This window comes from Podarcis filfolensis (genome assembly GCF_964270895.1).
Source record: "Podarcis filfolensis genome assembly, chromosome: 14".
Classification (NCBI taxonomy): Eukaryota; Metazoa; Chordata; class Lepidosauria; order Squamata; family Lacertidae; genus Podarcis; species Podarcis filfolensis.
Window position 1 is genome coordinate 8,276,809 of NC_139616.1, and position 288,358 is coordinate 8,565,166.

Genomic DNA, 288,358 nt, shown 5'->3' on the forward strand with positions numbered 1-288,358 from the left:
TTTAAAACATGTTTGTGCACCTAGATGCCTCTTTTGGTGCTTTATTGTATTATTACATGAAAACTCCATCTTTTCTCTGAGGAACTCAAAGTGGTGTACAAGATGCAATCCCTCTCTCCAAATTATCCTCACAATAACCCTGTGAGGTAGGCTAGGCTGAGAGCCCAAAACCTTGTCCAATGTCACCCAAGGAGCTTCCTAGCCAGGGGGGCCTTGAACCCTGGACACCTGGAGATTAGTCCGGTCTGGACACCGCAGTATATTAACAACTTGGATGGCTTTAAAGGAGGATCAGACAATGAAGGAGAAGGCAAACAATGGCTACTAGTCATGGCTGCAATACTTTGCCTTCATAATCGCAATTAGTAACACTTTGGAACATGGCCAGCCCAAGACATTTTGGCACCTGATGTGAACCGTTAATTGGCACCCTGCACCCCAATTCATGGGGGAAGAAATTTGGCTTCATCTGGAAAATGTACAAAACCAGACTTTTAAACACAACACTGTTGTCCCCACACAATGACGCCCACAAAAATCAAGTTGTAGTGTTTTGTGCCCTCTGGAACTTGAGTTTACCTGCTTTTAGCACCTCATTTGAGGTGCCCCCTCAGCTCAGCGCCCAGTTCCTGCACATCTCTTGCACAGGCCTAAATCCACCCCTGTGATGAGGAAGAACGAGTAAATAAGGTGCTGCTTTCTCTGAATTCTCAGCCTATGTATTGTGAATGCTCACACCCAGATCTGATTCTGAGCTGAAGAGAAGGGAACAGAGGAGCCGCAACCTGGTTCTGTGTTGGAAAGCAAATGGGGTTTCAAGAAATGGCAGAGTGAAGGGCCTTCTGACTTCACAATCCACTACACCAGGGATAGGGAAACTCTGGGCCTCTCCACCTGGCTCCATTCTGGGCAACCTTTTGGAGACCTCAAACCATTAGGTAGCAGTGACTGAGGCAAATGAGCAATGAATGTAAATTCCACCTTTGTACATTAAGCCAGTTTCCCCCCACACTCACAAAGCCCTGTGTATCCAGACCCTCCAAGTGTCCCTATTTTCCAGGGACAGTCCCTGATTTACAGAAGCCACCCTGGTTTCTGATTTGATCCTGAAATGTCCCATTTTTATTTTGGATGTCCCTATTTTGATTGGAGAAATGTTGGAGGGTCTGACTATGCCCTGTCCAGACAAGTGAGATGCATCCCTGGTGGACACTTTCCAACCATCAGGCAGAAACAGCTGGGGGAGAAGGAGGGCCAGTGAGTGGTGTGGCTCTGAGGAAAGGGGCTGTGGCCTGGGAAGAGTTCTGAGGGCCAGAGAGAGAGGCCTGGGGGGCTGTGTCTGGCCTGAGGTTCTCCGCTCCTGTTCTGGATGGAGGGAACTCTTTGGGAACCAAGGCTTTGCCATCCTCCCAGCAATGTGTCCAGCATGTCCTTGGCAAAAATGCAAGCAGCCTGTAGTTTGAGAGTGGTGCAGGCTGAGGATCAGAAAGCTTAGCTGGAGCTGATAAGAGTTTGGGGCTGCCTGCTGTCAGAGGCACATTTAGGGAAGCACAGCCAGTTCTGTTGCACTGGGTGCGAAGCCTTGGGGGTGCCACTGGGGGCTTTGCAACTGTGATTTAGGATGGATCACAAGAGGTGGAGTGGTACCAAAAGTATGTGTTGCAAGGGCACCACTGAAATTTGAGACTCCAATGTCTGCCACTAAAAAGGGGTTGTGGCTCAGGGGCAGGAATAAGGTTCAGTTCCAGGCATCTCCAGGCAGGATTGGGAATGTCCCCAGTCAATGTAGACAATACTGAGCTTGACGGATCAAAGAGTCAGACTCAGTTTTAGGCGGCTTTTGATGTTCCTGTGCCAGTTTGTAAATAAATATAACTTTTGTAAAATGTCAGAAGGCTCCAGTAACCTCATTCCAAAGTAAACCAAGCCAGGTGACCACTGCCCCCCTGAAATTTATGCACTTGCAGAATAAGGACTCGTGTAACAACAGCATATTTCTGTTTTAGAAATCAGACATGTGGGCAAACCTTAAATGGTAGATCTGGAGATTCCCTTGCCCCGGTTAGAAGCTCAAGCTCATTATCTCCCGTGCACACTACCCACTTGCTGGGGGTTGGACTAGATGACTCCCGTGGTCCCTTCCAACTCTGTAATTTGATGATTCTGCAGAGGCACTCATTCCTTTGCCCCGTTTGTTGATCTGCTTGCCCAGGCACATCACAAAGCCAGCCAAGGTTACCAAGCAGCAAATCAATACTTCCTGTGGAGTAGCCATAAAAATATTAGAGTGCTTAAGTGCTGAAATACCAAAGTCCTTAATAAAAATGCAACAAGACACCAACAAGAATCTTAATGAGGTATCATTCCACTGGAGAACATCTAAAACTTTAGAGCGATTATGCAGATTTTGGGGTGTGTTCCCCCCACCCTATTAGCCAGTGCACAAATGAGAGCTTCAGAAAGGATTGTGCAATAAACAAACAAATGAATAAATACTCTTTAAAATATGCTGCATATTGAATGTGGAGCTATTTATTTATATTTTATTTATTGTATTCATAGTCCACCTTTTCTTCCAAAGAGCTCAAGGGGAATGTTAGGCATCTGAAGGCAGCCACCTGTATTGGGAAGTTTTTAATGTCTGACATCCTATTATGTTTTTATATATGCTGGAAGCACACAGAGTGGCTGGGAAAACCCAGCCAGATGGGTGGGGTATAAATAATAAAAATATTATTATGAGTAGGCTGTTAGGCAGTGACTACCCAATGTCACCCAATGAGCTTCAGTAGCCAAGTGGGGATTTGAACCCTGGTCTCCCAGGTCCTAGTCCAACACTCTAACCACTACACCACACTGGCTCTCAGTGTGGCACCACCCAGAAATAGCCGTGAAGTGTTGGTAGGCTTGTGGTGAGGAGGAGCCCTGAACTTTGCAGAAGTACAAAAAATATTTAGGAGGCAGGAAATCATGCAGTACTGACTGCCTTTTTGTGTGGGGAGGGGGGGGGGCAGAAAACCAGAGAGCCGGGGAATAGAATGGAACCCTGAATAAGTTTACTTGGTACGGCAACATCATCATCATCATCATATTATTATTATTATTATTATTATTATTATTATTATTATTATTATTATTATTTCCTTTAGGAATTACTTCCCACAAGACATCCCAAAGCAGCTGACAATATAATAACTTGGGATTGTATCCAATGGTAGTCTTACTCAAAACAGACCCATTGAAGGTTCATTAATTTCAATGGGTCTACTCTTAGCAACACTAGCATTGGATACAACCGATACATAAAACAGTTCCATATACAAATACAATATAAACACCTAATTTTCAAAAATCAGTTTAAAAGAGCAACACATGCATAAAAATCCATTCAAATCCTAGGCAGATACCAAATGGGATAACATTTTTAGAAGGCTTATTTTTCAACAAGAGGATATTCTCCAGCGGACGTCAGAAAGGCAAGGGAGAAGGAGCCTGTCTGACATACAGTAAGACAGGGCTATGGCGGCTGGAAACGTTTTTTACATGGTAGGGCTGCAGTTTTTAACCTGGTGGTTTTCGTCACGATAGGGCTTGTGCAACGCTTAATTTAGGGGAAAGTGCCATGACACATGTGCTAAGGGGAGATGATCACGTAAGGAAAGATTGGGGAAATGGAACAAAGTGTTGTCTGAATGCAGCCCCAGTGCACAATGGATGTCCTGATGTGTGGGAATGTTGAGGACAATAGGAGAGGATATATTGATTAATATTATCCTTCCTCACGCTAGTGAGCTTGTAGCAGAGCACATTCCCTTGTACACAGAAGGAAGCTAGTTGACTGGATTCCTCAGAATCACTTGAGTTAAGCAACCCATTCTGGTTTGTCCAGATGGGATTTGTTCCTGGTAAATCCCCCTTTGTTCCCTTTTAAAAGAATAGTGACGCAGTAATCTTCTTTTAAAGTAATGATAAGCTTTACTCACATCCAGTCCACAGTGTGGTCCTGAAGGCAGGCTTTAGCTTGTAGTTACAGATACAGAGCAAAGTGTGGGTTCATCCTCTTGTGAGGAATGAGCCCATGTGCTGCTGGCCGAGAGCAAAAAAGCATCAAGATAGTACTAGAGGAAGAGTATCAAGAGAGAGATGGTGGTGTGACCAGGCCCAGACAGAGGGGGGGCATATGGGACACTTGGCCCAGGCCTCCGTCTCCAAAGGGGGTCTCGGTCAGCATATCCACAATCATTTTGTCTTTATATGCAGATACGGTTCAAGCCTTGGAATAAAATTATTTGTCAGCATAACTTTTGTGAAAATTATTTATATACTTATTTATAAGACTTCAGTTATCCCCAGGGTAAAAAAAAGGGGGGGGGCACATTATCTACCTGGCCCAGGCCTCTGTCTGGCTCTGCAAGGCCCTGTGTGTGACCACCCCTTTTATGGGGTCTCACAGGGTCACGCCTATCAGATTCACCAGCCCCACTGAAGAGGCTCCTCATGAGGCTGGAGGAACATCGCCCGGCTGGGGGTGTGAAGGCCGCTCCCTGCAAGGCCCTTTCCACCTGGCCTAGGGGGCTGGGCCCACACTCACCAGCCATACTGAGGAACATTGTCCGGCTGTGGGGCGTGAAGGCCGCTCCCTGCAAGGCCCTTTCCACCTGGCCTAGGGGGCTGGGCCCACACTCACCAGCCCTACTGAGGAACATTGCCCGGCTGTGGGGCATGAAGGCCGCTCCCTGCTAGGCCCTTTCCACCTGGCCTAGGGGGCTTGACCTAAACTCACCAGCCCCACTGAAGTGGCTCCTCATGAGGCCGGAGGAACATTGCCCGGCTGGGGGTGTGAAGGCCGCTCCCTGCAAGGCCCTTTCCACCTGGCCTAGGGGGCTGGGCCCACACTCACCAGCCCCACTGAGGAACATTGCCCGGCTGTGGGGTGTGAAGGCCGCTCCCTGCAAGGCCCTTTCCACCTGGTCTAGGGGGCTGGGCCCACACTCACCAGCCCCACTGAGGAACATTGCCCGGCTGTGGGGTGTGAAGGCCGCTCCCTGCAAGGCCCTTTCCACCTGGCCTAGGGGGCTGGGCCCACACTCACCAGCCCCACTGAGGAACATTGCCCGGCTGTGGGGTGTGAAGGCCGCTCCCTGCTAGGCCCTTTCCACCTGGCCTAGGGGGCTTGACCTAAACTCACCAGCCCCACTGAAGTGGCTCCTCATGAGGCCGGAGGAACATTGCCCGGCTGGGGGTGTGAAGGCCGCTCCCTGCAAGGCCCTTTCCACCTGGCCTAGGGGGCTGGGCCCACACTCACCAGCCCCACTGAGGAACATTGCCCGGCTGTGGGGTGTGAAGGCCGCTCCCTGCAAGGCCCTTTCCACCTGGCCTAGGGGGCTGGGCCCACACTCACCAGCCCCACTGAGGAACATTGCCCGGCTGTGGGGTGTGAAGGCCGCTCCCTGCAAGGCCCTTTCCACCTGGCCTAGGGGGCTGGGCCCACACTCACCAGCCCCACTGAAGAGGCTCCTCATGAAGCTGGAGGAACATCACCCAGCTATGAAGCATGAAGGCCGCTCGCTGCAAGGCCCTTTTCACCAGGCCTAGGGGGCTGGGCCCACACTCACCTGCCCTGCTACGTTAAATATGTATTCTGTAGTTGACCTTTGTAATGTTTTATTTTGAAATCTTTAAGATAATATTTTATTTTTTCTGTTGCTTTGACTGTATACTCTATATTTGACTTTCTTCAGATTGTCTTATGTTTTATTGATCTCATATGCTGTAAACCGCTTTAAGATTCTTCTTAAAACTATAAAGTGGTATAGAAATTAAATTAAATCTATCTATCTATCTGGTCACATACAGGGGGAGGATGCTCCAGAGCCAGGCATGTCTAAAGTCCATTTCGGGGGCCTAATCTGGCCCACTGGTCCGTTTAATCTGGCCCTTGTGGCAGTTTATTTCCTGGGGGGAAATCCTAAAAAAATCTCGACAACTTCAATCCTAAAAAAATCTCAACAACTTTGGGGTAAAAATCATAAAAAAGCTCAACAACTTCAATCCTAAAAATAACATTGGTTGGCCCTTTGGTCAACCCTCATGGCCCTTCACTTCCTCAAATCTGGCCCTCTTTGAAAAAAGTTTGGATACCACTGCGAGACCAGGTGTGACAAGAAGTTCTCCTGGCTGGAGCAACATTCCCTTGTGTGTCCACTCTGGGCAAACAGGAAATGTTGTATTTGACAGCTTTTGTAATGTTACATCCCACATGATGAAACAGACAGGATGGCCTTTCCTGCAGAACGCTGTGATAACAGAGATGATCTTTTACGCATTCTGGCTCCAAACTGTACTGGAACAATAACACCTTTATGCAGCACTGTAAATGTGAACTCTCTATTGTTTTCTAGTGAGAGTAGATATATCCCTTAGAACTTATATTCCAACATTTCTGCTTCGTGGCCAAGGCAGTGGGGGGTCAGAAAGGCTCCACTGTGGTCAGGTGGATGTGGCACCCCAAAGTGATTTGATTTTTAGCTCTTCAGCAATGGGACAGGAGCCTTCCCTGGACAGGACAGAGGACCCAGGCTCCCCAAGATGCTTATTTTCTTGCTGCTTCAGCTATCGGGAACACCCATCATTAAGTGACTCGTTTTTCACAAAACTGTTTAAGCCTTAACTGTTTTGAATGCAATGCATGTTAAATACAAATACATCAATCTAGTACCATTCTAGGCACAACAATTCCGTTCCAAATAGTACTGCTTGTCTCAAGGAGTCCTTCTCCCCAGATGTCATGTTGCCCTTTGCAAATTCAGCTTGAAGGGTTTTTTTTGTTTTGTTTTTTGCAAACCGAGGCGGTAAAAATTGGCTTCCGGCACATAATGAATAAATCAGTTCCATTTAACAGATAGGAAATCTTTTGTGAGTTGGATCAGCCAGAAACTCTGTCCAAGAGTCTTTATCCGGCTTAATTCCAGGAGATTTGTCTAATGAGAAAGAGGCTGTTTTTTATTCAATGTGCCACAGGTGTGCTTTCTGGGACCATATTCTACATTAGCGTATCATCCTTCAAGCGTCATTTGGGACTTTGTTTAAAGAAAGAAAGGAAAGCTGGAAAGGCCTCCTGCATCTGCAAGAAAATTTAATTGCTTAAGCATTTCTCCAAACAGTATTGATGCTGAAGATGTTCTCAGTCATGGCAAGAATTCTGGGGCTTTTAATGGTTTCTGAATCTATATCTTGTAGTCTGCTTTTGGATATGTACTTTCCCAGATCAAGCTCATCTGTTCGGAACTAGCCATACCATGAGGTGGCCTGAGGTGTCAGAGGGATGTTTTGTGCAGCAGCTCATTTTAGGATTTAGGTTTTTCCCAGAAAGTCCTAAAGTGATTTATGTCCAAAGCAAGTATTTTTACACACACACACAAAATCACCTGTGAACCAGAGCACACCTAACATTCTAAATCCATTCAAATTTATTCAACACCACCGACCTTCTGGGCCACTTTGCTGGGATGCAATTTGGAGGCCCTGTTTTACAGTGACACTTTTCCTTCCTGGAGAGGCTTCAAAATATGTGTACATTAGTCAAAACTACATATAAGAATGTGTTTATTAGGATAAATTTGCACGAAAATGCTGATGACTCTCCATGAGGATATATATATATATATCTGTCAGGATGCTGTCAGTGGCTCCTGGCTGGTTGCCCAGGAAAGTATAAAGACAAGGGAACGTTTCTTACCATCCTTTTTTATTTCAGTCTTTACAGAGAGAGGCTATAGATCCCAGCCTCTTGGATAATGGCGTTGTCCCGAGTGAATCTCCACCCCCTGTCTCTTCCACTTCCTCATTCATCACTTCTGTGGGTGTTGCTATGTGCCCTCCGTCTTTGAGCTCTTTGCTCTCCTACTTTTAAGGCTTGCCGGGTTCTGGGAGATGAAGGGTCTGAGAAGCTTTCTAATGACAACGTGTCAGCCGGGTGTTGCTCTGGCTCTCCCATGATTTCCCAGCTTTCCCCCTCATCTGCCTCTGAGCTGCTACCTCCCTCAACCCCCTGTTGTAAATCTATACTGTTTTCCTCTTCCTCCTCCCTAGAAGGGTCAGGATAGGGAGATGGTCTCCATCATTCCTTCTCTGCCCAGTCCCTGACAATATCTCTGTAATCACAAATTGCTTCAGAATGTGGAGCATTGAATTTAAGAGTAGAAAAATGACCCAGTGAGCCTCATGGCTGAGTGGGGATTTCAGTCCTGATCTCCCAGATCATGATCCAATGCTCTAACCAGTAGAGGCTGATCTGTTGGGGCAAATGGGGCACTGCCCCACCGGAACCTGCCTTCCTTCTGACTTACTATCAGTCCAGGGGGTGGTCTTGCCTGTCATTGGCACTGACAGGACTTACCCCTGGTCTCCCTGCCTTCTGCCCCACCAGTCCCACTAGGCACCAGCCACCACTGACTCTAATCACTACACCACACTGTCACTTTGAATGTTGTATTTGAATACAAGAATGGCCTGAACCCACTGGATTCGATTAGGAATGAGTATTAGTCCTTGATAGTGGTACATGTAACATTCTCGGAATTTGAAGACAGGAAGGAAGGGAAGGGAAGGGAAGGGAAGGATATATGCACTTAAAAATGGAAAGCAAGAAAGTTTGAACATTTGTAATGCAATGAACAATGTAGAAGCGAGGAGGGGATATTGCCGGCATATGCTGGAGAAGAAAACAATGTGCTAAAGCAAACACGGCCTCAAAAGACACAGTGTATTAGAGTATTTAATGATCCGGAGGAGCTGAACATCTGATTTACAAGCCAACAAGGGAGAAGGGGAGAGTCACGGTCTGGAACAAGATGGTTTATATTGGATTAGAGGAAGGGAAAAAATGTGCTTGGTGAGAGCAGCCAAAGAGATGTTCTTGAAACAAATGACAGGTGCTCCTGTGGTTAACACCTGCTTGCCAGCTAAGAGGGTGTCAAATTCACAATTGTCCTTCAGCTGCCAAAATCACCTTGTTTCGTTAGATGACACATCTGTCTTTTGAGCAAAGGAGATGTTTGTTGTTATGGCCAGGAACCTTTTATTTCAGAATCGTCCAACATACATTCAGTGAGAAGGGAGAGGGTTCATCTCAACATCCCTAAAATAAAGCAGATTCCAGCTACGTGAAAGAGAGGTTGTGATGGGGAGCTTAGGGTGTAGGCCTTGGTAAGATGGGGGTGTTATGTTCCTACTTTATCTGTGAAATGTTCTTGATGATATTCCCCTCAGCTTTCCTCCCAGGAGTTCAAGATGGTCCACTCGCATCTAGCTCTTCCCATTTTATCCTTGCAAGGTAGTTTAGGCTGGGAGACAGCGACTAGCCCAAGATCTCTCAGTGAGGTCCTCTGCAGAGTGGGGATTTGAACCCTGAGTTCCCAGGTCCTAGCCCCAAACTCTACGCCACACCACCTTTGCTGCTGGGCACTCTTGCTGGGGAAGGACAGACTGAGTCAATGGAGGTCTCATGGGAAGGTGCCAGCTTTGTTGCCTGGAAGGTCTCTTAACAGGGACACAACATCCTGATGCGGGCATTTGAATGATGCTACCAGACTAGGTTCAACGTATTGATAAGGACTGCCTGAGCCCTTACATCCCAGCTTGATCACTGAGACCATCTGAAGAAGTGCTGTCATTGGTCCCCTGTGTTACCAAGGCCCAACAGGCTTCAACCAGAAGTTGGGCATTTAGTGTTGCTGGTCCCGTGCCATGGAACACTCTTCCAGCAGAGATGCGGCAGGCAGCCTCACTTTTGACTTTCAGGCATCTTTTGAAAACTTTCTCTGCCGCTCTTTAATTTTGATTTTTCATGAGTCACTTGCCTTAATGACTATCTGTCTTTTTATTTTTAGATTTGTTTTTATTAAAGATTTTTGTGTGTTACAAAATAAACAAGGAAAAGTCCATATAGCGTCTCCAATTACAATTCATTGAGTCTTTTTCACACTTCGTTTACACTTGGCATGAGACACTATTGTCAGAGACCATTGTGCAGTTGGAGGAAAAGAGAGGGGAGAGGTTGAAGAGGAGAAGAGATGGGGTAGGGGAATAATGATCTTTTGTTCTCTTGCATAGTGTTTGGGCAAGGTTTTTGTGATAGTGTCAGGTTCTTTTTAAAAAATTGGTGTTTTATGTTTTGATGTTGGAGACTGCCCTGCAATCTTATGATACGCCAGCATAGAAATACTTTGATAAATGAATGAACGATTGAATGAACAAATGGAACAGCCACCCTCAAAACTCACATCTTTTTGCCTCTGCACCTTCCCATTTCTCCTGTCCTCTGCTTACCACGATCAGCATTTCATCATCTCTCCGTTTGCAGACCCCAACAGTCAAACAGCCACATCATTAGGCGGCAGCACAAGCTTGGCAGCAAAACATATTTGGAAGCGTTAATAATGAAGCCGGAATCTTGTGTACATTATGCTCATTCACCTGTGTCCTGGGCTTGCTGTAAGTGGCACATTACAAAGGAGCATTTGCAACGCTCATTAAGTATCCCCCAGGCTAATTAAATAATTAAAAGAAGATAATTTTCTATACAGTCCAAAGGCCATTATTAAGTTCTTTTTAATTGACTGGATCCTAGGGTGGCCTCCCCCCCTCTGCTTTTGTTAACTCACTGACTGCAAGTCATCTAAGATGCCAAATGAAATCTCCTTTATCAGCAGCGCAGGAGCAATTCAGATGCTGTTAATATATTTTCAGCACATAGGAATATAGGAAGCCATTATTCAGAGTCAGAAAATTGCTCCATCTACCTCAATATTGTCTACACTGCCTGGCAGAAGCTGTCCAAGATTTCAACCTGGGGCTTCTCCTAGCCCTGCCTGGAAATGCTGGAGACTGAAGCTAGGACCTTCTGCATTCAAAGCAGATGTTCTGCCACTCAGCCATGGCCCTTCCTCTTATGCCATTGGGCTTACGGTCATCAGGTAACAGAGCTTTGATAGGTAAACAAATGGATTCCCCCAGGATTGCATTAATAGCTCAGCCACAAATTGTGGGCCGCAGAGCACCATAATCATTCTAAGCTGGCATGTGCCCAAAGAGGCTGGGTCTCGAGGTTGGGTCGATCCAAGACCTTTTCACTCTCCACCCCACATATAGAATCCAACTATGCGAGGAATTATACTTGGGAAAGGGCCATAGCTCAGCATGCAGAAAGTCCCAGTTTCAAACGCTAACATCTTTGGGCTGGGAGGGGTCATCTGCCTGAAATCACTGCCAATCGGTGAAGACTGTAGAGAATCCTCAACTGGTTGGGCCAGTGGTGTGATACGGAATAAGGCAGCTTCCTGTGTTCCTTTTCTTATTTGTGTCTACATTGGCATATGGATCTTACTTCAACATTAGTGAGAGAACAGCAACCTCCACCACAGCTGTGGGCAGGCTGTCTTAGGGGTTTCATGGGGAATAACATCGTTGAGTCAGAAGGGACCTCAAGGATCATCTAGTCCAGCCATGGCCAAACTTGGCCCTCCAGATGTTTTTGGGACTACAACTCCCATCATCCCTAGCTAACAGGACCAGTGGTCAGGGATGATGGGAATTATAGTCCCAAAACACCTGGAGGGCTGAGTTTGGCCATGCCTGATCTAGTCCAATGCCCTGCCAACATAGGAAACCAGCTACTACCGCAAACCTGACCATGCCTCTTCCTTATCTGGATGGAGGATAGTGGTGTGTGTACGTATGCATATATATGACTACTGTACAAAGGCAAAATTTGCATTCCTTGCTCCACCCACCTCTAGCTCCGCCCATCACTGGCATGTTGCTCTCAGTAGGTTGCCCAGACAGGAATGTGGCCCCTGGACTGAATCCCCACCCCTGATCAGGTAGAGAGAAAGTGCGAGAGAAGATGGAGTTGCAGCTGCTCAAAGAAGCCAGACAATGTTATGGGCCATAATCGGAGCTGCAAAAGCACATTCGTCGGTATTTTTTCTCTTTAGTAGAGTTTCTTGGTCCCGGAAGGCCATGTTGATGGATGGAGCGTAATGGCTCTGTGTATTCTACAATGCACCACCGATCAATAAGGGATGCCCGCTAGGTGCTGGTAGCCCCTTTATTAACTTATACATTTCATTCCACAACACGGTTGGTGTTTGTTCAAGCCCTCCTGCCACACACACACACACTCACTATATTGTTTTATTCCTCCCACTGGGTTCCTTTGAAAAATGAGCTTCTTAATGATAGATTAGGAGTGGAGGGCAGCCACAGTCAGCTTGGCACTACCCTAATTAGTTTTATTGCCATCAGTCCTATTCAAACTGAGCATGTAAAGTAACTCTTCATGCTCCTCAGTGTTCTCCTCCTCTCTCTTGGAAAGGAGCAGCAATGCAATGTTTATTTATTGCATTTATATCCCACCATTTCTCCAAGGGGCACATGGTTCTCCCCCTATTCACTAATCCCCACAGGAACCCGGTGAAGTCGGTTAGGCAGTAATCAGCCCAAGGCCACCAAGTGTCAAAAGTGAGCTGGCAGTAAATCACACCGTGCAAGTTGGAGTTAACTCTTCATTAGCAAGAACATGGTCTGCCCAGCCTTGGCGAAGTGTCAGGCCTAATGAACCCAGCAGCTCATCCCTGGTAGGTCTTGACCCATGCCATAGCTGTCAACTTACAGATTTGAAAATAAGGGACCAGCAGCCTCGAAAATAAGGGACCAGCAGCCAAAATAAGGGATTTTAGTCAACCAGCTGAAATACGAAGTTAAAAGGGACCAGATAATTTGGGAGAGCAGCGCCGGTTTTTAGCCCTTCGTTTCCAGAGGTTGCTGCTCAAGACACCAGCTGATGAAATACCACAATTAAATAACTACAAGCAGCAAGCACTTTTCGTGCAAAACGAAGTCCAAGCTACGAAGATGCTGCTGCAGTTCTGTATCTTTTCTCTCATTCTCCATCTGCAGCTCTCAGTTCCATCAGGCGGGGCGGGGGGAAATAGTGCCCGAAGTAAACCCGCAGATCAGACCATCTATGCTAGTCTACCACTACAAATCTATGGGAGAAGCACTTGCGGTCCTTCCTCTGCTTTCCCCCTCTATGGTTAGCCCTTGAAACACCTGCCCGCGCCTTCGCCTCCTCTCTCTGAACTGCTTTCTCTATGGATGCCCTCGCTCTCCTCTCAAGGCTCCTCAGTCCCGGTGGGGAGGGGCTCTGGGGGGGGGGGCGAGGCTGGTTAGAGGAGGCCGGAGGGGGGCGGGCCGGGCAGCCAAGCAACACAGTTGGAGCCTCCCTCCTCCCTGGCTGGCAGGGAGGGAGGGAGAGGAGCTGCTTCCTTTGAAACCTGGGAAATTTAAGGGACATCATCAATAAGGGACAGCAGCGGGACACGGCGCTGGGATAAGAAGAAGAAGAAGAGGAAGAGTTTGGATTTGATATCCCGCCTTTCACTCCCCTTCAGGAGTCTCAAAGCGGCTAACATTCTCCTTTCCCTTCCTCCCCCACAACAAACACTCTGTGAGGTGAGTGGGGCTGAGAGACTTCAAAGAAGTGTGACTGGCCCAAGGTCACCCAGCAGCTGCATGTGGAGGAGCAGAGACTCGAACCCGGTTCCCCAGATTACAAGACTACTGCTCTTAACCACTACACCACACTGGCTCTAAGGGAGTTTACCACCAAATAAGGGGTGGTTGACAGCTATGCCCCATGCATCAGTTGCTGAGACTGAAAGTCTCTGCCTCCTCACAGCCATCTAAGTCCCCTCCCCTCCAGGGTTTCCCCCCAAGTAATCAGAGACTGTGCCTATGTGAAGCCAACCTCTCCCTTTGCCCTTTTCATGCCTCTTCTGGTTCTGGGAGACAAATGGGGAGGGGAGCTTGTTGCAGTAGTAGGAGCAGACACCCACGACTCTTCACCAGACTAACTCACCTCTTGGCCTCCCTCCTTCCCAGTGGAGGTGTGTGTGTGTGGGGGGGAGAAAATATTGAGGGGGCTGAGCCCCCAGAAGATTATTGGGGGGCCCATGGGAGTCTGGCCCCCTAGAGTTGGCACCAATGCTTATGGCCAATCAGGGGGTGCCTTTGCCTGTCATTGGCTCTGGCTATATTGACAGTTGGCCACCCTGATTTCCAGCCTACCAGTCCTAATGGACACAAGCCACTCCTGCATGTGACCACGGCCATAATTGTATGCTTACATATCTTTACCCACCTCAAATTAAAGATATACCATGCAGCACTGTGGGTTAAACCACAGAGCCTAGGGCTTGCCGATCAGAAGGTCAGCGGTTTGAATCCCCACGACGGGATGAGCTTCCATTGCTCAGTCCCTTTTTCTGCCAACCTAGCAGTTTGAAAGCACGTCAAAGTGCAAGTAGATAAATAGGTACCGTTCCGGCGGGAAGGTAAACGGCGTTTCCGTGCGCTGCTCTGGTTCGCCAGAAGCAGCTTAGTCATGCTGGCCACATGACCCGGAAGCTGTACGCCGGCTCCCTCGGTCAGTAAAGCGAGATGAGTGCCGCAACCCCAGAGTCTTCTGCGACTGGACCTAATGGTCAGGGGTCCCTTTACCCTTTACCTTTTATGCTGCAATCATGTACCTGCTTTGGCACTGGGTGCAGTTTGAAGCATCCTGAAAATTTCATGGCAGCCATGTTGCCACACAAATGATGAAGAGCTGCAGCAGACTGCTCCTGCTTTGGCCAGAGGCAGAATTAGGGCAGTGTGGCCAGTTTTCCTGCACTGGGTGCTGAGCTGAGAGGGTGCTGCTGCTGCTGCAGGGCACCACAACTATGACACAGCGTATGCGCAGAACGGAAGGCAAGAGGTGAGGTGGGATGGACTCTGCAGTTTGGCTTCACACAGGATGTCACTGAAATTGGAAAGACCCAAGTCTGCCCCTGCTTCAGCTCTGGAATTTATTTTAGGAAAGTTGCTTTAACTGGAATGCAGGAGGAGTCACAGGGAGGGCAGATCAAACCCACATATCAGAGATCTGCTCTTGCCTAGTCCTGGGTGATGGCGGACTGGCATTTTCCAAGCAACTGAAACCTGTGGTTGGAGTGGGGGGAAATGAGGTACACCCACAGCCTACGTGCTACCTTGAAGGAAGGCATCCCTGTGCTACTGATGAGTAATACCTACCCATTTATTCTGCTGGAAGCTGATCGTCTGGAAAGTTCTCCATTGCCAACTCCGTCAGGGGTGGGGTGGGTGGATTTTAATGTGCCATTAAAACTTTAGTTGACTAATTGCATCAGTTCATTAATTTAAACCTTGCAGCCCCAGTAATAATATGGTGTGGTTTTTTTAAGCAGGTGGTAAGGAAAAGTACTTTTCAAAGATAAAATTTCCCAAAATTGCATAAAGGAATGTGCTTCAGGAATGTTTTAATAAGAGATGAGAGAGCTCCCGCTGCTCTTCCCCAGCTCCTGTTGGCTTGGCTCAGAAATCAGCCGAGTTATTGCCACAAAAATCAGGAGAATACCCCAGTGTGTTTCTGAGCTATTTCAAAGCCACCTGTGAGCTGCCTAATCTCAAGCCAGCAACGCACCCCCCAATACCATAGCTCCTGTCTCATCAGTTTAAACCAGGTATGGGGGGGGGGAACCTATGCCCCTCCAGATGATGTTGGGCCCCAAACTCCATCACCTATAGCCAACCTCCAACAGAGGGGACCAAATTTGGCCAAAACACCACACCGCGATCTATGTTAAAAATTTCATTTAATGCACATTGGAAGCAATCAGCTTATACAGAATGACATGCTTCCTCTTGCTTGTAATATGGATGCTTCCGCATGCCTTGGCTGTGTCACCATCAAATGCTTCCATAAGTTTCAAGGGCTCCCTGTCTAGGATGGAGCATTTGCTAAGAAGGTGCAAGGCCTTCCATGGCAGGAGGCCATTTCAAATGGGCCAGTGAAGAGTCAGTGTCCTTCTCACAATTGGTCTTCTCACAGTTATGCAGTTAGGTTTGGAAGGGTCCCATCCACACTGCCCATAAAATAAAATAAAATAAAATAAAATTAAAAAAAAATAAAAATAATTGATTTATACCCCGCCCTTATGGCTGGGCTTCCCCAGCCACTCTGGGCAGCTTCTAACAAAATATTAAAATACAGTAATGCATCAAACATTAAAAGCTTCCCTAAACAGGGCTGCCTTCAGATGTCTTCTAAAAGTCTGGTAGTTGTTGTTCTCTTTGACATCTGGTGGGAGGGTGTTCCACAGGGCGGGTGCCACTACCGAGAAGGCCCTCTGCCTGGTTCCCTGTAACCTGGCTTCTTGCAGTGAGGGAACTGCCAGAAGGCCCTCGGCACTGACCTCAGTGTCCGAGTAGAATGATGGGGTGGAGACGCGCCTTCAGATATACTGGACCAAGGCCATTTAGGGCTTTCAAGGTCAGCATCAACACTTTGAATTGTGCTCGGAAACGTACTGGGGGCCAATATAGGTCTTTCAAGACGGGTATTATGTGGTCTCGGCGGCCACTCCCTGTCACCAGTCTAGCTGCCACATTCTGGATTAGTTGTAGTTTCTGGGTCACCTTCAAAGGTAGCCCCACATAGCGTGGATTGCAGTAGTCCAAGCGAGAGATAACCAGAGCATGCACCACTCTGGTGACACAGTCTGCGGGCAGGTAGGGTCTCAGCCTGCGCACCAGATGGAGCTGGTAAACAGCTGCCCTGGACACAGAATTGACCTGTGCCTCCATGGACAGCTGCGAGTCCAAAATGACTCCCAGGCTGCGCACCTGGTTCTTCAGGGGCACAGTTACCCCATTCAGGACCAGGGAGTCCTCCGCACCCACCTGCCTCCTGTCTCCCAAAAACATTACTTCTGTCACATGGCTTTAAACATATGGCTTCTCCAAACAATCCCGGGAACTGTAGTTTACCCTTTACACAGCTACAGTTGCCAACATGCTTCACAAGCTACAGTTCCCAGGAAGCCCTGTGCTTTACAGGTCCTTCAAATGTGAGGTGTGGATGGGACCTTAGTTTCATGGGACTCACATGCCTTGCTCCTTGCTTCCTGCCCCTTGCCTGGAGCTTGGAAGAAGAACCCTTTCATAACATGGTGCTCTCAGGATTTCTGGACTCCGTCTTCCATCAGCCCCAGCCAGCATGGTGAACGATCAGGGCTGATGGGAACTGCAGTTCAAAATACCTCAAGGGCACCAGATTGGGAAATGCTGGTGAAAGCTGTTATTATTTTAGCGCAGTCCTTCGGCATTTTCATCAAGGTGGTTAAATGGCTCCTGAATTATTTGACCCTTTGTAGGTTGGCACAAGATATGGGGGGCAGTGCCAACAAACAGCAGGGCTGGAGGGTGTTTAAAAATTGATCTCGGCATTCCCATACTAAATAGGTACAAAAGAACAATCATGCATCGGTGCTGTGAATTATTCACACTGTTGTGCATGTTCAGGCAAATTGCTACATGCCTCTCCTCTCCTCTTTCCCCTCTTTTATTACGGCACTATTTTAAACCCAGGGATTACTTCGGGTGGAATTAATACAGAGCAATATTTTAAAACTCATTTGTTCATAGTGGAGTAGCTGATGAGATGAGAAGATCAGAATGTGCTGGCTGGTAATCAGATAAATGCAAATACCAGGCTGCCAAAGATTGTGCATAGAGAATACGGAGGCAAACGGGTTTAAGGTTTTAGGAGACACTTGGGCTATTAAAGGGGAAAAGGAAAAGGAAAAGAAAGGAAAGGAAAGCAAGCAAGCATTAGTGGCCAAGTACTTGGAAGGCTGAGAGTGAAGACCTATGACACATATTCACATAACATTTGCATAGGGAGTTTAATTTAGATTGGGGGGATGGAAGGCAGAGAACGCAAATTGGGGGGGGGGGAGCCAGAGGCAAGGACAGGCAGAACCAACTAAGTCTAGTCCCCCCACCCAATTTCCTTCTCCCTGCTGAGTTCTATCAGGGGAACACTAAGGAGAAGGAACCTGATAGCCAACACTACTCATTGGCCTGATTGTAAGAAGGCAGGCAGGCGGCGGTTGGCTGAGGGATCATTGAGGTTGGGTATGGCATTTTCCCATTCACCCTAATGGACCAGCCTCCACTATATGTCTAGATCCATGGTTTCCAATGTGGGGCACACGCCCCATGGGGGGGGGCAATTTGATTTTTAAGGAGGGCAATTTGAGAATGGGTTATTAACAGTTAATGGCCTTTTAGGCTTCCTCCACGTGAATAGGAGTTCATTTTTTTAATAATAAGAATCAGGATTTTAGAGATGCTTAGGTCGGGCATGGCCAAAAAAAGGTTGGGAACCAATGGTCTAGATCAGCGTTTCTCAGCCTTGTGCCCCCAGATGTTGTTGGACTACACCTCCCATCATCCCTGACCACTGGTCCTGCTAGCTAGGGATCATGGGAGTTGTAGGCCACAAACATCTGGGGACCCAGGGTTGAGAAAGGCTGGTCTAGATGCTTCTGGAAAGTGAAGATGACAGATCGCTGGGGTCTCATCAGGAAGAATTTTGCACACAAGAATATCTTGCATCATTTAGGTTTGTGGAAGTAGACTGGATTTAATTGCAATAAATCCACTTTTTAAAATTGAAAAAAACCTGACTTTTGTGCTGGGAGAAATGCACTAAAAAGTGTGGGCTGAACAAAGGATCAATGGGAAGATAAAGCAGGAAACAGTCTAGGGCAGTTGTTTTCAACCAGTGTGTAGTGGCACCCTGGGGTGCCTTGAATGGTAGCCAGGGGTCCCGCAGGCCACGCTGGCCTCTGCCCCTCTTTCCTTCCCTCCGTCCTCTGATGCCTTCTTGCATCTCTGCCTCCCAAAGGCTTGTGCAGCTGTTTGTTGCAGTGGCCCTGGATACAATAAGGAGAGGGGAGAGGAGAGGAGGCTGAGGGAACACCTCCCAAAGGAGGGTGTTTGAAAAAGTGTGAGAGGCTGCCAGCTCTGCAGGCAGGGGGTGACATAGCTGGGCTCCTGAGCCCAACAGGGGTGCCGCAGAAAGAATGTAGTTGTTCAAGGGAGCACGGACTCAAAAAGGTTGAAAACCTCTGGTTTGGACCCTTGGATGACAAGAGAGTCAAAGGACTGCTAATGGAGGATAATGGGAATGCAGAGAAGCTGAATGAGTTCTTTGCAGCTGTCTTCACAATGGAAGATACAGGGCAGATCCCAGTGTCCAAACTAACTTTTGCAGGAGGTGAGTCTAAGGAACTGAGGCAGATAATGGTGATGAGAGATTTAAGTTCTAGGCCTGAAAGGCAAAATAAAAACTGACAAGCTGCCATGTCCAGATGGCGTCCACCTGAGAGTTCTCAAAGGACTCCGATGCGAAATTGCTGGCCTTCTAAGAAAAATATGTAGCTTGTCCCTCAGATCAGCCTCCGTACCTGTGGATTGGTAAGTAACCAATGTAACACCATTTTTTTAAATTGGGGAACCCTGGAAATTACAGACCAGTTGGCTTTATGTTGGGTCTCGGGAAAACTGGTGGAAAGTATTGTTAGATAAAATAAGCATATAGAAGAATAAGCCTTACTGAAGGGGCTTCTGCAAGGTCAAGTTCTGTCTCACAAACCTATTAGAGTTATTTGAGAGTGTCAACAAGCATATACTGTAGATAGAGATGACTGGGTTGACATAGTGAACTTGGACAAAGTACCTCACCAAAGACTTCTGAGCAGGTTTAGAGGTATGTAGAAAGTAGAGTCCACCAAGATTTGGCATTAAACTATTCAGGGTAATTAAAACAGAAATAGATCGTGAAGAGCTCCAAAAGGACCTCTCCAAACCGAGTGCATGTGCAGTGAAATGGCAAATACTATCCAATGTAAACAAGTGTAAAGTGATGCATGTTGGGGCAAAAATATCTTAATTTCACACACCTGCTCATGGGGTCTGAACTGGCCTGAGCAAGAATGGGACCTTGGGGTCATTGTAGATAGCTCAATGAAAACATCAAACCTGTGGGTGGCAACTGTGGAAAACTCAAGTAGCTCCCACTACTTTTTTTTAAGGGAGCCCCCAACATCTCTCTTAAAAATGGGACAAAACAGGGATGGTGACTTGCTAGAAGCATCGCCATCCCTCTGTTCCCCAGGCAAGGCACTTGCGCCTGAAGGATGAGCTTTTTAATTAAGCAATAATATTATTGCCCTTCTGCTTTATGAGACTGTAATACAATTGTGGAGTGGATAAACTTACGTGGCTGGAGGCAGAGCACTTCATCACGAGGGGATTTGATTATTGCCGAGCAAGAGAGTGGCAAATAATATCATCACAGCGGGGAGACAAGGTCACTTGCACACATTTCCTCACCCCTTCCTCTTTCCATCAATGGCAAAGATGCTGAAACCTCTGTCTCTCTGGATGTCACGTGACTACAACTCCCATCACCCCTGCCTACTAGCCGTGATGACTGTGGATGATGGAGCCTGGAGGACCACAGGTTCTGCACCACCGTTTTATGAAAGGGTTGTCAGGCAAGAGCCACAAAGGGCAATGCCTTATCCCTCGATGAGGAAATTGAAGTGAGCAACCAGCGATTAGTTTGAGACAAAGTTTATTTGAGGACAGACTTGAAAAGTGTTTTTGTAGACTGGAGCTGAGCCCTGGTACACATCAAATAATAAAGGGAGCATCTTATGAAGAAAGGAATTGGTGGATTGAGTAGATGAGACCAATAGTGGGTCCAAGGAGATTTTTACACATGCTGTGCAGGGAAACCTGGGAAGGGAGCCTGTCTAGGAGAAAGAAAACTCTGATCCTAAACTTCTGCTGCCTTGCAGCTCTACTGATTCTTGAGAAAAGCTGTGGGAGTAAACCTGAGGAAAAATCCTTACCCACTGCCTTCTGCTGAATCTTCTGGAGAAGAAAAGGAAGAGCAGTAAACTCCACACAAATTTGGAGTGGAGTCCTTACAGCAGTTGGAGGGATGCCTCCTTTCAGCAACTCCTGCAGCCAAGCTAGTGTAACTTAAAAAAAAATGTTTTGAGCATCAGCTTGGGAAACAGTTCACATATCACACTGTGAGCTTTGGTTGTCCTATTAAAGGTATCCTTTAACTATGTACGCGAATTTTGCTTTGAGAGAGAGCGAGAGAGAGAGAGAGAGAGAGAGAGAGAGAGAGAGAGAGAGAGAGAGAGGCGCCAATCAACAGCTTTCCTCTCCCCCAGAGGAAGCTACATTTTTGCTGATGAGATATCCGTGTTGCTAATGTAGCACCATGGGGTAGCAGAGAGAGTGAAAGTTAGAAATATTTAAAAGGACTCTAGGTGCTCTGTGCCTTGAAGAATATTCATGCCCCCAAATGATTCTGTAGCTCTGGTTATAATAGCATCCCCCCCCCCGCACCCTTAAAAATGCATCATTCTCTTTGCTCCACGTCGGCAGTTTTTGAAAACAGTTCTGGGCGAGTGGGAGGGGGGACAGTTTGGGGGAACTGTGAGGGGGGAAATGAGGAAAATGAAATAAATATTTCATCAGCAGCCAGCCTTTCAAAGGCACCGGATGAGTAGCCTAATTCAATCAAACATATGCTTTGAACAGCCGCCTTGTTATTTTATAAATATGGGTTTAAAAGGACGTGTGAAGTGAAAGAACATCTGGTTAGAAAGAAGCGACTTGGCTCTTTTTTAATGTCTCGTCCTGATCACTGTGTGTAGCTTTGCACAGCAGTCGGCATTTAGGAGGTGTTTGCCACATGCAGAGAAATGGAAAAGGTGGAATCCAGTGTGGGAAAGGAGACTCCTCATTGAGCCTGAGCCCGTTTCCCTTTCCTGCTCTCTCGTCCCTACTCAGGGCAGTCCTTACACCAAGGATACACCCTCCGGATGTTGTTGAACTTAAATTCTCATCAGCCCCAGCCAGGAGACCTCGGGCAGAATTTTCTTGTTGTTGGACTACAACTCCCATCATCCCTGACCTCTGGTCCTACTAGCTAGGGATCATGGGAGTTGTAGGCCAAAAACATCTGGGGACCCAAGGTTGAGAAAGGCTGATCTAAAGGCTCCTTCAGCTCTGTGGTGGCCAAATTACCTAGACCATAGCTTTGGGCTTCAGGACTTTAAAGCACCAGTGTGCGCATGCTACTCATGTGTGCCAGACTCCTGTCAGCTGCCGGCCAGCATTTCATTCCAGCCAGTTGGCAGCAGCTCTTTGTCAGGATCAAATGGGAAGGATCTACAGAATGAAGCGAACTGGAAGAATAATGTTAAGCCCGTCACCTGCCTGCCTCTTTCTGGGTGTGTGTACATGCTCACAACTCACTGCCAGCAAGAGCTGTCAGGAGTACACTGTAATTTACCTCCCAATTAAAGCAAGAGGAATCCAAAGAGCAGGCAGGTAATTGATGGACGTCAGGGCAATAAGGCCTCATTTCCATGCAAAGCAAGTTTTAAGGTTTGGCTGCGGCCGGGAGAGCAGCGAAGAACAGAGAGAGCTTGTCTTACATTAGAACTCTCTGATTTAATAATCTGTCTCACAGAAGATGGAGCAAGCTTGTTTTCTGCCGCTCCAGAGGGTAGGACCGGAACAGATGGATTCAAATTGCAAGACAGGAGGTTCTGGCTAAACATTAAGAAGAACTTTCAGACAGTAAGAGCTGTTTGACGGTAGAAAGGACTCCCTCGGAAGATGGTGGCCTCCACTTCATTGGAGGCTTTTAAACAGAGGTTGGATGGCTGTCTGTCTGGAATTCTTTAGCTGTGATTCCTTGGGGTCCTTTCCAACTCTACAGTTCTATGATTCTACAATTCTAATTAAACTCACGCATTCTCAAGGGAGGGAAGGTGGATGAGCCTTTTGCCTCAAAATGGGGGAGATGATGAGCAGAGATTGGCACCCCCGCCACAGACAGAGGCGCTAGCAGGCCTGAGGGGGGCCTTTGCACGCAACCCTCTGGGGGATCCCAAACTCTGGGTTGCTTGCCATTGTTTCCCCCAACTCTGGTATGCTAGCTAAGTTCAGTCGCCTTAGTCTATATCCAAGCCAACAAAAGCCCAACAATTATGAACAACACAGCTATTACACTTGCTCACCTTTGAGAGCTGGTGTGGTGCAGCCTTTAGAGCAGGGGTCAGCAAACGTTTTCAGCAGGGGGCCGGTCCACTGTCCCTCAGACCTTGTGGGGGGCCGGACTATATTTCGAAAAAAATAATGAATGAATTCCTATGCCTCACAAATAACCTAGAGATTCATTTTAAATAAAAGCACACATTCTACTCATGTAGAAACATGCAGATTCCCGGACTGTCCACCGGCCGGATTTAGAAGGCGATTGGGCCGGATCTGGCCCCCCGGGCCTTACTTTGCCTACCCATGCTTTAGAGCAAGTATGGCGAACCTCAGGTCCTGGGGCCAAATGTTTCCCTCTAATGTTTCCCTCCAGTCCTCTCTCTTTGGTTCTTGGGACTCATCCAGACCACCCCTCCTCTTCTTTCTGGCCTGCTCCGCAGCCTCTTCCAGTTCCTTTCTAGAATGTGTCCCTCCCTGACTGTTAGGCTTGGGGGACTCTTTCCTCCCCCGGTAGCATCAAGGATCAAGGAAGAAACAAGAAAGTTTGCATTTATGGTTTTATTCAGTCATCGTGGTGCAAGACAAAGAATCCAGTCCTTAACTCCATAGTGATGTTGCTCACTCTGAGCTCCTCCCCTTCTTTCCCCAGCAACAGCCCTTGGCTCTATGGGGGGCCTCAGGAGTCAAATGTTGTTGAGTCCTTTGCTCTTGAATTCTAACTGAGCAGCGAGTACGTGGGGATGGTGGCGCTTTTATGCTTTCTAAGGACGTCTCTGCTGGCAATTCTTCCCCTCTTTCTCCTAACATCTCATGACTTGGCAGCTCTGAGTTCTGCTGTAATTTAATGCTGTCTCCCTCTTCTCTTGAAACTACTGGGAGGGGGCGCGATTCCCTCACCCCTCCTCCTCTGAGGGAAGCAGAGGAGAAGGAGGGGGCAATCACCAGCCCTCCTCTTCAGTCCAGTCCCTGACACTGACCTACTTCTTAATAATGCCTCTTGCTTGCTTGACTAGAAAGATGTACATGTACAAGCCCCTGACTTTGGCATGGCTAGAGTGAGGCCTACCATATAAGGATAAGATTTGTATCTGGGACTTCCGGGTTAGCGCGATCGGCTAATGGCGGATTCCCTCCGAGCTCCGGAGGGAATCGGCTGCGCAGGAGCTGGATCTGGCCGCTGCGGCGACACGGGGACCCTCAGAAATCACAGGCACTGAAGCCTGTGAACCTGGTGACTCGGCGGGCACCATTTGCGCCCCCCCGACCTGTGAAGGAGCCTTTTTAAAGGCTTCGGAATGGGGGACAGGGTGAGCGGTGCGGTGCTGAGAGTCGACTGCTTCTCCTGCGGAGTGAAGCCGCATGCCATGGTCGGAGAGCGCTGACTTCTTCTTGTGAACAATTGGACTCTAAAAGTAACAACCCGTGAGTAGTACGGAAATTGGACTTGAAAAGGAATTTCTTTTGTTGAATTTGGCACGATCGGGGAAGGTGCAAACAGGAAGTCCGCCTCCCCGTCTTGTAAATAATTTAAAGCAAGGACTAGTTAACCAAGGTCGAGAGAATTTCTTTTTCTTCATTGGGTAAAAGATATTAATTTCACGATTTGGCAGTATAAGCATAAATAACCTTATCGGAGGATAAGAGCTAATTTTGAGAGCTGAAGTGCCACCCCCCCGGACCCGGGAGTGATCCGTGAGAGAGCCTGTTGAGGAGATATAGAAGAGTTTGACAGCTGTCAAAATTAGCTGTCAAGAAGGAAAAAGAGAACTTTGTTTCTGCTGTCTCTGCTGGAAATATTTGTTGCAATTTGGTCATATTTTGTTGAAAACAAGGAAGAACTGATACAAACTAACTTGACTTTTGGATTTGAACTGGAAAGAATACTAAGTTACCAAAATCCCTCTAGAGGGGGATTTGGGACATTACAAGAATGGCTGGAGGAGGGAAAATTCAAGCTGGGCTGGACAGAGCTTTTGTTCTCTTGGGAAAGTTACAAGGCCAAATGGATGTTTTGGCTACAAATGTTGCAACTCTGAACTTAACAGTAAATAATATCATTGAATTTGACAAAGGATTTGACTCAGGAAGCCCATGCAGCTGGACAAAAAGAGAAACTTGAGAGTTTTGAGAGTGTGGAGAAGGAGACATATGTTGTTTCTGAAGAAAAGGAAGGAGGAGTTGTAATTTTGCAGATGACAAAGGAGAGCCAGAGGCCTGACATGATGGTTACAAAGGAAAATAAGAAATCGAGCCAGAGGCCTGACATGATGGTTACAAAGGAAAATAAATACTGGATGATGAAAATCTGGTTTGAATTGGAGATTGAAGAATGGAGAGATCTCCTTATGTGGAGATCTGAAGACCTATGGATTACAAATTTGATCAAGGTGGAAGTTGGAGCTTTCGGGACAATTGGACTTAAAAGGAGTAAGAAACAAGATTTGGGCTCCATTTTTAAGTATGGAGGTCTGGCTGGAAGAAACATGGACTTTATGGGGACAGAGCTTCTCCGAGATCTGGTGTTTAATACTAAAGACTATCAAAAAAACCGGCAGAGAGGAACTGAGAGAGAATTAAGAGCCTCGGATGTGAGGTCTCCAGGCTGATAGTAGATTAAGACTGATGGACATTTGTTGGGGATCGAAACCGGGAAAGGGGGTGGTGGGGTTTGGGAATCCAAAGGGTGTATAACTATAATCTGTTTTTTTCCCCATTTTGTTTTGTTATTAGTAAGAAAATTGGGGAATTCGTGGAAGGGAATTTGGGTCGACTTTAGAAAAAGGTTTTAAGAATGAGTACTGATGTATAAATAGGGATGTTTATAAGTTAAAATTGGTTTTTTTTTCAAAATGAACTAAATATAAAAAGGTTAAAAATTGGGGATAAGAACTTGTTGAACTAACAATTTGAATTGGAATATAAGAAGGGGAGGTGTGGGGAAGTCAGGGAAATATGTCATTGAAAATACGGATTGTAAACTTTATGTGTTTTTTAATTTTTTCTTTTTTATTTTTTTCTGATTTTTTTTTTTTACTAAGATGGAAAATTTTAATAAACATTTATTAAAAAAAAGGATAAGATTTGTATCTGTTGCCCTATGCGTTATGGCCATGTGGTCCACGGAAGGTTCCCCATGTGGCCCTCAAGTTGAAAAAGGTTCCCCCTCCCTGACGTTGAGCATTGGACTTGGACCACAGGGATTTGGGATAAGTGCCCCCTCCCACTTGCCAATTGTCCCCCCAAAAGTCACCATTCCATCGTCCAAGCAAGTGCTGGTCCCATGTGTGGCGATCACACAGGGTCCCTGGACGTTTAATGGTCTATTGATCCCTGTGCCACCACTGTGCTCGCTTCCCCCTGCTGCCAACCAGTTACTCTCTGGTAAAACACTGAGTCCAGTCAGTTGTTAAAAGTGAACCAAAAAAACCCCAAGTTTATTTTGCAAACATTAACAAGTTTATGGTTTCTCAGATAATATTCCTGCCAGTATCTTAACTTTAGTTTCTTTACCAGCCTATACCTTCCTAATACCATCTGACTGATTATCTCAATTGTTTGACTGATTCCTCTTAACAAATTCTCTCACTCTCTCCCATCAGACTAGCCCAACCCACAGACTTTTCTTATCTGCCTCTTCTAACTCTAGACTGTCTTCTAAACAACTCTAACTCCTCCCAAAAAACCTCTGTGCTTCAACCTTATGCACAGTTAACTCTGCCCCCTGGGTTCCCATTGGTTAGTCATTTTACAATTAGTTAACCCTTTCCCTATGAACCCAGTATGATGTCACACACATATGAGGGCAAACGCCACACCATGTTTTGGAAGCTCCTTGGCAACACCCTCCCAATGCCTCCCTCCCTTAGGAAAACCCACTGCTCTGATCCCCAAGTACTGCTCCTCTTCCTCCTCATGGACTTGCATGCCAGACAGAGAACCAATGAGCAGGCAAACAGCGACATCTGCGGTTCCTCTTTCTCACCACCAGTGTTGCATGGGCCACAGGAGGAGGTGGGTGAACAAGCCAACAGGTTGCACTGGTGAACAGGAGGACCAATTCCACTGTAGGCTCCACTTTTGGAGTGTGGACCCTCAGCAGATGCCCACCCCTGCTGATTCTTGAGGCCGGCCCTTACCTTGGCCCTTACTCAGATTTAGGAACTCAGCCAAGAAAACACACACTTCCCTTGGGAGGGCTGTGCATTTCTGTGTGGTCAGTATATGGCTCATAATTCTTATTTTCATAGTGCACGCGCTCCACTAAAAGATTTCATTTTACAGCCTGGAGAGAATGCATCAAGCACGACTGACGGGACAGCATATAGGTAATGAGCTGAGAAGGGAGCATTTTCCAGTGCAATTAATTCTCAAGTGCTCTGCAGCAGGGCTAGGATCTAATATTTGTTTTTTTGCTCCACCGGATGAACTGAAGTTGATACAAACAATTACCTTGCAAAGATCCATACGTAGAAAGTCCTATGGATTAAGGTGTCCAGCTAATTAACGGTTTGTAGTTGCTTTATCGCCTGCCTTTACAATGATTCATTAACTTTAAATGCATTTGCATATTACTAAAATGGAAAGGCTCGTTCGAGATGTTGAAGGAAGCGTTAGATAGCATCACTTAATATACAAAAGGGATTACCATTGTAAGAAGGAAAGGTCATATTTGAAGACGCCCTGGAACCAAAAATAGACTCAGATATAAACAAGGATGTCCTTATCTCTCAGCTGTCCTGATCACTGTTTGTGCTCACAGATTAAGATTCTCTCCCTCACCCACGCTGACCACTAAAGCTCTAATGCAGAAAGATGAGGCCAACAGGAAGTTCAGGTGTACATTAGCAGCATTACCTAAGGCAACGTTTTAAGCAGGGATGCATGAGCATCCTTTTGCTCCCTCTGCCAGGAGCCTAACAGAAACGTAAGAACATAAGATGAGCCCTTCCAGATCAGACCTTGCTGGTCTAGTATCCTGTTTTCCATTGTAGCCAACCAAATAGATGCCGATGGAAAGCCTAACAGCAGGGCATGAAGGCAATAGCTCTCTGCTCCTGTTTCTCCCATGCAACTGGGATTCAGTGGTAGGGATGGGGAAGGAATTCTGTTTGCATTTTGCTGAGAAACTACCTAACCCACATTTCTTGCACCAATACCAGAACCAAAACAAAATCGTCTTTTGAAATTCACTCTTCTCTCAATTTTGCAATGCAGTTTGCCAACCCATGTCTATGAAAATTGCATTGATTAGAGGAAAGTGTGCATAAAAATGTATTAAATTAGGGGAACTCGCTTGCAAAAAACGTGTACAATGTCGAGCAAATTTACTTTCAAAAACATGTATTTTAGGAGAAATTTGCACTAAGGTGTTGATGAATTTTCTTGAGATAAGACCGATTCTTTTGACAATGATTCATTACGTTTGAGAGTTTTTAAATGTTTTTATACATTATATTTATTATTGCATTTATATCCTACCTGTTCTCCTAGGAGCTCAAGGTGGCCCGCTTCGTTCTCCCCTACCTAATCTGATCCCCACAATAACCCTGTGAGGTAGGTTAGGTTGAGAGGCAGTGACTGTGAGCTTCATGGTTGAATGGATATCTGAACCCTGGTTTCCCAGGTCCTAGTCTGACACTGTATCCACGACAACACACTGACTCTTACAGTCTTATATTTCTGGCGCTCGATGTGTGGAAGTAATGCCATCTGCCCCCATAAGTCTTTCTTTTTCACTGAAAGCTGTGCATGCTCAGTGGAAACAGAAAAACATCCTCTGTGTGCTCAGAGACGTATTTAATATTATTCCAGCAGGCTAGAAGAAATAATCTTTGGCTACCAAACAAAGCCACAAATGTTAAATTTTCTTTACCCCCCCCCCTTTCTTTTTAATGCCTTTGCTTTGGACTTGATTTTTGTCTCTTGATGGCTTTATTTTCATCTCAATCTGTTGCATTTTATATTTTATTCTTGTATTATTTTGGCAGCCGTGTATATGATGCCTCAGGTGATGGAAAAGTGGAGTGGGAATATTTTAAATAAATGAAAAGACCACAACGATTTGTTTCCTCCCAATAATTGGCATAAACACCTCCTTCTTAGCTTCAGAAGTTAAAGACATGGCAAGACTTAAAGTTGAGACAAGGGGGTGCAAGAAGGAAAGTATTTGGGATTAAAGATTGATGCCCGATACATTGGGGGAGATTCTTCACCCCATCTTGTCCTTTGGAATTTTGTGTCGCGCAGAGCATCATTAACTGTGAGAATGAACAAATGTGAAGAATGGCTGTACTTATGAGGGAGAATGTGTTTGAGTCTCCAGGGTTTAGACTTACTTCACTGCCTGCATCTAAGCTCCATTAACACTAAGGAGAGGCTAGCCGGATGAGATGTGCAGCTAGACAGGCGTGTCATCGTGGGAGGAGATGTGAAATTGGGAGTGAGCTGTAAAAAAACAAAACAAAACCCCCTGAAAGTTAAATCCCCTATCTATTGTCGCCAGCAATTATTCATAAAGTGTTTTTACTTTGCAGAATTCTTTGGCATTCTTGCCAATGTTGTCTCTACAAATACCTTGTGAGGTAGGACAACAGCAGTCTCAAGGAGGGCTGCCCCAAGACGTTGTCTTGCTGGATATAAATTTAACCCAATTTAATGCATTGATTTAAAACATTTATATTCTGCTATACTCTATAAAGGAGATGCGGGTGGTGCTGTGCTCTAAACAACAGAGCCTAGGGCTTGCCGATCAGAAGGTTGGCAGTTTGAATCCCCGCGACGGGGTGAGCTCCTGTTGCTGGATCCCAGCTCCTGCCAACCTAGCAGTTCGAAAGCACGTCCAAGTGCAAGGAGATAAATAGGTACCACTCCGGCGGGAAGGTAAACAGCGTTTCCGTGCGCTGCTCTGGTTTGCTAGAAGCGGCTTAGTTCTGCTGGCCACATGACCCGGAAGCTCTACGCCAGCTCCCTCGGCCAGTGAAGCGAGATGAACGCCGCAACCCCAAAGTCGTTCGTGACTGGACTTAATTGTCGGGGTCCCTTTACCTTTATATGCTATAAAAATCTATGCTAGTTGGAAACAATATATCGTATTTTTCTGTGTGTAAGACTATATTTTTTCCTAAATTTCTGAAGTTTAAAATAAGGGGTCTTCTTATACACAGATAGTGCACAGTGTATTTTCTTAATTTTGAGTCCCAAAAATTAGGGGTTGTCTTATACATGGGGGCGTCTTATACACAGAAAAATACGGTAGATGCAATGGATAAGATACAAGATTCAAAAATTAAAACTAATCGCAAACAGCATTTAGCCCAAGAAGGCGCGTAAAATCAAGTAAATAATCATAAAACACAGCTGACAGCCCAAGCAGTTCCTAACTCAAGAGAAGGCAATTGTGAACAAATAGTACTTTAGAGCTTGCTTGACTGGCTGCAATCATAGAATTGTAGTGTTGGAAATAATAATAATAATAATAATAATAATAATAATAATAATAATAATAATAATAATAATTTGTACCCCACCCATCAGGCTGGGCTTTCCCAGCCATTCTGGGTGGCTTCCAAAAAAATATTAAAATCCTCTAATACATCAAACATTAAAAGCTTCCCTAAATAGGGCTGCCTTCAGATGTCTTCTAAAAGTCTGATAGTTGTTGTTCTCTTTGACATCTGGTGGGAGGGCGTTCCACAGGGAGGGTGCCACTACCGAGAAGGCCCTCTGCCTGGTTCCCTGTAACTTGGCTTCTCGCAGTGAGGGAACCGCCAGAAGGCCCTTGGCGCTGGATCTCAGTGTCAGGGCAGAACGATGGGGTGGAGACGCTCCTTTAGGTATACTGGGCCAACGGTCATCTAGTCCAACCCCCTGCAGTGCAGGTGTGTACTAATGGGGTGTTATATATTTCAGCTGGAACAAACTTCCACAGGCATGGGGTTACAGCTGAAAAGGCCCTGCCCGCTCCCCCGCTCAACAGCTCAGCTGCTCTCACATGAAATGCACCGTCAGCCTAAAATGCGCTTGAGATTGTAGCATCATTCAGACCCAGAGGGGTGGGAAGTGTAGTATTGTGACAGCTGCCTCCAGCCCCAGTTTAATTAAAAAACAAAACAAAATAAAAATTACTGATGGAGAGGTGTCTGGCTGGCTATTAGTACACTGTAGTGAAAGAACAGTATTCTACAAATCCTCAGAAGTGTTTTCATTATTATTTTACAGCCTGAAGGCCTGTATCCTCTTATTGAAAAGGGAGTCTCAGGGCCAAGCTGCATTTGGCACTGATTTTCATGAATGCAATTAATATGGATTTTAAAAAAGGCCCCAAGGGCTGGATAGCTCAGCTGGTTAGAGCATGGTGCTGAGAATGCCGGGCTTGCAAGTTCGATCCCCATACAGGACAGCTCCATATTTCTGCATTGCGGGGGGTTGGACTAGATGATCCTCAGGTTACCTTCCAATTCTATGCTTCTATGACCTCAAAAGGGGTCCCAAGTACAGAATGGGTGAGTGTGCAGAGCACGAAATGCTCGCTCTAATTTGAATTATCCAGTTGTCTAGTGGTCGGTTTTTCGAAAGCAGTTGAAAGGGCCCTGTAGGGATTGCATGCATTTCACGAGATTGTTCTTTAAAGGTCAGCAGAAACGACATTGGAAGGAACCACCAGGAGTATATTTATAAAGGTTGTATCACCAGCTGCAGTGAGAGGGCCTGGCGGGGCGGGGCAGGTGTCCGTCGCACAAGCGATCTGTTCCCATGAGAAAGGGCCTTGACAATTGTGTTTCCTTGACTCATCCAAAGGCGGAGGTGTAAATATCAGGGCTGTCTCGATAGTAGGGCAAGTTCGGATGCCAATGACGGGTGCCATTTATCAGAGCCAGGAAAAGGGGAAGGCGCGTCAACCTTTGCGATGGCACAGCTTGCGGGCATTTGTCTGATTCAGGAGATGGAGCAGGGGGTGTCCTTTCTCTCCTGATCTGCTTCTCCCATGCCAATGAGACATCCAAAGGCCACCGTCATCCATGTGGTGCTCTCCAAAGATGACTGAACTCCAACTTGCATCAGCCAAGGCAGTTTTAGTTCAACAGGTCCAGTATATCTGAAGGAGCATCTCCACCCTCATCGTTCTGCCCAGACACTGAGGTCCAGCGCCGAGGGCCTTCTGGCGGTTCCCTCGCTGCGAGAAGCGAAGTTACAGGGAACCAGGCAGAGGGCCTTCTCGGTGGTGGCGCCCGCCCTGTGGAACGCCCTCCCAACAGATGTCAAAGAGAAAAACAACTACCAGACTATTAGAAGACATCTGAAGGCAGCCCTGTTTAGGGAAGCTTTTAATGTTTAATGACAATTGTGTTTTAATGTTCTGTTGGAAGCCACCCAGAGTGGCTGGGGAAACCCAGCCAGATGGGCGGGGGGGGGGTATAAATGTTGTTGTTGTTGTTGTTGTTGTTGTTGTTGTTGTTGTTGTTGTTGTTGTTGTTGTTGTTGTTATATTTGCCCATCCCTACCTGTGGCAGAAAAGCCTAAAATCCATCACTCCCAAATCCTTGTGAGTAAAAATACAAGAATAAATGAATCAAACAACTAAGAAAATTGCTGTCCTGTTCAAGGCACTGAAAATGAGCTGCCTGAGGTGGTTGCATCAATCTGCCAAATGCTAGGGCTGGTCCTGGGTCCAGATTTGCAGACAGCCATGAATGGATCTCCAGCCATCTGGATGAAAGCCTAGAATCCAAAAAGCCTACCCACAGAACATGAAGCACAATCGCTTCATTTGACACCCATATATGAGTCTATACATTCAGTAGGGGAATCATAGACTGATAGGAAGCTAGAATAGCCAAAGTCCCCTGGGAAGTGGAGGCACTTTTGAATCACTGGTAGCAAACAGCCATCCTGTGGCTATCCTGTGCATGTTGACTCATTAGGGAGTCTTACAGTGTCCAAAAGGACTTACTTCCTAGTCAGTGCCTTTAGGATTGCAGCCCCAAACTGTCAACATGGGGGAGGGGGAGATTGGTTGCAGTTCTTTGGCAGATCAATATTTACCCGGGCCTTTTAGAGGAGAAGCACAGTTATTATTCTGCTTCCATTGCTGCCTCTATTTGTCTTGTTTCTTGGTTTGTGATTTTCGGATCTCATCGTGGCTGTTTTATTTTCCCCTTCGTAAGCCTCGAGGATCATGGAGGTCAGAAGGGTTGGCTATAAAAAAGTGAAGCAAACTGATAAATAAATAAAAGATGGCGATTGTGGCTGTCCATCTAGCTTAGAGGTGGTCAACTTATATATTCTGGTTTCAGACAGCAGTATGGGGGGGTTGGTGGGCTGGGAGTGTACTTTTGCAGCACAACCTCGCTCGCCAACAAGCGGGCAGCCTCTGCAAGAAACTCAACAAGAGGCAAGCAGGAAAAGGCAGCTCAGAAGTATGTTCTCTGAGCGTTCCTTTGAAACCTGGAGGGAGGCATAGCAGGGCAGCTGCCGTGGGAAAACATTTTTCAGCCCAAGGGTCTTACGCCCTTTGGGACAACCCCATCTGAGGGCCACATGCCAGTGGGGGGGGCAGATGCAAAAGTGGCAGAGCAATGGGTGTGAATTTTACCTTTGTACAATCCCACACGGGATGCGGGTGGCGCTGTGGGTTAAACCACAGAGCCTAGGGCTTGCCGATCAGAAGGTTGGCGGTTCAAATCTCCATGACGGGGTGAACTCCCGTTGCTCAGTCCCTGCTCCTGCCAACCTAGTAGTTCTAAAACATGAAGTGCAAGTAGATAAATAGGTCCTGCTGCGGTGGGAAGGTAAACGGCGTTTCTGTGCGCTGCTCTGGTTTCACCAGAAGTGGCTCAGTCATGCTGGCCACATGACCTGGAAGTTGTATGCCGGCTCCAGTAAAGCGAGATGAGCGCTGCAACCCCAGAGTCGTCTGTGACTGGACCTAATAGTCAGGGGTCCCTTTACCTTTACAATCCCCCACACAATCCTGTACACCTTTCCATCTGCAACCCAGCAAATATGACCAGAGTTCAATGACCCATTCCAGCCAGGCAAACACATTCAGATTTGTGAAACAGGGCCAGGCATGGCCTGGGAAGATAGGAGGGTCAGCTAGTCAGGCTTGGAGGGCCAGTCATTTTCTGTGCCCAAAGTTCTTCACCATTGCAGTACTGTATAGCATTTCTCTTCCTGCTCCTTTCAAGCACACACGTTGAAGACCTATTTAGTTTCCTTCTGCATGTGGGCAGTTTGTTGCCTGCTGAGTCTTGGTTAGCAGGTTCCACACAGGTTAGTAGCTAAGGACTTTTTTAAAAGAGGGTTCTCTAATATACCATTGACCATGGTATCCTTCTAGAGTGGCTGTTTGAGTTAGGAGAGGGTGGCACCACTTTTGTGTCAGGGACTGGGCAGAGGAGGAATGGTGGAGACTGCCTCCCCAGCCTGACCCTTCCAGAGAAGAAGAAGAAGACAGTTCAGAATTACAACAGGGGTTTGAGGGAGATCACAGCTCAGAGGCAGATGAGGGGGAAAGCAGGGAGATAATGGGACAGGAGGAAGGGGAAGAGGAAGCACCAGGGGGAGAGACAGCTGAGGGACACAGTGTCTTTAGAAAGCATTCCAGACCCTCCAACTCCCAGAACCCGGTGAGCATTGAAAGTAGGAGAGCAAAGAGCTCAAAGGCTTTTCAGCACCCGTAACACTGACTCATGAGGAAGTGGGAGTGGAAACTCACTCAGGACAATGCCATTATTCCAAGAGGCTGAATTCCCAAGCCTCTCTCTGTAAATATTGAATAAAAAGCAGATGGCAAGGACTTTTCCTTGTCTTATCCGTTCCTGGTTCCTCTGCCGCCTGACACTTTGAGGTGCTTCTGGTCCTGCTTGGATGGTCGTTTCCAGAGGGTGATGCTTGGGGAGTGTTCTTTGGCCCCATGGAGTCTTCAATGTGGGGTTCCTCGGGGTTCAATTTTATCCCCTATGCCGTTTAACACCTACTTGAAATCACCAAGTGGAGTCATCTGGAGGCTTGGAGTACCTTGTCAGCAATATGCTGACGACACACAACTCTGCTTCTCCTTTACATCTGTAGCTGTGGCAGTGGATATCGCTGTCTTGACTTGGTAAACGACTGAATGACAGCCAACAAACTGAATCTCAATCCAGATGAGACTGAGACTCTGCTAGTGAGCAGTTCCCTAGACCAGTTGGCTGGGAGGTTGCCTGCTTTTGATGGGGGTAACATTCCCAGGTACACAGCTTGGGGGTAACTCCTGGATCCTTTGCTGTCGCTTGAGGCTCAGGTGGCTTCAGTAGCATGGAGCGCCTTCTATCAGCTTCGGCTGGTGACCCAGCTGCACCCCTATCTGGACAGGGAGAGCCTAACTACTATGGTCTATGCTCTGGTAACCTCTAGATTAGATTACTGCAACACATTATATGTGGGGCTGCCTCTGAAGATGGTTTGGAAACTTCAGCTGGTGCAGAATTCAGTGGCCAGGTTGCTCATCGGGGACAAGATGGTTTGAGCATATGACGCCAATCCTGGCCCAACTGCACTGGCTGCCAATTAGTTTCTGGGCTCAGTTCAAAGTGCTCAGGACCACAATGCCTCAAGGATCGCCTCTCCCTATAAGAACTAACCCAGACCCTCCACTTATCATCTGAAGCCCTTCTTTCTGTGTCTTCTCCACGAGTGGTCTGGAGGGTGGCAACATGAGAAAGGACCTTTTCTGCAGTAGCTCCTTGCTTGTGGAATACTCTCCCCAGGGAGCCTCTCCTGGCACCATCATTATATATCTTTAGGTACCAGGCAAAAATGTTTGTTTTTCACCAGGCCTTTGGCTCTTCATTACCTGTGGCCTCCTTGCCTGGGTGAGATGTTTCAAAATAGGATTGTCTTTTTTAGATTTTTATTTGTTTTTCTTTCATGCTCGTTTTAACATTTTCACTTGTTTGCTTATACAGTGGTACCTCTAGTTACGAACTTAATTCGTTCCAGAGGTCCATTCTTGACCCGAAACTGTTCTTAACTAGAGGCGTGCTTTCGCTAATGGGGCCTCTTGCTGCCTCTGCGCCGCCGGCACACGATTTCCATTCCCATCCTTGGGCAAAGTTCTCAACTTGAGGTAGCTTCCAGGTTAGCAGCATTTGTAACTTGAAGCATTTGTAACATGAGGCGTTTGTAACTCAAGGTACCACTGTATAGTGTAAGCCACTTTGAGTTACCTTGGAAAACGTGATCAGTAAAATTAATAAATAATAAACTATCACTTTAGCAATGGGCAGCCTGGTTGTTGCCCTATCTTTCTGGCAATGATGATAACCATCTCTATCAGCGGGGAAGAATAGCAGCTTAGTGGCAGAACAAATGCTTTACATGCAGAAATCCCCATGTGCATTTGTTGGTATTTCCTGATAGGGCTGGGAAAGTTTCGTGTCTGTAACCTTGAGTATTTGCTGCTAGAGGGTGTATACAGCAATAGTCTGACTTGGTATAATGGAGTTTCCTGTACTTCTACTGGACTTTTAACCCACATCCTTGGGGCTGATAGGAAGGTGTCCTTGTGAGGCACCAGGCCTACTGAGACAATAACTTTGGACGTGAGTGACTGTGTCCACACAACCTGGCCAGGCAGTACAAGGAACTGCTAAAGACCTTCACTTATGGAATGAGAGGACCATGAATGGAAGAGAGAGGTTCACTAGGCTTTGCTAAATCATCTTTGCTCCATGTCTCATTTTATCTTTCCTCTTGCAAAAAAAATAAATAAATCCTTGAGTAAGCAAGTCAAAGCCTGACACTGGAGTTAGCTAAAAATACCAGCCCACAAATCCTCTCCAAGTCTTGCACTGGAAGAGCTGCCTGGGAAAGTAGGTCAGGATGAATCACCCTCAAGTTCCCTCTGCTTCACCCTGCTTCAACCTCTTTGGGTCTACTTTAAAGCTGCTTTCAAATGAAATGCCATCCCAGTTTTCTCTTTGTCTTAGTTGGCAGTGGCAGGATGAACCCACCACAGAATGGCTCCCTCATCATCATCAGTCAATGGGCTTTGGGAGGCAAATCCATAAGGTAGTTTGATTCCTAGGGGTGACAGGTCTCAAAAAGGGTAAAAGAGAGTTCTCCTAACTCAGGGATGAGGGATCTGAGGCCCAGGGGTCAAATGCACCCTTCCATGCCTCCCTATCTGGCTCTCAGGACTCTCCCAGGGCCATGCCTCCTTCCCAGGCCACACTTCTTAATGGCTATTCTCCACACCCTCCTCAAGGTCAGTGTGGAGTAGTGGATAGAGTGCCAGACAATGACCTAGGAGACCAGAATTCAAATCCACACTTGGCCATGAAGTTCACTGGGAGATCTTGGGCCAGTCACTGTCTCTTAGCCTAACCTACCTCACAGGGCCCAATTGGAAGTGGGCCAGTGGCGTAGCTAGCTGCTTGGGTGCCTGTGGCGGTGTGCGTGGCCTGCAGCTGGGGGTGGAGCGAGCCAAGCCAGGGCGCGCTGTGTGGAGCCTCTCTGCAGCCTCAGGAGAGATGCTGCAGGCCCCACGGTGTGACGCCCAGTGCCCCCCACCTCACCTAGCTATGCCTCTGCCTTCATGCTCACCTAAGTGTGGATCTCCAAACTCTTCCCCCTCAATCCCCAAAGTCCATCCCCCATTGCTCTTGCTCCCTACCATAGGAGCCAGCGGCTGGACTGTGGCTGGACGCATGCTGGTGGTGGCGAGAGGAATGCAGCCCGCTTATGACCCTCGTATTTACGGGACCGCCTCTCCTGGTCTGCCCCGCAGAGGACCTTAAGGTCCATGAATAACCATAGTTTAGAGGTCCCGGGCCCTAAGGAAGTCAGACTATCCTCCACCAGGGCCAGGGCCCTTTCAGTGATGGCTCCAACCTGGTGGAATGCTCTGTCCCATGAGACTAGGGCCCTTCAGGATTTAACCTTCTTCCATCAGGTCTGTAAGACAGAGCTATTCCACCTGGCCTTTAATTTGAATTCAGCCTGATCTTTTATTTCCCTTCCCTCCCCCTCCCCTTTTATGAAGATTGCCTGCTCTGAGACCCCACAGCTAATTCTCCCCTGGCCTCCTTGCTGGCCCAAGTAGGACCAATTCAGTCAGCTAGCCCTGGGGATTATCTGATTGATTTTTGATTCTTGAATTTTATTGTTATTCATGTTTTTATACTGTATTTTATGCTGCTTTTATAATTAAGTCTTTAAAGTGTTTTAAATTTGTTGTTAGCCACCCTGAGACCGGTTTTTGAACTGGGAAGGGCCGGGTATAAATAAAAATTAATAATAATAATAATAATAATAATAATAATAATAATAATAGAGAGGGGAAGAAATGGGACCGGATGGTGGGTTTCTGGCTTGTTGCAGAGATTCAAAAGCCAACGAACCTCCGAAGGCGGCTTCCACCATGCAGTCATAAAACTCAGAGCAACCCAGACCCAGCAAAAAGTATTAACTCACTCCCACACTGCCCCCGACAATACCAGAAAAGCAGCCCTCATGGAAACCTGTCCCAAGCAGCCTCAGCCCATTTCAGCCCAACCAAGCCTTGGAAACCTTCCAGGCGGCTGAAACCTGGCAGGAAGATCCCCATCACCCCTCCTGGCCTCCAGGGGGCGCCTCGCTCTCTGCCCAGCTGGCTGTGCAGGGACTGTCCCGGTTCCTGCAGAGGGAAGCGGCTTTCCTCCGCGGAGACTTACTGTGCCAAAGCAGCAGGTGAGGAAGTTGGAGAGGCAGATTCCTGGAGGAGAGGGCTGTCGAAGGCTGCCAGCCATAAAGGCTGTGCTCTGCCTGCAAAACTGGAGGCATTAATGCTTCTGGTTTCTGGAAATCACTCAAGGGGAGAGTGCTCCTGCCATGGTGTAGGAAGGGGCGTGCAGTGGGTGGGGGGGGTTATTTTTTGTCACCCCCCTCAGTGATGACATCCGTGGCGCCCCACACCCCCCACACCCTCCTTCCTACGCCACTGAAGGGGGAGAACGATTTCATTATCATTACCTCTTTGGAGGAAAGGGGGATGCAAATGCAATTAGGTGGGATACAATCAATTAATTTTGCTTCGTCCATTTTTGTTCTTTGTCAGTTTAGTCTGGCAAATTTTGTGTCATTTTGCAACTGTAAGGCCCTTTCCTGCCATTTTTTTTAAAATAAAAAGTGCACCCCAAAATTTCATTTAAACAATATGAATTTTCTCCTAAAATATGCAGTTTTCCATGTTTTATTTATTTAACAAAATTTAAATGCCATTGGATCGTAAAGCGACAAAACGAAAACGCCATCATTGGTTTGCAAAAAATATGTGCATTGAGAACTGCATTGCAAAATGGGGAGAAGCGTGGAATGAAACTTGTATTCCAACCTGAGTATGCACGCAACTAGTGAGCATATTTGGCTGGTTTGCTTAAAATCAAGAAAAAGTCCCTCTTTTTGGATTGGCATATATAATTTCCAGTTCTAACTTTCTCCCTTTTTCTTCCCATTCCACAGTTGTGCTTTCTCTGCTTGCAGAAGTGATACTGGCTGCTCCGTCTCCCTCAAGACTCCTACTCCCAGGACGTTTATCCCCTTTGCCCTATGGGTGGGCCAGTACTGGAGTGACTTTACTTTCCCCTACAGCATTTGGAAGCCTCATAAGCTCTTTCTCCTTCATTTAACACTGAGAATCATAATCCCAAACCATGCAGAACAAAACAGTCTCTCCCTCCCTCCCTTCTCATAGCTGCCTCCAGAATTTCAACGTCTAACTTGCCCCGTTTTCACTTTTGCTATTGAAACAGAAAAACAACTGAACAAACCTCTCCTTCCCGCCCTCCGATTCCACTCACCACATCATGGTTTCTCCTTTCCCACCAGCAGTTCAGTAAGCCATGTTTTGTGTATCTGGCCCCCCTCTCTTTTGCTTTTGCTTTTTCTGCTATTGATCCACACAAAGCTTCGGGTTTTTAATCATCAGAAAAGCCTGAAGGGAAAATGCGAGAGGAATATGAACAGGTGCAGAAGGGAGAACTGCGTACTTGGCGAAAGGTGTGTGCATGTTTGCGCATTTCGGGGAAGGGAAAGAGGAGACAGTGGGTGGATCTGACTAACAGAAAAGGGTGCAAGAGAGAAGAAGCTGGGATGGCAGAGACAAAAAGGTGGAGAGGAATTTATTCCCTTGGCTAGTATGCAGATGGGGAAAAGAGTACTTTGTCAGCCATTAAGAGCTGCAAGGGTGTGTGCGTGTTGTGTCCTTACAAGGGTGAGCAACCTCAGTTCCATGGGCTGAATGGGACCCTCCAGACCGCTGGATCCATTTCTTGGGAGTCCTCCCCAGGCCACAACTAGTTCTGAGGACACAACCTTCACTGGCCTTCCTCTGCTGCCGCCTGAAGTGTGCACCAGTGTGCTCTTCCATGGTGACAATGCCTCTTGCTTGCCTGGATATTGGCATGTGGCCCTCAGAAGGTTCTCCAAAAGGGAATGTGGCCCTCAAACAGACAAGGTTCCCAACCTATCTATTATCATCTACAAAATACATATACAAATCTCCCTTTAGCCACAGTAGGAATTGGAATATGTACTTCCTTGGCTTATGCCCAACGCTCTACCGGCCTGCTACACTCTGAATGTTCAAACTCTTTATCAGAAGGGAACTGTTTTCATCTTACATTTATTTGTTAAGGAAGGAACCACTGGCAGAGGCAAATGAAGTTGTTTTCTACCAAGACCATTTGCTGACGGACAGCAGTTCTTTGGCGTCTCAGATACAGTAGTCTCACTTAACATGAGATCATTTAAAGAAGAAGCGCCAAGTATTGAACCAAAGGTCTTCTGCGCACAAAAAATGAATTATGTCTAGGGATGGAGGAGGAACACGATTCAGTATGCATTTAAAGTAAAATCTATCCAATTTGTACTTTCTGAAACAATATCTTTGAAATTTGCGCTGACCTGAATTTTGCAATGCAGTTCTTCAAGCAGCCAGTGTGCATACAATATGTGTGCATGAAAAAATGTGAATGGTGAAAATAAGATACAAAAATGCATTATATTGGGGGGGGGGGGTTGCTTTCAGAAATGTGTACATTAGCCAAAACTGCATATTTAAATCTGTTTCTTAGGAGAAATTTGCACTAAAATGCTGGTGGATTTTTATGAGAATATTTTAGAGAAACAAACAAAACTCAGATCACTGCAAAATGTGTAGAACTGCCTTTTAGATTGACAAAATGAGAAACTGGGAGAACTGAAATGGACAGATCCATCCCTCTCTACTTATGGTCTCTGCCCTCAACATTTGTTGGGGAGCCCAGTTTCAGACACTCCAACTAGTGATGGATGGATCACCCTCCTTTCAGATGAAAAAGAATAAAGTCAAGGGACTAAATAAACAGCATGTATTTCAATAAAATAGATATGAAAAGCTTTAAGAACTTTACAATCATTAAGTCCATTGCCTGCGGCCAACAGACTATATGGTAATAACCAAAGAAATCTTATTTGGCTTTGAGACACTGAAATGCAGACACCAGGTGGTGTTGAATGCTAGTTCAACTTAGAGAAGACCCATTGAAGTTAATGGGCATAACTAACTAAGGTTCATTTGATTTAATTGGGTCTCCTCTGAGTAGAGCAGCCCACTGTGTGTAAATATCACATTGCAATGGGCGGAAATGACCTTGATGTGTTTTAAGTTGCTAATAGACATAGCCCTAGCGTACTCTTCAGTGCCATATAATTGGAAAAGAACATCTCCTTGTGTATTGTCCGACACACACAAATTTATCTCATGCATCATTTTCTTTTAAAAACCCCAACAAACCCCAGTAATCTGAACGTCCCCTTTTAAATCATTCATATGTATTTTCTAGAACTACATGAGATTTATTTAGCACATTGACATTACTTATTCTTTTGCATCTGTTGATTGGACAGGGAATATATTCTCTATGCTTGGTTTTTGACTCAGCCCATATCAGTTTTGCAGAGGTCCCTTCATTAATCTATTCTGTCCCATTGCAGCACTAATCTGTGGATTTTGAATGCAGAGCTCATCCCAAAATACATATTTAAATACGTATGTTATCTCAAGGCATGCATTTTGAATGCACACGGTATGTTCTTCGAGCCCATAACTGTATCGCAAAATTCAGAGAAGTGTCAAATCTGGCGGATAATTACGTTCCAATCTGCACATTAGTCCAGGAAGGCTGGAGCAAGACAGCACCCACTGGAATCAGCAGAAATATAATTCCTCCAGCATCCCTTGCTCAAAATGCCCCCTATAGAACACTAGAAGGTTCACCCTACTTTCTGATTTGTGTCCATGGGAAGTACTGCCAAAAACGGGTCACTCTTATTAAAATTCTATTAGCATTGCCTTTCCTCAGGGTTCAGGTGCCTTCTCAGAATCCCTAGAAGACACATGAGCAAGTGAGCGGAGCGCATGAACACTAAGGCACCAACCGGCATATGTCTGGCTACCTCACACACTGTTATATATTTTCAACCCATTGCGTGGCGAGTTCCCGCCTCCCCCCAAGGAAATAAAGACACAGGACACCAGAATTTAAGGTTAATGGGTCAAATTAGGCCACAACTTTGTTGATTACAGGAATTGAGGGGTATTGGCTTAGGCATTGGTCCTATCAGCTAGCCGGCTTCAGTCCGCTTGGTTGAAGACCGGTAAGGGTTAACCACCAGTAGGGCGAGTCCTGCTGATGCACATCAACTAGGACCTCCCCTGGGGTCACCGATCGGGGGCATGCCGCAGGCCCACACCTCCATAGGCTTAGGACAAGGCGATGCCCCCTGGAATCCTTTACTGGACTACCCTTTGATTTTAGGGGGGAAGGTGATGGCGCTCCCCCCTTTCCATCTGCATAACAATACCCCTACCAATGCCTAACCACCACTCGAGCCAAGCTTGCCGCCAGTACCCCCAAACCTGTAACCAATCCCTAATCCCTGACGTGGTGAGGAGAATTGCGGACCTCAGCCACGCTGGCCCTAAATAGGGCAGGGCCACGCCCCCCGTACCAGCCGATTGGCTGGTCGGGGGGAATGACGTGGCCGAGGATTCCCCTACTATAGCGGGGGTGTGCGCAGCCCCCGCGAGAGTGAGGAGGGGCTTGAAGCCCGCAACCCCACCTCCTCTCTAGTTCGGAAGTGGCTTTAGCATTGCACTTTTCATCCATTAACATTCACAGACATTTTTAAAAATGGACCTCCCTAATTAAAACACACACTAGAACCATCCCAGTAAAACATTAAGATATATACATCCATAATTAAAATATGCAATAAAACAAGCCCGTTAATGCAACACAGTAATTAAAACAGGAGGCTTGGATTGAGAGATCAAGGATCTGCCAGTGTAAACAGGTATGTCTTCAATAGTTGGTAGAATACAGGAGATTCTGGGGGGCATTCTCAAGGTCCCATGCTCAGTTTATAGAGACCAATGTCCCAGACTGAGTAGGCTTAGTGCCCCACATGAACAGCACATGCTTCCTAGAGTGAGCACTAGAAATCTTAGCCCCAGCCCTGCCATTTGGCAGAAGGAGGCAGCTGCCTCAGACAGCTAATTTTGGGTGTCCAGAAAGGGATACAGATTGAGTTTCAAAATGTATTCTTATTGCATTTCCCTCCGTCAGCAGCAGGGGAAACACGAACCTTTCTGGAGGTTTGTGTGCATGTAAGGGAGTTATAAGCATGTAAGGGATGTGGGTGGCACTGTGGATTAAACCACAGAGCCTAGGACTTGCTGATCAGAAGGTCAGCGGTTCGAATCCCCACGACGGAGTGAGCTCCCGTTGCTCGGTCCCTGCTCCTGCCAACCTAGCAGTTCGAAAGCACATCAAAGTGCAAGTAGATAAATAGGTACCGCTCCGGCGGGAAGGTAAACGGCGTTTCCGTGTGCTGCTCTGGTTCGCCAGAAGCGGCTTAGTCGTGCTGGCCACATGACCCGGAAGCTGTATGCCAGCTCTCTCGGCCAATAAAGCAAGATGAGCGCCGCAACCACAGAGTCGGCCACGACTGGACCTAATGGTCAGGGGTCCCTTTACCTTTACCTTTAAGGGAGTTGTGTGCATCAGCAGCACTGACTAAACATCAGAAAAAACTTTCTGACAGTAAGAGCTGTGGAATGGTCTCCCTTGTGAGGTTTTTAAGCAGTGGCTGGATGCCCATCTGTCATGGATGCTTTAGCTGAGGTTCCTGCATTGCATGGGGATGGTCTAAATGGCCCTTGAGGTCCCTCTCAACTCTACAATTCTATGATTCTCCTCCTCCTCGTCTCCCTCCTCCTTCAATATGGTACACTCTAGAGATGTCATGCCCCAAATCTGCTCCGTAGATGGAGGCAGGTTTGGTAGAAGGCCACATGTGAGCTTTATGGTTTGCCTCCGTTTGGATAAAATGTGTTTCTCAGCTGGGTCACAGCACCAGTCTCCAGGCTCCAGTTGTAGTATGACAACCTACTGAACCATGCAGCCTCTGTCAAAGGCCACTGGTTGGTATTTTCTGTCAGCAAAAAAGAGAAATGAAGCGGAGGTGGGGTTGGGGGGAGAGGCCAAGTCACAAATCCAGCAGCCTCCAAATACACCCCCAGCGCCTTCAGAGAGCTTATCCCAAGTGCACGGGGTCATCTTAAAAGGATGGCATTCTTCATCCCATCAAACTGATGAGGCCCAGAGACAATGTTTAACTCAGCAAAGGGCAAAATAGATTCTTTTGTATTATGCTTAAAACCAGAACTTCTTATCATCCAAGAGATTTTTTAAAAAATCCCATCATTTAATTATTTTTCTTATTAATTTTTGTTAAAAAAAATAAATATAAAAAAACCTCATTCATTTCAAACCTGGTGGATTGATGCCCACAGCATAATGTCGGGTATTACTTTTCTTACTGCTGCTGGCTTCCAATTGTGAAAATTAATATTTAAATTGATTTAAGGCTCCCTCCTCCTTTAATCTATTTTCTTCTGCCTTCTAATTTCACTGCTTTCATTTCGGTTTGTGTTCTGTACATTATTTTCTCTCTTTCTCTCTCTCCCCCCCTTTTTGTATTATTGTTGTTAATAAGGACATCACATTCCTGGCAGTCATTTGCTCAGCTTGAATGGATTCACTTCAAGTTTCGCCGGGGGTGGGGGTGGGCGGGTGGCGGACTGTTCTTTTTAATAATAAATGGAATAAACAGACCAAACTGAGGGAATAACCCAAGCCCATGATGATCAGCAAATGAGGGATGAGGGGAGTTCGGAAAAGGTGGATCTCAGATGGAACTAACTGCAGTCCCCCCTCCCAGCTCAGCCAAGGGCAGAGTAAGTTCCCAAAAGGGGCATTCTGTGGCCAGGGGTGCCAACTTGAGTAAAACATTGGGGACGGGCAGGTAAGTCCTGACCCACATACCGTATTTTTCGCTCTATAAGACGCACCAGACCACAAGACGCACCTAGCTTTTGGAGGAGGAAAACAAGAAAAAGAATATTCTGAATCTCAGAAGCCAGAACAGCAAGAGGGATCACTGCGCAGTGAAAGCAGCAATCCCTCTTGCTGTTCTGGCTTCTGGGATAGCTGCACAGCCTGCATTCGCTCCATAAGACGCACACACATTTCCCCTTACTTTTTAGGAGGGAAAAAGTGAGTCTTATAGAGCAAAAAATATGGTAATTGATCGCATGACAAAGCACACACACTGTATTTCAATGGCAATTCCTATCAACTTTGGGGGCCTTTGGCCCCCTCAAATATTTCATCAGGCGCCCAAAGGAACCTTGGTCCCAGTGCCAGATTTATGTATAAGTTAAACAAGCTATAGCTTAGGGCTCCACTCCCTTGGGGGCCCCCAAAAAATCTAAAGGAAAACAACAACTGGATGTACATTTCCAAAATATAAGATAAAAAACAAATAAAATAAAACCTACATACAGCAACAGTGTTTCGTGTTGTGTAGGGTCCTATGGTGTAAGTCATGGGCCCTGCCTGCTAGCCTGATCCCTAAAATACCACTGTTTTGCTCATTTCTATATATAGGGTGCCCACATTCTGCATGGACTGGTTTGGATAGCTATTAGGTCCATAAATTACCATACAGCATATATTCAACACAAAGAACAGAGACAATTTGTTGTTGACAAAGGACAGCTGGACATATATCCGGCCTTGCTTGATCCCTAGGAGTTGTGGTGTTGCAAGAACAAAACTCAATTTTAAAGGCTAGTTTTCCCTCTGCAAGGCTTAGACCAGCCAGAAGCGACCCAGTTCCTGAAAGGAGTGAAAGGGAAGGGACTCAAAATGCAGAACATCCTTTTCTGGAAAAAGCGTGGGTAACTTGCTTGGAAAGTGAGGGTCCCTCCCGATGACCTATTTGTTTGCAGAAAAGTTTCCATGGAGGTTAGAGTATACCCTAATGTTTAATTAAACATTTGTTCTGATTTGCTTGTGGGGCAGTTATATGACAATGGCCATTCATGGTTTGCTTGCTGAGTGTTTATACACTGTGTCCTGAGTCATTTGTTCACCCCAAGCTTTTAATGCATTTCCCTATCATTTTCCAAATCTCACAAAGCCTGGCAATTATTATTTTTAAAGTGATTTTGCTGCAGAAGGGTGATGGAGCACTTTGACCCTCTTAAAACGCGCAAACCCGAATTCAGGTGCGTACCCCTTCCACAAAAGACTGATAGTCTGGTAGGGGGAAAGAAAGAGAGAGGAAATGAAACAGAAATAATTTTCCCTGGTTGATTAGGACTCAGCTTAGTAGAGCATTCCATGGCAAAATGGAAAATCTTGTACCAATACTCACATTGGTGGCAGGCTTTAACCTCTTGGTAAAATTTGGGGCTCGCTTCTTAATTGATATGATTGTAGGACCAACAGCTGTGACCCACCTTAAAATGAATGGCAACTCAGTAGGGAATCTTGACCCAACCATTGAAGAGCAATGCTACTGACATATGTTGCTCGTGTAGTCATGATGGTACTGATTGATTGCATTTATAACCTGCCTTTTTGTCTAAGGAGCTCAAGGTGGGATGCAGGGTTCCCCTCCTTGTTTAATCCACACAACAACCCTGTGAAGTAGGCAAGGCTGAGAGATTGTAACTGGCCCAAGGTCGCCCAGTGGGCTTCGTGGCCAAGTGGGAATTCTAACCCTGCTCTCCCAGGTCATAGACCAACACTCTAACCACTATACCACACTACCAGAAGACTGATAACGACCACACGATGAACACAGGGCACACTGCTGGACAATCGAAGGTAATTTATAGAAAGAGTTTGCAATGATTCCATAGTCCATGTAGCTGGTGGACATTTCAGATGTCTTCAAGGCCAGCTGAGGACCTCCTGGAGGTGTTTCTTGGATCTCCTGGTGTCAAAAAGAAGGTACAAATGGGTCTCTTATTAGCTTAGACATAATTTAGTAATTTGACTATATCCAATCTAGATCTAATGGGCTTAAGTCAAGGCAGAGGTTTTGGCTGGACAGGAACTTCTTGATGGTAACAGCAGTTGAACACCATGACCTAGAGGGGTGGTTGGTGGTTGGAGGTCTTCAAGCAGAAGCTGGACCACCATCTGTTGGGGATGCTGTACCTCTGGATTTCTTGCACTGAGGCCTCATTCAGCTCCATGAATGACTGCACCCAGCCCAAACATGCACGCAGTGCATATACTAAAAAATATTTCCATTTAAGGGAAGACCACAGAGATGATCCCCGCAGCCGATTAGATGCCATAGTGGGCATTCTTAGAGGATGACTGTGATTCCTCCTATGAAAGGGTTTTTGAAATTCACCGACATTAATTGGAGTACATGGTCCACGTTTCTCTATAGGGTCAAAGTGCCCTTTGCAGAAAGGCTCCATTGACAAATAATAGACTCAGAGAAAGAAGGCAGAAAAGAGGATTTAGCCAACTGCTGGACTCCCTCTGCCCCACCACAAACACCTAATTGAAGTCAAATGACCACCAGTGAGCCCAGGTCTGGATTGCTTAAATTGTACAAATAAAGCACCCTGTGGAATGAACAGACGCGTATGACAGAGCCAAGCAGCCAAGGCAGCCCTAATTATTCATTTCAAGCATCCAACTAATCCAGCTGGGGTATCCAGAGCTGCTCCTAAGCAAGGCAACCTTAATTACCACCACACATCTTTTGGACAAGACAGAAAGCCAAACCCGGGATCACTTGTCAGAGTTAAAGATCCTGCTTCATCTAACTTTAGCATTCTTTGCTTGCTTGTCCTCAACTCATCTTTGCCTTAATTGTATTTTTCTCTGATGCCTTATATTGGGGGTTGCCATGTGTGAAAGTGCCCACGAATGAGAAGATACAAATGATGGAAGCTATTTAGGCCTAGGATCAGGGGCAGCAAACTAGTGCCCCCACCATTATGGTTGCTGTTGTTATTATGGCTTCCACACAGGTGTCTGAATCTGACATATAAAATGCAATACCTTGGCCCTACAAGTGGCCACTCTTCTTCCTCTGTCCATCACAACACTTCTGGAAGCTATGTCTGCCGTGCTGTCAGCGGCAGAGGTCACACCAGCTGTGCCAGCTTCTCCTGCAGCATCTTCTTCCAAGGCTGTCCCAGTCAACGTGGCTTTTTCCAAGGCCAAGCCAGTTGGTGCGGCTTCCCCCACGGCTGTGCCAGCTGGCATGGCTTTGGCTGAGGTCTTCGCTCACACCCAGGTTGGGTTGGGTGGCCCAGAGTTGGGTGGCCCAGGGGGTGAGGCACCAGGCAGGAAGGAGAGTCAGCCCTCAGGTGGGAAGGCTGAGACCTACCTGACTTGCAGATCCACTCCACATCCCCATGGGGAGGAGTGGCGGTGGACCGCGTGGCCATGACACGATCCCGATGGGAACACCAGGGGGAGCTCGAGTTGGTCTGCATCGACGGGGCTCCCCCTTCCGGTGGTTTACCCTTACCAGACTCCCTGCGCAATGGGCAGGAGTCAGATATAGTCGGGTCCATTCAACGCCTAAGCCAATACCGCTCACATTCTGTAATTTCAATAAAGATGTGGCCAAAATTTGCCCAATAACATTAACCTAATGTATGTGTGTATTATTTCTCAACGAGGGGGGGGCTGCGGGGTCTTGACATGATGCCTCCATGCAACAGCTGATGAGTGGAGGTATCAGTCTATGTTCTGCTGCTTGAAAAAGAGCACTCTTCTGAATTGACCTCCTCTGTTATGGATCCGTTAGTTTCTATCTTTAGAATGCTACCAGAGGACTATGAGATTTGGCTAAATAGGGAGAGGGGAGAGTCATGGGCGAGGCTTGGGGCCCCCAGTGTTCCCCGACTTCTTTGAGCAGTGCAACCTACTTCATAGGGTAATTCTGTAGATAGGATGTTTGTGGGGGAAGATCTAAATAGGCTGCCCTGATCTTCTTGGAGGCAGAGTGGGATTGACTGAATAAACACAAAAGCCAGATAATAATAATAATAATAATAATAAATCACATGTTTTCTGAGCCTTTAAGCGGATATTGCTTTTTTAATTTTTAAGGAAGTTGTTTATATAAGAAGCTAAAAACCCTCTCTCCCCTCCAATTTTAAAGAAAAGCCGAGCGAGTCTTGGAGTTTTGCAAGATGCAACAGATTACATGATGGAAGCCAGATTCAATTATTTGCAGGGTGATCACACAGCCATGTAGATTTTGAGCCTAACTTCATAAAACCGCCTTCCTTGTGTCGCTGGGAGATCGATACGGTGATGGAGGAAGAAACACGGCACAATTGTGATGTGGCTGCGGCTGTGCTGTGCTGCTGAACAAACAGTAATTAAATGGGAAAAGGGCAGCAGAGGGAACTCAGTGAGGCTCAATTTCCCACCAGCCGGGAGAATCGGAAGGTGTCCTCAAGTCGGCGGTTGCAGCTCTCTCTCTCCAGACAGCTTCAGGGGCTCCTTTGTGCATTCTGTCCCTCAGCCCCTGAATGATTTTTGCCAATGCTGTGAGTTAATAAATAAGTGCTTTATAGTCCGTTCCAAAGGCCTCTTTAATGGATCTGTTTAAGGGCAGCCTGCGGCTCCTTCTGTAGCAGAAGCCAGGGTGCTGAGCCACAGCAGCTGATGCTGTAAGTCAGCCAGGCAGAAAAGCAGCAGGGATGGTCGGAACGGAGGACTAGGACTGGGGAAATCTGGGATCATATCCCAGCCAATCAGCTTGACCCACCTCGCAGGGTTGTTGTGAGTATAGATCACATAGGTGAGAATAGTGTAGGCCACCTTACTGGGAAAGCAGGATATCTCCCAAAGCAAGCAGTGTCTTAAGAAAAGGGGATTTCTTTAAGACTGAAGCAGGGTTGAATTTTTCACACCACGACTCCTCTGTTTCTGTTAATTATCCCTACCCAGCTCCAACACCATTTACATTTAAAAACACCAGCTCCACTCTGCAAAGATCTTGTGCAGTTAGGGTCTGTGAATGCTGGGCAGTATCAAAGGAATGGAGGGGACTGGACTCTCTCTGTTCTTACAGAAAGGCTGTTTCATATATGATGGTTTTCCTACATAGAGGTCATGTACATGCAGGGAACAGTTCCAACCCTTGTGCGCAGATGATGAGATGTTTATATACATTTCATTGTGTGGATGTATGCTAGGGAAATTCACAACTGTAGAGTTAGTGTGGTGTAGTGGTTAGAGTGCCAGACCAGGACTTGGGAGACCAGGGTTCGAATCCCCATAAAGCTCACCAGGAGACCTTGGGACAGACACCACTTCTTGGCCAAACCTACCTCACAAGATTGTTGTGGGGATTAAACAAGGAGTAAGAGAACTCTGTTGGGGTTGGGGTTAGGGTTGGGTTAGGGGTTAGTATTAGGGTTAGGGTTAGTGTTAGGATTAGGGTTGGGGTTGGGGATGGGGATGGGGATGGGAATGGGGATGGGGATGGGGATGGGGTTAGGGTTGGCGTTGGCATTGGCGTTGGGGTTAGGGTTAGGGTTAGGGTTAGGGTTAGGTTTATGGTTAGAGTTGTTTAGGGTTAGGGTTGGGGTTAGGGTGGGTACGGGTTAGGGTTATGGTTGGTTAGGGTTAGGTTTAGGGTTAGGTTTAGGGTTAGGGTTGGTTAGGTTTAAGATCAGTTAGGGTTAGGGTTAGGATTAGGGTGAGGGTTGGTTAGGGTTAGGGTTGGTTGGAGTTAGGTCTAGGGTTGGGGTTGGGGTTGGGGTTAGGGTTGGGATTGGGGTTAGGGTTAGGGTTAGGGTTGGGTTAGGGTTAGGGTTAGGGTTAGGGTTAGGGTTGAGTTCCCAGGTTGAGTCCGACATTGTAACCCCCATGCCACACATGTATTTTTCGGGACACCATTTCCCCTAGAAAAAGCATTTTTACAAGCCATTTTCTAGTAGCGAAATCCATTTTGTGCCTGTTATTTTCACAAATATGCATATTTTTGCATGGATTCTTTGGCTGGCAGAGTGCATCACACAATTTGGAGAAGTGCGAGTTTCTGTGGAGAGTTGTGTTTTGGTTTGCATGTTGGTCCAGGAAGTGAGAATTTGGGAAATTTGCATCATAGTGCCAGCAAAATGAATTTGCCTCACATCCCTGTGCGAATGACGATCTGAGCAAGGCTTTTACCTTCTTCTGTATGAAAATACCCACAGCTCAGCTTCAAGGATCAGCCTCTGCCTCTGATTCACCTTGGAACAAGGAAGGAACAGAGAACAAACAGATGTTGGAAAGGGAGTCTCTGAGCCTTGATTTATGCCTGACTTCTTCCCAGAGGGCAGGGGATGAACGAGTGTGCAAGGATAATAGTTCCTCTGGCATCCTTTCCCCACATTTCTATTAAGAACAAATTTACAGCAGCGCGAGGTTTATCCCATGCTCTGCCATAAATCCAGGAAACAGAGGCAGTACAAACAACATTAACCTGAGTGATCAAGGCACGGGAAGCTCCCACAAGGCTAGGGTACATAACCCAAGGGAGGGATGTTGGCTCCTCTCAAATGTATGGAAAACAACTTCTGTTGTCCATATATGCCTGGCTGTCTTCAGTAGCAGGAGGAGTCATGCATGTGTGAGAGTGTTGCATGTGCACACTCCTGGACATTTCACAGATGAAGGTAGACACACACTTGTGGTACCCTTCCAAGGACATGGTTGGAATATCCCTCAGACCAGGGATTGCTGCCTGAGGCTTCCATCATTACCTGCAGCAGTGGTGGTTAATCTGTGGCCCTCCAGTATTTAAAAAGCAGCAGGCTTTACCAGCTCAGTCTATATGATATATTTACAGAGCTCTCACATGCACACACAGCCAAAGAGCAGCAGCACATGCCACAACGCCAGTTTTAGGATCTGCAGACAGTAATCGAATAGGACTTCCTCTGTGCTAATCTCTCACAAACAACAGCAAGACTGAAGAAGTAGTGAAGAAGTGTATCTGAAGAAGTGTGCATGCACATAAAAGCTTATACCCAGAACAAACTTAGTTGGTCTCTAAGGCGCTACTGGACATTTCTTTTAATTTTTAAATTTCTTTCAATCGTGTCAGACCAACACAGCTATCTACCTGAATCTAACAGAAAAACTTGAAAGACCTGTCACTGCCTAATTCACTCGCCAGAGGAGCGAGAGCTTATTGGCCACCCTAGTGCTCCGGCAGATGATGTAATTGCTACTGCTCTGAAAAATAGCCTTGGAGCTGCCCTCCCTTTCCATAGCCCTGCTTGCTGCATAGCACCCAGAAGAGCCACCATCACTGCTGCAGAATAAGATCAGTGATGAGCTCTAATGTGTGCTTGGTGAGATCCTGGGGGGGGGGGGGGAGAAGGAGGGGGGAGGACACTTTGGCTATTCAACTTTCAGTGGCACCCTGTGTGAGGCCAAAAATCAGCCCCTCTCACTCTCAACTTCTGTTCTGCTCAATTCACGACATCATAGTTGCAACGTCCCCTTGGCTCAGCTCCCAGTGTGGCGCAGTCAGTTGCGTAGCCCTTAATCCACCTGTGGTTGGATTTGGTAGGAGTCTTCCTCCATTTTTAGCCAAGGCATCATCCCTCTTTGCTTCATTGCCCCGAGCTGAGATGTTTGCCAGGGAGCTGTCCAAGTTATTCTGAGAGACAGAGAGCTCTTGGGTGTGACCAGTCATACCAATCATCTAAGCCATCTGTATATTCCACAGAGTGTTTAGGACTTCAACCAGAGCGCCAGCCTGACGAGCAAGACCAGGGGTGCCAATTTGAATAAAATATGGGTAGGGAGCGTGTAAGCCCTGCCCTTCATAATAAATCACATGATGCGGTGCACAGACACCATTTGAATGGCAATGCCCATCAACTTGGAAGGTGAGGCCCCCTCAAATATTTTATTGGGGAGGGGGGCAAAGACCCCTTGGCCCCTAGGAATTGGCTCCTATGAGCAGGACAATCTTCCAGTGTCCTCCAGAATCCATTAGCTTCCAGCAGGGGTGTTTCAAGGGGGGGGCGGTCCGCCCCGGGTGCCATTCCAAAGGGGGAGGGTGACAAGATGCCGACCCCCAATTGGCGGCACCCCCCCCCCCAAGTTGAGCACCGCTCCAGGTACCGGAGCAGGTTGTTTCAGCTCTGACTTCCCGGGCTTAATAGGTTCCTTAATCTTGCAGAGAGGACAGGCAACTGCAAATTGAAACCTCAGGAGGGAAATGGTTCGACTGTAACAAAGTGATAAATGGTAAACCCTCCCACTTTTGGATCACCACACTTCTGCCTGCTTGCAGCGGTGGTTGGTTTCCATTGATATGAGAGGCCAACTGTGGGTGGAGCCAGAGCCAATGACAGGTGGAGCCAACAATTTAAAGATTTGTGCCCATTGTCCTCCCTGCTACAGGGGCAACATTGAGACTGAGGAGGATGAAGGTGGCAGGCTGGGCAACCCCCTGAACTGGATGGAAGCAAGAAGGCAGGCAGGTGAGGGTTTGGTGATGGTATCCCTAATGTGGGTGGCTCTGTGGTCTAAACCACTGAGCCTCTTGGGCTTGCTGATCAGAAGGTTGGCAGTTCACATTCCCACGACGGGGTGAGCTCCTGTTGCTCTGTCCCAGCTTCTGCCAACCTAGCAATTTGAAAGCACACCAGTGCAAGTAGATAAATAGGTACTGCTGCGGCAGGAAGGTAGATGACGTTTCCGTGTGCTCTGGCTTCCATCACAGTGTTCTGTTACTCCAGAAGCGGTTTAGTCATGCTGGCCACATGGCCTGGAAAGCTGTCTGTGGACAAACGCCAGCTCTCTTGGCCTGAAAGTGAGATGAGTGCCGCAACCCCATAGTGACCTTTGATTTGACTTAACTGTCCAGGGTCCTTTGTTTTTGTTGTTTAGTCGTTTAGTCGTGTCCGACTCTTTGTGACCCCATGGACCATAGCAAGTCAGGCACTCCTGTCTTCTACTGCCTTCCACAGTTTGGTCAAACTCATGTTAGTAGCTCATCCTCTGTCTTCCCCTTCTCTTTGTGCCCTCAAACTTTCCCAACGTCAGGGTCTTTTCCAGGGAGTCTTCTCTTCTCATGAGGTGGCCAAAGTATTGGAGCCTCAGCTTCAGGATCTGTCCTTCCAGTGAGCACTCAGGGCTGATTTCCTTCAGAATGGAGAGGTTTGATCTTCTTGCAGTCCAGGGGACTCTCAAGAGTCTCCTCCAGCACGCACTGCCTTGTCGTGGCGAAGGGGCTTGAATAACTCAGAGAAGCTATGAGCTATGCCGTGCAGGGCCACCCAAGACGGACAGGTCATAGTGGAGAGTTTTGACTAAACGTGATCCACCTGGAGCAGGAACCAGTATCCCTGTCAAGAAAACTCAAAAACAACAGGGGTCCTTTACCTTTACCTAATGGACCAGAAAAACAAATATTACAACAACTATAACAATAACAGCAGCAAATACACATACCTAGAAATAAGCACCATCATATTCTGTAGGACCTGATGGGAGTAAAGCATGCATAGGATTTGACTGTAAGGTAGTCAATGAGAATAGATTTTTGTTTTAAAAAAAGATCCCCTCAGCAGCCCTCTGAGCTTGTAAATCAATTTGGATGAGAATGAAATGGATCTATTGAGCTCCGTATTGACCTCTCCATGATGTTAATCAGATTCACTGCCTGCTCCCTGAATAGGCCACAAATAACAGCTTCTTTTCCAGAGCAAATAATAGATGGGGCAGGGGGTCTTGTTTAGAAAAAGGCACAGGAGAAAGACCTGTCTTCTTGCTTCCCCCCTCCCCATAGCTGTCAACTTTTCCCTTTTCTTGCGAGGAATCCTATTCGGAATAAGGGAATTTCCCTTTAAAAAAGGGAAACATTGACAGCTATGCCCCTCCCACACCTTTTTCATATCGGAGACCAGAACAGGGAGGGAGAACACTTCTTCAGTCTGAGGGGCACATTGTCAAGGGAAAGCTTCTGGGGGTCACATAGCAGTGGGGGATGGGACCAGTGGCAAAAGTGGGCGGAGCAACACACATGGCTCTTATCATTACACAATGAGCTACATTCCAGCCAGGCAAAAGTCAGAGGTTTTACATATGCACCTGTCCCTCTATCCTGGCATGCAAGAGACATGTTCACAGTTCAAGGATGTGTTCCCAAAAGCACTTGAGAAGTGGGGGGAGAAGTCAGGGGGGAGAAGCATCACTTGGGAGAGGCAAAGGTGGCCTCAAGAGAACCCAAAGGTTGACTAGAGGGACTTGCAGGGGCTAAATATGCCCCTCCCCCTATTTTGAATCAGAAAATATTGACCCTTGGTGAGGCAGAGAGTGGATGTAAAGAAATGTATCTTAGGCGAGATGAATCTGTCTATTTTGGTTTCTCTTGATTTCTCATTTTTCCACTCTTAATTTCAGTTTTCCACATTTCCACAGCAATATTTAAAAAAAGTATCCTCATGAAAATTCACCAGCATTTTAGTGCGAATGTCTCCTGACAAACCCTTTTTCGTTTGCAGCCCCCCTTATATAATGCCTTTGTGCATGCCATTTTCACCAATATATGCATTTTAAATGCACACCATATGTGCATTTTTTGCACATATTATTTGGTTGAAGAACTGCACCACAATATTCGGATAATATTGAAGGATAGCTGGGTTTTGATTCTTGTGTTGTTCTGAGAAGCGTGAACCAGGTAGCTTCTCATTAAATCGTGACGGGAATTGAATACCCCCCCCCCAAATTCCCAGTTCCTTGTGAAGTAGAGAGTGGAAGTAAAGAAACATAACTTAGCAAAACAGAAGATTCTTGTAGGCAGTGCACTAGGTGATTGGACTGCAAGATCCTAATTTGATAGGGTTCCTCATGGTTACTTCAGCTTCACGGTCAACTGCAGGATTCTCCCCCAACCCCATTACGTATTATCAGGTTTAACTCTTTAACTGATGCAGATAAGGAGGTTTGTGCCATTCATACTTTTCTCAGTACAAAGCAGCACTTTGCTGAAATCTGCAAATGCCTCACAGTTATAGGTTTATAGGTGTGTATCAGCCCAGCATCGGATTAAAGGCTTGATTTAATTTTGCCACCAGCCCTAACTTCCTCCAGAGCTGACCTGCACACTGTGAAAGTTTTATTTCTGCTTTCAAGATAAAATTCAGGCAGTCTCAGGGATGTAGCAGCTGCCCTAGGTTTTCATGTGGATGTTAGGAAATAAGCTTTCTTCTTTGGAACAATAAACAAAAGCATCTGCTTCCCCCTTACCTTTCTGTGTCTGGGTCTAATCAAAGGAGGGGAATCTGGGGCTGAAGTGAAGCTGCATATTCTTTTATCACTGTTTGCTAATCACTCCATAAAATGGATAAACTGGTTTTGTATTCGGAAATTCCCTTAAAATGTCCTGTTTTCCTCAAGCCCTTTTTCTTTCATGAACAGAAAGGGTCAACAGAGCCATGTCAGGCGATTACGCTATAAACAGTGGGAGCAAATTCAATCTGTTGTGAGCTTGGTATAGGCAGCGTCTATAGCTGTTGCTCAGACCTGACTGGGGAAAATGACTTGCTATCTACTTGCCTTAATACTCCATAGTGTGTCAGTCCCTCTAATAATGAACTCATGTGTTGAGTGCCAATGGCTATTTAGCATTTGCCCTTATGATTTGCAGGTGGTGAATTCGGGTTGGGTGGAAGGAGAGTAATTCAGTTTTCATTTAAAGGGAAATCTCCCTCTTCTACGCTTCTCTGAATTCTGCAATGCGGTTCTCCACCCAATTAATGTGCACAAAAATTGCTTAGGGCTGTATTCAACTAAGCTATATACATGGTAGACCCACTGAGATTAATTGATCTAAGTTGGGTCTGTTATTTTTGATGCACCAGCTCTGAGTAGGACTAACATTGGCTACCAGATATATTCTGTGGTAAAGCCTTTATTATATGCAAATGTTAACATGGCAGCTCCTACACTTTGGAACTGCCTGCCTATTGAGACCAAGCAACTGCCTTCACTGTACACTTTTGGGTGCCTGCTAAAAACATTCCTGTTTAGACAAGCCTACTCAGATTCTACCGTATAGTTAAAGCTATGGTTTTCCCAGTAGTGATGTATGGAAGTGAGAGCTGGACCATAAAGAAGGCTGATCGCCGAAGAATGGATGCTTTTGAATTCTGGCGCTGGAGGAGACTCTTGAGAGTCCCATGGACTGCAAGAAGATCCAACCTCTTCATTCTGAAGGAAATCAGCCCTGAGTGCTCACTGGAAGGACAGATCCTGAAGCTGAGGCTCCAATACTTTGGCCACCTCATGAGAAGAGAAGACTCCCTGGAAAAGACCCTAATGTTGGGAAAGATGGAGGGCAGAAGGAGAAGGGGACGACAGAGGACGAGATGGTTGGACAGTGTTCTCAAAGCTACTAACATGAGTTTGACCAAACTGCGGGAGGCAGGGGAAGACAGGAGTGCCTGGCGTGCTCTGGTCCAGGGGGTCACGAAGAGTTGGACACGACTAAACGACTAAACAACAACACCAACACTCAGATGCTTAGAAAATTGAGGCAATATTAATCTGCTTTAGTATTTTAACTTTTGTAAAAAGTATGATTGTGATTTTTTTTTTGTTTAACTGCTTTGTCTTTTGTGAACCGCTTTGAGGTATGGTTTTTTTTACACTCAAGCGGTGTATACATTTTATGAAATAAATAAACAAAATGACAAAAAAATAGAGGAAATTGCTTTGCTGAAATGCGTATATTAGGCAAACTTGCATGCTACAATTTGGAGAAATTTGCACGAAAAAGCTGATGAATTTTCATAATGACCTATTTTAAAAATCCTCATGAAAATTCATTCTCCTAATATACTCGTTTTTGCATGCAATTTTGCCTAACACACAAAGCAATTCCCCTTAGTATGATTCATTTTTTAAATGTTACTTTCACTAATGCATGCATTGTTCTACACACTTCCTCCTAACATATGCATTTTTGTACACATGACTTAGGTGGAGAGCTGCCTCTCAAAATTCAGAGAAGCGTGGATTTCAAAGGATATCTGTGTTCTGGTTTGCGTATTGTTCGAGAGAGAGAGAGAATTGGGTAGGGTCGCCTTTAAATACTGTCTGAATTGAAATCCTCTCCTTCCACCCCTATAGCTGGGAAATGTTTGTATTGAGCACATACGGCACACACACACATCCAACAACCCTATGCAATGGTCATTTGCCGTGCAATCGCTGGCAGATTTCCTTAAACCAAAATGGGTCAATTTTTGCTCAACATTTGATGTGATGGGGATGGACTGGGACATTTCCTCCTCATTAACACAACTCTCCACAAGTCCTCTTTCAGCCTGTCCCCCAGCCTGTGCCCTTCTGCTCTAGGCAGGCAGAAAGCAGCTATGAGGTCTCTCCATGTTTCCATTGACAGTTTTTGATCAGTCAGATACTGCTGTCAAAAGCTTCTTGGCTAAGTGCTGGGCAAGGAAGAATCTATCTCCACCAATTTGTTTCGTTGACAGGCCTGCCTGCCTAGAGATGGCTATTTGACATGTTGTTTGTTTGGAGTCTGGGTAAGGGGGGGAAAAACAAACAAGAAAGAACCTGCAGCCTCAACCCCTCCTCATCCAACTCTGCTTGTCAACTCAGCTTTGCTTCACTTGATTCCTTCCAGACCTCCTCAAAGTGCAGAGAATAAGAGGACTCTTTCCCTCTCCATCTCTTCTTAGGTTCGGTTGAGTTTGCTCGAAGATGCTCAGGGGCATTTCGTCATATTTATTTCTTTAGCATTTTTTTTTGGGGGGGGATATTTATATTCTACTATGCCATGAAAAACCAAAGCGGTTTATAGCGATAAAGATTTAACAACCATAAGAAGTGAAAATACGCATATGGGGGAAAAAATCTCTGGCTTGGTTTTCATATTGTAACTTGTGTAAAGGCTTCGTGCCTGCTCTTCTTCTTTCCTCAGACTTGAATGCTCCACTGACCTAGACTTCACTCTATACAAAATGAGAGTGTACCATGCGGGACGTAAAAATGTATTGCAGGCAAATGCAACATTCCTACAATGCACATGCTGGGGAATGCTTTGTATCACTCAGGAGAAAACTTGCTGGTTCCTCCCGAGCTGGGACAGACTTCCTGTGCATGTGACTTAATGTGGGTGTGGCCTGTTCTTGGACAGAGGAGCACACAGCCTCCATGTTCTGCTCATCTTGTTCTCCATTTCTGTATTCCTAAGAGTTAGGAGAGAGGGACGTGGGTGGCGCTGTGGGTTAAACCACAGAGCCTAGGACTTGCTGATCAGAAGCTTGGCGGTTCGAATCCCCGCAACGGGGTGAGCTCCCGTTGCTCGGTCCCTGCTCCTGCCAACCTAGCAGTTTGAAAGCACGACAAAGTGCAAGTAGATAAATAGGTACCACTCTGGTGGGAAGGTAAACAACGTTTCCGTGCACTGCTCTGGTTCGCCAGAAGCGGCTTAGTCATGCTGGCCACATGACCCAGAAGCTGTACGCCGGCTCCCTCGGCCAATAAAGCAAGATGAGCGCCGCAACCCCAGAGTCGGCCACGATTGGACCTAATGGTCAGGGTACCTTTACCTTTAAGAGTTAGGAGAAGTGACTGCTGAGACACAGTCATTTGAGACTATTACCCTTATGGGATAGTTCACATAGTTATATGTTGTTCTGTAAAGTCTGCCTTCAAAGATCATCCAGATTGTGAACTGGATGATTGTAAGTAAACTACTTTTATGTTAACTTTAATCAGATGGTCATGTCTATTCTTTTAGGAGGGATATAAAAAGGGGTTTTACCAGGAATCCTAAATAGTGAGGCTTAGACGAGCCTGCAACTAGCTAACTGCTGTGTAATTTAAAAAGGGGATTGTTTAACAACTCTGCTAAGTTATAGAACTTGCTGACGCATGTTAGGAAGGATATCATAAAATAATATATCCTCTCCTGCCTCCCTAAACATCCCCAAATGCTATGCCCAGAATGAGGGTGAAGAGAAATCTAGGGCACACTTGGTTTGCACACCTTGCACGCCTTCCCTTCTCTGTGCTTTGTGCAGCTTCCCAGGTGTGGCACAGGCTCACATTGGGGACTCCAGCTCCCATCGTCACTCACCATCATCCATGCTAACTGGGGCTGATGTGAGCTGGAGTCCAGCAACATCTAGAGAGTTGTAGGTCCCCACCCCTGCCATATACAGTTGCAGGCATTCCAGCTGCATCACAACACAGCTTGTCACTATTTTGTGGAAGGGATTCACTTGCATATTACATACCTTCCAAGGGTTGCGATTTTTCAGGGACAGTCCTGGAATTACAAAAGCCATCCAAGCTTCTTATTTGATCCTGGAATGTCCAGGCTTGAAGCATGGACAAGAGCAATAGTTTGACTTTCCCCCCTTACTTTCCTGTGCTCTGAACATATTCATTCTTTTTACAGTGTGGAAATGTCAGAAAAGAAAGAGATGTGTGTGTATGTTTGTGTGCATACAGTTTGATATTAAAGGCTTTGAATTCAAACCTTGATGAAGACTATCTGATTTATTCAGTTTTAAAATGTTCAAAGGGCGGCTGAGTGATTAATGTTCTAGGCTGGAAAGGAACCATAAAGGAAAAGCCCTCAGTCTTCTTTGTAAAAATACAAAAGGGAGTTTGCAGAGAGCTGCTTCCCTCTGAGACAGAAATGCCAATGAGAATATGGGAGGCAAAACATCACAAGAAAGGCAACCAGAGCTCAGCTTACTCCACAGCTGCCCTGCGTGTAGACCAGAGATTTGGAGATCCACAGAGCCTTTGTGTAGATTTCAGGCAGGGGTAGGGACTCTCATAGATATTTCAAAGAATCTAAGAGTTTGGAAGGACCCTGAGGATCATCTAATTCAATCCCCTGCAATGCAGGAATATGCAGCTGTCCCTTACGGGATCAAATATCTGACCTATGATCCAAATGTCCTCTACTGTAGTTCTCTCCGACTGTCTTGTGGGACTCTTCTGAAGCCATACCCTTTCTCCCCAGGCCATAGTCCTCACTGACCCTGCTTTGCATCTTCCTTGAGATCTTGCCTGAATGAAGGATAGGTGTGTGTGTGTATGTGTGTGTGTGTAGACCACTCTATTGTTGTTGTTGTTTAGTCGTTTAGTCGTGTCCGACTCTTCATGATCCCATGGACCAGAGCATGCCAGGCACTCCTGTCTTCCACTGCCTCCTGCAGTTTGGTCAAACTCATGTTAGTAGCTTCGAGAACACTGTTCAACCATCTCATCCTCTGTCGTCCCCTTCTCCTTGTGCCCTCAACCTTTCCCAACATCAGGGTCTTTTCCAGGGAGTCTTCTCTTCTCATGAGGTGGCCAAAGTATTGGAGCCTCAGCTTCAGGATCTATTGTACAATGGTCTAATTTACAACCATTGCTCTGGCCAATTTTGCCCCTGGCCTCACCCACTAAAATGTGGCCCATGTGGGAAGGCAAGTCTCAGGCAGGAAAAGGTTCCTCACCCCAGTCTCAGTTGAGATTGTTCCTGCTGACAGAACATGTCTGTCATTTGCAAAAGCTTCTGCACAGGAAATGCCCACAGCTGATTGATCAGTGAAAAAGCTCTTACAGGTGGTAAGCTGGTCCTTCTTTCTCATCTCCATCCTCTCATTTTCTGTCCTTAATTTCACTCCTTGGCATCTTCTCCCTGCCCAGTCTTCTGACTGTCTTTCTCATCTCTTTGTTGCTCTTCCCTTTTCTCCATCATATTCTCACACATTCCTGTTCTTGCTTTTCAAATCAGTTCCCTTCATCCTTCCAACTTTCCCCATCCACCCTCTCACTTTGGTGGTGGGTACAGAGCCCATCTTCAAAAACAGTCTTCAAGTTGATCGCTCAGGTAGGAAGACTGATCTGTTCATGATCCCCCCCCACCTCCTGATCGCCTGTTTGGTGGGGAAGAAGATGGATGTGCACACGAGAGAGAAAGGAATGTCAGAAAGAGAAAAAATGGGAGTTTTCAGACCCGCTCCTTCACTTTGTCTAATAGTAGGGCCGGCTCAGGATGAGTTAGCCATTATTAATTGTCGCCACCATCCCTCCCCCAAGTCCTCTACAAGAGAGGACATGAGAGAGGGCCTCTCTCCTTTATATGAGGAGAGGACATGAGTGGGTTCTCTCTTCTGCCTGCTCCAAAGTTTAGGATGACTCGAGGGGGCCTCAGGATGAATGGCTGCATGTCAGCTATAGGTGGGGCCAAAGTCAGCAGTGGGCAAGGCCAGAGTCCAAATTGGGTGGGTCTACCCCCATTTTGCTGTACTAAACATGATAGGGGAGAGAGGATGAAGGAGGACATGTATGGCCACTGCTCTTGGTTGTGGCTCTCTGGTCTCAAGATCTCAATACAATACAAATCTTTATTATGGTCATAAAGTAAAGGTAAAGGGACCCCTGACCATTAGGTCCAATCACAGACGACTCTGGGGTTGTGGTGCTCATCTCACTTTACTGGCTGAGGGAGCCGGCATACAGCTTCCGGGTCATGTGGCCAGCATGTCTAAGCTGCTTCTGGCAAACCAGAGCAATGCACGGAAACACTGTTTACCTATTTATCTACTTGCGCTTCATGCTTTCAAACTGCTAGGTTGGCAGGATCAGGGATTGAGCAATGGGAGCTCATCCCGTCGCGGGAATTTGAACCGCCGACCTTTTGATCAGCAAGCCCTAGGCTCTGTGGTTTAACCGACAGCACCACCTGCGTCCCATGTCATAGACCAGCATAAAAGGGTGGGTGGCTCTGTAATCCTGGCCTTGGCCATCTCATTGCTTTGAAGGCATCTCCCAAGCTTTATTTGCTCATGTGGCCCAATCTGATAGAGAGGAGATGGAAGAGAAGCTGAAACACAAATCTCCATTGCGTAAATGGCCCGATCAGAATCAGGAACCCTGTTCTGTATGTGTGTGGAAGTGCCTAAAGTCTGGGCTGCAGTTTGTTGCTGGAAGGTGCCATTATAGCCAAATGCTTGTTCTCCATCTCACTCACTAGAGCTCAAAACAGGAGTCACTATGGAAGGGCTGAAGAGAAACCCTTATGGATCAGGCTGAAGAACCAGCTCCTGCATCCTGCCTCTACTACAGAGAGGGGAAACCTGTGAACCTCCAAATGTTCCTCATCCTTGGTCTGTTATGTTCACAACAAGCAAGTGACCAAGGCAATGGGCCTTTCTTGCTGTTGCTGGATAGCAACTGGAGTTCGGCATATAGCCATCAAGGCTCATAGCCATTGATAACCTTGCCCTCAATTAATTTTTCTAATCCCTACATCTAGGAATGTATTAATATTGCTGGATCAGGCCAAAGGCCCATCTAGTCCAGTATCCTGTTGTCATCGTGGCCAACCAGATGTCAGCCTGAGCACCCACAGAATTCTGCTCACTTGTGACTCCATTGATAGCTTTGGTCATTTGTCTAATCTTTTATAGCTATCCAAGCTTGTGACCTAAGTCTTGCTGAAGTGAGTTCCACAGTTTAGTTATGTGCTGTGTGAAGAAGTAGAATAATAGGATTGCAGAGTTAGAAAATATCCTGAGGGTCATCTAGTCCAACCTCCTGCAATGCAGGAACTGCATTCTTTTGTCTGCCCTGAATTTTTCAAAATTCAGCTGCACTGGAAGGTCCTGAATTCTAGCATTAAGAGAGATGCAGCAGTCTGTGTAAGCTTCCAGTGCTTTAAAATTAGTGTAACAGCCCAGAATCACTCCCCACAGCCCCAAATCAATCCCTTCATACCAAAGCCTGCCAAGAAACATCGCTGTATTTTAATTTTATTTCATTTTTTTTTAAAGTGAAGTTGTCTCATGTGTTCCCTTACTCTCTTGTTTGTAATGGTTCTGTTTCCTCTCTCTCTCCCCTTCCTTCTCCCCAATTTGTTAGGGATAGCAAAAAAAAAATAACCCACTTAAAAAAAATAAAATCAGTTTGTGGATTAAAAATAGAAGGAAAATGCACTTTAATAAGCAAGCTGGCCCCCAACTGGATGGCTGAAGATTTTTGTGTGTTTATTTTCTTTTTGAGGCGAAACCACAAACCACTGCAAAAAATACAATGGTCCTTTCTTTCTCCTGGGACAAGGGATGGAAAGTGCTCAATGCTTATTAGTGGAACAAAGGCTTTGCTTCTTACAATAATTGGGTTTATGCCATGGGGGTGATGTGACGCTCGTCAATTCTGCACTCTATGAGGCTGATCCTTTCTTAATGCAGCATAATCACCATCAGTTGACCTTTTAGGGACCATGACTGTTCTTCTGAAAGCTCCAGCCCATGCTGAGATTATTGTTCAGTGCTGTCCAAAATATGGTCATAGTGTGCATTAAGCCATGTGATGGGGGAGAGGTCAGTCCTTCACCTTACCGATGGTCCCATAACAGGACTGGCACAAATGCATAGGAATGATCTGCATGGGGTGAGTGCCTGGGCTGGAAGAGGGACTCTGGACAGGAACACCAGCCTTCTAAGTGTGGTGCCTTAACAAGGAGGCCCTAGAGGATGGACAGATAGAATCAGCACAATGGAATCATTCGACTCAGGCTAGGATGACGGGAGGGACCCGGGTTCGACTGCATTTTGTACATTCTCCAGACATTGTGTCTTGGGGAACGTGCATCTCAGGAGAACGTACAGAAGGAAGTTGAGTTATGTGCATTCCCAAAGCCTTTTGGAGATGACGTATATTGACCAGGAAATGTGCACATTCTCAATGAAATGTGGGCAGTGTTGGCCCACCAATGAGGCAAGGTGAGGCAGTTGCCTGAGGGCAGCAGGTTCAAGACAGCTGGGATGCGGGGGGCACACCTGGCCTTCAAGAAGCATGCTGCTCACTGCCTCCTCCTTCTCCTCCTCTGCTGCATGCCCACTGCTGTGTACCCACTGCTGCCAGCTCTTGTCTGGCCTCCTACCCTGCCACCCTGGGTGGTTGGGTGGTGAGCATGTAGTGGAGGAGGAGGAGGAGGGTGGGCTGAGGACAAGGAGGCAGCAGCACGTGGGGTTGCATTTTCTGTCTCCTGACAAAACATTTTGAGCCAGCCCTGGGAATGGGCAATGTCTACAATATCAGCTTCTTATGCGCATTAACTGCTCAACTTACATTCAGCTATACCTATACCAGCATCTATCAGGTGTCAAAGGCCAGGGTAAAGATTTGCACCTTTGGCACATGGTGAAAGCTGTATGACAAAGATTGTAGGTGCGTCTCCGAGGGGAGGGATTTTCACAATTTGGGGGATGCCTCAGAAAAAGGCCTCTATTCCCTGCACTTCAGAGGGAAGTGCAATCGCCAACAGAGGTCCACCTACTGATCTTGACACATGAGAAGCTCTGCAGGGAATGAGGCAGTCTTTATTTATTACATTGATATCCCAGCTTTTTCTCCAAGGAGCTCAAGGTGATGTACGCAGGGGTTTTTTCTTTTTAAAAAATGTTTAGGGGTACTCAAGAAAACCACCATTTTATAGTTCAAATCGGGGAAAATAAATAAAGTAAATGGACAAAAGTACAAAGATTCACAAAATGTTTAGGGGTGTGCGTACTCTTGCATCCCCCCAGAAAAAAAGCACTGGGTGTACGGGGTTTTCGCCCTCCTCATTTTTTCCCCTGCGACAACCCTGTGAGGTAGGCTAGGTTGCGAGGCAAGGACTGGCCCAAGAGTCACTCAGTGAGCTTCATGGCTGACTGGGGATCCTGGGTTTTAGTCTCCTGGGTCCTGGTCCAACACTCTAACCACTGCACCACACTGACTTTAAGTTGTTTATGGCTTTAAATACTAACGCGAGCACATTGAATCGGCAAACATTTTTTAAATGGGTTATACAGTCATACCTCGGGTTGAATAGGCTTCAAGTTGAGCGCTTTCGGCTTGCGCTCCGCAGCGACCTGGAAGTAACGGAACGCTTTACTTCTACTTCTGGGTTTTGCCGCTCGCGCATGCACAGACGGTCAAAATGATGTCACGCGCATGCACGGAAGTGGCGAATCGGGTTGTGTTCGCTTCAGGATGCGAATGGGGCTCTGGAACGGATCCTGTTCGCATCCTGAGGTACCACTGTACAAACTTTAAATGAAAACTTGGTCAACAGCCAATAATCTGGTCACTGCATTTTGGACCAGCTGAAGTTTCTGAGTTGTCTTCAAGGGCAGCCCTGCCCAGAGAGCACGTTGCAGCAAAATAGTGTGAAGGTCACAGGGGCGACCTTGGGCCAGTTGCAACCCCTCAGCTTAAACTACCTCACAGGCTTGGTGTGAAGATAAAATGTGCAATGGATGTGGGGAAAGGAAAGCTATTTAAAGAGGAGTGGAAAAATTTTGTCGAATATTTTGAAAACAATCGTGTATAGTTGGAAATGTTGGCAGCATTAAAGTTAAATTCTGCAGAATGATATATATTGAAGTAACGTAAGATAGGGAAATAGAATCGGATGGATATAGCAAAATATGCAGGAATGGTGGATAAGTTAAATGAACCTTGGAAGGGGAGGGAGGGAATTTAATGAATATATGGTATAACAGAAGATGTTCAAATTGAAGCGTAAAATTCAAAAAGTTAACAAAAATTTAAAAATGCAAAGGAAAGCCAAGCCCTTTGGTGGAATGGATGGGGAGAGGAATATGAAAAAGAAGAACAAATCACATGCACCTTCTTATTAGCTTTCCAAGATGATAGTGGAGCAAGCTAGCCAAAATGTGGGCTGTGGAGTCTGAGAGGGCTTCCTTTAGCATTTATGGCGGAAGAAACTTGCAAACCTGTAAGCTGAGAGAGTCTTAGGATGTGCACATGCCATACATTAAGAGCACAGATGGTATGCAACTGCACTTTGCTCAGAGTAGACCTAATTTCAGTGGTTCTACTCTGAGTAAAACTTTGTTGAATATCTATATCAATAGCTTCCCCCAAATCATCCTGGGAATTGTAGTTTGTTGAGCTATGTGAGGGGTAAACTGCAGTTCCCAAGATCCTTAGCAGAAAGCCACGTGCCTTCAATGTACAGCTTGTATGCAGCCTTAATATCAACAGATGCTGGAGGATTCACAAGGCAGGTCAAAGCAACAGAGTCATCAGCTTGTCTTGGCATCACATTGTATAAAAACAAAGAGCCTAAATTCCTTCCATATCACTTGCCCATCACCAGCTTTCTCCAGTCTCTTGAGATCAGACTTGTTTCCCAAGATCTTTTGGGAGAGAGTGCTTGCCAATCACTCTGTTCAAAGAAACTTGGCTGATCTTCTGGGGCGTATTTTTGGAGCTCTTTCAAGAAAGCCAAAAAACACCTGCATCCTAAAAAGAGGTGTGTGTGTGTGTGTGTGTGTGTGTGTGTGTTTGATATTTGTGTATAAGCACCACACATTTACTGAGCTGCAAAAAAAGGGAAGCCATTCAATAAATAAAACAGATCTTTTTTTTCCAAAATAATCCCTGAGTCTCAACATTAATGGTTAGGTAGTTCACGATGATATCCTGCCACCATTTTTTTTTTTTGTAATCATATCATTATCATTTATTGACTTAAATATATAGAGAGATTTATATATATCTGCAGCTTTCCCCTCTCCCCAAAACCCTGCCCAGCTGGGGCTCAGTTCTTGCTTTTCGCTTTCTGTTTCCCCGAGACATAGGGCAGCACCGTTTGAGTGCTTTTGTCCGACACCGTTTGGGTGCTGCTGTTCCGCGTCAGCTTCCGCTGCTGAGCGCTACTTAGATGAGGCGACCGCCGCAGTGTTGCCTTGACGGCGGGCACCGCCTTGAGTGTCGTCTCGCTCAGCTCCTCGGGAGGGTCCTCGGGAGGTGGGACATTGTCTGCTTCCTCGTCGTCGTCGCAACACAGGGCGTGATAGAGGACTTTGTCACTGAACCGCACTCGTTCCCGTGTCCCAGGTGTCCTCTGGTGCTGGGCTTTGTGGCTCAGGGCAGAGCTGAAGGCCTCCTCGCTGGAAGAGTCTGGGGTCTCCACCCGGGGTCCATTGGGGGTCAGCACCCCGCCATTCATCAGCCGGTAGTCAGGCTGGCGCCCTGGCTGCTGCTCTGAGCCATCACCCGAATCGGACGGGGTAGAGGCTTCCAGGAAGGAGCAGAACTCCCAGCTGTCGGAGAGGATATCTGAGGTCATGAAATCGAGGTGCCCGAGGTCAAACATCCCACCTCCCTTCTCGCTGCTGGATGTGCTGCTCACGGTGGCTGTGGTCCAGTCGTCCGGCTCCAGCTCAAACTCAAAGTCCGAAGTCAGCTTGTCAATCTGGCTCACCACCTTGGGGAGAAAGAGAGGGAGAGGGGTTAGGGAGTGGCTGCTAGCAGATTGGGTCACTCCCGCCAGCTTCTTCAGCATTTCGAGGCCTTAATTCCATTGACTGATTATTATTTTTTATTTTTGTTAACATCTTTATTGAAAGTTCAAAAAGTACACAGCTATAGGGGCACTAAACAAAGGTAAAGGTAAAGGGACCCCTGACCATTAGGTCCAGTTGTGGACAACTCTGGGGTTGCGGTGCTCATCTCGCTTGATTGGCTGAGGGAGCCGCCACACAGCTTCCGGGTCATGTGGCCAGCATGACTAAGCTGCTTCTGGCGAACCAGAGCAGCGCACGGAAATGCCGTTTACCTTCCCACCGGAGCGGTACCTATTTATCTACTTGCACTTTGATGTGCTTTCAAACTGCTAGATTGGCAGGAGCAGGGACTGAGCAATGGGAGCTCACCCCGTTGCGGGGATTCGAACCGCCAACCTTCTGATCGGCAAGTCCTAGGCTCTGTGGTTTAACCCACAGCGCCACCCATGTCCCTGCACTAAACATGGTGAGACGTAAATAAAAGAGAGAAAAAGAAAAACAGAACCCGTGTAGAAGGAAAAATAAAAGGGGTAGGGGGAAAACCCAAAACTGTATACTTTACAAGGTTGTTGTTGTACTTCACCAGATCTTAACCCAGTGCTTTCTTTCTGGGGGTATGCAGGGGTACACATCCTCTAAACATTTTGTGAATCTATGTTTGGCCTCATTGAGGGGCAGTATTTCAATATGAGTAGGAAAATGAGTATACCCCTAAACACCTTTTTAGAAAAAAAGCACTCTCTTAACCTATTACAGTATTTGTAAGAATGATGTTTGGAATCCATTCTCATAATTCCATTGACTCATAATTCCATGGAAAAGTATTTACATAAAGTTGTATTTATAACCCCACCTTTTTCACTGGAACAGTTTGAGACAGAAGAGGCCATGCAAAGTGCTGATTAACTGGGAGCCCATCTGCACTATATATTTTAAGCATTTTCATACCACTTTAAACTGCCACTGCTTCCTTAAATAGCCCCATGGGAACTGCAGGTCTACAATACCCAGAGTGGTTTAACAATCAATGCCTCTTCCCAGGGAATTCTGGGAATTGTAGCTCTGGGATGGGAACGGTGTGTGTGTGTGTGTGTGTGTGTGTGTGTGTGTGTGATAACAACTCCCAGTATCCTCTTAACAGGCTATACTTCCCAAGTTGCCTTGGGGGATGGCCCAACTGTTTTAAGTGGGATGATACTTCTTTAAATGCATAGTGCAGGTGGGGCCTGGGTTTCTGTGACATTGGGAAGAGCCCTGCTCATAAGTTAGACCATTTGCCCATCTAACTCAATGTTATTCGCAAGGAGCAGAGGTAGATCTTCAGGGTTTGAGATGGCGCTGTCTCCCAGCCCCCCTTAGGGAAGCCAGGGACAGAATCTTGATGATTTCGCATGCAAAGCATGAGTTCTGCTGCTGAGTTCTGCTCCTTTCTTTTCTCTCCCTGGGGCAGACAAGAGACAAACAACTGGAGGTTTGTTTTGTTGTTGTTTTTTAAAAAGAAAAGGTGCTGTGACTTTTTAAAATAAAAAAGGTATAATAGTACAAATAGCATTTTCAATCAACCTGAAAAGACAAACAGTTCATCAGAAGCATGGGAGAGAGAGGGAGAGCTGAAAGCAGGAAGAGATAACCTTTAGCAGTGGAAGGTATGTCTGGCAACTGAAGAGGAAAGGCTGAGCTTATTATGGTTTAGTTCAGGGGTCAGCAAACTTTTTCAGCAGGGGGCCGGTCCACTGTCCCTCAGACCTTGGGGGGGGGGCGGACTATATTTTGGAGAGAGAAAAATGAACCAATTCCTATGCCCCACAAATAACCCAGAGATGCATTTTAAATAAAAGTACACATTCTACTCATGCAAAAACATGCTGATTCCTGGACTGTCCGCGGGCCGGATTGAGAAGGCGATTGGGCCGCATCTGGCCCCTGGGTCTTAGTTTGCCTACCCATGGTTTAGTTATTAAATTTCTATACTGCCCACCATCCCAGGATCACAGGATGGTTTACAATATAAAAACACAAAAAATAAAAACAAATAAAAGAACAATACCCACCACACTATAAAAGGCTGTAAATGGTTTAATTAGCCAAAGGCCTGGGAGAAGAGGATTATTATTATTTTTTGCCAGGCAGCTGAAGATCTGTAATGATGGTGCCAGGTGAGCCTCTTTGGGAAGAGCATTCCATTCTGTCACCTCCTTTGGGGCAGACTTTAAAACCCTACACTAACCAGAAGAGCGCTGCTGGACACCACAATGAGGATGCAATGGAGGTGGCAAAGTATGCCTTCTTTGCTGCCTTCACTCCTAACATGAGTTGGGCAGATGGTATGTTGGGACAGCCCCGTGGGCAGGGCAGCAAGGCAGTGGTGTAGCGTGGGTTGTCAGGCCCCGGGGCCGGGCAGAGTGGGGTAGAGAGGGAAATGGATGGAGTACACATGCGTGTTCAGCTCCTAATATCACCCAGGTGATCTCAGCCACAAAAATAAGAAAATAAGAATCGTTCCATTGTCTGGAGAGGTCACTTTCTGGTTTGTATGGATTAGCTATTTTCAATGGAGTCCAGCAATGGAAGGGTGCAGCTCTGTTGAGGCAGCACCGAGTGTTGAAATTTTGGAGCCCTGTGCCTGCCCCCCCCATGCTATGCTACTGCAGTAAGGTGGACAGTAAAGCAGCAGAATCTGTAACCTGTCTCAATTGTCCACAGACAGCTTTCCAGGCCATGTGGCCAGCATGACTAAACCACTTCTGGCACAACAGAACACCGTGATGGAAACCAGAGCACATGGAAATGCTGTTTACCTTCCCTCCTCAGCACTACCTATTTATCTACTTGCACTGGCGTGCTTTCAAACTGCTAGGTTGGCAGGACCTGGGACAGAGCAATGGGAGCTCACCCCATTGCAGGGATTCAAACTGCCAACCTTCTGATCGGCAAGCGCAAGAGGCTCAGTGGTTTAGACCACAGCGCTACCCGCATCCCTACAAGATGGATGGATCCACAGTCTGACTCTGTATAAAGGCAGCTTTCTGTATTCTTACATACAGTGAGACAACTCATGCTGGCTCTTGATTTTATGTACATCTACCCACACTCTGAGAATGATGAAATATCTTATTGCTTGTACCAACTTTCCTCAGTGTGGGTTTGTGTATTCCAATGATTTATTTTTTACATGCTTTGTCCCTGTGTGTGTTATCAGCACCACCTACTCTGGGGAATTAATATCCCACGTGCAATTCTTTGAGATGCTTCTAATTGCATAGATCTGTAGTGATACAAGCAGGCGTAACTTGGTGGGTTTTTTTTTTTTTTTTGGTATTCTATACCAGTGTGATATTATCACGCCTCCAACATGCGTGTTGTACCATTCCCGCTATTTACAATGCTCAAGCAGTGAGTGTTGTTACTTATGTAGCCAAAACAGCTCCACCCACGCACAAGAGGAAGGGATCTTCTGACTCCAGGGAATCCCTAAATATGGAGATTCCCTATGCAATTGATGTAGCTGTCTTATTAGGAGTTTTCAAAGCATAGAGAACCTCAAGATTTAGAGAGGAGGAGACAGTATTTGGAGGAGAATGCTACAAGGATGAGGCGCCGAGGTATAAACTGGCCCTCAGTGTTGTATTTCAAACTAGCATAATATTACAATGCCAGCAACATGGGTCAGTGCCCATCAATAGCCCTTTCCTCCATGAATTTGACCAATCTTCAAGCCACCTCTCTTTGAAAGCCATCAGTCCTGAGCGAGTTCCATAGTTTATCTATGCACTGAGTGACGTACTTTCATTGATCCATCCTCAATCTTCCAACATTCAGCTCCTTGGATGTCCCTGAATTCTAGTGTCATGACAACAGGAGAAAAAACTTTTCTCCATCAACTTTCTCCATGCCATGCATAATTGTATAAACGTCTATCATGTTGTCTCATACTTGCCTTTTCTCTGCACTAAAAAGTCCCAAATGCTGCAACTTTTCTTCATAGGGGAGTCCTCTATCCCCTCGAAGCAATGCAGGAATATTTTTTGGCCCAACATGTGGCCCAAACCCACGACCCTGAAAATATGAGTCTCATGCTCTACCGACTGTGCAGGATGCACCCATTGAAGAAATAGCTCCATGTGATTCAGGCATCACGTGATTCCCCTCCTTTACTCTCCCATCTGTTGCTGTTATGGGCTTAGATTGCTGACAGCGGCCCAATGGAACCTGGGTAATGTCTCAATTGCGCCATGAAGCTCTTGGGATAGTCTACAACTCTTCAGCTTAATCTACCTCACAGGGTTGGTGTGATGATGATGATGATGATTTATCAGTTGCTTGTTATCAAGTTACATGAGACGCGGGTGGCGCTGTGGTCTAAACCACTGAGCCTCTTGGGCTTGCCGATCGGAAGATCGGCAGTTCGAATCCCTGTGACGGGGTAAGCTCCCATAGCTTGGTCCCAGCTCCTGCCAGCTTAGCAGTTCGAAAGCACATCAAAGTGCAAGTAGATAAATAGGTACCGCTCCGGCGGGAAGGTAAACGGCGTTTCTGTGCACTGCTCTGGTTTAGCCAGAAACGGCTTAGTCATGCTGGCCACATGACCTGGAAAAACTGTCTGCGGACAAACGTCAGCTCCCTCGGCCAGTAAAGCGAGATGAGCGCCGCAACCCCAGAGTTGTTCGCAACTGGACTTAACTGTCAGGGGTCCTTTACCTTTTAGTTGTTGTTATCAATTTCTCCTAGAGACTTTCAGGACAGAAACTAAGCACACCACTGCGCTCCTTGTTGGAGCTCATAAAATACTGCTGTTACTGCCATTTAATTACCACAGAACAAGACATTGATAATAACCAGTTAAAAGAAAAAAGTTCCTGCCTCAAAACTCGCAACCTAACGAAGGCCATACAATTAAAATACCGCTTAGGCTGCAAAGTTCCATATACCAGCATTCCTCAGTGCTGGTCAACGTGATCGATGTTCTCCATGGTATATGGCAGCCTTCCCCAACTTGGTGCCCTCCAGATATTTTGGACTACAACTTCCGCCAGCCCTAAGGCAGTTGTAATCCAAAACATCTGGCTGATGCCCAGCTGGGAATCACAGGTGTATATCATGGAGAACATCAATTGGATTTCCAACCAAGCATGCAAGCGACTCTTGGAGCATCAGTAAAGCAACTGCCGTTTCCCTTCCCTTCCTCGCCCAACCATAAACATTACACTTATGCAAACCACCACCATGGCCACCACAAGTCAGTAGCCCTTGGGGTGGCTTCTGGTTGCATTCCTTCAAATGCCCAGTAGATGGGGATGCTTATCTGCCAAGCCAAGCAGAGCTGATCGCTTCTGGGAGAGGAATAAGGCTTTTAACAATTGCCTCAAGTAGACCCTGAGCAAATGCCATTTGTGAGTAATTCCTTTTTGAGCATCCTCATATCCCCCCAAAAGGAAGATCGTGAGCCTGCATACAGTCCGAGAGTCATGTTCAATGCTTTTCACATTGCAGCAAAGCCACAGGCTGGCAACTGCCCCAATGGGGATTGCCATGAAATAGCAGAGGGGCAAGTCTGACATGCTCTGGAAAATGCAACGGATGAATGCAATGCTTAAGCACTTGGTCAGTTTTTGTCAACCTGGTGTCTCATCTGGGTTGTAGACCCATTGAGATTAATGCACACGAGTAACTTGGGTCCAATTCAGTGGGTCTGCTCTGAGCAAAAGTTATCTGAATACAACCCCATATGGACCTGGAGGACCCAGAAAGCTGTTTGTGCCAGCTGGCAAAGGAGAAGAGGGAAGGGAGCGCCCAGCAAATCTATCTGCAGGTCTCTGCCTAACAGCCTAATGGATCTTAGGGCCCATGAGCTTCCTCAGGACTGGGAAGGGGAAAGAAACACCGGTTGCGGCTCATTGGCACTCTCTTTATCTTTCCAGTATGCTTTTTGCTCTGTTGCTGCTGTGGACCAGCGGTGAGAGATTCTTGCATTGCAGGGGGTTGGACTATGTTTGTGGGCAACGATCCTGCCACTCTACTTGGGTTGAGAGCCTGGATTGGTTGGAGAGTAAGGGGAAAGGAGTTAAGTTACCCAAAAGCCAAGGCGTGAGAATCTGCTGGCATGGAGAAAGGCCCTCTTTGGGTTAGAGACATAGAGGGAGGCAGTGGGAGGAAGGGGACAAATTGAGATTGCAGAGTTTTGAGAAATTAAAAGGGAAGGTGAGAGATTGGCTGCACTATCATCAAATAAATGAAGCGTTTAAATTGGACAGTAAAATTGGCTTCCAGGTGGAAAAATCAAAATTGGAGACAGAATTATTAGAACCCAGTACTAAGAATTTGTCAAAAATGTACAACTTGCTGCTGAAATGGAATACACAAGATGAAACGGTTAAATCAGCTATGATTAAATGGGCTCAGGACATTGGTCATAATATTTTGTTTGCGGATTGGGAAAAGTTGTGGACCACCGGGATGAAATTTACGGCATGTAATGCTCTAAGAGAAAACATTATGAAAATGATATATAGGTGGTACATAACCCCAGTCAAGCTTGCAAAGATTTACCATTTGCCTGATAATAAATGTTGGAAATGTAAAGAAAAGGAAGGTACATTCTTTCACCTTTGGTGGACGTGCCCGAAGATTAAGGCATTCTGGGAAATGATCTATAATGAACTTAAAAAGGTATTTAAATATACTTTCCCTAAGAAACCAGAGGCCTTTCTCTTGGGTATTGTCGGACGGGGGTGTTAAAGACGGATACAACTTTCTTTTTGTACGCTACAACAGCAGCTAGAATACTTATTGCGAAGTACTGGAAGACTCAAGAACTACCCACACTGGAAGAATGGCAGATGAAGGTGATAGACTATATGGGCCTGGCAGAAATGACGAGCAGAATCCGAAACCAGGGAAGAGAAGCAGCGCAAGAAGAATGGAAAAAGTTCAAGGACTATTTAAAGAAATATTACAAAATTAATGAAAGTTAGAATGATGTTGGACTGGAAAGTAAATGGTTACTATTAGCAAGGGTTAAGACAAGGAGAATAAGGAAGATTAGGTTAAATTTAAATTAAAATAAGGGAAGATTTGCTGAGTAATTGATAAGAATTTGGAATACAGAAAAGGGAGGCATGAGGAAGTCGGGGAAGAAAGGTATAAGAAATTAAGATATGAAATGGTACATGTTTTTTGTTTTGTTTTTGTTTTTGTCTGTTTATGTATTTGTTATATGTTTGTTATTGTTATAAAAACCTTTAATAAAAAATTATTTAAAAAAAAAAAATAGAGGGAGGCAGTGGGCTGCCATATGTGGGGAAAGACCTGTTTGAATGTTTCATTTGGTTCCCCCCGGGCATTCGGTTAAACTTGAAATATTAATTTTTGCTATTGTGGATTTGCTTCTTTCCCTTACAGCAGAATTGCTATTTATGTTATTTTGTAATTTTTCTCTCTTGTTTTACTCTGTTTATTTGCATTACTCTGTAACCTGCTCTGCGACTGAAAACATTCAACGAAGAACAGGCTATAAATACTGCACAGTAAATAAATCAATAACAATAATAAAAATGTGTTTTGGACAAGTGGCTATCATCTGCCCCAGCCATCACAGCCAGTGGGGGCTGATGGGAATTGTAGTCCAAACCTATGGAGGGCTTGTGAGGTTTTTTTGGGGAGGGTGTCAGTCAGTATGATGCCTGAGTCCCTTCTAATCCCTGGGATCCCGAATCCAGCAAGGGTTAAAAATCTAATGGAGGATCCCTTTGTTGAACCAGTGGGGCAAGTTTCTTTGTGAGTTAATGGCCCTAAAGACTGTAATGAAAGACAAAAGGGTAGGCCCTCTCCCTCACCTGGCTGGTAGTGGGGAGACAAGAGACATGCAGTTGTGTGTGAGAGAGGGGAGGCTGCAGGCGTAAGCTAGAGAGACAGAGTCATGCTTGATTTCTGCTCAGATCCAAGGCTGTGACTGTGGGAGAACAAAAGATCATCTGGAGTGTTAATGCTGTGAGCCCCTCCATCTTAGGCTCAGGTTGTAAAGGTAAAGGTAAAGGGACCCCTGACCATTAGGTCCAGTCATGACCGACTCTGGGGTTGCTGTGCTCATCTCTCTTTACCGGCCGAGGGAGCTGGCGTACAGCTTCCGGGTCATGTGGCCAGCATAGCGAACCAGAGCAGCGCACGGAAATGCCGTTTACCTTCCTGCCGGAGCGGTACCTATTTATCTACTTGCACTTTGACGTGTTTTCGAACTGCTAGGTTGGCAGGATCAGGGACCGAGCAACGGGAGCTCGCCCCGTCGTGGGGATTCGAACCGCCGACCTTCTGATCAGCAAGTCCTAGGCTCCGTGGTTTAACCCACAGCGCCACCCATGTCCCTAGGCTCAGGTTGTATATATGTGTAAATAAACCATATACAGTGGTACCTCGGGTTAAGAACTTAATTCGTTCTGGAGGTCTGTTCTTAGCCTGAAACTGTTCTTAACCTGAGGTACCACTTTAGCTAATGGGGCCTCCTGCTGATGCCGCACTGCTGACGCTCGATTTCTGTTCTCATCCTGAAGCAAAGTTCTTACCCCGAGGTAATATTTCTGGGTTAGCGGAGTCTGTAACCTGAAGCGTCTGTAACCCGAGGTACCACTGTATCCTAAAGACACCAAGTCTCCACTGTCCCTCATTCCAAGGAAACCAAACCCTGAAGAAGTGGCTGGAACCCCTAGAATCTTGCGGTGCTTGGAGATTGGGGTGCTTTGGTAACAGAGGGTACCAGGCTGGCAAAGACTAAACTTAGCTATTCATGAAAGCACTTGATACATTTTGAGACAACAGAGAAATGCATCAGGACATTAATAGCTTTCAACAGACAGTGCCTGGCTCCCAATAGTTCATTTCTTTGATTTTTGCTTTTAAAAAGTGTGTATTGCTTACAAGATGAAAAAGAGGAGCGCAGTAGATGAAATTTATGCAGGGTTTCCCCCTCCCCGCTTGCTCTTATGCAGAGGGTATGGTTATGCAATTAATTGAACAGGCAATCAGGGGGAATTTAAATCAAATAACGTTCCCAGTCAGAGCACATTATAGGCCTCATATGAAGAGTTAGCACGCAAAGCTCTGACAAGGTGGAGGTTGAAAGCTTCCTGGAGGAGAGGGCTGGCGTGAGAGACAAGGGAAACACCTGAGAGACTTCAGCCTATGTTCTGAGCTTGTGTTTGTTCCCTCTCAGGTATTTATGGGAACCACCACTCAGAGGTGCAAGAAGTCTTGATCACGACTCAGCTGAGCAATGCCTATTGATCCTACACTGTGATGCACTCTGGTTCCAGTTGGGTGTGGCAGTTTTAGTATACCTGATGTAATGGCATGCGAGTTGTGCATTTTAAACCATGAAGCGTTATTGTCTTGTTCACATTCATTATTGTAGATTGTGCACCCTTTGCGGAAGAATTCTTAATTTGATTATGTGTAGCACAGTGTATGCTGATATGTAAATAAATTCACTGAATGGCAGTTTTGTGTCGCTCGCCTTGAACACCAACTTTCCTGTGGCAAGTTTTGTTTGCCCTTTTCCCCTCCCTATGGGATGGCATTAACTATGCCAGCTCCAGGGCACCAGCTCTAGGGGAAGGGTCAAAGCTCAGCAGCAGACCAACTTCCTTGCATGCACAAGGTCCCAGGTCAATCCCCACCATCTTCAGGTATGCCTAGGAAATATTGGACATCTGAGAATCATCATCATTATGAAGCACAATGCAAATGAAACACAATGCAAATTGTGGATGGGCTGGGGGAGTCATCAGTTACTTAGATGACTTGAAAGAGGTTTAGAGACATTCATGGATGATGAGGCTATCAACCAGATGGACCTTTCTTCTGACCCAAAAGGACACCGGACTGCACAAGGCAGACTGTGTCACCAGTAAATGCATGGGTACCATTGGATATAGTCAGTGGGATAGCTATCTTGAAGATCCACAGCTTAGTGGTAGAGCATCTGCTTTGCATGTAGAAAGTCTCAGGTTCAAAGCCCATGTAAACATGAGAGAGACCCCATCCGAAACCCTGGAGAGCTGCTGGCTGTCATTGTAGACCAGGCATAGGCAAACTCGGCCCTCCAGATGTTTTGGGACTACAACTCCCATCATCCCTGACCACTGGTCCTGTTAGCTAGGGATGATGGGAGTTGTAGTCCCAAAACATCTGGAGGGCGAGTTTGCCTATGCCTGTTGTAGACAATACTGAACTAAATGGCCCAAGGAAATGACTCAGCCCAAGGCAACTTCCTATGTATGTCCCATGAAAGGTCACATAAGTATTCCAGCCCCGTTTATTTGCTCCCTCTTGTAATCATTATGCATTATGTTTTCATTATGCATATCCATCATTGGTCAGTGCTGACACTGCACTCAAGGAGAGTGAGTCTGAAGTTCAACCGTGTAGTTGTAGCATTGCTCTCCTGCACCGGGCAGTTCAGACGCTCAAGGAGAAAGTGACTAGGAAACTACAAGGCAATTAGCTATCCCTCAGCCATCACTTCTAGTTTGCAATCGTGGGAGATTTAGGGACTTGTTTGGCATGAGGCTGAATCTTCTGAACACCCCGGCACGCTAATAACCATCCAAGGGTGATTGCTTGTCCTCCATGGATCTGACTAATCCTCTTTGAAAAGTCAATTATCCTATTGGCCTTCATAAGATGCCGCTGAGCGTCACAGGTAGAGAGGTGTGTGTGCATGTGTGTTTCTGTGCTTACGCAATATGAAATGCAGTGACAGTTACTTAAAAGTGTCTTGTTAAATCAACTGCCTGTACATTTCACTGAGTCCCTCTTAGATCTACTTTTATGGCAGAAAGCAAATATACTAGCTCCCTGTTCCTGGTAACAGCACCATTAATTATCTTATTGTATCTTCAGTCGGTGTACTTCTTTGACTTGTAAGCTCTCTTAGCTCTTCATTTTACAAGAATACTCTCTTTTCAGGTATTACATGTCCATAATGTTCATTCTAGCCATTTATAAAGCACACGTGCTTCTCTCAATGTACATATTCTTTTGATAGCTGCCCTTTCTCCTATGTACAAGTTAAGTTTGCCCATTTCTGCCAGTTCCAGCATCTTCATTAGCTATTCCCATACAGTGAGGACTAGTGGCTTCCCGCCCCATTTATATGTCTGCCTATCAGTCTTTCTGTCATTAATACGTTTCATATTAGGGATTTTAGTCCCTTTGAAATCTCCACCCCAATCCAATTAAACAGAATTAACATGGGATTTCAGCTGTGTTCAAACTCCCATCTACTGTGCTCTCCACTGCTTTCCCAAGGCTCGACTTTTAATCTGTGTTTACATGATGTTCTCTAAAATGCATATGCACCCTACACATATCTTTGCCATAAAATACTACTGTTGGATGTGTTCTTTCTCAAGCCAGCTTCATGCCGATCAGAGTCCTTAAGGTGTTCCTAATTCATCTCCAGCCAAGGTGTGAAGACATCCCTGCCCCATCAATGCTGCTTGGTGTGTACACAGACAGCAGTGAATCTGAGACTAATAAAGCCGTGCTGATGTGAGCAGCTTGTGTATTTGTATGTTGAGCGGGAAGAGCCATGCAATGAACCAGGGAAGAACTCCACTGTGGTCTACGGTTAAAATGAGCATACCCTTAATCCCAATTTGCACCCTGTGATTTCCACCATTATATCTATGCTTTGTCCCCAGGAGTAATATTTATATATTATAATTATATTTATATGTTTTGATTTTGTTCTGTGACCTGCCCTGAGACCTCTGGGCATAGAACAATAAATAAATAAATAAATAAATAAATAAATAAATAAATAAATAAATAAGGTTTTTGGCAATCCGACCATATATGAACCAGATGCCCATTCATAGCTAGAAACGTCCAGCACCTGAACCTCATATCTGAATAGATCTTATTCAGCTGAGCAGGTGTTAATAAATATCATTGTAGTAACAATGTATACAGGTTTTATTGACAAATTTAGAGTTGACCTCTTTACTGAGTATCACATCATATTCCTTTTTTTTCCTGATCAATTAGCACCCAGGTCTCTTTTCCATTATCATTTAATTATACGCCTCTCATTTCCTAGGTTCTTTGTAACTGCTTGCTAACAAACCTTTTGCCATAATGTCATCTTTCTCAATCTTACCGTGACCTTTCAAAGGAAAAAAACCAACTCAATTTATTCTTCTATCTAATTTTCCTCCATAGACAAAGCATTCTAGTTCCCCCATTGCTTTGTGCTGCCCATCTTTTACGCCAGTTAGGCTGCTCTATAATACTGTACTATTCTAGTGGTTGTACTCAGGGCTTTTTTACAGCTGGAAACTCTGTTCCGGCACCTCTCAGGTGAGTGCCATTGCCGTTCTAAGAGAAGGAGGCAGGTGTTCATGGTGAGTTCCAGCACCTCTTTTTTTCTAGAAAAATAGCACTGGTTATAAAGGTAAAGGGACCCCTGACCATTAGGTCCAGTCGTGACCAACTCTGGGGTTGTGGTGCTCATCTTGCTTTACTGGCCAAGGGAGCTGGCGTACAGCTTCCGGGTCATGTGGCCAGCATGACTAAGCCGCTTCTGGTGAACCAGAGCAGCACATGGAAACGCTATTTACCTTCCTGCCGGAGTGGTACCTATTTATCTACTTGCACTTTGACGTGCTTTCGAACTGCTAGGTTGGCAGGAGCAGGGACTGAGCAACAGGAGCTCACCCTGTTGTGGGGATTTGAAACGCCGACCTTCTGATCGGCAAGTTCTAGGCTCTGTTGTTTAACCCACAGCACCACCCACGTCCCTTAGCACTGGTTATACTATAGGCTTTTTTGGAACTGCTTGAACTATGGATCTAAGTTCTGGATCTGTGGCTCTCTAGATGTATTTGGACTCCAACTCCCATCAGCCCCAGACACTATGACCAATGATCAGGTATTGGTATTGAACTTTATTACGGCCACTGGCCCATCACACAACAGTTTCCCATACCAACATAATGTACTTAAAACTCCAATTTTAAAACCGCCAAAACTTACAAAAAACAGACAAGAACCAAAGCAAAACAAAAACAAAAGACCAACATCATACATTACACTAAATTTGTAACATAAACATCGCCCTCTACTCATAAATTAGTAGAAGACATCAATGGTGATATCACCTAATTACATCCTAAAACATAGATCATAGTTTAGAGGGATTATCCGAGCCGCACAGGAGTCCGTTTCTCTTCTTTAGGGATAGAACGCTGATCAAGAATCTGGCAACCATGAGTGATCTTAAGGGGTCATCATCATTTAATAGATATCTCAGTTTGGCTTCATTTGTATCATCGGCAATTCCCTTTAGATATTGAGCAAGAAACTTGCTCCTGGCCGATGAATGAAATGCACAATCAAAAATTATGTGATGCAACGATTCCGGTGCCCCACAATTACAATCACATAAGAGCGATATCTGTCCATTGGAGAATCTATTTCTCAGCACGTTCGATGGGAAGGTGTTGAATCTTGCCTTTACAAAAGCATATCTATGAGCCGAAGAAGTTAAGGAATTCAAATAGTTTGGGAGCCTTAAGAGGGGTAATAAACCAAGGTTTAGAGGTGAGCAGGTACCATTGCCCTGACCAATGATCAGGCATGGTGGGAGTTGTCACCTAGCAACATCTGGATGGCCCACCCTTCCATGAAATGGGGGAACAAGCACAAGTAGTTAAGGTTGAATTCATTTCTTGAGTATTAAACCAAAGCACCTCTTTCATTTCCAGCTTGTTTGTTTTGTTCAGGGATGGGAAGCTTGTGGTCCTCCAGATATTATTGAATTCCAACCCCCATCATCCCTGACTATTGACTATGCAGGCTCGGCTAAAGGGAGTTGGAGTCCAGCAACATCTGGAGGGCCAAAGGTCCCTCATCCCTGGTTTAAAGACTGTATCATTTTGCCGAAATGGCAAAAATGGCCAGAAGAATCTGAAATCAGGAAGACCAAAATTTTAATAAAGAATGGGGGGAAATGATAATTTATCTTAAAAACCATTGTAAACAGTTAAAATTGTTGGTAGGATTGGAATAACACTTGTAGTTTAATGGTGAATTTTGGATATAATGGAGATGTAAAAGATTGGGATTATTATAAAAGATGCAGGAGGAAATGATTAATAATAAGACCCACAAAGGGGAGGAAGGAAGTCCAGAAGACTCTATGGAATCTTGTCTTTATGTTGTATGTTGGATATGTGATTGTAAAACTGTAATTTGAGAAACCAAATAAATAAATGTAAAACAAACAAATAAATACAGTATCAACGGATATTTGCGGTGTATCTCTCATTGTCAACTGCTTTGGAGAGAAGGCAAACAGAGGAGGAATGAATACAAGAAGCTGCTTTACACTGAGCCAGATCATTGACCCATCTAGATTAGCATTGTCGACACTGACTAGCAGCAGCTCTTCAGGGATTTAGGCAGGTGATGCTGGGGGTTGAAGCTGGGACCTTTTGCATGCCAAACCTGTGTTTTACACCTGAGCCCTAGCCCTTCCTCTTTATGTAGTCACTATGCCTTGCTTGGCAACTTGCTGGAGGGATATGGCTGTGCTGGGCCTGGGGGTAACCCGTGAAATGCGGTACAGGACCGGACTGGAATCTGGAGGTTCCGCTATGAGTCAGTCCAACAGGGCCAAGGCAGGACATGAGGCAGGAAACCAGGCAAGGACAGGTACAGGATCTCAGGCAGGATCTAGAATACAGCAATGTTGCTCCTGCAACCTGGGGCAGGGTCCGACAGCCTTTTATCTTTGTCGGGGTAATGGCCAGTCCTGATCCCCCAGCGACTCACCTCCCTATTTCGCCTGAAGGCGAGCACTCCACCTGCGAGTACTCAGGTCTCTCCTTCTCTCAGACCTGAGTCTCTGCAGCTCGGGAGACATCAGTGGGTTACTAGACCCAGGGGCCACCTCAGCCTCCCCTGACCAAACCGGTAGTGGAGCAGCTGTAAGTGATGGCCCAGCTGGTGTTTGTTGCAGGGGAACCTGTGCAGACTGGGACTCCTCAGGATCAGGCCCCAGACTTGGTTCAGATGATGCCTGAGGCAAAGGATCTGGTGCAGATTGAGACTCCTCTGGTTCTGAGCCCTAGTCCTAGGCCATCACAATGGCTGACTCTTGTTGGAAATAGGATGCTGGGCTAGATGGACTTTCAGATGGACCTGGTATAGTTCTGTTAGTTCTGAGTCCTGCCCTCGTATAAATCCATGTTTCCCTCCCATATTTAAGCCCTGGCTGCAACTCGACTTATACCTTAGTCAGCTTGCTTGCTTTTCTACCACGGTGTGGGCTTGGCAGGGTTAGGCACGAGCGATGAGTAATCCTGAAGGGGTGTGTGGTGGGAGGTGCAAAAGAAAAGCTCATCCAGGATGGCTTCGGATGATGAGCTCTTTCATGCAGGCCCTATTTTGTTGGCACACATCCCCCCTTTTTAGAGCACTCAGTGCCTCTTACTGATTCAGGCATCCCCTTCTCAGGCACACATGCTATAATAAGGCATGAGTGTGCTTGGCTTCTACTCAAGCGAAAAGAGGGAAGCTGGATCTTTGTTTAGATTGGGAAAAGGCTGGAGAACTGTCCATGGTGCTGGAGGCCACAACGGTGCTGCTGGATTGGATCAAAGTTCTGTATCGGGGTAGCCAACTTGTTGCCCTTTAGATATTGCTGGCATCCAACCCTCATCAGCCCCAACCAGCATGGGCAATGGACAGGAATGATGGGTCTTGTAGTCCAAAAACATTTGGAGGATGCTGGTTGGGGCTGATGGGAGATGGAGTCCAATAACATCTAGAGGACACCCCATTGGCTACTATACTATACTATACTATACTATACTATACTATACTATACTAATCTTGTTATGATGCAGCTATCTTTAACCTTGTGCCCTCCTGATGTTTTGAACTGCATGTCCCATCAGCCTCAGTCATCATGGTCCATGGTCCATAACATACCTTCTAATTCATGATAACATTTTGTGCAAGAGCACCTGTATCAGCAACTTGGTAACAACGTAGACTTGCGAACAGGCTTTTTGCTGGAAGCAAATAAAACAGAAATGAGTGCTAAACTTGTTCTAGAGTCTGCTACATTTCTGGAAGCAGCTTTAACACCATGTGAAAACTTAAATATAATAGGGGGTGGGAGAGAATTAACATTGGGAAAATGGAATGAACGGCTTTGTGAATGCAGCCTGGCTCTATGGTGTGATCTAATTACATGTGCAGGGCTGGGGAACCTGTGACCCACTAGGTATTGTTGGACTCCAGCTCCCATAGGCCCCAGCCAATGTGGCCAATGATCAAAGATGATGGCAGTTGTAGTCCAACAACATCTGGAGGGCCACAACATCTGGAGGGCCAGCCTTGCACTAGTGTGGTTTCAGATTGAGATTCCAAGTTGGAATTGGAATCCAATGACTGCTTGGCATGGAGGGTGCACAAGTTCCCCATCACTGATTTAAGGAATTAGATTCCCCCCCCCCCCTCAGAAGGCAGGTGAGTTCAATGTCATGGTAGGAATACGAGTAATCAAGTCTATTTCATCAGTTTTGCAACGGGCCGGAGCACAGATAAGTGCAAGACATATTCTCTGTTCCTCCTTTCGCCTTGCTAGATACATACTCTGCCTGTTTAGGTTGTTAAATCTCTGGAAGAGGCTGTGCTATTTCATTCCCAATTTATACTGCATTCTGCACAGGAGGACCCGGTCTGACCTGCCTGTGCTGCTGCAAGACAAATCGCTACGTGTAAAAAAGGCTGGTGAGGATTTAATTTCCTGTACTTTAATAAGCAATGTGATTAGAAGGAGTCCAGATAGTTTCCTAGAGACAGATGGGGAAGATCGGTTTTGCCCTGTTCTGGCAAATCTGGGAGAGCCCTCAAGGCTCTGAATGAAGTCTAGCAGAGACTGCATCGCCATGAGAGTCCAGCACAAGCTATGCAAGCTTCCAAGCCACAAAGGAAGGGCCACACAGGGCAGGACCTGGGTCAGGTCCCTGTGCAGACTCCCAGGAGCAACAGAAGTTGCTTGGACAAAGGCCTCAGCTCAAATGAGAATCCCAAATCAGCCACCCCCAACATGGCACCCTCCATCTATTTTGGACTGCAACTCCCATCAGCCCCAGTCACTATGGCCAGTGGTAAGGGATGATGGGAGGCTGCAGTCTAACCAGCCCAGGTTCAAGGCTCCTGGGTTGATATGCATTCCTAAACAACTACAGTAAGTAAGAATGTCACTTGCTCCTTAAGTCACCTTCCAGTTTCCTAGCTGTATGAAGGGTGCAGCCATTGGACTAACAGAACAGCGAGCATAGGCTGCTGCTTGAGATAAACCTGTCAAGAAACAGGGCATGGCTGGTCATTTATGGGATGGGGAAATCACCACATTGGCAGCTTACAAAGGTTATAAAAGCCAGTTGAGGAACAAAAGGCTAGACCACTTGGAAAACGCTATGGGTCTCAGTACTGGTGTGCAACACTCACATCTCCAGGTGGCCCTCGGGGAACTACATATTGTATCTACCCTCAATGCCATGACCAGAGATCTCCTAGCCAACCTAGTTTCTCATAATGTCATGGCTGGAACCAGGCCTGCTCAGATTTTCTCAATGACCAATTTACTGTAAATCCATAAGGGATTATATATTCCACCAGAATTAGCTGATTCTAAAGAACACCTCAAGAATCCCTGAGGATCTGTGGCCATGGCACCATCCATGGAGATTCTCTGGATGGCAGTGCAGATGCTTGCAGTGTTCCTTCTAGACCTATTGACCATTAGAAGGAGTTTGGGCACCAACATACCAAATTCTCCCAAGTCCATGGGTAGGGTGCCAGTGGGATTGGGTAGTCCATTGAGTTCTTTGTGAAACCTGATAAACCGAACTGTTTTGTAGTAAGTCCACCTGGGAGATGACCAAGAATTGGGTTGGGAGTAGTTGCAACTTCAGTGTGTAAGAATACGAAAAGAAGGGGAAATAATAACTGTTCATTATAAGATTTGCTGGGAAGGGGTACCACTATATATGGAGAAACATTACTTGTAGCAAAGATTAGTTATGCTTGGGCAAATGGAACCATTATAAGGGATATTTATATAATTGTACAGACCAGTATTCAGAACCATACTATATATTGGCCAGTTGATCAACAAAGACAGACCACATCAAAATATGTTATATTCTTCAACTGGTCGGCAATGAGATACATTTTTAGAATTAACTGCTCTGCTTCCCAAAATCACAAAATTGATGATTTTATAACAAAGACCCATGTCCTGCAATGACTATATTAAAAAATATACGGTATGCTTTTGTAGCTGCTCACTGTATTGCAGCTTAATGCACAAATTATGATCTCACCTGCCATGCAACAAAGGTAATCTCCCAGCCACAACACATGATGCGGTCTATTGGTGTGATAGGATTATTTTGCTTGCTTACATGATTATTCCGCCTTTACTGAGGTTGCTGACCAAAGCCATCTATTCATGATTATATGATTACACAGAACTGTAATTGACTACCACCAACAACCACAAAAAGGAAGGAAGAAAAAGGAGAAAGTGTGGAGGAAAGAATTTAAGACTTTCCTAAGACTTAAAAGCACAAAAGTGGGGAATGTAAGACCAAAATTGACCTGACGGCCCCCATAATGGATTTGTGTATGTACTGTTGGGGTGAAAAGTGAAAGTGATGTCGGAAAATGCCTGTGAAGCCGTAGAAACCACAAACAGCCTTTAAACTGATAAGTGTTCTTCTCTTAGTATTGTTCAGCTCCTTTTTACTAATCAGCAAGTTGCACATAGTTCTGAGCCTTGTGGTGCCTATAAATTTTTTCTGTATTAGAGGGTTTCACAGAGAACTCTTTAACTGCCAGAGGGATCTGCATCAGTCTGTTTTCTCTCTGTGCCTGTATGCTTTCATAAAGTGTTTCTGACCTATCTATAGACTAAATGCAGAGTGAAGCTTCCTTTCTTTCAAGCTAAGAAATAAAAGAAACAACAAAAATATAATTAAAAATCAATACGAATATTCCATGTAACGGATGTGCCATCTCCCATCTTCAACCACAAATCTACAGATAGGCTGTGGACCACCTGCATGAAGTTTGAGGTCTACAGTTTGAGAACCTCTGGGACCAGGATATCTGAGAGGTACCCCCTTAAATAACCAACTGATCACTTTGCTCTGCAGGTGAGGGCCTCCTGCGTATACTCTCTTATCAGGAAGCCTGTGTAGGAATCAGGCCTTTTGTGTCGTGGGACATTCCCTTTTGAATTCCTTCCCCTTGAATATTAGGCAGGCACCATCTCTGTTGTCTTTTTGGCACCTGCTGAAGACCTTCCCCAACCAAATGCCCTCCAGATATCGGTTTGACGTTGACTCCCATTTTACGACCGTTCATCAGCCTGCCTAGGGCTGATGGGAGTTGGAGTCCAACACCATCTGAATGGGGACAGTTTGAGGAAAGCTGCACTGTGCATCATTCCAGACATTCTGGGGAAATAAACATGGTAGCCACAAACTCTAGGCGGAACACTAGTGAGTTCTGCACCCCACAATCCTCGATATGCACACACTCAAAACAGCCAAAACACTTCTCTCTTTCTCTCTCTTACACACACAACTTTTGCAGCCTGCTACAAATGGATGTGCAAAACTGGGAGGGCCTTTTTCACTCAGCTCTAGTTTTCAATACAGCCCTGGCATTTGTGAAACAATAAGCAAAGCAGGTTGGCACTGCCCCACTAACCTCAGCCTGATCTCATCCAGACCCAAACTGCCTGCCTCCCTGCCTTTTTACAACTAGCCCAGGGCAGTGGCGGTGGCTGTCAGTGTCCTCCTGCTTCCTCCCTGTAGAGAAGTGAACAGGGAACAACATGGGGACAAAACTGGAATTAGTTGTCTCTGCTGTCCCTGACTCTCGCTCCATCAACAGTTTACTTCCTTCACAGTTCTAAGCGTACAGAGGCCACCACTGTAGAGAAGAGCCCCTGAGTCTGTGCAGAGTTCTAATATATGTGCCCCAGGATATAATAACGATAACTGTGTTGTTCTTACCCCTGCCTCAAGCTGCTGGATCTGGTCCCTGAAAGAGTCCCAGACACCTCCCTATTTCCATCAGTGAAATATTGGAAGCTGTTAATAAAGCAGCCAACAGCTTGGTAAAATCATAATGTACACTGCATATATATTATAGGTACATTCTCCATTAATTTTTCATTGCGGTTTCACTTTAGCAGCTACCACGGAATGTAGTGCTCTGCGACTGTATTATTACAGAAAGGGAAGACGGGGAATTCTACAGCGGCACAGAGCAGGAATGTGGCCGAGAACACTTGGTTCCCTTGCGGAACATTTTCCAGCCCGAGGGCCACATTCGCTTCTGGGCTACCTTCCAGCGGCCATATGCAAGAGGTGGGCGGGGCAAGAAGTCAAAGTGGGTGGAGCAATGATGTTAACTTCTGTACAGTAGGCCAATTTCTACATCCTCCTCTCTAGTCTCCATCCAGGCAAGCAAAAGGCATGATCAGAATTCGAGGACACATTCCAGCTGGTAAGAAACACTGAAGGAGGGTGTGGAGCAGTTTCCAATGAGCAATAATCACACCTTGCATTAACCTCATTGGCTATGATGCGGCCGCTGCTAAAATAAGGAATCAGAAAGATGAAATCTACTGAAGGAATGGGTTTCTATGCAGTCAGTTTGAAACTAATCAGTAAAGCCTAATAAGGCTACACTACGTGGAAGAATGGGGGCCCTTTTCAGTCCATATAAGAAGGCAATACAGCCTAATAAAATCTCAAGCAGGTTTTGACTTATGGGCAATGGAAAGAAAACAGGAAAGATTGTAATATAGGATTTAGGTAAACAGATAAGGTTAAGAAGTTGGAAAGGCAGCAGGAAGGAGAGAGAATTAGACCATCAAAGATGTAAGAATGGGAAATCACCAAGATACATAAATATATTTTGATGTAAAAAAAATAGGAGGGTATGGAGCAGGGCCAGATCCTGAAGCTGAGGCTCCAAGACTTTGGCCCCCTCATGAGAAGGGAAGACTCCCTGGAAAAGACCCTGATGTTGGGAAAGATGGAGGGCACAAGGAGAAGGGGACGACAGAGGACGAGATGGTTGGACAGTGTTCTCGAAGCTACCAACATGAGTTTGACCAAGCAGCGGGAGGCAGTGGAAGACAGAAGTGCCTGGCGTGCTCTGGTCCATGGGGTCACGAAGAGTTGGACACGACTAAACGACTAAATAGCAACATCATGGAGTAGGGCCAATGATGGATGTGACTTGGGGAGTGGGGTGTAGCCTGGGGGTCAGGTAGATGCCGGGTGGGCCCCCCCCAGGTATCAGGCCTCCAGGTCTAAAGTTTCCCATCCTGCTTAAGAGAATTGTTGGAAGCATCTTCCACTGTATAAGGACAGCCAAATGTCTAATATAAAGATTCATCTTATTATTTAAAAAACCCAAAAAACTTTTGCCAAGGGTGTTTTGTGTCACGCAGGGCAATGCTGAAATCTTAAAGCCCAAAGTCTGCCACTGCACCTGTCGATTCATGCACCCACACGCCCAACCAGCCATCCACTTTGGAGGATGAAGTGACCAGGATGCTTGCTGGCCCTGGAAAAGTGATCGCAGACATAGGTTTGATGTCAGAGCATTGCAGCTGGCTGGCTGGGGGGTAGATGGAACAGTGGGGAAAGCAACAAGCAGACAAAACCGACACCCCCTGTTTAGGCTAGGAAGCGCCTCCCAGCCCAGCCCATGCTCTACATTTCCAAGATCAAAAGAGCCAATACAGCAAAAAGGGACATTCATTCAGTACTCCCCCGCTGGAAATAAAAAGAAGTCCAATAATGGGGCTTTAAATCCTCCCTGAAACCCTTAGGCAGCCAATAAGACTTTTATCTCCCCCCTCTCCTGCCCTCAAGCTCTCACTGGCCAGCCAGAATGCATTAACAGCCTGTAGTATTTTACTTTCCATTTTAATAAGCTTAGCAGCCCGAACACTCCTTCCTGCTCCTCTGGCTTCATTCAGGCTGCTCAGGGTGTTATTCACACCCAAGTTCTAAAATCCAAGACTGATATATTTTTGGCTGCATTCTGCTTTTAATGAAACCAAAGGCGCAGTCCTATTTAGCAAATTGGCCATATAACTAAGCATTTGGTTTTCTGTAGAGTTGCAGCCAGTATTTAAAATTTACAGGGTTTGGGGGTTTTTTGTTTTGTTTTAAGTGAGGGGAGAGGTCTTGGGGTTTAAGATTAGGGCTGAGCCAAAGAGAGAGTTTTTGAAGGCATTTTTTCACAAGCACTGAAAGGAACCCCTCTTCTGTGGGCAACAGCAGTGCTCTTGCCTTGAATATTTCTTGAATATTGACTCTCATGATAGGTCCTGAAAGCATTGTCCTCCCTCATGGGGCCTTGACTCTCACTCATGTTCACCAAAGGCCTTGGGGATGGGGAAGGCAGTGGGATTTTGCTGCTGGCGATGTCCTCAGCGGTCCAGTGCTCGGAATGAACTAGTTCAGTTGAATGACACTCACTGAATTAATTCAAAAATCTCTGAACTGCACCTGAAAGTAGGTCTCATAACTGCCTGATAAACTGAAGATGCATTGAGTTCATTGGGGGGATTGAATGCTGAGCGATTTCTGGTTCATCCTACTATGAGGCAGCCATTTTGAATGACGCCTGGGTCCAAAGAAGATTGGTAACCACTTGCTCACTCTGAATGAAAAATACATGAAACAATTCACATTTCACTGTCTTTGCTTTGATGTTTTCTTCATCTTTTAGAGTACATTTTTCACCTCAATACAGCAGCTTGCAGCATTCTGAATGCTGATTTTAAATTTATTTATTTTTGCCATGAATCTTTTGGATGAACTTGGTCTGAACAGTAACCTGAACGTAAACCAGCTTGCTTTGTAAAGGAACACACCTGAAGGCCAGACCTAGGACTCAGCTACATTAGTAAACAAACAAACAAACAAACAAACAAACAAACAAACAAACAAAAAACCACCAGTGTTTTAAATGAGTTATAAACATGCAACACTAGATGGTGCTGGAGAGTGCAATTTTTTTCTATGTGATTTTCCCTAAAGGTTTTTTTCTTTTGTTGTAAGGATTTAATTTATGACTTATTTATAGCGTGTTTTTCCCCCTGTGTGTAGATCCACCCATAGTTCCTTTTTGGGTACGATGCACCAAAACTAGATCTAGTCTCTTTTCAAAATGGACCTTCCCTATTCTGCCTCTAACAGGGATGTGCTTACTTGTCATACCCTCAGGGTCCTCACACACTTACTAATGAACGCATGCAGGGACCTGTCACATTGACACCAATGTGCAACTACAAGGAGGTGTGGCAGGTGGGCATGTCATTCCTAGGGGCCATGCCTAGTGGTCACGATCCTGCTCCACTCCACACATTCAGTGAACACATTTGCAGACCCTCCAAGTGTCCCTATTTTCCAGGGACAGTCTTGGATTTACAGAAGCCCTCCCAGTTACTGATTTGACCCTGGAATGTCCCACTTTTCCTTAGGATGTGTCTATTTTTATAGGAGAAATCATGGAGTGGATTGAGTTCTTTGACCCCTGAGCCAAGGAGATAAGTAGTTCTGCAACCTTTAGAAGACATCTGAAGGCAGCCCGTTATAGGGAAGTTTATATTTTATTGTTAATGTTTTATGATGTTTCTGTATGTTGGAAGCCATTCGGAGTTGGAGGGTATGCATTTGGGGATGCATAAACACCCCTCAAAACAGCGCCCTTGGTCCTTAGTGATATCAGCATGAAGCCAAATCTGACTGCAGTCAACATTCCTGATGTGATCTCCCTGGGATCACCCTGTGAGGAGGGAGCAGTGCTAACCAAGGGGGCCCTGATGCCACAGAACTGTCAGGAGTTCAGCCTACGCTCGAGTAGGACAGCGGCAGAGACACATGCCCGACTGGCATGTTCTCTCTCTCCTGGTTGTTCGGGAGCTTCAGAAGCTTTATTCAGCCCGAACATCACAGCGACCGATGCCAACTGACACCGGCACACTTAGGGATCCACAGAGTTTGCGCATCATGTGCGTGACAGACCTCAGCGACCCAGCGTTTTGGCTAATCTACTTTATTTACATATAAACACACACGGAGCACTGCAACATGGCTCCCTCTCTCTCTAGCATCAGACAGCAAAGAGAAGAACAAAGGACAATAGTCCCACTTCATGGAACACAGTGACACAAACAGCCTGTCTTCGTCACTTCCCACTCTGTGGAGTCAAAACATATACAGTCATGTGAAAGACAACAATCCTATGACTGCAATCATGGAGCAGGAGTTCTAACAAGAACATGGGGAGCAATGGCAATGAACTGGTATGTGTGTGTGTGGGGGGGAGCAGCAGCGGTGTGGTCAGGAAATATTTGGGGCCTTTTCCAACCACTGCCTTCACCAGAAAAAGCCCAAAATGGCTCACCTTGACAGGTTCAACTGCTGGGCATGGCAACACTTTGGTGGCAAAAGCTATTGAGAAATCTACAAACTTCTGGGCTTGGCAGCTCACCAGTCAGGTCTCCAAGCACAAACACATTTAGCCGCCCTTGTCATATTGAATAATGGATGCCTACTTATGTCCTTACACATTTTGTTTGGTTAATAAATATTCATGGTTTCTCTGCACTGTGCAACATGCACCCAGAGATGTGGCTGTGGAAGGTGGACCGGGTTGCAGAAGGTATAGGTGCTTTCTGTTTGGCTACTTTGGAAATCAGGATTGGATCTTTTGTCTGATCCTGCAAGAATTTCATGAAACTAATAAATTAACAACAACAACAATAACAATAATAGAATTCCATGAAATAAGAGTTTAGGGCTGGGATTTTCTGCTGGTACCACATTATTATTATTCTGCGAATTTTTCTTTAGGAGCAGAGGAAGCTGCCTCACATCAAGTTAGACTATTGCTCTATCTAGTTTGGCAGACCAGGAGTCTTTGCCTACCTGAACCTGGACCCTTTTGCTAAATGCTTTGCCAGTGAGTTGCAGCTCCTTTCCCACAGCTCTGCAAAAAACTTAATATTTAAATACTGTATGTATTTTTGAATGCACTTCCCCCTACAAAACACGCATTGAAAAATGCATTTTATCTCAAAGCACACCATTCTGTTAACTTGAATACACATTTGTAAATGTATTTTGTTACATTTTTGTTCGAGCCAGGACCTGCGCCACAATATTCAGACTAGTGTGTTATCTGATGGACAACAGCATAGGTGCCCGGCTAGAAGGAGACTTGTTCGGTCTGCTGCCAGGCTCAGTGTGCTGGTCTAGGATCTCAGCCTCCTCCTGATGTCGCATGCCTTTGCACAATTGTGTTCCAATCAGCACATTCACCCAAAAGATGCAGATCAGGTCAGCCAATGTAAGGAGGTCCCTTGCTGCATTAGGCAAAAAGGTCCATCTAAGTCCAGCCACATGACAAAAGTAAAAGGTAAAGGTAAAGGTCCCCTGGATGGTTAAGTCCAGCCAAAGGTGACTATGGGGTTGTGGTGCTCATCTCGCTTTCAGGCTGAAGGAGCCAGCGTTTGTCCACAGACAGCTTTCCGGGTCATGTGGCCAGCAGGACTAAACCGCTTCTGGGACAATGGAACCCCGTGATGGAAACCAGAGCACGGAAACGCCATTTACCTTCCCACCACAGTGGTACCTATTTATCTACTTGTACTGGCATGATTTCAAATTGCTAGGTTGGCAGAAGCTGGGACAGAGCAACGGGAGCTCATCCTGTTGCAGGGATTTGAACCTCCGACCTTCTGATCGGCAAGTTCTAGGCTCAGTGGTTTAGACCACAGCGCCACCTGCTTCTGAGCCACATGACTATGGGAAGTCCACAAGCAAAACCTAAGTGCGACAGCACACTGCCCAGGATCGACAAAGATTAACTCTTTGGATTGCACCCAGGAACAGATTGGCAACCACTGTAGGCATTGCAGCACAGGTGTGCAATACTGTATGGTCCCATGAGTGAGAGCCACTAACATCCTTGCTGCCTCACTCTGGACCAAATGACATTTACTAAGGTTATCCCATACAGAGCCCATTGCAATAATTGCATCTAGATCATGGGTAGGCAAACTAAGGCCCGGGGGCTGGATGCGGCCCAATCGCCTTCTCAATCTGGCCTGAGGACGGTCTGGGAATCAGCAGGTTTTTACATGAGTAGAATGTGTCCTTAAAATGCATCTCTGGGTTATTTGTGGAGCATAGGAATTCATTCATATATTTTTCTCTCCAAAATATAGTCCGGCCCCCCACAAGGTCTGAGGGACAGTGGACCCCCTGCTGATAAAGTTTGCTGACCCCTGATCTAGATGGATCCCAGGGGCTTTCTTCATAACTCCCACTATGGTTACACGTTGCAATAGGGTCTGCTATGGGGATGGGGATGCTCTGGCCCTCCAGACGTTGCTGGACTCCAACTCCCATCAGTCCCAGCCATCATGGCCAATGATCAGGGGTGATGGGAGCTGTAGTCCAACAACAGCTGGAGCGCCACTGGATCCCCCAGTTCTGCTCTGCACCACTTTCCACATGATGAATTCATTTGCTCTGCCGTTTCTTGTCTTTCACCAATTCAGAAGCCACGAGGGTGTTTATTCCCTTGGTTAAAGATAGACTAGAAGGAGGGGGGGGGGGAGATAATTGCCTACAATAGACGATCAACAGCTCAAAATATACCTCAGCAGCTGCAGTGTGTGAAATGGCAGTCTGGGCACAGCATGCATTGACACTAGAGAAGATGCATCCACTCCCCGCTCTGCGACTGAACTTCTAGCGGCTGTGGGGAGGGAGCTGAACCCCAGGGAATGACAAGGCGAACAATCCCCTTCTTTTTTAAACAAGGTCTTCCCAAAGACAGAAATAGGGACACAATAGGGTGAGTGATTTACAAGAGAGAGGCAGAAGGAAGTAGGAACATGTACAGAAGGAACATGTACATGTACAGAGCATCAGTACAGTGGTACCTTGGGTTACAAACACCTCGGGTTACAAACACTTCGGGTTACAGACTCTGCTAACCTGTAGTACCTCGGGTTAAGAACTTTGCTTCAGGATGAGAACAGAAATTGCGCGCTGGCAGCATGGCAGCAGTGGGAGGCCCCATTAGCTAAAGTAGTACCTCAGGTTAAGAACAGTTTCAGGTTAAGAACGGACCTCCAGAACGAATTAAGTTCGTAACCAGAGGTACCACTGTATCTGGCTTTTGGGGCTTTCTCCAGACACCAGCTCCTCTCCACAGACCACACCTCTCACCAGCTCTGCTTAGCACCCTACCTGGCTGTTTTTGCCTGTCTAAAATGTGTCCTTGAACTCAGATGATGCTTCTGGCTTGCCTGCTGCATGTGCGGGCGTGCATGCGCAGAAACTAGGTCTATATAGCACAAAGGTAAAATGCACATTGATTACATGCCACACTTTTGCTTCCGGCATGTGGCCTCTGGAAGGTTGTTCAGAGAGGAATGTGGCTTCCTCACCCCTGAATTAAAACATCCTTCCTTCTAATAGGGGATAGGGTGCCATCAGAACTGGAGCAAAAAACTGGGCTACTGAGAAAATATATTTATACTTCCACCTCCAGGTATAGGTATGCTCAGATGGATCCTAAGGTACGCAGAGGTACAAAGAAGAACTCTGCTCTCCCGGCATGCCCCATGGAGGACCTTAAGGTCCATAAACAGCCTCAACCAGAGCCAGGACCTTTTCAACACTGGCTCCAGCCTGGTGGAACGCTCTGCTTCATGAGACCAGGGCCCTGCAGGATCTGATTTCTTTCCGCAGGGCCTGTAAGACAGAGTTGTTCCGCCTGGCCTTTGGCTTGGAATCAATTTGATCCCCTCTCCCTCTTTCTTTTTTACTTTCTCCTTTAGCCTTGGTGAAGACTTGACGTTCTTATCCCCCCAAAGGTTTTTGATTTGAGTTTCCACTGAAATGAGGCTGCATTTTAATGTTGTCTTTTAAACTTGTTTTTTAAGTTGTATTTCTATCAATTGTTTTATATCGGGTGTTAGCTGCCCTGAGCCCAGTCTTGGCTGAGGAGGGCAGGGCATAAATAATAATAATTATTTATTATTATTATTATTATTATTATTATTATTATTATTATTATTCCAAAGACTCACCTGGTCCAACATCCTGTTCTCCCAGGGATCACTAGATGCCTCTGGGAAGAGGCAGACCATGAGTGCAGCAGCAATTTATCCACCTGTGATTCCCAGAAGTTTGCTTTCTCCAACATTGAGGAATTTGAGGGGCTTATCCCCCCCAGGAGCTTGCTTGCTCCTCTTTTAAAACAATCCACATTGGTGGCCATCACCAGTGGCATAATGTGGGGGTGCAAAATTGTTAGTGGTGAAAAATTTCAACACCCAGTGCTGCTTCAATACAGCTGTGTGCTTCCGTCGCTGGCCTCCGTAGAAAACAGCTTCTGCATGCGAACCAGGAAGTGATATCTCCACACAACAGAATGATTTTTCTTTTCTTATCTCTGTGGCCGCAATCTCCTGGGTGATGCTGATGTCATTAGGCAGTTGAATGTGCATGCATAGTCCATCTGTTTCCCTCATGTGATGAGGTGAGCTCCTGTTACTCTGTCCCAGCTCCTGCCAACCTAGGAGTTCGAAAGCACGCCAGTGCAAGTAGATAAATAGGTACTGCTGCGGTGGGAAGGTAAACGGCGTTTCTATGTGCTCCTATCTCTTTTTTTACCCACCCATGTGGCCCCGGGCACTCACAACCCGCGCTATGCCCCTGGCCATCACTATATCTTGTGGGAGCAAATGCCATAGCTTAAGCGTGTGCTGTGTGAAGGAGTCTTCCTCTTTTGTCTTTCCCTAATCTTCCACCATTCATTGGATGTCCCCAGGTTCTAATATTATGAGAGCGACCGAGAAAAGCTTTTCTCTATCCATTTTCTACATACCATGCATAATTTTATACACTTCAGCCCACATCATAGCAGCAATGGCCAGGTTCTCCCCTCTCTCTGCCACAGCCCTGATGAAAATTGCCCCCCTCCCAAGTTCTTTTGGCATGGAAGGAAATTTCCAGTTGTTTCCAGTAAGAGTTTCTTTCCTGGAATTAATCACAATGGGGAGGGCGGGGGGCTGTTCATCAGGACTGCATCAGGAGGAACAGCCTTTTCATGTAGTTTCTAACTCTGATCCTGCGTACCCCTCCTGTGACAGGTATTTAAATCCACTTGCAAACTTATTCATTCTACACAAAGAACAACATAGGCCTTCAGGAATGTTTTGAAGCTTGAACTTCAGTCAGGATCAAGTGATGGATACCTCAGTAATAATAATAATAATTTATTATTTGTACCCCGCCCATCTGGCTGGGTCTCCCCAGCCACTCTGGGCGGCTTCCAACAAAGACCAAAAATACACTAAAATACACTAAAATGTCACACATTAAGTCAACAGAGCATGAGACTCTTGATCTCTGAGTTGTCAGTTTGAGCCCCCTGTTGGACAAAAGGTTCCTGAATTGCAGGGGGTTGGACTAGATGACCCTCAGGGTCCCTTCCAACTCTACAATTCCATGATTCTATGATTCTAAGAGGCATTACCCACTCACATACTTAAACAGTATGCTGGAGCTATGATTATTCCTAATCATAGAACAGTAACAAAGCTCTGTATAAATTGCTGAGTAGATTAGTACATTACACTGGCTCACATGCGGGGAGGTAAGTAGGGAAATTGCATTTGCCCGTAGGAAGAGGGAAGATTTGAATGGGGTGGGAAGAACTGGGAGGAAGTCCTTTTCTCAGAGCTGCCTCTTGATTCTTGCTGGGCACTTGCCGACAGAGCTATTAATGGCACTGAAAATCTCTCTGGTGCTGTAGGAAGAGTTCCAGGATCAGCATTGCAAACAGGCTGAAGGCAAGAAGCTTTCATCCGGTTGGGAGAGCTCTGAGCACACCAAGAAGAAGCGGAGGAGAACCTGCAAGCAGGCTGCATATTTATGCAGGTGCTTTCTCTATTCGGAGAGGGAATAACAGCATGGCAACCCAGCCTCTTCCATTGTTTGGTACCTGGCTTAGAATTATGCCTAGGGATGGATGGATGCATATCTCCTCCCGCGCTCCCCCACCCCAGAGGAGAAGCAATACCAAAGTAGTTCAGGTGATATTGTTAATTGGCTCAAGTTCTGGTAGTGCAGCAATGAGCAAGCTTTTGGGTTACACAGAACTCCTCACCAGGAGGCTATTCTAGGGCTGTGCACGAGCACTCCAGTCTGATTCAGGGAGCAATACAGTGCTTCAGAGGCACCTCAGTCTAACTGAGGATTATCTGGAGCCAACCCAACCCAGATTCAGGCCCCAAACTGACTCAGGGGTCCTGCACAGTCATGTAGATAGGTGCCTCTCCTTATCCCCTTTCCCAACCATATGTGTCATCTGGGTTTTAAACTCTAATTAAACATGGGACTGGGGAGGAGGAGGAGGAGGAGATGCACACAAGGCTGCCCGAAAATTCCCTCCTCCTCTCCTTGCCACCGGACCACCTGACGCCAGTGGCGTAGCGTGGGTTGTCAGCACCCGGGGCAAGGCAAGTAATTTGCGCCCCCTAACCCGTGGATTTTCGCCCCCTAACCCATGGATTTGCGCCCCCTAACCCGTGGATTTGCCCTAACCCCAGATATTGCACCTGGTGCGGCCGGCCCCCCCCCCGCACCCCCACGCTACGCCACTGCCTGACGCTCCAGGTGGGCCAGATTTGATCCATGTGATCCAGGGCTGTTGGACCCAATCTGGCCAAATCTCAGGATCAACTCAAATCATCCTGATCCAGAATGGGATCTGGAATATGACCAGATCCAGTGCACAGCTCCAGTGACATAGCGTAGGTTGCTGGTGCCCAGGGAGAGGCAAGTGTTGCTCCCCCTAGTGGACCGGGCAGCCTGGTAGTGCTGGGCCATCGTGCTAGGAAGCTGCCTCCACAGCTCCTTCATGCACCAAAGCCCAGCAAAGGAGAGGTGGGGGTGATGGTACTGCCCTCCCTCTCCCTCTCGGCCAGCCCAGCATACGGGCATTCCTTCACTGGCCATGAGAAGGAGGTGCCCCAGCCCCAGCCCCAGAGGCCTCCCTCTCCACAACTCCAGCATCGATGAAAGAGCTTGTTGTGAGGGCACCTGGTTGTGCACCTAATAATAATAATAATAATAATAATAATTTATTATTTATACCCTGCCCATCTGGCCAACAGAAAATTAAAAGCACAATAAAACGTCAAACATTAAAAACTTCCCTAAACAGGGCTGCCTTCAGATGTCTTCTAAAAGTCAGATAGTTGTCTATTTCCTTGACATCTGATGGGAGGGCATTCCACAGGGCGGGTGCCACCACCGAGAAGGCCCTCTGCCTGGTTCCCTGTAACATTACTTCTTGTAGTGAGGGAACCACCAGAAGGTGGTTGGCGCTGGACGTCAGTGTCCGGGCTGAACGAAGGGGGCCCAGTATACTCCTTCAGGTATACTGGGTCGAGGTCATTTAGGGCTTTCAAGGTCAGCACCAACACTTTGATTTGTGCTTGGAAACGTACTGGGAGCCAATGTAGGCCTTTCAGTACTGGTGTTATATGCACCTGGGGCTAAGCCAATCCAACCCCCCCCCATGCTACACCTCTGCTCAGCCCTAGTCTATGTCCCATTTGGTGAAGTGTTGGAGGAATGGAAGGGCCTTGGATCTGGTCTGCATCCCCCCCTTGACATGATCTTTGCCTGCCTCCTCTCTGATGTCAGAGGGTCACTGGTTGTAGATCTTTCTGCAGCCTGACACAGCAGACCCCTCTCTTTGCTTTTGCAGAGGGAGGCATCCCCCCAGGGCCCATTGACCCTAAAAGCAATAACTGGTCCAAACTAACTGCTTTCTATTGAAATAATAATAATCCCAAAACTGTCATGAAAATTTCAATCATTTGAGTGTCCCTTTGGAAAATTCTGCTTCCTTTCTGGCTGGTGGCACGAGATGTGGCACCAGAATTCAAGAAGTGCAGATATCATACATATTTGCAACAATTTTATGATTGCCTCCATGCCAGAACACATACGCAACTGTCTGAAAGTGGGGTTAAAATTGAAATTCTGGTCCTCTATTATCCAGCAGTGCCATGGCCAAGATCCTTCTGTAATGTCGATTCACAATGAAGTTCCATTCAGCAAAAGTTCTTTGGAATGTTAATTGAACATTTCCTGCTTGTAGGTCCAGCCCATTTTATAGTGTTGTTCATGCTGTAGCGAAATGAAAAGAAGGGGGGAAATAATGGAAAGAAACAAGCAGCACAATATATCCCGCTCCCTAAGGATTGAAACTGACCAAAGAAGGAACAATTGAGGCTGTGCTGAGAAAGAAATTGGGCTGAATCTGAAAACAGGAAACTTTCAGTTTTAAGGAACACATACCCTCAAAGAGGACGCGGGTGGCGCTGTGGGTTAAACCACAGAGCCTAGGACTTGCCGATCAGAAGGTTGGTGGTTCGAATCCCCGTGATGGGGTGAGCTCCCATTGCTCGGTCCCTGCTCCTCCCAACCTAGCAGTTCGAAAGCACGTCAAAGTGCAAGTAGATAAATAGGGACCGCTCCGGCGGGAAGGTAAACGGCGTTTCCGTGTGCTGCTCTGGTTCACCAGAAGCGGCTTAGTCCTGCTGGCCACATGACCTGGAAGCTGTACGCCAGCTCCCTCGGCCAGTAAAGTGAGATGAGCGCCACAACCCCAGAGTCGGCCAGGACTGGACCTAATGGTCAGGGGTCCCTTTACCTTTACCATTACCCTCAAAGAGCACCAACAACACTTTGCCTCTCCATACTGGATAGGATGGCATTTTTATTTTTATTTTTACAAGAGACACAAATCAGTTTTTTTTGGGGGGGGGGGGAACCAGGATGAAAGCACAGAGAGAACTGAAATGCATGAGAAATCCCCCCCTTTAAAAAAAACACAGTTCTGCTGGATCAGGCCTAAGGCCCATCTTGCCTAACATCCTGGTGGCCAACTAGATTCCTATGCAAAGTCTGCAAGAGGAACCTGACTCCAACAATGGTGTGTTTGCTTATGATTCACAGCGACTGGCGTCCAGAGGCATGCTGATTCCTGCCAGTGGAGGTGGAACATAACCATCGTGGACAGTAGCTTTTGATAGCTCTCTCTTCCATGAGCTTGTCTGATCTTCTTTCGAAGCCATCCGAGCTGGTGGCCATCACTGCCCCTTGTGGGAACAGATTCTGTAGTTTAATAAGCCACTTGTGTGAAGGAGGAGGCACTTTTATCTGTCCCGAATATTCCGACATTCAGCTTCCTTGGATGGTCCCCAGTTATGAGAGTGGGGAGAAACGATCTGACAAGGACATCACGCAGATCCTCCAGAACAGCTGAGTGAATGAGAGGGTGGCGATTCCAGAGCAAATGGCAAGCGTGGGGATGAGTTTTCCATCTATTAGCAGCCAATCCACCTGGCTGCAACAGAGGGAGAGATGAAACAGCACAGCCCACTCCATCAGCTGGGCCAATAAACTGTCATTTATTTATGTATTTAAAGGAATTACGTTCAGCCTTCAACGAGTTCCCAGGGCGGCTGACAAGGAATCAAGATGACAATAAAAGCAATTGATTATTTTTTTGGGGGGGGGAAATAAATAAAACATAACAGAAGTCAGCAGGCATAAAACTAATGTGAAGCAGCATAAAAACAATCAGGGATAAATAAACAGGTCAGATGAAAAAGGTCTTTTGGACGCAGAGGTCTTTTGTTTGTCACCGAAATGACTTCAAGGTCATTGGGGAGACACACTGGGAAGTGAATTCGTTGGGTGGCCAGCACCGAGAAAGCCCCTTTCCTGGCAAACTCTGATCTGAGATATGATTCTTTGCACATTAAAGGATGAACCAACCTAATCAGCACCTTCCAAAACAATACACTGACGGAAAATACAGCTATCCTTTGAAAGCCACAGTTCTCTAATGATGCAATGGAAGTCAGCTCCACAAAAAGGCACACTGCGGTGGTCAGGTGAGCATCAGAATGCGTTAGTGAAAATTGCATACAAGCACTCATTGTCTTTGGAGAAAATGCCTCGCAAAATTGTGCATATTGGGCAACATTGCATACCAAAATGTGTATATTAGCAGAAAATCGCCCTAAAATGCTGAAGAATTTGCAGGAGGACTTTGTAACAGCAACAATAAAAGCAACAGAAGATAAGGCATGTTCATATAAACACATGCACCCTTTTGGGAAGAGCAAGTAGGGCACCCATTGCCAAAAAGTCAAAGATGCAGTTGCCTGAGTGCCCGCTTTAAAAGGGTTCAGATAATAGGGCTAAATATATGAGTGCTTTGGTTCTTGGATCCTGACTGCAGCTTTCCCAGAGTCATCTGTTTGCCACTCTGAGACTAGATGGACCAGTAGCTTTATCCAGCAGGTTCTTCTTAGTTCCCAGGCATCTTTTCCAACTGGCCATTCCCACCATAGTGTCTGTTGCCTGTTTGAGAGGCATGGCTGGAAATGATAATTCGGAAACTTGTTGTCAAGGAAGGGCAGTGGGTTAAACAGAGATCTGTGTGTACAGGCACTGTCTGATGAGACTGGAAGCATTAACATTTGCAATGACTCATGCTCCCTTGGTATACATATTGCAATTTCAGACCTGCTTCAGCGCAGACGCTTGAGATGATTGTCTTTTGCAACCAGAGGGTGGCAAGACGAAAGTGAGACACCCAACTGAAAGCAGGCAGGAGGAAACCCATCCATTTCATTTTCAAGTCTCCATGAAAACCCAGTCTCTAAAGCTGAATTTGCTCCATGAAAACCCACTCTTTAAAGCTGAATTGGAGCAAACAGTAATCCCAAATTGCCATTTGATCTGAAGAGCAGGCTTTTGCGGCGAAAGCTCCAGTCCAGGGTAAAAAAAAAAGGGGGGGAGTAAGTATGAATAGGCCCTCAGACAGTTTCTCATTATTCCAGTCTTAAATCCAGTTCTCCACCTTTTCATGATGTCCATCACTGCAGTGGGTAAGAATTATCCTTTCTACAGATTCAGGTAGGTAGCCGTGTTGGTCTGTCATAGTCATAATGCATAACAAGGTGAAAGATTATTATTTTTTTAATTAAAAGATGATCCAAAAAGAACTCTCTTAAGGGAATTCTTTCTGGATCATCTTTTAATAATTTTTTAAAAAATCCGTCATCTTGTTATTTATTATCCTTTTTACAGTTATTGATGGCAGACCCTCCAAGTGCCCCTATTTTCCAGGGACAGCCCCAGATTTACAAAAGCCATCCAAGTTTCTGATTTAATCCTCGAATGTCCCGCTTTTCCTTAGGACATCCCTATTTTCATCAGATGAATTGGCGGTGGGGGTAGTGGAGTTATGTGACTTAGTGGAGGTAAGTACCGTATTTTTCACTCTATAAGACGCCCCAGACCACAAGACGCACCTAGTTTTTGGAGGAGGAAAACAAGAAAAAAAAATATTATGAATCTCAGAAGCCAGAACAGCAAGAGGGATCGCTGCACAGTGAAAGCAGCGATCCCTCTTGCTGTTCTGACTTCTAGGATAGCTGCGCAGCCTGCATTTGCTCCATAAGACGCACACACATTTCCCCTTACTTATTAGGAGGGGAAAAGTGAGTCTTATAGAGCAAAAAATACGGTAACTGTATAACCTCTAGAAGACATCTGAAGGCAGTCCTGTACAGGGAAGTTTTTTTAAAAAATGTTTGATGTTTTATTATGTTTTTATATATGTTGGAAGCCACCCAGAGTGCCTGGGGCAATCCAGTCAGATGAGTGGGGTATAAATGTGGTTGTTGCTGTTGTTGTTGCTGTTGTTGTTGTTGTTGAATAGGATGCCCCTATTTTCATTGGATGTCCCTATCCATTCTGAAGGAAACCAGCCCTGAGTGCTCACTGGAAGGACAGATCGTGAAGCTGAGGCTCCAATACTTTGGCCACCTCATGAGAAGAGAAGACTCCCTGGAAAAGACCCTGATGTTGGGAAAGATGGAGGGCACAAGGAGAAGGGGACGACAGAGGACGAGATGGTTGGACAGTGTTCTCGAGGCTACCAGCATGAGTTTGACCAAACTGCAGGAGGCAGTGGAAGACGGGAGTGCCTGGCGTGCTCTGGTCCAGGGGGTCACGAAGAGCCGGACACGACTAAACGACTAAACAACAACAACATTTTCATTGGAGAAATGTTGCAGGGTATGGATGGATGGATGAGAACTTTAAAGGTATTCTGCTCTATTGTTCTTCTAAATACCTGATTTTTAAAGCTTTTTAAGCTGCTTACATTTTGTGAATTTGTAAGTCACTGTGAGGCTGTTTTGTGACAAGAAGTGATTAAAAAACCCCCCAAAGCATGGATATGATAAGTGAAGACACCCAGGTTTAACTTCTGTGCCATAGAAGCCAACCCAGGGCTATCAACTGGCATAGTGGGAGAGATGGGGAAGCCCACGTGCATATTTTGCAACCAAAGTTAGACTTGGAGGTCGATGTTTGCCTGAAGCCAGCCAGAATACTTCTTGGATGATCACAGATGCTAATTTTAGTTGGCCATTCTTGAATTTGGACTTCTTACAGTGCATTGTTTGGCTTAACGATCACACACACAAGGACAGGGGACTCAGCTATACAGCTGCAAATAAAACGTTTTAAATGTGTTGTAAAGTGCAATATACAAATGTGACGCTAGATGGCGACAGTGAGCTACACCAAATTCAATATATTTTTCAAAACATTTTTTTAAAAAACCATTTCTACAGTGTTTTTTTATATGTATGTAGATTCCACCAGGGCCTTCTCCCTGTCCATCAGAGGGAGATTTGCTTCATGGAATTGCAAGAGAGGACCTTTGTGGTGGCATCTCCCAGACTCAGGAACTCCTTCCTTAAAGAAGCTAGACTGGCTGCCTTCTTGTCCATACACCAGCAACTGAAATTCTTGTTTCAAGAGGTTTTGGGAAATCTCCTTTAATGAAAGGGCTGGCGTCATGATGCCTTTATTGTAATTATTTAATCTGTTTTAAACAATTTTTGTATATGTATGTGTATATATATTTCTATTAATGTTTAATTGTTTTTAAATGACTGTTTTTTCCCTATGTTTTTAGTGAGTCTTGTTTTTATCTGTAAGTTGCTTTGAGTCCCATCAGGGAAAATGGTGGGAAATCAACAACAACAACAACAATTTGCCAAGTGCCCTTCCTTGTGATTTTTGGCATGCGCTGAAAACCTTACCTTAACATTTTTGAAGGCCTTTTAGCTGCTTTGTTTTATTGGACTCCTATTTTAGATGGCTGCTTTGTTTTTTAATTGTCTCATTTGCTATATTGATCTTTTTCATTGCTTTCAATTGTATTTGTAATAGTTTAATATTGTGAGCTGCCTCGCGGAAGCTTTTTGCTTTGAAGAATGGGGTATGAGCACTCAAAGGAAAATGGCAGAATATGATACAGAATGTGGGAGGAGAGAGAACTAAGTGTTCCGTCTTGGAAGAAATTAAAATGTAATAAAGAAATAAAATTAATATAACCATTACTGTGTCATAGTGAATTGAATATTGCCTCTTTATCCCCACCCCCACCCCTTCCAAGAGTGGAGTAACCAACTTGGGGGGGGGATGACACAAAATTCAGCATCCCTCCCCCCCATTATTGATGAAAAAGGAAACAAATCACCCCCTGGAACCATCTCATATTTCAATTAAGGTGACACTCCTTGCAAATCATCGTCATCATCGCTATTAATTACCTGGTCTTCACCAGCAGGTCCCAGGGTGGCTTACAACAATATAAAATTCAAAATTGAAAATGGACAGAACTTTTTTATGTATGCTACAACGGCAGCAAGAATACTTTTAGCAAAGCACTGGAAGACTCAAGATCTACCCACTCTGGAAGAATGGCAGATGAAGTTGATTGACTGTATGGGACTGGCAGAAATGACCGGCAGAATCCGCGACCAGGGAGGAAAGTCAGCAGAAGAAGACTGGAAGAAATTTAAGGACTATTTACAGAAATACTATAAAATTGATGAACTTTGAAAAGATGTTGGTTTGAGTTTTGGTGGTCTCTAGCTGTTATGATAAAGATAATGGGGATTAAGATTGTTTAAGTTATTATCTAAAAAAAAAAGAAAAAAAGTGAAATGAAAATGAGGTTTATTTTAAAAGGAATGTTAAGAGATTAGGATTTGCTGAACTTTTGGGATGAACTAGAAAACAAGAAGGGGAGGTATGAGGAAGTCAGAGAAATATGTTATTGAAAGACTGCTATCGAAATTGATCTGTTTTTAATATTTTTCTTTTTCTTTTTCTTTTTGTGTTTATATAAAATTGGAAAATCTAATAAATATCTATATATATATAAAAAAGAAAATGTGCAGAGTACATTCAGAGGAATAGGGTGGGCCCTGAAAACACACATCTCAGGTGCCAAGGGTTGGGGAAAAGAAGCGTGTCTTCAGCATTTTCCAAAAGCTGTCAAGGCTTCAGGGAATCCGATCCCCTCCACGGTGGCAGCCAAGAAGTAGAAAAACAAGAAGAGTTCTTATCTTATCTTTTATTCAATATTCACAGAGAGATGTAGAAATGCCAGCTCTCCTAGATAATGGCGTTGCTCCAAGTCCCACCCCCTTCTATTCTATGTCACCCCTGTGCCAGCTAATCTGTGTTTTCTGCCTCTGAGCTTTCTGTTCTACTACTCTCAATGCATACCGTGTCCTGGGGTGTGTGGTCAGCAATACTGTCTAATCCAGACTTCCTCAAACTCGGCCCTCCAGATGTTTTAAGACTACAGTTCCCACCATCCCTGACCACTGGTCCTGCTAGCTAGGGATCATGGGAGTTGTAGGCCAAAAACATCTGGAGGGCCGAGGTTGAGGAAGCCTGGTCTAAAGACACTGAGTCTGTCGGCTGCCTCTCCCCTGGTGTGTCTTCTTCCTGCTCCTGCTCACCCCCCAATATTTCCCAGCTTCTCCCCTCTGCAGCCTCTGAGCTGTGACCTTCTGCAAACCACTGTTCTAAATCAATACCATCTCCCTCTTCTCCAAAAGTGCAGGAGGAGGGGAGGGCAGACTCCACCATTCCTCCTCTTCTGACCAGTCTCTGACAAGAAGCCACACTCACCTCTGCAGGAAACAAATTCCATAACTTAGGGGCTGCCGCATGCTATAGGACATGCACAGCTTGCAAACAAAGTCACATGTCCACCCTAAAACTTTTGCAGGTGCAACAAGTATTGAAAGACGGATCATTGTGAGCACAAATTGTCATGAGTGCGGAATAGAAATGACTTTTGGGGGACCATGAAGTTGAGCCACAGAGAATTATTCATCACTATCTGTGCATTTATACCCGAATGGGGGAGTCTGTAGCCCTCCAGATGCTGCTAAATCTTAAATTGCATCAGCACCAGTCAGCATAGCAAAGATTTGTGGCAGATAAGGGTTGCAGTTCAATAACATCTGGAGGGCCACAGCTTTTACAGTCCTGATTTATGGTTTTCCAACCACCACCACCCCACATGCCTTTCAGGAAAGAGTGCTCAATTTTGGGGGGAATGTTAGAGTTTGAATTCGAACAATAACCACCACAGCTGCTCTTAATGCATTAGCTTAGCTTAGCAATCAATATTGAGTTCCTTGCCATTCACAGGTCCAATGGCAAGAGCCACAGCAACCTGAACGCTGGCATCACATCAAAGCACTTACCACAAAGCCACCCCCACACAAAGCCGCACGTGGTATTTTCCAACTCTCTTACAAAACTTTGCATTCCCGAATTCCCCGAACATGGCTTATATTTGAATTATCTCCATGCAAAAAAGCTGTGAAATTCATCCCATTTGAATGTTGCTCTGCATATTCATTTCAGCTCAAAGAAATGAGGGGAATCATTAGGGATATGAAAATGAGGAGGATGGACTTAGAACTAGCAGGATTATTTCCTATGGGAAATTGAACATGCATTCTTGCCTGGGGCTGTCAAAGTAACATTCAGGTGGTCTATTATGTAAAGCCATCAGCAGGGCAATTACACATGTTTCACTCACTTTAGTCATTGCTGAGGAACAGGCGAGATGGAATTGCATTCCGAAGGTCAATATGACCAGAGCTTTAGGATTCAGAAGAAGTCTGAGTCTTGATAATCTACCAGCTGTTTTAGACCCCTATATTTCTAGCCAGACCTACAATGGGTGTGTGGCCAGAGTTAGAGAATAGTAGAGTTGTAAGGTAAAAGGGATGCGGGTGGTGCTGTGGGTTAAACCACAGAGCCTAGGACTTGCCGATCAGAAGGTCGGAGGTTCGAATCCCCATGATGGGGTGAGCTCCCGTTGCTCGGTCCCTGCTCCTGCCAACCTAGCAGTTCGAAAGCACGTCAAAGTGCAAGTAGATAAATAGGTACCACTCTGGCGGGAAGGTAAATAGCGTTTCTGTGCACTGCTCTGGTTCACCAGAAGCGGCTTAGTCATGCTGGCTACATAACTCTGAAGCTGTACGCTGGCTCCCTCGGCCAATAAAGCAAGACAAGCGCCACAACCCCAGAGTCGGCCATGACTGGACCTAATGGTCAGGGGTCCCTTTACCTTTACTTTAAGGTACTCCAATGCTCATCTAATCCAATGCCCTGCACAGGGAAGACTCAGCCTGTTTCACCATCAGAGGCAAAATGGGAGTTGTCAGGGACTGGTCTGAGGAGGAATGCAGGAGTTTGCCCCCCTGCACTTCCCAGAGAAGAGGGAGACAGTATCGATTTAGAACAGTGGTTTGCAGAAGGTCATAGTTCAGAAGCTGCAGAGGGGAGAAGCTGGGAAATATTGGTGGGTGAGAAGGAGCAGGAAGAAGGCACACCAGTGGAGAGACAGCCAACAGACTCAGTGTCTTTAGAAAGCTTTCCTGACCCCCCCCCCAAGGACCTGGCAGGCACTGAGAGTGGAAGAACATAAAGCTCAGAGACAGAAAGCACAGGTCAGCCGATGCAGGGATGACGTAGAATAGGAGAGACGAAGGGGGTGGGACTTTACTCCGAGCAATGCCATTATCTAAGAGAGATAGCATTTCTACATCTCTCTCTGTGAATATTGAATAAAAGACTGGTAAGAACTCTTCTTGTTTATCTACTTCTTGGCTGTCACCATGGGAGGGACTGGATTACCTGAAGCCTGACAGGAGTGGAGCTGCAGCTGGCGGCGCTGTGCTGTTGTGCGAGGAAGCTGCCTCTTGCAAAAATAATGGCTGCTGCGTGTGACACATTTGTAGTGCATCCCCTAAGGTAACCTTTGTCAACTTGGTGCTCTCCAAATGCTTTGGGCTACAACTCCCAGCATTTGTTACCATCAGCAAGGCTGGCAAGGACTGATGGGAGTTATAGTCCAAACATCATCATCAACAACAACAACAACAAGGTTGGTGAAATGCTAAAAATGAAGCTCATTTCTTTCTATTCCCCCCCTCATATGCAAATTTATTCAGATTTAAAGTGCAATCCTATATATGCCTACTCAGATGTAAGCCACAATGAGTTCAGTAGCATCTGCTCCCAGCTAACTGTGCATTGCAGCCTCAATTCAATTGATTGACAAAAACTCACACAATTAATAAATTACAATTTCTTTAATCAGGTTATGAGCCTATTTCTAACCCCCTGATGTCCCTCTCCTCCTGCTGTTCCAGTCTCAGCAGTGGTGTAGCACTGGGGTGGGGACACAGGTGCCGTTGTGCCTGGTGCAAAAATTTTAGGGGTGAAAATTTTCAACAACTGGTGCTGCCTCAATACAGCTGTGCACTTCTGTGGCTAGGTTCCATTGAAAATGGCTTCTCCATGCGAACCAGGAAGTGACCTCTCCAGACAACAGAATGACTCTTCTTTTCTTATCTCTGCAGCTGCAATCTCCTGGGTGATGCAGATGCCATTAGGCAGTTGAATGCACATGCTTACTCTGTCTGTTTCCTTTCCTCCCAGCCCCGCTCCATGCGGCCCCGGGCTCTGGCAACCCACGCTACACCACGGAGCCTCAGAACTCACCTCCCTTAATCTCAGCCAAGGATCACTAGATTGAGCAGAGAGAGCTGCCCTCTTCTTTCCCAATTCGGCACAGTGCCAAGCTCTGTGTCATACAGGGCATCCAGGATTAGACCTCATGACTTTTCAGAATTGAAAGGTAGCCATGGGGCGGCTGCCAGATCGGGATCAAACCAGGCCCCCAAGCAATTCCCGCCTCCACATTTTGCCTGGTTTGTGTGAATGAAATTACAGGAGCTGCATCCCCCCCTCCCCCATTGGATCACTTGCAGCTGTTGTGGGGGGTTGATTTAGGAAAACGGCATGGAAGGGGAGCGGAACATTTCCTCCCCATGGCTGTCTTTCAGAGAAAAGGGGAAGAAAGAAAATGGGAGATCCAGTCCTTGATGTCCTATGCAATGTGAGGCAAGGCAGGATACAACTAAAAATAAACACATTTGAAGGTGACGACACTAACGGCATCGCTTGGCACCACCCCAGGTCTCCTTCTGCCCTTTCAGCTCGCCTATAATTCTTGCATGCTACATCTGTGGGCGTCTGCCAGTGATCTGTTGTTCTGATTATTATCACTCTCCAGTTGGCATCCCTGGGACCAGAGCTCTTGGCCAGTTAGCTGTCTTCTCCATCTTCCATAAAAACAGCCTTGCTCTCCGCATCTTTCCCAGCCACCCTTTGGTGAGAGCCGGTGATTTGATATCATCAAATCATTTTCTCTCTCCCTTTCATCGATTCAGCGCAGATTGTACACAGAAAATGCCCCCCAGTCTTCGCTCTGCCGAAGGTGACTGAGCAGAATCTTTTGGGACTGTCACGGTTATTAGATTGTGTTTACTGAAACAGATATTAGGATTAGTGAGGTGTGAACCCCCCCTGGCTTCCCTTGGAAACAACTTGGGCTTTTCTGAGCATTCCTGCTGAACACTAAAAAAGCAAGCATCCTCAAAGCTTGCTTGCTTTCTTTCTTTCTTTCTTTCTTTCTTTCTTTCTTTCTTTCTTTCTTTCTTTCTTTCTTTTTAGTATTCAGTGAAGTGGTATAGAGATTAGAGTGCTGGACTCAGACATGGGGAACCATGGTTCAGATCCCCCACTCAGGAACGAGTTTGCTGGGTCACCTTGGCCCAGCAACTGTCTCTCAGTCTAACCAACCTCACAGGGTTGTTGTGAAGATAAAATGGGGAAGGAGTAGATTATGTACACTGTATGTATTGCTGAGTCCAGAGTCAAGAGTGGGTAGAGCAATTTCCAATAAAGCTGAATGTTGGAAGATTCAATGACAGACAAAAGAACAACTTCACACGTTGCTGGATTAAATTATGAAACCAGCTCCCGTGGAGGCAGTGATAGGCACCAACTTGGATGGCTTTAAAAAAGGACTGGACAAATTCATGGATGAGAAGGCTGTTGTCAGGGACTGGGCAGAGGAGGAATGGTGGAGACCGCCTCCTCATCCTGACCCTTCCAGGGAGGAGGAAGAGGAAGACAGGATAGATTTACAACAGGGGGTTGAGGGAGGGTGCAGCTCAGAGGCAGATGAGGAGAAAAGCTAGGAAATCATGGGAGAGCTGGAACAAAACCCAGCTCACATGTTGTCATTAGAAAGCATCCCAGACCCTCCATCTCCCAGAACCTGGCGAGCCTTAAAAGTAGGAGAGCAAAGAGCTCAAAGACAGAGGGCACCTAGCAGCACCCATAGAGGAGATGAATGAGGAAGCGGGAGATACAGTGGTGGAAATTCACTCAGGACAATGCCATTATCCAAGAGGCTGGGTTCTATAGCCTCTCTCTGTAAAGACTGAAATAAAAAAGGATGGCAAGAAACTTTTCCTTGTCTTTATACTTTACTGGGCAACCAGCCAGGAGCTGCTCACGGCATCCAGACAGCTATCAATGGCCACTAGGCATGATGGGCATGTTTGGCCTCCATGGACAGAGGCAGCAACACTTCTGAAAACTGGTTGCTGAAAACCACAGGAGAAGAGAGAGCTCTTGTGCTCAGGTCCTGCTTGAGCACAAGGTTGGCCACTGTGAGAACACGATGTTGGACTAGATGGGCCTTTGGCCGGACGCAGAAGGCTTGTTCTTGTTTTATGTAAATCTGACCTTTGCACAGTAGGCTGATTTCTGCACACACTCACACATCTCTCTGCAGCCTTCATCCAGACAAGGAAGAGGCATTATCAGAGTACAAGGACAGATTCCAGCCAGGCAAAAATACTCAAGAAGGTGCAAAGGAAGACCTGAGAGAGGCATGGCCTCTGAAGAGTCCTGGAGGGCTGCACTCAGCCCCAGGTCATTGCCAGCCACTATGGATCCTAGTGGGCTAAATGGATAAATAGTCTGACTTGGTATAACACAGCTTCCAGCATTTCCAAAGCCCTGGACAACTCATCATGGCAGCAGCTGGCACTGTAGCCACCAATCAGCTACAGGATTTAATTTCCCCCCAGTCCTGGCAGGGCCAACATCACATCGCTCTGCTAGGCTTGTTGCCAGGACATTAAGAGCTCCCTGGGCATCGTACAAGGACATTTTATCAGTATCCCTCCCTTCTGCTGTAGCCCACAGTCCTTCTGGAAATGGCAAGGAAATGTGCAAATGGTTATTAGGTAATCTCAAAGCAATTCTTGAGCATCGGTTCTTTTTGCGGTATGCGATGCATCATCTTCTAGTGTGCGTGCCAGGATGGGGCTCTGTGGCTTCTTGGTATGGCTGGGACTCCAGGCAGTTCCTTGGAATGCCATGGGTGGGAGGTGCCTATGGACCCCCCCTATGCTATTGGACTCCAGCTCCCATCAGCCCCAGGCTGGGGTGACCAATGCACAAGGATGATGGGACTTCTAGTCCAGCAAAATCTGGAGGGTCCCAGGTTTCTCCATCCATAAAAGGTAAAGGTAAAGGGACCCCTGACCATTAGGTCCAGTCGTGACCGACTCTGGGGTTGCGGCGCTCATCTCGCTTTATTGGCCGAGGGAGCCGGCGTACAGCTTACTGGTCATGTGGCCAGCATGACTAAGCCACTTCTGGTGAACCAGAGCAGAAACGCTATTTACCTTCCCGCCAGAGTGGTACCTATTTATCTACTTGCACTTTGACGTGCTTTCGAACTGCTAGGTTGGCAGGAGCAGGGACCGAGCAACGGGAGCTCACCCCATCATGGGGATTCAAACCGCCAACCTTCTGATCAGCAAGCCCTAGGCTCTGTGGTTTAACCCACAGAGCCACCCGCGTCTCCATCCAAACCTTAGTGTTTATCTAGGGTCTGGCTACAGCATTGTATGAGAACACAAAGAGAGTCCTAGGAGAGAAGACCAATGCTCCATCTTGTCCAGGATCTTGCTTCTGGTTGTAAGCCCATCAGGTACCCCCAGCAAGCTCACAAGCAAGGCATGAAGGCAACAGCCCTCTCCCGCTCTTGCTGCTCCCCAAGGGGTATGCAGCACTTCCGAGCCTGGAGGTGCTATTTAGTTATCAACGACTAATAAACCCGTAATAGGTTAATGCATCCTGGTTAATCCAGATCTGCTCATCACTTTACAAGTTGCGCTGAGCACTCTTTACTAACTGAAGCTGGGTGTAAACACAAGGCATCATTCTGCCCTATTTACCTCTTCCACCTCCTTCACCTTCCTCTTGGCAAATGTTCTTCTTCCCCAGTTTGATCCCTGGAAGCCTGCCCTCCATGCAGAAGCACAGCCAAAACCCAGTAAATGTCACTAGCTTCTGCTCTCTCTGTGTTCTGCATCCTACATCCCCACCTGCTTGTATTATGTATGATCAGTGCATTTAACTCGTGTAAGTCCTTTTCATGCACATCATTGACATGCAGAAGGATGACAGCTTGGAACATCAGCTCCTGTGGGAGATCTGTGGGCTTTGCCCTTCCACTGGATGTCCTGTGCTTCGAACGAAGGCACTGGGACATTTATTTTAAACACATGTAAGCAGTGGGCATGTATACTGCTTACATGTATTCTGCAGGATATTAATCTGGAAGCCTAGACCCAAAGCAGAACATTAACTCATATCCCAAGCAGGGGATGTGTGGCTTCAATGTGCAGGAATGCAGGAATTCTTTTTCAGAATTTGATATCCAGAGAATCTCAGCTTGTAGTCTCTAGTTCAGTAGTGGGGAACCTATGGCTCTTCAGATGTTGCTGGACTCCAACTCCCATGAGCTCTAGTTACCTCAGCCCATTATACCTGAAGGAGCATCTCCATGCCCATCATCCAGCCCAGACTCTGAGGTCCAGCTCCAAGGGTCTTCTGGCGGTTCCCTCACTGCGAGAAGTGAGGCTACAGGGAACCAGGCAGAGGGCCTTCTCGGTGGTGGCATCCACTCTGTGGAAAGTCCTTCCATCAGATATCAAGGAGCTAAATAACTATACAACTTTTAGAAGACATCTGAAGGCAACCCTGTATAGGGAAGTTTGAAATGTTTGATGTTTTCTTATGCTTTTATATTTGTTGGAAGCTGCCCAGAGTGGCTGGGGCAACCCAGTCAGATGAGCAGGGTACAAATATAGTAATAATAATAATAATAATAATAATAATAATAATAATAATAATGGTCAGGGATGATGGGAGTTGCAATCCAGCAACATTTCAGTGGCCAACGTTTCCCCAACTCTGCTCTACTACCTGAGATCAGGACAATAAGCTCACATGGCGTGACATTTCTGAAGCATGGGATAGCAAAATAAGAAATGACCATGCTTTTTTTTTTATGTTGCAGCAAACATCATTTCAGAAGAGGCCATCCCTGTCTTGTTATATACACTTGAAGAAACGCAGCTTCTAAGTGGAGAAACAATTGTAAAGTTTTAATATTCATTTTATAAAATACTTTAGTGACAATCCTGTAGAATGGCAACTACCAAAATCACACACTGGACTTTGGCAAATTTAACTGGATTGATCTGTCCTGGATTGGGGGGGGGCAGGCGAGTTGGGATTTTGTTTTTTGTATCGTTTCCTCTCATTTTTTTCTAATTGTTATATATTGGAAATCAATGAAACTATATTAAAAAAATTAAACAAATTATAAACTTTCTTTTTTTTTGCATTTTGACTAATTTGGGTCTCCTTTTCAGTCCATTAAAAAGTGATTTGTTATCAGTAATAGCCATATCACACTGGAATATATCCTGACAAATAACTCCTATGTATTATGCATTATAAAGCCGCGGTTCTTTATAATCCAGTTCTCTTCTTACTGTTTTAGACATCCTTGTAGATAAATCCATTTTCACTTAGATTGCTCCTTATACTACTTTCAGTTCTGTTTCCCCAAAGGTTTGGCATTGAGTTTCTCCATTCCAATGTGAAATACGCTTACAGTTAATAATGACTATAACTTTTTTGTATTGTGAGACAGAATTATAATCATAATTTGTCCTTTTAACAAATAAATGTAACAAAAATGGTTTTAACTGAATCATTGACTGAACACAGCAGAGCAGATTACACTAAATGACAAGATATGTACAGATTTGCACGTTCTGCTATTACTGTAGGTAAATGCATTAATTCAAACTATTGTAATGCAAAATAATACAGGGTAGGAAGTTGTGACCTCCAAACTTGGTGCCACTTACAATACCCCGTGCTATTAATTTGCTTCTATGTTTGTGGTTCCCCAACTTTTTAAAATCCCCAACCACTTGAAAATTACTGAACCACTTAACAATTTTTCTGCCTGTTGTAGCAATTGTAATGCACTATGCTAGATGTATGGTTTTAAATACATTTTTAAAACTCTTTTTCTTTTATTTCTTTCATCCTATCTTTTATCGTATTACCATTTGAATTGCACAAATACATGTGTATTTAATGCAGCGGATGTTCCATTTCCCACATTTAACCACAAATCCACAGACCCAATGTGAATCACCTGAATGAAGCTCATGAGCCACTGTAGGGACTTTTTCAGCATTTATCCTGATTCGATTGTGCAAAGCTTCTTATGCAAAGCATAGACAATGTCCAGTCTTTATTGAGCATCTGTTCTGATTTGTTTGTGGGGAGCATTCATCTCGATTTGCTGGGTATGCATCTTCCCAAATCAGTCATTAACCCTACATTTTTTTGGTGCATTTTGCAGCCACTTTCCTATCCACAAAAAGCCTGCTTTCTAGAAAATCATGTAAACTCCTTGGATGAAGGGTAGGGTTGATACTGTTGTTGTTCACAGTTTTCCATTAGGTTATTATTATTATTATTATTATTATTATTATTATTATTATTATTTAAAAAGTATCCATGTGCTGCAAGCTATTCTAAAAAGTACATTTGGGGATGATAAATAGCAAATTGGTTTGTTTTGCTGATGATGTCCGTGGGACTTCTGTATGCGCTCGCGGAACTGCAGGTGTAAGCCTTTTGGCTTCAGTGCTCTACAATTATCCAAGCATTCTAGGTCACCATGGAACTTTCAATCCTTGTTATGTGTCACCGCTGCATTCTAAAACTTCAGTACGTTATGATCAGTGACTTGCCCGAAGTCATTGGCACCATCAAGGGTGCCGGAATGTGTTTGAAGTTGGGTGTGTTCAAACAGCTGAAGTTCACTCCTACTGCACCACTTAAGATGTTTTGCTTATGTAGTATTCACACACACACACACACACACAGAGAGAGAGAGAGAGAGAGAGAGAGAGAGGAGCAGTATTCCCTACACTGGGCTGACTATGGCCCTTCGGTTCTCTCCCACTACCACCCACTGGTGTAGCAAGGTCAGGTGATACCTGGTGCGAAAAATTTCTTGTCAACCCCCCCCCCAATGAAATCTAGTTGGACTCCCAAGAGACTGCGATCTACTCACAGTATAAGAGACTGCCTGTGATCTACCCATTGTCATTGCCAGGAGTTGTTGATCTTTCTTTAGGGGAGGGTTGGCCAAAGTTGTCGAGCTTCTTTGGGGGATTCCAGGGTTTGGGTCCACAGTTCCCTACAACCTCTGCTTGTTTGCTCGCCTGCCTCCTCCAGCAGGACTGTCAAAGCGGGGCTGTCAAAATGAAGGGGGGAACGTTGCAGCTTCCCCCTTCCCTAGACGGATCGGGGTAGGCGGGAGTCGCGGGCAGGCGGCGTGCTGAATGTCACCCCCCTCGGAGATGACACCCGGGGCAGTCCACTCCCACCGCCCCCACTTGCTCCGCCCCTGCAACCATTGCACCAAAAGCAGGGAGCATGTCCTCCCTACAGGTGTTGAGGATTAAACCTGGGACCTTTTGCACAAGAAGCAGATTGCTCTAGTGTTGAGATGTGGCCCGTCCTCGGTACACTCAGAGCACAGGGCTATATACAGGTTCTTAAGGGTCTTGCAGGGACCATCAAAAGGTTCATTTAGTCCAGCATCTATCTATCTATCTATCTATCTATCTATCTATCTATCTATCTATCATCTATCATCTGTCTATCTATCTATCTATCTATCATCTATCTATCTTTCTATCAATCATCTATCTATCTATATAATTTTTTAATTAAATTTTCTGTTTTACAATTTAGAATATTCATTTAAGCAACCTTAAAATATCAATGACTTCCCTTCTTCTCTTTCCATGGTTCATTTTGCATAACATAAACCATTCGGTATTCCATTATTACATCCATCAAAACTTGTTTACATGCTGAATTTATCTTAATGCTGCCAATGTTTTCAAGTGTACACAGTTTCCCCCTATATATCCAATAAATATTTTCCAATCTCCTTTAAACGTATGTTCTTCTTGTTCTCTTATTCTATACGTTACGTCCGCAAGCTGCGCATATTCCATCAGTTTAAGTTGCCATTCTTCTTTAGTTGGGACCACACTCATTTTCCATTTTGGGGCTAAGAAAACACGGGCTGCAGTAGTAGCATATTTTAAACAGCTGGGAATTTCCATCTCAATTCCCCCCCCCAAAAAAAAGGACTCTGGGTTGTTGTTTTTTGGAAAAGTGTTTTTAAACATTTTTTTCAATTCATTATGAATTATTTCCCAATACTCTTTTACCCTTTTACAGGTCCACCACATATGAAAGAACGTACCCTCGACCTCATTGCATCTCCAGCACTTATCTGATTCAGTCTTATTCATCTTAGTAAGCCTAGTCTGAGTTAAATACCATCTGTAAATCATTTTCAAGTAGTTCTCCTTCAAGGAATAACATGCTGTAAACTTCAGATGTAACTGAAGTCTGAAGTCCAGCATCTTCTGAATGTAAGAAGAAATAAGTGTAATAGAGAAACTTTTTTTGTAATAGATAGCTCAGTTGGCAAGAACATGATGCTGATAATGCCAAGGTTGCAGGTTTGATCCCCATACGGGACAGCTGCATATTCCAGCATTGCAGGGGGTTGGACTAGATGATCCACAGGGTCCCTTCCAACTCTAGAATTCTATTATTCTAAGAAGAGCCTGCTGGATCAGACCAATGGCCCATCTGGTCCACCATCCTACTCTCACAGCAACCTTTTCCCAGTGGTTATAGACCAGGTTGACCACCTCAATCTTGTATCTCCCCAACTCACCTTTTTTTCTAAACCAAAAAACTCACACTGGAATTCCCCATCCGCTTGATCGTTTGGTCACCTTTTTCTAAACCTTCTCCATTCCTACAGTGTCCTCTGATGTCCTTGAACAAGCTAGACCCTTGTTCAAGAGTCCCCAAATCTTTATATATATAATATAACTAAATACAAAAGCGAAATAAATTATGCAAAGGAAGTCACCATATGCCATTTTGCTTAATATGTGGAATACATTCCGCATGCAGATTTTAGCTTACCTTGGCTTTTGTATTCTTATATAAAAAAAATAAAAAAATAGAATTTAGCAAGGCACACACAGATGCTGCCCTGATTTCCAGTAACAGTCAAGTTCCCTCACTCTGTCTCTGAGCTGCTGCTTGTCCCCCGGACACAATTATGCAGGCAGCTCCTCAGCCGCTGGCCACAGACAGGGAGAAAATACATTCTGTGTTTCAGCTTTCCCTGACCTTGTTCGGCACATGTAATGAGAAGAGAAGAGAGGAGACTGAATGGTGGGAGAGCACCAGAGAATCGTTGGGCTAAAAGAGACACAGGCTGCAATCCTAAATCCTCTTCCCTGGGAGAAGAATCATAGGGTCATAGAATCATATAATTGGAAAGAGCCCAAAGCGGCATTCAGTCCAACCCCTTGGAATGCAGGAATCACAGGTAATGTCACAGATGGTGGGAGTCGGGAGTCCAACAACATCCGAACCACAGCACACAAGCTTCCCCTGAATTAAAGCAGCGGATAATGGATTGCCACCAATGCCACCTGAAATTTGGGGGTGCTGGAGGAGACTCTTGAGAGTCCCATGGACTGCAAGAAGATCCAACCTATCCATTCTGAAGGAAATCAGCCCTGAGTGCTCACTGGAAGGACAGATGGTGAAGCTGAGGCTCCAATGCTTTGGCCACCTCATGAGAAGAGAAGACTCCCTGGAAAAGACCCTGATGTTGGGAAAGATGGAGGGCACAAGGAGAAGGGGACGACAGAGGACGAGATGGTTGGACAGTGTTCTTGAAGCTACCAGCATGAATTTGACCAAACTGCGGGAGGCAGTGGAAGACAGGAATGCCTGGCGTGCTCTGGTCCACGGGGTCACGAAGAGTCGGACACGACTAAATGACTAAACAACAGTGTATGCATGATTCTTTGGGGTGATGTCCTGCACACGTTTATGTGCGCTGCTCTGGTTCACCAGAAGTGGCTTAGTCATGCTGGCCACATGACCTGGAAGCTGTCTGCAGACAAACGCCAGCTCCCTTGGCCTATAGAGCGAGATGAGTGCTGCAACCCCAGAGTCGTCTGCGACTGGACCTAACGGTCAGGGGTACCTTTACCTTTACTTGCACCCCCCCCTATAAAAATGACTAGGTAAAAAGGTAAAGGTAAAGGACCCCTGGACGGTTAAGTCCAGTCAAAGACGACTACGGGGTTGCGGCGCTCATCTCGCTTTTCAGGCCAAGACAGCCAGCATTTGTCTGCAGACAGCTTTCTGGGTCATGTGGCCATCAGGACTAAACCGCTTCTGGCACAACGGGACACCGTGACAGAAGCCAGAGCGAACGGAAATGCCATTTACCTTCCCACCACAGCAGTACCTATTTATCTACTTGCACTGGTGTGCTTTCAAACTGCTAGGTTGGCAGGAGCTGGGACAGAGCAACAGGAGCTCACTCCGTCATGCTGATTTGAACCTCCAACCTTCTGATCGGCAAGCCCAAGAGGCTCAGTGGTTTGGTTTAGGCCACAGCAGCACCTGCATCCCTACAAAAATGACAGCAAGCAGCACAAGAGCAGATTGTGCCCACATATTTTGGCAGGTAAGCCCCATTGAATTCAATAGGACAAACGTCTGACATGTTTAGGATTGTACCAAAAATGACTAGGTAAAAAGGTAAAGGTAAAGGACCCCTGGACGGTTAAGTCCAGTCAAAGGTGACTAGGGCGTGCGGAGCTCATCTCACTTCAGGCCATGGGAGCCAGCATTTTTCCACAGACAGTTACCCCACACCCATACAGAAGTGCTTCTGAATTCCCATAATGTTTCCTACTGGATTTGCTCACATAATTGGATCATAAGATACCCTCTGTTTACTACTACTACTACTACTACTACTGCTACTACTAATTTATTATTTATAGCCCGCCCATTTGGCTGGGTCTCCCCAGCCACCCTGGGCGGCTTCCAACAAAGTACAGTGGTACCTCGGATTACATACGCTTCAGGTTACATACGCTTCAGGTTACAGACTCCGCTAACCCAGAAGTAGTACCTCGGGTTAAGAACTTTGCTTCAGGATAAGAACAGAAATTGTGCTCCGGCGGCGCGGCGGCAGCAGGAGGTCCCATTGGCTAAAGTAGTGCTTCAGGTTAAGAGCAGTTTCAGGTTAAGAATGGACCTCTGGAACGAATTAAGTACTTAACACGAGGTACCACTGTATTAAAATACAGTGGTCTGTTAAACATTAAAAGCTTCCCTAAACAGGCCTGCATTCAGATGTCTTCTGAAAGTCTGGTAGTTGTTTTTCTCTTTGACATCTGCTAGGAGGGCGTTCCACAGGGCGGGTGCCACTACTGAGAAGGCCCTCTGCCTGGTTGCCTGTAACTTGGCTTCTCGCAGTGAGGGAATCACCAGTAGGCCCTCAGCGCTGGACCTCAGTGTCCGGGCAGAACGATGGGGGTGGAGACGCTCCTTCAGGTATACTGGACCGAGGCCGTTTAGGGCTTTCAAGGTCAGCACCAACACTTTGAACTGTGCTCAGAAACGTTCTAAACGTCCTAAAATTACAGCACAGCTGTGGATGAGGGAGGGCTGGGATTCATTCACAAATCGAGAGTGACAGGAGGGAGGAAACCTGTGCCTGGAATGTACCACTTCAGACTGCAGTGGGGGATGCACATGATCTAATGCAATGTTCTGTTGCAAGCTGGGGAACGACAATTACTCTGGTCTTGTTTGGAGGCTTCCCACAGGTATCTTGTCAGCCACAGTGGGAAGCTGGTCTAGACAGATTTTGGGTCTGAACCGCCATGCAGCCCTTTAGATGTTGGACTTCCACTGCCTATCAGCCCCAGCCAAAACAGCCAAAGGCCAGTAGTGATGGAAATTGTAGTCTGGACTGTCACAGGTTACACATCTCTGCTTCAAACACTTCCTGGGAGGAAGCCAGAGGCAGCATCCCAGAAAGGGAGCTGAAAGGGAAGACAATAGTGCTGATGCGTCAGCAGGGGGGAAGTTGAACGGGCTTTTGTACAGTCTATCTAAATCCGGAGTCTCAGCAGGCTACAACCATAAGAATTATGGCCCACTGAGGACCGTTGACTGTGACCAGGGTGGCCATTTCTGCATCAAAAAGAGGACGACCGAGAACACAGATTTGCATAAAAATTCCACATGCTAATTTATGTGCATTTATTTAATGAATGCATGCAAATGTAGAAATAATGACTCTGATTTAAATTTTAAAATGTACGTCTCACCACACTGGGGGAGACTGGGGCCAGGTAACCCATGAGCAGTGCTTTTCTTCTGGAAAAAGAGATGGCAGTATTCACCATGAAGTTTTTACAGTAACTGCCATACTTTTAACCAGTGCTTTTCTTCTAGGGGAAAAAACAGCTGCCAGCAGTGCGTAAACTTGAGTATCTCCAGAAAATGCACTGCCCACGAGACTGCTCTGTCTAGTGCTCACATGTGATGGTCAAATTTGAGGCCCCCCTATCCCCATCTTCATGACTCTGTTTTTAAATGGCCTCCCTCCAGACAGGCTTTCAGATAAAGGACTCTCCTCTGCATCCTTCAAATAATAATACAGTAATACCTCCGCGAACATCCGCCCCCTCGACCGTCCATTTCGGCGAATGTCCGCGGCAAACCTGCAAGTACCGGAATGGGTTACTCCAGGGTTTGCCACTCACGCGTGCGCAGAAACACTAAATCGCACTTTGTGAATGTGCAGAACCACAAACTGCTCCATGCGCATGTGCAGAGCGGCGCTTTGTCAAGCGTCCCTTTCATCAAGCGTCCGGGGCTCCGGAACGGATCCTGGACTCAATACAAGGTACCACTGTATCTCCTCTGTAGAGTAGGACACATAGTTGACCTAACTGTAACGGACACCATTTAACCCATTTTCCCTGACAAACCTTCTCCCCCCAAAAACCTTTTCTAATTGTTGAGTCTATAACAGGCATAGGCAAACTCGGCCCTCCAGATGTTTTGGGACTACAACTCCCATCATCCTTGACCACTGGTCCTGCTAGCTAAGAAACATGGGAGTTGTAGTCCCAAAATACCTGGAGGGCCGAGTTTTCCAATGCCTAGTCTATAATCAGACATGGGTGTATGGGATGTTAGGAGAAGGGTAGTACCCCTGGTGGGGGGGGGAGACATGGTGCTCCTTCTGGAATAGTTTGTCCACCTTTGGTCATCACCCTGCACTCAGCTCTCACCTGTGGCTCCAAGATGCTGTCAGCATGCAATGGTGGCCACACCCTGGGAGATGCCTTTGCCTGACCAATTAAATCAGGTGAAAGGAGTTGATGGGTCTCAAACCCTCCATGAGTTAAGGACCTCAACCAGTGTGCGGAAACACGCTCTGGTGGATTGAGCTGATTAGACCAATAGTGGGTCCAACAGCCAAGAAGGTGGTTTCTGCATGTGCTGCAGAGGGAATTAAGGGGAAGATAGCGCTCATCAGTCAGAGAAGGTAGCCCACCTGGGAGAAGGAAAACTCTGCTGCCTTGTAGGACATCTTCAGGGGAAGAAAAGGCTCAAGAGTAAACAAATGCTGAGTGGAGTCGCTAAGGCAGTTAAAAAAAGGTAAAGGGACCCCTGGCCATTAGGTCCAGTCATGGCCGACTCTGGGGTTGCAGCGCTCATCTCGCTTTATTGGCCGAGGGAGCCGGTGTACAGCTTCTGGGTTATGTGGCCAGCATGACTAAGCCGCTTCTGGCGAACCAGAGCAGCGCACAGAAATGCCGTTTACCTTCCTGCCAGAGCGGTACCTATTTATCTACTTGCACTTTGACGTGCTTTCGAACTGCTAGGTTGGCAGGAGCAGGGACCGAGCAACGGGAGCTCACCCCGTCACGGTGATTCGAACCGCCGACCTTCTGATCGGCAAGTCCTAGGCTCTGTGGTTTAACCCACAGCACCACCCGCGTCCTTAGATGGCACCTTCTACGGATCCTTCTGGCAACTCCTGTAGTTAAGCTGGTGCCAAACTCATCGCTCTGCTTACTTTTGGACCATAGCAGTGAGACTGAGAGGGGGTCTTGTTGTCTGGGCAGCGCAGAACCTTTATACACACTGCTCAGACTTGTGCCCTGGGGAGGTTACTTGGCTGCTGCTAACACAACAGTTTGACTTCACCCCTCCCCTCGCCCAAAGATGTACTCAATTGTCTCTCAACAGACAGGTGCCAATAACAACAAAATCAGACGTGGGAAGCTGCCCTATGCTAATTCAGATCATTGGCCCATTTAACCCACTACTGTCTATTCTACCAACATTAGCTCTCTAGAGAAGCCTTTCTCAAACTTGGGTTCCAAGATGTTGTTGGACTTTCACTCCCATAATCCCTGACTGCTGCCCCTGCTGGTTATGGATAATGGGAATTGTAGTCCAACAACATCTGGGGACCCAAGTTTGAGAATGGCAGCTCTCGAGTCTCAAGCAGAGTCTTTCTCCATCTTGGAACTTGAGATCCTTTTGGCCTAGGATTGATCCTGCAGCCTTCTGCACACAAAGGATGCACTCCTTTGACGAACTATGGGCCCTCTTCAAGTCTAGGTTACACATTGTTGCCTAACCAGACATGCGAAATGTTGACATGTGTTTTAATCTGCCATATAAATCAGGTCCCAATGCCTAATTTTCCAACTAGTCCCACAGTCCTATCTCCAGAAATAGCAAACCCAAAGTCTTCAGTTATGCTCATTGCTTCTCTGTTGTATCCTTCTGGGGAACTCCCGACAGATCATCCACAAGGTGACAATTCACCCGGCATTTGCCACAGTATATACAATTCACTCCGCGTGAATTTCCTGGTCTCCATCCCTATTGTTAGCAACCAATTTCATTTTGTCAGCAGATGACTTCTCTGTGTTCCTATTTGCTCGACTTAGAAGGTCAGAACACCCTGTGGAACGCCCTCCCACCAGATGTCAAGAAATTCAGTAAGTAACTATACAACCTTTAGAAGACATCTGATGGCAGCCCTACATAGGGAAGTTCCCAATGTTTAATGTTTTATTATGCTTTTGTATATGCTGGAAGCCACTCAGAGTGGCTGGGGCAATCCAGTCAGATGCACGGGGTACAAATAATAATAATAATAATAATAATAATAATAATAATAATAATAATATTTTTTTATTTATATCCCGCCCTCCCCAGCCGAAGCTGGGCTCAGAGCGGCCAACAACAGTAAAAATAACACAGTTTACATAAAATCACAATCAATTAATTGAAATACATTCTAAAATCAATTCATTCTAAAATCAACTCAGAGTCAATTAATGGCAACCATTGGGCTAGAGTTCTGTGAGGATTACGGAAGGAGGGGGTCAGACTATGCCTTGGCCAAAGGCCAGGTGAAACAGCTCTGTTTTGCAGGCCCTGAGGAAAGATGTCAAGTACCACAGGGCCCTAGTCTCTTGTGACAGAGCGTTCCACCAGATCGGGGCCACGGCTGAAAAAGCCCTGGCTCTGGTTGAGGCCAGCCTAACCACCCTGTGGCCTGGGATCTCCAAGATGTTTTTATTTGAAGACTGTAAGGTCCTCCGTGGGACATACCAGGAGAAGTGGTCCCGTAGGTACGAGGGTCCTAGGCCGTATAGGCTTTAAAGGTTAAAACCAGGACCTTGAACCTGATCCTGTACTCCACCGGGAGCCAGTGCAGCTGGTATAGCACTGGGTGAATGTGATCCCGTGGCGAGGACCCCGTAAGGAGCCTCGCCGTGGCATTCTGCACCCACTGGAGTTTCTGGGTCAGTCTCAAGGGCAGCCCTTATTATTATTATTATTATTATTATTATTATTATTATTATTATTCTTCTTCACACACATGGCACCAAATGGTAAATTGAACTATGAAGAACAGAGCTAGCAACTTCCCTTTCTTCCTCCCCTCCTATTTCTCGCCTCCCATCTCCCCTAGCATTCTAGATGGGATGCTTTTGGGACAAGGAACCTGTCTCACCATCTGGGGCATAGCTGGTGAGCTGGTTAGTGCCATCTGCTGTACTTTGCCCAAGGCACGGCAGAAGCAGAGAGAAGAGAGGTCAAAGGAGAGGAAGGAATGAAAATGCCTCTAGGTCCAGGCACTTTTTTGAACACACTCCATATGTTCCCCTCCACCCCTAGTCCCCTCCTCATTTGCAAGCAGTTGGCTTCTTGCACCATTCAGCATAGTGCCATTTGCACTAATGCAAGGACTGCTCACACCTCCGTTTTGAGACACGCTGTGATATAAATATGGATATATCTCTACCAGCTTGCTGTGCAAGATGCTTAAAACTGTAATGGAAAAAGCTGAGCTCAGGTAGTGGGGCTGGGAGAGGCAATGGCAGTATTAGGGGATCATTTGTCCCTCTTCCAAAGGTCAAAATCTAAGACAAAGGCTCTGTCAAGAGAGAGCTATCAGCTCAGCTCTAGGTTTCAGCTGCCTTCCATTTGCAGTCAATTTTAGATGATCATGGTTGAGAGCCTGAGTTATAGGGATTTGAATGCATTTTGACATGTGCCTCCCCTATTTTGCTTTCTTTTAAATGTTTAATTTTGAGTTTTTAGCAAAAACAGATTTGAGGTTATGTGTACATTTATGTGTATGGGGATGCTTGCTGGTTACTAAGGACATAAACTTTGGGGCTCCTTTTTAAAAATATATTTTTACTAAAGATTCCTTAGTTTACAAAAATATGTGCATTGTCTCTTTTTTCAAGTTGCATTTCCCACAGATCAGTTTCATTTGTTGTGAGACATTAGTGTTACATACAGTGTTAGGTTAGGAAGGAAAGAGGGGGAGGGGGGAATGATGAGTGGGGTGGGGTGGGGTGGCAATGTTTCTGTTTTTCTACTTAGGGTATGTGTGGGGTTTTGTGTTCTTTGGGGCTCTTTTTGAATGTGAAATTCTTGGATATTTTTACTTGAGCGATTGGCATGTTTCATGCTCTTGAATGCTGTTGTATTTTAAATAAACAATTAATGGATCTATTGAAAAAGTGTTATATAGAGGTGATATTATAATTTGTATTAGGCATTGCTACTGGAGTACTATATTTAGATTTTTTTAAACAACAACAACAACATGTGAATTGTTTTGAGCACAGATGTATTTGTGGAAAATGAGGCTATATATATTATTTGGCCATGGCTATGTAAATAAAAATAAACACATTGCTCCACCGCCTAGCCTTGAAGGTTGCAATGGGAGCTCCTTTGTGGTGGGGCTGGAAGAAGGGAAGAAGTAGAAGAAGAGTTTGAATTTGATACTCACTTTATGAGTATCATAAACAATCTCCTTTTCCCTTCCTTCCCCACTACAAACACTCTATGAGGTGAGTGAGGCTGAGAAACTTCAGAGAAGTGTGACTAGCCCAAGGTCACCCAGTAGCTGCATGTGGAGGAGCAGGGACGCGAACCCGGTTCACAAGATTACGAGTCCACTGCTCTTAACCACTACACCACACTGGCTCTCTGATGCAACACTACTCTGGGAGCCAGGACTGGGGAGGAGCTGGCAGGGTTCATAAGGCAGCTTGGCCCATATCATCCTCTATGCAGCTTCTGGCCAATCCTTCATCCCTATATTGTGTGTGGGTGTCATGGACTGGCTGGATGAAGAGGAGTGGTGATGGTGGGGACACACAAGGGAAGAAGGCTCAGAGCAAGGGGATTGGTGGTGGAACCATGATGGGAGGGAGAAAAGGGAGCAGACTGGGAGAAGGCGGTGTTGGGAGCTGAAGAGGTAACAGGGTTTAGTGAGTAGGAAGAGGCTATGGCAGAGAGCAGTCCAGAATCAGAGGCAGAAGCAGAGAGGAGTCAGGAGGCAGAGTGGAGGCAGGCTGGTGAAGAAGCCAGGGAGTCTCCCTCTCCTGCTGTGACCAGCTCCCCTCCCCACTTGGTCTCCCAGAATCCACAGAGGTATGAAGAGGGTGGAGCAAAGACAGACAAGGTGGAGACGCCTCAGGTTGTTTGGGAGGAGGGAGGAGGAGTCTTAGGGTGCTGTGAAAAGGTGGGGACCTTCAGTCCTTGCAACTGCCTCACTAGGACAAGATCTACTGGAGAGAATTACTGGGCTCATTAGGCCTGCGCTGTTTTGTTTCTTTGAATAAAGAATTCATTTCATTGATGCCTTGTGAGTTATTATTTACCTGACCCTGGCATACGCCTCTGACAGTGGGATTAGCTGCTCACCATGATAGAGGTAAGTAGGATCTTTTTCTTAACCCCATCTGCAATTGCCCTGTAGAGGGGATGTTTTCACCTACATGTTGTCAATCTAGGTAGAGGAGTTAGAGGTGGAATCTGAATAAATCGGTTAGCTGACTTGATTACTTGGCGGGTTTTACCAGGAAAGAGAATAGGCTGGCACAGACAGTGAAAACACCGAGGCACTTTTCAGGTGAACGGTGTCTTGGAAAAAGAAGACATATGGCAACGACAATAACGACAATGTAATTCATATAATTATTTAAATTGCATAAGTTATGTAAGTTTGCTTCAGTGGGCTGTGAGACAAATAATGTAGTTTTTGGCAGAAGACAAACTGCAGGAATAGTGTCACATGTCATGAACACGGGGGTGAACAGAAAACAATGCCTTCCTACATGCTTAATTTAAACCCAGGCCATGTGTCTTGCCTGTTTATTCTGGTCTCTTCATGCAAGATCTCTTTCTGCCTGTCTCTCAAATCCAGTTAACTCTCATGCTAGGAGGAAGTAGCTGGCTATGTAGGCAAGCACCTAAACTGAGAAGAAGCTGAAAGTCAATAATACAGCCTTAAATTGTTGGCTGGTTCAAAAGAAAGAAAGACACACCCTGCAGGGCTCAGAGCAAGTGAGGCACTAAAGACCATTAAAGACCAGCAAGTTTGGAAGTTATTAGGAAGGATTAGAAGAATCCCAGAAGCCTACAGTCAGGAGGCTTATGCGAATTAACATAAGGCAACAAATTGTCTGAGTCAGAGCGGGACAGAGCTTTAGAACAAAGCAAAGTCCATCACCTAGAGAGATCGGGTGCTGATCTCATGGAAACAAAGAGTTTGGCTCAAAAATGTTATTTTTAATGACCATTGTATCAAAGGACAGGTCTCCTGTGTTGTGTTTTGATCACAGCTAAGTGGCCTGTCCATACTGTGTCTGTAATCTAACATGGCATTATTATGGTTCGGTGCCAGTATAGGGGACTGGAGCCAAGTCAATGTTATTCACCCATGGGGCTGGGAGGGAATATAGCACAAAGGATGCCACAGCTCCAGTCCTGTGCACTTTCACCTGGAGTGCTCTGTAAAGACATCAGCGCTGAAGAGAAAACCAGAGGGAACTTTCTCATGAGATGCCAGCCGTCTGCTCTAAATCAAAATGAATAAAAGTATTCAGGAGGGCACACATGTGCATAAGTATGTACAGTGGTATCTCGGGTTAAGTACTTAATTAGTTCCGGAGGTCCGTACTTAACCTGAAACTGTTCTTAACCTGAAGAACCACTTTAGCTAATGGGGCCTCCTGCTGCGCCACTGGAGCACGATTTCTGTTCTCATCCTTAAGCAAAGTTCTTAACCTGAAGCACTATTTCTGGGTTAGCAGAGTCTGTAACATGAAGCGAATGTAACCTGAAGCATATGTAACCTGAGGTACCACTGTATTCATTTTACTTCCTCCCACTAAACAAATCAAATAAACTGTGGAACGTTGCAACAATGGCTGCAAGCTGAGATGGCTTTTAAGGGGGATCAGATAAATTCATAGAGGGTAAGTCCATTAGTGATGGTGATGTTGCAGTATACCCTAGGGAGGTTAGGGAGAATCAGGCACTGCCCTACCAACCTCAGTTTGGCCTCAACCAGCTCATACCTGCCTCCTTTTTACTGACAACCAGTCCAAGGGGTGACAGGACTGCCTGACAGCTTCCTCATCTGCCTTCATGCTTCCCTTGCAGAACTCAGCAGGGAGGAGGATAGGGACAAAGGAAGAATTAGTTGGTTCTGCCTATCATTGGCTCTGGCTCCAACTATTTTTCATTTCCCCATCTTCCACCCTACCAGCACCAATGGGCACCAGCCTTCAAGGAGTAAACCTCTGAATCCAAAGAACTGCCTTCATGCACTGCCGATGGGCTTTCCAAAAGTGGCTAACTGGCTACTGTAGGAAACAGGGTGGACCTTTGGGTTGATTCAACAGTACTCTCCTTATGCTCCATCATCTGTTTCTGCTGGTTTTCCATCTGGAATATTATGAACTGCAGCTCAGTGGTGCAGCTCAGAACATTGGCTATGCATGCATAAGTCCCCTGGTTCAGACCCAGGCATCTTCATGCAGAACCTGAAATCCTGGGGTACCACTACCAGTCAGGGTAGACAACACTGAGTTAGATGGAGCATTGGCCTGATTTGGTACAAGGCAGCTCCCTGTGTTCTTATATCACCCTATGAGGAAATGTTACAGCATTTGGAGGCTTTTTTAGTTGAGAGTACAGATAAGCAATGGGACAGGGGTGGCGCTGTGGTCTAAACCACTGAGCCTCTTTTTTTAAAAAAATGATATTTATTCAAAGTTTCATGAATACATAAGTATGAAAAAAGAAAAAAACAGAAAAATACAGCAAAAAAAGTAGGATAAAAAGAAAAACCAAAAAAGAAGAAAAATACAAATCTCAAATTACATCTTTTCATTTGCTTATTTCTTGAACCTCCTCACACCTCCCTTTTCGTATTCTAATTTAATTCATTATTCCAGCAAATTCTTCCCATATTTCTCAATTTTAATTTAAATAATTTATCTTAACAATCTATCTTATTTATTAATTCAACATATCTTTTCCATCTTTTAATATATTCTGTTATTCAATTTACCTTAATTTCTTTAACCTTATCTTGTCTTAAAAACCTTAAAATTTCAAAATTTAAACCATATTCATACATAACTCCTTAAATCTTTTTTACTAAAGCCAGTTTAGTTCCTTTCCAGCATATTCCCTGATATTTCATTAATGTTGCACTAATTCCAAAAATAAAAAGAAATTTTTCTTGATATCTCTAATTTTTATCCAACGTCCCTTCTTCCTGGTCTCGGGTTATGTCAGTCCTTTCTGACCATTACATCCAGTCCATCAATCTGGTGATCTTATGTCCGAGGCCCTTAAGTCTCTTCTAGGCCCCTTCTGCAGATTTTCTTGTTCTTGTTTGTGCTTGCGCACTTCTTTGTCTTTTGTTGGTTTCTTTCGTAATTTCTCCCCTTTCTCCTTGGGGAGTGGGTCTCCGGAGGATTCCATCCGGTAATAATTTCCATTTTCCTTCATCAGACTAGCCCATTCCCCACAGTCCCACTCTCCGTCATCATCTTTGTAATCCAAAAAATAGTTATCCAGAAAAATAGTTGTCCACCTGTTTCATAGTCCCACTAGAGTTAAGAGCTTCCTTGACTCCAAGAACTTCCAGACACTCTCCAAGTTCAATCTTCCAGTGCAGTGGCTTTTGCTCCTGCAGGACTTTGGATCTCTCCATTTGTGTTGTTTGAGGTGTAATCGCAGCCTCTTCCTTCCTCATCTGCCCTTGGATTTGCCCTGTCAAACCAGATTCCTGAATTGATCGCTGTATAGCTTCTTTATCCTTATTTCCTGTTAAATCATATTCACTGGCTACAGCATTCATCAGGTCCAACTTTTCATTCATCAAGTTCATTTTCTCATGCAGCTGCTCCAGCAAAGCATTTGTCATGCCAAGGGCAGATACCAAACCTTCCTTCCAACACATTTCTGTTCAAGGTCAAACGGCTGGTCCCACGATCCCAATCTCGCAGCTGTAAGGTCTCCAAGTAAGCTGCAACAACAAACTGACAGGCTCCCTCTAGGGGACACAATTTCTATTTGTATCCATTTTTAAGATGTATCCAACAAAGGAAATTACTTTCAGTTTTCAAATACTTTGTTTCTTTAAAATGCAGAAATGCAGAAAGTAGCGTTGAAGTTAATTTGTTTCTCTCTCTCTTTTTTTAAACTATCTGTCAAAATGCTCCACTTTCAATCAATAGACGTCTCAAACAATTTCTGTCCAGACACCCCGTCCCCAGGTTTGGGACGATGGAAACTTAAATTCCTTTACTCTCCTCCTGCAGGATTAAACAGTCAAATCCCCCCCCCCTTTTCTCCTGCTTCCAAGGGGGTTTTATTGGTTGTGGATGCAGGGGATTTCCAACTTTAAAACAGTTTTCCAGGCTATTAGATTGCAAGGTCTTTGCTTCAGTCTATATACAAAAAGCGGAAGGCGGACTTCCTGTTTAAACCTTCCCGCTTCGTTGCCTAATTCACAAATTTTACAGATTTCTTAATCCAATTTTCCGTTTTTACTCACGGGTACTTGATTTAGAGTCCAATTGTCATCAGGAAAAAGTCAGCGCTCTCTGGCGATGGCTGTGCGGCTTCCCTCCGTGGAAATAGCAATCGGTTCGCAGCACCACGCTGCTCACCCCACTTCACTCCGGAGCCCCGAAAAGGGGTTTCCTCGCGAGTAGGGGAGGCTCTCTTGGTGCTCCGTCGAACCCCACATTCCCAGGCTTCTCCGCCTGGGATTTCTAAACCACTGAGCCTCTTGGGCTTGCCGATCAGAAGGTCGGCGCTTCGAATCCCCGCGACGGGGTGAGCTCCCGTTCCTCGGTCCCTGCTCCTGCAAACCCAGCAGTTCGAAAGCACGTCAAAGCGCAAGTAGATAAATAGGTACCACTCTGGCGGGAAGGTAAACGGCATTTCCGTGCACTGCTCTAGTTTGCCAGAAGCGGCTTAGTCATGCTGGCCACATGATCCAGAAAAACTGTCTGTGGACAAATGTCAGCTCCCTCGGCCTTTAAAGCGAGATGAGCACCACAACCCCAGAGTCGTCTGCACTTAACTGTCAGGAGTCCCTTTACCTTTACCATTTTACAGATAAGCAAGAGGTGACAATGATAAGAGGTGTAAAAAACAACAACTATGCATGTAACAGAGAAAGTGAACAAGGAATTTTTTTTCTCCCTCTCTTATATCACTCAAATGTGTGGACAGATCATAGAGCTGGAAGGGACCCAAGGGTCATCTAGTCCAACCCCCTGCAATGCAGGGATCTCAGCTAAAGATAAAAGAAAGCACTTCTTCATGTAGCATATCATTTAACTATGGGATTTACAAGAGGCAAATGATGGTCACCAGGTGGATGGCTTTAAAAGAGAATTAGACAAATCCATGGAGGTTAAGGCTAGAAATGGTTACTAAGCATGATGGCTATATTCTTCCTCCATTGTTGCATACCCATCAACTGTCCTAATGTGAGTGGGACATCCCAAAATTCTCATGTGAATCAGATGGCTCATGCCACAGGACCAGACCAAAAGATGTTTTTGGTGGTATTTTTCTCTCTCTCACGCAAATCAGCTGGTTCCCATGAGAGCTTGGGGCCAAAAAACCAAGCATCCTTCTTTTGATCAGTGGGATGTTGGAGGGTATGTTGGAATAAGAGTTGCTGGTGTCCCACTTTAGATTATCCCTCTGGGTCAGAGGCTGGGAACCTTTGGCCCTCCATATGTTATTAGCCTCTCATTAGTCCCAGTCAGCATGGCCAAGAGACTCAGGAATTATGGAAGATGTAGTCTAGCAACATTGAGGGAGCCACGGGCTAGAAATCTCTACTCTGCAGTGCTCAATCCCATAAAGGGCAACAATTCAGAAATGAGAATATTACTGGGGTGGGGGGTGGGATATCAGAAGGGTTGTGAGCAAAATAAAAATGCTAAAACTGTTTTTTAAAAGCCGCATCAGGAGCTCTGCATAACTATAAATCTCAATTAAAACTCAAGAGAATTTGGGGTGGGGGAAGATGGAATCTCAGCATTTGCTGAAGCAATGTTAAAGAAGATATTAAAGGCAAAAAGGGGCTTATTTTATAAAGAAAGAATTGTAATCCCAATGAGCAGAACCAAAAGAAACTGTGGATTCCGGCATGTTAATTATAAGAACCTAATAAGGCAGGGAAAAGGAAGATTTTGTAGAGCAGCTCAAAAGCGGCATAAAACACAACAATGGGAATTTCAGTGTATTAGGAACAGGAAGCCTGCCAGAAAATTTTCAGAGCACTAATGGCGTCAAGGTGCATGAAGAGTAATTGAGCATGATGGAAGTATTGCAGCAAATGAAGGTGACTTCTAAATGACATCTACCCAAGGCAGCAAGCACACGAACCATAGTTTGTATGCCGAGAGTCCCAGGTTCATTTTTCTGCATACCAGGGGATTGCTGGGGGGAAACCCTGTCTAAAAGCACCAAAGAACCCGTGAGTGTTGGTGCAGACCAGGTTTGGGGAACCTTTGCCCATCCAGGTGTTGTTCAACTACAACACCATAGTCATCCAAGCAAACTGCTAATGCACACAAGAGAACTGGTAGACTCACAGGTTATAGCAGGAGATAGTGATGGAAAAAAACAATTCACATATTTTCAGCTATACAGCAATTGGGTGGTATCACTGATCTTAAGCATCAGGAATCAGGCCCCCTGGCCCATAAATACCAGAAACCCAAACTCATTCTAAAATCACTGGGATTTGTTCTCCAGTCATGAGATTCCCAACTAGAGACAGATTTGGCCAAAGGTGCAAGAGTCACCAGCTTCTCTTCAAACAGGAGCACTAGCAAGAGAAGACCAGCCTGGCCCCAACTGGATATAAACGCTTATAGCACACAGTTTCATTCTGGCCTTGAAGAACTGATCACCCTCCTCTTTCTTTTCCCTTCACTCAAGCTTCATACTACTGCCCTTGTGAACATCTTGCCACGGCCCCATCCATGGTAAAGCAGCATCACGCCACTTTGAACAGTCGTGGCTCCTGGGGACTGTAGTGTGTTAAGAGTTGTCCGGAAGGAGCCTGTTCCTCTCACAGAACTACATTTCCCAGAGTTCACTGGGAAGAGGGAATGACTGTTAAACCACTCTGGGAATTGCAGGGGCAAACTGAGAGGGGAATAGGGGTCTCCTAACAACTCTTGACACCCTTGACATACTACAGTTCCCAGGATCCTTTGAGAGGGTTAGTCACAACTGTGTAAAGTTGTATGACCCTCGTCAATTTTGGTGGAGGGAAACTAAATGTCTCCAAGGATAGAAGTTGAAAACAGAGATCAGAGGGCGGATGTTCTCAAGAAATAAGGAACTGGGCCATTGGAATGAAAAGCTCATCTTACACATCCTCCTTAAGAAGGAAGGAAAGAAAGAAAGAAAGAAAGAAAGAAAGAAAGAAAGAAAGAAAGAGGCCGTATGGTGTATGATACTGGCCACACGACCCGGAAAAACTGTCTGCAGACAAACGCCAGCTCCCTCGGCCAGTAAAGCGAGATGAGGACTGCAACTCCAGAGTCGTTCGCGACTGGACTTAACTGTCAGGGGTCCTTTACCTATAATTTACTCTACTGCTGAGATACAGTCCGTTTCCTCAATTTCCTTCTTTTGAAAAGGGATGCTCTTATGAACTTGACTAAGTAGAATCAGTTGGCTTGGCTCTGTACACCCAGATGGGCCACTGACTGTTGGCTACCAGGTTCCTGACAGAGTGCTGCTACAAGCCCAGTTTATTACATAGGCTGGAAATGCCTCCCAAAGCCTGCTAACCCAACAGGAACAGCATCCTTCCTAAGTATTTGGCAGATATGCTGCAGCAAGAAGGGGCCCAGTTGCCGCAGGATTGATATCCTTAGGTAGTCAGGCTTGTGTATGCCAAGCTGGCATTCAACAGTAGTCCAGGTGCAAATACAAATCAAACAGTGATTGGGTTTCTCCATCCTTACTGAAATCAGCTCCCTGCTCTCATTGCAATCCAGACCTCATCATGTTCCTGCTTTGGGAACATTTGTTCTGAAGCAAGTATTAAACTTCTGGCTTTCAGTGACCTTCCTTATCAAAAGACTTCCATCCTTGTGTTTTGGAGAACAAAGCTGAGTGCAAAGGAACTCAGGCATTATTGGATCTTGATAGAAAACCAAACAACAGGGGGAGGGGGAGGAGAATTGCTAAACAAGACTTTATCTTAGGGTAATATTCCATCGCACAATATGCATAAGCTCTGATGTCACTGGAGAAAGCTGTGATGCAACTCAATCAAATAGGATGAAGCTGGCCAAAGTCGTGTGTGTGTGTGTGTGTGTGTGTGTGTGTTTGTGTTTGTGTGTGTCTATGTGTAATCAGCATCAGTTGAACTGCCAAAGCACCAAGTCTACCCTAACCCAGTTTCTCTCAGTTTCCCATTCCCCCTCCCCCAATCATAAGTACAGCTCTCCACTTTTCCACACCAGTTTGCAAGTTTGTTTTTTTAAGTCCTCCTGAAATTTCATCAGCATTTTAATGCGGATTCCTCCTAATATCCACATTTTTAACAAAACAGCTTTCCCTAATTCAATGCACTTTCTTACATTATTTTCACTACCATATGCATACACCTGCACACTTTTCACTGGTATATGCACTTACATAACACATTACCTGGCTGGAGAAAGGCAGTGCAGAATTTGGAGTTGTGCAAATTTCGAAGGATGACTATGCATCTTGTTTCGGAAAATGTGAATTAAGTGAGCTCACCTTTAAATTTGAACAGAGTTGAATTTCTCCCCATCTTTAGCAGTCACGGAGGCAGATACAGTATACAGTACAGAAAGGGAGTGTGTGTGTGTGTTACATGCTGTCAAAGGTCACCTCCAGACTGTCAGTATTTTGCTGGAGGGACTCAATTGCATTCTAGTGTAGGTTTGTGCAATTAGTGGATTAAAATAGTCTTTCACTGCAGCAATAAATTGAGTGGCATAAAAAAAACACTTTACTTTTTGCTGGTAGGAACATGATGGGGAAATATACTTAGAAGTGTGGGATAAAACACTGATGATTGGGGAGATATATAACCTTTGTGCAAGCAAATCAGGATGCAACCAGGAGGAAAGCTCATTGTCGTATAACCTCTCTACAAGTAAAGCAGAACAAATGCTCAGTAAAGACTGGGCATTGCATAACCTCTGCATAAGCGCTGTGCAAGCAAATATGGATGGATTATGAATATTAGGGATGGAGGAGAAATTTGGTTTCACTTGGGAACAATATGCAAAGTGAAACACAGTCATCCTCTGAAATTCACACTTCTCTGAATTTTGTAATGTAGTCCCCAGTCAAGGTATGTGTATAGAAAGGGATATACCAGGGTACAGCATGCATAAAGATGCATAAATTACCAAAATGTGTAATATTACAAGAAATTGTTTTGCAAAAAATATGTATATTAGGCAAAACTGCATGCAGAAAGGCATATATATTTGGAGAATTTGTATTTTAAAAGCAGACGAATTTTCACGACGACTTTAAAAAGAAAAACTGAAATTGGCAGATTTGCCTGTTGATTTGCCCATTTGATCAATGAGTTGTCATCAACCATGTTAATATCAAGACTACACTCTAATCTAGCTGCAAGTCAGTATGGGGCAGCAACTGGAATGGGCAAAGGGGGCGTCGTCTCCTGCCCTAACTGAAGAGGCATGCAGAGGCTATAATTGTGGGGCGATGTGCATTAATTGAAATGGGAGAAGTCTCCCAAGTGATCAATAACACATTAGAGAGCACATGTGTGATTTTGGCAACAGAGTGTTCTAGTCCTTGTTAATCTTTTAAAACAATGTCATTTACTGGTCTCCTCATTAAGGCAGCTTTTTATGTTCCTATAATGACTGCTTAAAAATAATTAGATCAGCAACTGGTGTTTGGGGATGTATCTTAGCCGCATTAGTTAATAGCCACTGATATTTCCTCCTTTTATGAAATTTGCTAGTCTCTTTCTTCATTTCTTTTTCCTTTTAAAAACTGTGGTCTGATGGCTATTGGCTACTATCTCATTCTGCAGCATGCGGTCATGGAGATAAATGATGCCTAGGGCAAGAGAGAGAGAAAGAAGTGTTCAACAAGGGAAAGGAGGATTTAGAAGTTGGGATGCAACAAAACTGGGGGAAACAACAACACATTTTGTTAACCAGGAAGAATCAGTGTTCCAAAATACGAGTAGCATAGATAGAACTGAATCTGGCTTTTCTATCATTTCCATTAGGATAAATCTCAGGGAATCTCTTAGGAAACTCCTAAGATGAATAAACTGAAATTCTGAAGGAAGCGCAATCCAAACTGATGGGATGACAAGCTCCTTCAAACAGTCCCTCTGGCATGGAGGCATCTTTTCAGACTGAGGGCCGAATTCTTTTCTGGGTAACCTTCCAGGGTCCACATGCCAGTGGTGTATAAGGTCAGAGGCAAAAGGAGGCAGAGGAATGAATGAAAATTGCACCTTTGTACAGTAGGCTATAGGGATGCGGGTGGCGCTGTGGTCTAAACCACTGAGCCTAGAGCTTGCCGATCAGAAGGTCAGCGGTTCGAATCCCGGTGACGGGGTGAGTTCCTGTTGTTCGGTCCCTGCTCCTGCCAACCTAGTAGGTTGAAAGCATGTCAAAGTGCAAGTAGATAAATAGGTACCACTCTGACGGGAAGGTAAACAGCGCTTCCATGCGCTGCTCTGGTTTGCCAGAAGCGGCTTAGTCATGCTGGCCACATGACCCGGAAGCTGTATGCTGGCTCCCTCGGCCAGTAAAGCGAGATGAACGCCGCAACCCCAGAGTTGGCCACGACTGGACCTAATGGTCAGGGGTCCCTTTACCTTTACTTTTACAGTAGGCTAGTACATGCACATACTCATGCACCCCTCTCTATCCAGGCAAGTGAATGGCATGATCAGTGCTGGATTTACGTATAAGCTAAACAAGCTATAGCTTAGGGCTCTACTCTCTTGGGGGCCCCAAAAAAATTCAAAGGGGAAAAAACCTGGATGTACATTTGCAAAATATAAGATAAAAAACAAATAAAATAAAAACTACATACAGCAACAGTGCGCAAATGGCTTTAGATACCTATTAGGTCCATAAATTACCATATAGCATATATTCAACACAAAAAACAGCAACAATTTGTTGTTGACAAAAGGACCGCTGGACATATAAAGGGCCCCATTACCTTCAGTAGCTTAGGGCCTCATCAAACCTAAATCCGGTCCTGGGCATGATCAGAGTGAACACTCAAGTGAGGGGTGTGGCCTGGAGAAATGGGGTGTGGCTGAAGGGGGGAAGCCTGTTGTCAGGGGTGCTTCACAGTCAAAGGAATGAACAAGGCGGTTAGTGAACTCTTTATTGTCAAAGATAGCACTTGCAGTCACTTCTACAGCGCTCTGTAGCTGCATCTAGGCAGCTATTAGGGGACAACTCCCTGCACCAGGTTATGTCCCCCAACAATCTGCATGCATGCAGCTGTGGGATGTGATACATAAGTAGCAGTCAAGTACAACATTCCTTGTTTGCCTAGAGTGGACATGCAAAGGGGATGTTTGTTCCAGCCAGTCGAAAACTTCCTGTTTCCTCCTGGGCTGGAGCATTCTTCCTTTTGCATGTGACTAGAGGTGGGTGTGACCTTACCTTTGCAGGTAACAAAAGCACAAGGCACGCAGCACCCTCCCTCTTTTTGACTTCCTCTCGTCGCTGGAGCAGCTTTTTAGCTAGAGATGCTTTCAGTCAACAGAGGACAAAGAGACTATCTCCATATGGGATATCTGTGTGTGTGTGTGTGTGTGTGTGTGTGTGTGTATATATATATATATATATATATATATATATATATGTAACTAAGTCTGCCTTCAGGGATCCAACTGTGAATTGATTATGCTGTGAGTAAACGTCTTTTATATATCTTAAATAAGATTGTGGCATGTTTATTCTTTTAAGAGGGAAATAAGGGATCTTACCAGGAATCTATATTGAGAAGCTTAAACAAGCTTGCAACCAGCTACCTGCTGTGTGTTTAAAAGGGGGATGTTAAAACTCTGCTAAGTTATAGAACTTGCTAGCACAAGTTAGGGAGGATATTAATAAACAATATATCTTCTCCTGCCTCCCTGAACATTCCCACAGCAGCCAGAGACTGCGCCTGCATGACAACTTCCTCTGCTCATCCCTTGTCAATCCCCTCCTGGTTCTGAGAGAGAGGGTGGGGAAGCACCTGACCCTTCACTTGCCTGACCTGCCTCTTCTTCCAGCCCAATCCTGTGCTCCGCCCTCCAGCTCTGAAACTTCCCCAGCCCCTGACTCTTGTCTCCTAGCCGGTACAGTTCCCCACAAATCACTGCCCCTCTTCCCTCAGTGTACACTCACCAGCCTCCTGCCAGTCCCTGACACCAGTGGAGAATCCTGAGGACCAGAATGAGAGGCTTGGAGGACCACATTTGTCCCCTGGGCCTGAGTTTCCCCACATGCTCTATTCTTTTTTTTTTTTTAAGAAATATTTATTAAGATTTTACAAAGACAAATATACAAAAACACATAATAATAAAAAAATAAAAAATAAAAATAAAAAGATAAATAGAACATACAGAAAAAACAAGAAAAATTAAAAACAATTATTTTTCATAACATAAAACTCATTTGCTTGTTTCTTTGACTTCCTCACACCTCCCCTTCTTGTATTCCCATTTAAATAATCAAATCAGCAAATCCTTACCCTCTTTCATTTATCTTATCTCTATAACTTAACGTTTTATAACTCAGTATTTTCATCCATTATCAATTCATTTTTGCATATTCTTATTAACTTTGTTACCAATACCACTTATTTCCAATCCAACACCATTTTAGTTAATTTTTTTACCTAATTATACCCTTCTTCCATATTCTTAAAGCATTACAGCTGGAAACCATTTAATTTCTATCCAACATCATTCTAACATTCATTAATTTTGCAATATTTCTGTAAATAGTCTTTAAATTTCTTCCAATCTTCTTCCACCGCCTCTTCTCCCTGGTCCCGGATTCTGCCCATGCTCTATTCTCTACATGCAGTGTCACAGAAGTTAGCATTAGTCCCACGAGTGCACCCAGAATATAACACTGCCCCCCGGTTGGAAGCCGCCCAGAGTGGCTGGGGAAACCCAGCCAGATGGGCAGGGAAATAATAATAATAATAATAATAATAATAATAATAATAATAATAATTTCTGATTGACTATATGCATCTGCATGGATGTATATTCCTCATTAACATAATCTACACATGCTTTTCGGGATGGTGGCATGATTTTTCTTTCTTCAATCCCTGTTTTTCAATCCCAACACTGAATCGCTCAGAGGTTGACATTTGCAGCTCAGGTAAATGAAATATATGATTACACAAGAACAAACAAGAGCATATGTTGCCTGACAAATACTATATGGATATGAAAAGAGCCAAAGTAGCCTCAATATAATATTATATCCATGTATGTATGTATGTATGTATGTATGTATGTATGTATGTGTTTGTCTATCTGTCTATCTATATTACACACACAAAGCGCACTTTAAAATGATAACTTTTAAGTGTGTACAAAAATGCATATACCACAATAAAGCATGCATATAAATGCAAATGGCACTGAAAATAACACACAAAAAAGCACTATATTAGGGATAATGTAGATGAGGCAAAATTGCATACAAAAGTGTGCAGATTATGAGATGTTTGCATAGAATGCTGATGAATTTTCATGAGGGCTTCTTCCTTTTGTTAATTTCAAACTGATATGGAAATCTTGGAGAACTGAACTCAGGACTGAAAGAATGAGAGAGGGGAGCGCAGATCTACAGGTTCACCTATCCCTATCCTTGATTGCTCCCCCCCCCAAAGTAGCTTACAGTTAAAATCCACCAGGAGATACAATGTGGTGGAGCATTTTGGTTGATTTTGTTAGTGTCCCTGGGAATAGAAATGCAATTTCTTTTGGAAGTGTTGAGAAGACGAGGCACAGCACAGCTGAAGCTACATAGAATCATTTGGAAGGAGAAAATACAGAGAAATCTTGTTTTCCCTCTAGATATCTGATGTCTGCCAATTTGGCTCAGGTGCAGTAGAGGTTAAGCACTTTTCAGTTTTATTGAGAGAAATTTAAGCATGCCTGGATCATGCCCCATCTTTCCATCCTTTCTAAGATGCTGGCATTTGAATACTGTCCCCATCTTGGCGACATCCTGTTCTCAAGAGTCCTTTGGATGAAGATGAAACAGAGTGTCCTTTTTTCCCTCTGGATAGGCAGTTGGCAAGCCTCATTTCCTAATGCACTAACATTTGACCATTGCCTCCAGATCCCTCCATCTTCTCCCAGAGAGGGTTTCTACAGAATAAGATATTCACCAGGTTTCCTATTTCCAAGCAGTGGGTCACTGCAATATAAGGTAACTTTGCATAATCAACACTTTTAAAGCTGCCTGCAAAAATGAATGAGACACCTGCAGAATTTTGCAAAACGAAAGGAAGAAATTGTACTCCTCTCTCTCTCTCTCTCTCTCTCTCTCTCTCTCTCTCTCTCTCTCTCTGTGTGTGTGTGTGTGTGTGTGTGTGTGTTGAGAGAAAGAGAAGGAGAGCAATTCACATACTAAGGCTTGACAATCATCATATTGCAGGTTGGTGCATACATTCATACACACATAATTTTATTTGTATACCGCCTTTCTACAGTTCAAACCATGTTCAAGGTGGCTTTCAGCAGGCTTCCTCAACCTCAGCCCTCCAGATGTTCTCCAGACTACAATCCCCATCATCCCTGACCACTGGTCCTGCTAGCTAGGGATCATGGGAGTTGTAGGACAAAAACATCTGGAGGGCCGAGGTTGAGGAAGCCTGGCTTACAGCATGAAACAAATGCATAACTACATCGTAACAAAAGTAGTCGTAAATAATAAATAAAACATTAAAAATGCACAACCAGATGGAACTATTTCCACATTTATCACGAGATCTAAAATAAAGATAACAAAAAACAAAAATCCAGCAACAATCCCCCCCCCAAAAAAAACCACACCCCAGCCCAAGACTGTTCAGCAGCCTCAGCCATTGTAGCTGGAGTCAGTCAGGGCCATTGTAGCTGGAGTCAGTCAGGGCCACTCCCAGGCTTGGCACAAATAGGCCTGCAAGGCAAGGAACAGGTCTTCCAGGACTCAACAGCCAAGGTGACTGAATTCTTCTTTCCTTTGCAGTTTCTATCACCTACTTGTGTGCAATTAAGAGTGACAAACACAGACTATGCAGCAATCAGCCAAGGGGTTTCAGTCCTTCAATTAAATGCGTAGGTGGAGAGTCTGGTTTGCAAAGGAACCTTTTACTAAACTATAACTGCACTCTAGATAGTGCATAATTTCAGCTCAAAGGCCCGGTCAAACTAAGCGTGGGATGGCCAAGATTCAAGCCCCACATGCAGCCGTGAAACTCACAGGGTGACCTGGGACCTGTCCCTCTCTCTTAAACTAGTCAATGGTGTGGCATTGTTTAGCAACAGAGGAAGGTGCATTGGAGCAAGTCAGACCATTGGGCCATTGGTCTCCTCTGACGGGCAATGGTACTCCAGGATTTCAGACAAGACCCTTTCCCAGCTCTGTATGGAAATACCAGGATTTGAACCTGGTATTGCAAAGTGGGTTCTCTACCAGTGATGCTGCTTTACCATGGATGGGGCCATGACAAGATGTTCACAAGGCCAATAGTATGAAGCTTGAGTGAAGGGAAAAGGAAGAGGAGGGTGATCAGTTATTCAAGGCCAGAATGAAATTGTGTTCTATAAGCGTTTATATCCAGTGGGTGCCAGGCTGGTCTTCTCTTGCTAGTGCTCCTGTTTGAACAGGAGGCAAGGGCAATAGTGGAACATCCTGTCCTCCCACATCCATGTAAAAGGTAAAGGTACCCCTGCCCGTACGGGCCAGTCGTGTCCGACTCTAGGGTTGCGTGCTTATCTCGCTCTATAGGCCGTGAGCCGGCGCCGTCCGAAGACACTTCCAGGTCACGTGGCCAGCGTGACGAAGCTGTAGCTGGCGAGCCAGCATCAGCGCAGCACACAGAAACGCCGTTACCTTAGAATCATAGAATCATAGAATCATAGAGTTGGAAGAGACCACAAGGGCCATTGAGTCCAACCCCCTGCCAAGCAGGAAACACCATCAGAGCACTCCTGACATATGGTTGTCAAGCCTCTGCTTAAAGACCTCAAAAGAAGGAGACTCCACCACACTCCTTGGCAGCAAATTCCACTGTCGAACAGCTCTTACTGTCAGGAAGTTCTTCCTAATGTTTAGGTGGAATCTTCTTTCTTGTAGTTTGGATCCATTGCTCCGTGTCTGCTTCTCTGGAGCAGCAGAAAACAACCTTTCTCCCTCCTCTATGTGACATCCTTTTATATATTTGAACATGGCTATCATATCACCCCTTAACCTCCTCTTCTCCAGGCTAAACATGCCCAGCTCCCTTAGCCATTCCTCATAAGGGATCGTTTCCAGGCCTTTGACCATTTTGGTTGCCCTCCTCTGGACACCTTCCCGCTATAAAGCGGTACCTATTTATCTACTTGCACTTAAGAGTGCTTTCGAACTGCTAGGTGGGCAGGAGCTGGGACCGAACGACGGGAGCTCACCCCGCCGCGGGGATTCGAACCGCCGGCTTTACGATCAGCAAGTCCTAGGCACTGAGGTTTTACCCACAGCGCCACCCGCGTCCATGTAGGGTTCTGCTATTCGGTTTAAGTACTTAATTCGTTCCGGAGGTCCGTTCTTAACCTGAAACTGTTCTTTGAAGCACCACTTTAGCTAATGGGGCCTCCCACTGTCGCTGCGCCACCAGAGCACGATTTCTGTTCTCATCCTGAAGCAAAGTTCTTAACCCGAGGTAATATTTCTGGGTTAGCGAAGTCTGTAACCTGAAGCGTATGTAACCTGAAGTGTATGTAACCCGAGGTACCACTGTATTTTCCTGGCTCCTTCCTGCAACTGCTCCCCTCTGGCAGCAACAGTAAGCCAGAAACCATGGCAGTTTGCTTGCAGCCTCCCCCCCAAGAATGGAGCCCCGCCAAGAGCAACTCCTGAGAACAGAGGCTGCTGGCTTTTGTGCCAGAAGCCTTATCAATTCTCCTCCTGTTAATCTCCCCAAATTAAGCCCCATTATAGTGATCCCATGAACAAGGCGTTGAAATGCCAGGGAACAATTAGGAGACAAGAGGCAAGACTGGGCTCTCCAAAGGCAGGCTGGAGTTCTTCAGGTGTAGCATAGCTACCCTGCAGGCAAGTAGTCGACCAGCTGGCTGCTCTGCCCAATGTGTACTTCTGTCTTTTAACCCTTAACAGTGGGAGACACAGCACTCATTCTCCGTGCAAGGGGCTGCTGTATAAGATGTCCACATTTTGGGGGCATTTTCGGAGGGAGGGGGAAGGCCTGCTCTTTTGTTCCAGCTTTCAGGTTGTGGGCTCAGAGGAATAATCTTTCTTTAGGAATCCCTCAGTTCTGGAACCACACCCTTGATTAAGGGATTTGAAATGAGTCACCTGCACATATCTGAGCCATAGTGGAAGAACCATAGCTCAGGGTTCATTTGCAGCAGCGATGGGGATTGTGTTGCTTCCAGATGTTGTTGCATCTGCACAACAACACTCTCTATGGCAATTGCCACACCAACAGAGGTCTTATCTGTGAGCAGCATCACATTTCCCCAGCTTTAAGTATGGGTATTTTCCAGGAAACGTTGGGAAATGTGGAATCCCGCTAACGAGAAGTGCTAATAAGAAAAGCTGTAAAAAAGAAAAAGACGTCTGGAAGGTAGGCAATAACAGAGAAGTCAGCGTGCGTGCAGTATTTGATAAATTGATGATGCAAAAAGGGTCTGATCTCGGCGGTGAAGCATCTGCTTTGAATGCAGAAGGTCGCCCGACATCTCCAGGGGGCTGCAAAATATTCCCGTCCGCAGTCCTGGAGAGCAACTGCCAGCTTTCAGAAATATCAAGTCAGATGGACAAATAGTCTGACTCACAACTTCCGAGTTAGTTACTGAAATGAAAGCTAAGGCAGCTTCCTATGTTACTCAAACAAAACAAAACAAAATCAAAGGGAAAGAAAAAACGAGGGCCACACTATCAGTCCTCACTAATTAGTGCCTCGTATTCATTATGTTTCAATTACTGCCAAGACCAAAGGAAGGGAGTTATCTCTCCTGGTGGGGGAAGCTGGTCCATTATCTGCTCATTCCCAGCCCCCAGAAACACACGGAAGTCCCGGAGACTTGCTTTCCAGCCAACCTCACGGTATTAGCAGCAAAACAAATCAAGCCCAATGGAAGGTGTTTGAGTGATTGAAGGGCCAGCAGCCTTGGAAGGTGCTCAGAAGGCCGCCAGATTGCCAATCAGCTCCCATTGACCCCTGTTAGTTTCAAGGTCCCCTGACAAAGGGAGAAACCACCAGTGTCCAACATTGCTCTGTGGCAAGCGCTGCTCTGCATTGTATGTGCTGCTGCAGTGCGGAAGGAAAAGGGAAGCAAAGTCAGAGCTGAACAGCAGAATACATGCAAACCACTGGCGGAACAAAAAAACAGCGGCCACCCTCTATCCCCCCTCCACCCCACTGCAGGACTGTGTTGTGGATCGAGGGCCCGACCCCCGCTAAGTGAAATAAATACACAAGGACACGTGATATAAGGTTAATGGGCAAGGAAAGGCCACAACTTTATTGATTACAGCAGTGAAAAGGTATTGGCTTAGGCATTGGATGACTATAGGAGGTGGGTTTATTCAACAGTAGGTGGAGCCTGTTGATGCTAATCCAACTATAGGCTCACCCCCTGATGTCACCGAGGGTCGTGCCATGGCCTCCCGCCAAGCAGGCATCGGACGGAATACACGACCGCCAGATTCCTTTAACGGAATAACCCACGGTAGATAGCATAGGCGATGGCCACACCTAGCCCTTGACACAGCACAACACATGAATCCAATGCCTAACCTACCCACCAATACCACAAAAGTTGTGACGATTGCTACGAGGTAGGCGAAAAAACCAAAAAGCCTAATGCCAAATGGAAAAATTCCTACCAGGCCCCCCAGACAACCGGGGCGACCAACCTAAGGTCCATAGCAAGGCCAAAAACCTAGACCCTGAGCTAAATGGGAGTGGAGGGTGGGTGACTCGCTGAGGAATGACGACGAATGAGGAGGAGGCGGAGCTGGTGCCACAGCATTAAGCTGCTACACACGCCCCCCGGAGGCACCTGGTTGGCTGCCTCCGGTGGGCATGGGCACCAGCCAGGTAAAGAGGGGAGGGGGCTAAGGCCCCCTACCAGGGGCGGAGCTCGGTCTCCCGCCCACAACCACTCCCCTCTCTTCCAGGGAGGAGAGTCTTTGCCAGAAAAACAAGGAAGAAAACTTCTTTAAAAATGCACATTAGGGATAGGGAACCTGTGGCCCTTCAAAGGTTGATGGACCATCACTCCCCTCACTCCTGACCAATGGGCATGCTGGCTGGGACTGAGATGAGTTGCAGTCCAACAATATTATATATAAGGGTCTAATGACTTCTGTTTCAGTGTATCTGAAGAAGTGTGCATGCACACAAAAGCTTATACTTAAAACTACTCAGCTGGTCTCTAAGGTGCTACACATTATAATTTTTAAATAGTTTTGTAAGGATTTTTAAAAATACTTTCTTAGATCATATAACTTTTTTGAAGACTTGATTCTTTTAAGGGAGTTTTTAGGTTTTTAAGAAGAGCCTTTTTAACTCTCTTCTTAAAGAATTGTTTTAATTTATTTAGTACAACAACTCACAGTGATTTCTGATTAGATGCAGATTTGCTGCTTTTTGGCCAGTAAAGGTAAAGGGATCCCTGTCGGTTAAGTCCAGTCGCGGACAACTCTGGGGTTGCAGCGCTCATCTTGCTTTACTGGCCGAGGGAGCCGGTGTTTGTTCGCAGACAGCTTCCAGGTCATGTGGCCTGCATGACTAAGCCACTTCTGGAGAAACCAGAGCAGCGCACGGAAACGTTGTTTACTTTCCCGCCGGAGCAGTACCTATTTATCTACTTGCACTTGATGTGCTTTCGAACTGCTAGGAGCAGGGACCGAGCAACGGGAGCTCACCCCATCATGGGGATTCGAACTGCTGACCTTCTGATTGGCAAGCCCTAGGCTCAGTGGTTTGAACCACAGAGGAGACTGAAAACAGTCTGTATTAAGTGATCTCATTGATGCTTATATTTGGGAGGAGGAGAGAGAAGGGGCCCTTGTGTGCCCAGGTACCATGAGCCCATTGCCCTGCAGGGGACCGCTCCAAAAGACCACTCCTGACATAGTTTCTGCCTGGGCATCCGGACAGAAGCACCTCCTCCAGGATCCCTTTCAAAGGATATTCCATTCCCCTGGAGGGTCAGGCAGAGGCTTACAACCTTCCCTTCTAACCATGACTAAATTTTACCCAATGCCTTTTCCACCAAAGTTGCGATGATTGCTACAAGGTAAGCGAAACCCCCCCAGGGTGGTCAATAGCCCTGGTGGGAGAATTCCTCCCTGGCTGCCAATAAGGAGACCGACTTTGTCCATAGCAAGGTCAGATACCAACCCACCCGCGAAAGCCCGACAAAAGGGACGGAGCCGGAGAACAATTCCTGAGTACAGGGTTGCTTGGCTTGCTTCTCTAGCTGGTACTTTGCACTGCAATGCCTTTAAACTGCCATTTACCCTTCAGTAACATGCAGCCCACGGTTTGGAAGTTTTGTACAAAGTGCATTAGAGTTTGTTGAACGAAAATGGAGTTTGTCCAAGTGCACTGCATGATTATTCGCACCCCCGCTGTTCAGAGGTGAATTTATTCACCTCTGCTGCTATAATTGCAGCTATTTAACACCAGCCCTGAGCTGAGTGAAGGCTGTTTTTGCTTAAAGGAATAGCAAGGCCAGCGATGAATATGCCCAACAAGGTTTCACAAGGCAGAACCACACAATAAATTCAAAGCACACCCAACACACACTTATAGCGCATAACTCCTCTCCTCAAATCATGGGAGCTGTAGTTTCCTCTGGAAGAGCTACAATTCCCAGTATTCTTGGCGAACCACATTTCCCAGGATTCTTTGGGGCAAGTGATGTGCGTTAAATGTGCACTGAATGAGCTTTAAATGTATGGTGTGGATGTGCCCACGGATGATCAAATGGGCTTCTCACGCCCTTTCTTATTCTCACACCAAGGCCTGCTGCCATAGAATCACAGAATTTTAAGGATGCAAGTGACCTTGGAGATCAACTAGCCCAGGTCTCTTTTCAGACCTAGGACCCACTTTTAACCCACATGTGAATTTGGGGACCAATTTCTTTCTTTTCTTTTTGTATATAATTTTTATTAAGTTTTCTATTTTACAATTTAAAATAGTCATTAAACAACCTTAAAATATCATTGACTTCCCTTCTTCTCTTTCCATGGTTCAGATTGCATATCATAAATCCCTGCATATTTTACATAAACTAAACCATACAGTATTCCATCAATACATCCATCAAAACTTGTTTACACTGTTGAATTTATCTTAATGCTGACAATGTTTTCAAGTGTACACAGTTGCCCCCCCCCATATATTCAATAAACATTTCCCAATCGTCTTTAAACGTATGTTCTTCTTCTTGTCTTATTCTATATGTTAGGTCCGCAAACTGCACATATTCCATCAGTTTAAGTTGCCATTCTTCTTTAGTTGGGACCTCGCTCGTTTTTCCATTTTGGGGCTAACAAAACACGGGCTGCAGTAGTGGCATACATAAATAACCTTTTTTGACACCTAGAAATTTCCATCTGAGTTATCCCCAATGAAAAGGACTCTGGTTTCTTTTTTGGAAAAGTACTTTTAAACATTTTTTTCAATTCATTATAAATTATTTCCCAATGCTTTTTTACCCTTTTACGGGTCTACCGCATATGAAAGAACGTACCCTCGACCTCATTGCATCTCCAACACTGATCTGATTCAGTTTTAGGCATCTTAGCATGTCTGCTCGGAGTTAAATACCATCTGTAAATCATTTTCAGATAATTCCCCTTCAAAGGATTTCTTAACGCTTTATCATTTTTAGCAAGGCTGTAGTTCTCCTGCTGCAACCTCCATTAGATCAGGCCAGCGGTTTGCAACCTGTGGGTCCCCAGATGTTGTTGGACTACAACTCCCATTATCTCTGAGCTCCGGCCTTGCTAGCTGTGGTGATGGGAGTTGTAGTTCAACAACATCTGGGGACCCACAGGTTGAGAAAGGCTGGATCAGGCTTACAATTTGGGCAAGAAAATTGACTTCCAGGTGGAAAAATCAAAATTGGAAACAGAACTGTTAGACCCCAAAACTAAGATATTATCAAGGATGTATAACTTGCTGTTGAAATGGAATACTCAGGATGAAACGGTGAAATCTGCTATGATAAAGTGGGCACAAGATGTCGGACATAACATTATGTTGGCTGACTGGGAACAGTCATGGACCACAGGTATGAAATTTACGGCATGTAATGCCTTAAGAGAGAATATTATGAAAATGATATACAGGTGGTACATGACACCAGTCAAGCTTGCAAAAATCTATCATTTGCCCGATAATAAATGTTGGAAATGTAAAGAAAATGAAGGTAAATTCTTTCACCTTTGGTGGACGTGCCCAAAGATTAAGGCTTTCTGGGAGATGATCTATAATGAAATGAAAAAGGTATTTAAATATACCTTCCTGAAGAAACCAGAGGCCTTTCTCCTGGGCATGGTCGGCCAATTGGTGCCAAAGAAGGATAGAACTTTCTTTATGTATGCAAGCAAGAATACTCATCGCAAAGTATTGGAAGACACAAGATTTACCCACCCGGGAAGAATGGCAGATGAAGCTGATGGACTATATGGAACTGGCGGAAATGACTGGCAGAATCCGAGACCAGGGAGAAGAGTCGGTAGAAGAAGATTGGAAGAAATTTAAAGATTATCTACAGAAATACTGTAAAATTAAGGAATGTTAGAAGGATGTTGGAATGAAGTTATGTGGTTTTAGCAGTAATGTTACAAAGGGGTATGTAAAAATGGATTGTTAACAGGTGAGAATGTAAAGTTACAACATATTAAGATAAACTATTAAGATAAAGGAAAAAATGGTAAGGATTTGCTGAAACAACTATTGAACTAGAATACAAAAAAGGGAGGTGTGAGGAGGTCAGGGAAACAAGCAAATGAAAGATAAGATATGGAAGGATTGATTTGTTTTTAATTGGTTTTACTTCTTTTTATTTTGTATTTTGTATTTTTTATTCTTTTTTGTCTTGTTATTTTTTTTTCATTTTTGTAATTTGTTTGAAACTCTAATAAATATTATTATTTTAAAAAAAGAGAGAAAGGCTGGATCAGACCATGACCCACTAGTGAGTCCCAACCCCACCAGTGATCTAGTCCACCCTATACTGTAATTGCAGGATTCCAGCAGCTGCAGCTGGGATGAGGAATCTGCTACCCTCCAGGTGTTGCTGGACTACAATGCCCATCATGCCTCACCACTGGGCATGTAGCTAGGGGTGATGGGAGTCCAGCAACATCGGAAGGGGCAAGGGTCCTCTGTCTCTGTACTACAATATCCCTGACAGATGAATGTCCAGTCTCTGTTTAATATCTGGAGGCCACATGATGTGCCTGGTGCAAAGTTGACACAGACACGGACCTACAGTCTAATTTTGCAGTCACCATGCAAAGTGGAAAATAACACCCCCACATTTCAGGCAAAAGCCATTTTCTTTTTTCTTGCTGTAATCAATAAGTGTCTAGCACAAACCCAAGTAAGCCAACTGAGTTCTACATGTGAAGGCGCTTTTTTCCCTTCCAACCAATGTGATGTGCTTGGCTAAACATTTTCCGACAAAAAGTGATCCATTGATACAGGTTTAAGGACTCAGCTATCCAGCTGCAAAGGAAACATTATGTTTGTTTTAAGTGCAATACACAATGTGACACTAGATGGCGATCGTGAGCCTTATGGAAAATTCAATGTATTTCCAAAAACTCTTTTTAAAAAGGCATTTTCAGAATGTTTTTTTAATTGCATTCAGATTCCCCCTAAGTGGCCAAGCAGAGTTTTCTTTCTTAAAAGAAAAAAGATCCTGGGGCAAAATAATATCACAAGAAATCTATTGATAATTGCCTCTGGGGCGCTTTTTTGCTGCTGCTTCTTTGTATCAGTCAGGGTTATCCTATTAGTACTACAAAAAGAAAGATGTCCGATAGTTATTTCCCTTGACACTGATTCAAGGAAGCAGAGTTAAGCGCGCCCCTCACTGAACACATGCAGGCTTGTTTTGAGAAATTTTAATAATCCGAGATGCACTGGAATCTAGCTTGGCAGTAGAAAAATGCTTTCCTAAACCTCGTAAGAACAGAAAGTCAGGTCCCCTGGCCTCCAATTGTGAAGTCAAGTGACTGGAGGGGGGAACACACTTCCAAATATGGTTGAACTGCAGCTGTCAATCAGCCCCAGCCAGCATGGGATGATGGGAGTTGTAGTTCAGCGGCATCTAGCGAGCTAAAGGCTGCCACACCTACACAAAGTGGCAAAGCTCCAGATCGCTATCTAGAATTGGACGCAGAAGCAGAGTGTTGGTGAAGAACCAGCGAAATATGATTGCAGCACCTGGTCTCAGCTAGCAGTGTGCATTCTGAATTAACGGCAGTTTCAGAGCCATGCTCAAGAACAACTACCCAGCCAATGTTCCCTTGTACATTGCGCATGGAATACTTCAGCTGATGCAGCCTAATTGACAGAAGCCTGACAGAACGAGCCGATCTCAACTCTCCCTCCACCACACACATATTCAACCCCCCCCCCTTTGGAAAGAAGCTTCGCTCACCCCTTCCTCAAAAACCTTTCTGGCAGAAAGCAACGTGTGGAAATAATTGAACAGGCACAGCCTGATAAACTGGATATGTGTTTGTGAGGCTGGATGATGGCCTTAGCTGCCTTGCATGGGAGGCAGGTATAAAAAAACGACGACCCTCCATTGTCTATGCTGGCGCATGCTTTAGATCATTTGCAGCATAATCATCTGTTAAACCGTTTCAAATCATTTACACAGATCTCAATAAACTGCCATTAGAATAATAACCCTTCGCTCTAACTGTTCGCCTTCCAAAGCAATTTCTATTCATCATCTATTGATTACAAGAATATTAAGTGATTTCTTTGTCACATTCCCTGATGTTGTGCAACCCTCGGAACCAAGGCAGGAATGGGAAAGTGAAGAGCCATTTTGGCAGATAAGTTTGGATGACTGGAGATCAACAGCTCACTCTCCGCACTGTACTCCCCATGGAGTCTTTGGCGAAACATTTCAGCCTGGATCTCAGGCATTAGTTAACCCAGCCTTCCCCAAACTGGTGACCTTCAGATGTTTTGGAGTACAGCTCTTACCATCCCTCGCCCAGCTGGAATGTTGGGGTTTGGAGTACAAAACACCTGGATGGCATCAGTTTGGGAAAGGCTGATATAGTCAATCTGTTGTTGTTGTTTAGTCGTGTCCGACTCTTCGTGACCCCATGGACCAGACCACGCCAGGCACTTCTGTCTTCCACTGCCTCCCGCAGTTTGGTCAAACTCATGCTGGTAGCTTCGAGAACACTGTCTAACCATCTCGTCCTCTGTCATCCCCTTCTCCTTGTGCCCTCCATCTTTCCCAACATCAGGGTCTTTTCCAGGGAGTCTTCTCTTCTCATGAGGTGGCCAAAATATTGGAGTCTCAGCTTCAGGATCTTCCAGTGAGCACTCAGGGCTGATATCCTTCAGAATGGAGAGGTTTGATCTTCTTGCAGTCCATGGGACTCTCAAGAGTCTCTCTTGCAGTCCATGGGACTCTCAAGACTCTCTCCAGCACCATAATTCAAAAGCATCAATTCTTCGGCGATTGGCCTTCTTTATGGTCCAGCTCTCACTTCCATACATCACTACTAGGAAACCCATAGCTTTTACTACACGGACCTTTGTTGGCAAAGTGATGTCTCTGCTTTAGGGGGAGTAAATTCAACTGTTTTCATTTGGGGCCTTGCTTCCTAGTAAGGGTGCCCAGTATTTCAACTGTTTAAATTTACTTACTTAATTAAAGCAGCAACAGACCCTGTGATGCTTTCCACAGGCTGCCCATGCTGCTATAGTCCACAGGGTACCACGACTCCCATCATCTCTTACCACTAGGAATGCTGGCTGGTGCTGATGGGAGATGGAACCTAGAACCATCAGAAGAGCACCACATTGGCAGATTTAAATAAAGTATTTAATTAATTGAAGACTTTTTTATTATCTCTCATTAAGTGTAGTTCAGCGGGACATTAAACCATGATAAGCATTGTCTAATTGCATGGCATATTATTTTACATTTATTCACTTTTTAATTGTGAATTATTGTTTACACCTTGGTTCTTAACCAATGGGACTGTTTTCTTGCTTTCTCACTCTCCTTTTCTCTTTATGGGCTATCCTTATTATTATCACTGTTATTGATATAATGTACTGTACAGTCATACATCGGGTTGTGAATGTGATCCATGCGGGAGGTACGTTCGCAACCTGCAGCATTCGCAGCCTGAAGCGCCATGTCTGCGCATGCGCACGACATGATTCGGCACTTCTGTGCATGCGTGTGATGTCATTTTGTGTTTCTGCGCATGCCCGAGTGCCGAAACCCAGAAGTAACCCGTTCTGGTACTTCCAACTGCAACCCGAAAACGCGCAACCTGCAGCGTTCATAACCCGAGGTATGACTGTATATTGATAATATTTATTTGTTTATTTTAAAAACACACTTCACAATATGCCCTGGTCTTCACTGCTGCATGAAGAGCTGGAACTGCGGACTTGGTTTCTGCTGAAGGTTTTAATACATAAATAAAAAAATGTTGCATAGGGAAGGCTTAGTTTACACGGAGCAATGGGTACATAAGAGGCACAGATTCATGGTTAAGTGATCCAACAAAATGTGGTGGTCTGTAAAATTAGCAAAGATTTATCATAATAGTGATAATCTCTGTTGGAAATGTAAAGAAAAAGAAGGTACCTTTTTCCATATGTGGTGGACCTGTCCCAAGGTGAAAGACTTCTGGGAGAAGATTTATAATGAATTGAAAAAAATGTTGAGATATACATTTATTAAGAAACCAGAGGCCTTTCTTCTTGGAATAACAGGTTTGGAATTGCCCAAGAAAGATGTTAAATTATTTTTGTATGCCACTATGGCGGCTCGAATCTTACTAGCTAAGAATTGGAAAACACAAGAAGTACCAACAGTGGAAGATTGGCAGATGAAGATGATGGACTTTTCGGAGCTAGCTGACCTGAATGGAAGAATCCATGACCAGAAAGAAGAGGAATATCAAGAAGATTGGAAGAATTTTAAGGACTATTTGAATAAATATTGTAATATAAAAAATTAGAAACCACTTGAAAGTACCAAATAGGCCTTGGATTAAATTAGGATTAAATTAAATAAATGGGATTCAGAACAGTAAGAAAAATTAATAAATTAGATTATAATTGGAAATATTTTTGTTTAATAATGATATTGGAAAGCTGTTACATCCAGATACAAGGAAACTCAGTAGGGAGGAACTAGAGGAAGTCAATTAATATGTATATAAGGTTGGATTTTTAAAGAATTAAGTTTGTTTTTATTGTTTATTCGTTATGGTGGTGGGTAGGATGGTTTTCGTATTGTTTTCTTCTTTGATGTACCTTTTTGTCTTTTGTTTGTTTGTTGTTTTGTTATGTGATATTTGTTATAATTGTGGAAAACCTAATATAATTTTTTTTTAAAGAAAAACAACAACAATATGTGGTGGTCTTGTAGTAAGGTTAAAGCTTACTGGGAAATGATATATAATGAAATGAAAAGGATGTTTAAAATAACCTTTGTTAAAACAAAACAAAACGCAGAAGCTTTTCTTTTGGGAATTGTAGGCACAGAGCTTACTCATGTATGCTACTACAGCGGCAAGAATGTTATTCATCCCCAAATGGAAAGAAGCAGAAGTCCCAGCAAAGGAAGAATAGATACAAAAACTTATGGAATATGCAGAAATGGCGAAATTTACCAGAAGAAGAAGAAATCAATATTAAAAAAAATTAATAAAAGAATGGAAATGACTTATTGAATATTTACAGATACATTGTAAACAGATAAGATCATTGACATGATTATTGTAATAACCTGCTGTTTTATAAGAGTATATATTTAAAGTAGATGAATAAATGAGCAAATTAAGTTATTTGGATATGCAGATGATATTAAAAATGAATTTAAGGAACTGCAGAAAGAGGGGGAAGGAAGTCAAATTTTGAAATGTTAAAATGACTGTAAAATTAGTGAAATGTATAAAACTAGTGAAATGTAGAAACAAGTATAAATAAAATTTGAACAACTGAAAATAATAATAATAATAATAAGAAGAAGAAGAAGTGATCCAACAAGTGACACCGCCCCCACCCCTTCTTTTTGAAGGATAGGGTGGGCACAGAAGTCAGCACAGCAAATTGCGAGAGTGCCCAGGCCAAGCAAGTGAATGGGCACTCCTTTGAGTGGTTGGGCTTTCAAGGTTTGTTCATGCTGGTGTTGATACCTCCATGTCTTTGCAGACGGAGACAGAACCAGCTCAGCATCAGATTTACTCTCGGTTGCCTCTTTCAATGGAGGAGGCTTCTCAAGAGGTGCCAAGGGTGACTTAACAGAGGTTTCTGTCTAGGGGTGTCTAGGGTCACAGGAGAAGGACACTTCTCTGACAACCTGCTTGGTTCCTCCTCTGGAGCCAACTCTCTGCTCTCTTAACCACCGACCTCCTATCTGGGCTCAGACACTTCTTGGGGTCTCACTCTCTCTTCCCCAGAACCATTCAGCTCCAACTCTCTGAATTCCTCTTGCTCCTTCTCTGGATCTGACTGTCCCTCCCTCCATGCATTGAATTGGGTCAAAGCACGTAATCTAAAATATCAGGAGTATCTAAAAAAAGAAGAAGTCTAAAATAATACATATAACACGATGCCTTAAAATATGGAAGTTAAGAGTGAGCAGAAAATACATATAAATAACAAAATCAGAATAAAAATGGCAATGCATGAGAATAGCAACTGGACAAGCATATTTTTAAATGGGGAGAGGGGTCCTTTCTTGTTAATCCAGCAAAAGAGAGGCCAGATACCATTCAGAAGTCCTGCCTGGAAATTCTGAGAGAATGAGAGTTACCAATCTTTTTCAGTCATCTTTATAGAAATTACAGGCAAGCCAAAGATTCTCCACAGGATAAAACTTGTGCTCCTTTTCATAATAATAATAATAATAATTTATTATTTATACCCCGCCCATCTGGCTGGGCCTCCCCAGCCACTCTGGGCGGCTTCCATAAAAACCAAAAATACAGTAAAATATCACACGTTAAAAACTTCCCTGAACAGGGCTGCCTTAAGATGTCTTCTGAATGTCAGGTAGTTGTTTATCGCTTTGACATCTGCTGGAAGGGCGTTCCACAGGGCGGGCGCCACTACCGAGAAGGCCCTCTGCCTGGTTCCCTGTAGCTTTGCTTCTCGCAATGAGGGAACCTCCAGAAGGCCCTCGGCGCTGGACCTCAGCGTCCGGGCAGAATGATGGGGGTGGAGACGCTCCTTCAGGTATACTGGACCGAGTATGTTTAGGGCTTTAAAGGTCAGCACCAACACTTTGAATTGTGCTCGGAAACGTACTGGGAGCCAATGTAGGTCTTTCAAGACTGGTGTTATATGGTCTCGGCGGCCGCCCCCAGTCACCAGTCTAGCTGCCGCATTCTGGATTAATTGTAGTTTCCGAGTCACCTTCAAAGGTAGCCCCACGTAGAGTGCATTGCAGTAGTCCAAGCGGGAGATAACCAGAGCATGCACCACTCTGGCGAGACAGTCCGCAGGCAGATAGGGTCTCAGCCTAAGTACCAGATGGAGCTGGTAAACAGCTGCCCTGGACACAGATTTGACCTGTGCCTCCATGGACAGCTGTGTGTCCAAAATGACTCCCAGGCTGCGCACCTGGCCTTTCAGGGGCACAGTTACCCCATTCAGGACCAGGGAATCCTCCACACCTGCCCGCCTCCTGTCCCCCCAAAACAGTACTTCTGTCTTGTCAGGATTCAACCTCAATTTGTTAGCCGCCATCCATCCTCCAACCGCTTCCAGACACTCACACAGGACCTTCACCGCCCTCACTGGTTCTGATTTAAAAGAGAGGTAGAGCTGGGTATCATCCGCATACTGATTTCAGGGGTTGAGTTGTGGAGTTTATTGCTGGGTTGATAATTTAACACTGCTGCTTATAATATATTGCTTTTATGTTTTATCTGCTATTGCGTACTATTATGTATTGCTTATTACTATGAACTGTATTTATATAGCTGCACATTTTCTTTTTTGCATTTTATGGATATTAAGTTATATATTTACATTGCGTTGTTGGTAGTTACTGTGATGCAAAATACCCTCTGGCCTTTTGATGGAGGCCACTGTGCCATTTATTGCATTAATGTCTCACCCAGGCAGAATGCATGGCACTGAGCCTATATTTATATAGACCTGGGGTAGGGGGCAGAAACCTGAAGAACAGGCAAATGTAGCAGCATGCTAAAATAATTGTCACACGGTATTTCCAAGAAGCAAAAAATAGGGGACAGAATAAGGACAGCAATTTATCAGGGGCAGGAAATAGAACACAGGGACTTTCCCTCGTAAAAAGATTCAGCCCTTCAACATTTTCACATGTGGAAATAGGGAAATTCTGGTTGACAGCCCTTACAGCAAGAAGCCTCCATCCCATTACATTTGGGGCAAATCTTTTCTCAACCTGCTGCTCCCTAAGAGTTACTATTTTTTTTATATAAAAAAACTGACGTCTATGGCTGCATGCACACCATACATTTGAATGGCAAGGCTCCCCTACCCCAAAGAATTATGGCAACTGTATTTTACCACTTGCAGAGATACAATTCCTAGCACCCTTAACAAACAGCAGTTCCCAAAATTCTTTGGGAGGAAGCAAAGCTATGGTTTTCCCAGTAGTGATGTATGGAAGTGAGAGCTGGACCATAAAGAAGGCTGATCGCCGAAGAATGGATGCTTTTGAATTATGGTGCTGGAGGAGACTCTTGAGAGTCCCATGGACTGCAAGAAGATCAAACCTACCCATTCTGAAGGAAATCAGCCCTGAGTGCTCACTGGAAGGACAGATCCTGGAGCTGAGGCTCCAATACTTTGGCCACCTCATGAGAAGAGAAGACTCCCTGGAAAAGACCCTGATGTTGGGAAAGATTGAGGGCATAAGGAGAAGGGGACGACAGAGGACGAGATGGTTGGACAGTGTTCAGAGGACGAGATGGTTGGACAGTGTTGTCGAAGCTACCAGCATGAGTTTGAGCAAACTGCGGGAGGCAGTGGAAGACAGGAGTGCCTGGTGTGCTCTGGTCCATGGGGTCACGAAAAGTTGGACACGACTAAACGTCTAAACAGCAACAACAATGTGCTTTCAATTGCATGGTGTATATACAGCCAGTGGCAGAGCAAGGTCAGGTGGTACCCGGTGCAGAAAATTTCTTGTCATCCCCCCACTGAATTTTTTTAAAATATTTTTTTTTTGCCTGCAACAGTGGTTTGACTTTATTTCATTTTTTTGGGGGGGGGAGCCAAAGTTGTTGAACTTTTTTGGGGGAGATTGCGTGCCTCGTGAAGAAGAACCTGCTGGCTGGCGTACAACTCAGGGAGAGCCAGCAGACGGACCACTTTGACAGCGGGAAGCCTGCGTGTGCCAAGCAACAGCGTCTCTCACAGCTGTTGACTGCCACACAGCATTTTGTCACCCCCCTCAGAGCACCAGGGGCGCACAGCACCCACATTGCGACGCCTCTGTATACAGCCTATGCTAACAGCAGAATGTGCAATTCCACAAGGTTATAGAGTAGCTGCCATCAAGTCCCCTTGCCTGTGACATTCTTGGGCATCTGGACCCCCAGTGCCTGACCACAAAGCCCTCCATTAATGTCTGCTGAGTGGGGGGTTCTTGCGCTTCTGTAAGGGCTGGGTTTTGCCTCTATTAGCTGCCATATAAACTTCCCACAATGCATCATTTCAGGATACTGTGGGGAATTTAAATGGCAGCCGCCAGAAGGAAAGCTCCATTTCATTTCCCCACTAAAGTCAACAAATGGAACCAGGTTAGTTTCGCCATGGATGCATGATTATCGATTTGTGATAACCCAGAGGTGGGCTTTTTCACTTGTGGCACAAGTCTGGTGGAATACTTTCCCTACTGAAATATGAGAAGGCCTACCAGTACAGTGGTACCTTGGGTTACATATGCTTCAGGTTACATACGCTTCAAGTTACAGACTCCGCTAAGCCAGAAATAGTGCTTCAGGTTAAGAACTTTGCTTCAGGATGAGAGCAGAGATTGTGCTCTGGTGGCGTGGCAGCAGCAAGAGGCCCCATTAGCTAAAGTGGTGCTTCAGGTTAAGAACAGTTTCAGGTTAAGTACGGACCTCCGGAACGAATTAGGTACTTAACCCAAGGTACCACTGTATTGGTATTCCATCCACTATTGAAGCATAGTGGGGAGTGATGGACCCTGAGCAGGATTAGTGCTGCTGAGTGAAACTGTTTAAGCAAGAAGCAAAGGGGGTGGAGTTTTAAAAGAAGCAATCTCTGCCTGGTACTTTAATGCTCCCCTGATGCCTGGGGAGAGATCTGTGGGTCGGAAAGGGAGGCCTAGAGGTCCCTGCACCTGGAGTTCCCTCTCACTGGCCTACAGGAACAATAACTGGTGAAAACAAGGACATCCGCAGATTAGGACACAAGACATTTAAACAGGTTGGGAAATGGGTTAATTCTCTAGTCTCTGTCCCCCCCCCCCACTCCCCAGGCTCCGAGGATAGTAATTTAGAGAGGGTGGTGGGATTTCATTGTTCGAGATTACTAAGCCCTATATACAGATCCACAGTTCTTGTAATAAAGCCTGCTCCAGGAGTTCTCTGGAGCATAATTATATACACAGACGCAAAGGCAGGAGAGGAGAGAGATGGTTACAGTCGAGTCAGGAATAACAAGCAAAAGCTCTGCGGAGAGGAAAAAGACAAGCTGACAAAGGAGCTGTGACCAAAAAAGGGGAGGCATTTTCAAGGTGAATAAGCAAAATCCTGCATTCAGTTCTAATCAACCAAACATTTCTAATCAAGGAGGAAATGCAAATCCTTCAAGGTCAGCGAATCCAAAATAAAAGGTGGCGATGGCTTAAGTAACATTATGGCAATTTAGGGGCGCAGAGTTACCTAAGCTTTAGGCCAGGCACCCCCAAACTTGGCCCTCCAGATGTTTTGGGACTATAACTCCCATCATCCCTAGCTAACAGGACCAGTGGTCAGGGATGATGGGTATTGTAGTCCCAAAACATCTGGAGGGCCGAGGTTGGGGATGCCTGCCTTAGGCAGTGAGATTGAGGAGGCGGAGCTGGGGAGGTCAAAGGTGGTGACTGGGGTGGAGCCTGCTGGAATCAGGGTGGAACCATTGGGAATCAATCATGGTACCTGGCCTATCAGGAGAAAGCCAGAGGTGAAGCCTGATTGGGGGAGCAAAGAGCAAAAGGCTTTCATCAAGCTATGCAGACAATAATCCCCTGGTTCCTTCCAGCTGCTCCTCTTTATGTTTAGAGTTCTTCCACCAGAGACTTTAAGGAGGAGGCTAAAGTCCACTATATATTTGCAGCGGCGTAGCATGGGGGGTGCAGGGGGGGCCGGGCGCACCGGGCGCAACATCTGAGGGGGGGGCGCTAATCTAGTGGAAGAGACTCGAGTGCTAAAATCCACGGGTTAGGGGGCGCAAATTACTTGCCTTGCCCCGGATGCTGACAACCCATGCTATGCCACTGTATATTTGGTACACTATATATTTAAAGCACACACACCTAGAATCCAAAGCTCTGTAGTTTACCCCTCACAGTTCCAAACACGCTTAATAAACTAGAGTGCCCGGGATTCTTTGTAGGAGTGCTTTAAATGTATGGTGTCTACACAGCCTCTGTGACATTCCCCCAAAGCTGGCTACCCACTTTATCAAGAACTTGTTAAAGGCAAGGACTTGTTCCCTGCTGTTGCCTGAGAGGGCAGGACAAAATCTAATAAAGGGCTTGCTTAATAGGAAGATATATTTTGGCTGAACGTTATAAGAAGTGGCTTTGATAAAAGGGGGCAATGGGCTCTTTCTGGCTGGAGGTCTTCAAGCCAAGGCTGCAGAAATGCCTTTGGGGATATATATTTTTTTATTCTTTATATTTCACTTGATTAGTATATTACAAAGCAACAGAAATACAGAAAATGAAAATGAAAAATTTGCACCCGCTCACCTGCACCCTCCCCCAGAAATGAAGTCTGCATCAAAATCGAAAGTCCATCCAAGTTCACATGATATATGCAGATTCCACAGGCCAAAAAAGGATATCACAAAAAATAATCAAACCAGCCTAAAATGCTTATATGAAGTATGAAGTCCTTTACAGTCATTTTTCACTGTATGCATAATGAGGGTGTGCCACTCTGCCACAAAAGAAACCTTTTGTTTTATACCACAGAGCCTAGGACTTGCCGATCAGAAGGTCAGCGATTCTAATCCCTGCGATGGGGTGAGCTCCCGTTGCTCGGTCCCTGCTCCTGCCCACCTAGCAGTTTGAAAGCACGTCAAAAGTGCAATGGGTGAGCAAGTAAAATCTCCTTCTTCCCACCTGCCTGTGTGTTGGTGGCGTCTCCTGCTTTGCCAAGAAGGGGAAGAGGAAGGGGGAAAAATACATGGGGTGATGATGTCTCTCCTTGCTTTATTGTACCTACAGGACTGCCTCTCCTGGTATGCCCCGTGGAAGACCTTAAGGTCTGCAAATAATAACACCCTGAAGATCCCAGGCACCAGGGAGATTAGACTGGCCACGACCAGAGCCAGGGCCTTTTCGGACGTGGCCCCGGCCTGGTGGAACCCTCTCTTACAAGAGACCAGGGCCCTGTGGGATTTGACATCTTTCTGCAGGGCCTGCAAGATGGAGCTGTTCCGCCTGGCCTTTGGTCGGGGTTCAGTCTGATTCTTTTCTTTCTATATAAGAACAAGCATTAAAGAGGCCTCCTAGCCCAGTCACAGGTCCTTTATAAGACCAGTGGTAACAGTTGGCCCTGGAGAATATTAACCACTCTCAATTTTACCCGTGGACTGCCATCTGTCCAGATTTTAATTTGCTCTAACAAATTTCAAGATGTATTTTAATTAATTGATTGCCTGTTTTTATGCTCTTATGTTTTTTGTATACTGTGTTAGTTTTATGATGTTAGCTGCCCTGAGCCCGGCTCTGGCCGGAGAGGGTGGGGTACAAATAAATTATTATTATTATTATTATTATTATTATTATTATTATTATCTGTTGCTTTGCTCCTGTTCCACCTGTGTGGGCTAGTTTCCCCGAATATTGATCATTGGCCATAATAAAGAGATTGATTTTTCTATGTAATCAGATTCTGATAGTTCCATCTCTCCATGTGTTTGAAGAGCTGTCACTATGGTTAACGCACACACAAAAAGCCTCTTCCTCATCAATCCCCCCACCATATTTATAAAAATGCCATTTTCACAGCAATTTGCAGGGCAATCTGACTCCGTTAGATTGGTAAAGGAAAAAGTGTTTTATATGCGTTGTATATGCGATATAACACCGTGACACCAGATGGCGCTGTGGAGTCCCGTCTTTCCCTACCGGATTTCCCTATATGAGTTTGCGATGCTTTAACTGAATCGCTTCTTTGACATGTCTGGATCCAGCCCATGTCTGCTCAGAAGGAAGTCCCGTTGACCGGGAAGGTTACCTCAGTTAGGAGGGCAGCCTAAATATTTAAGAATCTGAGTAGTTTGCACTGTACAAATTCCCCCCCGCCTCCTCTGTGTTTAGCTCTCAGACTTGCTCTCGTGGGTTGTTTTTATTTTGTGTTTGGAGTCTGAAGCTAGCAAGTCTGCAGCTTTGAGTTGCTGAAGGTGGAGCTGCTGGAGCAATGAAGAATAAAACATGTGCTACTTGCCCACATGCCCTGTCTCTTGCTGTTGCATAGCTGTCAACTTATAGATTTGAAAATAAGGGACCAGCAGCCTTGAAAATAAGGGACCAGCAGCCAAAATAAGGGACCTGCAGCCTCACCTGTTCCAGGCACTCCAGTCTTCCTGTCCTCCTGCAGTCTGGTCAAACTCATGCTGGTAGCTTCGAGAACACTGTCCAAACAACTTTGTAAGCAGAGGTTCAACTGAATAGAATCTGAATCACATGCACCACAAGGCCTATGCAGCCTCAGCTTAAGATGGCTCCCCGACCTGGCTTTGCACTGCAAAGTTTGCAGCAGCATGTGCAACAAAATGGCGTTCAGCATTCAAAAACCCCCTCAGCTTGCATTAACTAGCCACACACAAGGCATGCAAGCTCCACCCCCCAGTCGTTCTTAGACTTCTTATTGGGTGAGCAACACAGCCAAGCAACACAGTTGGAGCCTCCCTCCTCCCTGGCTGGCAGGGAGGGAGGGAGAGGAGCTGCTTCCTTTGAAATTTAAGGGACATCATTTAAGGGACATTTAAGGGACATCTATCAATAAGGGACAGCAGCGGGACATGGTGCTGGAATAAGGGACTGTCCCTTCAAATAAGGGACACTTGACAGCTATGTGCTGTTGTGCAATGCACTGGACACATTTTCTTATTTGCTGTGGAAAGCGGGGGGTGGGAATCTGCTATATTTGTCAATAACATTTCTGTGCGTGCATGTCTGAGAGAATTACTGTGCCAGAATGCCCAAGCAAACTCATTGCTAAATGTGAGTTTTATATTTTCTTTGACTGGCATGTTTAGGCATATTTATTTGACTAGGCGTGTTTATTTCCAGAGCAGAACATTGGAAAGTGGGAGCAGATTTTATTTTTATTTTTACTGGAATTCAGAGATCTAACACATGCGATCATCGGGCCAGATTAAGAGTGGCTGAAACCGTGGGACTGTACTAATTTGCTGGCACAGGGGTTGCTGGTTTGCAGAGAAACGCAACCCTTTAGAGAACGAAGTTGCTTCATTCTAGTTAAAGGATGCAAACACCAAGTTACAAAGATACAAGAATTATGATGCAAGCAGCATAGTGGGGATAAAGTCCCTTCAGCAGCCATTTTATATCTCCTCCTGTATCTTCACAACAGCCATGTGAGGTAGGTTAGGCTGAGAGTTGGTGAATGACCCAAGGCCAAATTTCTCCTTCAAAATGGACTCGGCCTGGACAGCCCTTCAGTGCAGGTAACTCCTTCAATAGAGATCTGTCCATTGCAAATTAGGACACCCAGCAAACAAAAACAAGATATCTGGCTGAGGCACTCCTCAAAATAGGCCTGTGTGCTGAGGAATGGGGAAGATTTAAGCAAGAAGTACAATTATTTATGATAGTCGGACATCTAAAGATAAACTGAGTTATTTTCTTTTCTTTTCTTTTCTTATTTCTTTTCATTTCTTTCCTTTCCTTTTCTCTTCTTAAAAAACAACCCAAAGAAACATTGCCGGATCGGGAAACTTTGCGTCTTTTTAATTAATTTGACTTGACTTCTGAGGAGAGAGTCAATTAAGACGCTGTATTTAACACATTTGAGGAATCCAGGGAATATAAATCATACAGTTCAAAAGATTTGATATTTGCTTTAGGCTGCATGCCATGGTCACTCTGATCACCATGGCAACAGCTGGAAGAGGCGACCAGGACCTCCTCTTTTTAAAGAGATAGGCATCCTCAGTGTGTGTCACAGAAGGAAGGAAGAAGGTGAAGAAGACAGAGGAGAAGAGGGAGATGAATTGAATGTATGCCTGTACTGTGAGGGGTTTGCGAACACAGCTGAGTAGTTCTGATGGCCATCAGCAGAGGGCAGCAAGCCAGACGGCTCCAGTTTCTCATCAGAGGACCAAAACCATGCTGATGGAGAAACGGGGCAAATGCTGGACAAAATAATAATAATTGCTAAGCTCTAGCATGCATTTTAGTCAATTTGCTCAGCTTCCCAAGCTCTTTTTTTATGTCACTGCCATTTGCTGGAAACCTCCAGGCCTTCAGTTTCAGTGTGTGTGTGTGTGTACACACACACACACAATTCCATTTCAATGAAGATTTCCTTTTAATCTAAGCAAGCCCCCAGGATCGCATGAGCAGCTTGGCCAGAGTTTCCAGAGAGCAGCCTCTATGGATTTGGCGAGGGATATGTGCCATTTGGAACAGAGCCCGGCTTGCTGTGTCAGTAGACAATCCCCAAGTCCCTAGGGCAACGGGACTCGGGGGGGGGGAATGCATCAGCGGGAAACAGTCCTTGGATCAAGAGAATGAAAGCATCAAATCGAGGGAAAGGAAGGATGCAGACAGAAATCCCCATTCCTGGCTTACGAGGAATTCATGGCTTAGGGGGAGACAGCGGGGGTGGAGGGCAGGGTCGAGCACCCAGCATCACGGCCTAGGACCCTCGTACCTATGGGACCGCCTCTCCCAGTATGCCCCACGGAGGACCTTAAGGTCCATATATAGCAACACCCTAGAGGTCCCGGGCCTAAGGAAGTCAGATTAGCCTCAACCAGAGCCAGGGCCTTTTCAGCACTGGCTCTGGGCTGGTGGAACGCTCTGTCTCATGAGACCAGGGCCCTGCAGGATCTGATTTCTTTCCGCAGGGCCTCTAAGACAGAGTTGTTCCGCCTGGCCTTTGGCTTAGAATCAATTTGATTCCCTCCCCCTCTTTCGTTTTCCTTTCTCCTCCTGTGAAGAGGCTGCATCCTAATGTTTTAATGTTGTATTTTAATATTGTTTTTTAAATTGTATTTTAATCAACTTATTATTATTATTGGTTGTTAGCCACCCTGAGCCTGGGCTGGGCTGGGGAGGGCGGGGTATAAATAAATTTATTTTTTTATTATTATTGTTAGTGTTAAGTTGTGGGTGAACATATCAGACGACACAGCGATTCTTCAAAGAGCTCTTGTTTATTCACAGGCCAGAACAGAACTGAACTGAAGGGTTCAGCCAGACTGCTTATATAGAGTTCCAGAACAACGTAATTGTAACAACTTTCTGTAACTATCCAATCACTGAACGTCACTTTCGATCCCTTATTTGCATATGTGGACCTGAACTATCTACAGTATCCCCCTGCTGGCCCAGGGTGAGAACTTCAGTACATAACAATTATTATTATTTGGTGTCTCCTGCTTCAGTTTGCTGCTTTCTCTTCACCCCTGTCTACCTCGACAGATAGGTTTGCTGCTGTGGAAGCCAGTGTGGAACAGACTACTCAAGGGTGGATCGACAGAAGTCAGAGCATATTGGACTCTGATCAGGCCAGGAGCTCTCTCTCCAGCCCACACCTCTCACTAGACCTGCTCCACACCCTCCTTAAGTGCTTTGCCTGACTGGAATATGTTCTTCAGTGGTCACAACACCTCTTGCTTGCCTAGATGGCAGATGCAGAAGTGTGTGCGTTTGTTCAGAGCAGGTGTGGGAAAACCTTTGGCCTTCCAGATGTTGCCAAACAACGCCGCCCATCCCTTGCCATTGGCTGTCTATGCTGGGGCTGATGGGAGAGGTGGTTCAGCAACATCTGGAGTTTCCCCACACCTAGCTTACGGTTCAAAGGTAAAAATCAACATTTGGTAGGAGGCAAAGGCTGTGAAAAAACTTAATATGGAGTCTAAATGGCCGAAATATTGGGAAATTTTGGAACAAGAAGGGGATATACTGAAATTGCAGAGTTATGAGAAATTGAAAGATAAAGTGCGAGACTGGCTCCATTATTATCAAATAATGGAGGTTTTTAAGTTAGACAGGAAAATTGGTTTCCAGGTGGAAAAATCAAAATTGGAGACAGAATTGTTAGAATCCAAGAACTTGTCAAAAATGTATAACTTGCTGTTGGAATGGAATACACAGGATGAAACAGTTAAATCAGCTATGATCAAGTGGGCACAAGATATTGGTCATAACATTATGTTTGAGGACTGGGAACGGTTGTGGACCACCGGTATAAAATTTACGGCATGTAATGCCTTAAAAGAAAATATTATGAAAATGATTTATAGGTGGTACATGACTCCAGTCAAGCTCGCAAAAAATTACCACTTGCCTGATAATAAGTGTTGGAAATGTAAAGAGACTGAAGGTACATTCTTTCACCTTTGGTGGACATGCCCAAGGATTAAGACTTTCTGGGAAGTGATTTATAATGAAATGAAAAAGGTATTTAAATATACCTTCCTGAAGAAACTAGAGGCCTTTCTCCTGGGCATGGTCGGCCAATTTTGTGTCAAAGAAGGACAGAACATTTTTTATGTATGCTACAACAGCAGCAAGAATACTCATCGCAAAGTATTGGAAGACAGAAGATCTACCCACCGTGGAAGAATGGCAGATGAAGGTTATAGATTATATGGGACTGTCAGAAATGACCGGCAGAATGCGAGACCAGGGAAAAGAGACGGCGGAAGAAGATTGGAAGAAATTTAAGGACTATCTTAAGAAACATTGTAAAATTATTGAATGTTAGAACGATGTTGATTCAGAAATTAAGTGGTTATAAGCTGTAATGATTATGTAATCAAGAAAAGAAAGGTCAAAAATTATATAGAAATTAGGGGAAGGATTTGCTGAATTGAATTAATTAGAGATTGGAATACAGAAAGGGGAGGTATGAGGAGGTCGGGAAAGTAAGTTTTATGAATATAAGGGATTGAAATTATACTTGTTGTATGTGTTTTGTATGTATTTTTGCTGTTTCTGTTTTTTGTTTTTTCTATTTTATATAAACTTTTAAAACTTTAATAAATATCTTATTAAAAAAAATTCAACATTTGGTGCTGGGTCCCCTGTTGCTTCTGAACACACCTGTTTGCCAAGAAGGTCACCTAAGAAAGAATGTGGCCCATGGCTGAAAAGGTTTCTCTATTCCTGTTCTAGAGGTGACAGGGATTGAACATGGAACCTTGCACAGACAAAACAGCTGTTTTACCACTGAGCTGTAGGTGCTCCTAATGAGATGATGATGATGATGATGATGATGATGATGATAATAATAATAATAATAATAATAATAATTTATTTATACCTCGCCCAACTGGCTGGGTTTCCCCAGCCACTCTGGGCGGTTCCCAATAGAATATTAAAAACATGATAAATACCTCAAACGTTACAAACTGCCCTAAACAGGGCTGCCTTCAAATGTTTTCTAAAAGTCAGGTACAGTGGTACCTCAGGTTACAGATGATTCAGGTTACAGACTCCGCTAACCCAGAAATAGTACCTCAGGTTAAGAACTTTCAGGATGAGAAAAGAAATTGCGCGACGGCGGCAGCGCGGTGGCAGTGGGAGGCCCCATTAGCTAAAGTGGTACCTCAGGTTAAGAACAGTTTCAGGTTAAGAACGGACCTCCAGAACAAATTAAGTTCTTAACCCGATGTACCACTGTAGTTGTTTATTTCCTTGACATCTGATGGGGGGGGGGCGTTCCACAAGGTGGGTGCCACTACCGAGAAGACCCTCTGCCTGGTTCCCTGTAACCTCACTTCTCGCAATAAGGGAACTGCCAGAAGGTCCTGGAGGTGGACCACATGGAATTGCCTTATTCTGGTCTATCTATCTCAGTATTGTCTCTACGGCCATCACTTTCTAGAATTTCAGACAGCAGTTTCCCCCAGCCCTACATGGAAATGTTAGGGACTGAACCTTTGTACGCTGAGCATGTGACCAACCACCATGTGACCATCCCAAGAAAGTGCTTGTGTTCTTCCTTGACATGCTTGGAGACCCTGGATATGAAATTCCCTTTGTGCCCTGGGAAGTGCTCGGTTTTTCATCTCGGTATTCATCGAAAATGCTTTTGAGGCAGCAGTTTCAAGAAGTGAAACACAAGAGGATTACAGCAGCAGAGAAGGTTAAACGGAATCAGGAGAGATTGCTTTCCCGTGACCTTTTCCACATGACCTCTCATTTGATTTAATCTCTTACCGGTTCTGCTCCATTCCTCCCCCTCTGTTCTTCCCCATGCCCTGGCTATTTTCTGTGCCTCATTGCTTCCCTTCATATTCTCAACATAATGTGAGAATCTCAAAACCACGGCTGGAGAACCTGAACCCTTCCAGATGTGAAGAACGTCAACATAAAAAGAGCCCTGCTGGATCAGACCAAAGTCTCATTTAATCCAGCATTCTGCCCTCACAGTGGCCAACTTGGTACCTTCAGAAAGCCTGCAAGGAGGACATGAGAGTAACTGCACTCTCTGGTACTCTGAGCCATACTTCCATAGCCACAGATAGCCTTATACCCCACAAAGCATCTCATTCTCTGTGGTCCATTGATCAGTAGTAGAACATGCAGAACATCCCAGGTTCATTCCCTGGCATCTCAAGGTAGGGCTTGGAGGGAACCATGTCTGAAAGCCTGATATGCCCCTGCCAGTCAGTGTAGATGGATCAGTGAGCCTGACTCAGTTTAAGGCAGCTTCCTGGGTTCTAAAGTCATTTAAGTTCACAGACAACACTGCAATTTGTAGGTGTGCAGCCTGGGAGTCATTTTGGACTCACAGCTGTCCATGGAGGCGCAGGTCAGTTCTGTGTCCAGGGCAGCTGTCTACCAGCTCCATCTGGTTTGCAGGCTGAGACCCTACCTGTCCACAGACTGTCTTGCCAGAGTGGTGCATGCTCTAGTTATCTCCTGCTTGGACTACTGCAATGCACTCTACGTGGGGCTACCTTTGAAAGTGATCTGGAAACTGCAATTAATCCAGAATGCGGCAACTAGACTGGGAACTGGGAACGGCCGCCGAGACCATATAACACCAGTCCTGAAAGACCTACATTGGCTCCCAGTACATTTCTGAGCACAATTCAAAGTGTTTGTGCTGACTTTTAAAGCCCTAAACAGCCTCAGCCCAGTATACCTGAAGGAGCGTCTCCACCCCCATCATCCAGCCCGGACACTGAGGTCCAGCTCCGAGGGCCTTTTGGTGGTTCCCTTACTGCGAGAAGTGAAGCTACAGGGAACCAGGCAGAGGGCCTTCTTGCTAGAGGTGCCTGCCCTGTGGAATGCTCTTCCATCAGATGTCAAGGAAAGAAACAACTATCTGACTTTTAGAAGACATCTGAAGGCAGCCCTGTTTAGGGAAGTTTTTAATGTTTAATGTTTTATTGTGTTTTTGACCCAGCCAGATGGATGGGGTATAAGTAATATATTATTATTATTATTATTATTATTATTATTATTATTATTATTATTGCAAATCCTGTAGTTTATATATGCACGGTGTTATTGCACAGTAACTGTTCCCATCTCTGACGACTGGTCAAGCTGACTGGCCAAACAACATCTGGGAGAGCCTTAAGTTTCTCATCCCTGCTTGAAACACACCTGCACATCCTGCGGTTATACAGGCGATAATGCAATCCTTCTTTAAAAAGTCAAATATCTTTGATGGGTGACTGTGAGAGAAAAATGATGATGACAACGATGACAAATAGCTGCTGAATAATATTGGGAAGTGGGGGGAAAATTGCTCCTCATTTTCAGTGAATTCTGTTGTGATCCACTCATCACAAACTGTTATCAGTGACTGCCTTAAGTGTTTGAATACCATGGAGGAATATGTTTGTCAAAAGAGAAAGACATTCCTTAGTTGCAGCAAATCAAATTATACGCCACATATATTAAACTGTGTGCCGGGAATACGGATGGTTGAGGAATTGCAAATTCCAACATGAAGCTGACACAATTTGTACCTCGCTAGATAAATGTGCAGATTTATCCAGATGTGCAAAAGCGATTGTGCTTCAGCGCGTGCATTTCTCTAAAATTTGCAACTCAGTTTCACAGCTCAAAATGAATGAATAAGATCAAAAGTAATTTTAAAGTGTGCATTATTTAGATAAAGCACTTCAAAAAATTTTTTAGTACATGTAGAAAACAGACCAGCCCGTCCACCCCTAGCTGGGATGTCATTGTATGTATGATGTACTTTTTTGAGGGGTAATAAACTATTAGAGTGAGGTTGTATTAATAAAGATGTCCTCAAAATATAAGAAGAGCCCGTCTGCATCAGACCAAAGCCCTTGAGGTGGGTACAGAGCAGGCATCCCTAACCTGCAGCCCTCCAGATGTTTTGGCCTACAACTCCCATGATTCCTAGCTAACAGGACCAGTGGTCAGGGATGATGGGAACTGTAGTCTAAAACATCTGGAGGGCCAAAGGTTGGGGGTGCCTGGTACAGAGCAAGACCAGTGAAGGACGTGGCCTGAGGATTTTTCTGAGGGCCAGATACAGAGGCCCAGAGGGCCACATTTGATCCCCAGGCCTGAGGCTCCCCACCCCGATGAAATTCCACCCTTACGAGCAGAGCAGTACATCAGACCAGTGCGATGTGATATTTAGGCCTGCCTCGGTGCCAATATGTTGCACCCACCAGCTGTGTTGTTGTGCAGGGTTTTATGCAACACAATATACATGATCTAAATTGCCATAAAGTTATATGAGCATGTTATAAAAGTTGTTTGGAAGCTGTTACGCTTTAGAGACAGACCTCTATCCTAGTAACAAAAGCCCTTGTAAAAAAAATAAATCTCATAGAAAGGTTATGTCCAGGTATATGGGATGGCACGGAACTGGTACAAGTGGCAAGCAAGATGAGCAATTAATCAATCGTAGTAAAATACTAATAATATTAATGAGGAGTCCTGGAGTTTCAGCCTGAAGCAGAATGGCATAGTTCAAAGTGAACCACAAACTGGAGGGGATTTGAAGGAGAGGAACAGAGATAAGAGACCAATGAAGTCCCAGCATGCATGAGAAAAGACTGAACTAACCATGTGAGTTTGGGAGGGTGTGATAGTCCCTCTATCCCAAAGGCCTCCTTGAGAGGCCTTTGACTGCAGAGCGTCTGTCTCCAGACTATTGGAAAGAGAGGCTTCCATGGCAGAGTCAACACCTTTTGGTGGGTGCAGAGTTGAGTATACCTTGCAAGATGGCAAAATGATGGTGTCCCACCCAAATCCATTAATTATTTCGCTAGCACTCTGCGGTTTCCCTGACTGCCTACACTTCCTGATCTGAGAGATCCCCATGGCAGAAGTTAGCCTCATGACTTCTTTTCCTGGGGTTCAGTTGAAGCAAGGGAAGCTGGGGGAACTGGTTACCAAATGTCTGAGATCGGTGCACTCATTTGGGGTGGGTGTGTCATTGTTGTTGTTTTTTAAAAAAGAAGCCTGTCCTTTTTATCTTTCAAACCAAAACACTGCACCGTGAACAATGAACAGCTGCCAGGAGCATGGCAGACAGCCTCCGTGGCTTCCTGCACCACTAATAATAATAATAATAATAATAATAATAATAATAATAATAATTTATTTATACCCCGCCCATCTGGCTGGGCTTTCCCAGCCACTCAGGGCAGCTTCCAACAAAATATTAAAATATAGTAATGCATCAAACATTAAAAGCTTCCCTAAACAGGGCTGCCTTCAGATGTCTTCTAAAAGTCTGGTAGTTGTTTATCTCTTTGACATCTGATGGTAGGGCGTTCCACGGGGCGGGTGCCACTACTGAGAAGGCCCTCTGCCTGGTTCCCTGTAACTTGGCTTCTTGCAGTGAGGAAACCGCCAGAAGGCTCTCGGCGCTGGCCCTCAAGAAAGCCCAGTGGAGGGCAGCATGGGGTTGCCAAGAAGTGGAGGCACCCAGAAAGCCTGCAGAGCACAGGCCACTGAAGAGAGGGGTTGCAGAATGAAAGAAAGGACACCCACAAGATCTCTCTGTTGGAGGTGGACCCAGGGTTGGTGCTATGTCACTCCCCTTCAGGGATGACGCCCGGGGCGGACCGCACCCACCGCACCCCCTTCCTCCGCCAGTGCTCTCTGGTGCACTTGGGATGAAACAAAGGACATTCACAAGCCCTCCGCCATCTTGAAAGTAAAGTAATCACACAAAACAAAACCCTGCACCCTACCCACGCTCCCATTTTTTCTCTTCCCAAATGCCATTTCTCTCACCACTAATTGGTAATCAGTACCAACACCACAGAAAGAATAATGTTTTTGGCAGAGCACTGCTTTTTTTGCTCTCCGACATCAGACTCCCCAGCAAGGCCTCAGGTAAGTCTTGATTTATCCTCTCTGTCCTCATTTTGTGAGGCCGCTGGCACTTCTGCAGCCTGCCTGAAGGCTCTGGAAAGACAGTGGCCAGAGTTGAAGCTGACATGCTGCTGTTGACTTTGCCCTGCCCCTGCACCTCCAGTGCCATTATCCAGCTCCTCCATCCAAGAAGTTCATCTATCTCATTGATCTGTATGCTGCCTGTAGACTGAAGTCTCTGATACTCTCGATATTATCAAATATCTTAAAAACCATAATAATAATAATAATTTATTTTTTATACCCCACCCATCTGGCTGGGTTTCCCCAGCCACTCTGGACGGCTTCCAACACAACATTAAAATACAATAGTCTATTAAACATTAAAAGCTTCCCTAAACAAGGCTGCCTTCAGATGTCTTTTAAAAGTCTGGTAGTTGTTTTTCTCTTTGACATCTGGTGGGAGGGTGTTCCACAGGGTGGGTGCCACTACTGAGAAGGCCCTCTGCCTGGTTCCCAGTAACATGGCTTCTCGTAGCGAGGGAACCACAAGAAGGCCCTCAAAGCTGGACCTCAGTGTCTGGGCTGAATGATGGGTGTGGAGATGCTCTTCCATGTATACAGGGCCGAGGCCATTTAGGGCTTTAAAGGTCAGCACAAACACTTTGAATTGTGCTCGGAAATGTACTGGGAGCCAGTGTAGGTCTTACAAGACCAGTGTTATGGGCTACTGGACCCGACCATTTGGGCTAGTTGTGGACTAGGACTTGAGAGACCAGGATTCAAATCCCCACTCAGCCATGAAGCTCACTTGAGCAAGTCACTGCCTCTCATCCTAACCTACCTTTCAGGGTTTTTGTGGGAATTAAATGAGTAGCGAGAGAACCACGTACACAACCTTGAGCTTGCAATAAACAAACATACAAAGAAACACCAGAAAAATAGGTTGCTGTGAGGATTAAATGAGTTGGGGAGAACCATGTACACCACCTTGAGCTTGGAATAAATAAATCAATACTGGAAAAATAGGTTTGCACAATTAAAGTACTGTATATTCACTTGACTGATTCCTGACCACAGATGAACAGACAAGCTTCGGCAATCTCTGCTTCCTTTTCTGTTTTCATATGAATTCTCCAACATCCCTAATATTGAGTCTACCACCTGCTTTAGCCAGAAAGAAATCTATCTCCCAGGCTTTGATTTGCACTTGGGAAGCCAACCACTAACCTATCAGCAGGCCCCAGAGGTAATTGATGGACATTGGTCAAGTCTCACAGGAACAACGAGCAGAGAGCAGCTTCTCAGGTCATAAATATCACTGCTGATTTCCAGGTCTCTGACTACACGTTTCACTCACAGACTTCAGCCTTTCTCCCAAGGAGATTTGTAGGCAGCACAGAGACCACAATAATTTCTCCGTCACTGACACGCACCTTCCACTCCCTTGTGAACCAGTACCCTGAGAACTGTTTAACAAAGTAAAGGCAGCAACAAGGAAAAGAGACAACAAGAAGTGCAGAAGAAGAAAAGGGGCGGAATGTCTCCCATTTGTATCCAAGGGGGGAAATCCTCAGGGTTGCATCTAAAGTAGTGCTATGTGTCATGGACTGGTTGGACACAGTGGAATGGTGGAAGGAACCAGCTGGGGAACCCCCAAGGGAAGAAGGCTCAGAGCCCGGGGTGTGGTGGTGGGACACCAATGAGTGGTCAAAAGAAGAAGTCTGCGAAGAGGTAACAGGACTTTCCCAGAACCAGAAGAGAGCTGAAAATGGTGGAGCAGTAGCAGGCTGCATGCAGGCACAGTCTCTGATTGCTGGGGGGAGGGGGGCTTGGAGAGGAGGGGACTTAGACAGCTGTGGGGAGACAGGGGCTTCCAGATTCAGCAACTGATTCATGGGGCCAGACCTACTGGATATGAGTTGCTGTGCTCATCAGGCCTGACACTCTGCCAAGTCTGTGAAGCGTTAACTCGGCCAATGACAGGTGGCCTTGGCTGTAGGCACTCCTCAAGGGGCGGAGCCAACTGGGCCTGCAGGCTCTTCAGCTGAGTCCTAGTGTTGTACCAAGAAGGACTTGGGTGACTTTGATTCAGATGAGAGTCACCCTGCTCAATGGGAGCTCCTGACATCCCTTTCTACACAATAATGGCCCAATGATGTGACTGTCCCATCATCCTCAGATGATGGGACCGCCATGCAGACTCTCCAGCTCCATAGCCATGCAGAATTGGCTACTTTAAGGATCACATATGACTCTTTGGGGTGAGTGTGAGGACTGCCACTGTGCGTAAGGGTGAGGACTTGAGATAATTCTGGACCTCAGCTGAGACATCATCTCGCATTGCTTACCTAACAGGACCCACTGGGAGTTGTCCAGGTTTCTTGACCTGTTTTGACCTGACTGAAGAGGCTCTGATTTTTTATCCCAATGCCCCAGTTAACCTCGAGCCTCAGCAGAATGGGATAATTAGTAATTCTGGAACGTGGCCAGTCATTCCACAAGGAGTTTTAAGGAATTGCTCTTCCCAGGCTGGGGAATCTCTGAAACTTTTCACAGGGATGCTAAGTGGTCCACCTGCCCTTCACTCTGAGACACATGACCTAGGAGTATTGTGAAAGCTGGGCAGTCAAATATTTTCAATCCTAGACAAGGACTGTCTTTTCATCTTTTCATTCCATGTACATTGCAAAGGCTGATTTAAATATCAGCTCTGAAAAAGGCCTCAAGCCTTGGTCCCATCCAATAAATGCTAACTAGATCAACAGATCAGGCACTGCAGAAATCCTTGTGTGATAAGATACGTAAACATACACAGCATAGGTTCTATTATCTTTGCTCCCATGTGAATTTTCATTCTGCCCAGTCCATCAGATGCAAAGTTCATTGAATATAATTAGTCATCCTGATATAATAACAAGCTTTCAAGGGCTTCAGTCTCTGATATATAGCCAAGAAGCTAATCAAATGCTAAAGTAAAGAATGTTCACAATAGATACTTGACTCCCTCTTTGAAAGGGAAAGCCTAACTGGCCAGTTTCTCATATTGTGATCCTATACTGACTCACCTGGAAGTCAGGCTGGGCAAAGTGTGGTAACAGGCTCAGGGGGCAAGTGCTGGGGGACTCTGTCTGGGGCTGATCAGAATTGAAGTTCAGCAATATCTCAAAGGCCGCAGGCTAGCTGTACACCTAACTTTTTGTTTGTTTCTGAGCTCTCTGACCCTTCATTTCACTACTTCCTTTATCCTCTTTCCTCTTCTCAAGTTGGCACACACAGTTACTCCCATCCTTAAGAACTTTGTGTGGTTTTAATCTCACCCAAACTGACAACTTTCCCTTCCTTTGCAAAAGCTGGTATGCAGACATTCTGTCTAAATTTGTTCCCTTGCTGATTGGAATGCTCTGGAGCAACATTCCATGATATCACATTAGCTAAGCCAATCAGTGTTCACCATCACAACACAATTCAGTATAGTTGGGGTGCTCCAACTGCTAAGCAATCAAGGACTATGCAAAAATATACATACACAACCACGAGACTTATTGCTCTGGTACACAAATGTGACTAGTTCAGTATAGCAACCAGAGATCAAATACAGATGTACCTTGTTTGAGCCTCTGAGGCTCACTCATATTAAGTGGTGAGTCCTAATAAACACAGTGCAACTCACAGTCCCATGTGATTGTCCTTTGAACCACTTTAGACCTGCACTCACTATGTTGTATACAGTTATGCAATTCCCCGTATGTGATCAAGCGCAAGGGAAACTGGTTTGCTACTTCTCAGCAGAATATAAGTTGATTATGCACCAGTGCACCATTTCCCCTCCATCCTGAAAATGGTTTTGTAGCTTTTAAAAACGAGTGTTCCTTTTAATAATAAAATAAAATGGCAACAGTAAAAATAATGTGACAGATACAGTTTAAATGAATAGGCATTCATATTGCGCTTTCAAAAATAAAAAAGTCAGACAACATGAAGGCTAGTAAAAGTAAAGGTACCCCTGACCGTTAGGTCTAGTTGCAGACAACTCTGGGGTTGCGGCGCTCATCTCGCTTTACTGGCTGAGGGAGCAGGCGTTTGTCCACAGACAGCTTCTGGGTCATGTGGCCAGCATGACTAAGCCGCTTTCTGGCGAACCAGAGCAGCGTATGGAAACACTGTTTACCTTCCCACTGGAGCAGTACCTATTTATCTACTTGCACTTTGACGTGCTTTCAAACTGCTAGGCTGGCAGGAGCTGGGACCGAACAACGGGAGCTCACCCGGTCGCGGGAATTCAAACCGCTGACATTCTGATCGGCAAGCCCAAGAGGCTCAAGGCAAATGAATGAAACTGGCACTTAAATTTCTGCTACCATCCACAGAACGAATTGTGAAGGCAGAGGAGAAGTTGGATTTGCTCTGCTGGAAGAAAGAGTGTGGCAAGTCCTGTTTTAAAGGCACATCTGTTTACACCCAGAATTAGCAACTTCTGAAACAACTTTGGATGTCTCTGATCTTGCCAAGAAGCAGGCCTTAAGAGACGAAGCCTTAAATGGCCTCTGGTTGATCCCATCAGCCTTTAGGGATAATCCAGCTAAGTGCCTGTGAGACAAATGGCAATAAAGGACAAATCCCAACTCTTTAAGTGTATTTTCAGTCCTAACTAGAAAAAGCTACATGTAGAACTGTCAGCAGAGAATATCCTTGATTCATTTGAGGGTTGTCAGCTATTAAACAGTTAATCATAAGAATTTTAACTAATTCATAAAATTTACACTACTCATGGGATAAAATGATTGTGTGTGTCTGTGTGTGCTTTAACATACTTTGTTTTTAGAAGATTTGTGCCTAAATAATAGTAGACACCGCAAGAGGCATTCTCTTCCCTCCTCCTGTTGGAGAAAGGAGGAGAGATGCCTCTTTTAGAAAATGCACACCTGGATCTCTGAAAGCACCATCAGGCACCATAAAAGACATTCTCTTTCCTCCTGCAGGAAAGAGGAGGTGCTATTGCTCTTCTTAGAAGATGCATGCCAGGCTCCGAAAGGTAACATTGCTTGATATACAGTCATACCTTGGAAGTCGAACAGAATCCAAAACATCTGCAACTAATCCAGAATGCACTGCCAGAGTGGTGACTGGGAGTGGCCGCTGAGACCATATTACACCGGTCCCAAAAGACCTACATTGGCTACCAATACATTTCTGAGCACAATTCAAAGTGTTGGTGCTGACCTTTAAAGCCCTAAACAGCCTTGGCCCAGTATAGCTGAAGGAGCATCCTCGCCCATATCGTTCAGCCCGGACACAGGTCCAGCGCCGAGGGCCTTCTGGCAGTTCCCTCACTTTGAGAAGTGAAGCTACAGGGAACCAGGCAGAGGGCCTTCTCGGTAGTGGCGCCCGCCCTGTGGAATGCCCTCCCATCAGATGTCAAGGAAATAAACAACTATCTGACTTTTAGAAGACATCTGAAGGCAGCCCTGTTTAGGGAAGTTTTTAATGTTTGAAGTTTTATTCTGTTTTTAATGTTCTGTTGAAAGCTGCCCAGAGTAGCTGGGGAAAACCAGCCAGATGGGTAGGGTAGAAAGAATTAATAATGATAATATTAATGATAACAACAACAACATTCAGAAACCAAAGTGCCGCTTTTGATTGGCTGCAGGAAGCCGCGAAAGCCCCATCAGATGTTCAGCTTCCAAAAATAGTTTGCAAACCGGAACAGTCAGGGTTTGCAGTGTTCAGAAGCCAAAACATTTGAGAACCAAGGTATGACTGTACTTGGACTCTCAGCCACTCTACAACCGGATGCATCATTGTGATCAAAATCTCAGTTAAAATGTTTATTCCCCCCCCCCACAACAACCCTAAACCTTAAATATCACTTTAACATACAGCTGGCAGAGAAAGGATTTCAGTAACACATGCCCCCCAACATTTCTCAGACTAACATAGTGACATTTCTCATAGTGACATAGTGACTCATACTAACATAGTGACATTTCTCCCCACTCCTTGCACCTCCATTTTTGGTTGTGCCTCCCATAGAGCATTTTCTATCACAAGAAGGACGAGTGTCACCAACAGGACACAGCGCACAAACATGCTCTGCCGTCCTGAGAAAAGCCCTTAATCCTGATTTTATTGTATGTCATTCTTTGGTAGATTTACAAAAAGAAAAGAAAACACACAACTTTTTTTTTTTTGAAATGGGCAATATTAGATGCAGACACACAAAGCATTTTTTCAAATAAAAACAAAAACAAAATCAAGACTCCTTGTGCTCCGCTCCACTCCCCCTTTCTTCCTGCCCAGGGTGGCCCTGCCCTCTGCCTGCCCCTCAGAGTCAGTGCACCGCATGGAGCGGGGCCTCAGTGGCAGCAGCATGTGTCCTCCTCTTCCTTGCCTCCTCTCCAGCAGCTGCTACAAGCTGCCCAAGAGAGGAGGCCGGCAGCGGTGGCCGTGAGAGGCAATGGGATGCTTCCTCGCATCCCCAACTGCCGCCATCATCGTCGCTCGGGACAAACACTAGCTCCTCTCCTCCCTGAGTTTGGCAGGGGAAATAGAAAGAAGACGAAGATGAAGATGATGAAGAAGAAGAGGAATAAGAGGAGGAGTTTGGATTTGATATCCCACTTTATCACTACCCGAAGGAGTCTCAAAGCGGCTAACAATCTCCTTTCCCTTCCTCCCCCACAACAAACACTCTGTGAGGTGAGTGAGGCTGAGAGACTTCAGAGAAGTGTGACTAGCTCAAGGTCACCCAGCAGCTGCATGTGGAGGAGTGGGGAAGTTCACCAGATTACGAGTCCACCGCTCTTAACCACTACACCACACTGGCTAGTAATAGTCGTTGTCTTCGTAACAACATCAACAATTTATTATTTATACCCCGCCCATCTGGCCAGGTTTCTCCAGCCACTCTGGGCGGCTCCCAACAGAATATTAAAACAACGATAAAACATCAAACATTAAAAACTTCCCTAAACAGGGCTGCCTTCAGATGTCTTCTAAAAGTCAGATAGTTGCTTATTTCCTTGACATTGGGGACATTCTGGTATCAAATCAGAAGCTGGGGTGGCTTTTGTAAGTCCAGGACTGTCCCTGGAAAATCAGGACATTTGGAGGGTATGGCAACATGCAATGGGGTGGAGGTGATATTTTGAGATTTTGCTGCCTGAAATGAACAGCAAGACAGCCCCTCCCTCTCCTCCCTGCTTGGACAGGCGTCTGGATCCACCTTCTACAATGGTAATGTGTCCTCTACTGAACTTGAGGGCATCAGGCTAGCTTAGGAGGCCCAGAGGAGGCCATGTGACCCACAGAGCTCTGTCTGTTCCCTGCCTTCCAGCATCTGACGCTGAAGGCCTGGCAGCTGCCTCACTGAGTCTAATGGTAGGGCCGACCTGGAAAGTGTGTTGGGGAAAGAGATTTCTTCCCAAGAGTGCCCTTATCTTCATCTGTGTAGCACTGCCATTTCTATTTTGGACATTAAGATTCACCACAAGAAATGCAGCAGAGGAGCCCATCACATGTGAATTATCCCTAGCCTGGAAATGAATCGTAGAACCGTAGAATTATAGAGATGGAAGGGACCCTGACGATCATCTAGTCCAGAGGTAAGCAACCTTATCGAAGGACGGGCCAAACAACGCTCCACCTGTCAGAGGATGGGCCTGAGTGTGAGCGCATGCGCGCACTTCTGGGTCAGAGGAGTGCGCATGAGCACACTCTATTTCTGCTGCTCTAACCTTCTGAGCTATCCAGGCTGACCAAGCACTTATTTGACTGTGTGTGCTTGTGACAATGCACTTGGATGCATGGTACCAGCGCTGTACAGTGGTACTTCGGGTTACAGACGCTTCAGGTTACAGACGCTTCAGGTTACAGACTCCACTAACCCAGAAATATTACCTCGGGTTAAGAACTTTGCTTCAGGATGAGAACAGAAATCGTGCAGCGGTGACGCAGTAGCAGCAGGAGGCCCCATTAGCTAAAGTGGTGCTTCAGGTTAAGAACAGACCTCCGGAACGAATTAAGTTCTTAACCCGAGTTACCACTGTATTTGGGTTTTGCTTCGTTTTTGTTTTCAAAAGCCCGATATGCAATGTGAAAGGCCCCTTGACTTTGTCTCCAGTGCCCGCCTTGGGCCTGCCATCGCTTAGCTGCCTGCTTGCCTCATCAGTGGTCAGCAGTCCGTCCCCCCCCCCCCGATCCTTCCCAGGCCCAGGCCCTCCCGGTCTCAGAGCTGAAGGGTTTGTCGGCAGCCAGCTAATCCCTTAGGACAGACAGCTCCTTCCCTTGCTCTTACCTATTGCTGCAGAAAGTCCATCTGGAGTTTATTACACTTCAAACAACCTGGCAATTCAGGCACCATCGCCTGGGATAAATCCAGGCTGCTGAACTGAGCTTATTTCACATCAGGCAAACCTGCCACAAATCTGGCTTCTGGGAGCAACGAGGGAAGTAGGCACACTTCATTTTGCTGACAGAGATATGAGTGGTAAATATAGAGGGCTGCATCTCTTCTCTTGAGTTTTGACACACACATGGACAGTGTCTTTCCCGAAGCGACAAGCAAAGCTTCCTTCAGTTCGATTGGGAAATGGCATGCCAATTATGAGTATTTTTAGAGTTTTTCTCGGAGTTATTGGACTCCAAATGTTGGTTGCACTGCATCAAATCACTTTCAGACCTTACCTTTTGCTTCGTCCAAGACCTGGATGCTAATCACATCACAAAGGAAACACCTGCAATAGGGTTTTAATTTTTTTTTTATTTTAAGGCTTCTGTGATTAGTGAGCAAGCCCTGTGAGGCTCTGAGCCTTGGTGAAAAATAGGGGTTTGTGGGGAGCTTGATAGCTCGATGGCATAAACTTTGCATGCAGAAAGTCCCACGCCAACCCCCTGTATCTCCAAGATACAGCTGGAAAGCACTTATCTTTGAAACCCTGGAGAGTCCTTGCCAATCAACATAGTTAGCCTTACTCACAAAGTGTCTCTGAAAAATAGGACATCACATTGTTTTCACAAAAGAACACAGTGGCCATTTTGGATGCTACAATCTCGCAAGCTCTTGCCCCCCCCCAAAGTGCTTTGGGGTGCTGTGTGAGATCACACCCCAGAAAAGTGCTTTTTCAGGGTGAGATCCTGGCACGGGTCATGTGACTTGCCCAGGAGTGCATCCCAGAAAACATGAGTCCCAGTTTTTGAAATGAAAAAGTTGGATGGTATGAGTTATCTAGGTAAAGGTAAAGGGTAAAGGGACCCCTGACCGTTAGGTCCAGTCGTGGCCGACTCTGGGGTTGCGGCGCTCATCTCGCTTTATTGGCCAAGGGAGCCAGCGCACAGCTTCCAGGTCATGTGGTCAGCATGACTAAGCCGCTTCTGGCGGACCAGAGCAGCGCACGGAAATGCCATTTACCTTCCCGCTGGAGCAGTACCTATTTATCTACTTGCACTTTGATGTGATTTCAAACTGCTAGGTTGGCAGGAACTGGGACCGAGAAACGGGAGCTCACCCCGTTGTGGGGATTCGAACCACCGACCTTCTGATCGGCAAGTCCTAGGCTCTGTGGTTTAACCCACAGCGTCACCCGCGTCCGTACGAGTTATCTAGATGGGCCAATAATCTGACTTGGTACTGTATGAAGTAGCTTCCTATTTTCCCAATCTGTGGAGGTCATGAGCATGTCTAATCAAATGCTTGAAAGCTTCCTCACTCAAGCATCCAACAACAGATGCAAAGGCTTTTATGATAAGTTCTGCTTGCTACCCCCAGCCTAGCCTAATTTTTCTCAAACTGTGTATATTAGAAGGAGACAAAACAGACACCCCCAAACCCCACTCCCAGATGTCTTGGTGTTCATTACAACTGCTGGAAGAGTTTTAATGACAGCACTAGTATCCTGCCCCTTAAACCCCATGCTGTTTTGAACTGTTGGGATGGTGTGTATTAGAACCGGATTATGAATTGGTAATCTGAATTGCATTTATCCACCTTCATTCATCCCTATCATCAGAGACCTGGTTCTCACGGTGACTTTAAACATGTGTCTGGACTGTTCCACTTCAAACTGCAGGGGAGCTGGCTTGTCCACCCTTCCACTCATCCTTTGCTTTTTAGAGTCTGGGAAGCTTTTCTTTTGCCCTGACACTTTCCCCAGGAAAACCCACTGTTTAGCACTGAATTGTAACAAACATCACTTGGGTTTTCTATGGGTTGACATTTGTTCTGATTCAGAGGGAAATGGTGGGTTTTCCGGGGGAAAGTGAGGTTTCCTGGGGAAAGTGGAGCGGTAAATGAAAAACCTCTTAGACCTGTGCTTAGAAGGCACGGTATAAGTGGAAGTCTGGGCAAGCCCTTTGTGAGTGTGCGAAAGGAGGAAGGTTCACACAATTAAATATACTTCCAGACATAACTCCCTGCACCCAGAAAACGAGGGAGAAGACTGGATTAGAACCCCTTTCTATGCATGCTAGCTTTCTGTGTGCAGGGACCAGCTATTTTCTTTCTTTTCTTTTTATGAAGGAGCCCTCCAGCATGTGAGCTTCCACTTGCTGCCTGAATTGATATAACTCAGAAATAAAGTGACTACCTCAGTTAGAACTCTGCCCAAATCCCATCCTTCCCTGTCTTACAAAAATCAGTAGGAATTTACCTAATGCCTTCACATCAAGATAGGCATTAGACAACCTGCAACTTGGACCAGAAGGAGCAGAGGATTGGTGCCCCGCTCACAACCTGGTGCCTGTTGCCCATCCATGTCTCCCTCCCATCTTCTGCGCACGGGGCTGTTTCAGCTTTAGACATTATATGCCCCTGCTGCAGCCATGCGGTTGGTGGTGCTCTTATGGGGTTCTCAGAGGCTATTTCTCCCCAGTTGCCACGGCGTCTCAGGCTGAGAAAGGACCTTATGGATATAGAGCCCTTCTTCAAAGTGAGGTGCTGTAGGCTAAGAGCCTATAGAGCCATCACTGTAAATTCTCAAGGACAAAGGAGGCGCTGAGTGGCAATTCTTGGGCTGTCTCAAGTGGTTGCAAGTCTTTTGCCAGACCAAATTCAACTTTTGAGCACCAGAAGAGATGACAAGTTGATTTCATTAAGGTATTTTCTGACCGGCACCATTGCCATGCCCACCAACATTTCACAACTGAAAATAGAGAGGTGCTCATATAGAACCTGCCCTCTTCTTCCAGATTTCATTTTGTGAGCTCCATGCCCTCAGCATTGGGGTCAACATTAGGTATTGTTGGGTACCTAAAGGTAAAGGAAAAGGAACCCCTGACCGTTTGGTCCAGTCGCGGACGACTTTGGGGTTGCGGTGCTCATCTCCACCCCCCTTGTCTCAGCGTCTCCACCCCCATCGTTCAGCCCGGACATGGAGATCCAGTGCTGAGGGCCTTCTGGCGGTTCCATTATTGCAAGAAGTGAGGCTACAGGGAACCAGACAGAGGGCCTTCTTGGTAATGGTGCCTGCCCTGTGGAACGCCCTCCCTTCAGATGTGAAGGAAATAAGCAGCTATCTTCTCTTTAAAAGACATCTGGAGGCAGCCCTGTTTAGGGAAGTTTTTAATATTTAATGCTGTATTGTTTTTAACACTTGATTGGAAGCCGCCCAGAGTGGCTGGGGAAACTCAGCCAGATGGGCGGGGTATAAATAAATAAATAAATAAATAAATAAATAAATAAATAATAATAATAATAATAATCTCGCTTTATTGGCCGAGGGAGCCGGCGTACAGCTTCTGGGTTATGTGGCCGCTTCTGGCGAACCAGAGCAGCACATGGAAACGCCGTTTACCTTCCTGCTGGAGCGGTACCTATTTATCTACTTGCACTTTGACTTGCTTTTGAACTGCTAGGTTGGCAGGAGCTGGGACGGAGCAACGGGAGCTCACCCCGTCGCGGGGATTCGAACCTCCAACCTTCCGATCGGCAACCTCTAGGCTCAGTGCTTTAGACCACAGCACCTACGAAGGCCCTAACCCTTGCAGGGGGCACCCCGGCCACTCCCTGGAGCTTCCTGCTCCTCCTTGCTGTCGCTGCCTGTTCACCTGCCCTCTCTAAACACTCAGGCAATATAACAATAAGGGCAAGGAGATAAGGCAGCAGCCGGGTGGCTGTGCACACCAGACACAGAGGAAGAGGAAGGTGCCTTCACAAAAGACCTCTCTTCCCCTGGTTCAAAGTGCAATCCTAATCATGGCAACTCAGAGGCTATACTGAAATCAGGGTGGCTTACTTCCAGGCAGGTGGGGTCAGCCTTGCAGCCTTAAAGGCCAAGAGGGCAAGGATTCTTTTAGCTGAAGGTATACTAGGACTATAAGGGATGCGGGTGGAACTGTGGGTTAAACCACAGAGCCTAGGGCTTGCTGATCAGAAGGTCGGCGGTTCGAATCCATGCTGGCGGTGGGGGAAAGCAGCACCTCCTGAATCGCCAGCCCCAGAGGATGGGGGGCAGCGGGAAGGCGAGCGACGCCTTCCTGCTACTCTCCAACCCGGCTTTGAGGCTGGCGGTGGGGAAAGCAGCGCTTCCCCCATCGCCAGACCCAGAGATTGGGGGGCAGCGGGAAGGCAAGCGACGCCTTCCCGCTACTCTCCAACCCTCCTGTGGGCTTTTGCGGGAGATGGGGGAATTCCCCCACCTCCCGCAAAAGCCGCGTGCTCTTTAAAGGGGCTCCGCGGCTTCTGCTGGCTTTTCTAGGAGGTGGGGGAATTCCCCCACCTCGTAGAAAAGCCCGCAGGAGCCGCGCACCCTTTGAAGAGCGCGCCGCTCTTGGGGGCTTTTCCCCGAGGAGGGAGAAGGGACTGACTGGCCGTTTCAGTCCCTTCTCCCTCCTGGTCGAAAAGCCCGTAGGAGTCGCGCACGGCTCCTGTGGGCTTTTGCGGGAGGTGGGGGAATTCCGACACCTCCCGCAAAAGCAGGGAGAAGGTCTTGGAGTAGCGCACAGGCTGCGTGCAGCCTGTCCGCTGCTCCCAGAGCTGCGGGGAGGGATATCATATTTTCCCCCTTGATTTCCCCCCCTGAAAACTAGGTGCGTCCTATGGGCCGGTGCGTCCAATAGGGCGAAAAATACGGTAACTTGGCGGAGTAGTTCTGGAAGACATAGTAGGGCAGAGGCTAATTTGTCTAATATTATGTCACCATGCTGAGTAATTACTTTGTTTTGGAAGGAAGTAATCCAAAATCGGATTGATATGACGCTACACAGAGATTTACAAGAATGAACTTGAAGGTCTCAACTTTATGTTTTGGGGGTGGGGAAGGTTGGTGGTGAAGTATTACTCAACACCTTTAGGGGGTGTTATTGGGTTGTTGTTTTTATTTTTATTATATATATTGTGGTGTTTTTATGTTGATCTTGTTCTGAGAACCACCCTAAGACCTCTGTGTATAGGGCGGTATATAAATTTAATGAATGAATGAATGAATGAATGAATGAATGGATCCAGATTCCAGTGACTGGACATTGTATGTATAGATCATGTTTCCAAGGAAGAAATGCATCACACAGTATAGCCAGATCTGGAGGCAGATGCTAGGACTGGATGTTGTTGAACTGGGTCACAATTCAGTAAAGGAGAGCTATGCAGTGAAACAATGGGGAAAGGAAGGAGTTGGGAGCAGAGAGGGAATACAAAAGACCATAATGTGCTTCGAATTATACCACTTGATGCAATCGTTGCAAAGTGTTTGATTCAATACATTTTTCAAAGCCAGCCTCTCCAAACTGTGTGTCCTTTTCCTTTCAACATCTCCCCTGCAGAGGAAGCACGTGAGTGCAGAGACTGTAGTTCACCAGGGAAGCACATGTTTTCCATGCACCAAGTCCCAGATCAGCTGGTTAAAACAGGAAGCCTGTGGGTCCCTCTAGATGTTGCTGTTTCTGAACCCTCACCTGCCCCAGCCAGCATGACCCATCATCAGGCATGATGGAAGTTGCAATCCTACAACACCTGGAGGTCCACAGGCTCTCCATCTTGGGTTAAAAGGGTCAGGTAGCAGGCAATGAGGGGAATTTCTGACTGAGATCTCAGAAAACTGGAGAAGATAATACTAGGCTGAATGGACTAATAATCTGATCTAGTAGAAGGCAGTTTCCATGCAGGAAGAAGGGGGGAAAGCTTTAAGAAGTTTATCATGCATGGAAATCACATATGTATGTATTGGACTCGTCTGTGATTACAACATTTTTATGGCTTCTCCTACAAGGGAGAAAGTGATTTTTAGATAACAAAATGCAAAGGATGAATGATGGATCTAACCTTTAGATACCTATAGAGGAGATAATATTCTCAAGTAGGGATGGAGGAGAAATTTGATTCACTGTGCATGTAGATTTGAATCTATCAAATTTGCAGTTCCCAAAGCAATCTGTGAACTGAAACACAGCTCTCATTTGAATTTTGCACTTATCAGAATTTTGCAATGCGTTCCTCCAACCAAATAATGCTTACAAAGATGCATGTTTTGGGGAAAAGTGTGTGTGAAAATGAATAGATCATACAAAAATGCTGGCAATGAGGGGAAATTGATGCCAAATTATTTTAGTCAAAACTGCATATTAAAATGCGTTGATTAGCAGAAATTCACACTAAAATGCTGATGAAGTTTCACAAGGATTAAAACCGAAAGGTAAACTGCTGCAAATCTAGAAAACTGAAGTTTGGAAAAATTGAGAAACCAAGAGAACCAAAAGATCTGGCACAATTGGCAAAATACAGTCCCAAAGGCCACCAAGCGGCCAGCTCTTCGGCTATGAACACCTTGCAAAACTCCATCTCAAGTTACGTTCTCAAACAAAATGATCAGAACTGACTGCGAACCATACTTTTTTCTCTCATTCTTGCTGTGTGGATATTGGATGTGGTTACAAAAGTGATGAAGGAGAAAGGCACTCCGTACAACCTCAGAGACACCCTCTACAATGTGACTTCCAAGCTTGTGCCCTGGTTCTGTAAATGGGTCTGAGTTCTACAAACCTGACCTGTGCTCAGCCCAAATTGAAGCCCAAATTAAACTCTAAGCCCTTCCTGTTGCAATGGACAGTCGGCAAGCAAACCATTTGTGGGAGCAAACACTATTTCTTATTCAGCTGAATGATTTCCATGGGGCAGGCATTAGGGGTCAGCATGTATGGGAACCTTCTAAGGCCCACATCTTGATAGGAGCCCCATTGCCCATTCGTAGAGCCTTCTGGCTCCTATTCCCCTTTGCTGTCACCATCCTCTCACCTGCCCCATTGGAGAGATGCAAGAAGAATGAATAGTAACATCCTAGTCCAGTCCCCAGTGGAGGCTGATCTGTTAGGGCGAAGGGAGTGCGGCCCCATCAGTGGCAGTCTGTGTCTAGACAGCCCTCCTTGCCTGATTTCTTACATCCAGTCCAGGGGGTGCTGCTTCTTCCTCCGTAGTCTCAGTGCTGCTCTTATGGAACTCAGTAGGAAGGAACCGGGGTGGGGGCAAAAACGAGAACGAGTCTTTTCTGCCCGTCATTGGCTCTCTGGCTCCACCTACTGTTGGGCTCCCTGCCTCCTGCCTTATCAGTTCCAATGGGCACCAGCCACCACTGGCACTGACGTGAATTGGGCCCAGAGGGAGAGGAAAGAACGTAATGGTGACAAGGTTGGCCCACATTAAAAACATTTCCATTGTACCTTTTATCAATGATCTAAAAGCACTTTATTTTATTTATTATTTTTTTTAAAAAACCAAACAAACAAGCAAGTATTGATTGAGAGTTCCCCCAAACCTGAAACTGGCCCTGCTGGCAATTTTTATTTATCCACTAAATTTGTGGGAGGGATTCCACAGCATACCAGAAATGTACAATTAAAGTACTTTCTTACCCTACGGCAGCAAAGCGTCTTCTTTTCCCTTTTAAGTAGGCATGCTGCAGTTTGGGAAAGTGTGGGGTGGGATTAATGGGAAGATGTATAACCCTCCCTCCGAATAAAACCCTAAAATCCATCCAAAATCAGGATGAATGCTCGTTGTGCTATAACTTCCCCGCAAACAAATTAGAACAAATGTTCCATCAAGACCAGGCGTAGTCTAACCTCCATGTAAGCTTTGTGCAAGCGAAGCAGAATGAATGCCCCATAAACAGGTCGTAAGGAGGAGCCCTTTGTATCCCACCTTTCCGCCAAATCAGGGGCAGGGAACTAGGGCCCTCCAGATGTTTCTGAGCTATATAGCATCATCCCTGGAGGGATCTAGCATCGTCCCCATTGTTTGGCCATGCTGGCTGAGGCGGAGAGAAGCAAGAGTCCAGTCACATCTGGAGGGCTGCGGGTACCCTACCCTGCATTAAATGCCACTTTTGTCTGGGTCACTACGCTGCCCCATCACCTGTCTGAAGTGGGTCTCCAGAAGGTGCTTTTTTCAGACATAACCGCAGCTGTTCCTTACAATTTGGGCTCAAGCTGTTAACTATAACAAAGGCCCAGTGAGATACCGTTATGTTACACAACAGGGTACATAATGCCCGAGGGTGCATTGGGCAGCGCAGAAAACAATTTCTAAGAATGTGCCATGACCTTATTACTCTGTTTCATTCCATAAGAGGATCATCACCAAAGGCACATACACGTCATAAATTGCAGCTGTTACGGCAATTTTGCCCTAACTCTGAAAATTCCACTCTGAAAATTATTATGGCCCAACTTGTCCTACTTCCAAAGGCTCTACTAGGTATTGTTTACTCACTTAATCAATTAGTATTATGCATTCTTACAATGCCTGCCTGCTGACAAAGCAGTTGCATTCTTGCGATTACTTTAGCACTTTTGAGCTCCAGCATCTCCCGTAAGCTCACAATGTCCCATGGCATCAAATTCAACCCAGAGAGAAATGCACCAGCCTCAGCTTGTTGGGGGGGGGGGCAAACACACAGCAGCAGCCTACCTTTTTGCAACCATTTAAAGACTACATAACCCATGCTGCAGCACGACTGAGAGCAAAATAGGCACCCGCAGAATCTTTACACAACCTTGAAATTGCCACCACCATCTATGGTGCATTGTGTTCACTAGCATAAAGACATGCACAGAAACAACTGGGACCTTTAAAGTGAGACACACCAATATAATGTCGGAGAATTTGAGCTGGGCTTGGAAAACAGGGATGAAAAACAGAGCTAGGCATGGAATTCTCCTGCAGGCTCATCTATACACTAACTCTCTGCTCCTTCTGAAAATTCACGTACGTTTTCTCTCTCTAGCTCTGCACCTAGTCTGTGTTCAACTAGTTTACAGCAGCCTGACCAGGCCCTTGCAGTTCATTTCCTTCCTCTCCTCCCCATGACTCCAGATTACTCCACACACTCCCTTTTGCATTTGCCAACCACACTTACTTCACGGAGCTCCTTGGCCACCTCCTTGAGTTCTTGCAGGATGCCTTCAAGCTGCCCGATCACCATTTTCATGCGCCCCCTGATGCGCTCCCTCTCGCTGGTGTTACTGCTGTCGGTAGCGTTGTCAGTGGGCTGCCTATCCTGCAAGCCCCGGGAGTTCATCCTTCACAGGGTGCCGGGAAGCTGGGGCAGAGCTGCGTGGTGCATCCTGCTTTTGCCCAGCCAGACTGTGCCTCCACGGAGCCCCTCTTGGCTGGGGAGATCTCCACATCTTAACGCCCACCCACCCTACCCCAGAAAGCCCCAGCCACACGCTCACCTCCTGCCACCTTTGCGATCTCCCCACCCTAGCAGGATCGGGGCAATAAAGCTAGGGCAGTTGCGGGGTGATCAAACAAAGAATGAGTCGGACAAGCCCCCATCTGTCCCAGTTGAGTATAGAAGATCTGGTATGACCATCTGACTGCAAGGCTGGTCGTATGGGATTGCCATGAACAGCCAACCCAAGGGGTTAAGGCTTTATTATTTGCACTCCACTCTGCAAGCTCTGAAGTGCCTGGGTCTAGATAAAGTGCAGAAAGAAGCCAATATACCACGCCAGTCTGTGCCACGTTTGCTGTCCCAACAAGGAAAGCATCACTTCCAGTTAGTTCACCACTGTCCCTTTGGAGAATCCTCTGGAGATCCTGGAGGCAGGACCTTACTGCTTGGCCTCAGCAGTTTCCCCACACTTCTTCTGCAGAGGGGTCCCCCATGGGACAGGAGATCTTTGGCACCGCTGCCATCTCTATTGCTGGTGGGCTTAGAGGGGCTATGCAGGACTTCCAGCCTCAGCCAAGCTTGGGAGGTCTCTTTGCTACGAATCTCAGGAAGCTCCTTAAAATGACAAACGTGGTTTTAAGCATAGAAAGTGGGCACCCATGAGACGCTGGAAGCACAAAGAATTCCACACCACTTCCTGCATGGAGGGATAAAAGAGAGAGACAGAGAGAGGGGAAAAAAATCAGCGTAGTCAGGATGCTTATCTGGAAAATGCCAGGAATCTTCTAAATCACTTAATAACCAGCTTGGACCAGGTCTTTCCTGTGCTAACTTCCAGAATCCCTGGGAGCCCCGAAGACCATCACCCTCTCTTCATCATGGAGAAGCACCAGGTAGCGATCTAATTAGCAGAGATCCCTTGAGACGGATCACCCATGCTCTGGGACCACTCCTTTGTCTTGCCCCACAAACTCCACCACCTTCCAAGCAGGTCAAGCTTTGTCCTGACAGATCAGTCATTTGGGCAAGGAGCCCCCCAAGACCACAAAATATTGGTATCACATTCCTCCCCCCACACACATCAAGAGAAGACTTCAAACATAAATAGTTTGTGTATGTGTGTGCGCATGCACACTGATTTTCACACATTCCTTGCACATCTCTTTCTGCTGGCCATCAGATATAAACTTTAGCATTCCTCCCACCCCCCAAAAATATTTCCTCCCCTAAAGGCTATCTCCTTCTAGGCCCTCAGACAGCAGTGCCTGCATGGGCTTGACTGGGTCGAAAAATAATATTTTCAAAAATCCTCTGCGAAAGGAAAAGGACAGCTGCTTTTTAACCCACTATGATGACTTAAAAAGCCAACTTACTAGCAAGGCGGCTGCTTCTGAAGCCTGTCAAACCCTCTTGCTCCAAGCGGACCCCTCCTCTCTCTTCCTTCCATGGCTTTGGATGTCACAAGCAGATTCTTGGGTCCTCTTCCCTTTCCCCAAAGCTGGCTGAGCCTGGACATGAGTGGTGAGGTATATCCAGTTTTTTGAAAAAAGAAAATCAAATCCAGGATATTGACACACATGCACACACACTTCCACGTCTCTCAGATTAACCCTTCAGTTGCACATGGATGCATTGTGATTATTGCCCTTCTGGTTTCCTTCAAGTATGGAGGAGAGAGAGAGAAGGAGGGGGGAGGAAGAATAGGAAACTGTACCCACTCCCCGCATGAATAGAGAGAAAAAGCCCCCGCTCCCTCCCCGTGGCCAGCTAGCCAACCAGCTGGGGAGATTAATCAGTTCAGTTCAGAAGCTCTGTCTGTGCAGGCTTTCCATCTGCATAGCAGAAGGGAATGTCTCCACCGGTCCAAGGGCCCTGGTCTCCAGTCCACAGGTGACATGGCTCCTCCAGTTGAAGATGTCTTGGGGAAGAGGTGGAGGAGGAGGAAGAAGAAGAAGAGGAAGTCAGTGTCCTTTCCCCCACCTCATCCCCTGTTTTTAGGGCATAGGATGTTGCTAGGTCAGCTTCTTGCCAGCAGCCGGCCGGCCGGCCACCCTTGGAGCTATTCAGCAGGGCAGTACAATCCAGGAGACCACTTCTGTGCTGCCTTTGGACCCATAAGTAGCTGAGCTCAGATGCTGCTCACATCTTGGCGAAGGAGTCCTTTCCTGAAGCTAGGAAGACGGTAGCAGAAAGGGATGGGGGGAGGAGAAGAGAAGCACACTCTTCTTCCTTAAAGCTTCAGAGCTCTCCAGTTCTGCCTTGACTGACAGCAGTGGGATGCTAGTGTCCGACTTATGATGCCCAGTGCTTCATCTGAAGGGAGAGCCATGCAAGTGGAGAGAGAGAGAGAGAGAGAGAGAGAGAGAGAGAGAGAGAGAGAGAGAGAGGTTGGCTTCTTCTTTCCTCTTGCAAGTCAGATCTCCCGGAGAGTACTTGAGCGTCTTGTGCTGGCTGCTCGGCAAGGATGTGCGTGCGTAGCTGCCTGGTCCATGTCCCCTCTCACTAGTAATCTGTGGAGAACTGTCCTGGTCTCCCCAGCATCCTCACAGCCTGCCAGCTTGACGGCTATTGCTCAGCTTAAAGATGCTTGGCTTGTGCTGTGTCAGAAAACGGGGTGGAGCCTTGGCAGAACAGGGGGATTTAAAGGGCCAGAGTACTGGAAAAATCCAGGCTGCAAGCAGAACGTTTCCGTCTGTTTGGCTTTTAACTATTTCTACGGCCATCTTCAAAAGTGATCAACTGGGGAGGGGTGAGTGGGGGGGGGGTTGCAGGTGTCTCCAGACTTCCAGGAGGGACAGAAACACACGTCAAAAGAGCAGACTTGCACAATTAAAGTGGATTAAAATGCTCTCTTTCCCCAGTGAAAGAAATCCACTTTAAAAAATATATATCCTTTTTTGTAGCTTGGGGAGTGATGGGGAACTTCACTGAAAAGCGTGAGATGGGTTGGGTTGTTTTTGTTTTGATTATGTGTTTTGTTATTTTATATTCTGATTTTATTCTGTGAACCGACCTGGGGACCTGCAGGTATAGGGAGGTATATAAATTCAATAAATAAAGAAAAAATAAAAATGAACAATCAGAAGATATCAAAACACCCCATATGAAAATCAGAACAAATTCAGATTGAATTCTCAATTGTCATATAAATGTCCTCCAAACAGATCAAAACAAGTGCTCAGTAATGAATGGACATAGTCTAACCACCATGCAAGCTCTGTGCAAGCAAATGGGGAGGGGATGCTGAATATATAGCTCAGTTGCTTCGAGCACAGTCCTGATAAGACCAAGGTTGCAGGTTTGATCCCTTCATGGGACAGCTGAATATTTCTGCATTGCAGGGGGTTGGACTAGATCAGGGGTTGGCAACGTGTGGCCCATGGGCTGGATGCAGCCCACAAAGACCATTTTACCGGCCCACGAGTCGCCCCTGAACCAAGCTGCCCACTCGGTGAGTCCCCTGTGCACTGTGCTAAACCAGCATGGCGTGGCACAGGGACTCGCCAAGCGGAGCCAGAAATCACATCTGCGCACTCGCAGATACCAGAAATCGCATCTGTAAATGTCCAGATGCCAGAAATTGCTTCTGCACAGGTGCAGTTTCCAGTGTCTGGGCATGCGCAGGCGCGATTTCTGCCATGGCAATGCGCCAGTCCGGCCCACAGACGATCTCCGTAGGAGTGATCCGGCCCATGGCCAGAAACCTTGCCAACCCCTGGACTAGGTGATCCGCAGGGTCCCTTCCAATGCTACAATTCTATGATTCTATGATTCTGAAGGAGCCCTGTGTGTTTTTAAACTCTGAACGGTGAATGTCAAAGTTGCACATTGTTGGCAATGGGCCATCAGACTAAGAGGGGCTCTCTAGACAGCCCTCCCCACTTTGGGACTTCCTACTACTCCCCATTGGGGCACTCCCACCAGCCTTTATGCTCTGGAATCTCCACCCAATCCTCACACACTCCCAGCCGAGTGCAAAAGGGCTTGGATTGTGCCCATTGTCCAGGTTCAAAGCTGAAGACCGAGGGGACACAAGGAGCTACAGATGGACCCAGCGACTGACAAGTGGTAAAAGAATAATAATATTCAGCTAAGAAGGATTTCAGCATGCCCATAGATCCAGTGTTCTTTTTATTGAATTATATGGAAGGAAATGCCTTCTTACATCTTGGTGTCACCTAGAATCTACTGTGCAAAAAATGGTGCTTAACAACAATACCATCCATTACAGAGAGGATTGATAAAGTGGGGGGGGGGGCGTTGCTGTTATGGTCAAACTAACATACTACATCAAACTAAAAACAGAAAAACAAAGGCAGGGTATTTTTATGGTTAATTGGATTAAGTTTAAGGGATATAGGAAAGAACATTGCTTAATACGAAACACACATTTTTTACATTTACAGCATTTGATTAGATCAATGCAGGGTACTTACAAAGTATGGAAATAAATCGGGTTAGTTATACACTGTACTGACATATATGGATATGTTCTTTTAGTAAACAATGTATTTTTCTGAAGAAAGATTGTCGTATTAATCAGGACTGTTATCTGATCATGAATTTCTCATTAAAAGATTCTTCTCTTTTTTTCCGTTCTGGAATGACTATTTCTTTTTTGTGTGTCCTAAATGTTACTCATTTGTTACCTATAACATGCTATATAATAATAATGACTAATCTACTATATATTTTGGGAAATGCTTTGCCTTTTTGTCCAGTTATGCTCTGTGTATTCAATGCCTCTTGAGAAACTGTTGCCAGACTTGGCCTGAGGGTTCCTGAGGTTTTTGTCAATGTTGGGACATTGGCCACCATTTTGAATCGAGACTGTCATGTGACTTTGGTGTGACTTCCCCCGGTTTTTGGCAGGACTGTTCCAACTTGCATCAGCTGGGATGCCTCCAAAGATATCGTCAATCAACTCGGCACAAAGGTTCCCAAGATGGAGGAGACAGTATTTGCCTCCTTTTGGATGCTTGGGAGAAAGCAAATGAAAGCAACTCCTTTATGATTTTGTCGTGCCCTCACCCCCCCCCCCCAACACACAGTGCAGAAGACTACCAATTTGTTCTCAGACAAATGGAAAAAATTATTTCCCCAAAGTCCATACAACAAGGAAAAAGTAAACACACCCCATGTTGTTTTTATCTAATGGAATACTCCTCCTTCCTATTGTTTTGAAACATGGGGCAAGGTGGAGAAACATTATAAAAATCTGTCATAAGGAGGAAACAAGCAGGAAGGAAGGGACTCCAGACTGGACAGAGGTAAGGGGGCAGGTTCAAGAGGTTCTAGGGCTCCCATGAAATGATACCACATGCAGCCATCCTTTTATTCACTCCTGAAATCATGAAAATCCTGCAAGAAGTACCTGGGGTGCCCTCATCATAAGACAGTTTCGAAAAGAAAAGTGATATTTTCTAATGAATATGTTTTTGGGAAGGAGACTCACTTTGGAATATTTTTCTCATGCAATCATGGTAAAATATATTTGGTATAGACCCTACGTTCTGTCCAGATCCCCCCATGGCTGGTACTCAGAAGGCCAGCTCAGCCTCCTCTGACTCTGAGCCTGAAGCCAAGTCCGTGATAGCTCCTTGCTCCCTGCTCCTTGCCCTCTCTTCCTTTTATATAATTCCAGGCATGGAAGATGGGATTAAGCACTTATTTGTATGCTATCCAAGCTTCAGCTTCAGACACAAATAATGCCCTTTTCTGACCAACACTTAATGATACTACCACCTGTGATCTGTACCGGCTCAGAAACAAGCCAACCACTTCAGGGTAGAAATGCTGCGATTTTTAATTCCACTCATGAGCTTTGCTGATTGAGTTGATCTGTTATGTTCTTCTCCACTCATCCTACCCCATCATCATTCACAAAGCATCTACCTGGTGCATTTGAACATCAAAGGGATCCCATTTGGAGTATTTAGCCTTTAATATCCTCTAGGCATAATGTTACATTCACACAATCCGAGACTCCCTCAAAAATGCACACAGACATCCATGCCGGCAGTAGAGATGTAATAAGAAGGCATTGTTTTTGCATTACACCCTGTTTTTGTCCCATGCAACACTGTTACCATTCTGCTGAAAGATGTTTTCTGCCCCAAAAAACGTTCAACTTGGGGCCCACTGTGGCAAAATTACATAACTTGTGCAATTAGCATAATTGCATAATTACATAATGTAACCTATACAATTAACATAACATAGGTTCCATAAATCACATTATTCCACCCCATTCATCTCAATATAAAGGAAACACAATGCAAATGAGGTGTGTGTGTTTGTGTGTGTGTGTGTGTGTGTGTGTGTGTGTGTGTGTGTGTGTGTGTGTAATCAATTGCCTATCATTTGTGGACTGAAAGCAGTAACAACAGAAAATACCAATCATATTCACTGGATTGATTTCCATTCCAGACATGGGACGAATAAGGAAACACCTGCTATTCCCATTCCCATTCCTCTTTTCATCGGAATGCCAGTGTGGTGTAGTGGTTAAGAGCGATAGACTCATAATCTGGGGAACCGGGTTCGCGCCTACGCTCCTCCACCAGTCCTTGGGCCAGTCACACTTCTCTGAAGTCTCTCAGCCTCACTCACCTCACAGAGTGTTTGTTGTGGGGGAGGAAGGGAAAGGAGAATGTTAGCCGCTTTGAGACTCCCTAGGATAGTGATAAAGCGGGATATCAAATCGAAACTCTTCTTCTTCTTCTCCAACATACCTAGCCAGCAGGGGTGAGGCTGTGAGGAGCACTCAGCATCATTTTATACACCACTTCATGACAAAATGATCCTCCGAGTAGTTGGCAAAGTGTTGAAAATTCAAACATTTTTTTTTTTAAATTGATATTTTATTAAGTTTTACAAGAAAAAAGGGAAAAACCATACAACAAAAAACAATACATATTAAAACACCAACAAATACCAACAATTAAAAAAAGGTTTTAACAAAAAAGAAAAAAGAAAAGAAAAAGAAAAAAAACAAAAAGAAAAAATCTCTTTTCAAATTCTTATCATTCATTACCTTCTTTTCCTGACTTCCACCCGCCTCCCTTTCTTGTATTCCACATTTAAAATTGATCAGCAAATTCATTCTTATTAGTTTTATCCTTAGATAATTTCCCTCACATATTATACTTTCCCAATCCTTATTCACTAGAACCCCTTCATTTCATTTCAATGTCATCAACATTCAAAAATTTTACAATGTTTTTGTAGATAGGTTTTAAACTTCATCCAGTCCTCCTCCATCCACTCTTCTCCTTGATCTCGTATTCTGCTGGTCATTTCTGCCATTTCCATGTAGTCCATTACTTGCATCTGCCATTCTTCCAAGGTGGGTAGATCTTGTGTCTTCCAATGCTTTGCAATAAGTATTCTTGCTGCTGCTGTGGCGTACATAAAAAAAGTCCTATCCTTCTTTGACACCAATTGGTCAACCATGCCCAGGAGGAAAGCCTCTGGTTTCTTCCGGAAAGTATACTTAAATACCTTTTTCATTTCATTATAAATCATCTCCCAGAAGGTTTTGATCCTTGGGCACGTCCACCAAAGGTGAAAAAATGTACCTTCAGTTTCTTTACATTTCCAACATTTATTATCGGGCAGATGATAGATTTTTGCAAGCTTGACTGGGGTCATGTACCACCTGTACATCATTTTCATAATATTCTCTCTTAAGGCATTACATGCCGTGAATTTAATTCCAGTGGTCCATAACTTTTCCCAGTCAGCAAACATAATATTATGTCCGACATCTTGTGCCCATTTTATCATAGCAGATTTTACCGTTTCATCCTCAGTATTCCATTTCAACAGCAAGTTATACATTCTTGACAGTATCTTAGCATTGGGTTCTAGCAATTCTGTTTCTAGTTTTGATTTTTCCACCTGGAATCCAATTTTTTTATCCAAATTATAGGCCTCTCTTATTTGAAAATAATGTAACCATTTAAATATAAAGACCCATAACTAAAACGCAAAATAAAACAGTCCTGTTAAAACAACACAGCAATTCAAACTGCGGATTTAGGTGGCGAGATCAAGAGAAGGCCTTTGTAAACAAGTGCATCCTCAAAAGCTCATGGAATGCCAATACTGATAGGCCTCTTGTACAGTCAAACCTCGGTTCCCAAACACAATTTATTTATTTATTTATTTACGGCTATTAGCCCATAAAATATGTACAAACATAAAAACACAGGGACATAAAAACAGATATATCCGACATTGAAGGGTGGGTCATTGAGCAGAGCCAAGTGACAGCTTGGGGCCAGGAGAGCTCCAAGGGACGGATCACAGAAAAGGACGGATCCCAAACACCTCCATTTTGGAATGTTTTGGCTCCCAAACGCCAAAAATCCGGTAGTAAGTGTTCCGATTTTCTAATGTTTTTCGGAAGCTGAACATCCGACGAGGCTTCCGCTTGGGTGCAGGAAGCTTGGTTGTCAAGCATTTTAGAGGCCGAACGGGCTTCCAGAATGGATTACAGTGGTACCTCGGGTTACAGACACTTCAGGTTACAGACGCTTCAGGTTACAGACTCCACTAACCCTGAAATAGTGCCTCAGGTTAAGAACTTTACTTCAGGATGAGAAAAGAAATGGTGCTCTGGCGGTGGGGTGGCAGTGGGAGGCCTCATTAGCTAAAGTGGTGCTTCAGGTTAAGAACAGTTTCAGGTTAAGAACGGACCTCCAGAACGAATTAAGTTCTTTACCCGAGGTACCACTGTATGTTCGACAACTGAGGTTTGACTGTATTTAAGCAGAGAAGGAGTGCCATAACACTGGTTAAAAAGCCTGCCCTCCACACTGTCAGGGTCAGGCCCAGAGATGTGGCCTTGACACCCCTTTCTAGGTCCTTTGCCCCTTCATAAAAGGAACACATGAAGGAGACTCGAGTCTAGCACACATCTCCATAAACATGTGCGCATGAACGCTAAGGCACTACTCAGTGCGCAGGGTAACACATCTTTGCCGAACACAGTTCACCAGTGAGGCTTTGCTTTATTATAAGATAATTATGGTCTGCCTGCATATCTTTAAATTAAGGAATGAACATCTTCTTGGAAGAGAGAGAGAGAGAGAGAGAGAGCAGGATAGACTAGCATAGAACAGGTAAATAAAGCAGATAGAACATTGCAGCCTACAGCTGTGAGTGCTAAGAGGGTGCTGTGTGACCCCCCCGATTTACACCTGTGTAAGAGGGTATCATGACAGCCGGGTACTGATCCAAAGAGTTGTGTGAAAACCAGGCAGGCAATCTGATCTTAGTGCTCATTCCATTTGCAACTCCTAACAGAGAAGCCGCTGAGATGCTTCGTGTTGAAGGGTAGGTTTGATTATTCCGTAGTGTAGGCTGCAGCTTCAGAACTGGTGACTAGGAACCACTGATGGATTAATCACCCTGAATTGTTATGAGAGGTGCATTTTATGGCTTTTCATCAAATACTCTCTCCTATCTCTCTCTCTCTCTCTCCCCCTCCCCATCTTCCCTCTCTGTTTATTTATGATTTTTCTTGGAATATGATTCATTGGATATTTTCTCTCTCAGGAACAAAGAGTTTCCAATGATATGTTATTTTTGCTCCTTTCTTTTTAGTGCTTCCAGTCTTTACTGTTATGCACACCCAGCATACAGGGTGCGCTGGGTGTGCCCAGACACACCCCAATGGTTTATTTTTAAAAACAACAACAGCAACAACAACACAGGCATTGTGGCAAGGAGAAGAGAGTAGAGGGGCAGCCCAGCTCCCTCAGTTGCCACAACCTCATAGGGAAGCAATGGTGGGGGAGCGACAAAGCCACTTCCGAGCTAGGGAGGAGGTGGGGTTGCAGGCTTCACGCCCCTCCCCACACTTGCGGGGGCTGGCTTCAGCCCCTGCGATACCAGGGAATCCTCAGACGCGTCATACTCCGAGCCAGCCAATCGGAGTATACAGCCATACTTAGGTCTGGCGCGGCCGAGGGTCTCCCTCTTTTCTGCGCCACAGCTGACCTGGTTTTCCCTCCCCTCCCACCTGTTAGGCTAGGCTCTCTGACGTTGCTATGGACTTCGGTTGGTCGCCGTCAAGGGGCCTGGTAGGAATTTTTCCATTTGGCAGATTGGCACCAGCCACTTGGTTTTCGCCTACCTCATAGCAAACCGTCACAACTCCATGGTATTGGCGGTTAGGCACTGGTGGGAGTACAGTAGTATTGTTATGCAGATGAAGGGGGGAAGGTAGCGCCATCGCCTTCCCCAAATCAAAGGGTAGTCTGGTAAAGGATTCCGGGGGGCGTGGCCTTGTCCTAAGCCTATGGAGGTATGGGCCCACGGCACGCCCCCACGCGGTGACCCCGGGGGGAGATCCTAGTTGACGTGCCTCAGCAGGACTCCCCCTACTGGTGGTTAACCCTCACCGGCCTTCAAGCATGCAGGCTGAAGCCAGTTAGTTGTTAGGACCAATGCCTAAGCCAATACCGCTCAATTCCTGTAATCAATAAAGTTGTGGCCTAATTTGACTCATTAACTCTTGTGTCTTTATTTCTGAGGGGGGAGGCGGGAACTCACCACGCAAAGGGAACCAAAGAGAGATACAGTCATACCTCATGTTATGTTTGCTTCATGTTACGCTCTTTCAGGTTGCATTCGCGGCGCCCCGGAAGTACTGGAAAGGGTTACTTCCGGGCTTCGCCGCTCGTGCATGCGCACAAGCGCTAAATTGCGCCGCTCACCTGAGCAGATACAGCGCTTCAGGTTTCGGGCTTTTCATGTTGCGAACGGGCCTCTGGAACTGATCCCGTTCGCAACCAGAGGTACCACTGTAAATGCAGGATGAAGTCCAGATCGATTCCAGCCTTTTTATTCTGCCTGCATCTGTCTCTGTCTCATGGCTCCATCCTTGCCACCTTTTGTGGACAGAGATCTCTGAGAGTAAGAGGGTGAGTGTTATGTGCTAAGCTTGGATCCTAGAACAACAGGCAAGTAGGATCCTAGAATGCAACAACTGATTGGCCTGCAGTAGCAGCCCAATCAGGCTCCAGGAGGGAAGCAGAATCAGCCAATCAGACGAGACTCATTGTGTAAATAATGTATATAAAAGCCTGAGGTTTGGGGGGAAATTCATTCACTGTTTTACAAGCTGCAATAAAGAGCATGAAATCACTGCAGGACTCTGAGTACATATCAGTGAGGTTTTTTGTTTTTTTAAGTAACATTTAGTTGTGTAGGTTTTTTATAGTTAAGTTTTCATTTCTTTAGTTTGTTTGAGGAATAAAAAACAATGTCCTTTATGACTGAGAAGTCAATAAATGTTCACATAAGAAAGAAAATCCCTGTGTGTACATCCTAATGCAATGTGCTGCGCATGCCTAGGACCCCCAGCCCTGCTTCCCTCCCTCTCTCTGCCACTTCTAAATTGTCAAATGACTCTATCTTTATTTCTCTCTCACACCCTCCCCAATCTCTGTCCTTTCAGCTGGATGGTTTTCAGTTGTCCAAGCTCTGATAAATTTCACTTTCACAACCACAGAGAGGGCCTCAGCTACCAGGAGACCATGTCCGAAGAAAGGATGGAGAACTGCCAGCACCTATTTTTCTAGAAAAAAAAGCACTGACTAATACAGTCTGAATGCTCTCCTCCATTTATTCATGTTCTCTCAACCTGGGGATAGAGCAAGAAGGGGGTCGTTCATATTCCATTCCAGAGTGGCAGCTATGCTTGCCTATTGCAGCAAAACCAAGGGAGTCTTGCAGCACCTCAAAACTTTTTATAGCAGGAACCATTAATAGATTTTTTTAAAAAAACACAGAGTTTTAATTATAACAATGTTTAATTGGTTTTTTAATGGTTGCATTCCCCCCATGTTTTTAGCTGTTCTTACTTTAAATAATAAAATGATGGTGATGACGATAAACTTCCATAGACTCCAGATCACATGCTTCAACATACAGGTCCCAAATCATATCCACTTCACATCTGTAAGAACTTGACCGTTCAGTGTGGCAGCACCTGCACTTTAGAATTCCCTGTCTATTAAGATCAAGCCTGTGATTTTCCTATACTCCTTTCCACACCAGCTGAGATCGTTTTTTTTAGGCAAGCCTACCCAGTTGCTTAGAAAGTTGAGGCAATTTAAACCGGTTTTAATGTTTCAACCGTTGTACGTTATAAATGAGTTGTGAATTTTTCTCAGTGTTATCGTGTTATTTTTTGAGGGTTGGTTTTTTTTTTACAATCAAAAATTAAAAATGAATTTAATAAATTAAATCTTCGATTTTAAACTGACTAACTACAGTGGTACCTCGGGTTACATACACTTCAGGTTACATACGCTTCAGGTTATAGACTCTGCTAACCCAGAAATAGTACCTCGGGTTAAGAACTTTGCTTCAGGATGAGAACAGAAATCGTGCTCCGGCGATGCGGCAGCAGCAGCAGGAGGCCCCATTAGCTAAAGTGGTGCTTCAGGTTAAGAACAGTTTCAGGTTAAGAACAGACCTCCGGAACGAATTAAGTACTTAACCCGAGGTACCACTGTAACTAACTAACTAACAAAGGATGGAGAACCTGCTGCCCTCCATATATCATTGGACTTCATCTCCCATCATCCATGTCTATTGGCCGTGCTGACTGGTGCTGATGAGAGTTACAGTGCAATGGCAGCGTCAGGAGGGCCCAAGATTCCCCATCCCTATCCTAAACCATTATCTCCTATTGGTGATTGATACAACAATTGACCACCAATAAATAAATCTTTATTAAACATTCAACACATATTTACACAACAATTTACCATGTTACAATTTATGCACGTACACTACGCAGAAAAAAAGAAAAATACAAGAAAAAATAGAGAGAAAAAAATAAAGCAAAAAATAAAGAATAAAGAGGGATAAAATAAACTTCCAATTGTTCTCAAAATACTGAATCTCATTTGTTTTTTTTTTTACACAGTATCATGTTATTGCACTTTGTTTCCTTAATTTTCTTCAGAGAAAAAATCTTTAGTTTATTTCTCTGTACATTACAAGAATCATTCAGGGTCGGCCAGGAGATTTTTTGCTATCATAGTAGGTTTTCAAATATTCTTTAAATACTATCCATTCTTTATTCACCCTCTGCATTAAGTACCCTCTAACTCTCCCCATCATTATTGCCAATTGGGTGTATTCTGTCATTTTTGCCTGCCATTCTGACTTTCAGGTATAATTTCAATCTTCCAATTCATTGCGACCAGAATCCTGGCTGCAGATGTTGCGTACATAAAGAGTGGTCTTACTTCTTTCTTGATTTCAGTTGACATTATCCCTAATAAGTAGGCCTCTGGTCTTTTCATGAATGGGAATTTGAGTATCTTTTTTAATTCATTATATACAATGTCCCAGAACTCTCTGATTTTTTCACATTCCCACCACATATGCATATATGAACCTCTCCCCTTTTTACATTTCCAACAAGTTTCAGATCTATTCTTATACATTTTGGCCAGTTTGGCTGGGGTAAGGTGCCACTGATAGAGCACTTTCATAACATTTTCTCTTAGATTGTAACACACTGTAAACCTAATATCCTCCCTCCATAATTTCTCCCACTGATTCATATGGATATTGTGACCAAGGTCTTGGGCCCAACGTATCATTGCATTTTTCACCTCCTCCTCTTTAACCTCCCAATCGAGGAGGAGGTTGTACATCTTGGAGATGTGTTTTCTTTTAGTTTGAATTAATTCTTTTTCTAATCTTGATATTTATTTTTCAAATCCTTTTCGTTTGTCAATACTCAATCTCTCATTTATTTGAAAATATTGTAGCCAACCTGTCACGTACACTGTAATTTTGTCAAATTTCTTCAGGTTTAATTTATTGTTTTCTTCTTCTATTAGCACTCTATACGTTGCCCATTCACCTTTTGCATTTTCCCCTTTTACAGCCGTGGGTTCTATCGGAGAGGTCCACCAGGGGTTTTTAGGTTCCAACAGTTTCTTATATTTTGCCCACATTTTACAAAGAGATTTTCTAATTATGGGCTTTAAGGCACAAGTCAGCTCAACAAAGGAAGAGTTGGCCAGCAGCTATTGAGAGCACTCTGTTCTTGTCACATAAATGTAAGAAATGGTTTTCAAACGTTTTACAGTGGTACCTTGGGTTAAGTACTTAATTCATTCCAGAGGTTCGTTCTTAACCTGAAACTGTTCTTAACCTGAGATACCACTTTAGCTAATGGGGCCTCCTGCTGCTGCCGCATGATTTCTGTTCTTATCCTGAAGCAAAGTTCTTAATCCGAGGTACTATTTTTGGGTTAGCGGAGTCTGTAACCTGAAGTGTATGTAACCTGAAGCATCTGTAACCCAAGGTACCACTGTAGAAGTACGGTAAATGCGAGCAGCTGTCAAAAGCTGCTAGATCTCTGTGTGGCTGCTCCATGTGGTGAGTCACTGAATTGCAGTATTCAGAATATGCAGAATTCAGTAGCTGGAATGTGTCTGCCCAGTGGCATAGCTTGGGGGGGTGGCAGGCAGGGCGGTGCCTCCCCCGCATTTGGGGGGGGGCAAGTTTGCAAAATTTAACAAAGGCCACGCATTTCTTGCGCGAAGAATAGAAAACCACAGAGGGGTTTTTACGTTTTTCTTCCTTTTGCAAGCAGAATGGAGGAATGCTGACTGATTTGGAATGATTCAAAGGGTGCAAGCCAGCCCCACGCCTCTCTGCAAGGGCAGCTATGTTTTGCTGCTGGTGAGCTCTAGTGAACTGAGGGACAGCTAAAACGCTAGGGAAAGGCATGCTATATAGGCTGGTTTTTCTGAGCCCAGCTCAGGAAAAACAGTTAGTTTTAAGTAATATTGCAACAGCTCTTAGAGCCAGTTTACTAGCACCTCTTGTTTCAGAACCCAAGTCAGGAAGGGCTTTTAGTTAAATGGAGACAGCAGTCAAAGAGCTTTTGTCATTCTTACTGCGGGAAGATGTGAGAAGATGGGGCGTTTCAAGCATCCACAATGTGTCTCTCTTTTCATCAGTGACATATTGGAGGTTATGTCGCCTTGCAGATCACTAGCAAGTATTTCTGTTCTTGCATTTGTAGCAATTGGTGCCAACTTTGTTCTTCCCAGTCAATTGTATATTGTTTTAGCACTGTCTTGACCCAGATGTTTAAATATTTTTTTTGTTCCACTAGTCATGGAAGCCGTTAAACTCGACTAATGATGATATATAGGCAGGGATTGTGTTAGTACTCGAGCAGCCTTTGATATTCTAATGATTTGTGATGGAGAGAATATGGGCTTGCTTTTGCTGTTCTATCTGCTCTAATTGGGCTAGATGGACCATTGTTCTGGAATGAAATAAAGTAGCTACGTATGCCTGTCATGGACTCCGTACTTTTGGTCTTCAGGAAGAGGAAGGGAATGAAAATGTAGCAAACATTACTGGAGAGCCAGTGTGCTGTAGTGGTTAAGAGCGGTAGTCTCGTAATCTGGGGAACCGGGTTCGCTTCCCCGCTCCTCCACATGCAGCTGCTGGGTGACCTTGGGCCAGTCACACTTCTCTGAAGTCTCTCAGCCTCACTCACCTCACAGAATATTTGTTGTGGGGGAGGAAGGGAAAGGAGAATGTTAGCCACTTTGAGACTCCTTATTTTTTTTGTATATAATTTTTATTAATTTTCCAATAAAAACAAATTTATAACACAATTAAACATTAAGAATTCATCACACGTCTTTTTTCTTTTAGACTTCCATCAACATGTCTGATAATTTTCCATAGTTATTACATATCTTCACATTTCTTCATTTATATTGCACTATGTATATCTTATCTTACCATATTATTTAAACAATATTTCTACCAAACCTTCTTACAGAGCTTCTTGGAAACTTACAAACGTTATATCATTATCACAAATATTTTTAATATATTCTGTAAATTTATTCCAGTCCTCAGTGAATCTTTGGTCCCGTCGGTTGCGAATCCTCCCTGTTAGTCTGTCCAGTTCTGCATAATCCAGTAATTTCGTTCTCCATTCTTCAATCGTAGGCATTTCTTCTTGTTTCCATTTCTGGGCCACCAGAGTTCTAGCTGCTGTTACTGCATACAAAAATACTTTCTGGTCCTTCCTTTTTATCTCACCACCTAAAATTCCTAATAGGAATGTTTCTGGGTTTTTTTGAAGAAATGTATATTTCAATATTTTCTTTATCTCATTATATATCATTTCCCAGAAGCACTTCATTTTTTTACATTCCCACCACATATGATAAAATGTCCCTTCTTTCTCCTTACATTTCCAACATTTATTACTCACCTTATACATCTTACTTAATTTGACTGGTGTTATATACCATCGATATATCATTTTCATAACATTTTCTTTAATTGTGGTGCATGCTGTAAATCTCATCCCTTGCTTCCATAATTTTATCCAATCGGGACTTCCGGAGGCGGCGCCATCGGCAATGGCGGAATCCCTCTAGCTCCGAGGGACTTAGCTCCGCGGAAATCGGGTCTTGCCGCTACGGCAAAGTGGGGACCCTTCTGAAACCACAGGCGGGTGAAGCCTGTGACCGTGGGACTCGGCGGGCACCTTCAGCGCCCCCCCAATCTGCAAAGGAGCCCGGTTACGGGCTCCGGAGCGAAACGGGGTGTCTGGCGTGGTGCTGAGAGTCAATTGCTTCTTCCGTGGAGTGAAGCCGCACAGCTGTTGCCGGAGAGCGCTGACCTTTTTCCTGTGACAATTCGGCTATCAAACAACTACCCGTGATTAGGTCAAGTTTAAAGATTGGGAAATAAGGGGGGGGGAGTACTAATTTGGCACCGAAGCGGGAAGGTGTAAACAGGAAGTCCGCCTTCCGTTTCTTGTAAAAAGATCAAAGCAAAGACTGTCTAAGCCAAGACCTTGAAAATCGCTTTAAAAGGACTTAAATCCTAACATCAATACAAGAGAACTCCCTCCCTGAGTTGCAGGAGAGGGGAGGGAAAAGGGGGAAGTATTTTTTGCCTGCAAAAAAAAAAGAGAGAGAGAAAAGGGAACAAAGACCACCACTTAATGCCTGGGAACGGACTGTCAAGGGACAATAGAACTGCCGTACTGTGAATCGTGCTGTTTATGGACAATGCAACTTCTTGACAGCTAACTCTGTAAGAGAGATACTTTGATTCTGAAGGGTTTCTCCGGACTTGAAACTGTTGCTCACTTCGTTAAAGGGGGGATTTGGGAAAGTTGGGAAAGTTATTCTATTGTAACAAGCTTTGACTGTTACTGTGTCCCCCTAGAGGAACTTTGAAATTGCTACAACTGGCCAGGGAGTTTTCCACTCTAAACTGGCCAGGGGAATTTTCCACTACAAAACAAGCTCTGGCCGTGGGATTGACCTTGATCCCTAGATAAAGTGTTATGGCAAACTTGCCTCAGGAAAAAACAACAAGATCGGGAAAAATCAGACTGCAGCAGCGAAGAGCATCAGCATCTGGCCCTTCTGCTCCACTAGTGGAAGATTCTGCTCAAGTTGGACCAAAAGGAATGGCATCTGAAGAGGGTCTAGCTTCAGCATCAGGAAAAAATTTAGAATCTTTGGAAAAATTAAGCAAACAAGTTGCTGAAGCAACAACTAAAATTGACCAAAACACTATAAGCATCAATAACTTGGGGCAGAAGGTGAACTCAAATACAGAATCTATTGAGAAACTGCTGCAGGAATCTACTTCGAATCAAAAGACAGCTGAAGAAGCAAAGGAAAAAGCATTGGCTGTAGAGGAAAAGATACCACCGATATGTAGGCAACTCAAGGATCACAGGTCGTTGCTGTCTATGATTGAATTGAAAGAAAAACAGACAAATTTAAGGATCAGGGCAGTACCTGAACTTGAGAAAGATAGTTTGAGTGATTTACTTTGCAGGTAAATACACCTCAGATTTTCCCCCCTCCTCTCCTGCAAATTGGAGGGGAGACCGCTTCCCTGATGTTAAGATTTAAGTCTTTTTCCAGAGCGTCCTTTCAAGTTTCCGCTTTACAGTCTCTTTGCTTTGATCTGTTTACAATAAGGGAAGGCAGACTTCCTGTTTATACCTTCCCGCTTCGGTATCAAATTTACTTGTTCTTTTAAATCCAATTCAAATCCAATTTAATCCTACTCACGGGTAGTTACTTTCAAGTCCAATTGTCCCAGGAAAAAGTCAGCGCTCTCCGATAACAGCTGCGTGGCTTCACTCCGCGGAAGAAGCAGTCGACTCTCAGCACCGCGCTGCTCACCCCGTCCCGCTCCGGAGCCCTTTAAAAAAAGGGTCCCTTTGCAGATTGGGGGGGGGCGCAAATGGTGCCCGCCGAGTCCCCACGTTCACAGGCTTCCCCCGCCTGTGATTTTTAAAGAGGCCTTTCTCCTGGGCATGGTCGGCCAATGGGTGCCAAAGAAGGATAGAACTTTCTTTATGTACGCTACAACAGCAGCAAGAATACTCATCGCAAAGTATTGGAAGACACAAGATTTACCCACCCTGGAAGAATGGCAGATGAAAGTGATAGACTATATGAAATTGGCGGAAATGACTGGCAGAATCTGAGACCAGGGAGAAGAGTCGGTGGAAGAAGATTGGAAGAAATTTAAAGACTATTTGCAGAAACATTGTAAAATTAATGAATGTTAAAATGGTGTCGGATTGAAATGAAGCGGCCTTAGCAACAAGGTTAATAAGAATATGTAAAAATGGATTGATAACGGATGAAAATATAAAGTTATAATATGTTGAGATATAGAGTTAAGATAAAGATAAAGAGGGTAAGGATTTGCTGAATTAACCATGTGAACAGGAATACAAAAAAGGGAGGTGTGAGGAGGTCGGGGAAATAAGTAAATGAAATCTAAGATATGAAAAGATTGCTTTGTTTTTAACTATTTTCTATTTATCTTTTCTGTATTTTGCATTTTTTTCTTTTTTTCCTATGTATTTTTGTACTTTTTGTATTTTTCCTTTTTCTTCTTTTTTACTCTGTAACTTTTTTCTTTTTGTAAAACCTTAATAAATATCTTTTAAAAAAAATAATAATTTTATCCAATCATCAAATTGAATGTTATGTCCAAAATCTTTGGCCCATTGAATCATAACTGATTTAACCTCTTCATCCTTCAAATGCCATTCTAATAATAATTTATACTTCTCGTTGAAACCTAGATTCTTTTTCAAAATAGCCTCTTTCTGCAACCTCTTTTCTAAACATTTCATTAATCTGAAAGTAATGCAGCCAATCATTTACCTGTTCTTTCACTTCTTCATATGGTTTCATTTTCCACTTACTTCCTTCTTTCTCGATTAAACTCCCATATGTTATCCACCTCCTAGTCATATTGATCTTTTTAACACTCATCACCTCTAATGGTGATAGCCAATGTGGGATTCTTGGTTCCAGTAGGTTTTTATACCTACCCCATACCTCGATCAGTTTTTATACCTACCCCATACCTCTAATAATATGATTTTCAAAACCTTTATGCACTCGTTTCTTTTCGTACCATAAATACGCGTGCCAACCGAATCTATTATCATATCCTTCCAAATCTAACAAATCTGTATTTTCTAATTTCATCCATTCTTTCAACCAACATATACATGATGCTTCATAATATAACCTCAAATCTGGCAGGGCAAAGCCTCCCCTCTCTTTTAAATCTGTTAACAGCTTAAATTTTATTCTTAGCTTTTTGCCCTGCCAGATATATCTTGAAATTACTTTTTACCATTCTTTAAATATTGCTACTCCTTTAATTATTGGAATTGCTTGGAATAAAAACAACATTTTCGGTAACACACTCATCTTTATCGTTGCAATTCTTCCCCAAAATGATAATTTCATTCTACCCCACACCTCTAAATCTCGTTTAACTTTATTCCATACTGGTACATAATTATTTTGAAACAAATCAATATTCCTGGAAGTCAATACAATCCCTAAATATTTCATTTTCTTTACCACCTCAATCTCTGTCTGTTGCTGTATTCTTTCACTAATTTCTTGGTCTATGTTTCTCACCATTATTTTGGTTTTTTTTCTTATTCAATTTAAACCCTGCCACCTGTCCAAATTCTTCCACTTCTTTTAGTACTTCTTTAATACTCTTTATAGGATCTTCTATCATTATAACCAAGTCTTCAGCATACGCCTTTATATTGATTACGGCCAACTGATACCCCTTTTATCTGTTCATTGTTTCTTATTGAACTTAATAAGACTTCCAGGACCGATATGAATAGCAGCGGTGATAGAGGACACCCTTGTCTTGTACCCTTGGTTATTGCAATATTTTCCGTTATTATGTTATTAACAATTAGTTTTGCTCTTTGTTCGGAATATATTGCCTTTATACCATTTAGAAAAGATTGGCCCATATCCATCACTTCTAGGTTTTTTAACATAAATTCCCAAGAAATATTATCAAAGGCTTTCTCCGCATCCACAAAAATTAACATAGCTTGTTTATCCTTCCTGTTAGTCAGATATTCCATTATATCAATTATATTTCTTATGTTGTCTTTCATCTGTCTACCAGGAAGGAAGCCTGCTTGATCCTTCTGTATCATTTCCTTTAAAATTCTTTTCATCCTATTTGCCAAAATGTTTGCGAACATTTTGTAATCATTATTTAATAATGAGATCGGCCTGTAATTCTTCACTTGGGTCAGATCTGAGTCCTGTTTGGGAATAAAAGTTATATAGGCTTATTTCCAGGTTTCTGGTATTTCCCCCTTCTTTAAAATGTTATTCATCACTTCTTTTAATGGTACAGACAGGGTGTGTTTCATTTCTTTATAGTATCTTGCACTAAATCCATCCGGTCCCGGTGTCTCCCCACTTTTAAGTTCTCTTATTGCATTTATAATTTCATCCATTTCGATTGGCTCATTCAATTTATTTTTATTGCAACTCGATATTTTCTGCACCAATTTAATAGTCCTGTTGTTGTTTAGTCGTTTAGTCGTGTCCGACTCTTCGTGACCCCATGGACCAGAGCACGCCAGGCACTCTTGTCTTCCACTGCCTCCCGCAGTTTGGTCAAACTCATGTTAGTAGCTTCGGGAACACTGTCCAACCATCTCGTCCTCTGTCGTCCCCTTCTCCTTGTGCCCTCAATCTTCCCCAGCATCAGGGTCTTTTCCAGGGAGTCTTCTCTTCTCATGATGTGGCCAAAGTATTGGAGCTTCAGCTTCAGGATCTGTCCTTCCAGTGAGCACTCAGGGCTGATTTCCTTCAGAATGGATAGGTTTGATCTTCTTGCAGTCCATGGGACTCTCAAGAGCCTCCTCCAGCACCATAATTCAAAAGCATAAATTGTTCAGTGATCAGCCTTCTTTATGGTCCAGCTCTCACTTCCATACATCCCTACTGGGAAAACCATAGCTTTTACTATACGGACCTTTGTTGGCAAGGTGATGTCTCTACACTGAAGGGCTACTCAGCTTCAAATCTCTGCTCAGCTGCAAAACAAACTGGATGACCTCAGAGTGATTATATAGGATAAAGCGAAAGAGGGGAAAATAAGGTTCCTCCACAACTTTTCTTGAAGAATGGGGTCAAAAAAAAACAATAGCCACCAGCGAATCACTACATGGTTCCTTGTACTATATTTTGTGGCTCTAAGGGATGGTGGTGGTTTGTCTTAAAAACTGGGGATGTAGAAAACCTTCTCTCTCCATCTCCAAATATTTCAGCATTGCTGAAAAGTTACATTGAATGCTAATACAGTGGTACCTCGGGTTACATACGCTTCAGGTTACATACGCTTCAGGTTACAGCCTCCGCTAACCCAGAAATAGTGCTTCAGGTTAAGAACTTTGCTTCAGGATGAGAACAGAAATCGTGCTCCGGTGGCGTGGCGGCAGCAGGAGGCCCCATTAGTTAAAGTGGTACTTCAGGTTAAGAACAGTTTCAGGTTAAGTACAAACCTCCGGAACGAATTCAATACTTAACCCGAGGTACCACTGTAATAGAAGCCCTGATGGATCAGATGGGAAGTCCGTCTGGTCTAGCATGGCATTTCCCACAGTGCCCAGCCTGACGCCTCCAGAGAGCCCCCAAGCAGGGCTCGCAGTTAATAGTCTTCTCTCATTGTTGCCCTTTTCCTGCAGCTGCTGTTAAGAGGCATGCCATGAATCCTTGCAGCCTTCCCGAGTGGTAGCCAGAGCTACGTTTTATAGATACGGCCACCACTCAGATCTTCTTTGAGCAACGAGAGGGCATCCCAAATGAAATTTTCTAAGCAGCCAGGAACTTTGACTTTTCCATCCCTTCTGAGCTGCCCTGGACTAGAATCAATGGCTCCAGTGCTCTATAATAATGAGCTTCTTAAAAGCATTATGAAATCAATAAATGCACTTCAGATTGCGGTGATGGCGCACCAGCCTCAGAGGAATGAAAGAACGGCCAGGATTTTCATTTCCCTGCAGACTTTTTCAGTGTTATCTTCATTCTTGTTATTCTCCTCAAGCTGAGACTATGGCGTTGGGGTTATACCCTATGATGTCATCTGCTGAAGCAGGAAGCTGGGGAAAGAGATTGTGGTGCTCCATGGCCCATTGTTGTATCTTGCTGGGTGCAGCCCCAGAAGGGGTGGTGCAGACCCAGTTTTCCTCTAGCTTCACCTTTATGGTACCACTGGTTCTTCATCATCCTGGCTGTTCATAAATACTCCTAGAACCAGGCTGCATACCCTGGTATCTTAGAAGCCATCCAGGTAACAGTGTACCCATCAGAAATGAATACATGACAATTAGGTTATGAGTGGCTACAAAACTGCCTTGCTCAGAGGCAATATGCCACAGAATGCCTGTTGCTAGGGAGCAGGTTTTTGTTCTGCTTGTGTTTTTTTCCAGAAGCTTCTGGCTAGCCATAGGATGCCCTCAATCAACCCTCAATCAACCATAGGATGCTGGACCTACTCATCTGAAATTTGACAGGTGTAATCCACTCTGGTGGAGCTCTTGTGCTTGTTAGTTTCATCCACTTTGGCCAAAAGGTGAAAATGTTATAGGCATTTTTAGACCTGCATTATAGTGAAGGGGAAAACACATTTGTTGCACAGTGGTTCAGAGCACGAAGCAGAGAGAGCACAGAGTGATGGTTTCTTAATTTTATTTTGCAGAATTCAAGACTGGGCACCATAGTTTTAAGTGGTCATTTGCATGGTTGCTTGTCAAATGTGATAGAGTTTCCAGGAGACTTGGATTGTTCACATACACACATAGAAATATAGTATATAACTGGATATAAATTTTGAGCCCAATCTGCCATTAGCTGATGAGACTCAGCCTGTTGATGGTCATGCCATGCTTGTTAATATAAAGTTGAAAACTTACTAAACTAAGGACAGCAATTTTGGCTCCCCTAATTAACAAACATGCTCAAGCAAGAAAGGGCTACTTACTTATGACCTTTGTTATTTGAAGGATGCCTTTGACTTAATTAACATGGAAAAAGCTTTGGGCAAAGCTCTCAAATGCTAATTTGGATCACCTCTTCTTACTGCTGATCAACGTTCTAGGGCGTGGGATGTTAGATACTGAAAGATGATGGCGATAGTGATGTAAAAGCAAATTTGCCAGCCCTGAACTTAAATGCAGGTTGCAATACAGCTATAAATTGGACGGTGCATCTATTTGGATTTTGTAATGCAGTTTCTGTCAGAATATGAGCACAGGTAGGCATATTTTAAAGAACACAGCTGTTACAAAAATGCATATTCAGGAGAAAAAGGCACTGAAAAGCATACAAAAATGCAACATTTAGGTAAAGGTAGCAAACTAAATGTCCCTGAACTACAACTCCCATCATCTTTGGCCATTGACCATGCTTCCTGGGACTTATGGAAGCTGTAGTTTAGCAACAACTCTAGGGCCAAAGGTTTCCCACCCCTGATTTAGGAAAACAATGCTTCTTTAAAGAGAAAAGTGCATACAATTAAAAGTGATTTTTGTGTGTGTCTTCCTCTCTCTTCAAAATCTATGTGAAAAGGGGATGAAATGGACCTGTGATTGATTGCATGTGAAACTGGCATGGGATGGAAATAGTCTGATCCAGCCATAGCTAGGTGGTGGCGATGACAAATTGAACAAGATATAGCTTGGCTGTAGTTTAAGACAATGCTTTACTAAATACCCTGAGCTTGACCTCCCCCCTGCAACTCTGTGTTTCATCAGGGTTATATATTAGCAAATGACACTTTCCAAACCCTCTGCTACTGTCCTTATTCTGTAGCTATACATTAATATATGATGATTCTGGAGGACTTAGAACTAGGAAACTGTGCAGAACCAGAGGCACATTTAGGAGACTGTGACTGGTCCAGTCGCACTTGGCATGGAGCCTTGGGGGCACTACAGGGGGCGCCACAACTATGCTGTAGACTGGAAGGTGAGAGGTGGGGGGGGATTTTGGTGTCACACAGGGCGCCACTGGAATTTGAGACCCCCAGGTCACCTGTGGGTAGAATGAGATCAGTTGCAAATAGCCACATGCACGAAGTCATTGTTCTGCTGCCTGCCTGCGTGTGTATGCTCAACTCCGCCCTGTGTGGAATATGACACAACTAAGCTCCCTTGTGGTGATGTGTGCATGGGATCCAGCTGTGCATGGGATCCAGCTGACAATGTAGCCAGAGCAGTGCACATGTTGCGCTGCTCTTCAAGGAGCTGCACTGGCTGCCAATATGCTAGAGTGCAAGGTGCAATGTTTCAGATGCGGGTCTAAACCACTGAGCCTCTTGGGCTTGCTGATCAGAAGGTCGGCGGTTCGAATCCCCACAATGGGGTGAACTCCCATTGCTCTGTCCCAGCTCCTGCCAACCTAGCAGTTCAAAAGTATGCAAGAAAGTGCAAGTATATTAATAGGAACCGCCGCGGTGGGAAGGTAAACAGTGTTTTCGTGCACTCTGGTTTCCGTCATGGTGTTCCATTGTGCCAGAAGCAGTTTAGTCCTGCTGGCCACATGACCAGGAAAGCTGTCTGTGGACATACGCTGGCTCCCTCAGCCTGAAAGCGAGATGAGTGCCACACCCCATAGTCATCTTTGACTGGACTTAACCATCCAGGACTCCTTTACCTTTTACTGCAAGGTTTCAGTGTTGATCTCCAAAGCCCAAAACCAGGGGTGCAGAAACTGTGACCTAGCAAATGGGGAAACCCAGCCAGATGGGCAGGGTATAAATGATAAATTATTATAATATTACAGTGGTACCTGAAGCACCACTTTAGCTAATGGGGCCTCCTGCTGCTGCTGCGCCGCCAGAGCACGGTTTCTGTTCTCATCCTGAAGCAAAAGTTCTTAACCCGAGGTACTATTTCTGGGTTAAGGTAAAGGTAAAGGTACCCTTCCCGTTCGGGCCAGTCTTGCCAGACTCTAGGGTTGTGCGCTCATCTCACTCTATAGGCCGGGAGCCAGCGCTGTCCGCAGACACTTCCGGGTCACGTGGCCAGCGTGACAAGCTGATCTGGCAAGCCAGCGCAGCACACGGAACGCCGTTTACCTTCCCGCTGGTAAGCAGTCCCTATTTATCTACTTGCACCCGGGGGTGCTTTCGAACTGCTAGGTTGGCAGGCGCTGGGACCGAGCGACGGGAGCGCACCCCGCCGCGGGGATTCGAACCGCCGACCATGCGATCGGCAAGTCCTAGGCGCTGAGGTTTTACCCACAGCGCCACCCGCGTCCCTATTTCTGGGTTAGCAGAGTCTGTAACCTGAAGTGTATGTAACCTGAAGCATATGTAACATGAAGCGTATGTAACCTGAAACGTATGTAACCCACGGTACCACTGTATTCTTATTGATGGACTACAACTCCCACCACCCATAAGCATTGGCCTGGCCGGCTGAGGCTGATGGGAGCTCTAATTCAACAATATCTGGAGGGCCACAGGTTCCCCATCCTGCCCTAAACAACTTGGGTCTAACCCGAAGGAACATCTGCTTGGTGGACACCAAGATTGTTACATTACAACCTGCAGTGTTTTGTTTAGAGGCAACAAAAGGGAGGGCTTTTACAGGAGTGGTACCCTTTCTGTGGAACCATCTCTGCCCCTAATTATGGCAAGGGTCTCCATTGGTGCTATTTCAGTGCTTGCTGAAACACCATCAATTTGTGGAAGTCATTGCTGGCCACTAATATTATCTGGTTTCTTTTTAGCTTATTCTCTGTTGGCCTGGCAGCTGCCATTTTTATTCTGAACTGTAATTGCATTGTACTTTTGCTTCCTGCTCCCATATGCATTGCTGTGTTCTTGTATAGGAAAGGTACTATGGACATATTTTAATTATTAAATAAGCATTGTGTGCCAAAAGGAGCCGGGTTACTACATGCACTATTTGGGGGAAAAGGATTGACAGTACTTTGGAACAAACCATTTAAAAGAGCAATGTCAAAACATGTGTTTTCCCTGCAGCTTCCCCACCCCCCTCAAAAAGAGAGAGGGAGGGAGGGAAAAAGCAGGTTTTCCCACTTTTAGTTGTCATATATTTTGTACATTTGTAGACTCATCTGACGTCTCGCTCTTGCAACACTAATCTCTGTGGGATTTCAAAATTCAGAACATGCTGGCAAAGTTGTGACATTCAGTTCCCAAGCAAGACAGACAGTGTTTTGCCAGCCAAATTAGCACAGTTTGTCTGAAAAGCTGCAGTAACAGGTACAAAGCAGTGGAGAGATGCACAAAATATAATCACAGACAAGTTTGTTGCGTGTCCTCAAACAAGATCCAGGCTCAGCCTTCACTTCTTCTCTCCTCCCATAGAAGCAGGGAAGGCTTGAGTTCCCTAGGCAAGGATCATAGGAACCTGGACATAGGAACAAAGAGATCTGCCTTATGCCAAGTCAGATCATTGATCCCTCTAGCTCAGTATTGTCTACACCAGGGTCTCCCAAACTTGGTGTCCAGCTGTTTCTGGACTACAGTTCCCATCAGTCCTGACATGCTAGCTAGGGATGATGTGATTTGTAGTCCAAAAACAACTGGACACCCAAATTTGGGAAATACTGGTCTACACTAACCGGCAGCGACTCTCCAGGGGACATTCCCCGCCCTGCCTGGAGAATGAATGAACTGGGATCTTCTGCATCCAAAGCAGAAGTCAGAACCCAGAGTCAGAAAAAGCCATGAACCAGGAATGACTATCACTGTCCAGGCAAGGTCCTCAGCCTAAGTGCCTAGCCTAAGGTAAAGGGACCCCTGACCATTAGGTCCAGTCGTGACTGACTCTGGGGTTACGGCGCTCATCTCGCTTTATTGGCCAAGGGAGCCGGTGTGCAGCTTCCGGGTCATGTGGTCAGCATGACTAAGCCGCTTCTGGCGAACCAGAGCAACTCACGGAAACGCCGTTTACCTTCCCGCCGGAGCAGTACCTATTTATCTACTTGCACTTTGAAGTGCTTTTGAACTGCTAGGTTGGCGGGAGCAGGGACCAAGCAATGGGAGCTCACCCCGCCGTGGGGATTCGAACCGTTGACCTTCTGATCGACAAGTCCTAGGCTCAGCGCCACCTGCGTCCACTAGGTAGCCTAGCCTAGGTAGCCATAATTATTCCAGTACTTGGGAATCCTTTGCTGCCCAGAGATATGCCCCACTCCTTTGTTTCTTCCTATCCTCTCTCTGTGTGTGTTTCTCTGTCTCCTTTTGGGGTTTTCTACACCAAAACCTGGATTTTTAAAAGAATGGAAGATTATAAATTAATTAATTCCAGTTTTCCCTTGCCCTTCCTCTCAAGCGATCCCAGGATCGTTTGCAAGTTCATAAAATGCAACATTGTTATTGAAAAGAAAAATGGCGCGTCAATGGATTGGTTTATCTAAGAACATAGGAAGCTGCCTTAAGAATGAAAGACTCATCTCCTTCACTATCTTGTTTGCACAATAGCCAGCCAAATGCCTCATCCTGAGCCAGGCCACTGGTCCAAATAGCTCAAAGTTGTGTACACAGCCTGGCTCTCGAGGATTTCTGTCCAGGATCTGTCCCAGTCCGTTCTAAGGATGTCAGGTTTTGAACCTGGGACCCTTAGCATGCAAAGCAGATGCTCTGTCAATGAGCTATGGCCTTTCCAGTCTAAATACCCAATACTTAACATCGGGACGCGCGTGGTGTTGTGGTCTAAACCACTGAGGCTTGGGCTTGCCGATGAGAAGGTTGGCAGTTTGAATCCCCATGACAGGGTGAGCTTCCGTTGCTCGGTCCCTGCTCCTGCCAACCTAGCAGTTCAAAAGCACACAGTGCAAGTAGATTAATAGGTACCACTCCAGCGGGAAGGTAAACACTGTTTCCGTGCGCTGCTCTGGTTTCACCAGAAGCGACTTAGTCGTGCTGGCCACATGACCCGAAAAAACTGTTTGCAGAGCGGACAAACACCAGCTCCCTCGGTCAGTAAAGCGAGATGAGCGCCGCAACCCCAGAGTCGTTTGCGACTGGACATAACTGTCAGGGGTCCCTTTACCTTTACCTAATATAACATCAGAAACATTTGCTGAAAAAAATGGATGAAGAAGTTTGTTTTTAACTGGAAGGATGCTGGGGTTGGGGGGAGGACACAAGATCAGCACCACAGGGAGGAAGTCCCACAGTGTGAGTGATGACATTATTTCATCAGCTTAGGATGGGACACAACTGAGTTTTGGGTACGCTTGACCCATAGTTTGAAGAGCTGGGTCTGCACTACTAGACCTCCAGTCACTAGAGGGCAGTATATGAAAGCACACAGAAGCAGCCCTCTCGATTCCCAGAAGCAGAAAGCAAGTGTATGAATGCATGAACTTAGCAGCATCAGTGGGCACCGCTGGTGTGCTACCTGTTTCACTGCTCACATTTTTTCTTTCATGGTCTTCAACGCATCCCTGTGTAATCTTCAAGGCATTCTCTTGTCACCTGTCAGCGGGAAAAGATATAATTTCTAATTAAGCACAATTATTTGCAGAACAAATTTGTTTCCTTTTGGTACTTTGATTTCTGTGCCAGTCACTTGTTTCAAGAGTTTGTCAAGTTCCCTCTCCCTGAAGATTATCTATGAAAGATGTGGGGACAGCTATCAGCTTCTAGCTTGGGGTTGCACTGATTTCCAGCAGCTGTTCTGAGACCTGCTGAGAATATATTAATTCATTCTTTGCAAATTCCAGTATGAACAGACCTGATCTACAACTTCCGGACTAATGTGCGGATTTTATATTTATTCAGTAGATGTTTTATTCTGCTTTTAAAGAGAGTTTGCTCACCAAGCAGCAAACATATCCTTCCCCTCCCTTATTGGTCCACAACATCCCTTTGAAGCACAAGACTTCCCCCCTACCAAAAAGCATGCTGGGAACTGTAGCTTACCCATCAAAGAACTGCAATTCCCAGCACCCTTAATAAAATACAGTTCCTGGGATTCTTTGGGGAAAGCCATGTGTTTTAAAGATACCTCGGGTTAAGTACTTAATTCATTCCGGAGGTCCGTTCTTAACATGAAACTGTTCTTAACCTGAAGCACCACTTTAGCTAATGGGGCCTCCTCCTCCTGCTGCGCCTCTGGAGCACGATTTCTGTTCTCATCCTGAAGCAAAGTTCTTAACCTGAAGCACTATTTCTGGGTTAGTGGAGTCTGTAACCTGAAGCGTATGTAACCTGAAGCGTATGTAACCTGAGGTACCATTGTATAGCACGGATGTGGCCCAGGAAGAGGGTTGCCATATTTCAAAACGCGAAAACCCGGACACAAAAGTTGTTGAGCTGTCTTTGGCAAAGTTGAACAAAAAAAAGAAGAAGAGCTACTTTAAAGGGAAATCATAACAAACGACACTGCTGACATGGGTTGCCATGGACCCGACCTAGCCACTGTGATCCACGCGACGGTCACCTCCAGACTTGATTATTGTAACTCACTCTACGTGGGGCTGCCCTTGAGACTGACCCAGAAACTCCAGCGGGTGCAGAATGCCGCGGCGAGACTCCTTACGGGGTCCTCGCTGCGGGATCACATTCACCCGGTGCTATACCAGCTGCACTGGCTCCTGGTGGAGTACAGGATCAGGTTTAAGGTGCTGGTTTTAACCTTTAAAGCCCTATGCGGCCTAGGACCCTCGTACCTATGGGACCGCCTCTCCTGGTATGTCCCACGGAGGACCTTACGGTCTTCAAACAAAAACATCTTGGAGATCCCAGGCCACAGGGAAGTTAGGCTGGCCTCAATCAGAGCCAGGGCTTTTTTGGCTGTCACCTGGTGGAACGCTCTGCCACAAGAGACTAGGGCCCTGCGGGACTTGACATCTTTCCACAGGGCCTGCAAGACAGAGCTGTTCCACCAGGCCTTTGGCCAAGGCACAGCCTGGCCCCCTCCTTTGGTAATCTTCATAGAGCTCTAGCCCAATGGTTCCATTAATTTGATTTTGAATTGATTTTAGAATGAATTGATTTTAGAATATTGTGTTACTTTTATTGTTGTTAGCCGCTCTGAGCCCGGCTTCGGCTGGGGAGGGCGGGATATAAATAAAATTTTATTATTATTCCAGATTTTCCAGGACTTTTTTTTTTGCGATTTCCGCCCGGGCACTGCTTCTGAGTGCAGTATTCCAGCTATGTCTGGGAAATTCCGGACGTATGGCAACCCTATCCCGGAAGCAAATGGAAGTAGGAGGAGTCACAGAATATGCCTTCCTAGCATGGATGACGTCACGACAAAATATCCCCAGTTGGGGGCAGCGCTAAGAAGCACTGATCTGCAGCCTCATTGGAGGCCAGCAAGGATCTTTCCCCCTTGCAGTGCAATGCCGTCTGCCAAGAGCTGACATTGTCACAAGACAAGCTCATGTGAGATGAATAAATGGGGTGGGCAAGGGGGCTGCTGCCCCCACTGCTTCGCGACTCTCATCCAAACTCTGGGAAACAGCGACTGCCTCCAAAATCAATATAGCTTTTCCTCACTTATTAATTCCTCACGGAGGGAAGAAAACACACAGAACTTGCGTTGAGCTATGAAATGAAGTAGGCAGGGAGTAAGGAAAGCAAATATTAAAAGGTCTTAATGGCCTTTTGTTTTACCAGAGAAACTCTATTAATCACCCCTGTGTGAGAAGAGCAGGCGCCGAGCAGGGAGCACAGTGTGTTTTAGCTGGGCAAACAGCGGATGTGCTTGAAAGAGAGGGCAGGTGGGCTTAGCAAGAACAGCTCAGCCTAGTTCCCAGGCTGGTAACCAGGGAGGGAGAAATGCACACAAATTAGTCAAGTGGATTCCTGGCATCCTGTCCAATACCCCTTTTGCACCAGCGGAGGCCAGGTAGGGACGTGCTCACTGCTTAATTCTTCTTCCTCTTTTTTCTTTAATCCATTTGTGAAATGCTTCTCACGAAGCACCCCAAAGCCATTTACAATATTATTTAATAATAATAATAATAATAATAATAATAATAATAATAATAAATTTTATTTGTATCCCGCCCTCCCCGGCCAAAGCCAGGCTCAGAGAGGCTAGGCAAGGTAAAGGGATCCCTGACCATTTGGTCCAGTTGTGGCCGACTCTGGGGTTGCGGCGCTCATCTCGCTTTATCCAGGTCATGTGGCCAGCATGACTAAGCCGCTTCTGGTGAACCAGAGCAGCGCAAGGAAACGCCATTTACCTTCCCGCCAGAGCGGTACCTATTTATCTACTTACACTTGACATGCTTTCGAATTGCTAGGTTGGCAGGAGCAGGGACCAAGCAACAGGAGCTCACCCCGTTGCGGGGATTCAAACCGCCGACCTTCTGATTGGCAAGTCCTAGGCTCTGTGGTTTAACCCACAGCGCTAACATCATATAAATAAGACAATATGCATAATACAAGTGACCAATCAAGATACATCCCACAATTAATTCCAACAATTAAAATTAATTCCAACAATTAAAATTAAAATTAAAACTGGACAAGTGGCAATCTTCAGGTTAAAATTGGAAGTGGTTAATACTCGCCAACTGTTTCCACTGATATTATAAGGACCTATGAACGGGCTGGGAACCTCCTTCGTGCTTGTTCTTATAGAAAGAGAAAATGAGTCAGGCTGAACCCTGACCAAAGGCCTGGCGGAACACCATTGCATATATAAAATCATTTTTTAAACTCTATAAATATAAATAAACAGTTTGAAACAATAGCAGCAAATATATGAAATCACTGGAAATCCAAGACAGGTCTCAACTGGGATAAAGATTTTAGGGGACTTGTTGTAAGAGGAACATCAGGTACTGGAAAGGCAGCAGGAATAGCGCCTGTCTGCTTATGCAATGAGAGGGAGTCTACAAAGGTTTTGTGCCAACACACACACTTCCCGATGCAATTTTCAGTCACTTTCCTTAATGTGAAAAATATCCGATCTTTTGGAGAAGCAGACTTAGAGCTCCCAATCAACAACCCAAATTTGGGGGCATGTGGTTGAATCCCATCCCAAAACAGAACAAAAGGTGTTGAACTGCCCCAAAATTCAGCCGCTGGTTTGGTCAGCTTTTGTGCATGGATTCGGAAGGTGGATGGAGGAGTTCCATATTGTCCTTCATCTTGGGAACAAAATGTTTTTGGCTGGCTCTGAACTAGGAATGAGGGAAGAAATTCAACTCAGTTTGCACTCAAAGGTGACTCTACCGAATTCAGACTTCCTGAAATGTTCGACAACTTGAGACGCAGGCATTCTTGGAAAAATCCACAGTTCTCTGAATTTTGCAATGCAGTTTCCCCACCCAATAATGCCTGCAAAAATTCAGGTAAAATGTGGAAGACGCAAGAGCTACCCACACTGGAAGAATGGCAGATGAAGGTGATAGACTACATGGGCTTGGCAGAAATGACGGGCAGAATCCGAAACCAGGGAAGAGAAGCAGCGCAAGAAGAATGGAAAAAATTCGAGGACTATTTAAAGAAATATTACAAAGTTAATGAAAGTTAGAATGATGTTGGACTGGAAAGTAAATGGTTACTATTAGCAATGGTTAAGACAAGGAGAATAAGGAAGAATAGTCTAAATTTAAATTAAAATAAGGGAAGATTTGCTGAACAATCGATAAGAATTTGGAATACAGAAAGGGGAGGCATGAGGAAGTCGGGGAAGAAAGGTATAAGAAATTAGGATATGAAATGATACACGTTTTTTGTTCTGTTTTTGTCTTTGTATGTTTATGTTTGTTGTGTTGTGTTTATATGGAAAAAATAAAAATATTATTAAAAAAAAAATTCAGGTAAAATGTGCATATTAGTCAAAATAACATATGACAAGGGGGGAACGCTTGCAGGAATGCACACGCTGGTCAAAATTCCGTACAAAAATGTGCATGCAGTGGTACCTCAGGTTAAGTACTTAATTCGTTCCAGAAGTCCGTTCTTAACCTGAAACTGTTCTTAACCTGAAGCACCACTTTAGCTAATGGGGCCTTCCGCTGCCACCACACCGCTGGAGCATGATTTCTGTTCTCCTCCTGAAGCAAAGTTTTTAACCCGAGGTAATATTTCTGGGATAGCAGAGTCTATAACCTGAAGCGTATGTAACCTGAAGCGTATTTAACCCGAGTTACCACTGTATTGGGAGAAAGAAGCACCAAAATAGCGAGTGGACGTTTTAGAAAAGGAAAGAAAAAAAAAATATTTGCAAGCTGTTGTGGAACTGTGCAGAGCTTGAAATTAAGATTGGGGGAAAGGAGAAATGGAGAGAAACCAAAACACAACGATTTACCCATCAAGAAGGCAAGCTTCGATTCCCTCTCTCCCTCCTGGGTTTTCAGAAGTTTGGCATGCCCTGCTTGTGTTTCTCAGCTGAGCAGCGTTGTGAAGTGCAGAAGGAAAGCAGCAGCAGCAGCAGCTGAGGAAGAAGGTGCCTTTGACAGAGGCTGCTCTGACCCCATCCTTGCCATGACCTTTGTGGAGAGAATATCAATCAGATTGAGAAACCCATCCCGCTGACCCAGCTCAAGGAGACTGTGTGCTAATTAGATTTTTATTTTTTTCAAGTTCTGCAAAGTGGCAAGCTGCCTCGTGAAACAGAGCTGGGGGGGGGGAGTCATCAGCTCAGCTTTCCCTGTTTCATTTACATTTTGTTCAAACCTTGCAATAGCCTTCATCTGTTCTCTACCTTTGTAGCTCCTTGCATTCTTCCTCTGCACACTTTTTTCAAGGACGCTGCATGATGGCTAGCTGGAACCAGGGTGGCTTAGTGGTTAGAGTGTTGGAATGGTCCGACTTGGACCGGGGAGACCCAGAGTCAAATCCATCATGAATTGCACCGGGTGACACCAGGCCAGTCACTCTCTCTCAGCTGAACTACCTCACAGGGTTGTTGTGAGGATAAAATATAGAAAGGGAGAAGCATGTGCGTCCCCAAGAACAAATGACTGTTCTTGCCTGTCTGCTAGTGCAAGGGCTCTCGCGCAAGCAGATGGGTGGGTTTTAATGTGCAACTGAGGAATGCAACACAGCAGTTGCACCAGTGGAATTTAGCTGTGGAACAGATTCTGCAGTCTATTGGGCAATAAAGTTACTGGCAACTTGCTTATGCATTCTCTTGCACAACAATGCGCCGCTGGAACAAAACGTTTTGCCAGCAGAACCACAAAGGGGCTTTAACTTAGCACTACGTTGAATACAACAAGTAATAAATAAACAAGGCAGGATGTGTCTATATACAGTCACACCTCGGGTTGAATGTGCTTCAGGTTGAGCGCTTTCGGGTTGCGCTCTGTGGAAACCCGGAAGTAACGGAGCGCGTTACTTCTGGGTTTCGCCGCTCGCGCATGCACAGATGCTCAAAATGACATCATGCGCAGAAGCGGCAAAACACGACCCGTGCACACGCACGTGCCGTCGCGTCTTACATTCCATTCAGGATGCGAACGGGGCTCTGGAACGGATCCCGTTCGCATCCCAAGGTACCACTGTGGTTTCTCCAAACTGCATGCTTGTCAAATAAACACCCAGTCTAGGATTTGGGGTAGGATTCATAGGAGACTCAAAGCACCATGCACAACAGGACAGGGATGACAGCATCTGTCAGTGGAGAAAGAGTGACCTGGACTGGGATGCATATCAGTTGAAACTAGCTGGCCTTTTGGTGACAATTAAATTACAAATTTTAATTGATCATATGCAAATTTGTGTCTACATGTTCCTGGTGCAATAAAGCAGCAAAACATCCCTGTGTACCAGTATGGTTGGTTGTTGTTTAGTCGTCTTAGTCATGTTTGACTCTCTGTGACCCCATGAACCAGAGCATGCTTTGGAAACTTCTCACTTTCTTCTCAAAGCGTCTCCCTTTTTTTATGTCCATGGAGTTTTCTTGGCAAAATACTGGAGTGGTTTGCCAGTTCCTTCTCCAGGTGGATCACATTGAGTCTACACTCTCGGCTATGACCTGTCCGTCTTGGGTGGCCCTGCACGGCACAGCTCATAGCTTCAGTTATTCAAGCCCCTTCGCCACAACAAGGCAGTGATCCATGAAGGGGAGTATGGTTGCTACTAACTAGCAAAAATTCTCCAGGGTCTCAGGTGGAAGACAAAAATATGTATCTCTGGAAAAATCTGCACTAAAATGCTGATTAATTTTTCGGAGGACTTTTTATAAACACAAACTGCAAACTTATTGACATATTCACCCATTCTGAGGGTGCTGATTCCTGCCTTGCTTTTCCTACTTAATTTTCTTTTCCTGGTCCAGAACTCCAAAAAGTGCTTGTTGGATGGATTCACTTGCTTAACTGTGAGGTTTGCCTTGTGTTGAAGCCTAAGTTGCAGCAACATGATTGTGTGGAGTCCCGAATCAGAGGTATATCACCCAAAATGTGCATTTTTTTGTACCATTTAGAGCCAAAATATGTATTTCAAAATTCAGTGAAATGTGAAGGATAATTATGCTCCATTCCTTGTGCAGGAAATGCACATTAGTTGGTTTGCTTAAAAATGAGGACTTAACTAAATTTCCCTCCATTCCTAACATTGGTACAACCCAGCAGAATTCTCCTTACATTCCTGTAAGTCTGAACACTTAGCACATGCTCAGAGGCACTGCTGCTGTTATCAACTCCATATTCTGACATGCCCTGGCACATCAAAACAAATGACACTAGACATTTATCATCGCACATGCTTAGAGCAACTATAATACCAATATGACCTTATATGTTTTAAAGTTGTGCCCCAGCATATCAACTAGGCATAGTCCTGAACACTGAGTAGCATAAATCTCTTCCTTCCCCGTTGTCCAAGCTACTACCCGTTGTCCAATATGCTTAAACTTTCAGATCCTGCAAGCGCAGTTAATACCCAAATGTATTGACTCAGTTCGAGGGGAAGGAAGAAGTTTTGAAAGGTTTTTTTCCAACAATAGGTACCTTTTCTGCAATATTCAGTTTCCATGGAAATGGCAGCGAAGGATCCTAGAAGGTGGGTGAATACTCACAAAGTTCTACCTGGAGTGAGAGGGAGAAAAATTGCAGAAATATTGAGTACTCCTAGGCATAGACACACCCTTTTCTATTTATGCATCACTACAACTGGTCTTTTAGTTGTGTTAATAATGTATTGTTAACTCCAGAAGCTCCCATTTAGCCATGGTTTTCCCCATTAGTCATTCACAGAATTGTACATAAATAGATGACTTACATAAGGTCAGGTTATTTGTCCATCTTGCCAAGTATCATCTGACTCCAGGGACAGTGCTTTTTTCCCAGCCAGAACTCACCAGAACTCAGCTCCATCACCTGTCAGGTGGGCGCCATTGCCATTCTCAGAGAACAAAGGAGGCATTCATGGAGAGTTCCGGCACCTCTTTTAATAAAAAAGAGCACTGCCCAGGGGTAACCAATGTTGCACTCTCCAAATGTTGCTTGAGTCCAGCTCCCATCACCCTGACCACTGGTCATGCTGGCTGGGCCTGATGGGAGCTGGTGTCTCATAACCTTTAGAGAGTACCAATGTTGGTTGTTGTTGTTTAGTCATTTAGTCGTGTCCGACTCTTCGTGCCCCATGGACCAGAGCACGCCAGGCACTCCTGTCTTCCACTGCCTCCCGCAGTTTGGTCAAACTCATGTTAGTAGCTTTGAGAACACTGTCCAACCATCTCGTCCTCTGTCGTCCCCTTCTCCTTGTGCCCTCAATCTTCCCCAGCATCAGGGTCTTTTCCAGGGAGTCTTCTCTTCTCATGATGTGGCAAAAGTATTGGAGCTTCAGCTTCAGGATCTGTCCTTCCAGTGAGCACTCAGGGCTGATTTCCTTCAGAATGGATAGGTTTGATCTTCTTGCAGTCCATGGGACTCTCCAGCACCATAATTCAAAAGCATAAATTGTTCAGTGATCAGCCTTCTTTATGGTCCAGCTCTCACTTCCATACATCACTACTGGAAAAACCATAGCTTTAACTATACGGACCTTTGTTGGCAAGGTGATGTCTCTGCTTTTTAAGATGCTGTCTAGATTTGTCATTGCTTTTCTCCCAAGAAGCAGGCGTCTTTTAATTTCATGACTGCTGCCACCATCTGCAGTGATCAGGGAGCCCAAGAAAGTAAAATCTCTCACTGCCTCCATTTCTTCCCCTTCTATTTGCCAGGAGGTGATGGGACCAGTGGCCATGATCTTAGCTTTTTTGATGTTGAGCTTCAGACCATGTTGGCTACCTTAGGGCTCTTCTGATAGACAGCAGCTCTCCATGGTTTTAGGGAGAGGGCTTTCCCATTGCCTACTACTAGATTCTTTCTACTGGAGAGATTGTGGATTGAACCCAGGGCCCTCCTCTATGCAAAGTATGAACTCTACCATTACCAGGGTGGTCTAACAATTGATGCCTCTCCCCAGGGAATTGTATTATTATCATTGATTTCATTTCTGAATTGCTTCTTTTGAAGCATCTCAAAATGACTGCACAGCACAATGAAAAACATACACAAAAATTGCACAAAGCAAATTTCCCCATTGAACTAGATGACCCTTCCAACTCTACAATTCTATGAAAAACCATTAAAACAATTGCATATGTAAAAACAGTATATCTTCAGTTTATAATTATTAAAACTGTCAAATTATTATTCACCTTCTAAACCACCTTCTCAAGGCGATTTAAACATAATAAAATTGAAAACAGTTAAAAACACAAAAACCACCAATACAGTGGTATCTCGGGTTACATACGCTTCAGGTTACAGACTCCGCTAACCCAGAAATAGTACCTCAGGTTAAGAACTTTGCTTCAGGATGAGAACAGAAACTGTGTGGTGATGGCGTGGCAGCAGCAGGAGGCCCCATTAGCTAAAGTGGTGCTTCAGGTTAAGAACAGTTTAAGGTTAAGAACAGACCTCCAGAACGAATTAAGTACTTAACCCGAGGTACCACTGTACATTTAAAATAAGATTAAAACCCTAACAAGTGAACAGTTGTAAAGACCCTTTTTTCCCACCTGGAAAAGCCTGTCAGAACAAAAAATGTCTGTGCTAATGTGAAAGCTAATAATTTAAAGGTTGGCAGGTGCAGTGTTTGTCAGTGGTCAAATGCCTCGGTGAACAGGAATGTTATTACAAAAAGAGGTTGGCACACTTCACCAGAGAGGGCCTTCCACAAACAGGGAGCCACCACGAAGAAGGCTCTGTCATTTGACAGCATCCTACTGGTGGAAAAATCACCTGGGGAGAGGGACTGCAGGGGGGGGGGACAGCAAGGGGAGAAAGTGCCCAATATGTCCCTCCCACCCATTGCTAGGAATAGTCCTCCCAACCAACTCCAAATATTGAGTCCCACAATATCGGCGTGGCCTCTCCCTCTCAATGAGCTGACTTGTGTGGAAGATCCTGTGAACACCCAGGATGGAGCTCTTTTGAAAGTCAGCGCTGGCAGTCCTTTTTGTTGTTGACAACATTCAGCAGCAGTTAGAACACAAATAGGACTTATTATCTCTGTTACAGATAAGTGGTACAATCAGGAATGACTCTTGCATCTGTTAGGACTCGGCCATTAGTCCCCAGCATCACCCTGGCAACTAGGGAAGCTGCATTTCAGTCTCCATTTGCCTTGTTTTTGCTTTGATTTTATGTATTTGATATTTTATGTGAAGCGCCCTGAGACCTTCAGGCATAGGGCAGTATAGAAATTAAATAAATAACAATAAAATAATTGAAGAGAATGGCTGCCTTGAATTACCGTATTTTTCGCTCTATAGGACGCACTTTTTCCCCTCCAAAAATTAAGGGGAAATGTGTGTGCGTCCTATGGAGCAAATGCAGGCAGTGGCGTAGCGTGGGGGGTGCAGGGGGGGCCGGCCGCACCGGGCGCAAGATCTGGGGGTTAGGGTTAGGGGGCACAAATCCACGGGTTAGGGGGCGCAAATCCACGGGTTAGGGGGCGCAAATTACTTGCCTTGCCCCGGGTGCTGACAACGCACGCTACGCCACTGAATGCAGGCTCCTTGGCTTCGCATTGCTTTCGCTGAAGCCTGGAGAGTGAGAGGGGTCGGTGCGCACTAACCCCTCTCGCTCTCCAGGCTTCAGGGATAGCCTCCTGAAGCCTTTGGAGCACAGCGCGAGTTCCCACTGCGCTCCGTAGGCTTCGGGTTCCTTTTGCTGAAGCTGGGAGAGCAAGACTCTCCTGGCTTCAGCAGAGAGGGAGAGCTGCGCAGCGCCCCTTCAGCCAAGCAGGAGGAGAAATGGAAGGGGCTCCATTTCTCCTGCTGCTTTGCTGAAGGGGCGCTGAGCAGAGAGGGGGAGAATTTTTTTTCTTGTTCTCCCCTTCTAAAACAAGGTGCTTCCTATGGTCTGGTGCGTCCCATAGAGCGAAAAATACGGTAATATGAAATCTGAGACAACAGCTTCTGGATTTTGGACAGTGAACCATTTTGGAATGGTCTTCTGCAGCTCCTTGGCTTGTCAAATGCACCCTCTTGAATACACCAGGGATGAGTGGCAGTGGGCAAAGGCGATTTAAAGAGCTGACGTGAAATTTTGGGGCTGCTGCTTTTAAGAGACTGTGGCAGTTTTGCATAAAATATCTTGCTGATGAATATTTTAGGCAGGCTTGAGTAGGATGCTAATGGGTTTTTCACAGCTGATGAAATTAAGGATACTTTCCAAACCCTGTGCTGCGCTTTGAAGCTAGAGGCTCTGGCTGGAACAAGCAGACAGACATTTCGTATTTGTGGCAGCTTATTAAATCTCCCTTTTATTAATACAACTGGCAATCTCTCTGCTATCTCAGCTCCTTAGGTGTCCCCCCATCCCGGAAAAGGTGGCCAATGTGTTTGTGTGTCCAAGACGGAGTGCTCCATATGTCGAAGCAAAGGACCTCTCTCCAATGAGATGGGCAACGTCTCCCGTTTGCTGTCTTTGACAAGGAAAAGAAACTGTGTACGTCACTTTGAATTTTCCATGGTGGAACAGTGTGACATGACACATCATCAGAATGAGCCTTGCTGGGAAGCTGTTTGCATGCCTTGTATCGTGGCGTCTTGTCACTCTTAGTTTCCAAAAGATGGAAATGTCCTTTCGTTCTATTCTATTCTCTCCTCTCTGAATGCAAATGGTACTCTTGGGCCAATCTCTGTCTTCAGACAGCACCCGACATTGCACCCTCCAGTGCTTAAGTATGTAGGCGGCGACAGTGGTGACAGGGGGTAGGGTGGAGAGAATTCAGACTCAGCTGGCACTTAAAGGTGAGCCCACCCAATTCACACTTTCTGAAACAATATGCAAACCAAAACACAACCATTTTTTCCCCAATTTTTAAAAATTAATTTTCCAAAAATTTTAAAACACACAAACAGACAGACAAACATACATCCTATTTAAATCTTGGTAACGTTATTTAGCAACTTCCTCAAATCCCTTTGGTTGAATTTCATTATATATCATTTTAACAGTTTTCTCAAAAAATTAACTTAGTCACTTAATATCTTTTATTCTTTCAAATTTGTTTTTAAACATCTTGAATTCTATCCTAACATACTTAGATCCTAAGCCTATCTAGTATTTACAAGCTTTTCTAATTATATTATTCCAAGATATTTAGCTAAATTGTCTTTAAATTTCTTCCATTCTTCCTGGTACTCCTCCTCTTTCTGGTTGCGGACTCCTCCAGTCAGGTCAGCCAGCTCCGAGAAGTCCATCATCTTCATAAAACACAGCCACTATTTGAAATGTATACCTCTCTGAATTTTGCAGTGCACTTCTCCAGCCAAGCAATTTGTACAAAACTGCATGTACTGGGGTAAAGTGTCCATAAAAATGCATGTATTTGTGGAAATAACATACAAAAATGCATTATTTCAGGGGGAAAGGCATTGCAAAATGTGCACGCTATGCAAAATTGCATAGAAAGAAGTTAATGCTAAAATGCTAATGAATTCTCAATATGGACTTTCTTTAAAATAAAATAAAAAGCTGCCAACTGTTGTGGAAATTTGCAGAACTGAACTTAAGCCTGGAATAATGAGAAACTGAGAGAAACAGAGACTGGCAGATTCACCCATCCCTACCAATGTCTCCTTCGAATGGACACAAGAAAGTGCAACAGCTAATACTTGCCAGCGGAATGTCCCTGGGTCAATCCATAGAATCTTCTGGTAGGGCTGGGAAAAACCCTCAGCTTTCTTTGACAGAGCATGGAGAACTTTGGTTGTCCTGGGCTTTCTGCAATGGAGTCACAGAATCAGCAGCAATGTATCATCCAGAAGGGCTGTGGTCTAAACCACTGAGCCTCTTGCGCTTGCCAATCAGGTCGGCGGTTCGAATCCCCGCAACGGGGTGAGCTCCTGTTGCTCCGTCCCAGCTCCTGCCAACCTAGCAGTTCAAAAGCACACCAGTGCAAGTAGATAAATAGGTACCACTGTGGCGGGAAAGTAAACAGCGTTTCCATGCGCTCTGGTTTCCGTCACGGTGTTCCGTTGCACCAGAAGCAGATTAGTCCTGCTGGCCACATGACCCGGAAAGCTGTCTGTGGACAAACACTGGCTCCCTCGGCCTGAAAGCGAGATGAGCACCGCAAACCCATAGGCACCTTTGACTGGACGTAACCGTCCAGGGGTCCTTTACCTTTACAGATGTATAATAAGACTGCATATGCTGAAGTTTAGAGATAATTGCTGCACTTTCAAACTGATGTACATCTCACCAACCTGGGGAATAAGACTGTGACCAGGGGACCTGTGTGTCTGTTCAGTTGGTTGTCTGAATGCGTACCAATTATAGGCAACTTCAAGGCTCCTCCTGCTCTCCTTTCTAAGGAGAGGACTTCTTCAAACAGAGGACTGTCCTATTGACAGCCCTTCAAACCAAGGTCTGTCCTTTGGCCTCCCTTACTGACACATAAAGAAGGCTGATCGCTGAAGAATTGATGCTTTTGAATTATGGTGCTGGAGGAGACTCTGGAGAGTCCCATGGACTGCAAGAAGATCAAACCTATCCATTCTGAAGGAAATCAGCCCCGAGTGCTCACTGGAAGAACAGATCCTGAAGCTGAGGCTCCAATACTTTGGCCACCTCATGAGAAAAGACCCTGATGTTGGGAAAGATGGAGGGCACAAGGAGAAGGGGACGACAGAGGGTGAGATGGTTGGACAGTGTTCTCGAAGCTACCAGCATGAGTTTGACCAAACTGTGGGAGGCAGTGGAAGACAGGAGTGCCAGGTGTGCTCTGGTCCAGGGGGTCACGAAGAGTCGGGCACGACTAAACGACTAAACAACAGCACTGACACAGTGGTAATACAGGATGGATCAGGAAATAAAAGGCCACTGTTTTTCCCCACCTAGATTCATTTTGCTCTTACCAACTCCCATTGTATTGTCCTTCTATCTTTTCAGCTACTTTTCAGGTACTTGAATGCCCCGGGGAAACATCAAAATGCACCGCCTGAAATAAAAATTGCTGTGTCTCAGAGCCTGGCAACTATGCGCAATAACATTTTAAAAAGCAAATCTGGAAAGTTTGTGTGTGTGGGAGGGAGATGCATTCTCTCACTTCATCTCATTGATTTAATCTCCCAATTCTGCATCTCCAGGAAGCATCAATGGGAATATACACATGTATTCCATTAAGAAGTGCTCATTTCAAGGCTCCTGTCTCTAACGGGAAAGCTGATGAGACTCTCCTGTGTAAGTAATTTCCCTAAGAAGCCATGTTTAGCAGGATCAACAGCTCCCCAGGCCCTTTGGCAACAGGAAGGGGATCTATGAAGCCTTCATAATTTCTGTATCACTTTGATTGTATAAAAGGTTCATGCTTCGTGATAGACGCACGTTGCCTCTAGGGATGAGTGGATCTGTCTACAGTGGTACCTCGGGTTACATATGCTTTAGGTTACATACATTTCAGGTTACAGACTCCATTAACCCAGAAATAGTACTTCAGGTTAAGAACTTTGCTTCAGGATGAGAACAGAAATCGTGCTCTGGTAGTGCAGCAGCAGCAGGAGACCCCATTAGCTAAAGTGGTGCTTCAGGGTAAGAACAGTTTTAGGTTAAGAACGGACCTCCGGAACAAATTAAGTACTTAACCCGAGGTACCACTGTATTTCCATTCAACACATTTCACATGTGTTCATTCATAAGTCCATTCTGTCCTGTTCTCACACCAATCTGCAAAGTTGTTGCTTTTTTATGCACAAAATTTTGCATTCGTTTTGAATATCTCATATACACAGCTGCACACAAAATAGAGGGTTTGTATCCAGTGCTAGTCCTATTCGGTGTAATCCCATTGAAATGAATGAATCTGAGGTAATGATTGTTACCTTCAATGGGTCTACTCTGAGTAGAACTAGCATTGGCTACAACCCACAGATTTTTATTTCCATTTTACCCTAAAATACAAATCTTTGTTATGGATTTTAGATGCATTTCAGCTGGGGTTTTTTAATAGCTAAAAACTAATGCTGAGCTCAGAAGAAGTGTAAAAACCAAGGGATAATTGCTTTCCAATCTGTGTGTAAGGCCCCATCTGCACTATGGATATATATATATATATATATATATATATATATATATATATATATATAATAATTTTTATTAACTGGCCAATCACATCAAATTAAATCACATCACATAAATTCCAAATTACAAAGCCAAATTTTTAAATTTTGTTGGGGGAACCCATACTTCAAGATCCAAAGTGGAATTCAGATCATCTTCTTATTACTGTGTTAATGTCCAAATCAGTCCCAATCAGTCCAAACAAAATTCATAATTCTATCTAGTCTTATCTTGGTGTTTCCATATCATATCTTGTTCATTTAATTTCTATCTTTCCTTTACGATCTCTTCTGTTAGTCTCCTTAAGCCGATAAGCAAAATAATAATCCTGTGTGGATTTCCCGTTCCTCCACTAAGTCCAGATGGTTTCCATATATCTCCTTCGTAGATAACATCGCTCTTTCCATCATGAATTTGGCATTTGTCGCTCTTAAGTCCCACCGAGAAGTTGATCCACGATATGTAAACAACTCTATTTCTCTCTTTCTCCTCCCAGACCCAAGAGCTCCAACAATGCCTCCCAAAATGGCGACGGCATTTTTAACTGCGTCATTCCAAAACTCTTAGCTTTCCAGCTTCATCTTGAAACATTGCTTTGGTTCGAAAGTTTATCTCCACACAGCCTTAAATCCACAGCTTAAGTCCTTAGTTTCTGACTCATTAGGGGAGGGGATTCTTGTTAAATCACATAAGAACTGCACTATGGATATAAAGCAGTAGCATGCAACTTTAAACAGTCATGGTGTTCCCCAAAAGAATGATAGGAAATGTAGTTTGTTATGGGTGCTGAGAGATGTTAGGAGACACCATTCCCATCAAGGAGCTATGATTTCTAGAGTTCCCCGGGGAGAGAGATTGCCATTTCCACAGCTCACAGCAATGGTCAGAAGGCAGAAAGTATCGGGGAATCCTGCACTCCCATTCCACTGCTTGACATAACGCTTGACTCCCCCAGCACTTAGGCTATGGAGTCCTGCAGGGTTCTACTGTATTGGCCTGAATACAAGTCTCACTTGGAAGACACAAGATTTACCCACTTTGGAAGAATGGCAGATGAAGGTGATGGACTATATGGGATTGGCAGAAATGACTGGCAGAATCCGAGACCAGGGAGAAGAGACGGTGGAAGAAGATTGGAAGAAATTTAAAGACTATCTACAGAAATATTGTAAAATTAATGAATGATAGAATGATGCTGGATAGAAATTAAGTGGTTTCCAGCTGTAATGCTTTAAGAATATGGAAGAAGGGTTTAGCAACAAAGTTAATAAGAATATGCAAAAATGAATTGATAATGAATGAAAATACTGAGTTATAAAATGTTAAGCTATAGAGATAAGAGGAATGAAAGAGGGTAAGGATTTGCTGATTTAATTATTTAAATGGGAATACAAGAAGGGGAGGTGTGAGGAAGTCAAAGAAACAAGCAAATGAGTTTTAAGCTATGAAAAATAATTGTTTTTAATTTTTCTTTTTTTTGTATGTTTACTTATTTTTTAAATTTTTTTTATTATGTGTTTTTGTATATTTGTCTTTGTAAAATCTTAATAAATATTCCTTAAAAAAAAAATACAAGTCTCACTTTCCCCCCAAATTCCGACCATGAAAAGTTAAAGTGTGGCTTATATTCGTGACCTTATAGTATGCAGCCAGGAGCGTGGGGTAAACAGCACCGGGAGCGCAGCAAAGCGGCGCCTGCACTGTGCATAGTCCCCCGTCCTCTCCCCCCAAGGCAGGGAAGGGAGAGAGCAAGGAAGGAGAAAGGCTGTTGGCAATGCCACGTGGCTCCCCCCCCCCATTATGCAGCCAAAAGCAGCAAGGAATGGAGTGGCTTATATTCAGGTATTTTTCTTTCTCTCTCTCCCCCCCGCCCTACAATTTTAAAGGTGCGGCTTATATTCGGGTGCGGCTTATATTCAAGCCAATAGGGTGTTTTGTTTCTCTAACGTTTCCACCAGAGGTCGCCCATGGGGTACCCTCCGGATCATAGCTGTCAACGTTTCCCTTTTTTAAAGGGAAATTCCCTTATTCCGAATAGGATTCCTTGCAAGAAAAGGGAAAAATTGACAGCCATGCTCCGGATATGTTGGACTCCAACTCACATCCAGCCCCATCCAGCACTGCTATCAATTGGGAGCTATAGGACAAAACATATGGATGGCACCATGCTTTTGCTATGAACATGGGAGGGGGAAGCTGAAACATGAAGCCATTTGAATTGAAGGAATGGGTTTCCAAAACCTAAAACCTGACTGGGCAGTCAGTCTGAAACGGGCCCCAAAGTCCGCATTTTTCCTTCTCCAAGGGAGCATTTCTAAAATGCTTTAACTTGAGCTCTTGAGCCAAAACCCAGCTGTATAAACAAGTGCTCAAAGCTCTCTCCTTTATCGGTCCGTGACGCCTAATGAATGGCCTTGTCCATTCCAAAGTGGAGCAGGGATGATGCATTTGGGTCTTATCTTACACTGAGGCACAGACCTTGTCAGCCACCCAGAAACGGCGCCAGGAGTTGGTGACCTCTTGCTCCAAGATAAGAGTATAGGAACAGGAAACCCTTTTATGGTTAAGAGTACAGGAAGAGGAACACCCTTTTATGGTTAAGAGTACCGGAGCAGGAACATCTGTGATGTCAACCTGCGTGTATAAGCTGACGTGGCTGGATTCCTGGGGAAGGGTGAGAGGGTGCCTGGAGGATATATATACTGCATGAAATTTCTCATTTCTTTGGACTTGATGGGAACTGACCACGCAAGTGCCTTCTGCTATCCGGAGAGCAGAATAAACTCTTTCTCTGAATCAACCTCGGTGTCATTTGACTTCCTTTCTCCCTCCCGGGAGCAACGCAGACCCCACCAGTCGGTAAAGTCTAATAAGGCTACAGAATCACTCAAAAAGATTTGGGGTCAATGGAAGTTGGTTCCTTGGGGCACTGCCCATGAACCCCAGCTTGCCCTCAGCCACCTGCCTGCCATCTTACTTCACACCCTCCTTACTCTCAGTATTGACCCTTTTATAAATCAGCAAGAAGGATGACGATGAGGACAGTTCTGCTTCTCTCTCTCTCTCTCTCTCTCTCTCTCTCTCTCTCTCTCTCTCTTTTAATAAATTTTATTTTCAATGCAGAATTACAACAAAAATTACAAACATTGAATCCAAAATAATACTATACAAACAAGAAAGAAAAACAGAACGCACAAAAAAACAAAACAAAAAACAAAAGTAAAAGCACACATCTACAAATAAAATCATATCTTCCTTCTAATCTAGTCATTGACAGTTCTGCTTCTCATTGTCTCCAGCTCCATCTATTGCTGGAGTCCCTTCCTCCCAATGGGCACCAAGCCCCACCGTTTGGGATATAGCACAGATGGAACTGGCTTTCTTTTCCAGCAGCTGATTTAAGAGCTGGCCCGATGTATCAGGAATTCTTTCTTATTACCAGTGTTATGTACTATTTATGCATCTATTTATGCATTTATGCGTCTCCTGTTGTAAAACCAGACCTGGCAGATTACTGACTTGCTGTACTCCCGTTATTGTTGACTGCATTTAATGTTACATCAAATATGAATAGAATATATTGTGTAGCTATATAAAAAGAAATGGATCCTTCTTATTAGGTACCAGTACAGTATGCTTTCAAGAGCATATTCAACCGTGTGTTTATTTCTCTTGTTGTTCTATTCTTTTTCTTAAAGACTGTGAGAGAGAGTGTGGGTGGGCAGATGAGGAAGACTTGGGCAGAAAGGAAGCAAAGAAACAGCCTCCCTTGAATGCAGAAATGGGAGCCTCTTTCAGCTGGGGGTGGGCCACATTGGTTTCTGGGCAACCTTCTGGGGGCCGTATGCTAATGATGGGCAAGGCCAAAGGCAATGAATTTTACCTTTGCATAGTAAGCTTGTTTCTTTTTCTATAAAAAATGTGTATTAAATTTTCTTTTAAAATGACATATATACTTCAATACATAATATTTTTTCTGACTTCCCACCCTGTTTTCCATATTGTTTTTATTTCTCACCCTCTGCTGTACAGTACCTTCTGTCTCATATACCATCACATCAATTCTATATTCTCTAATTCCTTCCGATGCTCATATTTCAAATCCTGGTTGGGGGTTCATCATTCCTTTAAATAGTCCAAAAAGGGCTTCCATTCTTCCACAAAGCAGTCATTGTTAGGTTCTCTCATTTCGGCAGTTAGCTTTGCCAATTCTGCATAGTCCATCGCCTGACATATCCATTCTTCTTGGGTGGGAACTTCTTCTTCCTTCCATTTTTGTGCGTAAAGAATCCTAGCTGCTGTTGTTACATACGTAAACAGCTTAATCGTCTTTTTTAAAAGAACTTCTGCCCCTATAATCCCTATAAACGCTTCACTATAAGCTCATTTCTATAGACACTCATGCACCCCTATGTAACTTCCATTCAGGCAGGCAAAGGGGCATTATCAGAGTTCAAGGCCAACCACGTAAAATCATTTGTGGTGTGTTATGTACCACATTTGTGGTGTGTTATGTACTGAGTTGAATAGGATCCAAAATGCAGCAGTCTGATTGGTCCTAGAACAATAGGATTCAGAATGCAGCAGTCTGATTGGTTCTAGAACCATGCTCCTAGAACAGAATACAGCAGTCTGATTGGTCCGCAGGAGCCAGCCAATCCAACTCCAGGTGGAAGTGAATCCGCAACCTGATTGGCCTACAGGAGAATCCTGGAATTAGCCAATCACGTGGGGCCCATTGTGTAAATAATGTATATAAAGCAGACATTCTGGGGGAACTTCCATTCCTCCTCACCACTATGAGCTGAATAAAGAGCATGAAATCCACTCTCGACTCCGAGTATATTTCATGGTGCAAAGCAATGAGGACCAGGTCCTAGTGTAGTCAGGTCCTAGAGACTCCGACTTGTGAGCAGGGACATCCCAGCAACTTATTCTCTAACCTCAGTTCCTTTGTGTTTCTGTGAGCTTCACATTTGCCACACACAAACACCCACACCCACCCACACCCGGCCGCCTTTTAAAAGAAGCTGTTTTAAAAACCAAGCCTGGAGTTCCTCTGCAGAGCCTGGAGCCCTGCAAGCTGTTTAAGGATGCACAATCTGGTAGGCATGCAGTCCAACTTCCTGAGGAAAAGACACCAGGGAGGGAATGAATCCCTTCCCTGCCAAAACCAGCAGGGCCTAATGGTGCCTGGAAGATCGGCAACGCATCTTGCAATCTTCCCTTCTACCTCAGCTCAAATGGGCATTGGAGGAGAATCTGCAGAACCAAGTATTGATCCGAGTTGAGGATGTGACTGGCCTAGCAATGTTTGGCTGGCTAAGCAAATTTGTAGTGGGCATCTTGAATTATTGACTCTCTCTGTGTGTGTGGGTGTGGGTGTGCGAGTGTGCAAGTGTTACAAATGTAGGGTTGTAATTCCTGCACCCAGCAGTGACCAGGATGAAAAGCGTCAATCTGCACCAGACATTTTTAAAACTGCTAATGCATATTCCGCTCCTTCCTCCTGGGCCGTGTTCAGAAAGTGGTGGTGGGGGATGAGTGTTCAGACCCCTGGGCTCTCACTTGTGGGGTGCCTCAGGGTTCTGTCCTCTCCCCCATGCTTTTCAACATTTACATGCAGCCGCTGGGAGAGATCATCAGGAGGTTTGGGCTGGGTGTTCATCAGTATGCGGATGATACCCAGCTCTACCTCTCTTTTAAATCAGAACCAGTGAGGGCGGTGAAGGTCCTGTGTGAGTGTCTGGAAGCAGTTGGAGGATGGATGGCGGCTAACAGATTGAGGTTGAATCCTGACAAGACAGAAGTACTGTTTTTGGGGGACAGGAGGCGGGCAGGTGTGGAGGATTCCCTGGTCCTGAATGGGGTAACTGTGCCCCTGAAGGACCAGGCGCACAGCCTGGGAGTCATTTTGGACTCACAGCTGTCCATGGAGGCACAGGTCAAATCTGTGTCCAGGGCAGCTGTTTACCAGCTCCATCTGGTACGTAGGCTGAGACCCTATCTGCCTGCGGACTGTCTCGCCAGAGTGGTGCATGCTCTGGTTATCTCCCGCTTGGACTACTGCAATGCACTCTACGTGGGGTTACCTTTGAAGGTGACTCGGAAACTACAACTAACCCAGAATGCGGCAGCTAGACTGGTGACTGGGGGCGGCCGCCAAGACCATATAACACCGGTCTTGAAAGACCTACATTGGCTCCCAGTACGTTTCCGAGCACAATTCAAAGTGTTGGTGCTGACCTTTAAAGCCCTAAATGGCCTCGGTCCAGTATACCTGAAGGAGCGTCTCCACCCCCATCATTCTGCCCGGACGCTGAGGTCCAGCGCCGAGGGCCTTCTGGCGGTTCCCTCATTGCGAGAAGCAAAGCTGCAGGGAACCAGGCAGAGGGCCTTCTCGGTAGTGGCACCCGCCCTGTGGAACGCCCTTCCAGCAGATGTCAAAGCGATAAACAACTACCTGACATTCAGAAGACATCTTAAGGCAGCCCTGTTCAGGGAAGTTTTTAACGTGTGATATTTTACTGTATTTTTGGTTTTTATGGAAGCCGCCCAGAGTGGCTGGGGAGGCCCAGCCAGATGGGCGGGGTATAAATAATAAATTATTATTATTATTATTATTATTATTATTATTATTATTATTATTTAAAGCATGTGGATTGGAAAATGTAGTTTGTTCTGGGCTCTTGGAAGGGTAGCACTGTGAGGAGAACTACGGTTCCCGCGAGTCTTTGGAAGACTCTGCATGCTTTCAATGTGCACTGAAGGTGCTTTAAATGCATACCCTCCAACTTCTTCTAGCCTAAATCTGCCCCCATGCCACCCCCCACCTGCTCAAGCCCACCATCGCCATCACCCTAACCCCCCTATGGCCTCTAGTCCAACCTCCTGCAATGCAGGAATATGCAGCTGTCCCACAGGGGGATCAAACCTGCAACCTCACTGTTATTAGCACCATCCTCTAAGCCAGTGTTTCCCAACCTTGGGCCTCCAGATGTTTTTGGCCTACAACTCCCATGATCCCTAGCTAGCAAGACCAGTGGTCAGGGATGATGGGAATTGTAGTTCAAAAACAGCTGGAGGCCCAAGGTTGGGAAACACTGCTCTAAGCAACTGAGTTATCCAGGCTGGTATAAGGTGGGATGAAAATATTCAAAACAAAGCATCAAATGTAAGGAAAACACCTGCATGTGCAGCTGATTGCGGCTCCAATACAAATGTGTTGCCTTTGAACTGGCAAAGCATGCCTGACAGCAAGGGGCCCTAGAAGCTCAATCTGTTGTCACTTATTCTGATCAAGGAGAGGGTTGAGTAGCGGCGTGATTGCAGCATACAAGTGCCCACCTGGTGGAGACAGCCTGGAAAGCACAAGGCTTTCCTTAAAATAAAAATAAAAATGCTTAATTTAGCAACCTGAGCATAAGGTCTCGACAGGTAAGGAAAATGCTGGCGTTCATTCCTAGTCCACCTTATTCCTCCTTGCGGAGTGGTGAGAGCTTTGGCTACTTGGCCTCTTCTGACTTTGAAGCACAGATTGAGAAATTTTCTTACAACAATAGGTTTATTTGATTGATTGATGATTGATTGATTGATTGATTTCCTAAAAGCTGAATCCCCACAACAGAATGAGCTCCCGTTGCTCTGTCTCAGCTCCTGCCAACCTAGCAGTTTGAAAGCATGCCAGTGCAAGCAGATAAATAGGTATCGCTGTGGTGGGAAGGTAAACACCATTTTTGTGCACTCTGGCTTCTGTCACGGTGTCCCGTTGCACCAGAAGCAGTTTAGTGTTGCTGGCCACATGACTCGGAAAGCTGTCTGTGGACAAACACTGGCTCCCTCGGCCTGAAAGCGAGATGAGTGCCGCAACCCCATAGTCGCCTTTGACTGGACGTAACCGTCCAGGGGTCCTTTACCTTTTCCTTTACCTTATTTGATTGATTGATTGATTGATTGATTTCCTAAAAGTTACACACTGCTCACAAGAAGAAGAAAAAAAGACCTCAAAGCTGCTTACAGAAAAGGGTAGAACAGCATGAATGAATTTAAAACTATTTAAAGCTTTTGAAAAATTAGCAGCAGCAATGAACTAAAAACAGATCAAAACTCACATCAACTTTCTAAATATCTGGATAGGCTTGTCTAAAGAAAAATAGTTTTTGCAGGCAACAGAAAGAGTACAGTGACCATCGTTGCCTTCCCCAGCACTTGCCTTTTGCTGTTGCCAGCATCCTCTGGAGTAAGACTAGGGTAGGTATGCCATCTAGCCCCTCTGAACAACAACAACAACAACAACAACAACAACAACAACAACAACAACAACAACAACAACTTATTTATAACCTGCCCATTTGGTTGGGTTTCCCCAGCCACTCTGGGCAGCATCAAACAAAAGATTAAAAATACATTAAAACATCAGTCATTAAAAACTTCATGATACAGGGCTGCCTTTAGATATCTTCTAAAAGTCAGATAGTTGTTTATTTCCTTGACATCTGGTGGGAGGGCGTTCCACAGGACGGGCACCACTACCGAGAAGGCCCTCTGTCTGGTTCCCTGTAACTTCGCTTCTCGCAGTGAGGGAACCGCCAGAAGGCCCTCGGAGCTGGACGATGGGGATGGAGACGCTCCTTCAGGTATACTGGGCCGAGGCTGCTGACTTATATATAATGCAATGAAATGCAACAAGACCCACACCAGCAGTTGGTGCTTCTGGGAGGCTGGGGAGGAGACTGTCGGAACCTGCGTTCGACCGAACGACTCCTCCGGAATTGCCCTCCAATGATAATTAACGACCTGAGCCTCTGATAAGGCATCAGGCACATTCCCCATTACGCAGAGTTTCCAGCACAGGGAAGAGACGAGAATGTAGGACACCGTTACGAGTCCTTTCTGAACACATTCTCTAGCATGTTGCAGCTTTGATTGCAAGTGCTTCGCGCTTTGCTTACAACCTTCAGAAGTCAGCAAAGTGCTAACTGCAATGTCAGGTCTTGAACATCTGGCAATGAAGTTTAGTTTGCCCAGCACACTTCTGTACAGTGTAGTGTCAGAAAATGCTTCTTCAGTATCATCTACCTGATAACCTGTTCTCATTGGTGTGTCTACAGGGTTAGCATCCATCAGGTTTAGTTTGGTTAACACATCAGCAATTTTCTGCGACTGGTGTGCTAAAATATTACCATCTTGGTCTCTCTCTATTTCCAGAGATAGGTGGTTAGTTACCTAACCAAGATCTTTCATGTCAAAGTGCTCCTTCAGTTGATCTAGGGCGCTATTGTACATCTTGACATCCTTCCAAAAGAAAAGAATATCACCAACATAAAATAAGCAATACAGCTTCTTTTGCCCTTCCTCTTTGACAAATACACATGGATCAGCTTTACCTTGCTGAAAACCTAGAGAAAACAAACTTCAGTGAGTTTAGAATGCCAGCACCATGCACTTTGCTTGAGACCGTATAGGGACTTCTTCAGAGCACAAACAAATCCTTGTTTTACCTGTACGCCATCAGGTGGAAGCATATAAAGTGATTCTGCATTCCATTCTTCTGACGTTCTTCTGGGCCTGAAACCAAAGATGTCGGAACCTGCGTTCGACCGAACGACTCCTCCGGAATCACCCTCCGACGATAATTAATGACCTGAGCCTCTGATAAGGCTTCAGGCACATTCCCCATTACACAGAGTTTCTAGCACAGGGAAGAGACGAGAAGTTTGGGCTACATTGCTAGGTTTTATTACTAAGCTACGCAGGCAGAAAATAAATACATCCTCTCTCTGTGAGAGCAGAGAGCAAACTGGAAAACAAAGGAACAGGAAACCAGTAACATAACATCTGTCTCCTGTCTTCCGTGAGACTTCCAACAGTCTGGAATCCCTGGAATGTAAACAGAGTCCTGTGACTCCAAGAGAACTGCACAGTGGCAACACATAGAAACCAACAGAGACTTGCCATCATGCTCCCAGGATGCGTGCCAGCCCCGCCCTCATCTGCTCTCCATCCCCCGGTGCTGGAACATGAAGCTCCGCCACTGGCAAGACCAGTACATGAAACTCGACTGTCACTTAACTCCTGATTTGCTTTGTATTTATGTTCTTAAACCAAGATTGGTTGTTGTTGTTTTTAATAAAATTTATTCTGTGTTTCTTAAATTGATTTTACTGGCATGCTGTGTTTTGAATGTTTGCTGTAAATCACCTTCGGCACAGCTCATCGTGAGGAAGTGGCATATAGGTAAAAGTAACCAATTCATCAATTTCTGTCTGTTTTTCTTTTTAACTAAGGTGCCCCAGGCGTTTCTGCTTCTTAGGGACAATTAATCGAAAAGGATACAAAAAGTATACCGTATTTTTCGCTCTATAAGACGCACCAGACCACGAGACGCACCTAGTTTTTGGAGGAGGAAAACAAGAAAAAAAATATTCTGAATCTCAGAAGCCAGAACAGCAAGAGGGATCGCTGCGCAGTGAAAGCAGCGATCCCTCTTGCTGTTCTGGCTTCTGTGATAGCTGTGCAGCCTGCATTCGCTCCATAAGACGCGAACACATTTCCCCTTACTTTTTAGGAGGGAAAAAGTGAGCCTTATAGAGCAAAAAATACGGTATTTTCAGGGGCGAAAGTGTTCAAAATACGTACAATTTAAGTGGTTTTTTTATGCTTTTAAGGAAAATGGTTCTTCAAGAAAAAGGAACAGGGTGGATTTGTGGTAGAGCACATATGAAAGTAACATAGAACAGAAACAGGATGGCTCATTCCTAAAATCACCTAACATTGCATAAAGTTTGGCACCACATGGGGTATTGTTGTGCATAAAATTCACAGAGAAATTTGAACGGGGAGAATTTTGCAAACATGCCTTCTTAACAGAGGCTCAGAGGTATCCATGATGCAGAACTCAGGTATATTTGCAGGCAAGTTAGACAATGTTGCCTCAAGGAAGTATATCCGACCCTTCGGAATGCATTTCCCTCACTGCTGAAAACTATAATAATAATAATAATAATAATAATAATAATAATTTATTATTTATACCCCGCCCATCTGGCTGGGCCTCCCCAGCCACTCTGGGCGGCTTCCATAAAAACCAAAAATACAATAAAATATCACACGTTAAAAACTTCCCTGAACAGGGCTGCCTTAAGATGTCTTCTGAATGTCAGGTAGTTGTTTATCGCTTTGACATCTGCTGGAAGGGCGTTCCACAGGGCGGGCGCCACTACCGAGAAGGCCCTCTGCCTGGTTCCCTGTAGCTTTGCTTCTCGCAATGAGGGAACCACCAGAAGGCCCTCGGCGCTGGACCTCAGCGTCCGGGCAGAATGATGGGGGTGGAGACGCTCCTTCAGGTATACTGGACCGAGGCCGTTTAGGGCTTTAAAGGTCAGCACCAACACTTTGAATTGTGCTCGGAAACGTACTGGGAGCCAATGTAGGTCTTTCAAGACCGGTGTTATATGGTCTCGGCGGCCGCCCCCAGTCACCAGTCTAGCTGCCGCATTCTGGATTAGTTGTAGTTTCCGAGTCACCTTCAAAGGTAGCCCCACGTAGAGTGCATTGCAGTAGTCCAAGCGGGAGATAACCAGAGCATGCACCACTCTGGCGAGACAGTCCGCAGGCAGATAGGGTCTCAGCCTACGTACCAGATGGAGCTGGTAAACAGCTGCCCTGGACACAGATTTGACCTGTGCCTCCATGGACAGCTGTGAGTCCAAAATGACTCCCAGGCTGTGCGCCTGGTCCTTCAGGGGCACAGTTACCCCATTCAGGACCAGGGAATCCTCCACACCTGCCCGCCTCCTGTCCCCCAAAAACAGTACTTCTGTCTTGTCAGGATTCAACCTCAATCTGTTAGCCGCCATCCATCCTCCAACCGCTTCCAGACACTCACACAGGACCTTCACCGCCCTCACTGGTTCTGATTTAAAAGAGAGGTAGAGCTGGGTATCATCCGCATACTGATGAACACCCAGCCCAAACCTCCTGATGATCTCTCCCAGCGGCTGCATGTAAATGTTGAAAAGCATGGGGGAGAGGACAGAACCCTGAGGCACCCCACAAGTGAGAGCCCAGGGGTCTGAACACTCATCCCCCACCACCACTTTCTGAACACGGCCCAGGAGGAAGGAGCGGAACCACTGTATGACAGTGCCTCCAGCTCCCAGCCCCTGAAGACGGTCCAGAAGGATGTTATGGTCGATGGTATCAAACACCGCTGAGAGATCCAGCAGAACTAGGAAACAGCTCTCACCTTTGTCCCTAGCCCGCCGGAGATCATCAACCAGTGCGACCAAGGCAGTTTTAGTCCCATGATGAGGCCTGAATCCCGACTGGAAGGGATCCAAATGGTCCGCTTCTTCCAGGCATGCCTGGAGTTGTTCGGCAACCGCTCGCTCAATCACCTTGCCCAAGAATGGAAGATTTGAGACTGGGCGATAGTTGGCCATCGTGGCCGCATCTAAAGATGGTTTTTTAAGAAGCGGTTTAATAACCGCCTCTTTCAGCGGGTCTGGGAAGGCTCCCTCATGGAGGGAAGCATTCGCCACCCCACGAAGCCCATCGCCCAGTCCTTCCCGGCTAGCTTTTATAAGCCAGGATGGGCAAGGATCCAGGAGACAGGTGGTTGGTTTCACTCGTCCAAGTAGCCTGTCCACATCCTCGGAGGTAACAGATTGGAATTGATCCCACTCAACTTGACTAGACAGAACTCTAGCACTCTCCCGCCCCGGCCCTGCTCCCACGGTGGAGTCTACTTCTTCCCGAATCTGAGCGATTTTATCTGCAAAAAACTTTGCAAAATCATTGCAGGAGAACATGTGGCCCGTACTGGGCCCCGATGTTGCAGGTGGTTCCGCTAAATTGTGAACCACCTGAAAAAGTCTCCTGCTGCTGTTTTCTGCAGATGCAATAGAGGCGGCGAAGAAATTCTTCTTCGCCGTCGCTATCGCCACTTGGTAGGCTCGACGTTGAGCTCTAACCTGTGTCCGGTCAGATTCGAATGAGTTATCCGCCACAGGCGCTCTAGCCGTCTCAACGATTGTTTCATTGCCCTCAGATCTGTGGAAAACCACGGGGCTGTCCGGGCTCCATGCAATCGGAGAGGGCGCTTCGGAGCCAAACAGTCAATAGCCCTGGTTAGCTCCACATTCCAGCGGGCCACCAGGGAATCAGCTGAAAGGCCATCAACATGGGATAAAGCATCCCCTACCACTCTCTGGAAACCATTTGGATCCATTAAGTGGCGGGGGCGGACCATCCGAATTGGTCCCACCTCCCTGCAGAGGGGATGGGTCGCAGAGAAGTCCAGTTGCACCAGGAAGTGATCTGACCATGGCACTTCTTTCGTTTCGCTTTTACTTAGTGTCAGATCACCAACATCCATAGAGGTAAACACCAGGTCCAAGGCATGTCCGCGGCTATGGGTTGGGCCAGACTTATTCAGGGACAGCCCCATGGAGGCCATGCTTTCCACGAAGTCCCGAGCGGCCCCTTGTAAGGTCGTGTCGGCATGGATGTTAAAATCCCCTAGGACGACCAAGCTAGGTGTCTCCAGGAGAACATCCGCCACGACCTGAAGCAGCTCAGGCAGGGAATCCTTGGTGCAGCGGGGAGGTCGGTACACCAAAAGGAATCCTGTACTGCCCCTATTGCCCAACTTCCAGAACATGCACTCGGAAAACTGGGTCTTCCCAATAGGACGCCTGGTGCAAACTAATGACTTCCTAAAAATCACTGCAACCCCCCCCTCCCCGCCCACATGACCTGGGTTGCTGTGCGTAAGAGAAACCTGGTGGACAAGCAGCGGCAAGGACAGGCCCATCTGCTTCATCCAACCAAGTCTCTGTTACACATGCCAGGTCAAGTCCTCCATCCATGATCAAGTCATGGATGGCAGTGGTCTTATGAATCATTGACCTGGCATTGCACAGCAGCACCTTCAGGTCATGTGGGTATCCCTTGCTGATTCTAGTATCCATCCGGTCAAGACCAGACCCGGAGGCAGGAATAGTCCTCAGACAACGACTAAACCTGCCCCCTCTGTAATGACATGGTCTATTTTTAATTACTACAGTAATTAAAAAATACTATTATTATTTTTAAAATGCATTCCCCTTTTCACTTTCCTTATTGCAAAAACTCAAATCTTTTGAGGAATCCGCTTTGCTGTGCAAGAGCTCCAGATCAACTTTAACTTTGCAACCTGAATTTGCCAGTATGTGATTGAATCCCACCTGAAAACAGCAAAATTTTAGAAACAACCTTGGGTGACGAAATGACCTTTCCAAGGGCTGGATGAGGTTTGGGTAGTAGACAAAATGAAGGTTGTAATATCACTCCTGCCTTGGGGGGGGGGAAGGGTCACATTGCGTTCCGAAGGAGAAAAAGGTGAGCACGGAAGTTGTTCTGTGCATCCGCCAGGAACCTCTTGGCTTACTTACAAGAGAGAATCAAATTCATTTCAAATAACCTCTGTTTCCAAATTACAGGGCTATTTTTAGATCCTTTTCCACAAGTCTTCAGAGGCAAGCTGTGTCTTTACATATGCTGCCACCATGTCCTGGAATGATCTTGAATTTACTTTGGTTTTATTGGGATCCGAATCCAAAGTTGGAGAACGCAGGAACTCAAGAAAGAGGGTGGTTGTTGTTGTTGCTTAAATAGCATTCCCGGGCTCAAGCTGCAGTTTTGATGCATACTTACTCTGGAGTAAGTCCCATTGTTCTCAAAAGAATTTACCTTGTGATATAGAAAGAGGCTGCATGCTTCTTTAAAAAAATAAAAATAAAAATTGGCACCATCCCTGTGTCCCTTGGACAAATGCTGTCCTGGCTGCCCTACAAGATAATTCACACCTCCGGTCTTATAATATCCACGTTGCACTTCTTGACAACAGATGAACAAGGTCACATAAACTCTGCTTGGCAATGCCACTGTGGGGCAGGGAAGTAGCTGGGCAGCAGAGGAAGCTGGCAGGGAAACAAGTTCATAGCTAGGGTTGGCATATTTCAAAAAGTGAAAACCTAGACACAAAAGTTGTTGGGCTTTTTTTTTTTGCAAATCTCCCCCACCCCCCAAAAAGAACTTTTTGAGCTTTTTTAAAAATAAAATTTGCCACAAAGTTAACACTTCCAACATGGGTTCTCATACGCCAAGGTTTCCCCAGACATTTCAACCAACTTTTGAAAATTTCTGAAGGATGAATCTCTGAAATTCCGCACGTATGGCAGGCCTATCATAGACTTAAGGTTGTGCCAAGTCTTGGAGTCTGACCTGATGCTTCAGGGTCAGAAACCTTCTAATCAGAATCATGGAAACTGTCAGGGACTGGGCAGAGGAGGAATGCTGGAGACCACCTCCCCATCCTGACCCTTCCAGGGAGGAGGAAGAGAAAGGCAGGATGGATTGACAACAGGGGTTTGACGGAGGTAGCAGCTCAGAGGCAGATGAAGGGGAAAGCTGGGAAATCATGGGAGAGTCAGAGCAACACCCGGCTGACATGTTGTCATTAGAAAGCACCCCAGACCCTCCATCTCCCAGAACCCGGCGAGCCTTAAAAGTAGGAGAGCAAAGAGCTCAAAGACAGAGGGCACATAGCAACACCCATAGAGGAGATGAATGAGGAAGTGGGTGAGACAGGGGTGGAGATTCACTCGGGACAATGCTATTATCCAAGAGGCTGGGTTCTATAGCCTCTCTCTGTAAATATTGAAGTAAAAAAGGATAGTAAGAAACCTTTCCTTGTCTTTATACTTTCCTGGGCAACCAGCTGGGAGCCACTGACAGGAACATAGACTTGCAGAGTTGGAAGGGGCCATGTCTGCTTCAGGTATGGGGGTGCCTTTGCTCTTCCAGATATGGCTGACCTACAACTCCCATCATCCCAAGTCATTGGCCATGCTAGCTGGGGCTGATGGGAGTGAACTCCAGCAGCATCAGGAAGGCCACATGGTTCTTCACTCCTGATCTAATCCAAGCCATGCCTCAGTGCAGGAATTTTGCCACGACTGTGTCCCTGATAGATGGTTGTACAGTTTTCTGCTTAAATGTCTTTGGTGAAGGACAACCTCAAGGTAGCTACTTCCATTGCACAATCTTAGTTTTAGGAAGTTTCTCCTAAGGTTTCACTGCAGTTGGCTTCCTTGCCATATCTGTCTATTTATTACATTTAGATCTGCCTTTTCCTGTAAGAAGCTTGTGTCATGAGCAAGTCTCCTCCCATCCATTTTAACCTCAGAACAACCCTGTGAGGTAGGCCATGAATGGTCCAAAGCCTTCATAGTGGGTATTTGAACCCTGGTCTCCCTAGACCAACAATCTAACCACCACAGCACAACATATATCCCACTTGTTCATTCTAGTCCTGTTACCAAGATTATTGAGGAACAAGTTTTATTTTACCTTCTGCATAGCAGCCCTTCAGATGTTTGAACCCAGCCATCATGTGTATGGCTGCAAGAGAATAAGCTTCAGTGATTGCCACCCCCCCTTGCCTGCAAAATGGCCCAGAAGCTGTGTCATCCCTGAGCATTTTGAGGGTGGTAGGAAAATGATGGGGGTGGGGAGTGGCACCCCTGGGAAATGATGCCGAAGTCAAATCTCCTGCCAAAGAAAGAATCCAGGGAGATGAATGTGAGGAATGAATCAAAAGTAATGAGCAACTAGGGAAATTAATGTGATACATGCCAATAAATGAGACAACAAATGCAATATTTAAGAATGTCGTGATGCAAGCAGAGATGTTGCTGTTTGTACACACACAATGTCCCTCAGGCTCCTCCAAGAGAGCTGAGCACAGTGAGGTCCTTCCTCAAGTAGAATATAAAAACCTAGGGAGATGTCTTCTACTGCAGGAATAGGCAAACTCGACCCTCCAGATGTTTTGGGACTACAACTCCCATCATCCCTACTGAGTCAGATCACTGGTCCATTGAGCTCAGGATTTTCTACAGTGACTGGCAGAGGCTCTTCAGGGTTTCACACAGGGAGTCTTGGCCATTCTTGGAGATTTCAAGGGACTGAAGTTAGGACCTTCTGCAGGCAGATGTTCTACTAATGAGCTACAGTCCTTCTCCAAAAAGGCTAGATCCATTCCTGCACCCCCATTCAGACATTTATTGGCATTGTCACCAACCAACCAGTCACCACCGCCAAACCTGCCTAGGACCACCCCTTAGGTTCCACCAGCTGCATCTCTCAGGAGACCACACAAGCCCCGACTTGTTCACACAGGACACTGAATGCTGGTTCAAGTTGTTTCCACACATTGATTATCTATGCAAAATATTCATACTTGTACACATGCACAAGTGTTGGCGTGAAAGAGCATATGCTGGCACAGCTCAGCTCTCATGTACACAAGTGTACAGGTTGTACACTGGCTGAACATTACGTGTGAAAAATGGTTCCAAGTGTGCAGCTCAACTACTGTGTCTAGATTGTACGCTTGTTGAATGCACCATGTGAACAACAACTGTAAAGCTCAATTACTTTTGTACCCAAGTACGCAGATGGTATGCTTGTCAAACTGTACATGTGGTTAACTGTACGAGTGTGTACAGATGAGCTATTTGTGGGCACACAGATTGTACACTCACTTAATGCGCCATGTGAACACCAGTTATGGGGGCAAGGGGTGAGTGGTCTGAGGTCCATTCGTGCCCAGAGAATCTAAATTGTAAGTTTTTTAAACACTGTAATATTGTAACATTGCAGCCCACCCTGGGACCTCAGGGTGAAGGGCCGGCAACAAATTAAATACCGGTAATAGTAATAACAGGGGATGCGAGTGGCACTGTGGGTTAAACCACAGAGCCTAGGACTTGCCGATCAGATGGTCGGCGGTCCATCTGAATCCCCGCGATGGGGTGAGCTCCCGTTGCTCAGTCCCTGCTCCTGCCAACCTAGCAGTTCGAAAGCACGTCAAAGTTCAAGTAGATAAATAGGTACCACTCTGGCGGGAAGGTAAACAGCGTTTCCGTGTGCTGCTCTGGTTCGCCAGAAGTGGCTTAGTCATGCTGGCCACATGACCCGGAAGCTGTACGCTGGCTCCCTCGGCCAGTAAACAGAGATGAGCACCGCAACCCCAGAGTCGGCCATGACTGGACCTAATGGTCAGGGATCCCTTTACCTTTACTAATAGTAATAACACAGACAGACTTGAGTAAAAGGTGCAGAGTGAGAGCTCTTGCTGTTTGCCTCTGTTGTGTTTGCATGGTCTTGGTCTGACGTCCCGCTTTGATTTCAGCTAAACAAAAGGCAGCCTTTTTACGGTGCTGCAGGGATCCCGTTCTGCTCGGTGCACTTCAAATTAAATATCAGTCAGCATAGAACAATGGGCTTGATATCTTTTCAGCAGAGGCATTGGTTTCAGAATATTCCTTAAGTACCCATCAAGGATGAGCTCATAAAGAGAAGGCATTCTGGCCCACTTTATAAAACGCAGGCACAAATAAATCCTGATTTCCATAACCAGGCAGTGGTGTAACCGAGAGAGGGCCTGGGGTGTTGCATCCCACACAACTGAATTCTAGGGTCACTTGAAATGCCAACCCATTGGCCTCTGCCCCAGCCTGAATGCATACCCTCCAACATTCCTCAGATGAAAATAAGGACATTTCTCTACCCCTGGAAAACTGGGACACTTGGAGGGTATGTGAATGGTACCCAGTCCTTCATGATTCAAGTCCTCATGATTCAGGAGTGACTCAGGAGGCAACTAGGATGTGAAGTGAGGCAAGAGCAACAAAAATGGGCATATCTCCTGCATATCTCTGGGGAGTGCCACAGAAGGCAGCTTCCCATCCTAGTTGCCTTCTGAGTCACTCCCTAGAGCAGGGCCATAGAACCTTTTTTTGGCCAAAAGGCCACATTGCTGCCTGGGGGAGCACATGCCATTGGTGAGCAGGGTCAGAGTCAATTGTGGGCAGAGCAATTAATGCAATTTTTACTTTTGTCTAATAGTCTCAGTTCACACAACCCTCCCCATCCTCCATCCAGGCAAGCAAGAGGTCAAGGACACTTCCAGCCAGCCAAAAGCATTTCCAGTAGATAAGAAGCATAGTCAATGAAGGGTGTGGTCTGGCGAGAGTTTCAAGGTCCACCTTTGGGCTCCAGGCCTAATGTTTCCTTAGAGATTTCAGAGGCTTCTGGTTCAAATAGGTTCAGTGCCAGCAACAGCTGTTGGGATCTCAGTATCCCAGCAGGGCCCCCTCTGATGCCTGCTCTGAGTCCGCTTCACCCCTCAGAAATTCCCACCATCGACTGCAAGAAGATCAGACCTATCCATTCTGAAGGAAATCAGCCCTGAAGGACAGATCCTGAAGCTGAGGCTCCAATACTTTGGCCACCTCATGAGAAGAGAAGACTCCCTGGAAAAGACCCTGATGTTGGGAAAGATGGAGGGCACAAGGAGAAGGGGGCGACAGAGGACGAGATGGTTGGATAGTGTTCTCGAAGCTACCAGCACGAGTTTGACCAAACTGTGGGAGGTGGTGGAGGACAGGGGTGCATGGCGTGCTGTGGTCCATGGGGTCAAGAAGAGTCGGACACAACTAAACAACCAAACAACAACAAATTTGCCATGGAGTCATGCTCTGGTGGGGTCTGATGATGAATGTTTAATCCGGGGCTTATTTTACAGCCAGGAACATTTCACAAGGCCACAGTGGGGGCTGCCATTAAGATTTCCCACAAAGCCCCTAGAGCAAGGCTACATCAGGGGTATTGTGGGAAATTTAAATGGCTTCTGCCTGGTGGTGCTCGCTGCAGTAAGCCCAGCTTACATCAGCGGGCATTTTGCAGGGGTCGCCTTGAACCTGGACCCTGCATTTCAGAACAATTGCTACAAATGGTACCATGTAGGGTTCTGCACAGAGCACCCCTACTTTTACCCAATCAGGGCAACACCCAACCCAATCCGGCCCTGGCCCTGAATCAATTGCAGTGGGTGGGTGTGTTCCTTATGCTTAGATATTTTCTTTTTGTCAGATGTTGCTAAACTACAAATTCCATAAGCCCTAGCAAGCGGCGTCACTGGCCAGGGATGATGAGAATTGCAATTGATCCACATCACTTTACAGAGTCAGTCTTCTTTGGAGGAAAGGACATGCAAGATGTACAGACCTTTGTATAATCTGTTTACTCACAAACTTGCAGGTTGCACAGGCGAGACAAGGACACCCAAAGAAACTCGCAGGAAGTGTGAGATTTCATGGCAACATTAGCACTCTGGAATCCAAAAATAATCAAAGTAGCACTCTGCCAACGGAAAAAAAAAAGGCTTCATTTCATCCTGCCTGGCAAATATTGTCCCTGCTGTGGACCAAAGTAACAGTGACCCGAGAGATCTGTCATTGACTTTTAAAAATATATTAAAGCAGCCACGTGGGACTCTGAATTTAATTCAAACACTGGTGCTGGGGGAGGGAGTGCTTAACCCCTCCTTCCAATGTTTTGTTTTCAATCTAAATTGCTGCTCCTTTCCAGGTTGGGCAAGGGCTGTAGGGAACAATCGCAGCCATGATTTGGATAGTTACTGCCCATCTTCCCAAAGGTAAGAGCTGTATTAGGATTGCAAAACAGTGTGGGCAAAGGGATTAAGCATCTCCTTCCCCTGTGCTGATTAAAACAGGAGCCCCTGAAGCTACTTTTAAGTATGATCAAAACAGCTGTGAGATCCCACAGCAGAGCTGATCTCTGGTGTCACATCTGCTGTAGTCCTGAGACTGGATTAACCAGCTTCCGTCTGCTCTGGTGTTTTTTCCAAAGTAGCTTTGGACAAAGAGTGGTCCAAGGATTTATTCTTAGTCTGTGCCAAACTGAAAAACAGGGTTGCCATACGTCGCAAACAGTGTCCGGGCGGAAATCACTGAAATGTCTGGGACAATCTGGACATATTGGCCAGGGCCGTAGCTAGGGGGTGGTGAGGTGGGCCTCCGCCAGGGGCACAGGTGGCCCCCCTCCGCAAAATCAGCTTAAAAACATGACCATAAATATGTCTATAAATAAGAATGATGATTATTGCCTCATAAGAAAATGTTTTAAATAGAGGGTGAATTGAATGGAGGGTGGGGTTTGGAGGAAGAAGAGTACGGATTTGATATCCTGCTTTATCACTACCCTGTGGAGTCTCAAAGGGGCTAACATTCTCCTTTTCCCTTCCTCCCCCACAACAAACACTCTGTGAGGTGAGTGAGGCTGAGAGACTTGAGAGAAGTGTGACTAGCCCAAGGTCACCCAGCAGCTGCATGTGGAGGAGCGGAGACGCGAACCCGGTTCACCACATTACGAGTCCACCGCTCTTAACCACTACACCACACTGGCTGAAGAGCTAATTTATCCATGGCTAGGGGGAGCAATCGGGACAGTTCTGCCAGGGGTGAAAGGTCACCTAGCTACGGCTCTGCATATGGCAACCCCTGTCGGTAGTCTAGATTTTGGCAAATTTCCTTAAAAATAGCTCAAAAACTGCATTATTATTATTTTGCAAGAAAAGCTCAACAACTTTTGTATCCGGATTTTCACTTTTTGAAATATGGCAGCCATGGCTGATATCCCGGCTTGCAACATTACCTTTGCCCAACCAGGGGTCTAAATCAACCATTCTGGGCCAGTGGGGATAATTTGGAATATTGAGAAAGCCCCAGGGGTGCCTGTCACAGAGTGGCTGCCAGGGCAGGGCGGACGGCGGACATTAATATAAAGGGGCATTTGCATGAGCCCCATCTTCTTTTGTATCTGACTGCCATAGTGGACTTTGAAGCACTGCTGCCATCTTGGGTGGAGCACTGGCCCCTATAAATTTAAACCAAACATCAAAATCCACAAAACAGGCTGTTGTGTTTTTTTTTTAAATGTATGCTTTCATGTCACTTTCAAAAAAACCCCACTATAACTCTCCCCCTCCTGCAAAATTCAGATGGAGCAAAGCAGTGCTCAGGCCATAGCTGTCAACCGTCCCTTATTTGGCGGGAAAGTCCCTTATCCCAGCGCTGTGTCCCGCTGCTGTCCCTTATTGCTGCTGTCCCTTAAATTTCCCGGGTTTCAAAGGAAGCAGCTCCTCTCCCTCCCTGCCTGCTGGCCAGGGAGGAGGGAGGCTCCAACTGTGTTGCTTGGCTGCGTTGCTCACCCAATAATGAGTCTAAGAATGACTGGGGGGATGGAGCTTGCATGCCTTGTGCCGATCAAATCGGCCGCGTTGCCTGGGGACTCGCCTTTGCTCAGCGCTTCCCAGCAGAGAGGTGACGGTGGTTTTCCTTGCTGCATCCCCTTTGCCAGGTTGCTGCACTGCGGGAACCACTGCTTGAGGCTTCGTTTGGCTGCTGGCTGGGCTTTCTGCCTTTGGCTTGGAGGGGCTCAGAAGTTGAACATACCTGTGCTGGGAAAATCCCTTTTGGCTGCTGATCCCTTATTTTTGAGGCTGCTGGTCCCTTATTTTCAAATCTGTAAGTTGACAGCTATGGCTCAGGCAGGGGGGGGGATGCTCCCACTGACCCCACCATGGCTGTGGTCCTCATATTCCTGAATGCCACTGAAAATGTCCTTCCTTCATCTGAGGGATTACATTCCTCGCACCAAGCTAGAGAGAGAGAGTTTGAGTGGAGGGTGCTATTGCATCTCGTTTCACCTGTTGCTACTTGCATGCAGAGAGAGGACAGGTAAACAGGCAGTGATAGCAAGAAGGAGGGAGAGTTGCATTGGGTAGGAGACTTGTGGGAGGGAAGGAGGCTCCCTTGTGAATTTGCAGTTTCTGGAACAACACATGAACCGAAACACAGCCCTCTTTCGAAGTGTGCACTTCTCCCAATTTTGCAGCACAGTCCTCCAGCCAAGTCGTGTGTACAAAACTGCTCTGCAAGAAATAGATGTGCTACGTACGTGAAGCAAAGCCGCAGACAAATGTGTGTCCATTCGGAGAAAGGCACGCTAAAATGCTGATCAATTTTCATGAGGATTTTATTTTTAACGGAAAACATAGTGCATAATAACATCGCAAACGGATGTGGAAATGCGGCGAATGGGATTTAAGGCTGGAGAAATGAGAAAGGGAGAGGAAACCCAAAACTGACAGATTTGCCCATCCCTGATGCCAGCCCTGTCTAGAAACAAATCATGTGATGGGGGTGTTGTTCTGCGCCTGCCGTTGGAGTCCTTCCTTTCTTCCCTCCCTCTCTCTTTCTGCGATTTTATTTTTGAACAAGTACAATGATGCTGGAGAAGCTATAAATACCACAGCCAGATGGATGAGCGTTCTCTCATTAGAAATGAAACCGAGTCTTCTTACTGTTTGCATGGGTCGACGTTCTCTGATCTAGGCCAGCTCAGCACTGAGTTATGGAGAAGCACAGGGCAGGGAGATTTAGGATTTTTTTTGCTGTCAGTGGCTTCCCCACGCCAGAGGTTGCTGGGACCCCACTTCACCGGATGGGGACAAAACAGAGTGCAAAGTTGGAGCAAGTACACATTCCAGGCCCCATGTCCACTGTAATGGTTATAGGGGTTGCTCGTGCGTAAGTTGCTGCCACTCCTGGCTAGGTTGCCTGGTTAAACCTTTTCTGTCTGGACAGCCCTTCACTTCGTGGCTGTTTCAGTCGCTACCAGACCCTGGCAAAATGTCCTGGCCGTTGGCAGAGGAAACACTTCTTGTTGGTTTTCCAATCCTTTCCCTCCCTCTTGCGACCTTCACTGGAGTTTGAAACCTCTCTCTCGCGCGCGCCATCTATTTCCATTGGCTCAGCCGGCTGGGAAGGCTGCCTCGGTATTTCAGGAATGCTGTAGTCATGGCAACGTTCCCCTCTCCCTTCGCGCTTCTCCTGAGCCCGCGCTTCCTGTCTTACTCCAATCGCAAGCACAGCCTTGGTCAGCTGATCCATCGACTGCGGGCGGGGCACGAGGGAAAGCTCGTCCTTCACAGTTGGGGACAACCCCTCCTCAAAAAAGGTAGTTGAAATCTACCTTTGCGTTTCCCATGGAAGAAAAGAGAGAAAGTCACTTTACAAAATAAACAAATATAATGTTTTAAGAAGGAGCAGCTTTTATGAAGCTGATTGGCCAAAAATATCAAAAAAAGTTAAGCAAATTGTACCTTCACACCTTGCCGTTCATAGCTTATTATTGTTACACACAGCTAGGTAATGTTATACACAGGATAATAGACTTGATGTGGGAGTTATAATTTATCACCTGCATAAGTACACAACGGTGCAATCCTATACATCAGGGTGGGAAACCTATGGTCTTCCAGATGTAGCTGAACTTCAAGTCCCATCAGCCCCAGCAAGTATGGCCAACGGTGAGGAATAATGGGAGCTGTAGTTCAGTAATACCTGGAGGGCCACAGGTTCCCCTTCCTTGCTATACAATATTTACCCAGAAGTGAGTTTCAGTGAGTCCAATGAGTCTTACCTATTGCATACAGGATTTCAGCCTAAGTTTATCTGGGAGATAGTTCAGATGGTAGGGCATGAGATTCTGAATCTCAGGGTTGTGGGTTTGAGCCGTGTTGGGCAAAAGATCTCCACATTGCAGGGTGTTGAACTAGATGACCCTCATGGTCCCTTCCAACTCTACTGTTCTGTGATTCTATGAACTGATATGGAGTTACTTAGTGTGCACAGGAATGTGCAAATCTATTATGCCCAGTATACCTGAAGGAGCGTCTCCACCCCCATTGCTCAGCCCAGACACCGAGGTCCAGCGCTGAGGGCCTTCTGGTGGTTACCTCACTTGTAGAAGTGAGGTTACAGGGAACCAGGCAAAGGGCCTTCTCGGTAGTGGCACTCGCCCTATGGAACGCCCTCCCATCAGATGTCAAGGAAATAAACAACTATCTGACTTTTAGAAGACATCTGAAGGCAGCCCTGTTTAGGGAAGTTTTTAATGTTTGATGTTTTATTGTGTTTTTAATATTCTGTTGCAAGCCGCCCAGAGTGGCTAGAAGGGCCCGGCCAGATTGGTGGGGTATACATAATAAATAAATAAATAAATAAATGATGATGATGATGATGATGCAGTCAGTGAGGGCTCTAATGTGGCTTTAGCCCACCTGACAGATGGGAGAGAGATTGCTCCTTCTGGTACCACCCCAAGTTTCTCTCACATTTCGCCCCACTCTCAAAATTGCCAAAATGCCCCCTCTCCAGTTTCACATGTTACAACAGACAAGTTCTGCTGGTGGGGAGGCTAATTTCCCTTCCACATTAGACAACTAGGAAAGCTCCCTGGAGCTTTCTAAAATAAGCTCTGGATTTAAGCACAAGTGACACAAAGGGTATGTTTGATGTTCAGCTGAACCGGATTTGGGTACTTGCACTGGTGACATTTGAAAGCAGAATGCCCGGTGTGTGCTGGGATGCTGTCAGAGGGATTGCAATCTGCCATATTCGACATCCTGCTTGTGCAGTCCTGGGCATGTTTACTTGAAAATTGTTCAGGTTTGCATCCAGGAACACAGTCAGAGGGTGGAGTTAGAAAAATGTGACAGTAGCACTAGAATTGCTCAGAAGTGCCTTTGTTCATATATGGATGGTTCGTCGTGCAAAGTTTCCATGAGTAAATTGCCAGTTTTGACTTTACTTATTGCCAAAAGTAGCAAACGTTTTCTTTAGCTATGTTTGTCTTTCATTAAAAGCACTCTTTTACAGCTTTAAACAGTCATGGCTTCTCTCAAAGGCTTTTGGGAACTGTAGTTTGTTAAGGGCACTGAGAGTTGCTAAGAGATCCCTTGCAAAGCTACAATTCCTTAATAGCTCCTTAACAAACAAACTACAGTTCCCAGAAGCCTTTGGAGGACACCTTAACTATTTATCTGGCACAATTTTTTAGCAATCTAATTCATATGCATAGAGGCAATTTTTGAAAGAGCTACTATAATTGAAATATTTTCAGTTTTCCCCTTTGTGAATCTCCCCCCCCCCCGTTAAAAAATGTTCACATGAAAATCCATACGCATTTTTCCTGCACATTGGAAAGGAGATTGTTAGCGACTTTGAGACTCCTTAGGGTAGTGATAGAGCGGGATATCAAATCCAATATCTTCTTCTTCCTCCTCTTCTTCCACAGGGTGGGCACCATTAGCGACAAGGCCCTCTGCCTGGTTTCTGTAGCTTCACTTCAAAGTGGGGAGATCGCTTGCCAGATTTTGAGAGTCCTCACTGGTGACAGGGATAGGAGACTCCAGAACATAGCTGACCCCCAGGTGAGCCATCTTGTGGGATGGTTAACTACTGAGGAAGTTTGAGAAAAACATACTGCTGCAAACATTCTAGAATGGTCTACAGGTTCTGTATGGAAGGTGAAAAGGTGTATATGATTCCCATTTGCTTTTGGGGTTCTTGTTCCTTCCAGTTCAAGTTCACGGGTAGAGTGCTTTATCCCTGATGGTAAAACACTGCAGAAAAGTAACATTGATGCCACAATACTGGGAATCACATGGTGATTGCTTTTTTGCAGGATTTTTACTGAATTATATCCAGGGCCATCTTTATCCAGGGGTGCAAGGGGTGCGGGGCGCCCGGGCGCCAAATTCTGAGGGTCGCCAGGCTCCTGCCGCTGAAGCCGCCTAAGCTCTTAACTATCTACCTGTTATGAAATAATAAATGATTTTGATCAAGCTAGAAAAACAAAAAACATATATACCTAGGTATTACCGAAATGTATACCTACCGTTTCACTAAAGGACTTTCAACTTTGTGCGCTCATTTACCAAAGACACGCTGCACTTGTCATTCACAACGGCGGCGCTTGTCAGACTCAACGACGGCGCTTGTCATTCACAACAAGAGATAAGACGTAAGTGTGGTGTCTGACATAAGCATAATGAAAGTTAATTTGGGGGCTAAACTAAATTTGGGGGCGCTGGGCGGATCTTTGCACCCCGGCGGCGCATATGCTAAAGACAGGGCTGATTATATCAATGTTAACGTGCATAGGGCTGCCATACGTCCGGATTTTCCCAGACATCACCAAGATTTCAAAGGCAGAATTGATGTTGGGGGGGGGGGGATTTATGAAAGGCAGCAATTTTTCCTGGATCTCAACAACTTTTGGGGTGTCCTGGTTTTTACTTTTTGAAATATGACAACTCTACATGTGCAGCTATCGCAGAGTAATGAGGGAGAGATGCAATTGAGCACAAGGAATTTAATGTCTGTGGCAAAGCTCCAATTTTTAGAATTATTTTAAGGAAGAACTTCTAGTTAAAAATCGGGAGGAGGGGAATACAGGGCAGAGTGGACCAGGGGCACAAGAATGGAATGGAACCGGGGAATAAGAATAAAAAATCCCCCCCTCCTTTCTATTCCTGAGCAGATGCCATTCATCCCCTCAGGAAAGGATGAAAAAAAATGGGTTCTAAATAGTAGCTCACAAGGCGCACCCTGGCAATCCTCCAACCAAACAACATTTATTTCAGGCTGACCCACATAGACATTTCTGTAACGGAGAGCCTTTTGCTTTAGACCAAAGTATAACGTGGATATTCCCCTCAGGGATCTCAGGGCCGTGCTTAGATGCCCGGCTAGCTCCACTTTGAACATTTCCTTGAAGGATCATTACTCTTTCTGGCCCCCAGCTTCCGGAAGACATAAGGGGAAGGTTAAATGGTTCACAGAGTCTCTCTCTCTCTCTCTCTCTCTCTCTCTCTCTCTCTCACACACACACACACACACACACACGAGTTCTGTCTGGATTGTCTCCAGAATTCCCTCACCATTCTTTTTTGGCATTCCAGTAAGTAAAGCCTTGAGCAAACCACCCCTACTTGCACCCTATCCCTGTCCCCCAGCAATAAGTTTGATTGACCTCTGCAATTAGAGCATAGATCAAACTGCGATTGTAACTGGGGAAGCTGATGGGACTTAGGAGTGAAGCCAAGGACCTCAGCAGGGGAAGGCAGACGCTGATAACTTGCATCAAAAAAGCTGCCACAATGTCTGGGGTGCCGGGGAGAGCATTGCAACAAGGGGGAGGCTAGAAACAAACTAGCTCAGGCCAGCAAGCAAGGAAAGGGCAAACATTGGTCTCTTTGTGCCCCCCCACCTTATTTTGGAACAAATATGTGGTGATGGCAGCTAGCTTAAATTGTAGAATCATAGTGTTGGACCATAAAGAAGGCTGATCGCCGAAGAATTGATGCTTTTGAATTCTGGTGCTGGAGGAGACTCTTGAGAGTCCCATGGACTGCAAGAAGATCAAACGTATCCATTCTTCAGGAAATCAGCCCTGAGTGCTCACTGGAAGGACAAATCCTGAAGCTGAGGCATCAATACTTTGGCCACCTCATGAGAAGAGAAGACTCCCTGGAAAAGACCCTGATGTTGGGAAAGATTGAGGGCACAAGGAGAAGGGGACGACAGAGGACGAGATGGTTGGACAGTGTTCTTGAGGGTTGTGTGGAGAGAGTCTCTTCCTTTAAATTCCTAGGAGTTTATCTCAGTGAAGACCTTACTTGGAAAATAAATACAACCCAGGTGGTTAAGAAAGCCCAACAGAGACTCCATCTCAGAGTATTGTGGAAGAACGATGTCAATCAACATTTGATAATCTCCTTCTACCGGTCCACAATAGAAAGTGTCCTTTCATACTGCATCACGGTGTGGTACGCTGGTTTGACATCAGCTGATAGGAAGTGCCTACAGAGGGTGGTGAATACAGCACAAGATAATACGGGCTGTCCCGTGAATACGCTGAATGAAATAGCAGAAGAACGTTGCCTCAGGAGAGTGAGGAAAATTCTCAGGGATAATTCACACCCTGTCCGGCACTTTCTTGATCTCCTGCCCTCAGGCAGAAGATATAGAAGCATGATTCGTCGCACCAACAGGGTAAAGAACAGCTTCTATCCTTGGGCTGTTAGGCTGCTGAATGAAAAGATAACAACAGGGCAACTGACTTTCGGGTTTGGTGGGTGTGCGTCAGTAAACGAGGGGAATTAAGACTAAGAGAGCTGAGTGGGAGGTGCTCGTGTAATCTCACTGTATACAAGTTGTACAAGTGACAATAAAGTATTTCAATTACTAGTAATGATGGCAGGAACAAGGGACCTGTTTGGGCTGCATTCTCTTCTGGGCAACCACATCTAGAAGCCACGTGCCAGTGGTATGTGGGGCAAGAGGCAAAAGTGGGAGAGCTGTGAATCCAAATTTTACCATTATACAGTAGGCTAGTTGCTCCATGCCTTTGTGCACCCATCTCTATCCTCCATCCAAGAAAGCAAGAACAGTATCAGAGTCAGGAGAAGAGTCAGGAGGAAGCCAGCAATAATTTGACAGGTGTCAGTGAAATTAACTCCTTCTTCAAAGAAACCCAGACAGTGCAGGCCTAATGATCCCAGCAACTCTTCCTGGTAGGTCTTGCCTTAATGAGGCAGTTGCAAGGACTGAAGGTCTTCCCACTGCTCTCTAAGACTTCTCCCCTGGTTCCTTCTCCAGAAGCCTAAAGCTGCTTTGTCTTGTCTCTCTTTTCTCTGCCTTCTTCATTTCTCTGCATTTCTCTGGGAGACCAAGGGGGAGGGGAGCTGGTCACGTCAGGAGCGGGAGACACTCCCCCTCTGACTTCTTCAGCCGTGTGCCTCATCTCTGCCTCTTGAACCCCTCCTCTCCAGCCTCAGCTTCTGCCTCCGCTTCTGGACTGCTGTCTACCACAGCCTCTTCCTGCTCACTAAACCTTGTTACCTCTTCAGCTTCCAATGCCACCACCTTCCAGTCTTTTTCCTTTTCTCCCCTTGATCACTCATCATCATCCCACCACCAGTCCCCTGGCATTGAGTCTTCTTCCTCTGGGGGTTCCCCAGCTGGTGCCTCACAAAACTGCTTTACATCTAGCCAGTCTGTGACATCAGAGCTCAAGGAAATCTGCCATCCAGATATGAAAAGGAGGAGAACAGAGGAGAGCCAGCTAGGGCTGTGGCCTAAGAAGAGACCCGAGGGCCTAACAAGGACCATATTTGCCCCCCTGGCCTGAGCCCCCCTTTAAATGCCACCTCTAGATTCAAAGTCAGGAGGCCACAGGATGTCAGCTGCCAAAGAGCAACAGTATTATCTTTCATTGCAGGACTACTTATTAAATTACATGCCTTTCATCTTGCATTTTAAAGCATATCTCAAGTGCAGCCAATATTTACGGAGTTGTGAATTTCATTTTCCTAGTATTCAATAAAACATCTCTACTTTTCTGTAAAAGTAACATTTTTGTCTTCCCTCTAACTGGCACACATAACTAGACAATTTGCTAGAAAAAGCTTCATCGTGAATCTTCTTTTCCCATTTTTTGTACACCGGGGATGCTTTCTCTCATTCAGTATTTATTTAAGACATAAAACATAACCCAAGCAAATAACATGCAAGCATCTCTTTGCCTGGCCTTGCTATTCCTTTTGTGCACAAAGGTAAAAATACCCGATGATCTTAAGGCTGCACTCCTACACCCACTTACGTGGGAAGAGACAAGGACAGAAAAAGAGCCCTGCTGGATCAGACAAAAAAGCTAATTTAGTCCAGCATCCCATTTCTCATCATGGCCAGCCAAATGGATTAAGGCAATGGTTCCTAGACCTTTTCAGACCACTGGCCCCTTAATCCTATAAACTCAACCCAGTGGCCCCTACCCTGCCCTGTAAAAAGCATTATGCAGAATAGCAGTTTGCCTGACCTACCAAGAAAGAGAAGAACACAGTATAATTCAAAATAGTAACAATTAATCACACATTTATAAAGAATCCAATTAAAACTATTTATTTTAATTAATTCAACAAAATTGATCCAGTGACACCAGATAGTGCATGAAAAAAATATTTTTATGCATTCTTACTAATGGAAACATAAGGGTGAAGGAAATTTATAGCACAAAATATTTCTCTATAAATACGTTACCAAATATGCACAGACCTTCACCTACCGTGGATGTACTGTAGCTAATTAATTAATAAGAAAATCCATAGCTACCTTTAAAACTAGTTTCCCTTAGGTTGGAGCAAACAATAAATTATCACCATGAATCAAAATGTATTCCATTTCATCTTATCTCAATACTGCTAAGTCTTTAATAGAAACCGCGTTCCAATGATGTGGTTGTGAAGCAGAATATAGCCACACTTCAGATTTCTCCGTACTCCCCATGAATTTGTTTCATTAAACAATGGATTGGAAGGTTACCTTGTGAGCTGTGCTCTATTACAAATGTTTATGACTCTCTGGTTTTTAATCTGTGGTGGCCATGCTTCTTAAACTCAGGCTTCAGTGCGAGAATTAAATATCTACCTACTGTACATCTTCCTCACTGAAATCAGTTGGACTTTAAAAGAGGATTAACTTTGACTGAATCATGCCCATCATATCAATTATTTAAGTAATTTAAGTGATGAGGGGGGCCAGTCCTCACTGGCATGCCAGAAAATTATTTTGATACTGAACAAAATAGATTATCTGAAAATTATTAATTTTCTGTGCACCATTTCAGAGTCAATTAAACTGGTTAATTGGGCATATTTGAAGACATCCAACATTCTGCAAATCCATTTTTCTCTGAGAGGAGACAATGGCAATTATCATTTTGAGGTAGCAGCCTTCGATATATTTAGCATCTTATTTATCTCCTATTTATCATCTTTATTTAGCACCTATTTATCATCTCAGACCACCTACGGTCACCTAACCAAGGAGGCAGATGGGGAAGGAGTCCGTAAGAAGAGAAAAGCCTGACTGCTCTCTCATTGCTACACCATTTTCTTTCCCGCCCATCTCTTCCTTGCCCATCAAATCAATGATCCAGAACATATCACTTGCAGAAGGTTTTTAAACACTGGCAGCTGGTGTCCATTGGGACTGGTACAGTGTAAGGCAGGAGGCCAACAGTAGGTGGAGCCAGAGTCCAATGACAGGCAGAGACAACTGATATTTGTTGTATGCCCTTCCTCCTCCCTGCTGAATTCTTCAAGTAATAAAGGACAAAGGTGTTAACAATAGAAGCCCTATACCCACCAGGCCACTGGTCCATCTTGCTCAGCATTGTCTACACCAGGAGTTGTCAACCTGGTCCCTACTGCCCACTAGTGGGTATCTCAGGATTCTAGGTCGGCGGTAGTGTTATTCATTCTGCAAAGAAACAGAAAAGATTATTGTAACTTTAAGAACTATAATAATATAATAATAATTTATTATTTATACCCCGCCCATCTGGCTGGGTTTCCCCAGTCACTCTGGGCTGTTTCCAACCGAATATTAAAAACAATACAGCATCAGACATTAAAAGCTTCCCCAAACAGGGCTGCCTTCAGATGTCTTCTAAAAGTTTGGTAGTTATTTTTCTCTTTGACATCTGGTGGGAGGGCGTTCCACAGGGCAGGCACCACTACCGAGAAGGCCCTCTGCCTGGTTCCCTGTAACCTCACTTCTTGCAGTGAGGGAACTGCCAGAAGGCCCTCGGTGCTGGACCTCAGTGTCCAGGCTGGATGATGGGGGTGGAGACGCTCCTTCAGGTATACAGGACTGAGGCCGTTTAGGGCTTTAACTGTTCCTGTGAGTTCTGGGTGTGGGTGTCTAGGCTGATTAGGTACAGCTGGTGATGAGTACAAAAGGAGGAGAAATTGCAGTTTGAATTTGCCTGCAAAAGAGAACACCCACATGCTTTGTGCTTGTAAGGTTGTAAATAAAACTCTTGCTTGAGTATTTTACACCTGTTTCATGGTTCTGTCGTCTGCTGCCAGGAAGATAGGGGGGTCCTACAGCAGAAGCTGAATCCTCCTTCCATGAAGCACTGGTGGGCAGTAAGGAAATTTTACCATCAAGAAAGATGCATTAGTGGGTGGTAGGTATGAAAAGGTTGACTACCCCTGGTCTACACTGACTAGCAGTGGATCTCCAGGATTTGAGACAGGGATCTCTCTCGCAGCCCTATTCGGAGATTCTGGGGACTGAACTTGGAACCTTCTGCAGGCAAAACAGGCACTCTCTTGCTGAGCCACAGCCATTCGACACTGTACAATACTGAAGTTAAGAAGGAATGCCACCTTCTGGGCTGCTTGTAAGCAAGAAGGTGGACAGATCAGGCCTGGCTCAGGTTGCAGGGTAGTGCCCCATTTGCTCTAATGGAACAGCTTCCATGGCTTTTGAATTTGGGCAAGGGTTTCATGAAGCTCTGGAGCCAGAGGTTGCTCACCACAAACTTAAACGGTCAAAAGAGTATCAGCATAAAACCAGAACAAGAAGCAGCAGGGGGAATGCAGCAGGGGATGGTGGGAGTTTAACATCCCTGTGGGGGCACAGCTTCCCCACCCTGGCCCTCCCTGCTGCCAGTTATTCTTCCAACCTTCTAAAAGGTCTGGGTTTTGGTTGAGATGGGATAAGTGTCACGCCACTTATCAAGGGCTCAGAATAACCTCTGGCTGTTTATGCACCATATTTTTAAAACACATGGTCCGCCTGTTCCCTAGAATCCTGGGAACTGCCATTTACCCTTCACAGAGCTAAAGTTCCCAGCGCCCTTAACAAACTACACTTCTTGGGAGTCTTTGGGGGAAACCATGTGACCAAATGTGCTCTGAATGCGCTCTAAATGCATGATCTACATGCAGCCAGTGGCAAAAGGTGTGCCATGTCATCCTTATCCTGAAATGAGCAGAACCACTTTCTTGATATACAGGCATTCCAAAGACCTCAAGCTTGGACCAGAACTTCTCTGCCATCCCTTCCATGTGTTTACTGATATCTGGGGAGAGGGAATGAGAGTGAAATAAGTGGGGCATCCCATGCTGTGTTCTTGATTCTAAAATTAACGATCAAACAGCCCTCCTCTTTGTAATTGACTTTTTGGGGCCAGTTTGACTGGTTCCACCGTCGAAGTGGAAGCTCTTGCTACTTCTCCAGGTTGATTGCTGCTACAGTTCTTCTTTTAATAGGAACACACAATGAAACAAGAGTTGCTTGCGCTTGCCTTCTGATAGGTCTTTGATCAGGAATGTATTAATTATGCTCGAAAGTGGAGGAAGCTGACTAATGAAGAGGAGATCAAAGGGAGACGCAATTAATCAGCATTCACAGCTATTTCACACTGTGGGAATAATCCTTATCTCTACCAGGATTTGCCCCCAATGTTTCCCATCTCCACCTAGAGATGAGGAAAGGTAGCACAGCTGGAGGAGGAAGTGGAGTGTGCAGGCCAGGAACAACTGTGGCTGGAGGGGTGTCCTGTTTGAAAGCCCCCATGGGAAACGCACTAAACCTGCTGTAGTGGGAACTGGAGAGTGCAGCTGACTAATATATGCAGGATTTCCAGTATGTACGCTTTACCATAGTGCATGCATTTCTGTACACATGACTTGGGTGAAGAACGTCATTGCGAAATTCAGCAAATTCCAAAGGAGAACAAAGGTTTGATGAAACTGTGCCAAACACGACTAGATTCAGCTTATGCTAAGGAGCCAGGCCACTGCCATAGCTAGCTGAACATGGGTTGTTGGAAGAACAAAGCCAATAATGGCCAAGACATTAACACATCAAGAAAACCATTAGGAGGGTGAAGGCTCTGCCAGACGAGGAAGATTGAGGCCAGTGGCAGAGCATATGTCCGCACTGCCCAGGACGCGCATGCTCCTGAGGGGGGTGTGGTGCAGAGGGTGCCCTCCCAGGTGCAGGAAAGCCGCTTGGGTGCCCAGAGCAGTGTGTGCACCTTGCAGTCAGGGGCGGAGCAAGACGCCCATGGCGGACATTCAGTGCGCCACCTGCCCATGACTCCCAAGCCTTCCTCGAGCTGTCAAAACAAAGGGGGAAGTGGGAAACGCCACTGGCAAAGCGTCACAAGCTCACCCCCTTACCCCGATGGCTCGGGGTAGGCTTGGGAGTTGCGGGCGGCACGCTGAAATGTCACCCCCCTCAGTGAGGATCCCTGGGGCACTCCGCCCCCACCGCCCCCTTCCTACGCCCCTGGGTGAGGCCCCTCTCCCAGCTGTGTGTTAGCGGGCAGAGGGTGTAGGATGTCAGTTTGGATTATGTAAGCATCGGGGGGTGGGGTCAGTTTTGCAAGCTTAAGAGGGGGGCCAGTGAGAAGGTGGTCATGCTTCAGAGAGGGTCAGACACAATGTTTGGGGTCTCTTGGAATCCAAGGCCGCAGGAATGGAAGGAACAGGATCCTCTTGGGATGTGAATGCAATGCGCTCTTTCTAGGTTGCATATATGTGTAAATAAACCACATACCATAAATACGCCACAGTCTCTGCTGTGTCTCCTTGTCCAAAAGGAATTATAGACCTTGGTAAGCACGCCTAGTACCCCTGGATTCTCACACCACTCAGGGATTGGGGTGGCGTGTAACAATATTATTTCAGAAAATGGGAATTTGGTAGCTTTGCCTTTAACTGCCAACTTAATCAAATTTCTCCCTCCTTCTCACTCTTAACAGTGGGTTTGTTTTATTTCACCTGTAACACTCCTCATTGGATATTGGTGACTTTGTAGGGATAAACACATTTTGAGTCAGGCTCATATCTTTCTGTCTGAGTTCATATTATATTTCTGAATCCACATTGTATTTCTTAAGGAGACCTTTGTAGCAAGTAGAATATGAAGTGGCGTACTTTTCTGTTTTTCCAAATGTATGATCAGTGCAGAAATAGTGTTCAGCAGCTGTTCCCAGTGCAGATGTAAATTGCGTATGGATGCTCTGTTATCCCATAAATTTGTCTTGTGGCCATATCAATTTCATTCCTTACTATTCTACATTTTTATATGCTTACTGTTTCTGTAGGAGTGCATTACACCATTCCACCCATCTGGCATTTCTTTAAACTTTATGGTGTCATTCATAAGTCTTCATAGATATCCAACCCCCTTTGGCCCAGTTGTCTTCCATCTCTCCATTAGGATTCTAATGCAGTTTTGCTATATCCTTTGTATTCAGTCTAAAGCACCTGCCATTTTTCTGTGTATTTTTTTTCAGTGGAGGCTGGTCTGTAGGGGTTTCCTCCTCCTCAATCTCAGTGTTGTCCTTGTAGAACTGTGTAGAGAAGAGGATAGAGACAAAAGTAGAATTAATTACACAACTCAGCAGGGAGGAAGATGGAGCCCCAACAAGCAGTGGCGTAGCGTGGGGGGTGCAGGGGGGGCTGGGTGCAACATCTGGGGTTAGGGCAAATCCATGGGTTAGGGGGCGCAAATCCACGGGTTAGGGGGCGCAAATTACTTGCCTTGCCCCGGGTGCTGACAAACCACGCTACGCCACTGCCAACAAGAACTGGTTAACTCTGCCTATCCTAGGGCTGCCATACATCCAGATTTTCAAAGACATTACCGGGATTTCAAAGGCAGAATTGGCGTCTGGGCAGGACTTCCCAAAAGCGGCGCTTTATCCTGAATCTTAGGCAAGCCAATTGAAATATCACATATTTGTGGTGTTTTCATAAAAAAGAAAGAAAAAGGAGCTCAACAACTTTGGGGTCTTCTTAAAAAATAGCTCAATATGGCAACTCAGGTTGGCTCCTGTTGGTTTCCCTGCCTTCTGCTCTACAATGGGCACCATCCACAACTCGTTTCCCCACCTACCTGTACCTTGATTCAGAATCTCTCTTTCAGCTTGATTTAGCAACCAATCAGTATAATTGGTAGAACTTGTCTCTTCCATTTATTCATTCTACCAAATGTTTCTAGGCTTTTTATCACAAGCAATATCTTTGCATTCATGTGTTATTGTTAATGTTGTGGCTAGTGCAATGAGCTTTTTGAATTTATGGAAGCTGTTGCAGGATCTGTTTTCCTCTGAGAAGTCAACACAAATTATTTACATCAAGGATGGGGAACCCGTGCCCCACTTGCCTGCAAGATGTTGACAGACTCCAACTTCCACCATCTCAGACTCCCAGTATTTTTGCTGGCATTTTCTAAATATCTTAAAGCAGTGTTAACGGATGAAGCCATTCACTAGTAGTCAGAACCACTGACTTTTGCTGTGGGGTGATCAAAATGGGAGAGATATTCCCACCAAATGCTCAATTTATGGATAAAAAGTAGAGAGGCCTTACTAAAACCCAACAGCCCAATAGCACAACACCCGATTCCCCCTAATCTTAATCAAATAATGACCCACACAGCCTTTGTAAAGCATTGGCATCACAAAAATAAGTGTAATTCCAGCACTGCTACCAATGTTACCTATAACTGTGGGGAGGTGGCAGAAGAGCAATGGTGGGGACCCTGTGGTTTTCCAGATGCTGTTGACATCCCACTCCCATCAGCCCAAGGCAGCATTAGTCAGGGATAATGGGAGTTTGGGGTCCAACAGCATCTAGAGGGCCACAGGCCCCCACCTCTGTCAGAGAGGTTCAAGGTTCCTCAGTCAGCACTCTGGATGTGCATTTCTGCTATATAGATATTGGGCCCCACCATCAGCACATCCCAGGAAGGGACTAACCAATCAGTGAACATGCTCTTGCTGACTTCAGCACATGCAAAAGAGGGAATTCCCTTTCCCACCAGATTGCCAGCCGTTGATGGTCCATGATTCCTGCTAGTGAACTACTTCGCTGTCTGCCGCTTCTATCCCAAAGCGATTCACTAATGCATGAAAGCAGCCGTGGAAGTGGGAGGCTGTGAGTTGCTATAATAGCATTCCAATTCCCCCTGTCACTCCTTATGAAGACAAATAATTCCTGCAAACTTAGTTTGCCTTGCCTTTTCTCTGAATATTCTCGCTCCTCTCCTGTGTCGTTCCTCCTGACCTCTCTGCCCTGAGCTGCCAGTGTTTCTTCGCACTTCCCTCCTGATTGGTATGGGGACTGGCACACCTCCTGGGCGGCTGCTAAATGGTTCGCTGTTTCCATCAGCATGGATTCTCCCTGGAACAGTATATTTATAGAGCCCAATATTGTTTTAATAATAGCTGTGAGCTCCGTTTGGCAAACATTATTAAGGAACTCTGTAGAACTGGTGATCCTACCCTCAGGAATAAATCAGATACCAGCTTGGCTGCTTTGTGGGATAATATTAAGATATCTGCTGATCTGCATATTGCATGGGGAGTCGCCCTGAAACAGAGGCCACAGATAGCACAGGGTGGATCAAGGGGTGCATGCACAGTCCCGGTTTCTATGTGTTTCCATGCAGGCTTTCAGAACAGGCAATTTGAATATTTAGGCTAGTTTAAAGCAGTTAAAACTGTGGTTCATGCACCGTTTATGGACATCTGTGCCAATCGATTCTGCTTAGCATATTTTTGATGACTGTTCCAATTCCCGTCTGTTATAATAAATTGCTTGAATAATACTCAGCAGTATTATTCTCTGATTCCACTGTGGTGTAGTGGTTAAGAGCGGTAGACTCATAATCTGGTGAACCGGGTTCGCTTCCCCGCTCCTCCACATGCAGCTGCTGGGTGACCTTGGGCTAGTCACACTTCTCTGAAGTCTCTCAGCCTCACTCACCTCACAGTGTTTGTTGTGCGCGAGGAAGGGAAAGGAGGTTAGCCACTTTCAGACTCCTTAGGGTAGTGATAAAGCGGCATATCAAATCCAAACTCCTCCTCCTCCTCCTCCTCCTCCTCCTCCTCCTCCTCCTCCTCCACTTCTTCTTCTTCTTCTTCTTCTTCTTCTTCCACCACAATGTTCTGGTTTCATGGCATGCTCCTGTCTCAAAGTCAAGGGATCCCAAAAAGAAGGCATGAGAGAACTGTAGGTTTGTGTGTAAGTGCCAAACGTCGGCACAGGTGCAAAGGGATTGCGCCGGCAAGGAGCATGGGTTGAGGCTCTGTAAGCATTGGCCCGCTGCTTTTGCTAGTGATTTGCTCAGAGACCCTCCTCTCAAAGCCAGAAGCAGCTGGAAGAAAAAGGCTCAAGTGATGATAATCACTTCCATTTTTTTCATGCAGGCATAGGAAACTGCTTTATTCTAGATCAAACTGCTGGTCTATCTAGTCTGATACTATGTACTGAGGTATCAGTTTTCTGGGTCTTTCACATCACTGCCTTTGGATCCCTTTTTTTAACTAGAGGCATTAGGGATGGAACCTCCTACTAAGCTACAATACAACCCCTTGATTAATAGAACCATACAGTTGGAAGGGACCCAACGGTCATCTTGCCCAGCCCCAGGCAATGCAGAAATCTCAACTACAGTGCAACAATTAAACACCAACAGCATTACAACCCATGTATCTGTTTTGATTTAAATGGTTTGGTATACTAAGCCAATTTACAAGGTAGATCCAAAGCTTTTGGGATACAATATTTCCAAGCCAATTCTGCCAAGTTATAAAGTCCAACACAGACAGAACAGAAGATGCATCGGAGGGGGCTGCGTTAAGGGACAGAGGTGGCAGACCTCATTATCGAAGGGTAGGAACCCTGAGGTATGCCCCATCGAGCTAACTCAGCATGGCAGCTCATTATACCCTTTAGTAGGGCTGTGCACACCCACTTCAATCCAATTCATGCCCCCATCTGATGCTTTGGAGAGTCCCCAATCGAACCTGGGACAATCCAGGGCCAACATAACTTGGTTCCTGTCCTGGGGAGCTTGCAGAGGATTTAATTAGGGTTTTCAATCCCAATTAAAACATGCAGTTGGGAGGAGGTGAGTCTTGGGCCAACCTGAATTGACCTGATTCTGTTCAGAATGTGGGATTTGGCCAGAGCCTGTGCAGAGTCTATTCTTTAGTACAGAAGGGGATAGAACCGAGCTGCGGAGCTGCAGTCGAAATGAATGCAAGTGTCAACAATCTGGGCTTAAAGGCAAGCAACTTTTGTTTTCAACCCAAAACCCTGAGTGAGAGTGCCTTAGTCTGAGCCTGATAACTGCTGTAGAATGGAAACATTGGAAGCAGAGCTGGCCCAAGACGTTTTGCTGCCAGAGGCAAAGGACAAGATGGTGTCCCTCACCTATTCCACATGTGGAAGCCAATTGAATTAGCAGTTGAACCTTATTTCTGCGCTGGTGACAGGACAGCATTTTCCGCATCACTTGAAAGCAGCAGTCTATCTTAGCAGGTGAAGGACAGGCTGTGGTCTTAGGTGTAATGGCCAGGAGGCCTATAACCACTGCTGCCATCTGTTATCGGATGTGGTTGTGTCACAAGGCCATAAGAAGAACTTTGGCCCCTCTATTTCAGTATCCTGTTCTCACAGTGGCCGACCAGGTACCCATCGGAAGGCTGCAAGCAGAGAAACAATATTCTCCCCTCCTTGGATTCCCAACAACTGAGGCTGGTCCTACCTTTAGGTGGAGGTTGACAGTGTTACTCTGGCTAATCCAGCTCCAATGAAAAGCAGAAGCCTATTTTTCAACAGTTGGTTGGCAAGTTTCGAACAGTATTCTAGGAATTGCGGTTATGTTGAAATTGGGGTATGCATTTTTCAACATGCATCACGTTGCATCCTTCCCCTCCTCAACCCCCAGATTTGCTTTCTGTGTATTCTGCTCCAGTAGCTAGGCTTCCTTGCAGGAAAAATGGTATGAATAGCAACACTATTCAAATGAATATTTCCCCCAAAACTCACTTTGAATGTTCAATTGCAGCGATTCCCATAGCAACTTGATTCTCAGCCAGTAGGAAAGTGGAATGTTGACCACATGATTCCCACACGTCCTATGAAAAGGCTGGCAGTTCTGAATAACAAGCATTGCTAAACAAGCAGCTGACTAGCGAACCAGAGAGATCAGAAAATTTCAAGGGGGGAAATTATCTATGAACTTGAGAGCTAACAAAGTGGACAATGACAAAAAAGCTTGTGCAAGAAACACGGGATGGGCATGCCCACATCAGACGTCTATTTATTGAGATTTGGCACAGACTTAGGAACATATAAATCTGCCCTGTACTGAGTCAGGCCAGCTTAGTATTGTCTATACTGACCAGCAGTGACTCTTCGCAGTTTCAGGAAGGAGACTTCCCCAGTCTTGTCTGGAGATGCCAGGGATTGAACCCAAGAAGAGCCCACTGGATCAGGCCAGTAGCCCATTGAATCCAGCATCTTGTTCTTACAGCATCTAATGAGAAGCCCATGGAACAATCCACAAGGACCCTCCCCACCTGTGATCCCCAGCTGCAAATCTACTGCCTCGAAAAGTGAAGGTTAGTAGGCATGGATAGCCTCATCCTCCATGAATTTGTCTAACCTTCTTTTACAGCCATCTAAGTTGGGGGCAGGCACCACCTCTTGTGGGAGTGAGTTCCATACCCTATGTGAAAAATATTATTTTGTCTGTCCCGAACCTTTCAACCTTTCAACATTCAGCTTCACTGGAGTTCTTTTTTTCTGAAGCCCCCCCCCCGAACTTTCCCAAAATTTCACATACATTTCAATACATAATAAAACCTTTTTTTCATTAAACACCTTTTCCACGGTGTTTCTGTTTCTCTCCCCTTGTCTTCTATCTCTTAAACCTTAAGAAAGCTACTATAATCTCTAATCCCTTCTGTTGCTCATAGTTCAAATCTTGCTCACGTGTTCATCATATAAGAATATTTCTTTAAGTAATCCAGAAAGGGTTTGCATTCTTCCACAAAACCTTCATCATAATGTTCTCTTATTTTAGCTGTTAACTTTGCCCGTTCTGCATAATCTATCACCTTGCTTATCCATCCTTTTTTAGAGGGTATTTCTGCCTCTTTCCATTTTTGTGCGTAGAGAATCCTAGCTGCAGTTGTAACATACATAAACAGCTTAATCGTATTTTTGGTGACTTCTGTCCCTATGATCCCTAAAAGAAAAGTTTCAGGTTTTTCTGGTGTCATCATTTTAAACATCTTCTTTTTAAAAAATCTCATCATATATCATCTCCCAAAATGCCCTCGCTTTCTTGCAAGGCCACCACATATGAAAAAAGGAACCATCTATCTGTTTTCACTTCCAACAGTTAATAGGAACCTTCTTATACATTTTAGGTGTTGAATGCCATCTATACATCTGGATGGTCCTGAATCCTAGCATTCTGAGAGGGGAACAAAGCTTCTCCTGGCCCACTTCCTTCTCACCATGAATAATTCCATACTCCTCTATCGCATCTCCTTTGGGACCTTCTGCATGCAAAGCAAATACTCTACCACTGAACCAAGACCCTTTCCTGAGACTCAGTATGCTCTACAAGATACGCTGGCCTTGCATCATTAGCATTGATAAATAAGGAAACAGCCAGTGAATATCTCATGAGCAAAGGTGGGAAATGGAAGAAGCACATCCTTCAGTATCCGTGGTGTTGAACGTTGACTGCAGCCCGTCGACTAGACTTGGAGAACATGCCCTCTGTGACAATAAAATTAGAGCACTGCAGAGTTCCTGGGATAATACTGATGCTGTCTCATGACAGGTAAAAAAAAAGAAAGAAGCAGCAAGGCGTTTACTAATAAAAGAAAATGGGTTTGCGTACCCAAAAAGGACTGTTGCTATGAACAACCTTCCACCCACTTTGTGTCATGCTAACCATTGTGGCCCCACATGGTCCATCTCTTTCCTTTTCTCACAGAGATGACACCAAGCTTTTTATAGGGGCCAGAGGTCAAACTGGAGGCTCAGGAGGAGGCGGCAAAAGCAACAGCTCTGTCAAGAGCTGTCAGTGGAAGCGTGAAGTCCGAGAACTGACACCAGCAGCCACCACGAGAGCCAGCAACTCTCCCCAGGCTGCGTGGGATAGATGGAGCCACGCTCTGGGGAGAAGCTGCTGACATCTCAGCTGGAAATTTCTGGGTAAGCATGATCTGCAGGGGACAGCAGGGCTGGTGTACATGCCTCTCTCAGCCCCACTCATTCTATTTGGGGTTATGCATGCTGGAAAAGAGACAGAGGCTGGAGGGGGGTGTTTCTGGGCTGTGTGGAGCTCACTGCAAGACTGATAAAGGACCAGATATATTGCCCCACAGAGAGCAAATGCAGAATCAGCGCTCGCATCTGCTCAACTGAAGCCTCATTTCTGATTTTGGCATTTGCACAGGGTTACCTCTATATTTTCAAGTTTCTTTACTGGGGGTGGGGGAGAAATCTGACCCCATTAGCACTGAAAGACAACTCTGTCTATTGTCACATTTTCTGACATAATAGGTGAACAAAAATGCAGCCGTCCTATATTTGCAATGCTGTTCTCTAGCCAAGTAAGGTGTACAAAAATGCATATATGAGGGTAAAGTTGTGCACACAGGTGCACACATTAGAGAGAATAACATACAAAGCATTGTTCTATTGAGGGAAATGCTTAGCAAAATGTGTCTATTAGGCAAAATTGCATACAAATGTGTTTTGGGGTAGAATTGCATGGAAATGTTGGTAATGAGCACACGTTAAAAAAAATTCACCAGCTGTTGTAGAAATGTGGAAAGCTCAACTTAAGCTGGGATGGGGTACTGGGGGGGATTTACAGATTTGTCCAGTTCTATTCTTTATACAGCCGTGGTGTCTAGAAACCAGTTAAAAATAAAAGGAAATTGGAGTTCATTCAATCCTGCAGAGATGACCCAGTTTCCACATTAGGGCAAGGATGTAGAGTGCAATGACCGCTCCCCGCTTAAAACGGGGGGCGCCCTTTGCGTGGACGCACGCAGCCCCTAGATCTGGAGCGGCTCCAACAACATAGGCTTGGCTTTGCCTTCCCTCAGGTGGGATACCTGGAGGTCTCCGCCTACCTCAGTCAGTTGTCCAATCCCACCTGGGGGAAGCGTTGCCAAGGAGACCAGGCCAGGTAGGGGAGGGATTACCTGCCCACACAATAGAGGGAGGATCTTACCTGGGAATCCTTACTTGGCTCCAGAGCTTCTCCCACCCTACCCACCCTCAGTTAATGTCTTATTTGCAGGTTAACTTTTCTTCACAGGTTTTGCAGGTTAACTTTTCTTCACAGGTATGCGGGCGCTGCTACGTTAAGGGCTGGAAAGGAATTTCCCTGCATTGGCAGGTTTCGCCTTTCCCGTAGCAAAACGTCACAACTTTGGCGGTATCAGGCCTTGGGCGGAATCCTTTAGTCCATCTTCCTCTTTGCGGCGGCGATACCAGGGTTCCCCGTTAAAGTGGTTTCTGAAGGGAGGCTTTGACCGTACGCCGAAAGGTCGTCATTGCTCTCCCCTGCGACGGCGGCGTAACGGGGGCGGCTACCTCTGCTTGAACATATGTTCTCCAGAGCCGGCCCATCCCCCCCCACACACTGGATAACCCTGATGCTCCCTAGGTCCCCGGCTGGGGACTGGGGAGGGAGAATGCCCAATGCCTGAGCCAAGGTCTACCCACATTTGAAATTTAATAAAGTTGTGGCCAATTTAATCCCATAGCACGTTGTCATGAGTCGTTATTCCACATGACGGGGGGGACCGCGCGGGATCTGGGGACTCTGCCTGTCCACGCAATTAGTCATTTAAGGTGCTCTTTTTGTCCTGTACATTACAGTCTTAATCTCTGAACCAATGTGTTTGGGATCACCAAAACAAAACAAGCTGTCATCTCTAATGACCAGGGAGTACAGGAGCTTGTAATCTTCCTCCTGTATTTCAAACACATGGTCTTTGTTCCTTGAAATGTGGTCTCCTACCCCACCTCTTGTTTTTTGGAAACCACATTAATGTGTATAATGAAGCTGAAAACTGGTGTTGATTATGGAAGTTTCCCTGGGAAGCTCAAACAAGGGATTGAACATTCCCCCGCTCCCAAATTAAGAAAAAAAAGCACACCCTAGTAACATTGAAGTTAATGAATCCCTGAGAAACTGGAAGTCTTGGTAATAAAGATGCAGTACCAAACAGAAGGCAAGTGACTCCACCGAGACACTGACTTACGTTCTCTTTTAGTTATATAGTGGTTGTTTTATCACCCACATCTCTTCTCTTTTGCATGCCAGTCACTCTCAGTTCCACTTCCCCAATCCTGCTCATCCCTCTCCCCTAATGCTCTTGTGTAAGGTGATATTACAACAGGCTAAACAAAAGTGGAAAAACCCCAGACCAACGAAAATCCAAAAGGGCGTGTGTCTCAAATCTCAGAAAGAATTTCATTCATTGGAGAAGGGGATCTCTCATTAATTCATGGGGCTGTAAAGTAGGGATTGAGCTGAAATGTCATCTAGGGTTGTCTCAAATGTAGTGCTAAATTAAATTCGCTTTGCGGGATAAGTGTTGCGAAGGTGGAACATTGTGGCACAAGGGGAAACACAAGTACGTTAGCAAGGATGGCTGTGCAGCAGAAGGCACAACAAGAAACAGCTGCTGAGCAACAAAAAGCAGGTCTTCTGCAAGAGGAAACACAATTACATTGCCAATAATCGTTGTACATTGGATTGCACAAAAAAAGCCAGCTGTTACGCAACAAGCTTCCATTAGCACCACTGCCACACTGGTTTCCTTTGCTGGTGATCTTTAAACTCTGTTATCCTCTGGCACAAGGAATCTTGCACTACTGGACAGAGAACATTGGATACGGCCCTTAGGTTCAGAAAGATTAAGCAGGACCAAGCGTCTCCAGCCAATGAAATCTAAGAAGAGCCCTGCTGGATCAGGGCAAAGGTCAAGCCAGTCCAGCATCATGTTCTCATGATGGTCGCAATCAGGACCAGAAAGCAACAGCAGGGTTCTCCCCACTTGTGCTTCTCAACAAGTGAGATTCAGAGGATGCTGCCTCTGACATTGGAGGTAGAGAATTGTCATTGTGGCTAGAAGCCACCAGCATCCCAGCATTCAGGTATGTGTGAATTCTGAAGGGCAGCTGCATTTCAGTTTGCATATTGGTTTTGGGAAGTGTGGATTATGTAGGTTTGTATCAAAATGCAAATTGGAGGGAGGACTCTCTGCATTAATAATAATAATAATAATAATAATAATAATTTATACCCCGCCCATCTGGCTGGGTTTTCCCAGCCATTCTGGGTGGCTCCCAACAGAATATTAAAAACACGCTAAAACATCAAACATTAAAAACTGCCTTAACAGGGCTGCCTTCAGATGTCTTCTAAAAGTCAGATAGTTGTTTATTTCCTTGACATCTGATGGGAGGGCGTTCCACAGTGCAGACGCCACTACTGAGAAAACCCTATGCCTGGTTCCCTGTAACCTCACTTCTCACAGGAAGGGAACCACGAGAAGGCCCTTGGAGCTGAACCTCAGTGAACGATGGGGTTGAGGATGCTCCTTCAGGTATACTGGACCGAGGCTCTTTAGGGTTTTAAAGGTCAGCACCAACACTTTCAATTGTGCTCAGAAACGTACCAGGAGCCAATGTAGCTCTTTCAGGACTGGTGTTATATGGTCTCCGCGGCCACTCCCAGTCACCAGTCTAGTGCCACATTCTGGATGCGTAGCATCCCTAGCTAGCTAGCATCCCTAGTTCTGGTCCTCCATCAATATGTGTGACTACTTAAAAAGAGGTAATAGGTCCTTCCTGCTGCCTTTTAAACTCTGTTGGGTGATATCCAATGTTAGTCAGAGTATCTAGTTTTCCACTGATTTTAGTCAGTCTACTCTGAGTATGACTAACTGTGGATACCACTCTGTTGCCTCATTTCTGGGATAATGTCCTTTTCAGTGACACTCAGATAGCTTTGCAAGTCTCACTGGGTTGAAAGCCCTGGGCTGAAAGGGGCAATGTGTTTCATGACGCTACAAGTTAAACCCAGAGCCAGAAGGTTGAAACTAGGAAGAAGCAGAAGCAGAAGCAGAAGCAGAAGCAGAAGCAGAAGCAGAAGCAGAAGAAGAAGAAGAAGAAGAAGAAGAAGAAGAGGAAGAGGAGGAGGAGGAGTTTGGATTTGATATCCCACTTTATCACTACCCTAAGGAGTCTCAAAGCGACTAACAATTTCCTTTCCCTTCCTCCTCCACAACAAACACTCTGTGAGGTGAGTGAGGCTGAGAGACTTCAGAGAAGTGTGACTAGCCCAAGGTCACCCAGCAGCTGCATGTGGAGGAGTGGAGACACGAACCCGGTTCACCAGATTACGAGCTCTTAACCACTACACCACACCGGCTCTCTTAATAGTTACAGGATTCTGCTGACTCTATGATCCATAAAATCAGGGATCATGTAGACAGCATGCTTAGATCACGGCCACAATCAGATTTTGCTGCGTGGTGACATCACAAAGCCACATCAGTGTACAGAATGCTTCCCCTTGCGCATGTCAACGTTTTCCTTGGAAGGTAGGCTTTGCAGGGGATGATTTTAATTTTTATTAATTGGGAACCTTCCCACCTTCCAATTTCAGCTTAGCCCTAATTTAAACTCCACATTTCTGATGATGAATATATTTCTGAGTGTGACAGTACCCCACCCACTCCACCTGGGGGCATCAGCATCTGGCTGATGAATCACAAGTGAATAAATAAGTAGCACCAACATACCAGGAGCATCTACTGCCAGACTGAAAACTGCCCAGCATCTCAAGCCGCTCAAGATATCATTAGAGAATGATTGGCAGTTCTGCATCCAGCCCAAGTTTATTTTTAGGACCTCCAGCAAATGGACACACACAACACACTCACTCTCTCTCCAGCTCCATCTGCAGAGAGGGACTCACTTCCTTCTGTTCTCCAAGCTGCGTGCGCTTATCAATTTCCTCTGCATTGTTGTCTTGCCTTTTATGGAACATGACAATCCACTGTTGGAGGCTGAGAAAGAAATGAGCACTGACAGGGCAATGCCAAAGACAGAATGGGGAGAAAGAAGAAAATCGAGGCAGCACCATCAGTGCAGCAACATAAGGAGGGCTCTTATCCCAGGCAGATGTCAATGAGGCAGTGGTTTTCTGAGGATCCACATGGAGATTAGATCCTACAGACTTGTTTAATGATCAATACGCTACTTAAGAACCCAGTGGCTCGGTCTTGAAATAAGGCAATCTGCCTCCACTCTTTCAGAATAAACAAAGCGGTCAAATTTTGGTTTCTTTCATTTCATTCCCCCCGCCCCCAGTCTTTTCAGTTAACATCAGTTTGTGAAGGTGACACACACACACACACACACCACAACATTAGTATTTGGAAATGCATATGCTTTTCCAAATGCATTTATTCTTATATACACATTTTTGTATCACATTTTGCAGAACATACATATTTTTGCAGCAATATAACGCATCTTTGTGCATCATTTTTATTAATAATATATGCATTTCTGTGGGTGTTTTCCCTTAATATGCACATTTTGGTATGCATTTTTTGGTTCGAGAAACACACCACAAAAATCAGAGAAGTGTGTATTTCCAAGGATGGCTTCATATTGGTTTCAGAAGTACAGACAAGGTAAGTTCTCATTAAAATGTAAGCTGAACTAATTGGTCTCCCACCCCTGCTGCTCTATGAGTTGTATTTGGTATAAGGCTTAAATTCAACCCTATATGCTAATAATGGATTTATTCTCAGGTCGAATCTACACACAAGAGAGAGGTATCATTACGCTTGAGAGAACTCCCAGGTTTGCAGAAATACTGTTAATTTGTATCTTGGCCACCAATTCCACAACAATGCTGTCATTCCAGGCCAGTGTGGAAGCAAATAGTAGCCAAATGCTGAAAGAATTGCCGTGGTCTCAATTAGGGATATATATATATATATATATATATATATATATATATATACACACACACACACACACACACACATATACATATTTATCTGTTTGTTTGTTTGTCTGTCTATCTATTTAAGTTATACATCACCCTTCATTGGAGTATCATGGGGTGGTTTACATTGCACAAACACAAAAACACACAACATAATAACAAACCAAACATATGAAATAATTTCTTGTCGTTTTTATATATGGAATTGCTTCCCCTTATTGATGCTCTTACTGTGAAATCACATTAAGACATTTTATGGGAACCAATTCCTAAATGGAACCAAATTAATGATTAAAAAAAAATTGGTGGCCAACAGTCTGTGAATATTAGATGACCTTATTATTATTTTTAGGGAGCCCACCCCCCCAAAAAAAATCCTCAGATAATTTCACTGGGGGAAAGAGGGAATCTGCTGAAAAATCTTGACCCAGCCCCAACTTTTCATAGGACACGGTTCCTCAAGGGAGAATATGAATGATCCAGCCATTAAGGTGCAGCAGAGAGTGACTCTCTGCAGCACAAAGCCCCAGCACTCAGCAGGAAAACATTTGTGGTCCTTAGCAGGATGCTGAAAGGAACATTTGCTGAATGATTCAAGGATGACAAGTATCTCCCTGCTTGCGGTAGTTCCTGGGTGCCGTGGCCCTCCCGTCTTCCCAGAACTGCAGCGCACATTCGGAGCCCCCTGTGACTTGCCACTAACGAGGAGAGACACAAAAGAAATATATTTCCTTAATGGGCTATTTGCTTCCCTTTACCATTCGACATAAACACCGCCTTCTGTCTCATAGCAAAGATGCAGTCTTCCTTTTATAAGCTGTTTTAAGCACCACTTCTTACATCAATGACTTTAAATGAAAAAGAGAGAGAGAGAGAGAAAGCTCTTTTGAATACAAATGGGGCATTTACTTCTCTAATGCTCCTCTTGTGCTAAGCTACCTTCAAGCCCATCAATGACACTTTAATAGATTGAACAGAACTCCCCTTCTTTTGATGCTAATACAACTTTTCTGACAGATATTGCACTGGGGTGTTGGGAAGGTGAGCTCTTTTGCAGACCAGGGGCTGCATTTGCCTCTGTGCAACCTTCCAAAGGGCACATTCCCTGGCCTGAATGGGGTAACTGTGCCCCTGAAGAACCAGGTGCGCAACTTGGGAGCCATTTTGGACTCACAGCTGTCCATGGAAGTGCAGGTTAATTCTGTGTCCAGGGCAGCTGTCTACCAGCTCCATCTGGTACACCTGCTGAGACCCTACCTGCCTGTGCACTATCTTGCCAGAGTGATACATGCTCTGGTTATCTTCTGCTTGGACTACTGCAATGTGTTCTACATGGCACTACCTTTGAAGATGACTTGGAAACTACAACTAATCCAGAATGCAGCAACTAGACTGGTGACTGGGTGCAGCCGCCAGGACCATATAACACTGGTCTTCAAAAAACCTACAGTGACTCCCAGTAAGTTTCTGAGCACAATTCAAAGTGTTGGTGCTGACCTTTAAAGTTCTAAACAGCCTCGTCCCAGTATACCTGAAGAAGCTTCTCTACCCCTGTCGTTCAGCATGGAAACTGAGATCCAACTCTGAGAGTCTTCTGGCAGGTCCCTCATTATGAGAAGTGAGGTTACAGGGAACCAGGCAGAGGGCCTTCTTGGCAGTGGCGCCCACCCTGTAGAATGCCCTCCCATCAGATGTCAAACTGATAAACAACTATATGACTTTTAGAAGACATCATCTAAAAGGCAGCCCTGCATAGGGATGTTTTTAATGTTTGTTGTTTTATTGTGTTTAATTTGTTTAATTTGTTGGAAGCCACCCAGAGTGGTTGGGGCGATTTCTGATGATAATAATGATGATGATGATGATGATGATGATGCCAGTGGTAGGTGGAGCCAGAGGCAAAAGTGGGTGGAGCATGAAATGTGATTCCACACACACTCACACACCCCTCTCTAGCCAGGCAAGCATTGTCAGAGTTCAAGGGCATATTCCAGCCAAATTTTAAAAATATTCAAAGAGAGTGTGAAGTTGGTCTGGTGAAGGCCGCATTTGGCTCTGTGCCTGAGGTTCCCCAACTCTGATCTAGAGCTTCAGGAAACCCATTGGGTGAGAACAGTCTTGCTCTCATGTCCTTACCAGGTCTGAGGTTTGGGGTGACTCTGAAATCCTCACCTCCAGTTCTCTCTGGATTTTGGAGCTCAAAATCACCCCCTCTTGCTTCCAAATGGAGGAGAAATGTGTTTGGTTCACGTTTCTTATGCCCACCTGCCTATTTCCGGACCAGTACATGAACCAACACACAGTTGCCCTTCATAACCCACACTCCTCTGAAATTTGCAATGCAGTTCGCCTGCTAATGGTAACAAACAAATTAGAATCGGGGGGGAAATAAAGTGATAAAACACTAATTTAGTAATGAACGTTTACAACACCAACGTAAATATATTCAAATGAAACAAACTTAAATGAAAATGTATAATATTATGTTTGAAGATTGGGAAAGGTTGTGGACCTCTGGGCTGAACTTCACTGCATGTAATGCGTTGAAGGAAAATGTGATGAAAATGATGTATAGATGGTACATGACCCCTGTTAAACTGGCTAAAATATACCATTCATCTGATAGCAAATGTTGGAAATGTAAGGAAAATGAAGGAACATTTTTTCACCTCTGGTGGACCTGCCCTAGAGTGAAGGCCTTTTGGGAGAAGATATATAATGAATTAAAAAAGGTGTTTAAATACACCTTTACTAAGAAATCAGAGGCCTTTCTCCTGGGTATTGTCGGCCAGAGTGTGTTAAAAAAGGACAGAACATTCTTTTTGTACGCAACAACAGCAGCAAGAATATTAATTGCCAAGAATTGGAAAACTCAGGAGCTACCCACTGTGGAAGAATGGCAGATGCAACTGATGGACTATATGCAATTAGCCGAGATGACCGGCAGAATTCGAGACCAGGGAGAAGAAAGGATGGAAGAAGACTGGAGGAAATTTAAGATTTATTTACAAAAATATTGTAATTTGGCTGAGTGCTGAATTGGATGCCAGTGCAGACAATTGTCTACCATTAAATTAGATTTAAGGCTGAATTATATGTCAAACCAAATTAAGATTATTAATTAAGATGAGTTAAATGATAATTTGTTTGAAATTAATTTAATAATGATGTAAGTGTATGCGGGAGGTGTGGGGGAGTCCCATGTAACAATTGAGAGATGTTAAATGGACAATGATAAGTGGTGCTTATCTAATATATGCTTTATTTGAAAACTTCAATAAATATATTATAAAAAAAAAAAAAAAAGAAAATGTTTCATCTCAAAATTGTAAATCCCAATGCATTTTGACCAAAATATTTTCTTCAATGATTAAAAAGGTAAAGGACCCCTGAAAGTTAAGTCCAGTCGCGAACGACTCTGGGGTTGCGGCGCTCATCTCACTTTACTGGCCAAGGGAGCCAACGTTTGTCTGCAGACAGTTTTTCTGGGTCATGTGGCCAGCATGACTAAGCCACTTCTGGCGAAACCAGAGCAGCGCATGGGAACTCCATTTACCTTCCCGCCGGAACGGTACCTATTTATCTACTTGCACTTGAGCGTGCTTTCGAACTGCTAGGTTGGCA

At 45.3% G+C, this 288,358-nt stretch overlaps 1 protein-coding gene across 1 annotated transcript; it reads right to left on the bottom strand.

Annotated features, from left to right (window-relative positions):
• Positions 1-67,088: 67,088 nt before the first annotated feature.
• INSYN1 (inhibitory synaptic factor 1) lies at positions 67,089-194,883 on the bottom strand. The gene is made up of 3 exons (XM_083587027.1): positions 193,683-194,883; positions 192,049-193,006; positions 67,089-68,676 (listed from the first exon to the last, which is right to left on the bottom strand). Exons 2-3 carry the CDS (start codon positions 192,208-192,210, stop codon positions 68,008-68,010), a joined length of 831 nt encoding a protein of 276 aa, XP_083443153.1. The 5' UTR covers positions 192,211-193,006; positions 193,683-194,883; the 3' UTR covers positions 67,089-68,007.
• Between the last annotated feature and the right edge of the window lie 93,475 nt (positions 194,884-288,358).

Bases quoted from the DNA above. Each gene is read 5' to 3' on its own strand.
- INSYN1 (XM_083587027.1), bottom strand. From the start codon at position 192,210: ATGAACTCCCGGGGCTTGCAGGATAGGCAGCCCACTGACAACGCTACC. The intron at 68,677-192,048 runs GTAAGTGTGGTT...TTTCTCCCCAAG, and splicing joins TGGCCAAGGAGCTCCGTGAA to GTGGTGAGCCAGATTGACAA.